Raw genomic sequence first — 288,358 nt, forward strand, 5'->3', positions numbered from 1 at the left:
GTCCCCACAAAAAAAATTTATTTAATAGTAACTATCTAATTGACAAATTAAAGGAGAAAAAGTCATATGTTGATTATCAAATAAATAAGATTAAATGACACTTAAAGGATTGTGTATTATCTCATATATGGTCAAAAGAAATAAAAAAGAAACCATGTATATTGCTCAATGGTTGATTGAAGCTTTTGATACATTATATTGAAAAAACCATGATAAGTGAAAAGCAGTCATAGTAAAACATGATGATTTAAGATGTCTTCTTATTAGAAAAGGTTTGTCCAAATTAGATGATGTGAACCAATTGTATGCAACCTTTATGATGATGTTTAACATGTCCGGAGATGTGTTTAAAATCATCAATTAGGATTCATCAAATAAGAGTTCATGTGTAGGATTCATCAAATAAGAGTTCATGTGTAATATACGTTTTTGTGCAAGACAAAAATTCATAAAATAGATATAGATAAAGGCTAAATCAATTTATTGAGATTAGTTTATCGACATATAAATTCATTAAATAATATTCAATAAACCTAAGGTATCTAAACTCTAACATCTTGATTCTATATCAAATACAAAACATTGTCTTGACTAAAAATTATATTGTTGATGTTGAACATCTTGAAGTCGTAGAATGTAGACACATGATCTCCAATGAGATCCTGGGAAAGTAACATTATCAATTAACAATTAGATACAAATAAAAAAGAAAATCAACCCCATAATCTACGACCAAGTGATTAAACTTCTATGATTTCAAAACACATAAAATACTTGTTTTTACGAAATTTTTTATGGGGGGAAGAGACACATGAAAATAATGAAAAACAAATTGTCTATATATAGGGAAAAAAATCATGGCATGATCAATTTTGATTGGTTGATGAAAACTAAATGAGTCATTGTCCATCTTGATTGGCTAATAAAAAAAACAAATGAGTCATAATTCAATTTGATTGGATGATAAGAAAACATTAAATGTGATGAAGAATGTGAAGATGCCACATGTACTTTTGCCCATAGAAGTAAGCTTTTGTATTATACTAGCATGGACACCCGTGCCAAGCACGGGCTAGAATGTCGTTATATTTGATGGAGGGAATATTGTGATGTATCAGGTGTTACTTAAAATTTTAGATGGAGTTTTGGTTGTATCATTATCACTTGTGTGGTTTCTCTTTATCCAAATTGTCGATCTACATCAACGTAGGCTCCCACAGAAAGCCCAACGGTGGTATCACATCCGGGTTCGACGTTGTGGGGGATCGAGAGTTGTTCTTGGTGGTGGACTACAGACACAAAGATCCTAACACTTAATGGAGAGATGTTAATGTCTCAAGTGTGAGTTAAAATTCCGTATTGTATGCAAGAGTAGATGTGAGAAACATATAAGTGAAATGACTCATATACATAATGCCTTAAGACTTTGAAAGAAGATAGGATGTGAATCTCACTTCTGTGATTGATCTTAGCTTAATGTGATAATACAATCCATTGTAGGATCCTAGCCTAATGTGATGATTTGTTTCGTTATTTTTTGAGTGTCATTTGTTTAATTTTTCATCTTAAATTTTAGTTTTTGAATGTGATTAGCTTTCATGCACAAAAAAAAATAACCTTTGCCATTTCAAATTCCTTCACTTATGGTATTTCATGGGATCTTGCAATGGAAAAATGTATATGTATGATGAGTTGACGAAATACATATTCGTTAGACGTTTTAAATAGATGTACATATTTTCAATAAATCTAATATTTTGGTAGCATAATTGCCCAGTAATATTCAACTTCTTCAACAAATCCATAAAATCACCAGCAATTCATTATGTTTCCTATGCTCTCACGAATAAAACGAACACTCCTTATTTTTTTTTCTCTTTTCATTTCTATCAAGTTCAAATTCATTTTTAATCTTGTTTTCTTTTATAATTTACTTTATCTCTTCTCATGAAAGAAAGAAACAAACACCCCTCTATGAAACTGCCGCCAACCCACTTTTTTTACCATGTCGTGTCCCTGACCTTATGTGATATCTCACCAGATCACATACATAATAGTCTCACACTTAAGGGAGAGATGTTTATGTTTCATATGTGAGTTAAACTTGTGTGCAATAATATACATTGAGTAACATATAAGCAAGAAGAACAATATACCTAATGTCTTAAGATTTTACGCAAAGATGTAATGTCAATCTCACTTGTGGAGTTTCTCACAGTCAAATGTGATGGTCCAACCAATTGTAGACTCCCTCAGAACTCTAAACATTATAGTGAGTTAAACTTGTGTGCAATAATATACATTGAGTAACGTATAAGCGAGAAGAACAATATACCTAATGTCTTAAGATTTTATGCGAAGATGTGCTGTCAATATCACTTGTGGAGTTTCTCATAGTCAAATGTGATAGTCCAACCCATTGTAGACTCCCTCAGAACTCTAAACATTAAATTTGTTTTTTTTAGTTTTTGAATTTCATTTGTTTAACTTTTTATATCAAGTATAAGTTTTTGGATGTCATTTGCTTTCATACAATTTTTTTATCCAATCAATATTATATCAAATACCTCCATATTTGGTCTTTGGGTGAACGAACATGCGAATGGAAAAATACAAATGTGTTATGCTGAATTGAAAAAGTACATGATTATTAAACATTTTATAAAGATGTGGCTTTTTTTTAACCGAGTCTATTTTTTGGTGAAATATTTACTCTTAAATTTCCAACACTTTTTAACTGACCCATAAAATTGTCAGTAACTCGCTATATTTCCGATACTTCCATGGACAAAACACACACTATTTTTTCCCTTATCATTTCTTTCATGTTCAAATTTCTTTTCATATTCTAATTTAATTTTATTGTTGCTAAATTTATTTCTCTCGTTTCATGAAAGATGGGAACACAAACTTCCCTCCACAAAAACACCATTAATCCATTTTTTTTTTTAACCATGTTGTGCCTTCGCCTAACCTTATTTGACTATCAACAAATTACAGACTCATTGAGTCTCACACTTTAGAGATATATGTTCATGTGTAAATTGTGACTTAAAGTTCCACATTATTGGATGCCAAAGTAGACGTTGAGAAACATATAAGTAAGATGCCCAATACACCTAATGCCTTAAGGTTTTGGATAATGATGTGATGTCAATCACAATTGTGTGGTTTCACTTAACCTAATGTGATAGTCCAACCTACTGTAGACACCCTTAGAACTATCAACATTACGATAAACGGTTTCGTTAGTTTTGGGGTGCCAATTATTAAATTTTTATATCAAATTTATGTTTTTGGGTGTTGTTCACTTTCATGCAATATTTTTTAATCAATCTCTAAGATATTAAATTCCTTATCCTTTGATCTTTGGTGGAATTTAACCATAGATAAACACTTAAGTGTTATGCTGAGTTAACAAAATATGTGCTTAGTAAATTCTTTATATGTTGTTGCGTTTTTTTACCCGAATCTAACTTTTTGGTAAATTAGTTTTTTTAACGCAATCTAACTTTTTGGTAAATTAATTATACAAAAATCTTCAACTCCTTCAACAATTTCATAAAATCACTTGCAACTTACTTCGTTCTTTATAACCTCATGGACAAAATGCACAATTCTTATTTTTTTTAACCGGTATCAGTTCTCTCAATCTCAAATTTATTTTTCATCTTCTAATTTCTTTGATCTCTTCTCATGAAATAAAGGAACAAAAACACACTTTTAGTAAATTACCATTAATCTACCTTTTTGATCATGTTGACATCGGTTTGACCTTATTTTGCTATGTCACGTAATTACGGACACAGAGAATGTCACACTTGAGGAGATATGTTATCGTGTAAAATAAGAGTTAAAGTTCTACAATAAAAGGAATAATAGATATTGAATAAGATATAAGTGAGATGACTCACAAACGTGTGCCTAAATAATTTGGGAGAAATTGTGGTGTCGATATCATTTGTCTAGTTTCTTTTAGCCTAATGCAAAGATACAACCCAATGTAGGTTACACTTGCAGTCCCGAAATTATGATGATTTGTTTTGTTAGCTTTTGAATGTCATTTGTTTAATTTTTTTTATGTTAAATATTATATTTTGGAAGTCGTTCGCTTTCATGCAATTTTTATTTGTCAAGGCGATAACTTTTTTTTATTTAACCTCTATTATTTTAAGTTCCTTCACTTTTAGTCTTTAGTGGGATATGACAAAGGAAAAACGTTTATGTGTTATGCTGAGTTGAAAAATACATGTTTATTGTACATTTTAAATTGATGTGACATTTTTAATGAGTCTAATATTTTTGGTAGAATAATTACTCCAACTCCTTCAACAAACTCATAAAACTACCCACAACTCACTCGTTTTCCTTGTCATTTCTTTCTAGTTCGAATAATTTTTCTAATTTAATTTCTCTCTTCTCATAAAATAAATGAGAAAAAAAACACATCTCTATGAAACCACCACCAAGCCACCTTTTTTACCATGTTGTGCCTCTGGCCTTATTTGACTATTTCATCATATCATAGACATAGAGAGTCTCACATTTAAGGGAGAAATGCTAATTTGTCATGTGTGAGTAAAAATTCTATATTGCCAGCAAGATTTGATATTTATGAACATATAAATGAGATGAGTAATATACATATTGTCTTAAGGTTTTGGATGAAGATGTGGGGTTTCTCATTTTGAAACACAATACCTTGGTATATGTTCCTCATCAATATTATTGGACATCCAACTTTAAATCTTAATTTGTGGTTTGAAATATGCAACTGTTAATATCATTCAAGAACTCAATTGAATACCATTTGCTTTGTAGCTTTTTATTTTGGTCAGATTGACAAATCAAATCAAAGCTAATATTTTCCTTCTCGTTTTCTGGAAACATCGATAGAATAATATTGTTAAAGTGCTCAAATGGGTCCAAAGTTTGAGCAAGTATCCCTCGCTCTTGATTTTTTTGGAGATCTATATATTTTCCAAATTATTTGGATAAACAAAGTCAATAAGGGAACACAATGAATAAGTTTGATCTAACCCACTTGTTTTGGCTTGTGACTACTTTTTAAGGTCTCGTGTTTGATTCTCTCTGCTGCCTTCATATCAATTTTAAGGTCTCGTATTTTCTTTTCAAATCCATGTATCAATGCTTCATTGATTTTCAATGGAATATTGAAGGATGAACCGGTTGTACGAACACCTGGAATTAACATGTAAGCTATGACCCAAGGAAAAAATGGTCAAATTGATAATAGATTAGAGCCTTGTAAGTATGTGGATAGCAGTTCAATTTCTGCCTCATGTGTATGGAAAATATTCGGCTGAGATGAGAGAACTCGTCTTATGTATCCCACAGGTTTTCCAACTAAGATTAGTCACTGCTAAGCGGTGATGTAAGCTTTATACCAATTTCATGATAACTCGAAAAAATATCAAATATAAAATTAGTTACCAAACTTAATTGATACATTTAATTAGTATATCTAATAAACATTAAAAATCAATATTTATTATTATTAATAATAATATAATAATAATAATAATAATAACAATAATATTTAAAAATTGATAATTTCAGCAAGCATTTATTTTGTATTATTTTCGACCAAAAATTTTCATCAATAAGTTAATCGATTGTTAGAGCATCCACAATGGTCCTCTCCTTTTGGTTGCTTAAATGAGTCTCTATGTACATGTCACTTGCTCTTATAATTAATACTTAATAAGATTTAATCTTTCAAACTCTAGGAGTATATATGTTACCAGAATAACTCAAGGACTTTCTCTTAGTTCGTTCGTTTTATTTTTCTTTTGGTTTTCTTTACTTTTTATTTTCTTGTTATTTACTTTTTTCTTGGTTTGGTGTTTGCCCCTCAGCTTTTTGCTTAGCTTTATTGAGAAGGATTTGGTCCATCCCCCAACTCCTTTTGTTCTTGTTTCCTTTTATTTATGCATTTATAAAGTGATGCAGCTGGTTCATAATTGAACCCCATTCAACTAAAAAAATAAAAAATCTCTCAAACTCAACACTTCAAAAAATATTAAATGGGTCTTAGTAATAAATAATTGTTGTGCATTTTATATTAAATGTGTAGTTTTTTTTAATAAATAATAGTTGTTTTCAATAAGAAGTTATTACTTTCAGTTGCTTTAACATGTGCAATATTGCATCTAAAAACCCATAGGTCTAGCCACTGTATATGTTCTACACCTAATTTTCTAGTTCTATCTAGTGGAGGTTCGGTTTAAAATTAACATTAAAAAAAAAAACACACATTTGTTGGCTAGTGCCCCTTTTAAAATAGATATATTTTGATTAATGTGTATATACACTCTTTACAACTTTGTTTGTATGAGAGGTAGTACAATACTTATATTATTGAGTAAACGTGTTTTATTCAAAATATTGATTGTTATAATGATTTTTTTAAATTACCATTTACATGCTCTTCAAAGTCAAATGAGGTTTGAGTTTTATCATTTTTTAAAAGTGAAAACGAACCAAACTGAATCGATGGTGTACGGTTTGGTTCGACCAAAACTGCATTTAAATAAAAGAGGAATTCCCTCAAAAAAAATAAAAGAGGAATTTTTTTTCTTCAAATGTTTGTATTTATTTAATACTAAAAATAAAATATATGAAATTCCGTGAGAACACATAATTCAGAAATAAAGTTGCAATAAAAATTTAGATTTTTTTTTAGCAAAATTCAGAAATAATCATAGTAATAAAATTCAGAAAAACTTTTGCAACGTAAGAATCTAGAATATGTCAAAAAAGAAACTTAAGAATCCAGAAGAGAAGCTGCAACAAAGAAAAATGAAACCCTAATTCAAAATTCTTATAATGTAACACTAATCCAAACAACTCAAAGAAGAAAAATAAACAAAAGCCTTAAAAAAGACTAAAATACACACTTATTACATATGATTCGTGGTATAAAATGAGTAAATGACAAATTACCAAAAAAACTAAAGTTTGGCCCTGAAGTTAATATAGGATGCGCGACCTTGAACTGAATATATAGATAGGAAACTACTTTGTTCTCAATATTATAAAGGTCTCTGCAAAATAATGAACACATTGTAAACAAAACCGATAAAAGAAATTTCAATAATGTTGAGTTTCCTCCCAATTAGAAGAAACACAACCAAACTGGAAGGAATTAAAGTCGATTAAACTGAGATATACTTTAGTTATAAATCTGATAAGTTCTTTGTAAATTTGAGGAACATTGAGTAGCAATATGGTCATCCGCAAACAAATATATGGGAAAATAAATATGTTACATTAATAGCAAAAGAAATTTAATGAATAAGATCATATCGTTATATGATGAAAATAATGTCTCAAATGAAGCATTTTCAAAAATGATATATAGTAGACAATTATTTGGAACAAAATATAAATCATGAGAGAATTGGAACAAAATATAAATCATGAGAGAAGATTAAAGATCCATTTCGTTTATGCCTTTCTTCAGCTTCAAAATCAATTTCTCAACAAATTATTTGATAACTAACATTCTCCCTCTTATTTTCTCCTGTACACCTAAAAATCCAACTATTAGCAATAAAATCCTAAACCATGGTCACAAACCATGATGAAGGGGAACGGTCTGATGCAATCAACAATAAAATTTGAGGAAATTGTAGGAACTAAAGGTGTTCTTGATCTTCTTACCGTTCTCAAAACCATTTTTGAAAAATAGTAATAGTGATGAGAATAGGATGGGAGATAAAGATCTGAGCTATTTTATTTCCTTTTTGTGACAAAGAGAATCATTACCTTTCACTATTTTATTTTGGTTTTAATTTGATTTTAATAGGTGAGAAACAATTCAACGATAGTCTTGAATTAGACCAATCGTCAACATTCTTTTTTAGGACTGTTATAAGTGTTGAATAATTTGAATTTAATTTCATTAATTGGCAGTTGATAGTTTCTTGTTTGATTTTTTTATGGGCAGTTTCTTGTTTGATTTGATATCAGGCAACTAAATTTCTAGATATCATTTTGATCATAATAATAAATCGAATGATTTCTTAAAATAAAGGCAGTATATGGAAGTATGTGTTGAGACTGAAATACCTGGTGCTAAGCATGTAATGGAAATTTGAATTTTTCTAGCATTAATTAGCCTGGCATTAATTAGAATGAGACTATAACATGTCACATGTACTTTTGAATGAAAATGGTTTCACTTGTTTATATTGTAGATGTAGATGTAGATTGTAGATGTAGATAAGGATACGGATAGAGATATTGATAGTTTAGCCGAGATTGTTGTCTTTTTTTTTTTAATATAATTTTAAAATAAATAAAAAAATATGGGTATGAAATAAAGGCAAATAAATATTATCGATGTTGATGAGTGACTCAAACAACCATAAGTATGTGTTTTATCATGCAATTTGTAAAAAAATTAACAAAGAAGTTTGAGTATGTGTTGATGGCAGAAATAAATAAATATGGGGAGATAAAAATGGAATGCTTGATTAGGTGATAAAGAGTATTTGATGCATGTGAACTAATTTATCAAATGAAATGAATGGATGAGATTTGATGTTATAATAATTTATGTGAAATAATATATATCAACGCCATGTTTAGTGAAAATGAGTGATTGACAATAGAAACGAAAAAACTTAATAAATTAAATCAGTTCTTTTGAATAGGAGCAAATGAAAATAATAAAGAAAATAGTGAGGTTTAGTTAAAATTCATTGAAAAAAAAATAACTAAAATAAATTTTCTACATTTTCGCAGGGGTCAGTCTTGTTCTACAACATACATGAATAGTTTGCACCACAAAAATGTAAGATAAAAATATAATATCTTGAGAACTATCAACTAATATGTTACCCAAAAATACTTGAGAATTCTCTGTTTTTTTTTAAGGAAGAATTCTCTTTTATATGCACAACTTCAATGTTGGAAGAACAAAACATTGACATGCCTTTCACATATCTCACATTATTAATAGTGGCAAAAAAAATAGTTTTGGAATGAAGAAATCTGATTCAAAACGTCTTTCAATTATGTCGCTTCAAATTAATAGAAAAATAATGAAATTCATTAAAACGTGAAGCAAACTTTTTCAAAAGGTGTAAATATATATGGGGATGAAAACTCTAAAATTAACAGAGCCGACAGCTAAACCTATAAAAGGGAATCAAAATTCGGAAGGAAAAAAAAAAGTGCCTAAATCAATTTGATAATAATGAAATCAATAAAATTGAATTGGTCAGGAGGTAGAAATATTTGCATTTCAAATAAATGATATTATAAACAATTTGTACGAAAGGAAGATGCATATACAAACGATGAAAGACAAATTGACTATATATAGGAAAAAAAACTCAAGACTGGCTAACTTAATATGATGATGTGTTGATTATAATTTGATTGGATGATAATTAAGAATTATGTACCAACATGTAATTGGTACATATCTTGTCATAAGCCGTTAGAACTCGAGGGTATCATAGGATGAATATGTGAATTTGAACAAAATACATGGATATATACAACATGTAGTGGAGTAATATCATAAATTGAATCAATTTTTGAAATTAGAGTGATGAAAAAAATATGTTAAGAAGAAAAGTGTTTCAATAAAACAAAAGAGAGATTTTGAGAATAATTTTAAAATTATAGTATGAATTCTAAATGATGTGAAGATGTTTGAGACGGACAAACAATATTTATAGGAAAAAAGAAGCAAGTAAGTCACATCAATTATGTCATTAAGTTAGTAATGAAATTAGTAACACATTAAATAGCAAAAATAATTTGAATAAAATATTCCATTTATTTTTTTGTCATTATAAGCCTTTTAGTCAACTTGCATAATCATGTTAATTACACAAGTCTTGCACAAATCACATAATATGTACCAATTACACAAAACATTAAATGCACCTTTCAATATAAGGATGCCATGTGTACTATCAAAATAAAATAGTGCAAATATATATAATAGAGATAAAGATTGAAAGTGATGAAAATAGTATTAATTAGAGTTATAAAAGAAAAAAAAAGTAATTAATATTGTATTGAAAAGTGAAATGACTCGTTTATTTTGGGATTTTTTTTTTTTTTTGCAAATTGCTCGGTTATTATGGAACGGATAGAGTAAATTTTAGGTTATAAGACTTAAAATTGATTGATGAGAAGTAAATAGTTGATCATACATGTTAGATTTTAAGAATTAAAGTTGTTGCATTGATTAGTTGTCACTTTAGAATTTTTCTTATTTACTTGAAGATCATTTTTATGTGAATGTGAATTGTAATTATTTTATACAGTTTTCTTGAAATGCAAGTTACTGTATTTATTTTATTTAAAATTTTCAAGTTAAATTTTAAACTCACATTCCATTTGAGATGGAAGTGTTTTAAATTCTAAATACTTAAATTGAGACATTACACATGGTCGTGCCGAGATATTGAACTTATTTGTTACTCAATATATTTCATAATAAAAAATATAAATATCATAATATACAAGAGTGACACAATCTATGTCTTGTATTCAATGTATATAAGGGTAGAGAGGTAATTATACACATAATAGTTATGTTTCTCCAGATCACATGACATTCTCGTCACTTGGGTGTCTATCGTTGTTTATATTACTAAATACTAGCGAAAAGACGGCCATTCACGTGCCCGTCTTTCCGCTCTTTTTATTGCGCTGACATTTGAAAATTTTAAACAGTGTTTTTTTTTATGAAATTTTGATTTTGATTAAAACTAAAAATATACATTTATGCTGCTTTCAAGTTATAACAAACTAAACTAAGCATGATTATCTATTTCAATGAAAACCAACAATATAACAAAAAAATAAAATCTAATTCTTTTTTTAATGACACCAACAACAATCTTTATTATAGAAAAATTTGTTTAAGGGTATAATTGAGATAATGAAAAAGTAAATATAAATATACTCATCTAGTTTGTTCCACCTTTTAAAAATGATAAAGGAAAAAAATCATATATATATATATTCATATCGTGTTTGTTATAATTTTTTTCATATTTAAATTTATTTTTATCTATTTGTTACATGTGTTATTTGTATTGAAAACTGAGGATATTTTTGGAAATAGAAAAAGTCAACTCAAAAGAGCTGAAAAAGGTTATTTTCTTTATATATAGTATAGATATATGATTTGATATTACCACTACAGTTACGAGAACCAACATGTCACACACAAAACACAAATAGACGTGAGAAAATAAATAAATAAACAAGACTTGTTTATAAATTAATAACAAATATATAAGTTTGAAATTGCTTGAAAAGATATATTATGAATTCAAATAAAATCAAAGACATGTCTTTGAAATTGTTTCAATAAGATATATTATAAATTTAAATAAAATCAAATATATGGTTCTGAAATTGTTTCAAAAAATGAAACGTTTTAGATTCAAATAAAATCAAAGATATAATTTTAAAATTATTTCAAAAAGATATATTTTGGATTTAAATAAAATCAAATTCGTAGTTTGAAATTGTTTAAAGATATATATATATATATATATATATATATATATATATATATATATATATATATATCATAGGGTGTTGAATACCATACAACATTTCAGAAAACCTAATTGAAAAGAAACCATCGTCTTTATGTAGCATTGGTTGATTTGAATAGCACCAATCATCAGAGAAGGTCTGGTCGTGTGGATTGTAAAGGCATCGCTACTTTTGCTTTGCTCATGCTCATGCTTTGCTAGGTATGGTGTGGAGGGTGGAGGTTTGGAGGATGGGGCCCGGAGTTGTTCCTCTTGGTGGCGGGAGATTGTGAGAATTAGCGATGGGATAGGCGAGGGTGGGCAGGGTTGGTTTGCGTCGTGTGTTAGTAGGAGGGTGGGGGATGGAGCCAATACTGATTTTTAGCGCGACAGTTGGTGTGGTAATGTTCCGTTGTGTGTGCGTTTTAGACGCCTATATGACTTGGCTGTCATTAAGCAAGTCACAGTGAGGAACATGTTTGTGTTAGGTGTGGAGGTTGGTGGGAAGGCGTGGCAATGGCGTCGTCGGTTGTGGGCGTGGGAGGAAGAATTGTTAGAGGAGTGTAGGGAACTTTTACTTACAATTACTTTACAGGACTCTTCTTCTGACATGTGGATTTGGTTACTGGACCAGATTGGTGGGTACTCGGTCTGTGGCATGTATGACTTACTGACAACGCAAGATCAGCCCCATTTACATCAAAATTCAGAGTTAATTTGGCATAAACAGGTGCCTCTTAAAGTATCTATTTTTGCTTGGTGCCTGCTGAGGGATCGGCTTCCTACTAAAGAGAATTTGGCAAAGCGCGGGATCATTTCAGTGGACTCGCGGATGTGTTGTGCCGGGTGTGAGCATGTGGAGGACTTGAAGCATCTGTTTCTGATTTGTCCGTATTATGGTGCACTTTGGCCGCTGGTGCGGGTATGGCTCGGAATTGAAGGGGTTGAATCACAGGTTATATCAGACCATTTATCGCAATTTATCCATTATGCTGGTGTTTTGAAAACGCGGAGATCTTTTTTTCACCTTATTTGGCTCCTATGTGCTTGGATTGTTTGGAATGATCGGAATGACAGGTTATTTAGGAACAAACAAAGCTCTCTACCACAATTGTTAGATAAATTTAAATCATATTCATTGTGGTGGCTGAAAGCTAGTAATGTTAATTTTGTTTTTGGTATTCATAGTTGGTGGTAGAACCCGCTCTTATGTATGGGCATCGACTGAATGTTGTGTATGATTGACTTGATTGTATTCTTCCCGTAACTGTTTCGGCACACCTTGTGCTGTGGCAATTACGGTGTCAGTGTTAATATAATTCATTTTTGTTTCTTCAAAAAATCAAAAAAAAAAGTGCACTTTAAGAGGTAACATTCCTATCGTTGGTTTATGACAGATTTCTATTGGTCCAAGGATAGGAAGATAAATTTTAACTATCTGTTACATTTTATATCATGATTTTTTCTTCATCACCAACCCGCCAAATTAGGCATCTTTGACAACTACATGTGAATTGCGAACACTATGGCAAAAAAAATTGGGTTAGGACCCAAAGTCGTATCAACAGACCCATTATTGGATAATATCAAGCTTCGAAGATTCAAAAAACTAAATACATCTTGATTAGTGGACAATCCACTCCCTTGCTTTTTAACATAATCTTTCTAAAATTTTCCTTCAACTTTTAACCCCTATACAATTTTCATTCACTACTTTTGGTCTATTTTCAAGTTAATTTTTGTATTTTTTTAATGAAATGTGTAGAATATTGTAAAAATCTCTTCAAAAAAAAGTTAGAATTTTTTAACAAAACATAAATTAAATATGAATTTTTAACACCAAAAATATAAAATTTCATATTTAATTCTTTTTTTTAATTCTATTTTTTATGGGAAAGATTTTTATGATATTATAAATTTTTCTGAAAAAAAATATGAATTATACAAAGGCGAAGATGGAAAACTTTTAAGGATTAAAAGTTGAAGAAATTTTTTAGAGGAATTAAAATAAAAGTTGACATAATTATAGAGATAAATAAAAACATATTTAACCTCCCTAAAAAAAATTAACCCAAAATAAAGTGGACAAAATTGTAATAGAAAGTGACAAGAAGGGCATAATGGCAAAGAAAAAACAACCGACTTTGGGCTAAGATGAAATTCAAATATAAACAGAACAAGAGATAGAAACAGAGCGTGCGTGCGTTGCAGAGAGAGAAGAGTCTTTCCAATACGACCACCGAATCAAAACCCTTCTCTCTCTCTCTCTCTGTACTTTCTCTTCGATTTTCTCGATTTTATTGTTATTATTATCATTAACTGTTCTCTCTCTTCGTTTTGAGGTTAGGATTGTACCCTCTCTCTCTCTCTGTAATTCTTTTCTGGGTTTATCTATTTTATAATAGTTATTTATTTATAATAGAATTCTTCTACTTGTTACAGAGAACAGTATTAGAGTGTCAGGATCGGTGAACCCTGCCACCCAGGTGAGCGATTTCTATTTCTTCTTTCTGTTTTGCTTGGAATTTTTTTTATTTCTTTCTGATTCTTCCTTTGTTTTTAAATTTTGATTTAAAAAAGTGTTTTTTTCCACCCTTTCTTGTTGGGTTTTTGAATAGCTAATGGTTTTTGTTGAAGTGACGTGAAATCAGTTTGTGGGATTGTTAAAAGTTGTGATTTTTTGTTGTGTGATTGGAGATTGTTATTTGTTAAGTTCGGTTGTACATTAGAGATGGATGATGGGTTTGTTTGGCTTTGTTTGCATGCTTGAGACACTAGTCGATGTTGAGTGTTTGTTTATTCATTGGTTGGAATTTTGGAATTCAATGTCCAATGTTTATATTGAGAAAAGATTTTTAAAACGGTCAACACAATTCAATTCATATATGATGGCACTCACTTGTACCATAGCTTGAAGGAATGCTATTAGTTCTCTTTTCAAATATTTTAAACATTATTGTGCATATCTTGATAGAAGGAGGAAGACCCGGAAAAACTAACCATTCAGAAATATCTAGAGATTAATGTGTTGGATATAAATACGGTATATGATAGAACATTATGATATAAGTTGATCCATGTAGCCAACCCCACTTCGTGGGTAAGACTTGATTGTAGTTGTGTTGTGCATAACTTGATCAAGGATTTAAATTATGGTTATGGTTGTGTCTCTTCCCTTTGATAATGCGGAGAATTGCTGAAACGGCCACATTGAGTAGAGGCATCAGAAACTTTGATGTTGAGGCCTCAATTGCAGTTGCTTAAAGCCCTAGTCACGATGTCTACATGACTTGGTATTGTTATTGATAGAACTCTTGTCGTATCTTGCTGCTAATTTCTAAACGGCTCATTGTTGACTATTGTAAGGTTGTTATCGATTGAACTTTTGTGGTATCTAGTTGCCGGTGTTTAAGTAATCTAAAGTGAAAAGGGAAACTTTTTCTGCATCTACTCAATTCACAAATTGTAACTTTGCAAGTGTATGTTAAATTTATGTAGTTGTTTTTGGTGTGTGTTTTTCTTGTGTATGTTTATATCCTTGAGAGGCTGAGGTGTCTTGTCTGCAGGTGGTTGTACTGTCATAGAGTAATGGAGTCTCATGATGAGATGGGATGCCAGACACCTGAACGTCCAATTCTGTGCGTTAATAATTGTGGTTTCTTCGGAAGGGAAGCTACCATGAACATGTGTTCCAAGTGTTACAAGGACACACTGCTGAAGCAGGAGCAGGAAAAACTTGTTGCGACGTCAGTTGAAAACATCGTGAATGGCAATTCCAGCGGCAATGGAAAGCTGGCTGTGACCGCAAGGACTGTTGATGTGCGAGTTGAAAGTGTGGAGCTCAATACAGTGTCTCCCGAGGTTCCAGAAAATCCAATCTCTAATGAGATGGAGATGAAAGCCAAGACTGGTCCCAGCAGATGCACTACTTGCCGGAAACGTGTTGGATTAACTGGTTTCAGCTGCAAATGTGGCAACCTCTTTTGCTCAATGCATCGCTATTCTGATAAACACGATTGCCCTTTTGATTATAGAACTGCTGGTCAGAAGGCCATAGCTGAATCCAACCCAGTAATTAAGGCGGATAAACTCGATAAAATCTAGCCATGCACTAAATGAAGGGTTAATTAATGTACTTCCTTGTTTATCAGCAAGTCCTCATGTGTACCGAACTGCCTGGGTTTTAGGTGTCCTTTAGTGTCTAAAATTATCTGTCGTGATATCAAGGTCATCTTTAGGGAAAACCATTCCTTGTTTGTGTTGGTTTGATGAACACTTTGACTCATTTTATAATTATTTCATGCTTGGTCTGCATTTAATTTCTTATTCATTGCTTGAAAGATATTTCCTGCATAGTCTTGTGTGTTATTTTGCTATTGCATTTCTTAGTGTGCAGTAATTTTCTAAGCTGATGGTAGAACTGTTATTTATATATTTCTAAGCTCATTCTTTTTTATATGAACAAAGGTAACAACTATTACGTAGAGGAATCATATTGAATGAGGATTTGTGCAGCAATGCAGAAATTTTTAAGGTAACATTGTACAGATCTAGAAGATATGGGCATCATTTTGCTTCAGTTTTTTCTTCTTCTGATTAATTGAAAGATTTGTTGAAGATATGTTGAGAGCCACCGCTTTGTTTTCATAGTTCTCCGAATAAATACTTCAAAACAACATAAATAAAGTTGCATCTTTTATCATTCTCCTGAGTGAAAGAAAGAATAAAAGTTTTCTCAAGTTATTTAAAACTTGAAGATTTGGTTGGTGGCCTGAAAAGCGAGATAAGGATAATGTGCTACCATAAAATATGGCATTTTTTATTAGGCGGGGATGGGTATGTGGAATGAATTAGTTGGTGCCATACAAGTCTATCTCTATCTTCTATTATATCTATCTAAACACAATTTGCTTCTATTTTTTTTAGTTTGATTTGTTCTCTGCTTTGAACGGTTTGGCTATTTTTTGTATAAGTTTTCTTTGTTTTGCATTTACTTGTTGTTTCGAATAAAAACAAACAGGTGGCATTTAACATGGGACACTTGAAAATCTTCCCACCATGGGAAAGTCATCTTTTTAACCATTGATATATTTATATAATATTGAGTGGTTAAGATGAAAGAAGGGATACCTGTTAAACACTTTATTTCTTCTTTTTAAATTTCTGCAATAACAATTATTAAAGCTTTGAATATAAATTGCTAAAATTAATTAAAAAATGAATGAACAGTACGATCTTAACTACAGTTAAAGTCTTCTTTTTCCGTTTCATTTTTTTTATTGAATTCAAGGGTTCAGCTTTGAAGCTTTACAGGTAATCATTCCCATATCAATTGTTGGTATGTTCACTTTCTCGCAAAAAAATTTCAAATACAGGTCCGCTATCTGTGCCCATCACCACCATCCTCTTTCTGCAATAGGGCGTAATTTTTAAGGGTTGAAGAATTCAGTCTCAGAGTTCAAGCTATTATCCTAAAATGAACTGATGGTATTGAGGATTTATAAAAAAAATTGAAAATTTCTTGGATCTCAAATTTTTTTGACATCTTACTTGGTCATTTCTTAGAAAAATGAAAGAAGCACTAATCAATATTTAACGGTGTAGCTGGACATCATGAGATGTAAAATCGCAGCATGGCATCTGGAGAGGGTGGATCTTGCCAAGGCAGGTTTATGGCTGGAAACGTCCAGTAACAGTGTTGCGAAGCATATAGGTAGAAGGAGGCTCAGTAAAAGAGAAGAGGAATGGGGATATTTAGTAAATTTAATACACTATTAAATATTGTATTCCTTTTCCATTTAAAAAAACAAACAGAAAATAAGAAAACCGGCTCCACTTACATGTGGCAGTAAAAAGTGACTTTCCCATGGTGGGAAGATTTTCAAGTGTCCCATGTTAAATGCCACCAAACAACTATATTGAAAAAACTAAACCACCCAATTGGGTTAAGTCAAATACAAAAGCTTGCCAACAAGATCGATTTCTTCATTCTACACGTTTATCTAATACCTGGCGAACTAAAAACTAAAGAAGAGGTCTTTCCCAAAAGCCCTTCAACCAGAGTCTGATAATCGACTTTCAATATAAGACTCCTGCAGCAAATCTCACTGGCCAAATCGATCAATTTCGATCAAATGGAGAATCGTTGTGGTCTTTGCAAATATAGGGTTTTGAATATTGTTGAAGCGCTTGCAAGCTGCCACTACCATCTTGCAGACTGAGTCACAAATCAGCTTAAATCCTAGATGCCATCATTGTCCGTCGCCATATTGGCTTTGAAGATATCATGGGGCGGCCAAAGCCAAAATTGTGGAGGATTGCAATGAGGGGGCTGCACTTGATGCATGAGGAATTCTTCTCAAAATGGGGTAATCTGAATTCCAAGGAAGATTTCAATTCATTTTAGAATTCATTCAGGTAACGTGATGCATAATTAATAGTTTGATCATCTGAAATTTGCTTATCTTAAAACAAATTTACTCCTAGCCCACCAAATATTATTATAGATTGTGGACGTATAATGCTTAATACATCATAGGAGTGTGTTGGATCATCTGAACAATGTAAGAGGAAAAATCATCTATGGTATTTTTAAACCGGAGACCTAGGGAGTTCCTAAACCAAATCTTTTTTCTAGAGCATTCGAAACTCGAATGTACAATTAATACCTCTGTTTCTGAGATTAGTTCTAACCGGTACCTCGTTATTTAGAATTTTTCAAAGAAAAATCTTTTTGTTTTGAGGAGCTTTCGTCTTCCACGGAATCTTTCAAATGTTATTTCCTCGATTATTGTTAGTAGAGTTTTTTCTTTTTTGTATTAACTTTCCGGTTTTCAGAGTAAGGGTTTTGGTAATCTGAAGTTTGATTGTGGGTAAGTACTAAGTATAGCATGTCAAAGAATTGTTTTAACTAAAAATTGAACTTAGTTTCTCTTGAAAAATTTGTCTTTTTTTTTGGAGTCTATTAACTACTTATGCCAAATCACTTGGTTGTTTTTAGAGTTTTTTCTTTGTTGAGATCTTTCCAATTTCCCTATGACATGATATCCTAATGTAATTACATTCGAGACGCTAAGTGCTTAGAACTTATCTTTGTAACACAATGTACTGAGTTGGAAGACCCCTAAACAGTTGTAAAAAGAGATATCCTAATCCAAACACTTTGTATATTTTACCTACATCCAAATACCGGACCTTTTCTTTTTATCCATCAAATAAATTTTTTTAGGCATCTAATAATTGTCATCTATAAAGAAGATATTCTAGTTAAATTGTTGGTAAATCTGATGTGAAAAATATGTTCTACATCCGTTAAAAAAATGAATGTTGAATACTTTAAATTAGATGACCAATATATCTAGAGTTTGTTTGGTAAACCACAAAAAAGAGCTTTTAGCTCTTAGCTTATAGCTTATAAGCTCATTTGACAAAAAAAGCTCTGTTTGGTAACACTTTTTGACCATGAGCTTATAACTTATTTCACGAGCTTATAAGCTATTTTTCAGAAGCTATTCTAAGTAGCGTTTGAGCTTATAGCTTCTTATTTTTTGTCTCATTTTTACCCTTATCAATTTAACAAAATCCATATTTACCCTTTTAATAAATAACTACGTTGAAGAAAAACATGACACTTTTAATCCCAGATTTCACTTTAACTAAATATATATGCTCACGCTTTTATTTTTTTTTTACAAAATATATGCTCATGTTTACAAAAATAAAAACTACATTTTTCCTTAAAAAAATATATGTTACGTTTACCTAAATAAATTATATTACGTTATGTTTAATTTTGTTTTTAAGTCTAAAAACAAAATTTTGTTTGATTTTGGGTCAATACGATTAATTTTGTTTTAGAGGGTAACAATTTTTTTTTTAAAGGTTTTGTTTAATTTTTTTTATAAAGTCTAAAAACTGAAATAAAATCAATTTTAAATAAAACATTAGCCAATTTATGAATTTAAAAATAACATATGAAAGACATATTAGATTAATATGTTTAAACTATGAAATTTTAAATATTTTAAATATCAATTGATACAAATTTTATAATACATTAAAAATACCCTTTTATGTCATTTTACGTTTATAAGCTAGTTGAACCGCTAATTTTACCAACAACATTGCTATTTGTCCCGACATGCTTTGTCCCGACGCATTCACGACATGTTTCCTGCCACAATAAAAGGGAGGGCCCACAATACATATGGGAGGGTGTTCTTGTAATTAAGGAAAAAACATTTAGTTGAAATTTCTGCTCGGGACGATTTCGGGAACATTTTTGTCGGGACATCCAGCATTATTCTTTTACCAAACACTTCAACTAGCTTATCAGTCATCAGCTAGCTTATCAGCTAAAAGCTATCAGCTAAAAACTATCAGCTAGCTTATCAGTTATCCGCTATTTTTACCAAACAGAGCCCTAATGTCTTAAGGTTTTTGGTAAAAGCATGGTGTCTCTCTGAGTTGTATGACTGTATAAGAGCCTTTTTTCCATAGCCCATTGTAAGGATCTTCTTTTTTATGTCCGGCAATGGAGATAAGGATTTTCTCTGCTTCATGTGGTAAAAGAATGCTGGTAATAGAAATTGTTTTTGTTGCTGCTAGAATTAGTTAAATCATGTTAATATTTTAGATTATTATATTTGATTTAGTTGTTTATATTTGAAAGTAGATGTGCTGTATAAAGTAGGAGTGAATAGCTACACGGAAGGCATAGAAGTTCAACGTAGGAAGCCTTTGCGGGTGTCTGTTTGAAGTATAGAAATTACATTTCCCAGGACACATAGGAATAGGAAGAGAATGAGTAATTGAGAAAAAATATTCTCAAGTACATGTGTTTTTAAGAATGGGATAACTTTTCATTACATCCAATATCTCAATGAATTTATTCCCAAGTGAGAGAGCAAGAAAGTGGACTTTTGTATATATATTGAAAAATTTCTTAGGATTTCTTTGATACGCATTGACAGTGTAATTATTTTTATATTTTTTATCAAACATAATTGTTGGATCATTAAAAATATTTATCTTCCAATTATAACTTACGTAAAAAGCATACAATGGTGATTTGTGACTGATTCACAACATAGAATGTTTTACATCGACAATGTAAAATGTTTTATGCCGACAATACATCAAAATTAGTATCAATTTCTTAACGACCATCGGTGTTTAAAGTATTAAATTGTGTGGCAACTATTTTTTAAAGAAACAATGAGGATAATTTATGAGTTCGTGAAATAAGAAACTAATTTGTTTGGATTAAGCTCTGTTGAGATGCTGGTTATAAGAAACCGATTTGTTTGTTGACTCTCTTTATGTAGTGCATTTAGGATCAAAGAAAGTGTTGAGGCTTCACCACTATGCAAACCTTTTGAAGTTCATTAAGGTATATTTGGTTAAGGAGTAAGATATTTTCATTCTTCATATTTTTTAGGAAAGAGACTCTTGTGTGGATATACTTACTAAACTGGTGTTAATCAATAATCATTTAGAGTTTTTTTTTTTTTTTGGTAATAAAAGAGGGCTGACGCCCAGAAAACGAAAAAAACTACAAAGTTACATGAATGTTTCTAGGCAAACTAGTCCCAGAAATGTCATCAAAAAGGAGACTACATACCTCACTAGGAGGAGTATCCATAACATGAAGGTTAAAAGAGTCCATAGAAAAACTAAGGTTGGCTAGCCAATTAGCACTCATGTTTCCTTCTCGCCATGTATGATTGAACTGCACCTGCCAATTCAACTTTAAAAGCTCATGTATACGGCGCACTAAGGTGGGCGGATTGCCATTTATATTGATTTTCCCTGTGATCATGTCAACCAGAGTTTTTGAGTAACTTTCCACTTGAAGATGATGGAAACCATGTCTCCAAGCAAGCTGCATTCCCAAGTACATTCCCCACATTTCAGCACAAAACGCGTCACAATTTCCGATTTTGCGAGTGTATCCTTTAAGCCATCTACCATCTGAGTTCCAGATTAGACCACCACAACCAGCTAGACCCAATGAATCCTTGTATGCTCCGTCACAATTAAGCTTAACCCGCCCCTCTTGAGGTCTTTTCCAGCCAATAAAAATAGTGTTGTATTGGTGAGTTTTCAAAGGATGGTGGGAGTATTTATCTATGTCTTCAACCATTTTGAGAATAACATATGTTGGGTCAGTCGAACGCCGAAAATCATCCTCAAAAATAGTTTTGTTCCTCCAAATCCATATGTGCCAGCAAGCCACTAAAAAAATTGTTCTCCACTTTTTATTCTGAATACCATGCAGCTGATGATTGATATTCTTGAAGATCCAATCCCTGCAGTTAAACGAAAAAAAATTAGAGATTTGATTTGAAAGGACTAACCTTATCTAAGTCTGGGTTGCTATAGGGCAATCCCGCAAGACATGAATAGTGGTTTCATTGTCTCTATCACATCCAGAGCATGTGGAAGATATTCCAACACCCCACTTGCTCCTACGATAATTAGTGAGAAGTCGCTCATGAGCCGCCATCCACATAAAAGTTTGAATTCTATGAGGTCCTTTCCAACTCCACAAGGCTTTCCAATCTCCCTCGATAGGCTGAGCTCTATTGTTTAGAGATTCATAGGCACTTTGAATTGTGAAGTTCCTAGTGTTGGTTCCTCCCCAAGCAGTATTGTCAGGTCCATCCGCGTCCTTGGGAGCTGGGAGGGCGAGTACCTGAAAAGCAAAGGTCGACTGTAAGTTAGAAGTAATAAAATTATAATCCCAATCTCCTGAAGGGGTTACCAAATCCTTAACAGAAAGGGTTGTGTCAATATTAGTCTGATTAGTTACAGACATAAGAGAGGTTCTGCTTGGGGTCCATTTATCCAGCCAAAAATTGATGTTGTTCCCGTCACCCAACTGCCACACAATATTCTGCTGAAATTTTCCCCATATGCCTGCTAATGCTTTCCACAAAGGGGAATCATATGGTTGAGAGTTCATAGTAATCCTAAGGTTGTTGTTCCTTCCATACTTACTATAGAGGACCCTAGCCCAAAGATCATCTGGATTGTTGATCAAATTCCAAAGCATCTTCATCAGAAAAGCATCGTTCATATGTTGAGGTCTCTTAATGCCTAGCCCCCCTTCATTCTTAGGAAGACAACACACGTCCCACCCCACCAGATGGGGTCTGCGAGATTGGTCAGTATCTCCCCATAAAAAGCTCCTTTGAATTTTTTCCATCTCGTTACAAATGGTTTTAGGGAGCTTAGCATACTGCATATGATAATAAGGGATAGAGCTCAAAACAGATTTAGATAAAGTAAGTCTTCCTGCAAAGATTAGGCACTTTTGTTTCCATCCAGTCAACCTGTTTTGAATTTTCTCAATGATGTTATTAAACTTTCCCCTAGTAGTTCTTCCTGGACTAATATTTGCCCCTAGATACCTGGCCATATTGTTGACATGCTTATAACCTGTATGGAGCAAAATTTCCTCCCTGAGTTGTTGATCAACATTCTTAGAGAAATAGATTTCAGTTTTTTGACTATTGATCTTTTGTCCAGAAGCTTGGCAAAAAAGATCAAGACAATGCATAATACAATGAGCTTGTTCGATAGAGGCCTCTGCAAACAAAAGAAGATCATCAGCAAAAAGAAGATGAGATATTTGTGGCCCATACCTATCTGCACGCATGGGTTGGGTTTCCAATAATGAGCATCCACCTGGTCTGCAATAATATGAGATAAACGCTCCATACAAATAACAAAAAGATATGGAGATAGAGGGTCACCTTGTCTAATGCCTCTTGAAGGAGTAAAAATATCTGTTTTCTCTCCATTCCATAAGATTTTAAAAGAGGGAGAAGAAATACAATGTTGAATAATGTTAATGAGGTTAGGAGGAAACTTACATTCATTAAGACAATTTTCCACATATTTCCAATTAAGACGATCATAAGCCTTCTCAAGATCAATTTTAATGGACATAAACATCTTATTACCTTTCATTTTATTCATAGAGTGCGCCATTTCTTGAGCCACTATAATGTTATGATGTATGTTGCGCCCCGGAATGAAGCTGGATTGATAGGGAGATATAATCCCATCCAACATCGGCTTAATTCTATTCACAATAACTTTGATGATAATTTTATAGATAACATTACACAAAGCTATAGGACGAAATTGAGAAACAAATTCAGGATTTTCAACTTTAGGAATTAAGACAAGCAAAGTATTATTAATCGAAGAAACTAGAGAAGGATTAACCCAAACCTGTTTAACATACTGGAAAAGAGAGTCAGCCACGGTATTCCAACATTGTTGAAAAAAGAGAGCAGGGTAACCATCTTCTCCGGGAGATTTCAGAGGCCCCATATCGAAAAGGGCTTTCTTGCATTCATCATTTAGAGTCTCTTGTGATGGTGCATCAACTATTACCTTGCCCCTCCTTAAACTTACTAGCTGATGCTATAGAAGTGTCCTTTAACACGACGTAGTTTTTAGTCTTTTCTTTTGCTTTTTTTTCTTTTCATGCAAACAAAAAAGAAAACTCAACTACTAAAATTTTCAACCGCTATCAATTATCGTGATCTTTAACTTTTTCATATAAAGATTTTACTCTTAACACGTTATTTTACTATAGAAATTAACATAACTAATCATTTTCCTAAAAAAAAAACATAACTAATCATTTTTCTTAAAACAACTACGTTATGTTATTGTATATTATTAAAATTAGCATTTCATCAAAATATATTTTTATAATTGGCATAACTTTTTTCTTTTCTTTCTAATAATACTAGACGTCTACCCGTGCTGCCGCACGGGTCAGATAAAGTTAAAAATGTATCTTGAATCAATGTAAAATTGGCAATGTGGTGATTGTTTGATTCTGCTAACATATTGTTGAATTAGCGTGGTTAATTCGATGATTAAATGTTAGCACAAACGGGTAATATTTGGTTGACTACGCCACGGTATTTATAACGTAACTTACTGTCGAAGAACCGTAAATAAATATAATATCCTCGATAACCTCCAACGGCAATTAATAATCGTAACCATGTGCATGTGACAATAAAGCATAAGAACTCAGAAGCACAATTTAATTCCATATAGTTGCAATACCATTATAAATCGGTTTGGAAGAAATAGAATTGATATGAAAGCAAGGTGAATTAGCATTCAAGATAATTGACATCAGTTCAATCTGCAATTTTGTACTCACGAAATTACAAAGGCTGAATCATCAAAATAATGCCGCAATAGTGCTTTCCATATAAAATTGCAACACCTAGTAAGTTCATCAATATAGATAAAAGCAACTTAAAGCTTGCCACCAAAAAGACAAAATCCTGGACAATTGTGAAGACGCAACGGCTGACGACATACGTAAAAAACTTGTGCTATTCCTAATTTTGTTCATCAAATACGTAAAAAACTTGTGCTATTCCTAATTTTGTTCATCTAAAAAGTCTTCACAATTGTTGAAGTTCATCAATAAAAACTGTAAACTTGGTAATCAAGATTTGTGAAACGCCTAATTAGTATAGGTTTTGTTGGTTTATTCCTTTTTTTACGATCCAATTTGTTTTTTTTAGGGGAATCCAATTCATTGTATATTAATTGTAAGATTAATTTACGCCTAATTAGTATAAATTTGGTTGGTTTATTCCTTTTTTTACGATCCAATTCGTTTTTTTAGGGGAATCCAATTCATTGTATATTAATTGTAAGATTAATTTTAGATATTGACATGCATCAGAATTTGGCAAAAAAGAAAAATCTTACATAAAACATGGTCATCAGTTCATTCCCCACGCCAATTTATTTTGAAGAATAATATCAGATTTTGCTTCCTATTTATTTGGCCTACCAAAACTGATTTACCACAGCAAGCATATCAATTGATCTCATTTCCTATTTTTTTGCAAGGGTTGACTCAAGAAATTTTTGGGAGTTTATCAATCACTCAACAGATCTACAACAGAAATACAAACTACACACTAACCATGTATACTTTGACGGTTTTTCAGCCACTTGTCTCTAATTACCATTGAAAATTTTGATTAAATACAAACTACACTAACCATGTATCTTTTTTGAATTATAAAGGATTATTTGCTAGGATCACTCAGAGCTGGGATTCCATGTATAACATCATTCCAAATTTTAGAGCACACACAAACCACATTTTTTTTTTGAGAAGTAGTGAATTTTGGAAGCAAGGCATACATAACAGTATATCGACGACATGGTTTGATTTAAGTACCTAAACATATAAGTTGTGTGTCATTTGCATCACTCATTAAAAACCAAAGTGCTGAAAAATTTCCTTAAGACAGAAACAGAAGCTAAATGAAAATAACAATGCAACATATATAATTTAAACCAAATACTTTAATAGATCCATGACAAACCAAATTTAACAAACAGAAAGATAAAAGGCCATATATGGCAGCAGTACTTGAAACACTCGAAGATAATGAGTCTGGCATTCAGGGAAATGAGCATAAAAAAACTAAATAAACTAAATTGATCCAGAATTAAGACAAAATTTGGATTCAATTAAACAGAACTTAATCAGTTAAACTCCCATGGTCCTCATCAAGCCGTTTTCTCAATCTTAACACTTTTGAGCCTATGTGGTTTGTTGATTGACGTTTCTCCAAGACCATCAATTCCCAACTCTGCAGATACATCTGCATCAGCAGATCTTTTTTCTCCAGACTTGCTACATGGGGTTTTCTCACTTTCTTTCTGGTCCAGCACAGTATTGCTTGAGTCACCTCCTTCAATCATCTTAACCTGTTTATTCAAAACATTAAGTGTTTCAATAATAAGCTAATCGGTACTGTCTAGTAATGAATGACCAGCATAGACGACACAACATGGGTTAAGAGTGTATACATTTTCGGACACAACAGCAGCCTGGGTTAATGCAACATCATCACCGCAATCTTCATCCTCATCAAAGGTTATCTGCACTTCAACAATAAAATGAGAAATACAGATTTACTAATAAATCAATTAACAGGGATATGTCCTTTTAATCTAAAGAAAGAATACCTTCAGATTATGACGCTTTACAAACGGGCTTATTAAATCAGAATCATCTGATGTCCTCTTCACACCATAATTACGCCAGCTGTGATGCAAATTTCCTTCTGTGACTTCCACCTTGAACAACATTTTTTTCCCAACCAAGACTTCAAGATCTGACGGGTATCCTTTATCATTGTTGCCCTTAAACATGAAAAACACAAATATCTTCAATAACATGAAAAACATATATGAACCCAAAAAAGATGCGAATCAGTCATTAAAATTGATTCTATTACCTGTCCTTGTGCATCAATCAAATCCTGCACACTTTTCCCAACATAGTTTGACACATTCCGATCAAAAAGAATGAAACTTGTAGAACCGGTATTGTCCATAACTTGCACATGCAATTTGAACCTTAGAAATGTTTGAAAAAAATTCACTCAATATCCTAAAGGGATGTCAAAAACAACTATAAACAAACATGGGTTTCTAATCCTAAAATGCATATAAGAGACATCAATAACACACTTGAAACTTCACAAAACTTTTAAAACTATTATTTTGTTTGGCGACCTTAACCCAAAGCGCAAATACTTACCTCGGAACAGCATTCCTGCTCTGCTTACACCTTGAGCAAAACATTTTTCCAGCAATTATTTTGATCCTACCAGCACATTTAGTACATGCGTCATAATACCAGCTATATTCTGCTTCAATACCAATTATTGAGGCAAGTACAATTACCACACATTGCTGTCCACAAACAATAAAACATGAAATGAATTATACATATCAAATAAACATGTTAACAATTTATACATGGTGGAGTACAACAAAATAAATTAGAAGATTGAGCATTATACGTCAGACGATTCAATTAAGTCCTTGATAGTCATCATTCTTGACTGAAGCATATCTTCAGCTAATGGAACGATCACTGTTCCGGTAACTTGGCTTACCCCCTGTGTAACCTCAACATCAGCACCATCAATCCTGATCATTCACAAACAAAGTATAAATGTAGAAACAACTTGCAGCGATGATTAATTGCCATCCATATTTTATATGAACAATATTAGATCCTTACTTGGAAAGATATTCCTTAACAACTGGACAATCATCATCCAAAATTAGTTTCGTTCCATAAAAACATTTGAAATACCCATTGTGCCATAGTATTTTTTAAGCTTGCATAAATGGATCACAACAACGACAGGAGAATACGGATCATGGACGGTGAGATAGGCATCCATCCTAACAGCGTAGGTATCCCACAAAGAACAATGGATCCTATTTCCCCTGAATGGTCGACATATACATTTATTTATATATTAGGACCGCATTTATGCTACGAAACAAAATTGAAGCTGGAAAATAAATATGAGAAATGTATATAGATGTATACACTTACTCAGGATCTTCTAAAGTTATGTCAATTAGCTTGGATTTTTTTTCCATTAGCTTCCTTATCCTTTAAGACATCTCTCTCCACAACACGTCCTATTACATCTAATCATAAGCATTACAACGTTAGATAAACAGTAGAAAGTAAAAGTGACAATTTTTTTTTTTTTTTACATGTTTAGCGAAGCCAGATATTCCCTACCAACATGTCTGTCTTCCTTGGTTGATTCAAGTATCTCCTTGAATGGCACAAATTCATAATGGTACGCAGGTATTGTGTTGTTATCAATCTTTGTGAATCTTGTTCTATCTATTAGGTTCAATTTCCACCTGTGCTCAGTGCATCGATACCTTCCTTCATTCTTCGCAACCAACACATTCTCAATCTCATATGCTGCTCCATCTTGAACCAAGGATCGTATCTTAGGAATGAGGGCTTTCTTCCCGGTTGCTTGAATCTTTCCAAGCTACATGTGCTACATGTTTCAACAAACAATAAGCTACACGCAAATGAGATGATCCACTTGTACTACTTGCTATAGCAACAGTGAAACACAATAATGAATATGCAGCCACGTGTATAATTTCGCTCATAGAATTCATCTGCATCATGAAAAGTCACATTTTATAGCCTCTGTTGTTTTCCTGCTTCAATGAATGAGCACCCCCAGTTTGTCTAGCAAGAATGTCCTTGATAATGCTTTGTGGTGCACTATTTGATGAATCACTCAAGCTTGGATGTATTTAATTTAATTTAAAGTCTTCCAAAAATGAAAATACTACTTTGGAAAGCTCGTTATTTGAACTAATATGACTCTTCATTTTCTGCTGGAACAAAATCTGATTGGAGAGAAAAGGAAGCAGTAGTAAGATAACACTTACAAATGAACTAAAATTATGCAAACACCAGTATGTTAGCTAATTGCTGCTTCAGAGTGCCATTTCCCTTGTAAATGCAAAACTACATGAGTTAATTGATAATTATCTAGCAAATTCAATTAGTGAAATTCTTATTGTGCATAGGAGCAAACATGATATTTTGGAATCAAACAGAGATTAGAACAAAAACCAAAACAACCACCATAAGTAAGGAAAAAAAAGTGAAATACAAAGTTAAACATCATGAACAAATAGACACAAAAAATACATATCATCTCATGTCATAGACTATAAAGTTAGGTTGAGTTTAAGACAGAACAGTAAGATTTCTCAGTCAGCCATTCCACCTAGTTGTTTTTCTTCTACTTATGCCTGCACTTAGACAGTAATTTTATGTTAACGATTTTCCAAAAACTTACAATTATAATTAGATACTAAAAGATATATTGACCAATTTAACTTCTTTTGAACAATCTATAAGAAATATATAAATTCATGTCAAAAGTTCAAGAGATATGTAAATTTAAGAGATGTATAAAGAAAAAAAAAATAAGAATGGGACTTGCCATCAACAAAGCCCAATATAAGTTCTAGTGATACTTTTATCAAACACTTATAGTGCAAAGTAGCTTTCATCATACCATGGAATCTCTATGTCACACTCACTTTCCCTGCAGTTAAATAACACCATATAGCAATCAAATTTGATATCAAATAATTTCACAATGTCAAAATGAAAGAAAAATAAATTATTTAGTTGCTCTCAAATCCACAGAGAATGATATGATAAGCACATCTAAGAATTACCTCAATTGTACTGAATCATCACCGAAATGCTTCCCTAGAAAGATCCAGAGGCTCTACAATCACCTCATTCATTGGAGAAGAATAACCCGATGTATAGGTTGTCTCGCGGTGACCGTTGCGAGTCGGAACCGTGGATCGACCGCCGAGTTCAACACCAATGGAGTTGAAAAAGTGAGTAGCATAAGAAGAGTAGGAACATGGAACTAACTTTCTGGCGGTGAGCGGCAAATCGAAAGAGTAAGGTGTGGCAGTTTTGCAATGAGGAGGCGTAGAAATGAGTAGATGATAAGGGGGAAGTGAATCCAATAAATGGGGGATGATGAAGGAAGAAGATAGAATTACCAGTATGTGAAAGTTAGGTTGAAGTAGGAACATGGAAAATACTCAAGCATTACAAAAGATGAATTGCAAAAGAGGAGGTCGGAGACAAACGAAAGACGTGAAAAAATGAGTGAGAAGGCAAAGTTAATAATTTACTTGGAAAATGATTAAAAATTAATTGTGTGGCAGACAAACAGATAATTGAGCCATGCGCCTTCCTTTAGTGGGAAACTAAAATCTCACATTTTCAATGTCTGTATGTGGTTTAATTTTATTATTATAGGTAGGTGTGCTGGTTAGAATTATAGGTGTTTTTTTTTTAAGGAAGAATTATTTTAGTAACCGTGTTCAGATCAATTTGAATTGAAATCAATGGTTGAAATTCATTCCCGCCCAATTTAAGTAGGTTTAGGGTTTGCAATTAGGGTAAGCATGTTTGCAAACATTAGATATAAAGGATAAGAGCATAACTCATCCTTGTATTCCGATCATTTTCTTATACTGATTGATCTTATAGATACAACTTAAATGATTGAAATTCTTCACTTCTCAACATTTAATGTGTGTATGAGAGTTTGACAGCTAAACTCTTTAGGTAAAAAAATTATTGTATGCAAAATTACTCATTAAAAAAAATTGTTTTTGGTAAACTAAATGTATTCTTCGCAAACACAAGATCAAATGGTTAAAAGATTCAATTATCTATCTTATGTCACATAATTTTGTTCAGTTTTTTTCCTAAGGAAATTTTGTTTAGTTCTATATCAATGGAAACCATGATTCCATAGGGCACGCATAGCTTTGATGCCTTTGACCGCCATGATCGTTATATACCAAAAGAAATCATATATTTAACATCTAAACAAATTATTCTTTTCTGCTCCCTTTACTAATTGTTTTTACAATCTTCAATAGTAGTACTGCACTAAATAATATATGCTTATATATCATTGACTTATTAACTGTCCAAACATGATGATTGTTTGCAAAATGAAAGAGAAACACGACCACACGAGATTCTTACTTTCTTGAATTCTTGTACTCCTGATTATGGCTTCTTGAAAGTGAACATTATAGTAGGTGATTACTTTTGTAATGTCAAGGCTTAATTAACTAAAATGATCATTTGATTAGTCCTAAGTGATTGGTATTATAGCCATTTAGCTAGGAGGTTGGTACATTACAGAGAAAAGCCAAAGGATTGATGGAACACTACCACCTAATTATATTAAATATTAATTAATTGTACTCATTTAGACCAAGAATTGTTTAATTTTTTTTCACTTGTCTTTTTGCCCTCGTCTTTCTTCCTTTATCCTTATTCTCCTATTTTTAGTTTCTGCGGAGTGTGCTTTAGTACTGTACTACAAAAAGAAGTATCTATAGGATTTCTGATGGATACAGCCTTTCACTTTAGATTTTATTTTGGTTCGAAAATTTTCCACTTACCTATTAGATTTTTCTTCTTTCATATTACCCTGTGCTTTTCAGAACACTGCAACGTTCAGCAGTAATGGTTGTTGACCCTACATAGTATGTACAAAAATAAGATAAGATGTACACAAATAATGCCAACCACGAGGAAATTGAATTTATAGTAGCTACTAATTACTATAAACCAGTGTACGTATTTCTTCTATTTTAAAATAACCAAGTCATTTGATCATTTAGAACTGATGAAGTATTTCTTAGGAAATTTATCATGTAAAACTAAGTTTATTTTTTTAACTTTTACATTTAGAGTGAACTGTTTATTTTGACTTCATGTATAAAACAAAATATTTTAAAAAAAAATCTCTATTTTTTTCTTGAATTCTCTCAACTTTTTGCAAACAATTAAAATAGTGAGTTTGTTGGTTTAGAAATTATATATGAAGCCATTATATTCTCTCAAAGAAAAATATAGATATTTTCTCTCACTTCACTTTCATTAAACAAACACCCTCTCTAGTAGTACCAACCCTCCAATAAGGGTACCTAATGAAGATCACTTTTTAATAGGTAGTAAAATATAAGGGTCATGTTAACTTGTGTCTTTAGGGCACAAGTTAAGAAGCTTAAAATGAAAATAAAAAATAAGTTTTATATTGAAAATATAACTTTTGAGACTTTTAAGACATTGAATGCACAATTTTCAAGCAAAAACTTCTACATTTGGTTTCTTAGGCACAAGTTAACATTTTCCAAAATATAATTCTGGTTGGAAATGCAAAAGTAAATAAGCTTTTCAATTAAGTATAAAACTTTTTGGCCTTTTGGATTTCAGCTCCTCTTGTTAGAGGCGACAAGAGGTAGACTTTTTATTATTCCCTTTCCCCTTTTTAAATCAAAACAAAATACATTGTGGAGACGTGGATATCCAAACCTATAGTTTTAATATGTATTTTATTTTATTTTTCTTTCAGGAACGTTAATCATATAATTCATGATAATAGCTCTGGGGATAAAGTATCCAAAGACACCTACTATATCAACCAAATAAAGCATCCAAAGATACCTTTAAGTTTGGAAACAATTTTTATTATTTTTTATATATTAATTGATTTTTTGATAGGATATATTAAAAAAAAATTAGGAGAGCATATATCAATTAATTTATTAATAGGCCAAGAATATCTAATATTACATACTCTCATTCGTTTTCAACCCTTTTTCAACGATCAGGTAAACATATTTAGAAATTAAAAATAATGAACATTATCGATGTGCAATTTTCAGCTCAAACAGTGGAATGGATATATTAGTTATGTGGTCCTTCAAATGTATATTGTGTATGTATCAGAGGATCTACAATCTAGTGGTCCAGTGCATGACACTCTTTACTTGTTTCTATTGGTGAAGTGTAATATTCTTCTTCTTGAAAGAGCCCTTGTGATCTTGACCCACTCTATTAGATTATTGTGGATTCATTGCTGCAGATAATTGAGCAGCAGCAGCAACACACAAGTACATGGGAAATTTTAGTAAAAATACTTTGCCATCACTAAAACTTAAAATAAAATGTGTTTTTGTAAAATAAAAAATATTGAATTAAAATTATTTGTCACATCCATATTTTAAATAATTGGGGAAGGTAGATATATAATATCCAACTCACTTATGTGTGAAGTTCTTGTTCTTCCCGACCTTCTTAGGACGCAACAGTGATATCAAAGTCGACGTTCAATTTGATGGGAGAACAGAAGTCGATCTAACGTTTGGATTGTACAAAAATAAACCTTATGATAAAATTAACCCCTCTTTGTTTTCCTCTCGTGCACATACATATTATAGATCTACTCCTTTCTTCTCATAAGTTTCATTAGCCTAAAGCCTTAAATAATTCTATTCGAGATATTGTCGTACTTTGAACATAAGCATCTCTCTAATCCAAGATTGGAATATTGATTAACAACATTATAAAAACCTAGCTCTACAGAACTCATTTTAGTAGGTTATATCAAGCAATTTATTTTTATTACTCCTTCCGTCCCGCAATACTTGACCTACTTGGTCATTTCACACAGATTAAGAAAAGTGTAAAGATGAAAGAAAGAGAATGATATTTTTACTGAATTGTCCTTATTATTATTTGGGTCATGTTAACTTATGCCCTAAGAGCACATGTTAAGCAATCCTAAAATAGAAATATTTCATTAATAGTTGTGCATTCAACTAATTAAAAGTTAACAAATTAAATGCAATACACGAATTTCAATAAAAAGTTTCTACATTTGACTCATTAACTTGTGCCTTGAGGGCACAAGTTAACATTTTCCTTATTATTTTTAAACCTTCACTTTTTTAAGTAATGATTACTTTCTTTGTTCCACTACAAACTTTACATGGAGACCACAAAAAGTAACTATAAGGGGTAAACTTGTCAAATTAAGCTTAAAAATTTGAGAAGGTCAAGTATTGTGGGACAATTTTTTTTCTTCAAATAGGTCAAGTATTGCGGGACGGAGGAGTATAATATAGAATTGAGAAACCAATACTAATCCAAACTTGATGTTGACCTCCCTATTTCTTACTTTGTAGGTACGTAATTCAAAATTAACAACTCTGAAATGTGGGATGGGGACTTTTGTCTCATAGTCAGCCCTCTCTCTCACGAGAATCCTTCGTTTCTTGCCCCCATATTCTTTCTCCTCGTTATACTCGATTTTGTTTTCTCAAATTGCACCACTCTTACTACAATCTACGAGGTTTTTAATAACCATTTTTTTAGTAAGGGTCATGTTAACCAGTGCCCCCGGGGCACTGGTTAAGGAAACAAAGATAGTAATATTTGCATTGATAGTTGTGTAATCAATGTATTAAAAGCTTAAAAAGTATCTTTTTTGACTTAGAATTTCTTCTTTTAGCATCCTTAACCAGTGCCCCGGGGGCACTGGTTAACATTTCCCTTTTAGTAAATAGGCAATTATCCTCTTGAAATTGTAAGTTTCGTCAATTATCCTCTGAAATTAACAAAACGTCAATTACCCTCTTGAAATTGTACAACGTTAATCAATTTACCCACTCCGTCAAATTTTTCTGTTAGTCAACTTGACGTTTTGCAAATACCCCCTGAAGTTTTGCACTTATGTGCAAAATGTCCCCCGAACTTGAAAATTTATATTTTTTTTCTTATCCTTAACTCAAAAGATATTAAAGACAAACAATTAACAGTTAACTTTAATACTTTACATTGCTATTTCATTCTTAAAGGGGTCTATTATTTTATTTTGTTTTTGTTATGCCATTTGATTGTTCAATTTTCCATAACTTATGACTTATTTAAATAGAGACACGCCAATTCACAACAAAGTAAGTTAGAGACACGCATTCCTCATGAATAATTAATTCTAGCAGTTTCTTAAGATAAGTTTGAATAAAATTATTCTATCTTAAAAATTAAACTAAACATGCATTTTGCTAAAGTAATATGAAGTTATTAATTCTGCATTATTTTTAGAGGATATATTATTATTGTAACCTTAAATATTAAAGATAACCGTTAATTGTTTGTCTTTAATATCTTTTGAGTCAATGATAAGAAAAAAACATATAAATTTTTAAGTTTAGGGGGCATTTTGCACATAAGTGCAAAACTTCAGGGGGTATTTGCAAAACGTCATGTTGACTAACAGAAAAATTTGACGGAGGGGGTAAATTGATTAACGTTGTGCAATTTCAGGGGGGTAATTGACATTTTGTTAATTTCAGGGGTAATTGACGAAACTTACAATTTCGAGGGGTAATTGCCTATTTACTCATTTTTTTCTTACCACTCTCATGTTATGTGTATATATAACACACTTAACTTTTATCATTTGCATTAAATAGAAATAACTATAATTAAATTTATTGTTATTACGTATAGTATATTTTGTAACTTTCTTTTTTTCATAACACGCTACTACTATTTGTTTTAGTTTAATGGAAAATTTGTTTTATTTGATGATTTGGCCGGCATAATCAAATAAAAGTGTCTGACTTTCTGATTTCTGATTGTCAATTGGAGACCCCACATTGGAGCACAAATGGACAATATGGTCACGTGACCCATTTATTTGAAGCCAAAAACACATTCAATGTCATGAGGTACACGCAATGAATTGCATAGAGTAATGATATTTTGACATCCATTTGATGACAACTTTGTTGACAACCTTGTTTTTCTCACTTTTTATTGGTCAAAAACAATGGAGAGAGAAAAAGGAAGAGAGGGGATAACAACATCATATGAGTATGAGAGAGAAAGTTGTCCAAAAATTGTCAAAAATGGTTGTCAAAATATCATTTCTCTAATCCTAAACAAGATTTGGGTGTTAGAAGGTCAATTCTATTCCTAAACCTTCTTTGGATTCCATTTACAACGTTGAAAAACGTCATTTCTTTCCATCTGAGGTGAAAACTTTTATAATGTCAATGAGTAGGGTGGCAATGGCATCGTACTCTCGGGAGTTGGGTTGGGACAATGCCCTTCCAAGTTCCAACTTCGAAAGTAACACTGTTTTGGTTCATTCTCGGAGGGGGTTTCTAAATAAATGATGTCAAGGTCATAAGAAAAGATAAATGATGTTTGAAATAAAAAAAATTGGTATAAAATACACCCTCCGGTCACTATTATAATCAAAAATCTACATTTTAGATTCATTCATTTAATGATGCATATGGTCTTTATTATAGACCACATACATCATTAAATGAATGAACCTAAAATGTAGTTTTTTGCTTATATTAGTGACCGGAGGGTGTACGTTGTTAAATGTTTTTTTGTGTGTTTTTGAAGGCAACGTATAGTGTTACATAAAATGTTTGTATTTTAATGTTTAAACACACATTTGGAAAGAAAAGAAGAAATTTCTTGTGTATATTTCATGCGTCGATAACATGTTATAAAATTGCATTTTGATAGTTCAATGGTAATATATGATGGTTGTATCATGTATGATTGAGGTTGCAAGTTCGAACCTTGACTTGAGATATAAGTTTATCTAATTTGCACAAGTTAAATAGTTATGCATCATGTATAAGCGTTTTTTTTCACTTTTTGATTAATAAATACTATCATATCTCATTTGATCTAACAAAGAGATTTATTATTAATGTTGGAAACTATGAGGCATTCATCTCAGTTGATGTATTTTTTTTATTAGTTCCATCCTCCGAATGTAAGTAATCTTATTCGAGGTGTGTCATGCACTAAATTTAGGTGCATCCAAGCTAAAAATTGAACCTTTGTTCACCGTGTTGTGGAACTTTAAGTCTCTACCCTTTCCGTTACTCCCAACACGTTGGTTTACATAGGTGTAAAATAGTTTTCACTTGCATGGTTTATTAAAGTCCAAAACTAATTATTAGTGAAAACAAAATGAACATAACTAACATTACATTTTCTATCAATAAAAAAAACTAACATTACATTGATTGTAAAATTAGACTAGTAACTTGTAATGGCTAAGGTGTTCCAATATAAATTCCTCGTGGTCTAAAAGTATAGTTTTTTCATTTTTAAAGACCAATTGGTTATCATGTTTTTTTTCTTTCTCAATTATCAAGTATAGTTCAAGTGATTAGTACATAGACCAACATATGTGAATGCTGTAAACTTTTGGATTTTTAGATATTGAATTCCATTTCTATCCATAATTTTTTTTGTTCTCAAGATCAAAATTGAGAATTCACTTGAAAAGTCAAAATGGACAAAATAAAACAAGCCAAGGTGGGGTAGAAAGTTGAAACTTGAAACTAAGCACCAATCAAGGGTCATACCTTATGGCTTATGGTATCTACCAAAAGGTGAAAACACAAACACAATACAATGCATTATAAAAACAACAGTCTTTTATAAACCTATATCAACATAATTCTTTATGGCCATGATGATCTATTTCACGTAAATGTAACCTTTTTTTACTTTCCAGCACATCATCAATATCTAGCAGTAATAATATCTATTCTGCAACACACTCATATATAGTACAACAAAAACTAAACTAGTTTTCATTCAAACACACTTAAGTTTAACAATGGCTACTACTACATTCTGTATATTCCTATTCCTTCTTTCTCTAACCTTCCAAATCTTCAACCTCACTTCATCTTCATCAGAAGTTGATACCCTTCTCTCCTTCAAATCCACCATTCAAGACTCTAAAAAAGCTTTATCAACTTGGTCAAACACTTCATCAAACCATTTCTGTAACTGGACTGGAATCTCTTGTTCTTCCACTACACCTTCTGATTCACTCTCAGTAACTTCTGTTAATCTTCAAAGCTTAAACCTATCTGGTGATATATCATCTTCTATATGTGACCTTCCTAATCTTTCTTATCTTAACCTTGCTAATAACATCTTTAACCAACCTATTCCACTTCATCTTTCTCAATGTAGTTCATTGAAAAGCTTGAATCTAAGTAATAATCTTATTTGGGGTACTATCCCTTCTCAGATTTCTCAGTTTGTTTCTTTGTCAGTGCTTGATTTGAGTAGAAACCATATAGAAGGAAATATTCCAGATAGTTTAGGTTCATTGAAGAATCTTCAAGTGCTTAACATGGGAAGTAACTTGCTTTCAGGTGATGTACCTCAAGTTTTTGGTAACTTGACTAAGCTAGAAGTTCTTGATTTGTCTATGAATCCTTACCTGGTGAGTGAGATTCCAGAAGATGTTGGTGAGCTTGGAAATCTAAAGCAACTTTTGTTGCAGGGTTCTTCTTTTCAAGGTGAAGTTCCTGAGTCTTTGAAGGGTTTGATTAGTTTAACTCATTTAGATCTCTCTGAGAATAATCTAACTGGTAAGGTTCCAAACACTCTTGTAAGTTCTCTCATGAACTTGGTTTCTTTTGATGTTTCACAAAACAAGCTTTTAGGTTCATTTCCAAATGGTTTTTGTAAAGGAAAAGGGCTTGTAAATCTAAGTCTTCATACAAATAGGTTCACTGGTCTAATACCTAACTCAACTAGTGAATGTAAGAGTCTTGAGAGATTCCAAGTTCAGAACAATGGTTTCTCTGGTGATTTCCCAATTGTGTTATTTTCACTTCCTAAAATTAAGCTCATTAGAGGTGAAAACAACAGATTCACAGGACAAATACCTGAGTCAATCTCAGAAGCTGTTCAGTTAGAGCAAGTTCAGCTTGATAACAATCTTTTTGATGGTAAAATTCCTTCAGGTCTTGGATTTGTTAAAAGCTTATACAGATTTTCTGCTTCTCTAAATCATTTTTATGGTGAACTTCCACCTAATTTTTGTGACTCACCAGTTATGAGTATAGTGAATCTCTCTCACAATTCTCTTTCTGGTTCTATCCCTCAGCTGAAAAAATGCAGGAAACTAGTTTCACTTTCTTTAGCTGATAACAGTTTAACAGGAGAAATTCCTAATTCTCTTGCTGAACTACCTGTGCTCACTTACCTTGATCTTTCTGATAACAATCTCACTGGTTCAATCCCACAAAGTCTTCAAAACTTGAAACTTGCTCTTTTCAATGTGTCATTCAATCAGTTATCAGGTAAAGTACCATACTCTTTGATTTCTGGTCTTCCTGCATCCTTTTTGGAAGGAAATATTGGTCTTTGTGGCCCTGGATTACCGAATTCATGTTCTGATGATGGAAAGCCAATACACCATACTGCTTCTGGTTTAACAACCTTAACCTGTGCTTTGATCTCTCTAGCATTTGTTGCTGGAACTGTTCTTGTTGCCAGTGGATTTATATTGTATAGGAGATCTTGCAAAGGTAATGAAGATGCGGTTTGGCGTTCGGTGTTTTTCTATCCACTTAGAATTACTGAGCATGATCTTGTTATAGGGATGAATGAGAAAAGCTCAATAGGAAATGGAGATTTTGGTAATGTTTATGTTGTGAGTTTACCTAGTGGTGATTTAGTATCTGTTAAGAAATTGGTAAAATTTGGAAACCAGTCTTCAAAGAGTTTGAAAGTTGAGGTCAAAACATTGGCTAAAATTAGGCATAAGAATGTTGCCAAGATTCTTGGGTTCTGTCATTCTGATGAATCAGTTTTTCTCATCTATGAGTACTTGCATGGTGGAAGCTTAGGGGACTTGATTTGTAGTCAAAACTTTCAGTTGCATTGGGGAGTTAGATTAAAGATTGCTATTGGAGTTGCTCAAGGACTCGCATATCTTCACAAGGACTATGTACCACACTTGGTTCATAGAAATCTCAAGTCAAAGAACATTCTGTTGGATGTTAACTTTGAGCCAAAATTGACACATTTTGCTCTTGATAGGATTGTTGGAGAAGCTGCATTTCAATCTATTTTGGATTCTGAAGCTGCATCTTCTTGTTACATTGCTCCAGGTATGAGAAGTTACTATTAATAACGGTGGCACTAATGGTCATTTTACAACTCAGACAATAATGTTTTGTCATATTAATTAATTGACGTAGTAATTGTATTATTTGTTGCATTGCAGAATATGGTTACAATAAGAAAGCAAGTGAGCAATTGGATGTGTACAGCTTTGGTGTTGTATTGCTAGAGCTAGTTTGTGGAAGACAAGCGGAGGAAAAAGATTCAAGTGACTCCTCACTTGATATAGTGAAATGGGTTAGAAGGAAAGTGAATATTACTAATGGGGTGCAACAAGTTCTTGACACTAGAATATCACATTCTTGTCACCAAGAAATGATTGGTGCTTTAGATATTGCTCTACGTTGCACTTCTGTGGTACCTGAGAAAAGGCCATCAATGTTAGAAGTTGTTAGAGGTCTTCAGTCCCTTGAGTCAAGGACTTGTGTTGCAAATTTGCAGGGTGCAAATGATGAACCCTCCATTCTAGTTTGAAAATGAAACACAAGACTTTTATATTTTTCTTTTGGAGTATGTATATGTAAATTTTCAGCTTTATATTTCACATCTTTTTCTTTTTTAAATTGATGATTTAAGATATAGAATGGCTTGGTAAATCACATTGTGAATGATTGAGTTTAGGTTGCTAGTGTCATAATCTAAAATTGTTTCTTTCTAGTAAACAAGTAATTTTTCATGCAAGTTTTATAACTTATTGCAATTAATACTTTTAATTGCTATAAATCTGGGTGCGAATATTCGTAAACTTGAACCTGGCAAATTAAACTTATTGGAATTAATATCTTTTTCCTTTATAGATTTTGTCATCATCAACATATATTTTACGTACTACTGGTGATAAATAATTTAAGAAGATAAATTTAACAAGAAAAAGGATGCTACCATAGGTGAATATGAAACTTCATGGATCTGATGCAAAAGTTGTAGCAGGATTAGAATTTAGAGTCATGAAATTTCATGTCCATTACACTAGCAAGAAAAGAACATATTCAATTCAAGACTACTTTTATCAATACACCAAAGCTTCTGTCTGTCTAACAAAATACATGTCCCTTAGACTAACAAATCATATAGTAATTAAAAGACGAATATTTTTGTCAAACTTAAAGAACTTTTTGCATTTTTTTTATTGAAGGACAATTTTACTAAAGTATCGGGTTAGTCTTTAAGTTTTTAAAATTTTAAATAGGTTCTTTAAGTTTTTCTACGTTTCAAATAGGCCCTTTAATTTATTTATTTTTAATTTTAAATAGGTCCTTTACCTATTTGATTTGAAGCCCCGATGCTCCAAAATTAGCGAAGAATCGTGTTCGACGCGCATCCGACACTGATACGTGTATCGGAGAAGTATCAAGCAATTAATATTTATTTAAAAAAATGACCAAATACGGCTAACTTATACTCTGATACCGATGCTTTAGTCTTACATACTTCCCTTTAAAAAAAGAATAATAAAAGAATACGAAATAAAAATACATAAAGACAGATAACACTATCAAAAACAAATTGTCCCTTCTAACCCAAAAAAAATATGGTTTCTCGTCTCCACCGAGTGATAGGCATTCCATTTTCTAACCATTGTCATCGATTGCCTCAATCTCAACATCAACATCACTGATTGTCTCCATCAACACCTCCAATCTGTTTAACTCTATTTCTCCTCTTTCTAATGTTATGTTTCTTCTTTTCTTCTCCCTTTAATATCTTCTTCTCTTCCTCCATTCGTCTCTCTAATTGGGAAAAAATTGTTTGTTTTCAATCTCAATTAGTGTTAACTATTACGTGGTTAACATTAGACATATTTTTTTTTTTTTATAATAGTACTAATGATGTTCTCTTTAGATAGTACTAATCATGTTTAGCTAGATTCTAATTTGTGCGGAAAAAATATGTAATTGTTACTTATTTTGATCATTTTTATTAATGTGAATGCTTGTTTATTATCATTTTTAGTTATGTTTATACACTGAACATTTATACTATTTAATTTTAAATATAATTTTTTAATAACGTATTGAGGTCGTATTATATCGAAAATTTTAAAAAATTTCACGTATCCGTATTGGGGCTTTATAGCCTTTTTTCTTTTTTTTTGGTTAAGCTTTATAGCCTATTTGATAATACTCCTAGTTGGTAGTTAGTTAGATTGAAATATTAAAAGATTATAACAGAATAACAACCTAAACTAACTTTAACAGTTGCAACTAATGTGGCGGTTAATTCAGACCTATAATAAATATACACGCATACAATCGTTCGCTAATAATCATATTCGAAATAATTGATCCTTTCACAGTTTTGTCTCAACATGGATTTTTTCGCCACTGACCAAGCATCGTTGCATCAAAGAAAATGGTGAAAGACATGGAAGCTCTTGCTAGTACCAAGAAGTATAAGGAAATAGCTGAAGATCTTCTAAATAATTTGAGGGTCAAGCATGGTGAAGATGAAAGTTCTGATAAACACCTTAAATTTAAAGAACTGGATGATACTTCATCAAAATCGTTTTTGTTCTATCAATAATCTCTTTTTTCTAATTTAATAATATATTATCTTGTTTCTTAATACAACTTCTTTCCTCCATACTATTTTAATATCTTTTTTCCTTCTTCTTGCCTATTAATTTCTCAATAAAGTGGATATTTTATTGTGTTTGTGACAATTTGAGAGTATATTTCTAGTTATTTCTGTTTTTTTTGTCAAAAAAAAAATTATTTATGTTTTTTATACTATTTAATCAGAAAAAACAACAAGAGGATTCCGTTATAAAGATAATCAGAAAAAGCAACAAAGAGGATTCCGTTATAAAGACCAACAATGAAGAAGTGGCAAATGCAATTAAGTTACTAGTGATGCAGATGTCAATTTTTTGCTTTTTTTTTTGGTGTTCGGGATTCGAACCCCAAACCTTGCATATATTATGCATTATCCTTACCATTTGAGTTAAGCTCACGGGGACAATTTATTATTTTGCTTTAATTAAATATTATTCCCTCTGTTCTTTTTTAAGTGTCGTTTGAGTGCGGATTAAACGTTCCTAATTAACCGTCGTTTTGGTATTTTAAGGGTATGATTTGTCATTATCTTTTTTTCAATAAAATTAATTAACGTTGTATATTTGGAAAACTAAAGTTTGTTTTGTTTTTTTAAGAGAGTTTGTTTGTTTTTTTTAAAACAAAGTTTGTTACTTATCATCTTAAAATTGACAATATATTGGTGGATTAAAATAAGGGTATAATAGAAAATATAGATGCAAAAATACACTTCGTTAAGTTAGTGTTAACATTCCAAAATGACACTTAAATAAAGGAAAGAGTATATAATACTATTAATTTTTTCATTGAATGTGAATCCATGTAGATCGAGACAATGTTTGCAAAAAGTCGTTATAAAAAAAGCTAGGTCAATGGTCACAGTTAAATTTCTAACGGAAAAAAGAATTAAATGGTTCAAATTGTCGTAGAAACTAAAGACATATAAAATAAGAAAACAACCTATGTTCTACGACAACACTAGAAACGATAGCTACATTCTTGATAACACTCCTCACATTGAAGATGACGGATGACGAGTTCGATTATCCAACTGCAAACTGATGATGATATTTTATTTTATTTTTTGCACCAAAACTATGGTAGTGATAATGATGTGTATCATCACTTTTAATTTGTGCTTGATAGTCGTAAAATTGAATTTAATTGGATCTTAATCTTCTAAGTGAGTTCGTTTCACAATAATTACTTAATCAACTAAATAATGAGGTAATTTTTTTCCCTACATAATAAAAAAAATCCATGTGATCAAGTTGCAAAATTTAAATAATCTTGAATTACATAAATAAAATCTATATTTGGTTTTTTTTTACAAGAAAATCTATATTTGAATGAAAAATCTATATTTGTTTTTTTTTTTTACAAGAAAATCTATATTTGTTTTGTTAACTAGTATATTTTCCCAACGTTGTCCGAATTACATACATAATTGATATTTATGTGGTATATATATATTTTTTTGGTGGTGCCCAAGGTTCGAACCCTGGACCTTGCATATATTATGCATTGTCCTTATCAACCGAGCTAAGCTCACGGGGACTATGTGGTATATATATAATATCTAGTAAAAGTCTATATACTCAAAAGTAATAAAATAAAAAAGATTACTCATAATATAACATGTAATTTATTAACAAGATTTTAATATTTGCCTAGGATATGAATTAAATAAATCTTAGCCATCTAAGTTGAAAAATTATCAATAATATTAGGGTTTGTGTGATATGCCTAATATTTATTGAAAATCCGTATAATTGAGAAGTAATAAAAGGAAGAATATTGCTAATATTATAACCCATAATTTTTTTTGATAGAATAACCCATAATTATTTGATGGTGATATAACTCAATTTTTTTTGAAAGAGGTGATATAACTCGATATAATTCGTGATTTATTATGATATCTACCTAAAATATAAAATAAATAAATGTTAGATATCTAAATTGAAAAATTATCAAGAGTGTGTATTTAGAATGAAAATAATGAGCATATGTAGGGAAACAAAATTATTTTCTTACAAATATTTAAAATTGGTTAAAATATTTTAATCAAATAATTATCTAAAATTTTCTCTATCAGTTTATTATTTTAAAAATAAATGAATTATCTAATAAATTTAACAAAAGCTATGCTATATTAAATATAGTTTAAAATTAAACTTAGTGAAGAACAAAATTGAGAAACAAATAAACTGTTAGAATTGAGGACAAAACTCATGTGAAATTGCTTATGTGTTTTTCGTATGATTCTTAGCTAAAATAATTTTTTTTTTTTGGCTACGAACTTTGAGAAAGTCATGAGTAGTTTGGTTAGGTATCATACAAAAAACACCTAATAAAATACACTAAGTTTTTTCCTATAATTAAAATAAAAATTAGGTGCATTAAATTTCCTTAAATGTTTTTCACGCGGTTCTTCGCATAAAATACTTATAACCACCTATGATTTCTCAAATCCATAAATTTTTTAAATTTCGTCATAACCACAAAAAAAGAAAATCTATATATCTTTCAATTTGAAACTTGAACCATTCTTAGGCAAGAGTTTTGATGATGTGGCATGTCTAAATGAACTCTAATTTTTCATTCTCTATTGATACTTTGTCACTCTCTTTTAACTATTACTCTAATAATTCATTCATTATTTAACCCCCACTAAATCAATTTAATTTTAGTGAAATATGAATGGATAAATAAGAATAGGCCCATTATGATAGACTGTATATGCATGCCTTTTCCATTATTTGTCTTAGCTTTCCACTAAATCAATTATTTACGTTGCTATATATGGTTGATTTAATTGCACGTCCATAAGAATTCTAACTCATAGATATTCATAAGAATAAACTTCTCACTCTTTCTCATTCGATTGTTGTCTAAAATTGTTTAAATTCATTTTTTTTACATATTTACTCTATATTCAATTGCTTCGCCTTTCACCTTCCACATTTTAAAGACTTTTTGTTAGAATATAATTGCAATCATTATTCATTAGCATATACCATTGTCTTTATATTTGGTTAAAATCGATTCACCCTTTCAAATCATTAGTTTACTGTCTCCGTGCAACATGGATCATGTGGTTTGTTTTGTTTTTCTTTCATTTAAGATTCAGGTACTATTATTACATTCTCCTAAAGAAAGAAAAAATCCTACTTGAGTCAACCCTCATCCATTTTGCTCCATCAGAGATATGCAAGGATTGAAGAAAAAGCGAGTTTGCTTCAACATTTTAGTTCCATTTCAAACATTAGAAGATGAAATTCCTATTTATTGTGAGACACGGTTATTGTAAGATACGTTGGTGATATTACTCATTCAAATTGTTTATGGTCATTTCAATCATAGCACTGCTATTTGCAGCAACATAAATGATCATGAACCTATCTCAAATTGCTTGCCAACGTTGGATTCACTTTAGCGGAAATCATGGGGTGGTTGGATAAAAAGATGTGAACATGTTATAGTAACAACTTAACACCTAACAAGCCAGTCATGAGGTTCTCGGGATAAAATATTTCGCAAGAAGTAGCATTATTGTTTTTATTATTTTGGATTCAACTATGATGCACCTTTGTAATTCCATCGATAATTGATTTTTATCCTATATGTGAAAAATCCTCAAATATGTGTAGAATTATCATATATTTTTCTATTTGTATCTATCTATCTATACTAAATTGTAAATTAAGGTTGAAGGTTGATTCATTCTTAAACACATATTGCGAGGATGCAACATCTCTAGGAAAGTTGAATGCTCCACTCCTCTCTTAATCTATCTATATCCAAGCTTGAGTTACAAAATTTCTCAGCCTTTCGTATTCTATTGGTAACATTAACTTATAACCATTCATGTCTAATGCTAATATTTCTTCCTTTCACGCTACAAATTTCATTTTATTTATATCTATTTCACTGCAAACTGGGGCCAAAAAATATATCGTTGCTGAATGATTTTTTTTTTTTAAACCTTGACTTTTCAATTTCATTATATCAAGTTGAAAACATGTAAAATATGGTATCCAACCGAGTAAATTTTTCTCTAGAAAACAAGTAATTTTTTTTATGCAGTGGCATTGTGGTAGCATTGTTGTATCTTCCTTTCGACAAATTAGTTGTTAATCAAAATAAGGTATCGAAGGCACCGTTGTCTTTGACAATAATCTTATACTTAAGATGTTTTCTTCAACTTGGAAAAATGAGTGCAAATTAAGCTTGGATAGGAAAGAAAGAAAAAAAAACCCAATAAAAATAGAAAGTTAAAAACTAACAATGTTATTCTTTTGGAACAACGCCCTACTTGCACACACCAATCAAACATATTTTAACAAAGACTAGCATGTTCAAAGAAGCAACCACTTATAGAACAACATCTTTTCTGGTAAGTATATGTACACATTTCAAGCGTGCTTCTTACTTGAAAAATACGAGTACTTTATTAGATACTTTGACATGTAATTAAAATTGTATTGTTGTGGATTCAAATTATTGTTTATAACGTATAAAATTCAACTCTGATGTCTTTTTTATCAACAAAAAAAAAATTGTCATATCTTAAATTACAACCTAAAATGATAAATTAGTTTTGCATGAATAAGCAAAAAACCATAAAAGTGTCTTCTTTAATTTCTTGCCCGTTGGAATCAATTATTACAATCTAACTCGGTATGAATTCTCATATTTTTAAACTATTCTTATTATTAATATTAATAATAATAGTATTAACTTTGATAAAAAAACAGTAGTCGTATTTGCGTATTTTAAAATACTAAAATCAATAATTTATATGTGATTATACTTTGATCAGCGACCTCAAAATTATGAACTATGCCTTTTAGAATGAATTTATCTGTAGTAGATAGATATCAACATCCATGTTATGGAGTTAAATATAAACATGTGTGAGAAGGTTCTTCTTCAACAAGGTATGCATTTTTATTCTCCTATTTAATTTTACATGCATTTTAACATATACATGCTGTACAAGTTTAAAAAATATTTATCATAAATGGGATTAAGATGAATATAGCATAACTAATTTATTTTACTAAAAACCATGTTATTGTTATATAGTATTTGAATAGAACATATAAAAAATATCCATTTGAATTATTTAAACAAGGTTATTTAATTTTTTAAATAAAATAATAATGACTCAAGTTAGAATAAAAAAAATATAATCTAAATAAAATTCACTATTTTATCTTAAGGCTAAACTTAGATTAAAATAAAAGAAAAATAACAAAAAAAAGAGGGGACACAAAAAGCCAGAAAAATGGAAACGAAAATAAGTTTTTATTCTAATTTTTATTGAATAAAAACATATGTTTCAAAATGAAATTACCCCAAACAATTCACCAGCACTTCTATTGATTTTTATATAAAAAACTTATAATAATAATAGTAATAGTAATACTAATAATAATAATAATAATAATAATAATAATAATAATAATAATAATAATAATAATAATAATAATATCTAAATAAATTTCACTATTTTTTATTAAGGCTAAAATTAGATTAAAACAAAAATAAGAGGGGATAGAAAAGACCCATAAAACAAATATAAGTTTTTATTCTATTTTTATTATTGCAAAAGAAACCATGACCAAAACTACCCCAAACATTTCAACTACACTTCTAAAGGTGAATGACATAGTATCTAGGTCAAAAGTAACTTTTATATATCTTCTTATATTCTATATATATTCACTTGACGAGGAATTTTTTTAACACATTTTGAATATAATATTTTTAAATCAAATAATAATATAGCGCACATACTAAAAATTAGGGATGGCAAAGCGGACCGACCCGCCCCGTTTAGGCCCGCCCCGTCTAAGCCCGCTAAAACGAGACGAGACGAGCCGAGTCAAATTTTGTGACCGAGTCCAAAATCTCACCCCGCCCCGTTTTGTGGCGGGCTTGCGAGTTGGCGGGCCGGCCCGCCATACAAAAACTTTTTTTTTATTTTTTTACAACTTAATTGTTACAAAAATACTATGTTGCTTTTATCGTAAAAAAATATAAAGGAATAGGTAGCAAGTAAATTTGTGTAAAACAAGATAATTATCATTGTCGAATTCAACATCATAACTAATAGCTTTCTTTCTTCAAAAAAAACTAACAGCAAAATAATGCAAATGCGCAACATAAAATAAATCCAACAACCAAATTATAAAATAAGTCTCAAAATAAATAAACTCAACAACCAAGATAAACCCAAAAGCATAAAATAAGTCTCAAAATATATCTAACAACCAAAATAAATTCAAAAACATAAAATAAGACTCAAAATAACAAATTGAAACAAGAGTTAAGCGGGCCACCCCGCCACGCCCCGTGCCCGTCCCGTTTCCAACGAGTTAAGCGGGCCGCCCCGCCCCGCCCCGCCCCGTGCCCGCCCCGTATTTTAACGAGACGAGACGAGCCGAGCCAACTATAGAAAGCGAGTTCAAAACTTCGACTCAGCCCGCCAAAAATAGCGGGCCAAACGGGCCGGCCCGGCGGGTCAGACTCGTTTTGCCACCCCTACTAAAAATGTTATTTATGATAAAATATAGTATTTAAAAAATCTAATCAAACCCGTGCAAAGCACGGGTCATATACCTAGTTATTTTTAGAACCAAACGAAAATCATGTAAGGAAATACACTAAAGTTTTAACCTTGAATTAAATTATTATTTTGAGTTATTTTATTGATGTATTCGTTGATATCCTTTGTTTCGAGTTCTTTTATTAATATATTCATTAATTTTTTTTTAGCAAACATTCGTTGATATCCTAACATATAAACAAAAAATAACATATGAATACTCGTGTCGTATCTTAACCACGTACATATACATACTCGTATCGTATTGACCCGCATCCGATCCAGGCTCCATAGCCTCGGTAATACGGAGTGGGACAGCAGGTGAGTATAGAAACGTATTTTCACTTTAAAAACAAAAAACTAGGGGTGGGCGTCGGTTCGGTTCGGTTCGGGTTGGGGTCCAAACTATAGAACCGACCAAACCGACGGGTTAGAAGTCCAGACCCTATTATGTCTGTTTTTTAAATCGGTTTTGTTCGGGTTCGGGTTCTTCGGGTCCGGGTTTGTCGGATCGGTTTCAACGGGTTAAAAAAAACAGAAATCCAGAAGAAGAGAATAAGAAGAGTGTTGTGAAATATTTTTAGATCTCAATTCGATTTAATAAACAAGGAGAGTAAATCAAGTTAGTTACCCATCCAGATTGTTGGGGAAACCGAGTAAATAGTTGTGCCCTAAAAATCCTAAGAGGAAGAAGGAGTGAAGGAAGGCAGAAGAAGAACACAGAGGGAGAGACGGGTGTATAAAATGGTTTGAGATTGATCTCTCTTCTAAGCAAAACGTTACCCTTGCGGCTGCCAATTGAATCTGTATGTGTTGTGAAACTGAAACCCTTGTTTCTACGTGAATTACAGTATTATTTTACTTTGGGCCAAGTGATTAGATATGGGCTTGTATTGTTAGCCTATTCTTGCTTGTTTGGTCGGGTTCCTTCGGGTTCCAACGGGTTCAATGTAATCACCCGAACCGAACCGAATGTACCTATAATAACCCGTAATATTTACCCGTTCAACCCGTAACCCGTTTTAACCCGAACCGAATATGTAAAATTACATCGGGTTGGTCGGGTTAATTAGGGTTGACCCGTGTTTGCCCACCCCTACAAAAAACAATACTAGGATATAAGGAAGGCATTCATTCGGTCCGAGTGGGGGGTTTTAGAGCAGAGCAGAGGTTATCTTCCTCAATTCAACAACCATGGCCGACGATGACTACGAAGATATCGACATGGGGTTCTCTTTCTCTTTCCCTCTCTCACTCACATAATTAATAATTAATTAGGACTCACATAATTAATAATTAATTAGGGTTTGTATTATTTTTTACTCATGATTAAAACGATGCAGGTACGAGGAGGAGCCACCAGAGCCTGAAATTGAGGTACCATACTTCTTCTTTTTTTCTTTAATTAGGGTTTATGAAATTGTTGATGATTGATGCATGTGCAGGAAGGTGCAGAGGAGGAGGATCCTGATAACAAGAATGATGACCTAGATGCAGAAGGAGAACCAATTGAAACTGAGGAAAAGGAAGATGCTGCTCCGGTTGAACGTCCCAGAAGGACTTCCAAGTATATGACTAAGTATGAGCGTGCTAGGATTCTCGGTACCCGCGCTCTTCAAATCAGGTTTACAGCTTAATTTCATCACCCTATGTATGATTTTGCTTATTCATTAGTATTTGTGTTGATATGTTTGACTGCATCTTCTCGACAAAGTGGTATCCTCCCGTGGATTTCAGTTGAACCATGTTAGCTATGGAATCTTGATCAATGGGTTATGTAAAATGGGACAAGCACGATCTTCCTTCCAGTTTGTCCTGTTTTACATCATCCATTGATCAAGGTAACCAAAAGGCAAGCAAGAGCAATGTGTATCCCTAACCACCGATGGCCAGCCTCTTTCTCATCCTTACTCTATTTAGAACATACAATTAAATTAAATTGAACTATGTTAACATGGGTCTGCGCTTAACATATACTTGTGTAATAGGAACTCTACTAACAGTATTCTTGTATTTCCTCCACGAATTTTCGTTGGATGTCTAAGAACAAATTTGTCAACCATCCTGAGTTTGTCTCTAGGTTGTGAAACGCAGGGGAGAGAGAGAGAGAGACAATTTGTTAAGAAATCTACATACGTGTCGGTTGTTGGAATATGACTGATAATTAAGTTCTTGTTGAGGCCATATTCTCCAACATAAAAGTTGTCAACTCCACTTGCATGGTTCTTTTGTGGAGGATTGCATTATGAGACAAGGATACTGCTCAAGTTGTCAAACAAAATTTGAGGAGTGCTGAAAGGAATCTGAAGTTCGTGAACATAGATCACAGCCATAGGATTTCAGCTTCTGTGTTCTGCTTCTGCCTAGATTAGAAACCACTGGAGTTTTCTTCATGGACATAGACTTACTGACATCTGAGTCAGATGCCTAGTCTGCATCACAAAAATCCAGAATAGATGCTGGTTCTGTCAGGTTTTCCGTTCTGTAGGAGTGAACCATGGTCCTTGAGTGATAGTGCCTCTAAGATACCTGAGTATTCGTTTTTACAGCTTTCTAATGCTCCTTTATTGCATGTTACATAAATTGACAAGCTTTTTGGACAACAAAATAGGTTGCAGGCCTTGTAAGGTTCATATTGCAATGCCCCAAACAACTTATCAATAGAGTAGGATCCTGCTTAGAGATTGCACCAAGCACCATACTTCAATAAAAGTTGCAATAACTAACTGCCAACTTAACCTAACTGTCAAGCTTCTTGAAAGAGAACTAATTCTCTGCACAGTGAGCTTACAAAGAATGCAAAACCCAGTACAATACACTACTATGCAATATGCATATTAAAAACAACAATGACTAAATGAAACAACAATGACTAAATGCCCGTTTGGTTTAAATTCTCCCCTCACTGACTACTATGGGGGGAAAACACTTACCAAGGCAACTTTTTGACAAAAGTTACTTTTTTCTTCCGTTGAAAGAACTTTTTGTTAGCCTTTAAAATCTTAAACAATCATACTGCAGGTCTAATATGCCATAACTTTTTGTCTTTCTTGTTGTATGTGCAGTATGAATGCACCTGTCATGGTTGAGTTGGAGGGGGAAACTGACCCACTTGAGGTAATTTAACCATTTGATCTCTTTGCGATTCAATACCTTCTTTCTTGTTACAGTACTGCATTTGACTACTAATTGTGAGAATATCGTTGTCAAATTTTCAAACATATGTCAGTTGCGCTATGCCCCACTCAATTGAAATATAGAAAATGATTCATTACGAAGCTTCCTTACTTCTACTTTATTGATCTCCTTCATTAAGTAGTGTACCATGTAATGCACAATTGCACATACTCCAGATGTTGATCTTGTTTGTATGCTTTGATCATTGACTATGGTCAACTATACAGTTGTACCAATATATGCTGACATACATGTATAGTAACAAGGGTTTCATCTTCTCATATATTCATTTTCAATTAACCTATATTTTGAAGACGAGATCAAATTCCATCAGAAATAGGCTTATTTTTATATTAGGTTTAATAAATTCCTGTTATAGTTCATTTGTTCAGCTTGTAGATTGGTTTTCCAACCATTGTCCATAGCTTGTACTTTCTTGGCTCGGGATCTTTCTCCCTTTAAAGAAAAAGGTCCTGAACTTTGAAAATTATAGCATAAACTGGGTTGTTCTTCAGTTTGACAGTCGCATGATTTTTTCAATGTTCCATCGATGAAACTTTTTTTAAAAAATTATATAAGACTGTCATCATGACTTCGCTGAACTGATATCTTTGATGAAATTCTTGTCTTCTAATGTTGAATCTGACCACATGTTAATTTAGGATTTAAATATTCTCATGGTTGAGTAGTGTATCTTGTTTTATTTTTAGAGTCCTTTGGTATTGCTACATGTTGAGGGGTAACCTTGGCGCAACTGGTAAAGTTGTTGTCATGTGACCGTAAGGTCACGGGTTCAAGTCCTGGAAACAGCCTCTTGTGTGTAAAAACAGGGTAAGGCTGCGTACAATACACCAAATGGTGGGACCCCTTCCCGGACCCTGCATATGCGGGAGCTTCAGTGCACCGGGTTTGCCCCCTTTTTTTTTTTTTTGGTATTGCTACATGTTATCTGATTCTCAAGCTCTTTAGATTTGTAAAGAATACATTGTGCACTCTATACTACGAATTACATGATTAAAATTTGACGATTTCTTATAGTAGTTTAGACGTTGTCTGTGTTCGATTCAGCAATATCCATATTTTTTTTTGTGTTGGCTCTGCTATGGTTTCTTTTTAGTGTAATGTCTGATATTTTATTTTTCCAACTCTTCAGATTGCCATGAAGGAGCTACGAGAGCGGAAAATTCCTTTTACCATCCGTCGCTACTTGCCTGATGGAAGGTAAATACTACTGTTTGTTTATTAAGTTGGGTACTTCTTTTTCTTGGATGGGAGGGTTAAGGCTGATACAATTCCTCCATCTTTTATGTCGTACTTACCATTTTGGCAATTGTCCAGCTATGAAGATTGGGGAGTTGATGAGCTGATTGTGGAAGACTCCTGGAAGAGACAAGTGGGTGGTGATTGATTGCTTGAACTGCTAGTGTGGGGATGAGTAAATGACACTAAGACCTCTCATAGTATTTATCTTGGATTTGTATGAAGTAGACACTGATCTATGCTCCTACCATAAAACTGGCTTATAGCATCCTATTAGTTTTGGGTGTGTATTTATGTATGTCCTGTTTCTTTTGCTTTAATCCGGAATCTTTTTTGTTTCGGCTTGTCTGTGTATGATAAATCTCTAGGCTTTTGTTAGTATTTTCCTATTTTTGTCCAATCAACTGTCAGGATGCACTACTGGATATGAAAATTGAAGTGATCCTTCCTAAATGGATTTTTGAACTTGCCAGTGATTTTCGACTTCATAATGGCAATACCATTCTTAAGAAATAAGGACATGATCTTCCAAAAAGGAGCGAGGACATGACAAATTTGACTTTGGAGGGTCTATATTTTCAGTCGAACGAAATCACATGTAAGGGCGCGAATAAACAAAATATAAACTATGGTATGGACATTATGGTTCAACAATCTTAAGTTTACAATCTGGAGCTCTCGAATACTTTTGCTTCGAAGCAGATTGAAATTTCTTCCTTTTAAGTTGGCCAATACAAATACATCATCCCATAACATTCCATGGATGATGACTGCCCCTTCATGTCTAAAACCTTTTCGTTTATAGATTCACATCTAAATCAAACAGACACAAGTACGTTGGTAAATTTGTAAGTATTTGAATGCAAATCAGGCAATTCTAAGATAAATGATATTGAGCGAAATTTTAACACGTTGAAATTTCAAAATCACTCAACTTTTGTCTAGTAAAAATTAAGCATGTGAGGTGCAAGCAATGTTATCGGCCACTGTAAAGGTTGAACAACCGGTCAGTAGAATCAGATAATAAGTTCTATGATAAAGAAGCTAAATGATTCATTCAACCATTTAAAAAATTGTATATAAAAATATAAATTTGATTTAGGTACAAAACTTTAATCGAATGGACTGTACTTCTCTCAGTTATGTAGATCAATAATGTATCTGGTGGAAAAAATGGAGTAGCACTTTGGTGCCATAGCTTGAATCTCCACCACACACACACACATCCCCACACACATCCACACACATCAATGGCCAGGATTTCCCCAATGGCACCAATGGCACCAAAACTATGTCATGGAAGTATTTCCCGAAAAAATGATAGATGAGCCCCATCTACCCAAGTCATTTATTATTTGGAGGCTTATGATAATTTAAGTAAGGTACTATGGCGTATGATTATTTTTTTGGGATAAGGTACCATGGTTATAGTATTTATTTCGACTTTACTTGAACCGACAATATAGTACATACACCAAAGTGCACGATCGCAAAAACGCTTGGTTAGCTTGGTTAAAGATGCGAATAAATGTGTAACAAAAAATACTCCCTCCGTCTCTAAATAATACTACCTCCGTTCCTTTTTAATTGTCACATTTTGACATTTTACACAAACCAAGACAATCAATAAATGTTGCTACTTTTGATACAATAATTTCTATTTTTACTATAATAACCTTATTTATTTAATATCTCATTACATATATTTCTCTCTCCACAATAATAAATAAGGGTAATATTAGTAAAATAATATTTAATGTTGCATTGAACTATGTAAAGTGACACTTAAATAGAAACAAAAAAATTCTCCAAAAGTGACACTTAAAAAGGAACGGAGGGAGTAGTCGTTTAAGGTTTGTGCATGATTACTAAGGAAATGATTAATTGTGTTGATTTTGATGGTAAAATTAGTATCATTTACTAAAACACCCTTATTAATTGTAGTTAGTAGAGTGGTTAAGTTGGATGAAATTCAATAAATAAGGGTATAATAAAGGAAAATAATAATAAATGCTGCATTGATATTCTATAGTGACAACTAGTATGGACACCCGTGCCAAGCACGGGCTAGAATTTCGTCATACTTAAAGGAAAATGATATTGTGATGTATCAAATTTCATTTAAAGCTCAATATTGGATAAAAGAGTGCACGTTGAACCACAAATAAGTGACAAAATACATACTTAAATCTTAAAATTTTGGATGAAAATGTGGTATCACTCTTAATTGTGTGGTTGTTCTTTCCCAAATGTGTCAATCCAGACCAGTGTTGGCTCCCTAAGGCCCAACAGGTGTATGATGTCCCGATTTAACATTGTGGGGTAGCAAGATTGGTTCTTGGTGGCAGTGGCGGAGCCCTTCATGGGCTAGGGTGGGCCACGGCCCATCCGAAAAAATTAAAAATTAACGATCATAGGTTTATTTTGCGAGATTTTATACAATTTTGTGTCGGTTTTAGGTTTCGGCTAATTCAAATTCCCGCAAAGTTGTGTATTGGCCCACCCGAAACATTTAAATAATTGAATTATAGGTCTATTTTGCGAGACTTTAAACAATTTTTCAACGGTTATAGTTTTCCAGAGTTTCAAAAGTGGCATACGTGATTTTTGTGATGCTTATACTTAGCATGTTAGCGGAGACTTATAAACCTTCGAATTTGCATGAGTTTCAAATCTCCCGCATATTGTCCTGTGAACTGAAAATTCTCTCAGTTAACAGTTGTAATGTACATAAAAAGTTTCATAATTTATAGTAGTTGTTAAATATCTAATTATTTAAGTATCCATCCTAACTTTTTAGTCAAACTCCGTCATTTCAATTTCGTACTTAATGTTTATTACAACTTTAATTTGTGTTTATATATTGGAATTAATTTTAGTGGCCCACCCGAGCTTTTTTTTTGGCTCCGCCACTGCTTGGTGGTGGATCACGACCACGAAGAGTCCAACACTTAATGGAGAGATGTTAGTGTGTCAAGTGAGTTAAAATTATAGTGTATGAAGAGTGGATGTTGAAAAACATATAAGTAAGTTGACTCATATAATTAATGCCTTCAGATTTTAGAGGAAGATGTGATGTCAATCTCACTTGTGTGGTTGCTATCAGCCTAATATCATGATATAATTCATTGTAGGCTCCCTCAAAACATTAAGATGAATTATTTGGTTAGTTTTTAGATGTCATTTGTTTAATTTTTATATTCAATTAAATATTTTGGATGTGAATCGTTTTCATGCAACATTTTTTAATCAATCTCTATTTTTTAAATTCCTTCACTTTTGGTCTTTGTTGGAATTTGACCAAATAAAAACGCAGATGTATTATGCTGAGTTGACAAAATACGTGCTTATTATATATTTTTAAATGTTGTGCCATTGTTTTGAATTGCTTGTTATCAAGTCAAAGATTTTAATTTTCTGCAATGTAAAAACTTTCTTTAAAAAAAATCGAATTTGATTTAAAATTATATTAAAAAAACAATTCAAATCATGTAATATCTGTATTGAAGTCATAATTTTGCTTGTTTGCAGTCAAAATTAAAGCGGTGTACTAATAAAGATATAGTGAAATTAATGAAATTTTAACTATTTTTAACAAAATTAAATCTTATTAATTATCTTGATTGTGGATCATCATATTGTGGGTCATAAGAAGAAGGTGTATTAATATTACTTTATGAATCACGAATCTTTTATAACCAATTTAATTGTTCCAATAAATTACTTCCAAATTAAAAATGGTTTTTTTTTTGAAGAGACTAAAATTAAAAATGGTTATAAAATCAAAAACAAATACAAAAATAACAATTGACTAAAAATAGATGAAATGCCTATCTTAAACATTCCATGTAGCTTTCCTAAATAAATTAAATAAAAAAAAAACATTTCATTTATCTAGCAAACATTATTTGTTTTGTACTCCATTTTACTCTAAACTTCAAAAGAAAAATCTTAAAATCATAAAATAGATTGAAAGAAAATAAGAAGACAAAAAAATATGAAGTTTGTTCACGACATATTTGCAATATGTTGCATAATTTTGGTAATGAATCATGCATAGAAAGATAAATAAATAAAAAAAAATCATTCTAAACTTCCGAAAAAGCAATAAAAAATTAACCTTTGACTCAAATCGATGAACAAAATATAAAAACAATAATAAAGTGTCAGAAACATATATAGATGATTTGAGGCTTGTCACACGATACATAGTGAACAAATCGAATTCAAACAACACCAACAATATGAGAATGAGAATAAGATAACTAAAAAAATGTAAGATTAAAATAAAATAGAAATTTGGACAATACTTATGAAAAATTGTAATGCAATTCGAATTGGTGTGAAAATTTGGAATCTCAAAGGAAATATTTATAGCTAAAGACAAAGAAAAATTTGCGAGTATTTAGAGATTAAAAAACAATAAAAGGGGATGAAAGTGGTTATATTTGTACGTGGTAATAGAAATCATTGATATATATTCTAATTGCTACGTCATGCATTTTTTCTTTTCTCTTGATTGACTTCCATGTCCAAAATAAAGATTCGGTCAAAAACAAAGAAGAAATAAACACCAAAAGACAAATTTAAAAGAGAATATGATTAAGAAAATATAAACAAAAGAAATCACAATAAAAAGTAACATAAGAATAAGAAATGTTAAACAAACAATAAAACAATAAGAAATAAACAAATAAAGGAAAATAGAATGGGTTGAAAGCAATGATTTTTTCTGGGAGGAAGATGTAGATGAAAATAAAGAAAAATAAATCATCTATATATAGGAAAAAAAATCATGACATGATCAATTTTGATTGGCTCATGAAAAACAAATGAGTCATGATTCATTTTGTTGGTAGAAAAACAAAATAAATGATTCAAGATCCATTTTTATTGGTTGATAGAAAAACATTAAATGAGAAGAAGGATATGAAGATGTCATGTGTACTATAACTTTTGATGAAGGCTTTTGTATTATATAAAGACTAGTATGGACACCCGTGCCAAGCACGGGCTAGAATTTAGTCATACTTACCGGAAATGATATTGTGATGTATCAAATTTCATTTAAGCTCAATATTGAATGAAAGAGTGCACGTTGAACCACAAATAAGTGACAAAATACATACTTAAGTCTTAAATTTTTTTGGATTAAGATGTGGTATCACTTTTAATTGTGTGGTTGTTCTTTCTCAAATGTGTCAATCCACACCAGTGTTGGCTCCCTAAGGCCCAACAGGTGTATGATGTCCCAGTTTAACATTGTGGGGTAGCAGGATTGGTTCTTGGTGGCAGTGGTGGAGCCCTTCATGGGCTAGGGTGGGCCACGGCCCACTCGAAAAAAATTTAAAAATTATCGATCATAGGTCTATTTTGTGAGATTTTATACAATTTTGTGTCGGTTTTAGGTTTCGGCTGATCCAAATTTCCACAAAGTGGTGTAGTGGCCCACCCAAAAAATTTAAATAATTGAATTATAGATCTATTTTGCGAGACTTTAAATAATTTTTCAACGGTTATAGTTTTCCACGGTTTCAAAAGTGGTGTATGTTATTTTTGTGATGCTTATACTTGACATGTTAGCGGAGACTTATAGAACTTCAAATTTGCATGAGTTTCAAATCTCCCGCATATTGTCCTGTCAATTGAAAATTCTCTCAGTTAAAAGTTGTAATGTACAAAAAAAGTTTCATAATTTATAGTAGTTTTTAAATATGTAATTATTTAAGTATCCATCCTAACTTTTTAGTCATACTCCGTCATTTCAACTTCGTAATTAATGCTTATTACAACTTTAATTTGTTAAATATTGTAATTAATTTAGTGGTCCACCCGAGCTTTTTTTCTGGCTCTGCCACTGCTTGGTGGTGGATCACGACCACGAAGAGTCTGACACTTAATAGAGATATGTTAGTGTGTCAAGTCAGTTAAAGTTATAGTGTAAGAAGATTAGATGTTGAAAAACATATAAGTAAGTTGACTCATATACTTAATGCCTTAAGATTTTAGAGGAAGATACTATGTCAATCTCACTTGTGTGGTTGCTCTCTGCATAATATCATGATATAATTTATTTTAGGCTCCCTCAAAACATTAAGATGAATTATTTGGTTAGTTTTTAGATGTCATTTGTTTAATTTTTATATTCAATTAAATATTTTGGATTTGAATCGTTTTCATGCAACATTTTTTTAATCAATCTCTATTTTTTAAATTCCTTCACTTTTCTTCTTTGTTAGAATTTGACCAAATAAAAACGCATATGTATTATGCTGAGTTAACAAAATATGTGCTTATTATATATTTTTAAATGTGCCATTTTTTTGAATTCTGTCTATTTATTTTAGTAAATTAATCATCAAAAAATCTTCACTCCTTCAATAAACCCATAAAATTACCATCAACTCACTCAATCTCTCAATTTAAAGTTTCTTTTTCATTAGACATATTTCTCAATCCCCAGTTTCTTTTTCATCTTCTTTCTTTTTCTAGTTTTCATTTTCTTTTCTCAGGAAAGAGAAGAACATAAACCCCTTATATTAAATTAAAATTAAATCACCATTTTGACCATGTTGTGCCTTCGTTTTACTTTATTTGGCTATGTCACATAATTACAGACACGGAGAGTCGTACACTTGAGGGAGATATGTTAATGTGTCAAATTTGAGTTAAATTTCTACAATGGATTAAATAGTAGATGTTGAATAACATATAAGTGAGATGATCATATATATGTACGTAAAAAATTTAAATGAAAATGTGATGTCAATCTAAAATTTGATAAAATATGTGTTATGTTGAGTCAACAAAATACATGTTTATTAGACATTGAAATTGATGTCATATTTGTATAATGAGTCTTATATTTTGGTATCATAATTATCCAACAATCTCCAACTCCTTCAACAAACTCATAAAATTATCAGTAACTCATTGTTTTTCCCTTATCATTTCTTTATTGTTCAAATTCCTTTTCCATTTTATTTTCTTTTCTAATTTACTTTCTCTTTTCTTATGAAAGAAAAGAGCAAAAACATCCTCTATGAAACCGCCACCAACCCATATTTTTTTACCATTTGTACCTACGACACCTTATTCAGATATTTCACCAAATCATAAACACAGAGAGTCTCACATTTAAGGGAGAGGTGTAAATGTGTTATGTGTAATTTAAACTTCTTTATTAGATGCAATAGTAGATATTGAGCGACATATAAGTGAGATGACCAATAAACCACATGTGTTAAGTTTTTGGTTGAAGATGTGTTGTCAGTCTAATTTACGGGGTTTCTCTTAGCTAAATACAATGACCAACCAATTGTAGACTCCGTAAGAGCTTTGAACTTTGTATGGACTGATTTGTTGGTTTTTGAATTACACATGTGCTTAATTTTTTTATTAAATATAAAAAATTATTTCAAATTACTTCACAGTTGGTCTTTTGTTGTGATATAACCATGAAAAATGTTAATTTGCTATGCTGACTTGACAAAATGAGTGCTTATTAGACTTCTTAATGATTGATAAATTACGGAAATAATTTGATGGTGTGTACGAAAAAAAATTGTCTTCAATAGATGAAATATGTGGAAATACAAATCAAAAAAATAATGGTTATTATTTCAAATAAAAAAGATTAAAGTCAGAGGTTCGGCGTTTGATCCATGAAATCTAACATTTTCCCCTCCCCTCGAACAACCTACTAATAATCAATATTTTTCTATCAAAATCAAAGGAAAAAATATCACAAAGGTGAAATGGATAAGTGGAACAAAAAATTTCTCTGCAAATCAGTTGTTATTAGTTAAGTACTAATTACTAATTTTAAAGTTTGTTTATAAGACTAATTATTTTAATTTGAGTAGAAAAATAAATTTTTGGAAGTATATGAGGAAAATAAACATGGAAGTTCTTTCAGTAATTTATTTTCACATAAATGGAAATGGGATATAGAACAGGCTAAACTGCACTTTTCGCCCCCTAAGTTTCAAAATGTTGCGATTTTGGCCCCCTATTAAAAAAAAGGCAAAAGCGACCCCCATGTTTAGGGAAATATGCTATTTTTACCCTCTAACATAAATATGCTTTTTGACCCCTTATCTTTACAAAAAGTTGCAATTATGACCCCTTTTTTGGGACATGTGGCGTCTTCTTAGCAATTTTGGGACGAAATGGGCCAAAATCGCATTTTTTTTAAATAGAGGACCAAAATCGCAACATTTTAAAACTTAGGGGGCGAAAAGTACAGTTTAGCCTATAGAATAATCTAATTGTAGCCAATACAGTTTGCTCATTTTCTTTATGTATATCATTTTTTTAGAAATTTTTCTATGTATATAATAAATTAAATAAATAAAAATGCATTAATTGAGATGGGGAATGTGAATATGTTGCATATACTTTTGAATTGAATCAAGACAAATGTTTATCATAAATACATAGATATAGGAATTAACCAAAAAAAATCTTGATTTAACCAAAAAAGAAAATAGCGTATATCGGTTCTAGTTTTTGTTCATGAAGTGTCAACGCAGTAGTAGAAATTTGACTACAAATTCATTATTTAAGAATTGTAAAATGACGATTAATATATAACGCAACAGAAAAATGACAATATCAACGACATTGTTATTAATAATAGTAATTTCCCATTATCCAAACTTTTTACTATAAAAATCTATTTTGGTCGTCAACTCATCTAATAAAATTTATCAACAATAGTATCAATTTTGATTATAATTACAACTATAATATGGTTTGGTTTAACGCATGTAAAGAAATTAAATTTTGAATCAATTTAAACATAGATTTTGAAATTGCTTATTTTATTTTACCTAGGTATTGGACGGAAGAGATGCCCGCCAACATAATGTTTGTCACTCAGGAAACAATAAAGTCCAAATTACAGAATGCCTCGCAACAAACAATGTCCATGGCATTTTTTTAAGAGGATTTTTAATGCACTATTGTATTTGTTTACGCTACTTCACTTGTACAAAAAGAGGCTTAACATTAGCGTTAGTGGCAGAAAAAGATTAAAAATGTATGCATTATCTTTCTTGGATTGATTTGTCAAAAAAAAATTATCTTTCTTGGATTGAAAACTCAAAGTCAAACATAGATTGGTAACAAACTACAAAATCAAGGTGTGCAAAAACTTACTTTGCCCTCATACATAAATTGAAAAAAGAAAAGAAAAAAAGAACTGGCAATAGAGTACAATTTCATTCACTTAATAATGTATTTCTCAGTGACTAATGATAGTAACTATACATATGTATAACCTTGTATCATCTTCTCATATAAATAACTTTTCTTCTCCCTATCTTTTCAAAAATGCTTCAAGGAGTATATTTGGTTAATCACATGTATCCATCATTTCCCCACTAAAAAACAATCACTAAATCAATGAATGCAACAAAATGACATAAACCACAATATTAAGTATATCAATTACTGGTGATTCAAAAACAATTAAGGGAACACATGATGAAGATGATATTTTCTATAATAAAACTAAATAAAAATGTAAGTCAAAATAAAGTTGTGGTTATAAGTTAAAATGTAAATAAAGTGTAGATAATAGAGAAATGAAAAATATAGGCAGTTCCTACTTAAATCAAAGAAAGACAATAACCAACTGAAATAAGAGAATTAGGTAAAGAAATGACAATGTAACAATAACAGAAAATAGAATTTTAGAGCAAACTTTCAACAATATAAATTTTGAATCAAAAGTATTGTGAAAAGTATGGGAGCGAAAACCAAAATTTTAGAGCCAAAGACATCATAATCAAAATAACCATTCATTTTAGTCACGATGTAATAAATGAAAAACAATACAATATTTTAATGTTCATCAATTCATACATATCAACTTAGAAAAAATCACAGAAATTCAAAACCACGATTTTATGATATTGATTCTATTTATTTGACATTTACATTTTTTTTGAGGGACCTTTACACACCTTACTTTTTGGTCAAATATAGATAAAATGAACAACCGAGGTGTCTACTGCATATAACAATGCATTGACCCTGCCAACAAAGCTATGTTCACGGGGACATTGGTTTACATATTAAAAGATGACAAAGTCATAAAATTTGATTTGTTTACTTATTTGTATAATACATTTGGAAAAAAAATATCTATAGTAGTAAAAAAATAAGCAAACGATTTTTTGGGATTTTGTAAAAAAAATCGATGCTGGTATAAGTAAATTACAATTTGAACAAATACTAAAAAATACGATACAAATAAACTAAACGGTAAAATCCGATTAGTTTATCTATATAAATAGTGCACATGTTACACTATAACTGATTTAAATATTAAAAGGTGACTATGTCATGACTCAAAGACTCCGTATGAGAAACTTTTATTTTAATTGTCTAATGATGTAAATTGGTTAAATTGAGTTAAATTATAAGTAATTATGAAAGCTTCGTCACAATAAATATCATTTTCTTTTTGGAATAGCAATAAAAGACATTTTCCTTTCTTAAACATAACATAGTTTTTTTTATAGGGAACAAACATAATAGAGTTGACATTTTCTTTCATTAACATCACATCTTTTAATTTATATCATTTTTGAACACGGTCTCCAGAATTTTTCTTCATTTTTTCCACTAAAAGATAAGCTAATGAATTTATATAAGTCTTATATAATATGAACATTTCATATTATTTATCTCTATTAGAAAGAAAAAAAAAATTAAAAAATTTATGGAATTATTTAATTAACTTACTATTTTTCGCACATTAAGAATGATTTTTTACATACCATTAAGCCATCTTTTTTGTAGCCAAGAACAAAACAAACACTGACCATGACTACCTTAATTATATTATTTCTTTTCCCTGTAATATAATAGTATTAACATAATATTTTTTTTTAAAAAAAATAATTAAGGTAATAAATTATCATTTGAATTCAAAATATTGATTCAGACACTCTCGTGCCAAAGGAAATAATATGGTAGTTAATGCATTGAAATTGTGTAATTAATTTATAAAAAGTCAAAAATAGTTTCATTTTATGGTAATAATTTCCTTTTTTAGTATGCTTAATCAGTGCCCGGGGCACCAGTTAGCATGACCCTATATTTTATGAGGTGGAGTAGACTTTAATGCTCATTAGAAATCAAGAGTACCATGTGTACTCAAAAAACTGTGCAAGTCAATTGTTTTAGAAATAAGTAGTACCATGTTTACTTGAAAAATTGTGCAAGTAATTTGTTTATTATAAAGATGTAAAGATAAATATGCAAATATTAATTTTTTATTATGAATTTTTTAAATACTCGTAATATTTTAACTATATGATTTTTTTGGTATTGAATAAGGTAGAATTAAAAACAACAATTAAGGTAGCAGATTAATAGAGATTGTCATGCAACATAGACATTTTTTTTAAGGAATTGTCGTGCAACACAGACATGATTACATGTACATTGACTTGAAATATGGATCATATGTGTACACATTTTTATGAGATGGAGAAGATATTAATGCTCTTTAGAATTTTAAACTGACATGTGTACTTTTGATTCATCGTCACTCGCATCAATCTTTTATAGTTTTTTTCGTATGAAACAATCAAACGTCTCAAATAACCAAAATAAATTGATTTTATACACTAAAAAAAATTGAACGAAAAATAAGAGAAATTGATTCAACGTGTTGTGCTATGAAAAATTAAGATGATCAAAGTAAGAAACTAAATTTGTGTTGATATGTGGATGCAATTAATGATATTAAGAAAAAAAACAACATGTGTATTATGATCCTTTTTTTTTTACATCACATTAATGGTAAGATGAAGGAGAATAATTGTGGGAGTGTCGTTTGTAACAATTAAACCTACACTATAAATCCTTCGAAAAAAATTAAACTTACACTATAAAGAATAAAGAATATAATTAAGCTTGAAAAATTGGTGTGTCGTTTAAAAATGTGTACAATTTTCCTATAAATATCTTATTTAATATGAATTATTATAAATAAAAAATTGGTGTGTCGTTTAAAAATGTGTACAATTTTCCTATAAATATCTTATTTAATATGAATTATTATAAATAAAAATATGAACTTTCATTTTAGAGGAAAAAATATATGAACTACTGTGATATAAGTGATTGCGATTTTGGTGCTAAGGTGTAGTGAATTTCTTTGTTCAAGTTTATAGTAATAATCCCTAGAAAAAAATTATAAGTGATTGCGACTTTGGTGCTAAGGTGTAGTGAATTTCTTTGTTCAAGTTTATAGTAATAATCCCTAAAAAAAATTATAGTAATAAGTATCAGTCTTAATTGAGTTTATTATTGATTTTGAATGTGGTCGATTATTACACATTTATAGCAAACATTGAAAACAAAATCATTAAGAGGAGATGGTACACCGATAAATATGGAATGTTTGATCGAAAAAATAGCATTAGATGCTCAAAATTTAAAGCAAAGTTTTTATTATTATTTAAATATTTTAAATTTAAACCTTTCAATCATGATCGAACGGTCAGATCACTCCTATTGCAAAAAAAAAATTTGAGCATCTGCAACATCTAGAAAAATATTGATGAAAAAGGGAGAAGAGGAATCTCCAGTTCCGCCACTACCATTAAGGTCTATCTTCTAATACAAAGCAGCCTCTTTTTATCTCTAGAGTTTCCCTCTATGGTGGCAGACCCTTGATGAATAATTATTTGAGAAAACCCAAAACTTGTACCTTCCACCAATATGAAGAAAAATATTAAAGTAATAAAAATTAATTAAAAAGAAAATAAAATAATGAATTGAGTAAGCACCAACCAAAACCCCTTTTCGATATTCTTTCAAATCTTTAAACATGCAAGCCATGAAGAACTAAATGTTAATTTCATTAATTAATTCGAGAAATCGGCTGAAGGTAAGTTCATCGTTGTTGCTTCTAGAACAGTGAATTTTTTTAATGAATAAGAAATTTCGATATACATAAATACAAAAGAGTATGATTCAAACATACTTTTAAAACTCTTTTACTTCATAGCAAACGTTATACACAAATATCAATAAGTCAGTATAGTGTTATGCTTTTACATGATCTACATCAAAACAAAAATGACTAAAATGAATACAACAAATGATTCACATCAAAATAAATAGCACCAACTATCTATAGAAGACATTTTTCTATTATTTAGACATTAAGGCATCCATCAGAACCATATCCTGTGAGTAAGGAGGTGTGTCACGATTGATAAAATTTGCACGGTTACCCAAAGAGTAGACCTTTCCCTCCTGCAGGTCCTTCTCAAATTTGTAAATCAAAGTTCTTCTTATAGTGGCGTGAATTTTGTTTCCCTAAAAACGCAAAGATAAAATAATCAATAATACAACACAAAACATTAATAATAATAAAAAAAAAGCAATGTAACATACTCACAGATGCATCCATGAGACCCATGTCGAGCGATAACGGATGTCGTACAACTATGCTCCAAGATTCCTTCATTGGACTGATCTCAAAGATGTTATCTGATCTTAGAGCCATTATAACGTTTTTTTTTTCTTTTGGTTGAGAGGAAAGAGTAGTAGGCAGACGATTAAATAGAAGAAAACATTGGTATATATAGACTAATTGCATAAATAAAATATTATTAGAAGAAATGTAAATATTAAAAATATGACAAAATAACATCAAATCCTTGCAATGTGATTGGTTTAAAAAAATGACATTGACACATGTCAATGTAATATTGGAGTAAAATTTACAAATGACGTGAATATCTAAGGCTAGTAACTCGTGAATCAAGCATACCATTGAATTCTAATTATTTTCCTTTAAAAAAAAAACAATGAATTGTGCTCATTTTTTCCTCTCTCTATGAAACCGTATAACTCAGTTATGGAAATATCAATGATTTCTAAATAAGTTTTTTTTTTTTTGAAGTCAATGCTTCCTTAGTAGTTAAGGCAATGTTTTATTAAAAAAATAATAATAAGAATCTCATTAACCCATCGGTTGCGGCTTATCAGAGTAATTCAACATGTAAATTTTTGGTTTCCATATTGGTGCATTAAATACTCCTACAAATTTTGGCAAATAACATTTTGATGTTTATGTGAAATAAAACATTAAATGCTCTTTTGAATATAACGTTGCCACGTGTACTTTAAAAAAAAATAGCGCAAATATATATAATAGAGATTGGCCTTTTTGCATGTATAATTTTCAGGCTTCAAGCAACCTTAAATAAAACCATTTTAGATTTTTAGTGATTGTATTTAAAGGGCATGTACTCATTTGTAAAAACTCATAGTGAATTTGTAAAAAAAAAAAAAAAAAAAAAAAAAAAAAACTCATAGCAAATGCCATTATATTACGATCGAAACAATTAAACTCTAATTAGGATTCTTGTAAATAGTAGTCATATTGACTTTTCTAGGAAGATGTGAGTTATTAGTTAGTTTTTTTTTTTATGCTAGGAAAATATATATTTCAGTGAAATGAATAAAATAAAAAAATAAGTGAGCAAACTTCATTGCAAAGTTTGAATGATTGCTTGGGCTAGTTTCCAATATTTTGATTTCATACCTGTTTGTATTAATGATCTTGTTAATGAGTTGATTTGGTTGTTGTCAAAAAAAATAGTGAGTAACTAATTTAAAAGATTTAATATAAGAAATTATAAACTATAATATTAGATCTCTTTAAATAATTTTCCTAAGGCCACTAAATCCATGTACACACCTATGATGTCGATGACAAACATATATAAGAAATATAGGCGTGAGAATCAAGTATTGCCTGAATTGATCATAACAAATCAATAAACTTATTGTGGTGAAAAAAGTTGAAAGATTAATATAAGAAATTATTAACTACAGTATTAGATCTCTTTAAATAATTTGCCTAAGGCCATAAAATCCATGTACACGCCTCTGCTGTCGATGACAAACATATAGAAGAAATATGGATGTACAAATCAAACATTACGTGAATAGATCATGGCAAAAATTACAACAATATCAAAATAAATATAATTCATAAACATCATTATTGGAATGGTGGAAAACCATCTCCCAACAATCTTGAGTAATCTTTCATCGTATGAAACAATCAAACATCTGAAACAACCACACTAAATTGATTCAAATCTTTAAAAAAATTGAACGAAAATAAGAGAGAAAAGAAATACGGGTGTAAGAATCAAACACAACGTGAATCATAACCAACATCACAATAAGAGTCAAGTAAATATAATTCATTAACACTTTTATCGAAACGGACGGAAACCATCTCGCAACAATCTTTTGAAATCTTTCTTCGTATGAAATAACGGAACACCTGCAAAAACCAAAATAAATAGATTTAGTACTCTAAAAACAGTTGAACGAAAAATAAGAGAGAAAGAAAGTACTCTAAAATAGTTGAACGAAAAATAATGATTTGAAGAGATGCAAAATGAATATGAGATAAAGAAAAAAAAGATAATGACTATGAAATACTTATGAACACGTCAACAATGTTTGTTGGTCAATATTCCTTATATACACACAAAATTGGTATGCGTATGTGAATTGTGCCTTATAATTAAAAATGCTTAAATCTCTCAAAAAAAAAAATTAAAAATGCTTAATTGGTGTATTTAATTGCATGATAATTGCTAATTCAATGACATTTTAAAAAATAACCACTAAAATTCGTGATTCATGCTTCCTAATTGATAAGTGTCAAAATATATTTTTTTGTGTTGATTAAATAAACGGTCCTTATAATTTTTTTTAAAGAAGTCCTTATAAATATTTAGAATTCCGTTTTTAGTCCTAAAAAAAATTGCAATTTTTAGTCGTTGTAAAGTTTTCCTTTTAGAATTTTTAGAGATCATAAATGGTGACGAAAAATTTATAGAAACAAAAAATGATTATGAAATTTTGAACATGGACTAAAAATTTTACAGCGGCTAAAAGGTGTGAAATTTTTTGTATCGACTAAAAACAAAATTCTTGATATTCATAAGAACCATTTACTTAATTAATTTTTTTTTCCTAATTCAATTTTTGTAAGATAAAAGTTTATTGTGAAAATAACAATTAAATATAATATTAAGAGAAAGGAACAATGACCTTAATGAATAATTTGGTAACCAATTACTTTGCTTTTATAGAATATACGTCTTTTAATAGGAAAGATAATTTAAATTTTTGTTGGAGAAGTAATAAATGCTAGGGAGAAACTTGAGACGCCACGTGTACTATTGCTCTTAGATTTCGATTGGCTGACAAAGTGAAATTGACACTTGTCATACAACCATTGGATCGGCCATGTAAATAATACGTCATTAAGGGAAAAACGCATGGACCCTTTTTTTACACAAAAAACGCATGGAACTGTATATATGTTAATACATTATTGTAGCACTTGATATCAATCAACTATTTCTAAATAAGAAAACAAACTCCTTGAGTGCGGCAACACTGATCATTTGACCAAATCATTATTGCTTTGAGTGGGCAACACCATATGGTGTAGAAAAATCGGTAATGAAATGGTAAAGAAGTTACCATATATATATATATATATATATATATATATATATATATATATATATATTAAGAAAAAGTTACCACATTTGTAAACCAAATTAATTATGTATTGATTTCGGCAATAGCATGATATCATAAAAAAACAGAAACAAAAAAACAATATGGCAAAAATAAAAAACATTGGAGTCCAAACATAGTAATTGCTAAAAAAAAATGGTACTGCCAATTGCTATTTTTTCTGATTAAAAACAGTGTATCCGTACCTTACACGAAAAAAATGGTACCAAATTATAGAAAACAATTTATGACATTTTTTTTCGGAGACTTAAAAAATTAGTTTGATACGATGATATATAAAAGTGGTATTCTGTTTTGATACGATGTACATAACGTTGATCCTATTTAAGATAAATCTTATTTCCGAAGATTAAAAAAATTTCAGAAAGAGTATACAATAATTAATTCCTTCAAAAAAAAAGTACACAATAATTAAGTTATCTCCGAGTAATCACGACAAATATCGGTAACTAATAATTAAGTTATCAATTAAAGTCGAAATTAGAGTGGAAAAGAAAAAAAACTTTAATCTGGAATGAACGTATATAATAATATCGTACGTATACAATACGGTCGGATTCCTCCATAAACATAAAAAACAGTTGGATTAAAATGTATATAATACATATTGTCAAGGCAAAATGCAAATGTACATAAAACAATACTGTATATTTGATACCATTTTTTAATCAAATATTTACATAATACATAATTAAGGCAACTATCTTGATCAAAGGTCTAATCAAAGGTCTTATGCTTTGCAAAAAAATTGTTTGAGGAGCATTAAATGCTAGAAGCAAAATGAGGCGCCACGTGTACTTATGCTCATAGAAGTATCCTTTTGTATTATATAAAGATTATTTTGAGAAAAAGAAAAAATGGTAAAGAGACAATTATTGTGAGACGGAGAGAGTACATAAGACGTGTATACATGTTTTAGAGCAGTCCTTAAAATTACTTGTTCACCGAATTTATTTTATATCAAATCTAATAGTGTCTTTTATCAAAGGAGGGTGTAATGTCTCGCAAAAAGAGCTAGACTCCCACAATAAGATGAACTAAGTTTGGAATGCCAACTTGCATACGTGTACACATTTAATGTCTGACAATACGTTGAATATTATTATCTCCAATGGAGGAAATTTGCAAAGAAGTGAAGAGTGTTTTGATTAAAATATGTACCAAGGCCATGAATTCCTAAACCCATCATCCTTAATAAGCATATATCGATGATGATGATGAATTCGTTAACAAGACCCTTAAAGAATTCGTTCTGTTTGATGTTTACCTTCTTCATGTTTGTTTGATAAAAGTTTTTTTTGTAATATCAATTTTTTGTAATCAAAAGAGTGTGTACAAACTTCTTTTACAAGGCCTAAGCATCAGAATACGACATTGGAGGTTTAACTTGATAGTTCATCATCATCATCGATATATGCTTATTAAGGGGCTGTTTGGTTCTTTGGTGATCCAAACACACCCTAAGGATGATGGGTTTAGGAATTCATGGCCTTGGTACATATTTTAATCAAAACACTCTTCACTTCTTTGCAAATTTCCTCCATTGGAGATCAGAGGGTCTTGTTAACGAGTGCCCCCGGGGGCACTCTTTAAGCATGCTAAATTAAGAAATTATTCTACAAAAATGTTAAAGTTTTCAATTTCCAATGCACTGATTACACAAACTTTCATAAAAAGTTACTTTTTAAAGCTCTTAATTAGTGCCCCGGGGGCACTAGTTAACATTTCCCATTCTTTAATGGGTTAAATATGTTTTTGCTCCCTATAAATATACCAACTTTTGGTTTTAGTCCCTCTAAAAATTTTCTTCAACTTTTAGTCCATATGAAATTTTCAATCACTACTTTTGGTCCCTATTTTTAAGTTAATTTATGTATTTTTTAATGAAATTATGCAGAAATGTGTAGAATATTGTAAAAAAAAATTCCCAAAAAAAATTAGAATTTTTTAACAAAACAAAAGTTAAATATGAATTTTTAACCATAAAAAATATAAAAATTCATATTAAATTCATGTTTTGTTAAAAAATTCTAATTTTTTTTTGGGAGAGATTCTCATAATATTATGAATTTTTATGCAAAATGTTATTCAAAAATATGAATTCTACATATGAGTTTACTTTAAAGGATGAACTAAAAGTGAAGATGGAAAATTTTGTAGGGACCAAAAGCTGAAGAAATTTTTTAGAGGGACTAAAACGAAAAGTTGACATATTTATAGGGACTAAAAACATATTTAACCCTTCTTTAATTCTACTCTTAAGGACTTATATTTATATACACCCAAAAAAGGAAGGGAAATTGAGCCTTAGTTTTCCCTAGTAATGAAGAATTTCAAAATATCTTGTCTGTTTATTCCATATTTTTTAATCTTCTGAATTCAGCATTCCTAAATTCCTGACATTCATTTTTACTTTAGTAAAGAGTATACATGTGCATTTCATTTCACAAGTTTCACATCACATGGACCAAACTTCACGAAGTAGTTGATATCTGGCATTTGTGGTGGTTTGACTCCCTTGCTCTTTGTGATTACCAATTCCATTTGTAGCGACTGTTGGAGATGAAGGAACCTTATCAATGATGGATGAAAGCGGCGAATCAAGTTCCTCAAGTTCTTCATCACTTGTATATCCTCTCCGCTGAACAGCCGATACATTCCTCGTCAGGTGACACTTTCCTCCTGCCTCTGCAACTTTCTCTGCTACATTGGCTGACGAGGGAGGTATATACACAACTGAAGCCGCGCTATAAGGGAAGCTTCTAACGGACTCCGCTGACATTCTTCGCTCCACAATAGTCTAAAGATAAAATAAATTATAGTTAATATATTATACGATCTCAGTTGAGCAGAAAGTTACAACTTACCAAAATATGTGCCAAGTGAAATTAAAATTGCAGTAAAGGCATTTATCCATTTCAGATTCAGAATACTTCTATTTTTATTTCCTTTGCTAATGCAAAATCGGACTATACAATCTTACAATGAGTTCTACGCCAACATTATCATTAGCAACAAATTTATACAGCCTTCGTAACAGACAAGAAAAATAACAAGCATACCTCTCCGTTCAAGGCCTCCAAGACAGCTCCTGGAACCGCGTCAGGACAGAACTCATCCGGAGTGAAGTTACAGAGAACCCGTATAATCAATGAAAGACTGATGGATGGACATACCTGCATAATAATAAAAATAAACCAAAATAAATACAATGACAACGTAAGGAAAAGAATATGCCACATAAGTATTTAATTTATGAAATTAACCTCCTGGCTGACTTGTCTATCCATAAGCATGTCTTTTGGGAGCATTAGAAGGTCACTCAAGTCGTTAGGGAGCGCAAATGATTTCTGTTCACTAGCTCCACCTCGCCTTTCGTCGTTCTCACTGTTCTCTGGATATTCTTCCGAACAATCTTCAGCATCAATGCCAAACATATCAGTGAGCAATCTAGACCAATTGCCAACCTGCAGTTCAAGTAACTCTTCCATAAGCATAAGAAGTGTAGGCATAACTTTCAAATACAATGAAACCTTGATACTGCAAGAGTCACATGCCTCTAATCAATTATATGACAAAACCACATATTTTGCAAATCCATTTGTAGTTATATCAAGTTTTCGAATAAATTTTTCATAGATACTGTAAAGAATGGACTGTTGTCCCTCTAAGATGTGATAGCGAAGAGAAAAGTTTCAGACTGCCAAATTATAAATTCAAATTTTCAAACTCAACTTTAAGACAATGTATGAATACCGATCAGTATAAAAACAAAAAGAAAAATATGTACCGAATTTTTTAGCTGTGCACCAGATCCAAAGCTTAAGTTTCCTGCGGGAATCGGCAAAACCTTTGAATCCACAATTGGATCTGATATTGGATCAGTTGGGATCTCCAAGGCTGATTCCCGAAGAATTGCATTGAACATCGCAACATCTAATCTATCTATGCACTGTTCCATGACCTGGTGAATGAATTTTAATCTACTCAATCCTTTGAGGCTTAGAACAAAAGAATGGGAAACTAGAAACATAATCAAGGAAAGAGATTAATAAAAGCATACCATTCTTGCCATCGCAGGCAAACAACCACACTCGTGCCCTCCTGCTCGAAGAGGACAGAGTCTTTGAAAAGCATCTTGGAAAGCGTTTCTCCAGAGATTGATGGAAAAGTTTCCTTGATTGTGATCACCTAGAGCAGGTCCTAGCAGCCTCCCAACAGATTTATTTGAACAGGAGTCCCCAACCGAAGATTGCATATAAGGAGTCAAAGCCTAAAAGCATAGAAAACTTCTCAATTTATCGCATATGCAACTTCTAAGGGTAGAGTTTAAATCCCTTCAGGATTGTTGTTAAATAGCAACTAGTAATTAGTTTTACTCCATTAATAATAACTTCCCCTTCCCCAATTTTTTATTTTATTTTAAATATCTTAATAAAAGAGAGATTTCTACCTGCCACCACACCGACTCTACTAGCCGAGAAAAGATCCATGATTCGACTCTTTCTAAGGCAAACGTAAAGGTTCCGGTCTCTTGCCAATCTTCACCGGTCTGCATAAAACCATTTCCTGATTTACCATTTGGGATACCTTTCCATTTCAGTGATGCAGACTTCCCATCATTCCTCTTGGCAGACCCATTTGACCCAGCCAACCTCATAATGGGACTGACTTGACCTGAATTCCCAAATGCTTGTGAAATTATCTCTCTCAGCACAATGGTGTTTGACAACCAGAAAGTTAACCTGAATCACAAGTCAAGATGCGGATATTAATCGTTTGCATTAAATTAACAATAAATATCTGTAGCAGACAAAACTTTGCTAGAATCATTTACATACCTTGAAACATCATTACCGCATGATTTAGCAACCAAAATAAGGCCAGAAACAGTATTCTTGGCAATCGTTGCTTTCCTTTTCGGGGTCCAATGCTTACAAGCATGTATAAAGAGCCTAGAAAGGCGCCGCGCAGGTGTGTGAACCTTGTGTGCTGAGCTACCATGCTCTGGTACAATAGAATAAAGTGATACCTCGAGAGCAGCAACTTCTCTCAGTTCCTCTTCAAGATTTTCAATTCGTGATTCCATTTCTTTAATTTTTGATTCCATAGCCGCACCATCCCCACCTTCACCGTTTTCTTCAGCATTAACAATTTCATGAATTTCATCTTCGCTTCCTATACTTTGAGCGCCATTAGAAGATCCATCCAAGATTTCAATTTCCTTAACCTCTATAACAGGTTTTTCATCAACTCCTTCAGAAGATTCCGAAGAAACTTTTGCAGGAACTTTCACTGGCTTAGTATTGGTTGAAGTACTTATGTTTGTAACTCTTGCGGGACCTTTATTTGAGTTTATAGATTTCTTTTGATTGCTACCTGTTACCTTTGATTGCAGTTTATTTGTTTTTCTATCAGATCTCTCCCTTGATCCACGATTGCTTTCTAAAGAATTCGCTCTAACCTTACTTTTTGGATCTTTTGAAGCTTTCTCTACTTTAACATCTTCATTTGTGAAAGAATCACCTTGAGATGATAATGAATCCTTGGTTGTATCGGTGTCGTATACATCTTCATTCCCTTCTTTTTGCTCTTTCTCCAAATCAGTGGAGTGATTATCAATCACTTCATTAACTTTCATCTTGACAAGTGCCTCCTCGGACCTGTTGACATCATCCACATAATGTAACTAGATTTTCATAAGTTTCTGAATTTTCTAAGGCCGTCTTAGATTCAGTTTCTTTTTCAATGAATGTTTTAGATGAATTATCTTGATGCAATTTGTTTTCTCTCCTTTCTGTTCTTTTTGAACTCTTAGTTTGAACATTCTTTGAACCCCTTCTCTTCTCAATTTCTTTCATGTTTTCAAACTCACTCAAACACTAATCAAATGAAGAAGCTTGTGACAGGAGAAAATGATAGGATTTACTAACCTTGGCAAGCTCCTAAAGTACGTAACTTCTCAGAATTGTGCTTCGGCTTTCACCACCATAAAAGTGCATACACAATCTTGGGCAGCTGTTTTTCCAGAGACTCAAAACAGCAATGTTCCACTACCTGCAAAAATATAGTGCTTAAATAAGTTACTAAATTCTAAAAATAGAAAAAAAATAAAGAAAAGCATTGAAACCACTAAAATTCAAGAGATATGATAAAGAAGACATTTGAACCAAATCATTCATCACAATGAGAATCAAAACAGGCCAAAAAATGAAAAACCATAAAGAAGACAAGTGCAGAAAGTTCACAAAACACACAAATCAATTGCAACAGAAAGAAGGGCCACCAGATTAAATTTCAGGCCAGCATAAAAAAAAAATTGGACAAATTTTGAAGACCTTAATTAGAAAGTGGGGTTAAGCAGCATCAGAAATCAAAATGTGTACACGTAGTTATAAAACAAATGGAACATGAACAAAAATGCAGAAATATGCAAGTAGTATTTGACACACAATTCTGGTTCAATTAGGATCCAATCTTAAGTAGTGAAATTAAGTAAATTCCTATAATGAACCAAACATACAATCTATGTAGTAGTTGACACTGATAATAATTTGAGAAAATGAAATAATGGAAAGTAACCACATGTGTCTGTCTCGTAAACTTAAGACACCGTCAAAGCCATACCACTCATTATATTTGTGAACAAAACTACAAATAAATAAAATAAAAAAAAATCTGATGGTGGAGTAGGGGATAAACGAAGCAGAGACCTAGCAGTAGAGTATGAAGAAAATACTAATACACATCACCGTCAACATCATCATCAAATCAATGAAATATGCTTACTACTTGCTAGCTGGCTTTATTCCAATAATTTTCAATATTCTTATTTAACAACTGTCTATAAAACTATTCTCATTTTTTTTTTTTTTTTACCTTTAATTAACTTTTGACTAAATCAACAAGGAATGGTTAAATTAAGATCTAGGAATTAGGAATCTTACGTAATGAATCAACCGCTACATTAACACAATTTGTTTTTACTTAAAACAGAACAAGCAGAATTAAAGTACGAAATGAAATGGAGATGGAAAATGAAGTTACGTAGAAGGAAAAAACAAAATGAATGAAAGAAGTACAAATCAGAAAGCAACATTTCAAACAGTGAAAACTGAAAACAAGTACATACATACAGAGAAGGAAACAAAATTAAAGAAAAGGGAAAGAAAATAGTAGTGATAGGAAAATTAAAGATCTAGAGAAAATTGAGCGTGTGTCTGTGTGTGTGGTAGGATAAGAACTCACGTGAAAGTGAAACGAAACAGGACAAGACAGAACAGAGAAGAGGTTGTTGTTTTGTTGTACTAAAAAGTGTACTAGTAAGTTTTTAGATTTTGTTGTTGTTGAAAATGTGTTGTAGTAATAAGATAAATGTAACCGTAATGATAAATGAGTGTGGGGAACAGTTAAACACGTTACGTTGGAACTAACCACAAGAAACACGGGCAGGGTAGATGATGAAGTAGTAAATTGTACGTTAAAATGATAGGAAAGTGTTGCAGAGAAAAAGAGAGAAATCCTCGGGATTAGTAATGTGTTGTGTTTTTCGTTCTGTGTTTTTTGTAGTGGTGTTGTGTAGTGTAGTAGTGAGAGAGTGTTTAGTTTAGGGGGAAGAGAATGCGGGAACGATGTGGGCATTTTAAAACGGCAAATGGAAGAAGAGGTAACCGGAGAAGTGTGTCGGTGCAACACATGTCACCGGATATGCCCGGTTATGCTGATGATGTAATCAGTCAAACTTTTCGCTACTCTCTCTTTTTCATTGGGTGTCTGTTTCGGGTTCCACTTTGGTGTCATTAATGGCACCAATGGCACCATCCAATTCCATCTCCACCACACACACTTCACACACACATCTCCACCCGGACCCACACACATCAATGGTCAGGATCTCTGCTATGGCACCAATGACACCATTTCCAAGTCACTGAAGTATTTTCCGTCTGTTTCCATCCTTGTCTTGCGTTTGTGGGGGCCCTACTTCCTAACCCCACCCCCTTCCTTCGGGTGGCACTTTGGTGCCATTAATGACACCATGCCATTAGATCTACATCACACACATGTATCCACAATGTTTGGGTGCCATCAATGGTCAGGATGTAATGGCACGGTGCCATTAATAGCACCCAAGTATTTCCCCCTTCTTTCTCTTTTCGTGCCCCCAAATTGTAAAATAAAAATGGGTAATGTTAACCGGTGCCCCCGGGGCACTGGTTAAGGAGTCAAATGTGGTAAGTATTATATTGGAACTTGTGCTGTCAACTTTTCAAAAGTATAAAAAGTGTTACTTTCATTTTATAACTTTCTTTTTTTAGTTTCCTTAACTAGTGCCCCGGGGGCACTGGTTAACATGACCCAATAAAAATTAGTAATTGGTATCGATAGAAGTGCAATGAGAATTGAGAGGTATAGTTTTCGACTTTTCTCTCATGAGAAAAAAATATACTCCGTCATTTTAATCGTAGTTAGTATAAGTTCAGTGGATACATGTCACATGGATTGTATTTTAAAATAACAATTAAAATAAGACATATCCCTCAAAAAAAAAAATTAAAATAAGACATAAAAAAGAAATGTTAAAGTGACAATTAAAATAAGACAAATGAAATATAGTGGTTTAAAACATGGGAAATGCTAATAGGTGCCCCGGGGCACTGGTTAAGCATATGAAAAATAAAATTATATGATAGTTAATGCATTGAATTTGTGTAATTACTCCTTCCGTCCTTTAATGTAACCCCTCTTTACTTTTTTCATATTTCTTAAGAAAAGCTGTCAGCGTAATTAATATGTCTGTTTTGTGTGTTAATATTACCAAATTGTCCTTTGTTTGTATATGTACTCCCTCCGGTCCTTATTATAAGAAAAAGTTGACTTTTTAGGTTCATTGTGTAAGTGATGTATCTAGTCTATATTTATAACAAGATACATTAATTATTCTATGAACCAAAAAAGTCAATTGTTTCTTATAATAAGGACCGGAGGGAGTATTAAATTTGACTTTTCAAATTTCAAAATAAGTTAGTAGTATTAATTAGGGGTATGTTTAGGAAAAAAATAATAAATGCATCTAGTAATTTGAAAAGGGGTTTAGATTTAGGGACAAAAATAAAGTCAAAAGGGTGTTTAGATATAGGGACTGAGGGAGTAATTTATAAAAAATCAAAAACAGATTCTTTTTATGCTAATAATTTCCTTTTTTGATATACTTAACCAATGCCTGGGGACACCGGTTAGCATGACCCTTAAAACATTAGTCATTTTTATTTATCAAAGGCTAACCACCTTAACAGCCCGATTTAACATTTAAGTTAGTATCTTATTCTTCCCACCACTTTATTTTCCTATAAATCAAAATTAAGGTTTCTTGGAACCCAATGTTCTTCCTATAATCATGGGGTTTTTCACTAACATACCTTTTAAAATCGTTGAACAATGAACAATGGTACGTACAAAAGATATATCCAACACAAATTCACATAGATCTCATACCTCAAAACTATGAATTCGCATGAAAATAACTAGCTAATGTAGTACCAATTATACAAATTAAAAGAGTTATAAGCACCCTTTTTTTAAATAAAAACTAATATGAACTCCAACATAGAACCAAAAAAATTTCAAACCTGTTAATTTTTATCTCTTATTCTGGTTATTAAGCGGATCCTAAAATTACACACAAAAACTACTAGTTCAACTTCCAAAAATTATAGTTGGAAAACTTTAAACTTACCATAACTATTATCTACTGCTCAATCTAACCCAAGCTTTGTTGTCATTTCAACAAACTATTGTTATCTTTTTTTTCCTTTTCTAATAAATATTGTTACCTCATTTTGATTGTTTTTTGAGGTAAGTATGTGTGATCCACTAATGGCTATAATTGATGATCCTCATTAATTAGACCGCTTATTTTCTTCCTACCAAAAATAATTCCCGTATATTTCGACTTTTGTTTTTGTCATTCGTTTCCCTACCATCATCACACGTCCATGACGGTGAGGGTAACCCTGACCGCCACCGACAATAATGTCTCTTTCTCAACTATAATATACTCACGACAATGGTCCGATTATAATTGAAACTTAGTTGAACATATAATAATACTTAAATGTATTTTTGTAAGTGACTGTGTGACTGTTGGATCATTATTTTACGAAGTATTGTATTAGTATATATCTGCCCCCCCCCCCCCCAATTAAAAAATATTTCTGTACCGAAAACAAATATTACGAAAATTTCACCAAAAAAAAGATTACAAAAATGTAACTGCAATATTTATTTCACCAAAAAAAAGATTACAAAAATGTAACTGCAATATTTCAGAAATGATCATGTGTGGAATAGAACTGTAGGACCCCCGGCGAGTTCATGCAATCAGGTGACAATTCATGAGATCAACTAGGGCCCCTCTAACGAAATTAAACACTTTCATTCATGTCAGTGTTGAATGGTTGGTAGAGACTATACAATTGTTTTAAGGTTTAAATGTGTAACTAGTCCCTGCACTTTCAACAGATTTTGGCATTGGTCCCTGCACTTTTTTTTGTTTGGCATTGATCCTTGCACTTTGTAAAAATATTGGCATTGGTCCCTGCACTTTTTTTTGTTTGACATTGGTCCCTGCACTTTGTAAAAATTTTGGTATTGGTCCCTGCACTTTGTAAAACTTTTGGTATTGATCCCAATCATTTCATGCCACGTGGCACCAATACCAATATTTGTCCAAAGTGCAGGGACCAATACCAATATTTTTACAAAGTGCAGGGACCAATGCCAAACAAAAAAAAGTGCAGGGACCAATGTCAATATTTTTACAAAGTGCAGGGACCAATGCCAAACAAAAAAAAATGCAGGGACCAATGCCAAAATCTGTTGAAAGTGCAGGGACCAATTACACATTTAAACCTTATTTTAAAAAGGAAACTTGATCTTAATGATATTTTATTATCTATAGATTGAAATTGAAAATAACACCGTAAGTCTTAACTCAACCGATAAAAATGTCAAAATTACTAGGTTAAATGTTGTGATCGATGTTCAAACTTCGAACTGATTATTTTACCGTTTAGTCTATCTACAATATAAAATTGAAAATAATATATTGTATGTGTTCCGAACTGGATTAGGCCCAATCATCAGAAATCGAATCCAACCCACCAACCAAGGGTCAAAGCTTCTTCAACAAACTAGTAACAGGTAGTGAGGATAACAACCTAGACAAAGGCAAGAACGAAAACGAATGTCAAGTAGGTGTTATGATCGTTACGGTTCGATCATTACACACTTAGCTATTGGAATCCCCCGTATAAATATCTCATGCGACAAAGAAAAAATAACACAATTTCTATCTCACATATCTCTTACTTCTACTTCACTGAACTTATTTTTTTTTGAACAAATCAAAATAGAATATTATTAATAACCAAAAGTGATGCACCCCGCACAAGGCGTACAACAGGTGAATCACTAAACAAAGTACAAGGTTACAATTTGCACTTGACAAAGAAGCACAAAAAAGCAGCAGCTAAAAATAATTACATAGGCGCTCCCATACACAAGAGTGGGTTGCGCCACCAATCATAGTAGCTATAAACAAAAAAAGGGCGGTTTGTTCGCAGCCATAAGAACGAATTCAACTTCACTTTGTCCGCGATAGCAAGTGGATCGGAGGCCACATTTTGAAAAATACGGTTGTTTCTCTCCTTCCAAATTACCCACACACAAGCAAGCCAACTTCACTGAACTTACTTACATGGAGGTCAAAATATCTGCAAGTATAACCCTGCCAAAATACTCTAAATGTTGTTCAATCGTCTTTCACTAAGCCAACTTATAAATCTCGTTCGAATTAGTATGCCTAAAATGTTAATTTTATTTAAATAATGTGATTTTTTTTTGCACAAATCGAGTTTGAATTCCAAAATTAAGTTTGTATTTTTTTAATGTAATGATCATATTTTTAATTAAATAATTGAATTAATATTGTCATTTTTTTAAAGAGACACAGAGTTAAAACACTAGTACCATAAAAAAAAAAAAATACTCATGAGTAACACATAAAATACTCAAAAACTATTTCATTTTTTTTAACAGTACTTTCTTGTGTTTACTACTAAATTGAAGTGATTATTCCTTAGAGAAATGGATCAGGTAGATTTCAATGTTAGGCACCTGCTCCTTATTTATTTATTTATTTCATTACAAGTAATTGTATTAGATATGCTGATTAGTGGTGATTTTGGAACACTGGCTAGCATCACATTTTGGTCGTTGTTGCCTTTTAGTTTTTTTGCTTTAAGAAATCGGTCATTGTTTTAGTGAGTTGATAAGATTAGATTGTTATCTTTCAAAAAAAAAAAAAAAGATTAGATTGTTAATTTATTATACACACGCCAAATGTATATATGTTCTTTTTTTTGACAAAATGTATATATGTACTCATTTCCACGATACTAGAGGGGATTATTTTATAATCCACTCGTGTTCCATTCCTGATTCATGGCTTCTTTGTTAAAAAAAAATAGGGTAAAATATGCTTTTCGTCCCTGTAATTATAGGCCATTTGAATTTTCGTCCCTGAGCTTACTAATCCTCCCATTTCGTCCCTGTAAAAGTTAATCACTTGAAATTTCGTCCCTCGCCCCTTTTAATCACTGCCACGTCAGCAAATTACCAAAATGGCATGGGAAATGACGAAAATACCCCTGGCCTATTTTTTTTTGTTTTTTTTCCTTCAAAAATTTTTTCCCAGCTTTTTCCCGAATTTTTTTTTACGATTTTTTCTCCGAAAAATTTCAGTTTTTTCAGTTTTAATTTTAACATTTTTTTTCCGAAATTTTTTATGTTTTTTAATTATTTTTTCAGATATTTTAATTTAAAAAAATAATTTTCACAAAATTTTTTTTCCTAGTTTTTTCTCGTATTTTTATTTACGATTTTTTCTCCGAAAAATTTCAGTTTTTTCAGTTTTAATTTTTTCCGAAATTTTTTATGATTTTTAATTATTTTTTCAGATTTTTTTAATTAAAAAAAAGAATTTTCAAAATTTTGAAATTATTTTTAAGGAAAAAAAATAAGTCAGGGGTATTTTCGTCATTTCCCATGCCATTTTGGTAATTTGCTGACGTGGCAGTGATTAAAAGGGGCGAGGGACGAAATTTCAAGTGATTAACTTTTACAGGGACGAAATGGGAGGATTAGTAAGCTCAGGGACGAAAATTCAAATGGCCTATAATTACAGGGACGAAAAGCATATTTTACCAAAAAAAATAAAATCATGGCATCTTTTTCATTTTTTTTTTGTTAAATAATGTGATAATCCAAACCACGATTAAGAAGATTTTCTTATTTATTTATTTATTTTTGAAAAAACAGACACCTTCTTTTTATACTCTATTGAATTTCTCGCACACCCTATGCAGTTCAGATTATAGAATCTGAACGACATAAACACCTTATAAAGCCGTCCAAAACACATTAAAACATTTCAAGATTTTAGAATCCAAACAGGACGCACAAGAAATTCATAGGATAACAATCTATTTAGAATGACTAGTTCAAAATTTCACATGAGCGATTTCTTCAATCCAATACCTATTTGGATCATACTTAGCGTTTTGGGCTAACAAGTGGACGACCTAGCTACTATTTGAAGTACGTTCTTTTAAGTAATCTACCCTATGATCTTCACCGATCTATACCAATCTCCAACCAATTTTGCATGAATCTCAACATGAGAAAACCCCTAATTTTTAATTGGATGTGAAGTTTTACCCAATCTTTATTTTAGGTTTCAATTACCCTTAATTGTAAAATTTTAGAAAATCTCAATCTAATGTATAATGATTTTCCCCAATCAAAGTAACCCTCAAGAATAACTATCAATATCTAGAGTTTTTAAAGAGATGAATGATACGAGTGTTTAAGAGAAGAGAATGAGAGAATTTCTTACTTAGAAAATAATGGGCAATGACTTATATAAATTTTCGAAAAAGAAGGAGTAAACTCTTAGAAAAACATGTTCAAAAATAGGAGTGAATGGATTCATATATCGATAGCAATAATAAGTGAATCAATTCATAGCTAAAAACATTCCTTTTTCTATAGTTCAGTGAATGGATCGATTCATACCATAGGGAGTGAATCAATTCGTATAAACAAATAGATGTTCCTTTTAAAAATTAATGATTAGTGAACTGATTCATACACGAGGGAGTGAATCAATTCATATCAACAAAGAGTTATTCTTCATGAAATCTTAGAGTGAATGATTCATACATTCATGGGGATGAGATGTGAATCGATTTACAATCAGAAATAAAAATACATTAGTTTCACATAAGAGTGAATCGGTTCACACCATCATAACCTTTTTAAAAATGTGAATTTTTGAGATTTCTTAGGGCATATTGATGTGAATCTTAAAGGATACTTATTTATATTAATTCTATAAACCTAATTTTGACATATATTCAGAACCTAGCTTATCCTAAACTAGATTAAGGATAGATATATGTACTTACAAATACTAAGGATAGATATATGTACTTACAAATACTAACCATCAGAATATACATACCATCAAATGGACCAAACTACCACTTGGGGGAATTAAATGCAATATGATGTAGATTTTTTACGTAACAAAATCTTACGAGCTCTGGCCTTTTTCTTCGAGATGAGACTGGTAATTTCTTAGAGGCCAAAACTGTGGAGCCTTGTCCGAGAGTTGCAAAAAATGTAATGTAAATTTTCCCTTATAAAAAAAATGAAAACATCAAATATATGAAACACTCAAACATACACTCCCTAAGAAAAAAACATACACATTATTGATGAATCTAGCACTGAGTAAAAAAATTGATTTTTCAAGAATTAACGGTGTTTAAAAAATATATCAAAGCCTCATCGATCAGAGTGCTTATATTACTCCCTCCGTCCCGGAATAACTGACCCATTTTCTAAAAAAAAAGTGTCCCAAAATAACTGACCCATTTCAATTTTCAATACAACTTTCATCATTCCCAATACAATATAACACTAAATAATACTACTTTTATCATTCCCAATACAATATATTTCACTTTCCCCTTTATTTATACACTTTTCTTAATCTGTGTGAAAAACCAAAGTAGGTCAATTATACCGGGACGGAGGTAGTATATGTTAAGCAGACTTTTTTGTAATGAGTAATAATAATTTTGTGACAAGCTTGTAAAATGATACGAATAATTAAGTTAGATGTATATGCAGTGCAGGGTGTGGTGGGAGCAGGAAGAAGTGGACAAGAACAGTAAGGTGCAAAAGGATGGGAGGTAAGTGCCACTGACATGCACATATTCCATTTGTAACTATTAAAGAATAGAAAACACAAATCACAGAGTCAAAAGATAACAATGTCTTTTATGTTGGGATAAGGGTCGGCATAAACATGTGGTAATGCGCGTTTAGATCTCACGTAGTATCATATAGGATATTATAATTGATTTTATGCATTTTTGGAATCAAAAGCATGAGTGCAAGTCTCAATTCCAAACACGACCTTAGCATTTGGCAAGCACCGACGAAATATCAGAAAAAAAAAAGTACTTATTGCCTTTGTCATAATCAATTAATTTCCATGACATGAATCATATGAGCTAATATCCATCTTCTTTATTAAAAAAGATATTGTACCAAAAAAAAATAATTAAAAAAGATATATTTATAAAGAGAGGTATACGTGTTCATTAGTTCATATAATCTTGTTATACAAAAGAATCCATTTCCACTTTTGAATACTCTAATTAACAGAAATTCTACCTTTGATTTAAGCAAATTCAAATGATATGGTAGTTTCATGTTAGTAATAGTATACATTCTGAATTTCGGATAGACAAACTTTTTAGAAGCATATTAAGGATGTATTTTTTAATGAAATTATTCGAACACTTTTTTTTGGAGGAGTTCCAGCACTTTTTTATGAGGTAAAATTTTACTTATTGGGCATTGATGGAAGCTAGAATAGAATTATGGGGGAAGGGTGTACCTGTAAAAGGTATAACGACTAAATATGATATAACGGATAAGAGGATTGAAGATATGATGCCATCCCTTACCTGAGTTCCTTAACATGGTTGTAATGTACATGTTTTATAAGGGAAAAGATGTTAGTTTCCTGGGAGGTTAATAGCACAGATATGTGAGAGATGTAACCAACCACTTTTGTTGGACTTATGGCCTTATTGGCTCATATTCAGCAATCCTTCCTGCTCACAAACAAGGGTGAAAGGTTCTGTCTTACGTGAATGGTAAATTAAATTGAGTCAATGAAGGTTGACTCAGTTGGTAAGGAATTGATTCACCTGCAAACCCGTGTTATAAGGAGATTGATTTTCATATTAAAATGCAGATGCTACTATACAATGATATTTTAAGTACTATACAATGAGTTCAAAAGTGAATTATCTATAGGAAAAAAATTGATATCCTACTAATATCAAATCTCTCATCTTAAACATTCTTACTCTATCATAACCAACAACTCTCCTAACAGAAACAAAATAAGAAAGGAATGTAGGCATTCTTATGAAGAGAGACAACGTGATATCACACTGATATAAACAATTTGAAGGCCTTAATCACAAATTTTTGAATGGTGAAATGCAATCATAAGGTATAATGAAAACAGTTTACAATCCCCGATATTTTGCTTTTCTAGATGCACAAAGCAAATGCTTCTCCCCTCTTTTGAACTTTCCCCAGAATGAACCTTTTCCCTATGCTTGCATACCCAACGTTATTGACTTGATTTGCTATTTGAATACACTACAGAATTAAAATTAGAGAAATGAATGTTATTCACAGTAGATGGTTTGAACTCCATAGGATTATTCCACTGCTCAAGATCATTATTTTCCCATCTCATTTCTACATTTCTAACCTCAAGACCTTCAATGTGCTCCATCATTATCCCTGCAGTCTTATGTTTAACCAATTCTTGGCATCCTGGCCTATAGTCAAACAACCCACCAGCATAACTGGTGAACCTTCTGTAAGTGATATTCATGTTGATGAAGCTCAAGTTTCTCAACAATCCTCTCTTTGAACCAGAGAGGAAGATTCCATTTTCAGAATTTGCTGTGATGTTGATGAAACGAACATTTGAGATTGATGCCTCCTTTGAGGTTGAGTCTCTTGGGCAAGTTGTGACATAGATAGGCTCTGCTCTCCCCCACCATAATGGATCATAGTATCTTGTACTTAAATTTATGTTTGAGAAGACAATGTCACTTACATTTCCTGTAAAAGGAAGTTTAATGCATTTCAGTCAGACATGTGTTTAACGCTATATCTTCATTTGCACAAGATAGGATAATAAGCGGGTTGATGTTAATCAGGCTCATTAAAATGCAAGGCTTGATAAGTCAAGCACAAGTATGCTACAAAAAATGTTCAGTTACATATTAGAATATATTTAAAGATATATCTATATCAATTCCATAAAACAAGAAGAGTGATTCTTATTTTACAAAGAGGTGGAGTTTGATTAACAGCTTAATTAAATGAATAAATGATTATTATATAAACAACTCTTTCTGTTTAAGATGTAAATTATTTCCATAAGCTATTAGAGAGATTGTTGAAATGAGCTGAAATTTGCTTATGAATATGTCAGAAACTAAATTCATAATCGCTGTCAAACACTTTCACAAGTGTTTATGTTATAAGATAAATAAGTTGTAAATAAGCTCTTTCAAAGGCACCAATATTTCGTATACTTATTTTGCATTCAACAATTTGAGGCCAGGAAAAACATGTACAAAATTAAGCAATAAGTTTGAAACAATAGATTTATGAGGAAGTTACCTCCATCACGAATCTGGAATGCAAGCCCTCTATGAGAATCAACGATAGTGATATTGTCAAAGACAAAATGCTTGAATTCAAACCAACTAGCACTGCCAAATTTGATTGCAGAAGATTTGGATCGAATCCAACTGTTAGTGACTGTTAAGTTGTAGACAGGACCAGTGGACGATTTTGGACAAATAGCATCATCCCCTGTATCAATGTGGCATCGAGTGATTACAGTGTTGTTTGAGTCCTCGATGTCAATCCCATCATTATTTGGTATATTCAAATCTCCATAAATTGCAATATCCTGAATGGTTATGTTTTCACTTCTTACCAAGTGTAAGCTGCAAGTATAAGGTACGTTCGTTAGGGTGCTTATCAAAGATTTTGCAGAATAAATTTTACCAAGTAAATGTCAAACAGAAACTTTCCAGTGATTTTTTAATTTTTTAATGTTAAGGGAATTCCATAACTTGTTAGTAGGTGATGTAATATTGTATTATAAAACATTATTTATGGTCAATGAGGATGCAGCTCAAACAAATACATTTTTATTTTGTTTTGGTTTAATTTGAGATTAGGAGTATTTGTCATGGGACCCTGTAATCTGTTTATGTTTATCTGAAACTGATTATGTTGCCTTTGCGTGCAGATAAACCCCAAAGTTCCAAAACAACAACAGAGTGAGCCCACCACAAGAAGTCAAAACAATAATATACACAGAAAAAGTTTCTGTATATCCTTTTCATTCCATCCTAACCCAATCACATTCCTACACTTCCACTTCTTCTACCCAATAAGAAAAATCAAATTCTTATGAGTATTTCCCAAGCCATTTAATAATTTTATCGTCTTAACCGTCAAGTTTTCATAGGAAGAAACTATGATAATTCTTAATTCCATTGAGAGATAAGTAAAAACTGACCAAATATTAATCCTAGCCACTAAAATTTACTCCATTATTTTAAAATCTTCAATAACAGTTAAACCGATCGATCGAGCAAAGAATAACTTATTTCAAATTTGGTATGAAATGTATATTTAATCATTATAATTATCTTGAATTTTGTTTAGTTCATGTATTAACTTTCTAATTTCTACAAATGAGTACAAAATTCCATTCTAAGGACTAAAAACATGTAAACATCCTTACAAAGACAAAATATATTGAAATTTGCATGTAAAGCATATTTAACACTTAAATTTATTTATACTACTTAACTTGTCATATAAATAAATTCTCATCAAAGTGTCTATTTTTAGCTTATTGAATCAAACTTCTCAAAATAAGTTATTGAATGGAAGTTATTTATTAATTAATTCAATTATTATTTACCTACAATTTCCGTTTTTAAACTAAAAACAAACACTGAGAACTTTTGTCAAGATGGTTATTGAAGTAGAGTTCAGTTGAATCAAATAGTTTATTCTAAATAAGAAACAGATTATAAGAAAAACTTACCACCAATAAGCAGGTTGATTAAGAGTAACATTGAAGACTTTAACATTCTTGCAACCAAGAAAACCTATTAATCTAGGTCTACATTCATCACCCAAACAATCCCCAGTTTGATTCCAGCTCACCATTACATTCTTCCTCTCATTATATCTCACCACAAATTTCTCCGCCTGTCCATCCACCACACCGCCGCCTTCAATCCCCACATCCGTCGCGTTCTCCGCCAACACCACGTACCACCTCGACGATTCCTTCGGGTAATCTTTTTGTCTCGGTCCGCCGAGGATGGTGGCGCCGGGTTCGACGTTGAGGACGACGCCGGATCGAAGGAATATGGTTGCGGTTAGGTAGTTACCGGGAGATGGGAAGGTGATGCGGCAGGGGATGGAGTAAGGGCAGGAGTCTATGGCGGTTTGGATTGATACGGTGTCGTAGTGGATGCCGTCGCCGATTGCTCCGTATTCGGTGACGGAGAAGGTGACGGTGGTGGGGTTTAGAGAGTGTGATGATGTGGCGAGGAGTGATTGGGTGAGAAGGAGTACGATGATGATTTTGAAGTTGAAGAGTAGTGGTGGTTTTTCCATTTCTGGATTTTGAGAATTAAGCAATGCACTGCAGTTATCTACTACTAGTTCGCTTATTTCTTACTATCTTTTTCTAAATACAAAATAGTACAATTAAATACACGTCAATTATTGACCGATACTTTGGATCTAATAAATTCAAACTTTGAGAGGGTATGCTACGACTTTATTTTTATTTTTAAGGAAGAAATTAAGTAACATCTAATTGATTAAAATGTGTTCAATGCGGTTAAATAAAATTTGGAAACGACTCATAATGTAGCAATTTCATTCAGTTAACATGTGAACAACCTCATTTGTTTTTTTTTTTTTTTTTGGTACACATCCTCATTTGTTTTATTTTATTTTAAAGACAATCTCATTTCTTTGTCTTGTACAAACTCAACATTATCACGTATATTCTTTTGTAATGTAGTCCATTTCATTATTGAATTATACGTTAAACAAGGAATAATGGGTGAGAAATAAGAATCAAAACCAAAATATAATTTAGAGAATTTTCCCATATAAATCACACCTGATATAATCAGTGAGCATCTACTAATGAGAAAATAAATATATCCACGGGATGACTCAATTGGGACATGATCCAAAAAATGATGAGTTAAGGTGTATGGTTCTATGATATTCGACGATAGAGGAAATAGAAGGCTGGTCAATGATGTCATATATGTACCTTGCCTAAATACAACCGTGTTGCAAGTGTTAAAAAGAATTTTGCAGAGGACATCATGGGGAGAGTGCCGGTCCACAATACCACCACAAGAATTTTGTAAAGAATTTTGTTGTGCATTATTCTGACCAGAACAAAATTACATAAAATACATGTACTTACAACAGAATGCAAACTATTGAAATTTGAAATTGAGAATACAATTGAGTCATTGAGCTACTAGTAAGATTGAGAACAAAAGGTGCATATTGAGCATTGATACTTGAAAGATTTGAAAGACTATCAAATTTACAGAGCACATCATCCTCTACATTTCCTTATAGAAGGACTTTGGAGGAAGCCTAAATTTGAACAACACAGTAGGGTGAAATTCAAAGCAAACTGAATAATAACCAACAAAATATTTGTGTTTTGAGTGTGATGTGTGGCTATAAAGGAGATTTAAATGACAAAGAACCAATTGATGTGATAGACAAATCTCGTCCATGTCTATAAGAACTTGCTCAAACCCCAACAGAGAAATTGGGTCTATCATATTTGCTGCATCTGGAATTACATAGTGCGTAGCACCCGAATCATAGTACCAAAACTGATGCGGAAACGTGTTTATTCACCCCTTTGTGGATAAGGCATTATGCTGGTAATTTGGGGAGGTAGATGTATTTAGTGTTGTGACAGTCTCGTTTTTTAAAGGATAATGGGGCAGTATAAAACCCCCAGTGTGAGAGTATGTAACTTCAAGTAGGAGAAAGAAGCAAGAATCCTTGCCGGTTTGTTTCCTTTATGTTGCAATGCTATGAATTATTTAGTTACATATTGATTGTAAATTAACCATGGATGTTTTTTATTTTTTATTTTTGAGAGAAAATTAACTATGGATAATTTAGCCACCTACAGACAAAGCAAATTGGCTATTAATACCATGATCTGCCATAAGCCACATATCTGGTTATTCCCCAGAAAAAAACCATTTCAATCAGGCTTCACTGTGAATAACTCATGAAGTATGTAAGCCACAAACAATGCATGCAAAAATTTAAACAAAATAAAAAGGGATTTCACTAACCACTAATCAAAGGGTTTAAACTGAAAGCAAACAAAAATAAAAGAACACTAGGTACAATATCTAAGACTAACCTTCAAATTTAATTACGGGCGAGTTCAGTATTTTTTGTTGTGTTTATGCAGAAAAGGAACAAGTAACAATAATAATATTAAGAACATGAAATGTCTATATGGATCTTTCACGGCATTGTTCTGGACTCCATCTGGAGATTGTTCGTTCTTCGATGGTATAGTTTGTCAAACATAACGCAGACTCATCACTGTGACCATTTTTATTAACGTACAAAACTAATAACGTTTTTGCAACACTTCCAAGAAGTCGAGTTGTGCACTGAACATCAGACCATTCTCTCAATCTTCCATTTAGATCACCATCATTGTCATGTGATAGAACAAGTACACCATACTCAGAATGCACCCGAGCCGGATGATGGCGATAAACAATAAAGTCTACACCATACTGAGCCCCTGATCTCACTACCCAGTTTTTCATTCGAAGGTGAGAATAAGCCTTGTAGAAATAAGGGAATGCTTCTTTCTTGGACTTGAAGTCACGCCACAACTCTTCATCATTTAAGGGACTAGTATCAGCACCACCATTAATCTTGAGGCATTTCAAGGAATAACATAGGTAGAATGCTTCCTCCACGGTTAATTGAAACCAATACATATCCTTGTCAACTATCCTCACAGGTCGACCAAAGCATGCTTTATCAAGCAAGTCAAGTTGTTCTGCTTGCACTGTTAAGTGTACACAGTTATCAGAGAGAAAACCACAAGTATTTGATTGAACTAAAGAAGACTGAAGTTGTGATATAATCTTTGACATGGGTTCTTTAAGTGCCTCAGCTTCTGCTTCCTTTTTCGATTTTGCATCTTTTCCTTTCCATCTTGGTGCCATTTGACCTTATAAAAAAAGTCAAACAATGTTCAATTCCAAGTCCACCTTGATTTAGTAAAGCTCAATCAAAGTAGTCACAGGCTACTAAAATGATCCAAATTAATTAAGACACAAAGGCCTCGTAAGAAATACAAATTAGGACCCTCTCGTGTTGAAAAAAAAACTTGAGGAAATAATGTGCAAAATCTATATACCCTTAATATATAAAAGGAGATAATTTCCAAAATTTGAAAGAAACAAAACCGAGAAAAGTTGGCTGATGGTTGACACTGAAACTGGAGAAACCATAAGAGCGAAACCATATAGACAAAAATGAGAAAATTAATAATTTAACTAAAATGTCCCTGATCAGTGATCAGGTCAAATTATGAAGAGTATGATCAGAGATGAGTCTTCACTAAGTTTTATACATTCTTTCAGAACTTTTATCAAACACTTTACGTGCAAAGGCTGAAATGCTTCTAACATAAATAGATGGATTTTGAGTGAGAAAAAGAGAAGATTGTACCGCGAATGTGAGAGATGGATGTTGTTGAGATGAAAGCGTCGCCAATGATAGTTCTATCTCCGCCGCCAATGATTGTCCCCCTTTTTTCCTCTAACTTCTTTCCCTTTCCCGCTCTCCCTGTTGAAGATGCTTCCGCCTGTTGTCGTGAAAACGGCAGCGGTAACACAAATTCAGGAAAACTCCTCCGATGACACGGTTGTTCTAGACTCCATCTGGAGATTGTGCGTTCTTCGATGGTATAGTTTGTCAAACATAACGGAGACTCATCATTGTTACCATTTTTGTTAACGTACAAAACTAATAAGGTTTTTGCAACACTTCCAAGAAGTCGAGTTGTGCAATGAACATCAGACCATACTCTCAATCTTCCATTTAGATCACCATCCTTGTCATGAGATAGAACAAGTGCACCATACTCAGAATGCACGCGAGCCGGATGATGGCGATAAACAATAAAGTCTACACCATACTGAGCCCCTGACCTCACAACCCAATTTTTCATTCTAAGATGAGAATAAGCCTTGTAGAAATAAGGGAATGCTTCTTTCTTGGACTTGAAGTGACGCCACAACTCTTCATCATTTAAGGGACAAGTATCAGCAACGCCTTTAATCTTGAGGCATTTCAAGGAATAACATAGGTAGAATGCTTCCTCCACGGTTAATTGAAACCAATACATATCCTTGTCAACTATCCTCACAGGTCTACCAAAGCATGCTTTATCAAGCAAGTCAAGTTGTTCTGCTTGCACTGCTAAGTGTACACAGTTATCAGAGAGAAATCCGTAAGTGTTTGATTGAACTAAAGAAGATTGAAGTTGTGATATAATCTTTGGCATGGGTTGTTTGAGTGCCTCAGCTTCAGCTTCCTTTTTCGATTTAGCATCTTTTCCTTTCCATCTTGGTGCCATTTGACCTTACAAAGAAAGAAAGTAAAACAATGTTCAATTCCAAGTCCATGTTGATTTAGTAAAGCATATAATATTTACACATTGGGTCAGAACTTTTATCAAACAGTTTGCGTGCAAAACCGAAAGGCATGTAATATAAAATAGCTTTAGAACAGAAAAGAGACACGTAATGGTGAGCCTTGTAGTTGAGTAAGAAAAAGAGAAGATTGTACCGCGAATGTGGGAGACGGATGTTGTTGAGCTGAAAGCGTCGCCAATGATGTCGGTTCTATCTCCGCCGCTAAGCAAAGCAGCGCCCTTCTTTCCCTCTAAACACCGCATGCCCAATCAAATAATATAATGAAGACTGAAACAAACACTGTATGCCCAGAAAGAACGGAAAAAAAAAACAAGAAGCAAAGGCAACTTTGTCACGCTAAACTTTGGTAAATGAAGAGAACCAATAAAATAATATAACGAAGGAATTAAAAATATTGAAGAGGAGGAGATGGAGTGGAGCAGACAGAAAAAAGGGGGGAGAGAGAAATGGGGTTTGGAGAACAAAAATAGGGTTGAAATGGGGTTTGGAGAACAAAAATAGGGTTGAAATGGGTTTTTATTTTTTTTTTAAGAAAAAAAAAAAGAAGGGAAATCAAATCACCGCTTGGGAGAGGTTCTTGTGATTTTCGTGAAACTTTTTTCGCTGTATTATTAAGCATTGAGCAATGCTATATCTTTAGAAAGAAAAAAAATATCAAGAATTCTTCAAGAATAAAAAGCAATCAATCACAATGCATTATCTATATAATATAAATTTACGGCCGATTCCATAGCCCTTTATGGAAATGTTTTTTCTCCTCCTATTCTTATGACACGTGGCACTCTCATCTTATTCTCTTTACAAATACTCTCACCACATTCATCCTCACAAAATACTCTCACCACATTTATCCTCACAAATTTGTATTTAATGTTTATGTATAAAAGGAAGTTTTACAATTTCAAATTCTAATATTTGAAATTAAATTAGAAATCAAACATTTTGTATTCAAAAAATACAAACTTTAATAAAATATGCTTTTTTTGAATAATCAAATAATTTAAATTAAAATATTTGAATTCAGATATTAAAATAAAACAAGTAATATCTAATTAAAATACGATTAATGGAATAATTATTTAAATATCAAAGAGATCAAATAATTGATATATGTCAAATAATAAAAATATGATTTGATTTGTCAAAAAAAAATATGATTTGATAAAAGTGTAACTTTTTAAAATAATTTAATTAGATTTGGTAGTAACCATTAATTTTTAATATAATTTAAGTTTATATTCTTTTGATTCTATTTTCAAAATATATATTGTATGATTTAAGTTTATATTCTTTTGTTTCTATTTTCAAAATATATATTGTATAGTAACATAGAAAGGAAATAAAAATTATGTTTCGTAAAAATATAGAAAAAAACGAACATATGCGTTCATAATTGAAAATAGATAATTGAAAATAGATTTATTTTTCGTGCTTTGCTTTAATTCAGAATTCTTTTTAATGATGTTGCAAACATAATTTTTTAAATCATAAATGATTTTTTTAGAAAAAAATCAGGAATATGCGTTCAGGAAAAAAAAAAGGAAATATGCGTTCAGGAATATGAGTTCAGGAAATATGCGTTCAGAATTCTTATTAAAAAGGAAATATGCGTGCAGGAATTCTTATTAAAAAAAACGTATTACTTTAGAAAGGAAAATATGAGTTTAAATCAGGACATATGCATTAATATATTCTGTGGTAGAAAAAACGTATTGCTTTATTAATTTTTTTTGTTTTTAAAGATGATCAGTAATGTTACACACATTTATGTGTGAGATCATTGCATTAAACATGACTTTAAATTGGTAATGAATGTGAAAATCCTCTAATTTAATTTCGATTGAGAATTGCCCAATATGTATAGAAAGAAAGAAAAGCACCTATACTAAACTAACCTATCAAATATGTCTATAAATTAGTCATTCTAATTAGGACATAAAAAAATTGGGATTGGAGGTATGTAATTAGAATTAAAAATGTATCATTAAATAATATCGAAAATATAATTTCAGTTGATTATTTAATGTTCTTGCTAAAATAAATGTTGAACCTTCCCTAAAAAAAATAAAGTAAGCCTTGAACCAAAAAAAAAACAATCGGAATTGCGCTAAAAAAAATAATATTTCAAGGCCATTCCTCTAAAGTCGCAAATTCCGTTAAACAGATTTCACCAATTTGTTAAATCATAATAAATGATTTTTTAATTTTTTTTATTAATATAGGGTTATTAAAATATTCCTTTTATTTTTTTTAGGGAATAAAGTTTACTTCTTTTATACCATGCAAAACGTTTTGTAAATTGAGGGAAACAATAGTTTCGGTTGTTGAAATATATCGTTCCTTCAAAAAAGGAAATTAAATGTAGGGTCTGAAAACGTGGTCCATAATTTTTACTTTAACTCAAAAATGCATGATTAATTTTTTTAATTGATCCACAAACTTTGCTCCACCAAAAAATATATGGGTTAATTTAAATAACAATTAAATATAATTTGTTTCTTTATAATCTAAATGTCAATAACAATTAAATTTAAATATTTTATTGTTAATTTTATAATTTAGAGTATAAAATTCACTTTTAAATAATCATACTTAATCGACTTTAGTAAATTTTAACATAATTTAATTTTATTTTGGGTTGTTTCATATTTTATAATAGGGTTTAAAATTATATGTTAATGAAATTGTGAATAAAAAATAGAGAAAGATATGTATTCAAAATTTGATTATATTGAAATGAACCCGCAATGCTATTTTTCTTTTAAGTGTGTTAGATTATTTTTTTGTTAGACTATTAAAAATAAAAAATAAAATATCAAGGGACTAAAGCGTAGATTTTAACATAAAAGGGGAGGGGACTGTAATTCAAGCTTCTCTCAAGGGAGGGGAGTGAAATATTTTCTAATACATTTTGAATAAGAGGGGAGGGAAGTGTATATTTTAACATAAGAGGGGAGGGGAGTGTAATTCAAGCATCTTTGAGGGGAGGGGAGTGTACTTTACTCAATAAGTAAACCAATCAAATTTTATAACATCGTCACATTTTAACACTTAAACCAATTACAATGTAGCATTTTTCTCTTTTATCTAATAATTCAATCAGATTACGTTGTTTTGTTTATTTGCATCATATTTTTTATTTAATCAAATTGCACTTTACTTATACCGTTTATCTACATATACTTTATGTTTCTTCAATCATTTCATCTTCCTATTTCTCTTCTTTATAGCGTTGTCAAACTCTAAAAAAATTATCATGGTACCAAGATCTGATAACATCTCTTATATCAACCCAATCAAAGTTAATTGGTTCCACCCTATTTTTCCTCATGGTGCCTATAAATAATGCTACAACTGAATTCTTTAAATATTGCATTTTTTTTTGGTTCTTAATTCCTCTGAGTTTCCATTATATTAAAAACCATCATTTTATATTCAATCATCTCTCTATTTTTTCAGACTATGTCTCTTTTTTGTTTAATTTTCTTCTTTTTTAGCAAGGAGTGAAATATGTTGGTTGTTCTTCGACCAATTATTTTTTAGTTTTGACTAAATTTTATTGATTTGTTCTATTTTTTTTTTTCAGTTATGTAGATTCATTCAAAAATAGAAGCACAGGACTATAAGGATTGAAGTTCAACACTATAAATAATATTCTTTTTAAAGGCACCGCAAATATTTTAGAGTTGTATGTTTTACGAAACTAATTTAAGTTGTATAACATCTCAGAAATATTTGTATATGTATATGTATACATACAAAGTTGTAGATTATAATGAATGCATACGTTGTAGAGTTGTATATATCTAATCAGACAACAAAATATTGAATGCCTTTGGCATTAATTTTTTTTGGGTGTTCAAAGAACTCTGAATCTACATATTTAAGGAGTTAAAGAAGGAAAAGGTCTATTCTGAGTAACTTTGGTGTTGCTGCAAATCTTGGATCTTATCGGACAAAAAAAAAATATTTGACAAATTTTGCTTTTATTTTAATTAGGCAATGTTTTGATTTGCATCAATTTGTTTTAATTTTGATTAGGCAATCATTAAACTGTGACAAATTAACATGTGTCATTTTTATGTTGTTGAGCCAATCATAGTGCCTCATTTTGGTTTTATTACATCATTTTTTTTCAATTTGCTTCAAATAATATTTTACTTATACTATTAACCATATGTATCTCATGTTTCTTCAATCATTTCATTTGCATATTTCTCTTTCATAGAGTGTTGTAATGACATCAAGATCTGATAACATCTCTGAGATCAATCCAGTGAAGGAATCATAGAGCATATTCGTTCAAATTGTTCGTAATTCGTTCATGATGTCAATCATGACACACCTGTTTACTTGAGAAATATTCAAATGAATAGCTCTTAAAATGAATATACATGTCAATCTATTTATAAATTAGGCATGATCCACAAACGATTACACGGACATAATTTTTTTAATTGTCTACAATGATATTCATTGTGCCATTTTTCATAAGGAGAGTAAATAATTACGGGTCTTATTATCAAAACATATAAGGCAAAAGGTATTGGATCCATTTCCATTCTCATGTAAATTGTTTGTCAACGACAATAACAAGAATATTTGTGATATTCGGGACGCTATGTGTGAGAAATTTATGGATTTCAAATAAATAAAATATCTTTGTTTTTTTTTTTTTGCATCAAAATACATATACCAAATACCGATATATTTTTAACAAAAAATACCAAAATATTAATGTGCACTCCACCATTCGTAATTTAGACTTTGACTGTAATATCTATCCTGGCAAATTTTGGAACATATTTCAAAACCAATTGAACAAACTACTCATAAACCTCTAGCGAAACTTAATTTTTTTTGAAGGAAGCGAAACTTAATTTTAGTTACCGATAATGTTTCCTTTCATATAGTGTATACTCTAATTTGGTGTTGAACTAATATTTGAATTCTTTATATAAGAAGTATTCTCATTTAGTGCTTTGAATATAATTTCTTCCGGCGTAGTTAACTTTTGGAGGACCTAAAAATATTTACAATTCAATGTTAGTATATTTTTAATTATGTGCGCATATTCACTTATGAAAAAATAAAATTAAAAATTAGGGCAAAAAAAATCCGTATATCTTCTAATTAGAATGATTTCCTCAAATCCAAATGACTTTCACTTTCATTCGTATTCATTGCTTTTGAATTACATAAGGCTATAAACTACTATCAATTAGACTTTCACATTTATTGTTGGTATACACCTCAAATATGGTAACCTCCGGTTGAGAAAACATATGTGAAACTAAAAAACAATGCTTAAATGCATGTTAAAAAAATAAGGTCAAACATAGACACATTATGTTCTAACAGGTTGGTTGGTGGTGGTTTTATATAAGGCGATTTATGTTCGTTTATTTCTTAAGAAGCAAGAAAGAAATGTAAAAGGAAGAAACAGATATGAAAAAGGAATTCGAACATGAGGGAAGATGAGGAAACAAATGTGTTTTATTCGCAGGAGTATATGGAATAATGGGAGTTGTTGGTAATATTATAAGTTTGTTGAAGAAGTTGGATATTTCTAGGTAATTATTTTACAAAAAAAATAGATTCAATTAAAAAAAATCCACATAATTTTAAATGTCTAATGAACATATATTTTGTCAACTCAGATTTCCATCAGATTAAAAAAATCAGTTTTCCATTATCACTTGCCACCAAAGACCGAAAGTAAATGAATTTGAAATAAGAGTGGTTGAATGAAAAGATTCACGTGGAAGAGAATGATATCCAAAAACTATATTTTAAGCAAACAAATTAAACAAATGACATCTAAAAATTAAAGAAAAAACAGTTCATCATAAGTTTGTGACTTTCGAGAGATCCTACGTCAAGTTTGATCATCATATTAGACTAAGAGAATCAACACAAATCATTTTGACACCACATTTTCACCCTAAAATTAAGGCATTAGATATATGGATGATGAAAACGAACAAAGAAAAATTGGTATGAAAATGAACAATATGAACATTACAAATGGTATGGAAGCGAATGACTTCCAATGACGAAAATTCAAGATAAAAAATCAAACAAATTACATCCAAAATTTAACAAAACAGTTTATTATATTTTTGGGACTTCCATAGAAGCCTAAATGAGGTTGGATAGTCATATTAGACCAATAGCAACCACACAAGTGAGATTGACACCAAATATTCATCCAAAGCCTAAAGGCACTGGGTATATGAGATATCACACTAATATGTTATCCGAAGTATACTCTTGCATCAACTATGTAGAACGTTAACTTATACTTCACACATTAAAATCATTTAATTAAGTATGTGACTATATGCATCCTCTTATTATGTGACATAATCATATAAAGTCAAACAGAGACACAACGTGTTCAAAAAGGTGAGTTGATGTTGATTTTATAGAGGAGGTTAATGTACCTTTATTTCATGAGAATAGAGACCGGAAATTAGAAGAAACATAAAGTACTTGCAAAAAACACAAGGGATACTAGGGTTAAGTATCGTATTCTAGGGTTTAGACTGATTATTGGATGCTTTGAGAATGCTCTCAAGGTGGTATTTATAGCCTACTATGGGCTTCGGCTTCGGTTTCGGTTGCTTGGTTCCCAAGCAACAGTGGTATTTGTGTATTTTACGCATTTTCTAGAGGTTTCTAGAAGCTAAGAAGGGTGGCGCCCTAAGGTGAGCGCGCTTAAGCCTCAGGAGCCCTTCTGGAGGGCGCCTGAGCCATTTTAGAGGGCTTAGAGCCTTTCTGGAGTGTTTTTAAGTCTTTAGGAATATTATGACGGTTCACAGGCCCCCAAGCACGAGTCTTGGGACAAGGCGAAGTGATGAAAATATGGGACTGACCCTTCTGGAGGGCACCAAGTCTTTAGGAAAGTATTGACGGTTCACAGCCCCCCAAGCACGAATCTTGGGACAAGGCGAAGTGATGAAAATATGGGACTGCCCCTTCTGGAGGGCACCAAGTCTTTAGGAAAGTATTGACGGTTCACATAATGAATACGAAAAAGAAATTTGAACATGAGAGAAATGATAAAGAAAAAATGTAGTGTGTACTTTTTCTATGAAATTGTTAAAGGAGTAAGAGATTTCTTGGTAACTATTTTACCAAAAAATTATACTTAATTAAAAAAATGTCACATCATTTTAAAATATTTACTAAATATGTATTTTGTCAACTTAGTATAACAACATAAACATTTTTTCATTGTCACATGCCACTGTTATACCCTAATTTTGGACCTAAAAATACCAACTCAATTCTTCTTTTCTTGCATTTTAAGTCATTTGATATGTCTCTGATCAATTGCATCTTTCTCTGCATTTTATGTTATTTGCAAAATTTACATAAAAGGGTATTTTAGTCATTTCCTGCATTTAACTCATTTTAATCCTTGAAAATTGTTTGAGTCTTTTAAATTGGTTTGTATAAGTCCTTGTTTCAATCTCATGTCAAAATTCATTTCAAAAAACATCAGTTGAGTCATTTTTTAGTCAGTTTAGCCCCTAGGGGCATTTTAGTCATTTCCTATGTTAAAATTTCTTTCAGTCTTTTAAAAATTTGGTTGAGTCCTTTCAAATAGTTTGAACAAGTCTTCATTTCAATTCTATGTCAAAATCCATTTTTAAATTGCATTTGAAGTCATTTTGAGTCAATTTTGCCCCTAGGGGCATTTTAGTCTTTTCATGTGTCAAAGCCCTGTTTAAATTCTAAAAAAATTGTCTCTGAGTCTTGTATAAGTTCTTGCTTTAATTTCCTGTTAAAAATCATTTTAAAATTGCATTTGAGTCGTTTCGAGTCATTTTAGTCCCTAGGGGCGTTTTGGTCATTTCACATAATATTTCTGATTCGTTTTAATCTGCTTTGTTGTTTTTAATCGTCTCATTTTACGTTAATTTTCAATTTACTTTTTCGATTCAATTGTAGTGTTAGTTTTCATTTTAGTCCGCGCACTTTCGTTATTTACATTTTAATCCCTTTTAAGTTTGTTAGAGTCCAAGTGCCATGTGTCCAAATGTTATTGGCCTTTAAAAGTTTGTTACAAGTCAAGTCCATGTGGCATTTCCTCATTGGTCCAAGCATCCCTTTCATCACCTATATAAGTCAAAGTCTTGGACAATTCATCATTCAATCATTTTTACACAAAAATCACAAAAGTTCATAATTTATTTTTTTTTCTCTCAATTTTCCCTCTCTTCTAACAACTTTCCTCCACCACTTTCAACCACCCTAACTAACTTTCTCATCCTCTATCTCCACCCTAACAAACTCTAACCACCTTCAACCTCCACAACCACCATAACCGCCTCCAAAACCACCATAACAACCTCAAAACCTCCACAAATTCATCCCCAATTCACAAATCAATCCAAAAAACGAACAAACAACACGGATTCAGGTCTGAAACTTACTCATCATCATTATTCAAACCGAATCCAGCATCAATCGCAGATCAAAATTGCAAAGAAGAAGATTGGAGGTGTGGAAAGAAGCAGATTCAAAGTTGAATTTCCAACAGCAGCAAGAACACGAACCACAAGTCGAATTCGAATTAAGCTGATTCACAAAGCAAGGGATCCAGAATCGAGCTCAGGGTCGACAAAAACGGAATTAGCACTGAACCTATACCAATCCGATACAACAACAACCACGAACCAGTGTAGATTCGAATCGCAAGAAGGTGAAAGACGAGACGGAAATTGAACGAGATCGGAACGGTAACGGCTTCTTTCAAACTGTATCAGCACCGTCGAAGGAGAGAATTGGCAATCTGCAAATCAAGCTTCTTCTATCATCGTGTTCTATCTATCTTCGCCGGTCTCAAGGTTCATGATATTGAGCTAGCTTCACGCGCCGTTCTTCCAAGGTCTTATGTTGTGGATGTACGGGGAGGGAGCTTCGAGGTGTTTGATAAGTGTAAACGGAAGGTAGTGGTGACGGCGAATCCGACGGTGATGGTGGATGCATCTGCGAAGGATCATCTTGGCGGGGATAAGGAGTTAGAAACGGAGTAGAGAAGCTAAAGAGAGAGCAGAATTGCTGGGACGAATGAATGGGGATTCATCTCACGTTTTGCGAATTTTCGATGATGACGCACAAGCAAGGCATTCAGTTCGTAATTCTTCCAAGGAACTGGAAAACGCACGCTAATGCACTTGGGGAAGCTATCTTTTCTTCAATCCATGGTCAAAAGGACCGCTTGAAGGTCTTAGAAAAATCAAATGATGCTAGTAGTACCAAAATTGGTGGATCTACCTTTGATTGTTGTGGGCCTGGGCTTTGTTCTCAATCATTGCTATTTCTTTGATATCTGCACACTACTTCTTACCAAGTAGACCTCTGTTTGCCTCAAAATTGCTCGGTAAAATTTCTAACATTTTTTTTAGTTATTTTTCTTGATGTTTTTGTTAATTCTTGATGTGTCTTGCGTGTCAAAATTGCTAAGAAAAAATATATGTGTAGAACGTAGTTGATATTGCTACTCCTTTTTTCGGTTCTTGATAAATGTTTTTGTTAAAATGTAGATAAAAATTCTATATGATTTGTTCCTTTTAATTGTTTCTTGATCATTTTTAGGATTGAATATCGTTCTTGAAAACGTAAAAAATGTGTGTACTATCTTTTGTTAGTTTCAATTTTCTTTGCAAGTTTGTTAATAATGATTCTTTTTTACTTGCACTTTGTTTGATTTTCTTGCCTATAAAAAAACGCTCCAAAAAAATAGGTTTCTTGCCTTGTAAATTTGTTCTATCTTTTACTTGTGATTTGGTTAATTTTTCTTGCACTCGAAAATAATTCTAAATGAATGTTGTGATGGAACTTTTCTACCCTATGCTTTGATACTTTTCTTGCCTTAAAAATACTTCAAATATGTGCTTAATTGCAATTTTCTTGTCCTATGACTTGGCTGAAATTCTTGCTTCCAAGATGTGTGAAATGCCATGTGTGAATTTGCCTCTTGTATGTTCTATGTTTCTATGCTTTTCACCATCTCAAAATACCTAAAAATTCTATGTGATTGTGTATACTTCTAGTGTATTTTGTTAGTTTTCTTTACCATTTCTTTTATGCAATATTTCCATCATTTCATGCATTTTTGTTCACTAACCCCTTTACTTCCATCTTGTGCCTTTAGCTTTATTTTCCTTGCCATTTAAATTTTCATGCAAAGGTTTAGAATGTAAAGACTTAGGAATCTTGTATTTTACTTTCATGCTATTCACTTTTCTTGCAAGACCATAGAATGTAATTAGGGCCAATGATGTAAAGGACAATGGACTCTAATAATGTACACCGACACAAGCACCGACACATACACACACATCACTTTAGATATATAGCTAGAATATGCATGTTTAGATGTATGTTTAGGATTGTATGTTTAGATGAATACCTAGGACTTATACTTAGAAAAAAACCAATTTTCCAAACAAATGTGAACAACTTCACTCAAACATTTTTCATAATAAACCTTGGGGTCAAAACCCCATTGAATTTTCCTTTTATTTTCTTAATCAAATTTCAACAAATTTTAATCATACTTTGACTTGTTTTTGCAAAATAACTAATTCAACTTCACAATTTTACAATCTTATGCCCTTGAGGCCTCTCTCTTATTCTTCAAATTCCAATTTTTCAAACTTAAAATCAACCAACAAAAACAAAAACATTTTTTGAGAGAGAACTACGGTGGATTTGATCCCTTAATCGGGTACGTAGGCAAGGAACCAAATTCCTTCAATTCAAATAAAATAAAAATCCAAACACTTTCTTCTCCCTCAAATTCTTCACTTAGAAAACTCTTAGGTATAAATATCATTTTTTCAAATAGCATTTAAAAATAAAGCGCGCGCGTAGAAATTAAAGACGGTTCCTATAGGTTACTATAGTCGTTATGGGTGCCTAACACCTTCCCGTAGCGAAAACAACTCCCGGACCTCGATTCTCAAGGGTTTTGCTTAATTTTTCCCTTCCCAAGAAAAAATAAGATATCACCGGTTTAAAAGGTTCAAACGTAATCAATGTTTGACACCCAAAAACCAAGATAAAACAGCTGGCGACTTTACTGGGGAGATTCGAGAGTTACGCCTAGTCTTTATTTCCACGCTTGCGCTTGTATTTTTACTTGCTTCTTTTACTTGCTTTCCTATGTGAATAAATGTTTAATTTCTTGCAAACGTGTGGGGTGAGAATATCAAAAGTCCTGCACCCGGGCTGAGTGAACTTAGGATTTAGGAGGGATATAATCGACAATTCATTCCGGGGGTTGCCTCGTGTTTTGGATTATGCGATCAATCCCACATAGCTGAGGCATTTTGGGGGTAATGTTGTCGGCGCGTGTTGTCGCATTTAGGCACTTTACTTCTAATTGTTCTATGACGCTATGAACCGTAGATAACCAAACCCATCCATGGCCATTTTCTAGGACGTAGTGCGGAGGCTAAACCGAGTGTTGTCTCGAGTTTTAGTCGTCACGCGATGCTACACTCAAGTTAGACCTTCCACGGATAATCATGGAGCGAGTGTTGTCTCGTGACACCGTGATATACGTCGGAGAGGTTGCAACTTGGGAACCTTTTTTTAGAACCCGGTTACTATTTCCTAAAGCCCTAGTTTCACCGGACGCCGTGTCCACCCATGACTCCTCGACTTTGAACTTCAAACCCACCATGTTTTCTCCGAACTTGAACATAATCATGCATTCATGCATACACGCATACATGCATAAACTTTTTCCCATGCATTTATCGGAGGACTTAGACAATTCATCTTCTGAACATCACGGATGTGAACACCAAGTGATACCATCTCAACTAAACTTCTAGTTTTGCTCAATATCTTCAAATAAAACCGTGTTTTTCCGTGATGTTCACAACCACTTTGACAAGTCCTCTGACAAAAAAAGAGTCTTTTTGCATTTGCATATCATGCATCATATGCATCATTCATCGGTCACAAATGGCTTCCCGTGCTCATTGTCTCCTGGTTTTTCCGCCGCAGTCTGAAAGGTGGCTCGTGCTCGTAAGGTTTACCAACCGGCTAGAATTCATCAAACAAGATTGTACAAGAGAAGAAACATGGCTAACCTTGAGGAAGAGAATGCCAGCCCCTCGGGCCAGCCCATTGAAGAGTCTAATCTGGACGAGATTTTGAGGCTTATTAAAAAGAGTGATTATAAGATTGTTGACCAGCTGCTGCAAACTCCGTCAAAGATATCCATCTTGTCTCTGCTCTTGAGCTCAGAAGCTCACAGGAAAGTGTTGATGAAAGTACTGGAACAAGCTTATGTTGACCACGAAGTCTCTGTGGATCAGTTTGATGGGATAGTGAGTAATATTACTGCCTGCAACAACTTGGGGTTTGGGGACGATGAACTCCCCGAAGCAGGGAAACACCACAACTTGGCTCTGCATATCTCAGTACATTGTGGATCTGACATGATATCCAACGTGTTGGTGGACACTGGGTCGTCTCTGAATGTAATGCCTGAATCCACATTAAGGCAATTGAGTCATCACGGAATTTCTCTGAGGGGTAGCAGCTATCTGGTTAAAGCCTTTGATGGATCCCGCAAGGATGTTCTCGGGGAGGTGGACTTGCCAATTACTATCGGTCCTGAGACGTTTCAGATTACTTTCCAAGTTATGGACATCAATGCTTCCTACAGTTGTCTCCTCGGAAGACCATGGATCCATGACGCTGGAGCGGTAACGTCCACTTTGCATCAGAAGCTCAAGTTCATGAGGAATGGTAAGATTGTCACTGTGCATGGTGAGGAAGCATATCTAGTTAGCCAGGTATCATCATTCTCTTGTGTTGAAGCAGGGTCCGCTGAAGGGACGTCGTTTCAAGGCTTGACTGTTGAGGGTGCAGAGCCCCGGAGGGCTGGTGCTAGCATGGCTTCACTGAAAGACGCCCAGAAGGCGGTTCAAGCAGGGCAAGCTGCTGGCTGGGGCAAAGTGATTCAGATTCTGGAAAACAAGCGTAAAGAAGGCCTTGGATTCTCCCCGACATCTGCTGTTTCAAAGGGAACTTTCTACAGTGCTGGGTTCATCAATGCTATTACTGAAGATGCTGCTGAAGGAAGTCATGTGCCTACATTTGTTATACCAGGAGGCACTGTGAGAAATTGGGAAGCCATTGATGTTCCTTTAGTCATGCATGCTTCCATGTAATGTGTCTTGTTGCTCATGTTTTTTGTTTTCAAAATAACAATCCTTTCGTTCTGCCCAAGGCGAAAGTGATATATCATTGTAAGGGCGTGTTTGTTTCGGCATTGCCGTTATCAATAAAAGTTGTCGTTTTTCTCACGACTCTTTGTTTTTTTTACTTTTTAGTGCCTTTTTCTTGGAAATAATGGTAATGCCAGAAAAAACCAAAACATCTGTATTTTTCTTATTAATTTCAAAAATCTGCATGAAAAACTTTTTCTAAAATCATCCCAATCATATTATGCAGATTGAACCATAATAAACCCGTTGAACACAGTGACCCTATGGTTCCTCCAAATTTTGAATTCCCTGTATATGAAGCTGAAGATGAGGATGATGATGATGAAGAGATACCGTATGAGATCACTCGACTGCTTGAGCAAGAAAGAAGAGCCATTCAGCCTCACCAGGAAGAGATTGAACTCGTCAACTTGGGTACTGAAGAGAATAAGCGAGAGATCAAGATCGGTGCTGCACTTGAGCCAGAGGTGAAAAAGAAGATTATTCAGCTCCTCCATGATTATCCAGATGTCTTTGCATGGTCCTATGAAGATATGCCGGGTCTAGATCCCAAGATCGTGGAACATCGGATACCGACAAGACCTGAATGTCCTCCTGTCAAATAGAAATTGAGAAGGTCTCGTCCAGACATGGCTCTTAAGATCAAGGCTGAAGTGCAAAAGCAGATTGATGCGGGTTTCCTCATGACAGCTGAATATCCTGAGTGGATTGCCAACATCGTACCAGTACCAAAGAAAGATGGGAAAGTTCGAATGTGTGTTGATTACAGAGATCTGAACAAAGCCAGTCCGAAAGATAACTTCCCATTGCCTCATATTGATGTGCTTGTTGACAGTACTGCTCAGTCTAAAGTGTTCTCCTTCATGGATGGTTTCTCTGGTTATAATCAGATACGAATGTCACCTGAAGATAGAGAAAAGACGTCCTTCATCACTCCGTGGGGAACGTTCTGTTATAAAGTGATGCCATTTGGCTTGATAAATGCCGGTGCTACCTATCAAAAGGGTATGACCACTCTGTTTCATGATATGATTCACAAAGAGATTGAAGTATATGTTGATGATATGATTGTGAAGTCAAGTAATGAAGAGCAGCATGTGGTGTATTTGAAAAAGATGTTTGAAAGACTGAGAAAGTATAAGCTGCGGTTGAATCCTAACAAGTGCACATTCGGTGTACGATCTGGAAAATTGCTAGGCTTCATTGTCAGCCAAAGAGGCATTGAGGTTGATCCTGACAAAGTCCGAGCCATCAGAGAGATGTCGGCCCCTCAAACTGAAAAGCAAGTCAGAGGTTTCCTCGGACGTCTGAATTACATTTCAAGATTCATATCTCACATGACTACTACTTGTGGTCCAATTTTCAAATTGCTCAGAAAGAATCAGCCTGTTGTATGGAACGATGAATGTCAAGAAGCTTTTGATAGCATTAAAGAATACCTGTTGGAACCACCTATCCTTGTCCCACCAGTGGAAGGAAGGCCTTTGATTATGTATTTGTCAGTGTTAGATGATTCAGTGGGCTGTGTTCTCGGTCAACAAGATGAGACTGGTAAGAAAGAGCATGCTATCTACTATCTGAGCAAGAAGTTCACCGACTGTGAGACTCGGTACACAATGCTCGAAAAGACTTGTTGTGCTTTAGCTTGGGCTGCCAAACGCCTGCGTCATTATATGGTGAATCATACCACTTGGTTGATATCCCGAATGGATCCAATCAAATACATCTTTGAAAAGCCTGCTGTTACTGGAAAGATCGCACGTTGGCAAATGTTATTGTCCGAATATGATATTGTGTACAAAGCTCAGAAAGCAATCAAAGGAAGTGTTCTTGCTGAGCACCTTGCTTGTCAACCTCTTGATGATTACCAGCCGATTAAGTTTGATTTTCCTGATGAAGAGATTATGTATTTGAAAGCGAAAGACTGTGAAGAACCACTGATCAATGAAGGGCCGGACCCCAATAGCAAGTGGGGGTTGGTGTTTGATGGTGCTGTTAATGCTTATGGTAAAGGAATTGGAGCCATCATTGTAACTCCACAAGGGCACCATATTCCTTTCACCGCTCGAATAACTTTTGAATGCACAAACAACATAGCTGAATATGAAGCATGCATCTTGGGCATTGAAGAAGCCCTTGATCTGAGAATCAAACACCTTGACATCTATGGAGATTCTGCACTTGTTATTAATTAGATAAAGGGTGAATGGGAAACTCATCATGAGAAGCTGATCCCTTACCGTGACTATGCAAGACGTCTGTTGACATACTTTACAAAAGTTGAGCTGCACCACATCCCTCGGGATGAAAACCAGATGGCTGACGCTCTTGCTACGTTGTCTTCTATGTTTCGTGTTAATCACTGGAATGATGTGCCCGTGATCAAGGTGCAACGTCTTGATAGACCCGCTCATGTGTTTACTATTGAAAATATGCCAGATCAAGCTGATGAAGACGTGAATGGCAAAAAGCCTTGGTATTTCAACATCAAACAATTCTTGCAGAATCGTGAATATCCACCTGGTGCTTCCAACAGGGATAAAAAGACCTTGAGACGATGGGCTAGCAGATTCCTTCTGGACGAAGAAATCCCATACAAGAGGAACTATGACATGGTCTTGTTGAGATGTGTTGACAAACAAGAAGCTGAGAAATTGATGCATGACGTACATGATGGTACTTTCGGGACCCACGCTTCGGGTCACACCATGTCAAGAAAACTGTTAAGAGCCGGCTATTACTGGATAACTATGGAGCGTGATTGCCACAAACATGCTAAGAGATGCCACAAGTGTCAAATCTATGCCGACAAGATTCATGTGCCTCCACATGCTCTCAATGTTATATCTTCCCCATGGCCCTTCTCTATGTGGGGCATTGACATGATCGGAAGAATTGAACCGAAGGCTTCCAATGGACATCGTTTCATTCTAGTGGCAATTGATTATTTCACCAAGTGGGTGGAAGCTGCCTCCTATGCAAATGTGACCAAGCAAGTGGTTGTCAGGTTTATCAAGAATAACATCATCTGTCGATATGGGGTTCCCAACAAGATCATCACTGACAATGGTTCCAATCTGAACAATAGCATGATGCAAGCTTTATGTGAAGAATTCAAGATTGAACATCACAACTCTTCTCCTTATAGACCTCAGATGAATGGTGCAGTTGAGGCCGCTAACAAGAACATCAAGAAGATTGTTCAGAAGATGGTCACTACTTACAAAGACTGGCATGAAATGTTACCGTTTGCCTTGCATGGTTACCGTACTACAGTGCGCAGCTCAACCGGGGCAACTCCTTTCTCTTTGGTATATGGTATGGAAGCAGTTCTCCCTCTGGAAGTGGAGATTCCATCTCTTCGAGTAATCATGGAAGCGAAATTAACTGAGGCTGAATGGTGTCAAAGTCGGTATGACCAGTTGAATCTGATTGAAGAGAAACGTATGGATGCTATGACTCAAGGACAGTTGTATCAAGTGCGAATGAAGAACGCTTTTGACAAGAAAGTCCGACCTCGAGAATTCAAGGAAGGCGAACTTGTATTGAAAAGAAGGATAAATCAGCAACCCGACCCAAGGGGCAAGTGGACACCTAACTATGAAGGTCCTTATGTTGTCAAGAAGGCCTTCTCTGGTGGTGCTTTGATTCTTACACACATGGATGGTGTTGAACTCCCAAATCCTGTTAATGCCGATATAGTCAAGAAATACTTTGTCTAGAAAGAAAAGAACAGCGTGGTAGGTCGAAAACCCGAAAGGGCGGCCCAGGCAAAAATGCGCTTCCCGGTGGATCGAAAACCCGAAAGGGCGATCCAGGCAAAAGTTAGGGACAAAAAAAAATGAATATGAAAAAGCTCGCTGAGATTGTACGCAACTCAGGCAAGAATGAGCGCCTCGATGAGCCGAAAACCCGAAAGGGCGGTTCAAGCAAAAATGAGGTCAATAAAAGACAAGTAACTATATCTGGCAAATCACCATCCCTCCTTGGGGCATCTGCAACTGTCAACGGTCGTCTTCATCAGAGGCTTCTGTACTTGTGAATTCAAAATTTCTATGAAATGTAGCGGTCATCGTGTTCAATGTATCACCAACCAATAAAATTACCATTTTCCAAGCTTTGTAAATCCGTGAAGTCATGCCCTTGGCTAACTCTCACTCTCCTACATCAATTTGAGCCTTTCTACTGTTTGAAGTTCTATTTTCTTTCTACTTTCAATGCTATATACAAAATATTTTCTTTCTATTTGATAATGTCAATGTCTGAAACAAACATTTAAAAAAAAATTATTAATTAATTAAAAAAATCCTTTTCCTGTCTATTTTGAAAACAAACCTGAGCAATAGGGTACATTGCAATGAAACATGCATGAATAAATGAGTGTCAATGTCTATTTCAATACATGTTACAAGCAGGTTACTCCCCAGGATGATCTGTGGTCAATGACAAGAATGAAAAACAGAATGAAAATGAAAAAATGAAAAATGAAAATAAAAGGCTCACTAAGCTGAAAACCCGAAAGGGCGGCTTAGGCAAAAATGAGCACCCCGCTGATTGACAACCTGTGAAGGCAAATCAGGCAAAAATGGGGCAATGAAAAGAATTTATTCCCCGGTGAATCGAAAACCCGAAAGGGCGGTTCAGGCAAAAGTGGGATTGAAAAATGAAAAGAATGAAAAGAATATAAAAGCATTGACCACAGATGCGAACATCCAATGTTTACCCAGCACTGACACGCCTAGCAACGGCGACCTGTATCCAAGAACCTTCCAAGGGTCCTCCTTTACAAGTTTTATTGCCCTCAGCCATGGTTTCGATACGTCTCTCAACGACGGTCTCTCCAAAGAGGTTTTCCCCCTGTGAATATGTTGCAGCACGAGCCACTACGTGCCCAATCTTCCAATGTCTTGTCTGCCGTTGTGAAACTTCCCTGTCCAACTGCCAGCCAATCATGCATTTCAAGCATTCATACATGCACAATCATGCATTTTATGTGCTCATACATCCAATAATCTTGCTATACCATACATACATGGTGCATATCCAACTGTCAACTGTCAAATTCAATGCCAATTTCAATTTCAATTCCAACTGACAAACTCAATTTCAATTTCAATTCCAACTGTCAATTTCAATGTCAAACTGTCAAATTCGAAGCAATTTCCAATTTCAATTTCAACTGTCAAATTCGAAGCAATCTCAACTTCAATCTCAATGTCAATGTCAACATCCTATGACAATGTCAATGTCAATCTCCAATTTCAATCCAATCTCAATGTCAATGCCAATGTCAATATCCAATGTCAATGTCAAACTCCAATGTCAATATCAATATCCAATGTCAATGTCAATGTCAATTTCAATTTTCAATTTCCAATTCCAATCCAATTTCAATGTCAATTGCAACTCTCTAATCCAATGTCAATGTCTATGTCTCAATTCAATTCCAATTTCCAATGTCTTTTTCAATTTCAACTCTCAATCCAATGCCTATGTCTATGTCTCTGCTCAATCTCAACCTCCAATCCCTCTGCCAATGTCAACTTTCAATTCAATCCAAATCAATGTCAATTTACTCTTGGGCCAACAAAAATGGTCATGTCTATTTCCAAATCAAGTCAATAACAATTTACCCTCAATTGGTATCTTGTTAAACCAGACTTTCAATTTGTATCTCGTTACTGGTCAAGTGCCAGGTTCAATCCAAAAAAGAACCACTTGTACCCGCTTACATACCTATGCTTGCGGACAAACGACAAGTTCAATCTAAAGGAACAGTTTGTACCCAGCTTATGCTTTGCTTGCGGACAAACGACAAGTTCAATCTAAAGGAACAGTTTGTACCCAGCTTATGCTTTGTTATCGGTCAAACGACAAGTTCAATCCAGAGAACAGTTTGTACCCAGCTTATGCTTTGTTATCGGTCAAACGGCAAGTTCGATCTAAAAGAACAGTTTGCACCTTCCCACATGACGTGGTGATAACCTGACAAGCAAGTTCGATCCAAAGAACGGCTTGTATCAACCCTTTTGTCTATGGCTCCAGCCAAACGGCCAGTTCAATCCAAGGAACAGTTTGTGTCTGCCTACCTGTTTATATCTTCAACCAAGTGTCAAGTTCGATCCAAAGAACCGCTTGTATCAGCCTATATGTCTATGTTTCCGGTCAAGTGCCAAGTTCAATCCCAAGAACAGCTTGCACCTATCTCTTGTTTTGTATTTCCCGGTCAAGTGGCTAGTTCGACCCAAAGAACAGCTTGTACCTTATTTTCTATCCCTGGTTTGTCTACCCTGTCAGTGTCTATCTGAATCCCCAGTAACATGACAGGTTCCATAGACTCCAGTCGTTTGTCTTGCATTCATAATCAAGTATTGCATAACATTCATGTTTTTGAAAATCTGAAAACGTATTTTTACGTCCAAAAACAGTGCAAATGTTAATATTTAAGTATCTTCGTCCCGTCAACTCTAAGACTTCGTCTCTTGACTCTCCGGACAAAGAAACTTAAATAGGGGCAGCTGTTATACCCTAATTTTGGACCTAAAAATACCAACTCAATTCTTCTTTTCTTGCATTTTAAGTCATTTGATATGTCTCTGATCAATTGCATCTTTCTCTGCATTTTATTTCAATGTTATTTGCAAAATTTACATAAAAGGGTATTTTAGTCATTTCCTGCATTTAACTCATTTTAATCCTTGAAAATTGTTTGAGTCTTTTAAATTGGTTTGTATAAGTCCTTGTTTCAATCTCATGTCAAAATTCATTTCAAAAAACATCAGTTGAGTCATTTTTTAGTCAGTTTAGCCCCTAGGGGCATTTTAGTCATTTCCTATGTTAAAATTTCTTTCAGTCTTTTAAAATTTTGGTTGAGTCCTTTCAAATAGTTTGAACAAGTCTTCATTTCAATTCTATGTCAAAATCCATTTTTAAATTGCATTTGAAGTCATTTTGAGTCAATTTTGCCCCTAGGGGCATTTTAGTCTTTTCATGTGTCAAAGCCCTGTTTAAATTCTAAAAAAATTGTCTCTGAGTCTTGTATAAGTTCTTGCTTTAATTTCCTGTTAAAAATCATTTTAAAATTGCATTTGAGTCGTTTCGAGTCATTTTAGTCCCTAGGGGCGTTTTGGTCATTTCACATAATATTTCTGATTCGTTTTAATCTGCTTTGTTGTTTTTAATCGTCTCATTTTACGTTAATTTTCAATTTACTTTTTCGATTCAATTTTAGTGTTAGTTTTCATTTTAGTCCGCGCACTTTCGTTATTTACATTTTAATCCCTTTTAAGTTTGTTAGAGTCCAAGTGTCATGTGTCCAAATGTTATTGGCCTTTAAAAGTTTGTTACAAGTCAAGTCCATGTGGCATTTCCTCATTGGTCCAAGCATCCCTTTCATCACCTATATAAGTCAAAGCCTTGGACAATTCATCATTCAATCATTTTTACACAAAAATCACAAAAGTTCATAATTTATTTTTTTTCTCTCAATTTTCCCTCTCTTCTAACAACTTTCCTCCACCACTTTCAACCACCCTAACTAACTTTCTCATCCTCTATCTCCACCCTAACAAACTCTAACCACCTTCAACCACCACCTTCAACCTCCACAACCACCATAACCGCCTCCAAAACCACCATAACAACCTCAAAACCTCCACAAATTCATCCCCAATTCACAAATCAATCCAAAAAACGAACAAACAACACGGATTCAGGTCTGAAACGCACTCATCATCATTATTCAAACCGAATCCAGCATCAATCGCAGATCAAAATTGCAAAGAAGAAGATTGGAGGTGTGGAAAGAAGCAGATTCAAAGTTGAATTTCCAACAGCAGCAAGAACACGAACCACAAGTCGAATTCGAATTAAGCTGATTCACAAAGCAAGGGATCCAGAATCGAGCTCAGGGTCGACAAAAACGGAATTAGCACTGAACCTATACCAATCCGATACAACAACAACCACGAACCAGTGTAGATTCGAATCGCAAGAAGGTGAAAGACGAGACGGAAATTGAACGAGATCGGAACGGTAACGGCTTCTTTCAAACTGTATCAGCACCGTCGAAGGAGAGAATTGGCAATCTGCAAATCAAGCTTCTTCTATCATCGTGTTCTATCTATCTTCGCCGGTCTCAAGGTTCATGATATTGAGCTAGCTTCACGCGCCGTTCTTCCAAGGTCTTATGTTGTGGATGTACGGGGAGGGAGCTTCGAGGTGTTTGATAAGTGTAAACGGAAGGTAGTGGTGACGGCGAATCCGACGGTGATGGTGGATGCATCTGCGAAGGATCATCTTGGCGGGGATAAGGAGTTAGAAACGGAGTAGAGAAGCTAAAGAGAGAGCAGAATTGCTGGGACGAATGAATGGGGATTCATCTCACGTTTTGCGAATTTTCGATGATGACGCACAAGCAAGGCATTCAGTTCGTAATTCTTCCAAGGAACTGGAAAACGCACGCTAATGCACTTGGGGAAGCTATCTTTTCTTCAATCCATGGTCAAAAGGACCGCTTGAAGGTCTTAGAAAAATCAAATGATGCTAGTAGTACCAAAATTGGTGGATCTACCTTTGATTGTTGTGGGCCTGGGCTTTGTTCTCAATCATTGCTATTTCTTTGATATCTGCACACTACTTCTTACCAAGTAGACCTCTGTTTGCCTCAAAATTGCTCGGTAAAATTTCTAACATTTTTTTTAGTTATTTTTCTTGATGTTTCTGTTAATTCTTGATGTGTCTTGCGTGTCAAAATTGCTAAGAAAAAATATATGTGTAGAACGTAGTTGATATTGCTACTCCTTTTTTCGGTTCTTGATAAATGTTTTTGTTAAAATGTAGATAAAAATTCTATATGATTTGTTCCTTTTAATTGTTTCTTGATCATTTTTAGGATTGAATATCGTTCTTGAAAACGTAAAAAATGTGTGTACTATCTTTTGTTAGTTTCAATTTTCTTTGCAAGTTTGTTAATAATGATTCTTTTTTACTTGCACTTTGTTTGATTTTCTTGCCTATAAAAAAACGCTCCAAAAAAATAGGTTTCTTGCCTTGTAAATTTGTTCTATCTTTTACTTGTGATTTGGTTAATTTTTCTTGCACTCGAAAATAATTCTAAATGAATGTTGTGATGGAACTTTTCTACCCTATGCTTTGATACTTTTCTTGCCTTAAAAATACTTCAAATATGTGCTTAATTGCAATTTTCTTGTCCTATGACTTGGCTGAAATTCTTGCTTCCAAGATGTGTGAAATGCCATGTGTGAATTTGCCTCTTGTATGTTCTATGTTTCTATGCTTTTCACCATCTCAAAATACCTAAAAATTCTATGTGATTGTGTATACTTCTAGTGTATTTTGTTAGTTTTCTTTACCATTTCTTTTATGCAATATTTCCATCATTTCATGCATTTTTGTTCACTAACCCCTTTACTTCCATCTTGTGCCTTTAGCTTTATTTTCCTTGCCATTTAAATTTTCATGCAAAGGTTTAGAATGTAAAGACTTAGGAATCTTGTATTTTACTTTCATGCTATTCACTTTTCTTGCAAGACCATAGAATGTAATTAGGGCCAATGATGTAAAGGACAATGGACTCTAATAATGTACACCGACACAAGCACCGACACATACACACACATCACTTTAGATATATAGCTAGAATATGCATGTTTAGATGTATGTTTAGGATTGTATGTTTAGATGAATACCTAGGACTTATACTTAGAAAAAACCAATTTTCCAAACAAATGTGAACAACTTCACTCAAACATTTTTCATAATAAACCTTGGGGTCAAAACCCCATTGAATTTTCCTTTTATTTTCTTAATCAAATTTCAACAAATTTTAATCATACTTTGACTTGTTTTTGCAAAATAACTAATTCAACTTCACAATTTTACAATCTTATGCCCTTGAGGCCTCTCTCTTATTCTTCAAATTCCAATTTTTCAAACTTAAAATCAACCAACAAAAACAAAAACATTTTTTGAGAGAGAACTACGGTGGATTTGATCCCTTAATCGGGTACGTAGGCAAGGAACCAAATTCCTTCAATTCAAATAAAATAAAAATCCAAACACTTTCTTCTCCCTCAAATTCTTCACTTAGAAAACTCTTAGGTATAAATATCATTTTTTCAAATAGCATTTAAAAATAAAGCGCGCGCGTAGAAATTAAAGACGGTTCCTATAGGTTACTATAGTCGTTATGGGTGCCTAACACCGTCCCGTAGCGAAAACAACTCCCGGACCTCGATTCTCAAGGGTTTTGCTTAATTTTTCCCTTCCCAAGAAAAAATAAGATATCACCGGTTTAAAAGGTTCAAACGTAATCAATGTTTGACACCCGAAAACCAAGATAAAACAGCCACCAAAGACCAAAATTGAATTAAAAATAGCATTAAAGAGAAAGACATCCAAAAACTAAATTTTTAGATAAAAAAAACCAAACAAATGGCATCCGAACATTACTAAAATAGTTCATCATAATGCTAAGACTTAGACTACAAAGGGAGACTACATATGTAGCATACACTGAGTTGGATCATCATATTAGGTTAAAGGCAATCACGCAAGTGAGATTGACATCATATCTTAACTTAAAATGTCAAATAAGCATTTATTGTTCAACTCAGCATAAAACATCTACAGTTTTCTATTTCCAGATCCCGCCAAAGATCAAAATTGAAATGTTTTGAAATAATAGAGGTTGAATAAAAAAAATAGCACATCCAAGAAATAAAATTTAAGACATAAATTGACACCACTCTAATTCACCAAAAAATCTTAAGGCATTATGTATATGAGTCTTCTCACTTATATTTTTCTCACCATCTAATCTTGAATCCAATATAGAATATAAACTCACATATGACACATTAGCATATCTCTCTCAAGTGTGGGACTCTTCGCATTTGTGATTTGTTGACATAGACAAGTAATATCATATTGGATCACTACATGGTAAAACATGTGGGTTGATGGTGGTTTCATGGATGAAGGTTTATATTTCTTTCTTACAAGAAAGGAGAGAAAACAAATTATAAATAGAATGAAGATGGAAAAAGAATTTTAAGAAGAAAGAAATGATCAGAAATCTTCTTTATTATACTCATTTAAAAAAAACATTACATAATTGTAAATGTCTAATAAACATGTATTTTGTCAACTCAACATAACATTCATGCAATTTTCCATTGTCACATGCACTAAAGACAAAAAAATAAAGGAATTTGAAATAATAAATCCAAAAACTAAAAAAACAGTTCATCATAATGTTGTGACTTCTGGTTGATTCTACATTGAATTTGATCATCACATTAGACGAACAGATACCACAAAAGTGAGATTGACATCACATCTCCACACTAAACCTTAAGGCATTAGGTATATGAATTCAACGGTTACTCTTGCAGCCAATGCGAAACTTAACTCACACTTAACACATTAACATTTATTCCTTAAGTACGAGACTCTCTGCATCTACGGTCTACCATCATGAACCAATGCTACTTCCCCACAAAGTTGAATCGGGTTATGATATCATCGTCGGACCTTCTAAGGGAATCAACATTGGTATGGGTCGACTCATTGGATAAAGAGCAACCATGCAAGTGTAAGAGTTTGTTCAACTTCCACTGCTCTATTCAATGTTAGACCGTAACTGACACTTGATAAATCACAACATATTCTCGCCTCAAGTACGGAGAAATTCTAGCCCGTGCTTGGCACGGGTCCACATACTAGTTTACCACAATTCAAGGAGGCGTGGCTGAAAAATAGGAAGTGGACAAATAAATCATGCAATTAAAACTTGCCACATGTGTCTTGAAAAATTCTTGATGCTATTTTTCTAGATAAATAACATTTTGCTTAAGCATTACGCTTGATTTTTTGAGCAGTGCTATTAAAGGGAAAGAATTGTTCCCGAAAGCTTCACGAGTTTTTTTTAGACCAATCAAATCATGTTACTGCCGGAATTCACGCAGATGGTGGGGTTAAAATTTCAAAACATTCAACAAAGGTAGTGGAACTTTTGCTTGCAATACCATCCGTGAAATGGGTTTTCGCCGTGTTAAGCATTAACCTTATTTTTTAACAATCCTATTTTTCGAGAGACATTTTGTCCTGAATTTCTAGGGAAAACCAATTATCCAATTTAATTCTTTTTTGACCACAAATTAAGGGAGGTGGTGGAACATAAAAAAAAAAAAAAAAAAAAAAAAAAAATTCACGGGGAAGAAAAAAATGAGAGGCTTTAGAGAGAGAGAGAGCAACGGCTACTCTAGGGCTTACCTAGGGCAACCGCGCCGGAGCTTTTCACCGGCGGAGAGGATCACTGGGGGGGCTAGGGGGCCAGCCAGGGTGGCAGAAATTGGGGGGGATAGGGGAGATTGGCATGTGGTGAGATCAAGAAAGAGGAAAGCGACGCAACCGGAAGCGGGAAGATGGGACAGGTCAGTGGCATCGGAACAGCGTGGAGGAAGGGTTCAGGTAAGGGTTAGGGATCAGCGAGCATATGCAGAAGTTGGTAGAGGATTTGACAAAGGCACTAGGGTTTCCAATGTTCATGGTGAAAACTATATGGCTGTTAGTCGCGACGTGATACAGGTTCAGAATGCTCAACATTTTGCAAATTCGGATGTGAACGGTGGTAAAGTCTCTTTCTATTTCACAAATTTTCCTGACTTTACACCGTTGTTTCAACTCCGTCAAGCTTTCGAAGTTTGCGGTATTTTATCAGACGTTTACATTGCTCGAAAGAGAAACATTAGGGGGCAGACCTACGGTTTTTTACGGTTTCTGAATGTAAGGAACAGAGACAAACTGGCCATTGCTTTAAATAATGTTTGGATAGGTCAAAGCCGCATCTGGGCTCGTGAGGCACGCTTTGATAGATTTGCTTCGGACTCTGAGGTTTTTACTGGTGAAGGGAGAAGGCAGGAGGGAGAAGGAAGGGTTGTGGTGAGAGTGAGGGGTGAGGGAGTAAAAAATATTAGGGTGGGGAAGCAAACAGGTGAGGGAGAAAAGAAGAAAGGGTCATTGGAAGAGGTGAGGGAGGCTGGAAATGTAGGATTAACGGTGGCGAGGGTGGAGGAGGTAGCCGTGCCGGGTGTGGTTAGGGAGGGAGAAGGTGGTTCAGTTGTGTTGAGGAAGGAGGAACCGAAAGTTATTCAAACAAATAGGAAGGAGGAGGCGCAAGGGGTTGGTAAGGTTCAGCCGGGAGTAAAGATTTTTGATAAGAAGCATCACGACACGGGGCGTTTCATACCAAAATACTCATCGGTGTTAGCAGACCGCACCTGGGCAACGTCCGGCATGGTTGCTTCTGTGATTGTGGACGATTCGACATTGGCACTACAACAAAAGGTAAATGATGCTGGTTTTATTAATGTGATGGTAACTCCCATGGGCGGTGATAGGGTGTTTTTGTTTTGTAATGACGGGAAAGATATTTGGCATGTGTTTAATGACGCACTTCATTTTTTCGGTATGTTATTTAATAAATTGCATATGTGGTCGATGGAGGATGTTAAGTATGAGCGGGGTGCATGGGTTAGAGTTTATGGAGTACCTATTCATGCATGGAACGAAGAATTTTTTAAATTATGTGTGATGGATGTTGGAAGGTATGTTCGGGCAGACACTTGTACGGTGGATAAAGCTAGGATTGACTTTGCACGTATTCTTATATCTACGCCTCAGTTAGAGATATTGAATACGTCTTTTGACTTTATGGTAGACGGAAGCTTGTTTAGTATTAAGTTGGTGGAGGAGTGGGGGTGGAATTTAGGGGAGGATGCTTTTTTGTCGGAGGAAGAAATTGAATCTAGACCGGAAGCATTACATCATTCAAATTTTGCGAACGGTTTGGATGAAGTTCAAGGGGAGTGGGAGCTGGATGATCTGGTGAATGATTTGCACAAGGAATGGAGTGCTCATGAAGGGAGGAAGGATGGCAGACTTTGTGAAGAAGTTGAGGTGCTTAGCGTTAAGAAGGATGTTACTACTGAGTCATGCAAGAAACAGAAATCTGCAGCAATAGAAAGAGTTCAGGAACCTGCTATGCCAATGGTCGGTTCTGCTGTCATCAAGAATTTCAATGAAGTGCAGCAGCATACAGTCCAGTCTCGGCCTCAACAAAGTGGTCCGTGGAGTCTTGAGTGGCTACCTAGGTTGGCAAAAGGTGTAGATGAGTTTGCATCAACTTCCCATGGGGTTGCTGTGACTGATCAGCTTCCTGAGGTCCAGAGTCAGCAAGCTGATCCTACTGCAACTAAACAGCACGACAAAAAGAAGTTTTCTAAGAAATTAAAGCACTCAGCTGGGTTTGTTAAAAGAGTAGCTCGCATGTCATCCGGTGAAAGAAAGGAAATTTTAAAAATTTTAAAGAAGCAAGATAGGAAACGGAATGCACGCAAAGAATCGAATCCGTCAAAGGTAGCGATTAATCCTGTGTCTGAGTCCTCCAAGAATTCTACTTCTTCTGTTAATAAGGATTTGGAAAATTGGGTGATTTTACATGAAAAAACGGAAGTGGTGAAGGAGGATGTTAAGGCGATTGGTTGGGTTATTGGGTTGAGTTACAACGGTGATCCCAATAATAGTTTTAATGTGTTATCTAAGGAAGGAAGGCGAGCTTGGAGGGCGGCTGGTGGGTGTGAGTTACAAGGAGAGAGTGTTGAAGGGGGGCGGTCCAATGGTGATGTGTGCTGATCGGAGAGGTGTTGGAGGAGTGGGGGTGGAGTGTGGCACCAATGAAAGTTATTTCTTATAATGTGAGGGGTTTAGGAGGAGCGGAGAAGAGGGCGGAGGTCCGTCGGCTGGTTCAAGAGAAAAATCCTTATGTGTTATGTATTCAAGAATCAAAGCTTAGCTATGTAGATGATGCTTTGATAAAATCAATTTGGGGAGATGAATCGTACGGTTATTCTTTTCAGCCATCTGTCGGTGCTTCAGGAGGTATGATTACGGTGTGGAATAATTCTTTAATTGAAGTTTGGTCCTCTTCAAGTTTTGCACATGTACTTGTTATTACCGGAAGGGTTATTCTTTCTGGAGAAATTATTGTTATTATCAATGTATACGCCCCATGTGATCCGTTGGCTAAATCAAGCATGTGGGAGCGGCTCAATTCCTTTGTTACTAGTAATGCCGAGTTGTGTGTTTGTCTTTGTGGGGATTTTAATTCGGTTCGGTGCTTGGAGGAACGTAAGGGAAGGGGTTTAGTGTTCAGACAGACGGAAGCAGACATGTTTAATACATTTATTACAGATACTTTGCTGATTGATTTACCTTTATGTGGCCGGCTTTTTACATGGTATCGAGGTGATGGTATTTCCATGAGCAGACTTGACCGTTTTTTGTTGTCTGAAAAGTGGTGTGAGGTGTGGCCTAATTGTATACAGGTCGCGTATCAACGCGGTCTATCTGATCATGTCCCTTTGTTGTTAATGGTTGATGAAGCCAATTGGGGTCCGCGGCCCTTACGGATGCTAAAGTGCTGGGCAGATTTCCCAGGGTACAGTGACTTTGTGAATCATCAGTGACGGTCCTTTGATGTACAAGGGTGGGGCGGTTATGTTTTGAAACATAAATTAAAAATGATGAAAACAAATTTAAAGGAGTGGCACCATCGTCATACTCAGAATTTGGAGGGTAAGATTTTGTCAGTTAAAAGCCGCATTTCATTTTTTGATGATAAAGCAGAAACAAACACGTTGTTAGAGGAGGAAGTGAAGGAGTTACAAGATTTATCAGTCAACTTGCATTCATTATCTCGGGCTCATTGTAGTATCAATTGGCAGAAATCTCGTTTGACATGGTTACAAGAAGGTGATGAAAATTCAAAATTCTTTCATGGAGTTATGTCAAGCCGTCGTCGACGAAATAATATTAATGTGGTCAAAGTAAATGGTGTCAATGTCCAAGGGGTGCATAACGTCCGAGCTGCAGTTTTCAACCACTTTGCCAACCATTTTCGATCTCAGAATGTAATTCGACCAGGAGTAGCTGCACTACCGTTCCGCAAATTATCAATTTTTGAAGCCGGTAATTTGATCAAACCTTTTTCGGTAGAGGAGGTAAAGCAGGCGGTTTGGGACTGTGCCAACTTTAAGAGCCCGGGGCCGGATGGTGTTAACCTTGGATTCATAAAACAATTTTGGGACTTGGTGAAAGATGATTTTATGAGATTTATTGTGGAATTTCACAGAAATGGGAAATTGACGAAAGGCGTGAATGCAACTTTTATCGCTTTGATTCCTAAGGTGAACAGCCCTCAACACTTAAATGATTTTAGGCCAATATCTCTTGTCGGATGTATGTATAAGGTGCTTGCAAAAGTGTTGGCGAATAGACTACGAGGCGTTCTTGGTAGTGTGATATCTGATTCCCAATCTGCTTTTGTAAAAGGGAAGCAAATTCTAGATGGAATTCTTATTGCCAATGAAGTTGTTGATGAAGCGAGGCGTCTTAACAAGGAACTTCTTTTGTTCAAAGTTGACTTCGAAAAGGCTTATGACTCGGTGGACCTAAATTATCTTGATTCCGTTATGAGTAATATGAACTTTCCAACTTTGTGGCGTAAGTGGATATCTGAATGTGTGGGTACGGCAACAGCCTCGATTCTGGTTAATGGCAGCCCTACTGATGAGTTCAAGTTAGAGAGGGGTCTTCGTCAGGGTGACCCTCTATCACCGTTTCTATTCTTGATGGCAGCCGAAGGTTTTAACATCTTGATGAAAGCTATGGTAGAAGCGCAACTCTACAATGGTTATGGTGTGGGCCGAGAAGGAGAGGTGCGACTTACTCATCTACAGTTCGCTGATGATACCCTCATTTTAGGTGAGAAGAGTTGGTTAAATGTGCGTTCTATGCGTGCGGTTTTGCTTCTGTTTGAGGAAATGTCTGGTTTAAAGGTCAATTTCAATAAAAGCATGCTTACTGGTGTTAATATTAATGAGTCGTGGTTGGCTGAGGCGGCATTGGTTATGAATTGCAGAAGGGGGTCCATCCCGTTTGTGTATTTGGGACTTCCGATTGGTGGGGATCCTAGAAAATTGAATTTTTGGAAACCTGTGGTTGATCGTATAGTTTCTCGCTTATCATCTTGGAATAATAGGTTCTTGTCTTCTGGAGGCCGTTTGATACTGCTGAAATCTGTCCTGTCTTCGCTTCCGGTTTACTTTCTTTCCTTTTTCAAGGCTCCTGCAGGTATAATCTCTCTTATCGAATCTATTTTTAAAAGATTTTTTTGGGGTGGGAGTGAGGAAAATAAAAAAATTGCTTGGATTAAGTGGGATGATATTTGTGTCCCTAAGGAGGTTGGAGGTTTGGGGGTTAGGAGATTAAGAGAGTTTAATTTTTCTTTGTTGGGGAAGTGGTGCTGGAGGATGCTGACGGAGAAAGAGGGCCTTTGGTATCGTGTTTTAAAAGCACGTTACGGTGAGGAGGGTGGTCGGTTGATGGAGGGGGATAGACATAGCTCGTCCTGGTGGAGGATGGTGTGTGGTGTTCGTGGGGGGGCTGGTGAGGGAGTAGGGAATTGGTTTGATGGGAACATTAGGAGGGTGGTGGGAGATGGACGTGGTACTTTGTTTTGGTATGATCATTGGGTAGGGGAATCGCCTTTGAGGTCAAAATACCCTAGGCTCTTTGATCTTGCTGTTAATAAGGATTGGTCGGTGGCGGATATGGAGAGAGAGGGGTGGGACGAAGGAGGAGGGGGATGGGTATGGCGTCGACGTTTGTTTGCATGGGAGGAGGAGAGTGTGAGGGAGTGTGCATTATTATTACAAAATTTTGTTTTACAGGTCAATGTTGCTGATAAATGGAAGTGGACTCTTGATACGGTTCATGGATATTCGGTGCGAGAGGCCTATCGCTTTGTTACTAGCTTTAGAGATCAATCGGCGAGGAGTTGTGTCGACAATGTTTGGCATAGGCACATACCGCGAAAAGTGTCTTTGTTTGTATGGCGTCTTCTTCGCGATCGTCTTCCGACACGAGACAATTTGTTACGAAGAAATATAGTCCAGGCAAATGATTCTTTGTGCGTGATTGGCTGTGACGTTGTGGAAACAGCATGTCACTTGTTTTTATCTTGCGCAAATTATTGTATTGTATGGTCATTGATTTCGGAATGGTTAGGCTTGGCTTTGGTACATCATAATGATTTACAACAACATTACCATCAGTTTTGTTATATGGCGGGACTTCCTCGGAGTACTCATGCTTATTTTACAGGTATTTGGTATGCCTCTGTTTGGGTGATATGGAAAGACCGAAACAATAGAATATTCCAAAACGAGGCATCGCATTCTCTTGTTCTTTTGGAGAAAATTAAACGCAATTCATTTCTATGGATGAAAGCAAGGAACATGTCTTTCAATTATTGTTTTTATGACTGGTGGAAACATCCGCTCCTTTGTATGGGAATGCACCAGTAATTGTTATTTTTTTGGTTACTTTGAGGGTGTCTTCCTTTTTGTGGCACCTAGTACTTTGTAAATTGTTAGCAGTGATTCACTTTTTGCACGACTTGTGCAGGGTGTTTCATGTGCAATGTTAATATATCGCATTTTAGCTTGTGCAAAAAAAAAATTTTGAAAAAATAGAGACACATTTCCTCGTGAAACTCTCGGGACAATAAATGTCATGAGACATAGCAATTTGCTTTATTTTTTTTTTCCTCTTGAAATGATTCCGGCAATTTTTGGGCATGTGGACCTTTTTTAAAAACAAAAATCACTTCTTTTTTTAGAATATAAAATTACTTTTAGGCTTTTAATTTTTTTTTCCTCTTGAAAATGATTCCGGCAATTTTTGGGCATGTGGACCTTTTTTAAAAACAAAATTCACTTCTTTTTTTAGAATATAAAATTACTTTTAGGCTTTTAAAATTGTTCATGCACCACGAAATGACTTAAATACCTAGTGGCCATATAAATTTGTTCACTTCATTCCAAAGATAACAAGGTCTAACGTACTCTAAACTGCACTCTAAACAAAAATATCATATTTGAAGAGAAATTGAGAAATGTTAGGGTCACACCTATCAATACTCTCTTTTAACACATCCAATAAGAATTGATCATGTGTCCCACTTTTTTATTTCAATTAACCTAAAACCTGCTCAGCCTATTTCTAAACATTTTGATTTTTTTTAATAATTTAATTTAACAATTGGAGAGAAAAAGAGAAGAAGAACTCTACGATTCTTCAATTAACAAATCCAACATAGCAGTTAACAAATGTTGACGTGCAAACAGTCTCCGATTCTTCAAACATAGATGCTTGTGAAGTTGTTGTTACTAATGGGTTTGAGTTGGTGGTTTGTTTCAGTGAGATTCTATCAAAGGAAATCAACGATTTCACCCAAATGGACCAGTAATATTTTCTTCGAAGAGGTTTTCCAACTATGTTTTCCTTCCCCGTTGAAATTGAAATCTAAAACAAACCCACTAAAAATTACCAAACTCAAATTGTTATAGAAGTGGAACCTTATGTTTTTCGAATTATAATTTTCTTCTCCGTGCTTGAATCTTTACATGTTGATATATACTTTAATTTTAGGGTTGTAGTGAAAGTGAAGATCTCAGGTTTGATGAGCATGATGTTTAATCCTATGCAAATGAGGTGTTGGAACTAAACAGACATGGAAAAGGGGAGAGATGGTGTGGTTATGTTTTTTGGTAGTGAGATGGTGTGGTTATGTTTGAAACAGGTTGAGCAGGTTTCAAAAGTTAATTGAAATAAAAAAGTGGAAGACATGGTCAATTCTTATTGGATGTGTTAAAAGAGAGTGTTAATAGGTGTGACCCTAACATTTCTCTTATTTGAATATCCTTATGTCAAAAAACAACTATAAAATATTTGAATTGCTAAGTAAGTAATTAGCATGAGTAAAAAAAGAGAGGAAGTAATCAGAAATTCAATTCATTTTTAGGAGGCCATTAACTCAATATATGGACAGACTAAAACATCATAGTTTAGAGATCATGGCATATCCATTTTTTTACGTGGCTCCACCTCTCATTCACAAGATTTTCGCTGCTTCTAGAATTTGGATTTAATCTTCTTTCCAGATTATTGAAGTGACACCAAAACTAATGTACTCCCTCCGTCCCGGAATAACTGACTCATTTTCTAAAAAAAAGTGTCCCAAAATAACTGACTCATTTCAATTTTCAATAGAACTTTCATCATTTCCAATACAATATAACACTAAATAATACTACTTTTATCATTCCCAATGCAATATATTCCACTTTCCCCTTTATTTATACACTTTTCTTAATCTGTGTGAAAAACCAAAGTAGGTCAATTATACCGGGACGGAGGTAGTAGTTTTTTTCTTTGAACTTTTCTGTAACTCTGTTCTGGTTGTCATTTTTTCATTCTTAGCTCTATTTATAAGTCAACGGTAGAGTCAAATTCAGCAAATTTTACTTAATATGATGATGATAATTTCTAATCATCTGCTGCAGTTTACAGAAAGATTTACTTTCATTACTCAGGCCTGCCTCGTTTATTTTCAGATGCAAGTTCAGACATTTCATTTGTACATATAGATAGATAGGGCATGGACTAGTTCATGATACTACAGGTGTTAAGAGTTTAATATGAATACTCAATGAAACAGAGTGCTCTTTTAATGGTAATGCTTTATTTCTTTTCGTGGTCGACAGTGGATACCCTGCATGATGATTTTATCCTTTGTTACTGTTTCAGAAAGACATTTAGATACCTAGAATAAGGCGTTTTAGTTCATTTCAATCATTTTTTTTTGTTACCAAAATCAAGGAATTGTAGACGTAACTCATCTTTTGTAATGGATTTACGTAGAAATTGGTAACATGGCAATATGACATTTTTTTCCATGAGTCAAAATCCTCTCCATTTGTTATGGATAATGTTATTTGGTGATAAATAGACAAAAAAAATGTACAGTGGATTCAATCACTAAATGGGTCTCACCACTATTAATTATCTGAGAATTGCTAGGGTCACACTCCCTAACACACTTTTTGACACACTCCAATAAAAATTAGACACATCACCTCTTTATTTAATTCCTTTCACCTGCAACCGGTACAAAACAAGTTGTTTAACATTTTGTTTTTTTTCACCTTCTTCCTGGACTGGCTTTTTTTCTTTTTTTTTTTTTTTTTTGTGCCGATGGTGGTGCTAGAGACATCAACAACAAGATCCTCCATCTTAAAAAGTAACTGCACCGACCTAAGAAGACCATTTTTTATTTGCTTCAATTTGTGGTACCTTATGCACCCTTTTCAAGCAGACCCAATATTGTTTCCTTCATTGAAGACCCATGGAAAAATGTCATCATCCTCAATTTGGTACCCATGATTTCAATAACATGTTTCAATGCTCACCCTTACCAGATTCACCAAGATTCATCTTTTTCTTTCATTTTGTAATTACTCAAATTGAGAAGAGGGGTTGTTGTCAGAAATTGAAACTGAAGTGAATTAGAACGGGAGAGGGAGGGTATTGAAATTGAGAACAAGAATGGGGAAGAAATGGAACAAAATGGAACGATGATGATGGCTCACTATCACAACAATATGGTATCTCTCTGCAAAATTACAAATTACAGGAGAAAGACGATGAAAAAAAAAACTGCACAATTTTTTTGTTAAAGTTTAGTAACTTGAACAGCCTGTAACCAGTAAAAAGAATAAAAAAGAGTGGTGATGTGGCTAATTTTAATTGGAGTATGTTAAAAGGGTGTGTTAGAGGATGTGACCCTAGCATTCTTCTAATTATTTTTCTAATTTTACTGTGTTTTTATCTTTCCAAATGACAGAAATGGAGAGGATCTTAACGCCGTTAAGTGCTCTTCACGGCATCTCTTTCTAACTGGAATTCTTGATGTGACCGTAGCATTCTTCTAATTATTTTTCTAATTTTACTATGTCTTTATCTTTCCAAATGGCAGAAATGGAGAGGATCTTAACGTTGTTAAGTGCTCTTCACGACATCTCTTTCTAACTGGAATTCCATTGCACATTAATTAAGTGAATGAAAAATGCTAAATATAGAAGATTTTTATCCCGAAGGCATTCTTTCTATCTACACCATGCCTCTCTCTTGTCCAAAACTTTTCTGTTCCATTTTCTTAATTTTACTTCTCAATTTTCATCTCTCTTCAACACCTCACCATCCATTTCCTCTTCTTCACTAAACACTCGTCAAGTATTTCACTATAAAGCTACCATTTTTTCTCATCTGGTAATCTCATTTTCCAACACTTTACTTTGGCAACTTAATATCAAAAAATGACAAGAATCCAGCGTTGAACCACCCAACACACTCTACTGGCTATGTAATATGAATCAATTTCCTATTCATGATTGATTAAAATTTGAAGATGGTTAGAGCTTTTGTTGAATTAAAACTTGCACTAAAAACCCCTGTGAATTCGGAATGCATATGTTGCAATTTTTATTTTTAAGACAATAAAGTTTCAATCTGATTTCTTGTCCATGAAATAATCAAATTCTGAATTAATACACGGGGCATCTCCAAAAAAAGTCATCACAGACAAAACCGGTGTAAAACTGTTGTACTGTGTTTCCGGAAATGCAAGAACAGTCCGGGTCATTTACAACCCATTTCGAAGAAGCTGGACAGAGGAGATGAACAGTTCGCCTCAGTTGTGGGTAGCATGTGACAATCGGTTACGTTTTATCCAAACCTCTGTTTTCATTTTGATAAAAAATTAATTATATAGCAAAATAGCTGCAATCATGAAAAATTTGCAAGAAATCTCTCGCAAGATATATCATGGCTCTAAGTGAATATATGGTATTACCGTGGACTTGCTTGAATCACGGTGAGCTACCATGATTTTGCAAAAGCTACAAAGTAGAAGACAACGGATCCGCTGCACTATGCTTGAATCAACAATAAACAACTCTATGCTTTTTTTTGGACAATGGGAAAAGAAAAGAAAGAAATATTGCATGTAACTCAAAACTTGAAGTACTTTGTTCAGGCAAACTCTAATAAGGAGTCAATCATATAAGTAAAATTCAATGAACAACACAACTCACTCCCATGATAGTTCAGTCATAATCTGTTCTATAATTTTACAATCTTGATTCAATCACCTTATAGATTGAATGACCCCTATAGTTAGTATACATAATGATAATAATACTATATAAGAATAGCATACCAATTCTTCTTCCTTTCTGGCCGAAGAAAATCCAGGTTTCCAACTGACTCTTACAAATAGAAGACAGAAAACCTGCTGAATGTTGAGACCGCTCAAATCCTTGCTAACTGCGAATAATATATTTGATATATACACTCTAGGCTAATAGCTACTGGCTGGTACGACAACATCTGTAAGCTTTCAGAGCTCCATCTTCAATTGATTTGAGTGCAGAGATGCTGTAACACAATTTTAATTGAACTTAGATACGTTTCAACTTCCAAATTTTCTTGTCAGGAAATAAAAATGTCTCTGTATTTTTGTATTTCATGTTTGAATTAATTCCTTTCCAACAATTTCCATTGTCAATAAAGCATCTGAAATGCTCCAATATTATTAATTATCGGCATGCTTCTAATATCCCTTTCTGATTTTCATTATCAAAATATCCCTTCAAAGACAAAATGGCTCCAATCACTTTCTATTTATGAAAGCCAGTGGCAGTAGGAACCATCACACCATCAAGTGAAAAAATTATATTAAACATGCATTTTGAAATTAGACATGCACAGTAGAAGCTAAATTCTGATCTACCTGAATTTGCTGAGGAGTTATAACTCAAAAGTGAGTTTTCTGGAGTCGTGAAATTATGAATGTCATCTTCCCTTCCCCAGAGTGGTTGATGGAATGCATCGAATTGCCACTGTTGTTGATAATGCTGTCTGTTACTGTTGAGTGGCATTTCTGGCCACACCAAAGGCGTAACCATGGCGCTAGGTAAGTTACTGTCCAATAAAGACGACCCCTGTAAATTACCAAGGAGATTTTATCACCGGTTCTCAACGTTAACTGAAAAGGCTGAACTTGTAATAAAAATCACAGTACTTCATCAAAATCACACACCCCCAACTCCAAACCTAGTTGAAGACATTCAAACACTCATTTTTTATTCCACAACCCAAGCAAGCAACTCCTGACCTTGATTAAGGAGATTGAGATGATATGGCTTAAACTTCAATATGCTCGAGGATCCATAATTAAATAATAGGATAGATTTAGGCAACCTAGTGTAAACCTAAGCACTTATTGGCCCTACCAACACTCACATTGCTACTTGTTTAATAAATTACAGATCTTAGTTGTTATGGCAAGACCTCCAACAGAATGGCATAAACCACCGTAATTGGCGACAATCATCTTTTAGTATCCCCAATGTACCATTTCAGTTATTGGACAAATACACATTAAGCAAGCACAACTACACTATATTCAAAGTGTCCATGGAACCAATTAAGGAAGAATAGAAAGTGCTATGTAAGCAGAGGTCATATATTTTCCATCATTCAGATTGCTCCCCCAGCCCGGGAAATAAATAAATGAATTATCTTTTTTTTTCAACAAAAGATAAAATTGAGTTAGATTAACTTATAATACTTACATCAGCAGCCAATAACCTGTCTAAGTTGAAATCAATTCTTGGGTTAACAGCTGCCAGTTTCATTGATAAGATCTGCAATTAGTGCGTAAATCAATGAGAATAAAACCATTTTGATGAAAGTTAACTCGTAAATAGTGAGATATTTTCTCAGATTAGACTCACCATTAATTTCAAAACATGGTTATTTGACAAAATATTACAAGAGTATTATTATAACTTTTGAGCACACACACTATAGTACATACCAATAAGCATGCAAAAAATCCACAGTATGAGGAGAGGATAATAAGTAGACCCATTGAGAAAAGGGTTTTTTTATAGATTCTAAGTCAAATAATCCAAAATTATGGGACCATGGCAGCTTAATGTGTGATGTATAATGCTTACTGCTTGCTTACAGGTAAGCAATCCTTTATGTGTTCCAATGACACTCCAAAATATTCAAGTACTGCACCCTAGCTCTAGAGGACCAAATATCAATTTTGAAGAAGAAAATAATTTAGGAAGGAAACTCGACCCTTTCTTTCAAAAGTTTCTATGAATAATCCATGATTAATTGAGAACCAAATAGAAAATAATAAACATGTATAGCCTGCTGAATGTAAAAATAGATTCATGTAAAATATTTGCAGAGTGAAGAGTCCAACCTCCACTTGACGTTGTAGAGTTTGCACATGGTTGATGATTTCATCCAGAACCAACGCCGTTCCAGATATCTGTAGTAAATCATGTCATGTCAGGCATCAACTATATTTGACAGATATTAGCTATTTTGAGAAAATGCAACACAATAGACCAAATGCATTATAACATCATATTATCCGTGCAATTAAGGCTTCTACCTCAAACAATAACAAGGGATCATTTATGGAACAAGTCTGTAATATTGTTATTACTGTTCTGTTACGGCAACTACTGGTGCTATTTATGTTTATTATAGTTTAATACTACAACTCCTACTATAACTATCATCATGGTTCTTAATATTAGACATTAGGTGTTTCGATGACGCATTAACACGATCATGTACAAATGTTCTAATCCAGTTAGCTCTCTTGGTTGGTAGAAGCACTCCAAAAGTATGCACTCTGTTCTCGCCCCATTTTGTCATCCTTTACTGATGGACTCTATTACCGAACCCATAGTCATAGAGATAATGCCATAATGGCACCACAGCCATCATAAGATGGACAAATCATTCACTTACTTACAAAGGGGACCCCTTGATGCAAAATGGATAGAAGTTAAGTAGCTCTAACCCCACCCCCTCCCATCTCACCTCCCACCCACCCCACACTAACCCACATGCTTACCATTTGGCCTCCACGATAAGCCAGAAGATATTAAAGGGGAAATACTTTAAACGTCGTATACAATCAATGGTACAGACATTAAGTAACAAATTTAATCCATTCATTTTACTTCTTGTTAGGAGCTGCACTTTAATCATTGAACTAATAACATGGATACATGTCCCTGAAATCAAACAAACATTACATCACAAAAAACTACCCACTTTATTTTACATTATACTACCAATTCTCATGGGAATTCTATAGGAGTGCTCATTTTTTTTGACATTTAACTTAACATCTAAGCAAATAAAGATTTATTATATAAAGGTGCAATAAACATTTAAGACTAGCAATAGACATTAAAGCAAAGCGAGAGCGTCTAAAACTAACATTGGAGGAAAAATGTTATAGAGATAAACCAATATTATTGGTGATGTTTTTTTACCAAACTATGACACTGGTGATTGAACCAATTCATCAAATTGGAGTATTTTTTAATTTTGATCCCTTTTGGTGTTACTATGTTTGGCCTAGATTAAATTCAACGCAAAGATAAACTGTTAAATTCTAGTGTTCCAATACATTTTGGTGGAAGCGAAAAATTCTGTCCTCATGAAAACTGTACAACAGTGTTTCCACGTTTAAATTAAACAAAATCTAACACAAATAAGCTACAGTAGTAAAAAAATGTCATATTTTTGTTCTTCTTGTTATAACACATGTGCAGCGAGGCAGATGATCCAATATACTAGGTCTAGATCACGTGTCATATAACCTTTTAGAAGGCACTATCTTGTGTGTTCATTAAACTACTGACTTTAACTAAAAGTTTATCAACGATTAACAAGAACAAAAAAATGTTTAAAAATAAGATGTCAGCTCACACACCATTCTCATCAATCGAAAGCTTATATAAGCAAGTTTAGTTCACTAATCTCTTTCAGTTTCACAGATTGGCATACATTTTAAGAAATACTAGTGACCACTTTTATGTATATCTATATTCCTTCTTAAAAAGAACATCCACCCAAGCATACAAGGACCAAGGAGCGCATAACAAGGAATTGTGTTCATTAAAAAAAGACTAATCCTACATGTGCAACACAAATGGATGGTCAAAATTTAATACTCCTCAACACATATATAAAATGTCTCGAAGTAACACATGGAGGGACTTATGCCTCGTGATAATACTTGGTGAAAGAAAATTCCATGTGATTCATAATAAAATGTCAATGATTCAGTCAAGTCATAAGGTTGCACATTAAACTTATGGGGAAAAAATGTTTTGCATTAGACGAGGTTTACTAACATCATGTACAGTGATGGTAGGCATAAGGAAGGAGCTATTCTTCCATGGTCACAAGACCAAATAAATAGTCTTTGGACACACTCACATGAAGATATTATCTTTAAAATATTTAATTATTTTGTTATCAATTTTCTTTTCATCATTAAAAAAATATTTGTTTATGTGTGTGTGACCAAACACTATTTGTTTGGTCTCGTGACCATATTAGAATTTCTCATAAGGAAAACCCAAAAATTGAATAAAAGAATAAAAACTATTCCAGAGAATCTATTTCCCAAATTGACCCAACTTGCTAAAAAAAGTCCAAGATACATAAATTGAAATAAAAAGAATAAAAAAAAATAAAAATATTACATTATACTAGTAAAATTTAATAACTCGGTTGGCAAAGATATTGTAACATACATGATGGAAGTTCGAACCTCAAATTTCTAATTTATTCACCTTAAAGCATGAATTTTCATCTATTAGACTATTTGAGAAAGAAAAAAAAAAACTGAGCATCTAATAAACCTGTAGAGAAGGTCAATGTCAGAAAAGAGGGTAAGGGTTGAAAAATTGGGCAACACTAACCTTCGAAAAAGATTTGTAACCAGAAGGAAATCCCAATAAAGTGAAACCAAAGAGAAGGTGAAATTACACAGATACCAAGTTTGGCACTTCTCTATCTTGACGTGAAAGCAACTACAGTACTACTTTTTGTGGGGTTTGAAAAGGTCCAATAACAAAACCGTTATTAAATCGTAACTTAAGATATTTATTTGCACTTTAGGGGAACAAACTTGACAGAAAATGATCGATTAATCCACACTCAAAATCAATGAAGCATAATTAATCATTGATTATTCTACGTAACTAAGGATTTAAGGTTTTAAAATTAAAGATTAAAAGAGAAAAACGGACCTTGTCGCAACCTGGGACCAGCTCTTGTAAAAGCTTCATACGAGCATTAATCTTCTCTCTCCTAGCCTACACCCCAAAAGCAATTAATTAATTTTAATAAAGATAATTAACTTCATTTATAGATAAGTGATTGAAATTAAATAAATTAATTAGTGATTAGTGAGAAGGTTACTCGTTCTGCCAAGCTATGGCTATCAGTGGCTTGACCTCGTCGGACGCGAACGTGAACATAGGGAAGCTTCTCACCGTCACCGGAAGTTTCATCGGCGATGGTCTTACTCTTCTTCGACGACGACGCTTTACCCTAAATTTCACAAAATTATCGATTATTTCATGTTTTCATAACTCAATTCAACTGAAAAAACAAAACAGAAACCCTAATTTCATCGTTACCTTCTTCTCTCGCTCTTTTCTCTTCACGTTTCTCTGATTCTTGTTCTCAGCTGGATCCGAAACACACTCTTGCGTCGAGCAAGGATTCGAATCAGTCTCTTGAGGCTCGTTCTTCACACTTTCCACCGGAAAAAGCCGCTCATCTCCCGGTGAAGAATTCTCTCCGGCGAACACTGAGAATTTCGCGGCGCGTTCAATCAACGCGGCGTTAGTAGGAAAAGTTAAATTTCCGTTTGAAGAGTTTGGGAGATAGGGTTTCTGCTCAGGCAAATGAAGTAGCTCCACCGCCAGCGTAGGTGGAAGCTCTAACAGTGCGGTGAATGAGCTTGCGTTTTCCGGTGCCGGCGCCGGAACCATAATTCCTTGAATTTCTTCGTCAAATTGAACAGAATCGTCGTGAATGGATCCACTTAATCCTACTGTAGCTTGTTCCATTGAGCAAAGAAAATGAAATTAAAAAATCCAATTTAACTTAATAGAGTTGAAAATTTGTTTAATTTGAAGAGTTTTGAAGTGTGAGAGTGTTGAAAATTTCGTTCAATGTTTGTAGTTGAGTGTGATGGCGGTCAATCTGTTTTTGTTTTTGTTGTTCTGTGATTCTTCTGTGTATAAGATTGGTTCACAGACAGAGGCATTTGAAGTACTGCGAAAGCAACGTTACTACGGCTACGGTTACTCTACTACTGTATTGGGTTATACGAGTACGGTTCTATACAGTTTCCTTCTAGGACAGTAAAAAGAAAATGCTGGACCACCGCCTAAACCGGGGGTCCACTCTCCTATGCAAATATCAATTATTTTATTTATTTTACTATTTAGCAGAATATTTTTTTTTATTAAATGACCAAATTGATCATCTAACTTATAAATATCAATATTTTAAGAGTTAAATATTGTTTCTGGGTGACTTAGATTGAAAAAAACGTTTCGGTCTTTCACTTAAAGGAGGTATTGCTTGATCAATTACTCGACAAAGTTGCTTCAATCATTCTGGTGGCTGAAAGCGAATCAACTTAGCTTTATTTACTCTTATCATTTTTTGTGGTTGAATCCCTTACCTTGTTTGGGAATTTATCTGTAATTGGGGATCTTGGCACTTCGTCCAATTTTTTGTTATGTTACCTTGTTATTTTGATGTAAATTGAGACTTTTTTCAGCTGGTTTTTTTGGCACCTCTTGTCCTGATTTTTCCAAACTTTCAGTCATATGCTCCATTTTAAGTAACAGAAATGATAAATGGACACACTTACTTAGGCACAATACAGACACCACCGTATAATTATATGGTATTTTCCTTTTTTTTTCTAGTTTTTTTTCTTTCCCTCTCCATCCTCCCCTTCACTCTTCTGCAGTTCCTGCTCAATCAGTATTGCATCCATCTCTCTCTTGAATTCATTTTTCCTTCCCTAACAGAGAGATATGTCAGAGAGATGGGAAAACATAATGGGTCTTGGACGGCAGCGGTGGAATAGATATCGAAACACGTGATCAGATCTCCGACGACGTGAGGGAGAAGCGGATGTCGCCACCGGAGTCGTCACTTCTCTGGCTGACAACCGGCGTCGTATTCTTAACGGATCTGGCTCAGTGATCTCTCTTGTCCGAGTTCTTAACGGATTTGGGCTCTGTTTTCTCAGCGGTGATTCGGCGGTGGTGATTCGAACGGATTTCTGACGTTGTGAGGGATTGGTCGTGGTGAACGGATTGAAGGGACGACGACGATGGCAAGGACGATGTTAGTGGTAACCAATGGGGACGGAGGTTGGAGAGGGTGGTGGTGGTGGATGGCGGCTGACTGTGAGAGAGAAGAGAGAAGAACAACGTCTCTGGTCTGAGAGAGAGAGAGAGGGAGAGGGAGAGAGAGAGGGGGAGAGAGAGAGAGAGAGAGAGAGAGAGAGAGAGAGAGAACGTAGATGGATAGGGTAGGTTGGGCTTTTACAAAATTGCCCTTGCTTTAACACTGAAAAGTCAAAATTACCCATGGTGTCTATATTGTGTTTGATTTTATGTGTTCAGTTATCAATTCTCAGTAAGTAATCAAGAAGAATTGATACTTACGGCTTCGTTTATAAATGATAAATAACATATACTAACAATTGGAGGATTAAGTAGTTCTTCAGGTTTGAACTAAGAGATAAAGTGTTGAATGTTCTGTGTTCAGTCGAATAAAGGAGAAGAAACTAATCTAATAACTAACTACTATTGTGTTCACCTTCCGTTTCTGACATACTTTGTTGCACTGTAGTGGTTTCCTAGGCACGTCTTGTGCTTGGAAACTACTCTTTAGTTTGGTATATAATTTCATTTTGGCTTGTTAAAAAAAAATTAATTACTAGCATCTGCAATTAAAAAAAAATACTAACAACTAATAGCAACCCGTTATTTTGTCACTTCAAGAAAACTATATCATAATAATATACCTCTATTAGATGTTAGTGAGTGTTTGTTTTAAGTCTAAGAATTAGATTCTAAAAAATTCATGGCTATATAATGTTTATATCCATGTTTATTACTAGATTGAAAAAAAAATACTATTTATATATTTTTGGGAACAGTGGCGGAGCCAGTAATTTTATAGAGTCTGCGCAAAAAAAATTGTCACAAATTCATATGTGACATAATATATATAAATAGTCATAAATAGAAATAAAAGAGGTTCGTCATATTTTCAACAAAAGTACATTTTTAAATAAGAGAGGTGAAATATAGCGTGCTAAATAAAATTATGAGGTAAATGCCTTTTCCGCGACCTCTTTCAAATCATTAAAAAAATGGAAGAAATACTTGTTCTAAAATTATGAATACTCTCAATAACAAAATTGAAGCCTCAATGTTTCCAGAGGTACGCATGTTTTATAGAGGTATACTTGTTCTAAGGGCATAAGAATAAAAAATTGTCAATGTTATACAACTTAGCAGTTGCTATAAAATAAAACTTATACTAAAAAGTTAGCTTTCAAGTTCAATGTCTCGTACTACAAATCAAACTATCACCCAAGTCAGAAAATAAACACGTATATATTTAAACAATTTTGCTTATCAAATAGTACATGGCAGCATAGATCCTTAGTTTTAGGAAAACTGAACTCACAGTGCTTATAGGGAATACCTGTAGAAAAACAGTAATCTCCAAATTTCTTGAACTATGCATACTTCAAGAAGTTCACTTGATTAACAACTCTTACTACACTAATTATCCATTATCATATACCCTCTCTATCATATACAGTGACATGTTTTCATTTGGAGAGATGGCAGTAAAATACTATTTGTAAAAATCTGAAGAACTAAATTAGAACAATGATGTGTGTTTATTCTTGATTAAAGGAGATCAAAATTAGGTTTGCAGAGTATCAATTCAACATAAAAGTTACTAGTTTATTGGAAAGAAATATATATAAAAAAAAAAAAGCAAAGCATGTACAGTACAGAACATATAATATAGAGAGATTAATTCTTATTCATTCTTTAACACTTGACAATATAATCTACAGAACATATATATTATAATACCATAGTCATAACATTATTAGAATGGAAAATGTAGTAGATAAATCTAATTCTTCTTGTCATCCTTTTTGGACAAACAGAGAGGTTTCTGAAATCAACAATTCTCTTTGGACAAACAAAGAGAAGAATCAACAATTATGAATTAGGGTTTGGGAAATTAAAATTAGGGATAATCAACAATTCTAAATTGCGGTTTGGAATTTGAATAATCAACTCATTCACCCATTAACAAATAACAAGCGTCAACAACAAAATAGAACAAATAACAAAGAAAATAACATAGAGTAGAACAAACCTGGAGGAGAGTGAAGAGGAGAAGGAATGAAAAATAGAAACAATTTTGTCATTTTTTTTAGTAGGAAAAGGGCTATTGGGTTGGATTTGCTACAAAGAAAGTAGAAGCTGAGGCCGGGCTAGTGCCCAGGCTAACTGGAGGGTGGCTCCGCCCCTGTTTGGGAATAATTTTTGAATCTGTGAAACAAACGTCCTTGATACTATTTATATTTGAAATTACAATTGACATATGATTTTTCTACATTTTATTTTGATGTTAAAGAGTTGGAATGTTTTATTCTCGGGGAATCAGTCACTTTAGTCCCTGAATGGGGAACGATTCGTCAATTTAGTCCCTGAATGAAGATAAATTGCAAAATAGTCCCTGAATGTAGACTTTGTTAGTCAATTTAGTCCCTGAATGCAGACTCCGTTAGTCAATTTAGTCCTTGAATGTAGACTTCGTTAGTCACTTTAGTCCCTGAAATTGACCATGCAGGGACTGTTTTGCATATTATCTGCATTCAGGGACTAAATTGACGAATCGTTCCCCATTCAGGGACTAAAGTGACTAATTCCCCTTTTATTCTCATGAAAATATGAGATAACCAATCATAACTTTCACTCGAACATTATTTTAACTTCATTGTTTTTCGTTCTAAACATATTTTTAAAATATCTTCAAGAAATTTCAAATACTTACCAAACACTTCAACGTGGTAAGATTACTGGGAATAATATTTTCAAAATTGTAAATTTAAACTTCGAAACAAAACCACTCTTAATATGTACTCGTGAGCTTAGCCCAATTGGTAAGGACAATGCATAATACATGCAAGGTCTGAGGTTCAAACAACTCTTAAAAAAAACCACTCTTAATATAAAATAAAGGGTTAAGAGTGTTTTACCCCCTGTAATATAGGACATTTTCGGTTTCCCCCTATAAAATTTTCTTTTTGGATTCCGTCCTTGTAAATTGAAGTTTTTTGGTTTTTGACCTTCATGAATTTTTACTGTACAAAATCGATGATATGGCAGGGGGTAAACCGAAATTTTCTCAAAATAACAGGGGGTAAGCCGAAATTTGCTCAAATTGCAGGGGGTAAACCGAAATTTTCTCAAATTATAAGGGGTATAATTTTTCATGAAGGTCTAAAACCGAAAAATCTTCAAATTACAAGGACGAAATCCAAAAAAAATATTTTACAAGGGAAAAACCGAAAATGACCTATATTACAGGGGTAAAGCACTATTAACCCTAAAATAAATTTACACCGTCTAAATTTTACTAGATAATTGCGTTTTTTTTTTTTAAGAATAGATAATTGCATTTCTTTAATTTGTAACGTGTCAATTATTCTGTTATGGGGTATGAAATTAGAATTCATTTGTGTTTGAGAAATTTTTATTCCAACTTTAAAAAAAGTCAAATTAGTCTTCCCTAAAAAAAAGTCAAAACAGTCTATATAACCTTTTTTTCTTTATCGAAAACAAAAATAGTCTATACAAATTTTCACTTATAAATATATTGGTTCAAATAGAATTTACCTATTGTAAAAAGAACCTAACAAATCTTTTTTAGTAAATAGTCTGCAGGGCGTGTAAATTTAAATGACATAAAATTTAGTCTAAATACCACTTTTGCTTAACAAGTAGTACTAGTCTTTTCTTTCAAAAAAAAAAAAGAAAAGAAGTAGTACTAGTCTTTAGGGCGTGTAAAAAGAACTTAACGATATTTTTTTTTTTGTAAATAGTCTTTAGTGCGTGTAAATGACATAAAAATATCATGTAAATGACTAGCAAATATTTTTGGATAAACAATTTTTAGGGAATGTAAATTACTTCCAGATTAGTGTTTTATAGAGAACCAAACAAATTGAGTAGTGATATTTTGACAACCATTTTAGTACAACCTTTGAAACAACTTTGTTGTTCTCTCTTCTCATTGGTCAAAAATAATAGGGAGAGAAAAGGGAAGAGAGAGAATAAAAACATAATGTGAGTATGAGAGAAAGTTGTACCAAAATGGTTGTATAAATATCATTTCTCAACAAATTTTGTCCCTCGTACTCTTGTTAGGTGTAGAAGTTGTATGTTAGTTAATAAATATTTGATTGAACCCAACTTGTATTACTCACGTTATCATGAATAAAATAAAATAAGTTTGTAATCGTAAAAGATAACGAGTTCACATCTAAAAAGAAACCTGATCCAATAATCAAAATGACTAATATATACTCCCTCCGTTCTTCAATAGATGACTTATTTGACAATATACATTACTATTGACTTAACATACTTTGACCATATTTTTCTACTAATTCACAAAAATAAATAATATCATGTAAGATATTGTTGGATTTGCCTCGATGAATATTTTTAAAATATTAAATTTTCATAATTTTTTTTAGTAGAGAATTAAAGATATCAAAGATAAACATATGCATTGGTATGTGTGTCGGAGTCAACTAGGTCATCTAATATGAGACGGATGAAGTATAAATTAAAAGACATATTTTTTTAAGGGAAATCAAATGACATGGAGTACTATTCATACTCAAAATTCATAGACTAAAATGACCTACATTTACTTCACGAGATCAATTTGATGATTTACATGAAAGTATATTTTTCTTTTAAAGAGAGATTTACATGAAATTGTGTTGCCTTGTGTCAATTTTGTAAATAAAAAACAATCCCGTTGGAGCATTCATTGTCATCATATCATATTCTGTGATTTTTGTTACTTTTCTCAAAACTGTTTCTTTTTAGTACAAAGTTAATAAATAATTAGTAAATGCGTAATCTATCTAGTATCTACACCACTAGTACTCTTTTCTTCGTAAAGCAAAGATAATTTGATAAGTGCTCAGAAGCGTGATTGTCCTTATAAAGCAATTTTGCTATGTTTGGTCCTTATTATAAAGCCATTCATTATATCATTCTGTAATCTTGCTCTCTCAATTATTTATCAGTACTATTTAGTATTTACATCTAAATATACTCAGCGTGTGATTTTTTTTATTTTTAAATATGGAATAAAACTGACAATAAAAAAATTAAAGGGACCAAACTTTGGAAAAAAAGATTCAGTCAAACTATAAATGAGAATTTGTATATTTAGATATACGAAAAATATTTGTAACCCTTATATTAAACACTAAAGTCACAAAATCAACTATAAATTTGGTGACGATGCTCCACTCTCAAGGTCGTTTCTTCCTACATAATAAGGAAGACACACCTTAATAAACAACGAGAAATCTCAGGCAGGAAGTACCCCCACTGCATAATCTCCTCATAAACATGATCACACTCCTAAAAAAGGATGAAAGAAACAAGAATGATAACTAAGCAATATCTTACAAATGAAACTTATTGAAGCCAAATATTACCAATGCAAGCTTAAGAATGATAAAGATGGAGATAATGATAATTAAGAATTGTTCCCAAGATTCCAAAATTTAAGGATAATGAAACTCTAAGGCATAAAAAAATTTGTTATTAATATTTTTTTTATCAAATAGTCTAGTGGTTAGGGCTCATAATATTGTCTCTGCAGCTACCAACTAAGTCGTGCTTGCATAACCACTTCAAATATATTTTTTTCTTGTAAAGTTTTTTTTCTTCGGTTTTTAGCCCTTATAAAAATATTACATGTTTGCATCATCATAAAAAATTTCGTCTATTCTTTTGCTCCATGTTATCTGGTCAACCCTAATCTATCTAACTGAAGTCTACGTAGCACATCCGCGTGGACTTTGTTTTGGCTCAAATAACACTAGGTACACATAAGATAAGGGGAAATATTTTAAATAAACGTGAAATTAAAATATTCCACTATTTTGGCACAATATATTATGTTTTAATATTAGAAGTACCAATGCCTTTCTTAGTGATTCACTTCAAAAAAACAACAACGCTAAAAACTAAAGTTCAAAAAATTTATAATTAGCATATTATAATCATATTCATTTTAATGTTGACGATATTAAAAAAAAACTAATTTTATTTAAATCCTTAGTCACAAATATAATCGGCCAATTCACACAGATTTTGGCCAATTTGAATTTGTAATTCTTCTGTGTAATTTAGACAATTGGTTTTTTTACTTTCACTTTTGTCTTGAACACAAAAATTACATTGATATTGTTAAGAATGATCTGCACATTATGAACTTTGATTGTGTGATAGAATTGATGAGATTAAAGACTTTTCTATCAACAAATACTAACGAGTATCCTTATGACACTGATTAGAGTACTAAAAGTAGTAAGTTTGTATAAAAATTTGTGCAATTATTGTATTGACAAAAGGAATAAATTGCATTTGCAAGACCAAATTTCTTTTAACATACTAAACCTGACACTCTTAGCAAACCTTAAATTTAAAATTTAAAATGTTTAAATAGAAAACGTACGTAACTTTAAATACACTCGACTTTTTGTGACAGTTTGGTTTTTGTCCCCATGATTTTAATCATAAAGTGTCTCCTAATGTAAGATTGAAACCAAAAGCTGAATAATAATAAGTAAGGGTGCACTTAAAAATAACATTTATTACTCACGTACATAACTACTTAATAATTTATAACTACGTATTGCTATAAACAGTGAGGCAAAACTACGGAAATTCAAACAAAAAGAGTACATGTTAAACATTTTAACAGTCTCTTATCTTGCAAGCTGTATGATTTGTACTTCGTAAGGACGATATATAGTTCATACTATAGGTTTCGTTATTAATGTCAAAAAAGAAAGGTTGAGGACCACCAACAAATGTACAAAGAGGTAAGTTTGAGGGTCTGAGCTGACTTATTTTAACTTTGATGGTTGCCTCATATATATAACTTTGTAACCAGCTGGTTTGAGCTATTAACATTAACAATAATGAACCAATGAATGTTGAATTTTTTGTGGCTCTAAACGTTTAAGGTATACGTAGCTCAATGACATTCATACTCATATATAACAAAGGGCTCAATCGGTTATAAACTTATAATATGTGGTCCAAAGCCTTAAAAATTTGAACAACATGACTAATTTGGTTAAGACAGATAGTATTGATTGTTGAATGAGAGAAGTAGGTTACCATTTACTATTAAGTAGCAATGGGTTGTTTAGGACCAACTGCACCACCTGCGTGTTAGGAGTTATTTCTATTTTTTTGGTTTTTTTTATAAAAAAAATCTTAAAGGTAATTTTATTTAAGGCGTATCAAACATTAAATGTGAGTTTCTCTCGACCTTAATGTAATTTTAAATTATTTGGGCAAGGGCAATCATCATCTTCATTTTCATCATCATCTTGTTCAAGATATTTATGCATTTAGTAACAAAAGTTCAAACATAAAATTAATACTCTTAGTTTTATGGTTAGTTAATTCTCCTTTTTTTTTTCAATACAAAGAGTATAATAATCATCTTAATTTTATCTTTGGGTAAAGTTAAAAAAAGTAAATATAAATCCAACTTGTTTTTTTTTCTACGTTACCCCTTGATGATTTAAGGGTAATTTATCCATTTCAAAGAAAAATTTAATTTTCTTCATCTTAATCGGTTACTATTTTCATCTCAAGAATATATCAAACTTCTTTATCTCCTTCATTTAACATGTGATCTCCATCTCTTTCGTTTCATAATCGAATCATATTTGCCAACAAACTTTGGAATTCTAGAGCACCAATTGCTTTCACATAAAAATATAATCCAAAACAATTAAAGATATAAAATAGAAGGAGTAGTTGTCTTATATCATCATGCATATGTGATATATGTATGTACCTTGATACAATGTCCTTAGCTATTAAACACTACTTCAACTCTTATGACAATCTGGCAAACATACATATATGTAATGTTGACAGTTCTCAGAAAACTGGTATGAAATTATATATACTCTTCCATTATTTATCAGCACTTGATATAACACTATATAAAATATCTGCATTTTAAACCATTATTTTCAAAAGCAATAATTTAAGCAAGCCAAAGATTCATGTTTATTTTCTATAAAAAAAGAAAATCATGATGTGGTTTACAAAAAAGAAATATTGCACTATACTAAGAAAGAGCTTTAATTGTTCTTCGATGGGTACATGAAATGTAAACGAGGTTTGGTAGATTATCAAAACACATGAGCTGGTAATTGGTTTGGTAGTAGTCCGACACCTACTGACAACTCCAATGGGCATGTCCTATGGTAGGGCAAACCCTAGGGCCCGGAGAAGCCCATGCATGAAGCTCATAAAATTTAAGAGAAATGATATTTTGACAACTTTTGAACAATTTTCTTTCTCATACTCACATGATGTTGTTATCCCCTCTCTTCCTTTTTCTCTCTCCATTGTTTTTGACCAATAAGAAGTGAGAAAAACAAGGTTGTCAACAAAGTTGTCATCAAATGGATGTCAAAATATCATTACTCAAAATTTAATTGGCTTAAATATATTACTCTTTTTTTAAAAGGAAAAAATGTTACTAATTTTTCTTTCTTTCTTTGATAAATAAATGTTACTCATCCACCACTTTAAATATTGATATTTTTTTTTTAAGAAGTTAAATTAGCCCACCTAAATCGACACTAGAGAAAATTGAACCTGAGACTTCAAGGAAGAGCACGCTCCCAGGTCTCAAGCCAATACCACTAGGCTAACCCAAGTGGGTTTTAAATACTGATATTTTAATTTTGGTTCCAACAATTTTTTTTATCCAATAAAAAAAATTAATATCTTTATAATCTTCACAAAAACAAAAGACATCTCACTTTTTTTTTTTGGTGTTTTATAAGGATTAAAAACAACATGCTTTTATACCATTTGTTTTTGACATTTTTGGTTTCTTAGCTAGCACCAGAAGTTGTTGACCTTCTACAAAGTTCAAAAGATCGTGCATATCAATGTCATGTCTTCTAGGCCTATGAATGTTGTGTTTGTGAGGATTGGTTTTGTCATCCAAAAAAGTCTAGTAGCGCAGTTTGTTGCCAACTTCCCTTCTATTCAAATGTAAATAATGGTTTATATACTATTATTAAAAAATAAAATTATATAAAAAATGTAATTACCAACCTTACAAAAACAAAACAAAAATGCTAACAAATGTATATGGATCATTAGTTAAGAAAACATATATAGTAAAAATAATTTGAAATTTGTGTAATCAAACTTTCCAAAGTGTAAAACATGTTTTTTTTAATGCAATTTTTTTCCTGAAGTAGTGTCCAATAACACCGGTTAACATGGCACAAGAAATATTTAACCATTTTAATATTAGTTAAAAAAACGCCTAATCCTTGTTGTGGACCCCTGAATTTTGTCCACAGTTAATCTCTTTCCAACTAGTGAGTTGCAAATGGTCATTTTAACATGTGTCTTGCCACCGAGTGCTTTAAGGACATTTTTTAAGGATTTTTAATCAAGAAATTATTCAATAAAAACACTTGATACTTCAGTTTCCGATGCATTAAATGCATAAATTTTCATAAAAACTTACCATTTAAAGACTATTATGAGTACCCTTAGGATATTCATTAGCATTTCTTTTAATATTTAATCATTTTAATACTTATCTATGGATGATTAGATGAATGAATCGCAAATGGTTATTTTGAATTTGCATCACGGAGAGAGAGGGGGACCAATAAATCAGAGAGAGAGAGGGGCTTGACACATTGACATTTTACATTGTACTTCTTGTTGTGGTTCGAATCAATAGTGAAATGACAAGAAGAGGGTACATCTATTTATGGATTTTCCAACTGTCTAAAGCGACGCATTGATTTATATTAAGGGTATTTTCAGTGTCCACTTTTACCTAGTAAAGCCACTAGTCTATTCATAACACCAATATATCTCATCATAAGTTTGGTTATATTATCTTGTTTACATACAAACACTTCAAATGCATCCACTGTGAATCCAATTTCTAAACTTTGTTTTTGTGTTTCATATGGCATATGCTGACAATTTCCCATCTTAATTTTCTGGCTATCACGGAATTTAGAATATCTCTAGATACAATAATGCAAGTTGATTTTGTTTTTTATTCCTTTGTTCTCCCATGTTGTGAAAAATGTTCTGATACCTAGATACTTCATACAAGAGAATTTCAGTTAAAAGGCATTTCCATTTCATACTAAACCAAATTGAGCACAAACAAAATTTAGAAAAATTGGTGCTTTCTAAAGAGTATTTTTGTTTTGGTCCCTTCCTTTCCTCTTTAAAGTCTATGTTTGAATCTGCGTCCAATCTCATGTTTCACATCCTAAAGTAGTTTTACACTAACTTTTCGGAAGCTCCAAACCGTAGCTTTTGAATAGACACGCATTTTTACCTTAGTTCCACATGTAAAGCAAATACAAACAAAATCGCAATTTCAAAATTTCATTTATCAATAGTTTATTTATAAACTTGTTTTAGTCCTTTTGGTTAAATTTTTAAGATCCTTTTTTCCCAACTAACATGTTATTTCAAAATCCTTTTTAAATTTTTAAGATAGAACAAGTTTTATATAGTGAACCAAAGAGAAAAAAAATAGCCACCATGAAGTTTTTCTATTATGTTTTGATTGATATGGTGGGATCATGGAGGGAGAAATGTATATTGACAATAAAAACTTTGATGGCTCAATTTACTATTATAGAGAATTTCTATTTCAATAACCAATACAATTAAAGATATTTGGCTTAGATGCACTTTTGATCCTCTGTTTTAAAAAACTTAAAGTTTTAGTCCCTCTATTTTAAAAGTCTAAGTTTTTGGTCCCCTATTACATATTTTTTTGGATTCTAGTCCCCTGTCTTTGAGTGTTATTTTTGTTGATGTGTCAAACTCATTAATGATGTATCACAATACATGTGGACAAAATATATTCCTTATCATTAAACATTTTTTTAATAAACATAAATCTTTTAAAAATTAGAAAATAATAAATTAAAATTAACATAATAACATTTTAATTAATCTTGTAAGAAAACATTTTAACCTAAGTGCATTTAAGCCAATAATTTTCAAAAAAACTTATTTGGCTCATAAAATTAGCGAGCCAAATTAAATCGACTCGCTTTTTTAATCAACCAATTATTAGTGAATTTATATGAGTTGAACATCACTTTGACATCTCTTCTTCATATTTAAAAACAAATATAGATAGTTGATTAAGACATATAAGAATAATTAGTTGAAGAAAGTGGACGTTTGAAATCATAATAAATTTGACAAAATTATCGACACCATAATTTTATTAAATCTCTTAAGTGTAACTTTTTAAAAAATTGTGGTGCCACAATGATTTCAAATTCACTTAACCTAAACAGAGACACAGACAAAAAAACACAAAATTCATCATATTTATATTCTTCCTAAACTGTAGAGCAACAATATTTTTTTCATTCTTCTTATAACACTTGAAATTTAGTAACAATGAATTCGAGAATCCTAACTCTAGACACTGTTTTATATAAAAATATCTAAATGGAAACACTCTTGAGTGAATTTACATTAAAACCCTAAAACCTTAAGAATAAATGGCTAGTCCAGCCTGAATATGACTACTAGCAGATTGCAGTAGCCCAAAATAGACCTTAAGGATATTGGACCCACAAGAAAAAGAAAACAGGAAGACATGAAAATGACCCAACATTTTGCTTCACGTCATATCATGGACCAATTGTGTATTGTAGGGTCAACACATCCAGTGGTTAAAAACTTCCAATCATAAGGTTCAACTGGAACATAGGGGTAAAAGGGGGGTGGGAATAGTGAAATGGTTATTCATGGTTCCTTTCAAATGGACCCAATCATCAATTTAGTGTCTTTCAGTAGTGAGTGAAAAGTTGACAGGATAAATGAAAAAGTTGCAGAAAGAAAGGGATACTGTTTCTAAGCTGCCAGCAGGATGTTGGGTATGGCTGGCAAGATGCCTATTTGGCTCAAGTCATTTTCTTGGATCACTCAACTTATGGAAAATATTTGGATGTGTTTAAGTTTTGATGATTTTAGTGTATTTAAGTGATAGATGAATGACTAAAATAAATTATTTTGATTTGAGAGAATGATTAATAAAAAAAGAGACAGAGACATAGTCACAAAATCGTTGAAGTTAAAGCGAAAAACCCCTTAACTTACTCACCCCTTCATCTTTTTTACTTTGGGGGCCAAATATATCTTCCATTAAAATGATTTTGATCTTTGTAGTTGTAGAATCTTACCATGTTAATAAATAAATAAAATTGACCGGGAAAAATATTCTGGTGGAAAAGCTTCCAAGAGTATTTTTGTTTTCATAGAATTGCTTTCTTCCTTTTTTAGGTACAATAGAGGGTCAATGCTCAAAAGAAAAACAAAACTAAGAATTAGTTGAACTTGACATAAAATTTCGAAAAATATCATCAAAAAGCAAATGATGGGGCTCACTTGAAGAACACTCCACAATAGAACAACTAAAAGAATTCAAAGTGACAACAGTTAACTAGTTAGTCAGCACTTATATTTCTCTCCCGTCAAGTATGTCAAATTTGGACTTCTCAATCCAAAACCAAAAGATTGTGAATGCATCTAACGAAGATGAGAACCAACCCCACCAAGACCGTAGTTATGATCAATCAGGATTGTGGAATCACTCCACAATGATATGTGAAATACAACCTCTGAAAATCATATCAAAACCTAGGTACAATCCCCACATCTCTCCACATAAGCTGTGTCGCACAAACCAATCTTCTTAATGTAGTATTCCTGGCAAAAGGTATTTAATTGATGCACCTAATAAAAATCAATTGCTACTTATATCAGTAGTTTATTTTGTTTTGCTTTGAAAGTCAATGTTGTGTCCTTAATAGATTCTATAATATAGTTTAATCAATTGCTCTTCTAAATTTAGTTACTCTCGACGTCTCATTATTAGTGTCAATTAAAATTATCCACACCTCTTAATATGTGATTAGTAGTTATTTTAACTTGTATGTTAAAAATTGTCAAATGAAGATTGTGGTGAGCGAGTTGAGATCCTCTCCATTTCCTATAATAAATGACAAACTTGACTTTGGATGGCGTTGATATAACCATAGCCGCCATATAAGGGCAGAGCCTCTCATTGCTTTTGTAGTTTCAATCATCTTCTCTAACTCTGATATTCCCCTAATTTTGAAGCATTTTTCAGTGAAAGAATCCACTAGATGCCTAGATGTAGTCACTTGTACCAACAACAAAAAATGTAGTCCCTAGATGCCTACCGTTGCATTTGGATCAATAGTCAAGTAGCTTAGGATCCATACCATACATGCCTAACCACCGAAAGTTAATCTTGTAACTGAAAGGAAAAATATATAGGCTCTGTTTAGTAAAAATAAGCTATAAGGTAGCTGGTAGCTGATAAGCTAGCTGATAGCTGAAAAGTTAGCTGATAACTGATGACTGATAGCTGAAAAGCTCACTTTTTAAAAATAATGTGTTTGGTAAAATTAGTTGTTGAAGTAGTTGATAAGTATAAAATGGCATTAAAGGACATGTTTTTTTTAAGTTATATATATATATATATATATATATATTACACACATTTTTTCTAATGTATTTATTTTTTTAATATTTTAATATATGATTAAATATGCTTTTGTTCCCTATAAATATTCAAACTTTTGGTCTTAGTCTCCATAAAAATTTCTTCAACTTTTAATCCTCAAAGAAATTTTACCGACAATTTTGATCTCTGCTTTTATGAATCTCAAAAATAAGAGGAAGGAGGAAACAAAATGTGAGCTAGAATATATAAAATTTTACAACATACAATAGGCCAGTTATTTATTGTTTGGTGTACAGTAGGCTTGTTATAACAATATATATAAAGCATTTCTTTAAAAAAAAAAAAAATACATATATATATATAACGTTCCTTAGAAAAAGCGTGGCAGTTTTTTTTTTCTTCCCTTTAATGGAAAAAACGTGGTAGTTATAAACATGAACATGGGGTAGTTGTTTTATTAAAAATAATTAATTTAAATTAATAGGGTTAAAATTGGAAGAAAATATAAAAAGCTACCAGCTATAAGCTCAAAAGCTACTTTAAGGCTGTGTTTGGTAACACAAAAAAGCTAGCTTATAGCTTGTTGGACTAGCTTGTAAGCTTGTTGGATGAAAACGTGATGTGTTTGGTAACAAGTTTTTCTCACGAGCTTATAGCTTTTTTTGAGAAGCTATTTCAAGTAGCTTTTTAGCTTATAGCTGATAGCTTTTCACATTTTCTTCCATTTATACCCTTTAATATTATTTTTTATTTAAAAAAACTACCCACGATAAAGAAAAAACTTCCCACGTTGTGTTAATGTTTTTTTACGGTTGCCTTATAAATTGCTTTCTATTTGAATTTTTATTTATTATTTGGTTGGAAATATGGTTCTTAGGTTATTTTTTATTTTATTTTTTATACGGTCTCATGTTGCTTTCTATTTGAATTTTTTATTTATTTTTTCAGATGGTTCAAAATATCGTTCTTAGAATCTTATATTTTGGGCAACCAGCCCCTTGCACTATCCATATGCACCACTCATGTTGTAGTTTTTTTTTTTTTTTATATATTATCTTTGTTCACTTTTTTTTTTTCTACGTTGCTTTTAATTCATATAACATAATGTATAATTTTAAACAAAATCTACAATAAATAGTTAAGTCATTTTAGTTAAACACAAAATATTAATTGAATTCATAAAACACATTTATCATTTTAGAGATGAAATTAATTTGAAATGAATTTAAATATTTAAAAAAGAATTGAAAAAGAAAAAAAATTATGTCTAAAATTTATTAAAAAAATAAATAAACAAACATGTCCTTTTATGTCATTTTATATTAATCAGTCACTTCAACAACTAATTTTACCAAACACATTATTTTTAATAAGCGAGCTTTTCAGCTATAAGCTATCAGCTATCAGTCATCAGCTATCAGCTAGCTTTTTAGCTATCAGCTAGCTTATCAGCTATCAGCTAGCTTATAGCTGATTTTTACCAAACAAAGCCTAAATAGCTTCTCAAAAAAAGCTATAAGCTCGTGAGAAAAGCTTGTTACCAAACACATCACGTTTTCATCCAACAAGCTTATAAGCTAATCCAAGAAGCTATAAGCTAGCTTTTTTGTGTTACCAAACACAGCCGTAATCGAAATTGAAAAGAATCCTAAGAATGTCACGATGGTAGAATTGGAGCTTGTCACTTGTATTCGGGGATTGCTCTTTAGTCTTTAAGCACCTAGCAATTGCTCACAAACACCAGTTGAACGGTAACCGTTTGCTGCAAAACGGTAGTTAACTACTGTTCACTTTTAAACCAGTTTAACCGATTAGGTTCAAAATAATAGTTTCGACAAAAAGAAAGTTGTAGTAAGGTAAATAGATTATAAATGAGAATATTATTGAAAAAATAGTTAATACAATCTCAGTATATTATGAAGAGATAAATAATTTGCGACAAAAATATTTAAGACAAGGGAAATACCAACAATACACTCCAACACACTCTTTTCAGCATGTCTCACTGTCTAGTCTTTTATATATCGATGTAACTAAATAGTGGTCTGAAAAATTGCTCGGCAAAAAGCATGTATAGGAAAATATAGAGGTATTTTCGGTCGAAAATAGAGGTATTAAAAGGGGGTGTAAGTAGCAACTGCCACCTGTGTTTGGAATCCGTTGCAGCAAACTTATCTCAGTTCCAAGAACAGGCAGCATAAGCCACATGTTGCCTGAAAAATCACACTGTTTCTATTTCTATTACAGGACGTGTGTTTCTGTTCTTCGATACAACTTGTTCAAAATCCCTTGAGCTCAAATTAACATCATGGACCAAAAGTATATAAAATCCAAATATACATTGTAATAGCTCAAGTGGCGACAAGTTTCTTCAGGAACTGCATGATCATGAAGATGAATCCCTATTACGCAACACTTAAAAATCCTCACACAAGTTCTAGAACTCTCCATGTAACCAAAACAACATGCAGAACTAGCATCATTTAACGTGGAACTGGTAAGCTTATATGATCGTGCTAGAAATAGAAGATTAGCTCTTTACACTGAAAAAAGAAAACAAGCACTTTGACTGGCAATGAAGGCATTGTAATAATAAGATGGTATTAAATAGTTAGAAGCTACCCATTTTATACTAGAGTTCATGCTAAAACATACACAACATGTTTCTTTTTTCCAACAAGTTTTAACATTTTTAAGAAATAATCCACTTTAGACTTTAGTTCATACAACCTCTGCAAGCTTGATTTTAACATCCAAATAATATCGAAATTAAATATCCTTTGCTTATTCCATTGTTGTTGCTTATTAGCATAACGAATTCAATTGGCAAGCTACTTCATGGAAAAACACTTAATACATGTCGAACATATTCAATACTCATTCAAGTTACTGACAGATCAAATACAGATTACTACAAAATAGAATACATGGAGAAAAATTATTGAGAAACTTACACAGGTTGTCATACTGCACATATTCAAAGGATCTCCGAGGTCAATCATCATCCATATCAAAATAGTAGACGACAATTAATACAAGCCTGCAAATGGAAAGTTGGTTGAGAAGTTGACCTTCAGGTTCTTCGAGGGAATGATAAATAGCAAGCCATTAAATGTTACTTAAATTTATGATAGTAGAATATTTTACATATATCCAAAGCAAAAAGTCCATTTAATTCTCCTGGGTGATTTTTTGTATGTTATAAAGCACCATAAGATAAAAGGGGAGAATACTGATCAAATTTGTGAAAGCAACAAGTGAACAGGCGCTTTCCATGTTCCAATATTTCATAGTCTGGAAAGCTTTGTGATAGAACACCAACACCAGTATGCTAGCTGGCCCAAAGACTACATGAGCACTCTTTCTAGAAAATTGTAGAAGCATAGGAAATGAGAGTTAGTTAGCACTTTCCTTGATTTTAGGGAATATTATGTTATAAAAGGGAGGGAAGGGTAGTGAGTAAGTCATGAAGAAAGTTGTTATGAGTTTGTTTAGGAGAGAAGTTCTCTCTGTTCTAGGAGCTTAGCTCTGGTAGGAGTTCATAGAACTCTGGTTACCCCTTTCATTTTCTGTTATTTTCCATTGTAAGAGCTTGCTTACACATACATTTCAATAAATTTCCATTTCACTGTTTTTGAATTTCCGAAGTTCTATCACTTTGTAAGAAAGATGTATTAGAGTTAACCCTCACCAACCTAATTCCCTTCACTTAACCTTCTAATATTTATTCAAGGCACAAATTAGTATGGTGGCAAATACTCTAGAATTCAAGTCAAACGATGCGATATATGAAAGCACAAACTTGAAAATAACAAAAACTCCTAATTTTTGTCTTTTATTTCCTTGGTGTTAAGAAATCCCAACACTCAGTCTACAAAAGTAGGATACACCGGCTAGCAAAACAGTCTATTTCCCATCATAGCTTCAGCAATTTGATACACTTAAAACATGTACATGCAATTCCCCCAGAATTATAGCTTAGGTTCATCCCCATCAAGCATTAATGGCAAGTCTGTAACACAGCGTCATGACAACAAATGTCGACAATTGTTGGTGTAGGGAAGAGTTTGGCATAAGAAACATAATAGACCATAATAAATCCATTTTTGAACTCTTAATAATGGGAAACTTCATACGCCCTAATTGTGACAGTACGGCTACGTGACTAAGATTGTTTATGGTTTGATTCAAAAAGGAAAACCAAACCATTACAACAGTTTGGTAAACCTGAACATAACTGTTAATGGTTTGTCTCGAAACAAACCAAACTGGTATACAAGTTTGGTGCATCGTTTCTATCTTTTTGAACCGAACCGTCATACCAACCAAATTGGTCCTCTGTGAACCGAACTTTACCTAATTGCTACCATTAACCAATCTTAGGACTCTTTAAAAAAAATCAAAAAACAAACCAAACCAAATATTCTGACAGTTAAATAAAATAAAATGATCCTAATTCACAAAACCAGTTCGATTCTATTCGGTGCGGTTTGAATTTCGGTTCTTTTTTAACAATGCTACCTATGACAAATTACTAGACATCACATATTAAACTCGGTGCATGAACAAAAGCAATTCACAAGAACAAATTTTACTCCCCCCAAATCAAGTTGTTTATGTTACAAAGTTTTAAGATAACGAAAGAGAAAGAATAAAGACTTTGAATTGTGATTATGGTTTGATAGTCTTAGATTTGGGTTCTAAGCTTAACTAAACCCAAAAAGTTAGCTCAAGAGTGGTCATATTTCTTGTCCATGTGGGATCGTAACAGATACAAAAGACTAAGCACTAACATTTATTTATACTAATACTAGTCTTTTAATCCTAATTAAAATACAGAAATAAATCGTAGAATATAAAGATAAAAGGAAACCAATCCTAAGTTATAGTGCACAATATTGTAAGTTACTCTAACTTACAACTTAAATATACTGAGATATTTTCCGTATATTCTAAAAGAAGTACTAAACTAAAACCCAACTATATTTGTACAATCAATAAGGTATGGGCCAGTCACTTTCCCAATCACTGTGAAGTAGATATCCAGATGTACACATAAAATATGGTAAAGGATGTGCTGAATCTTTATGAAATAAATCGGGGGAAACACTAACAGCAATTTTGAATTTCAGTACTTCAAGCAGTTACTGTCATTCATGAGATGCACTTAAAATCCACTACCAGTTAACTTTTTATTTAATCATGAATAGAATTCCCACATTGATTAAAAATATATTACTTCAACTGTACCGACTAGAAATCTAGCAACTAATCCTATAACGCAGTTCTGTCAAAAAGCATTCCTATAATGCAGTTTGGGATTAAGGATTCAGTTATAGATTATCGCAATCTTATAATATTAAAAAAATGCAGTTTCGTGAAGTAACAGATTGTCATGATTAAGTTATAAAATAATAAATAATATATACGGTTATAACCAATTAAAATGAATTATATTAGACAGGTAGTTAACATCGAGACTTTACGCAGAATCGGAAAGGGGAAGTAAAATCGTGAAACGTGTAATTGTAATATATGACTCGTAAGATTATACAAAGTCCATGAAACTCGTACATAAACATATGCATATAAAATAGCACGAGTAAGAGAAAGAACGACTTTGAATCATACTTCAAATACTTAATTAAACTTAAATTTATAAGCATAAGTCAATAAATTAACTCATACAAACCCATAACTCAACTTCATAAGTCACAAACAAAATAGCTAAACAGGTAAAAAAAAAAAAAAAAAAACAGTAAAAAACCAAGAAATGAACACCTAGTCCTCAAATTGAAAATCATAATCGCTCGATAAATCTCAATTTTCTCAACTTCCTTCCAAAATCCACTAATCATCGGATGAAATATCACCGAGTCTAAGCTCATGATCGGATGAAATGTCACAAAGTCTTATCTCCTAGGGTGATGTTCTAAATTACTTCTTCTTGGACAATGTTGCATTAGCCATGACTTAAACAACATTCTTCATAAATTGACGCAGTTGAAATTTTAAAAGGGATTTTATAAAACGGGACAAGGAAAAATGTCAAGAGGGTCCTATATTTAGAGACGGATGTAGTAATTAATAGGCACATCTTTTAACCAAAACGGGTCTTCTTGTCTAACCCTAGGGCATGCCGTGCAGCCGTCTGCCCTTGTACCACCCCATCAAGAATTGCAGAAACTACACAAAAATCGCAGATCATACATTCCACTCGATTTCACCATAACATGATTCCGTGTGGACTCTTAAATCTTAATCGCTGAGGGAAAGCAAAATCGTGCGTTTTTACGATTATAAACTCGTTTCTAAATACCATGTATATCAGTAATCTTTCGCCCAAAAATAATTCTCAAAAACTCATTGTTACTAATTTTTTATTTAGTAACCTAGAATATTGACCCAAATATCTAATTACTCAAACTTAGAATTTTAAAATAATATGCTTCCTGCAGCATTAATCCTAATGTTTTGCCTACATTAGAAGAAGATATAGACATAAAGTTAAGCAGTGATAATGCAAACCTAAATTACAGTAGATAAGTGTAATCTATTAAGGGTATGACAAACCTGAAGATAGTTATCATAACCAATGTTAGGTAAAAAGCAAGTTTGGCTATCCGAAATTTCTTCTCAGCATTGAGTACCCTAAACACTTCAGTAACATCAAGGAGATGCTGCCGCTTAACATACCTGAATCATTGAAATGGAACAATAATGAACTGACTAGAGAACATATAATTGCATTACCTAAACCATATAAGGAAGTACTGAACCAAATATGTGCTCTGTAGTCCATTTAACTAACTCTTTTTCTGGTCATTATAACTTACTTTTGATATTTATATTGCCCTAAAATGTATTCATAGTATGTATAGATACACTCATACACAACACTAATCAGTAATAGTCAATCATGAAACTTGCTATGATATATCACATGCACCATAAGTCATTTTGTTGGCACAACAAATATGCAGGAGGATATAAGTAAACCAAATAATTGGCATAAAAACCTTTGTATTGCCAAACAAAGAGTTTATGGAATTTCATCAAACTTGTCTACATAAATAATTCAACAGTTTACAGAAAAGAAAGTGTGTATGCGAAAAATGAAATTTCAATTAAAATATCCTGATTCTGATGGAAATAAAGGGAAGATAAAACAAAAAAATTCAAAACAAAGTAGATTCAGGCTTGTAATTTATGCAGGATAAAAAAAATCTCAAAAACTTGTTAGGTTCGTGTTTACAATTTTAAAAGCAAAATTTTGCACTAGCAACATGTGAGCCTTAGCTCAAGTAGCACCAGGAGTTGGGAGACTACTCTTGTGTTTGGATACACGGTTGCATTGACTTTACTCGCATCCCCAGGAAATTTGACCGAGAATTTATAGAAGCTGGCACTTGGAGAGATTGTGGAAATGCAGCAAAACCGTGATTCTTCAACTTCCCAAACACACAATTAAATTGAATCTCTTTGAGGTGCTTTATCTACATATTAGCCACCCTCCCCTTTTCTCACAGCAGACTTAAAGCTTGTTTGGATAAACTTCTTTATAAATACTTATAAAAAGGATATTACATAAATGTCACAAAAACAGAGTTTACAGAGTTTTTAAACGATAATTTATTGTATAAGACTATAAGTTAAAATTAGCTACTACATCTCAAAATTTTCAGTCACACTCACATCACTTCTCCATAAACAGCTATGTGCTCAAGTTATAACTACTTTTTCAACTTATTTCAACTAACAATATTAGAAGCTAATCCAAACTTGACCAAAAATTCATAAATCTCCTTCACTTTAGCAAACATATACAAGGTTGGAATGCAGAAATAATAATAATTATATAATGCACTCAGTTCATGTTTGGATAAAAACTATTTCTATATTAACAAAAAATCAAATTGCTTTATATAAGCTATAAGTTGTTTTCAAAGCTATCATGGAAGCTAATGGAAATAGCTTAAGTTATGATCATGGACATGTCATAAGTTGTTTCTAATTTCTATAATCTCTCCCAAACAGTATCACAAGCGCTTATGTCAGTAGATACGCTCAATTAAGTCAATCAAATCGGATCCTCGATAATATAAGTTAAGCAGCATATTGTTGAGTTCGAGTTCAAAATTGTACTTACAGCATCACATGATAGGAAGCAAGAGGAAGCATCAAAAGAAACATGACCCAGTGACCCGTGAAGAGAAAAAGAGCACACAATAATCCTTGACCAATAAACTCAGGAACCACAAAGTAATTGATCTTTGATGAAGCATCATATGGGTTTATATAATCAGCTTCCAAGTCAGATAACATCAAAACCTTCAAACCCCAGAAGAAAAAAAATGAATTTTAGATTGAAACTAAACATGGGTATGATAAAAATCTTATCTTTCCATTAAATTACAATGAAATTTAAGAAATGAAAAAGTTGGGTAGTGAAAAAAGGGTGAAAATAAAAACCTGGTAGAAAGCTGAAGCCAGAAAAGCAATGCTGAGAGGGAAACAAATGAGAAGCCAGAAGAATAAATCGAAAGCCATTAATCGATTAAGTCAAAAGAAGAGATAAGCAGGTTGAGAAGTGGGAAATTTGAGAGTTTTGAAGTTGAAGATCATTAACTGTGTTGTTTGGACTTTGGACTTGAGTGAGTTGGTGGTGAACCAGCCTGTTGGATATGATTAAAAAGTAAAAGAAAATGTTTTTTTCATGTATATTTTCATTTTCTTTTCTTTTGTTGGGAGAGTTTTGAAAATCCAAAAAGAAAACAAAGCTAACTACTCCTCCTCTCACAAGCCAGAGATTTATCGCCAGATGTGTCGAGTGTCAGTTAGTAAAAAATTGTATATCGAATGAGATATAGTTATTTGTTCAACAATATAGAAGCTAAACAAGAAGATTCATATACTTGAAGCTGGTTTTAATTTAATCGAGTGAACCATCAAATTAGTCCCTGAATTTTCATGCGTCGGCCAACTTCATCCCTCAATTATGCGAAATATCAAATTAGTCCCTGAATTTGTCAGACGTCCATCAAAAAGGTCCCTCCATCCAAGTGCTCCGTTAGCCATGCTGACATGTCGCCCTGCATGATGTGTTGTCTTGTACGCGTGGCAAGAAGGAAGCCACGTGTTCAGGGACTAATTTGATTGATTTGGAAAAAGTTCATTTTTCACTTTTCAGTTTATTTTTTTCCTGCTTTTCCCATTTTGCCCCTGCATTACATATTCCTCCTTCTTCACATTTCAGTCAGAACCATCAAAAACATCCTTGACCCTTCTCCTTCCCGCTAAAACTTTCCCCATTCTCACCCCTCCAAAATCATCATCATCTCCGGCGATTCTGACGTTTTTGAAGTTCCTCTGTTCGACTATGATTAAAGGTAACACCTTTCCTGTTGTTTATCAAGATTCTGTGTTCGTTTTGACCCTGTTTTTGTCCGTTTTTTGGTTTTTTCGTTTTAAGTTTGGATCATCTTGTTTATTTTGTTTATGTGATCGTTGATGCTTGCATTGTTCTTTGTTTGTGTTTGTTTTGCGTTTTTGAGACAGTTAGTTTGATTATTCGTTTTTAGGGTTGCAAATGCTTCATACTTTGTGCCACTAAATGTTGTGCCTGGAAATGCAGAAACTGCAGGAAATGTTGTTGCAAATGCTGGACAGGTATGACTCTTAATTTTTAAGGATCGTTTTGGCAACTAGTATATTAACTGAAGGACTGGTATGATTGATTATGTTATGATTTAGGGACTAATTTGATTGATTTTGCAATTTCAGAGTGTTGCACCAAGGAGGTATGGCCTTAGAGGACCGGTTCCTTCAGCTGATAGGCCTAAGCAAACACCAATGAGGGGTCCTGCACCAGCTCATCAACCTCATGCTGGCATGATTAGGGTTCCATATCCAACCTATGGTCCACCCGGTTCGACTCAACCTACTAAATTCATGGAGTTTATACCAACTCCCGGATTTCCAAAGAAATGATGCTTCCTGGAGTTTAATAGATGTTTTGGATTTGTAATATTTAGGCTTATTTGAATTATGCCCCATAGTTGGGTTTCTTTTTGCTTAACTTGCCGTTTAAGACCTATGACTTGTTAATGCCCCAAAATTGGGTTGCTTTTGCCTATGTAATTTATGAGATTTATGACTTATGACCTATGACTTTTGCCTATATAATATTTCAGTTTCAATTTGTGTGTTCTGTAATTTCAAGGATCTATTTGATATATGATTAAAAAATTCAGGGACTTATTTGATGGTTTTTAATATTTCGTAGGGATGTATTTGAAGGTTACATTTCTGAATCATCTTCAACCTCGTTTCATCACCATTAAACTTGGAGCTTGAAGATGAAGCTCGACTTTAATAACAGTTTTTTTCCCATATTCCCACCCCCCATCTTTTAAGATTCAATTTAAATAGTTTTCCTTCAAGAAATTTTGTGGATTTTGGCTTTCAAATTCAATACGAAAAAATTAGGGTTTCAAATTTTTTAAATTGGGGAAGAACTGGAACTGGACCACTTATTATTGGAGGAAATTTAGGTGATATTAGAATGTAGATTGCAGATTGTTTAATTAGGGTTCCAATTTTATACAATTGGGGAAGACATATACGTTGGGGAAGAAAAGAGCTGTTTGGGAAGAAACCAAAAAAATTTCTGCAAATCAATCAATTTAGTCCTTCAAAATGTTTGTTATTTTCGGCCAAATTAGTCCCTGCCTACGTGGCGTATGACATGTGAGAGGTTAACGGCCACGTCAGCCCCGTTAACCCTCTGTTTGAACAGAAGGACTAAATTGATTGACAATTAACAAATTCAGGGATTAAATTGATATTTCGCATAATTGAGGGACTAAGTTGGCCGACGCGTGAAAATTCAGGGACGAAGTTGATGATTCACTCTAATTTAATGTGTTAACAATACATCCTAATGTTAAAAGTCCCAACACTCTATTCCAAATAACCCACCCATATGCATTGATCATCACAATGGTATATCTTAATTTTTTGTATGACTATAGTTATTTTAGTTTATGAGGAATGATATTTTTACACACAATTGTATCAAAATTCCTCAATAATTTAAAGGGAAATGATATATGTGGTTTAAGCATGTTGTTAATTACATGTAATGGATGATTAATGAAAGTAACGTGTGTAAGAACCAAATTGGTTTGAATATCTCGTATTTTAGGTTTTTATGATAACATAACAAGCAATGCAAAGGAACATCATCACCACTTGATGTTCTATTTGTTAAGAAATAAAGTGTCTACTAACTAACTTGTGTTTAAGTGTGTATAGGGTATGTAAAGCATGTTGCTCATCAGAGCATGAACACAAATCAAATTATTTTCAAACTCAAGACAAGTTGATCAAGCAAAACAAGTGTATCCTCAGGTCAACACATAGCTACAAGAAGCTAAAAACATCATTTTTGCCTAAGTGTAACTCATCATGAGCACCGAAAAAAATTAGCTAAATTGTCTGAACAAGACAATCCTTTGAATAGCATGAACACAACAACGCCAAAATCAATCATCTCTAGATTTTACTATGGATCAAAGTTCAGAGCACACAATTCTCATCATCTAAAAGATCTCCTGAAAGACAATTTGAGATAAAAAAAATATATTGTCATCGTTTTTAAAATTTCATAAATATTTTCATCGCTTAATCATAGATTTATTTTTGCTAATGTATCATGTTGAAAAATGAACTCACAAAGTCACTAGATAAAGTTTGTCAAAAAGTCACTAGATATTGAAACAACAATTTTTCTGTTTTGTAAATATGATTATTTTAGGATTTTTTTTTTCCATTTCTTGTTTTATTCTTTAAAATAATACTTTAATGTTATTGAAAGTAAAATAAAGATGTAGACCCTAGATGTAATCCATATGTTCATTACCATAAACACCCAAGGACTTGCCGCCTTATTATTCAACTTGAAACATCATAAAAATAAGCCTCGAATTCAATGGTGGGAATTAAAAAAAGGGTTAAATATGTTTTTAATCCCTATAAATATGTCAACTTTTCGTTTTAGTCCCTCTAAACTTTTCCTTCAACTTTTAGTCCCTATAAAATTTTCAATCTTCACTTTTGGTTCCTCTTTTAAAGTAAACTCATATGTAGAATTCATATTATTTAATAAAATTTTCCAGAAAAATTCAAAATATTATAAGAATCACTCCTAAAAAAATTCAGAATTTTTTAACAAAACATGAATTTAATATGAACTAGTGTAGTGACCCGGCGTTGCCCGGGATAGTCATAGAAAATATTAGTGTAGTGACCCGGCGTTGCCCGGGATAGTCATAGAAAATATTAAATAAGGTTATGTTCATGGACACATACATGAAAAAAATTGAAATGATTTAAATTTAAAAATAAAAATTATTAACGAACATAAAATAAGCTATCTAATCTTGGAATACAAAAGTAGTAATTAATAAGTGTAGTATGCAAAAATAAAATATAATAATGTAATAATTGAAAGGAATAGTACTTTGTCGATAAAATTAAATCCCAACTAATGTATAAAAGACAAATGCTACATATCTTTCTATATTAAGTTTTCAAATACTTCTTTGTATACAACATTAATTGTTGTATTCGGAAGAAGATCAACACTATTTTCAATAAGTATCTTAGCTCTTGCTTACTTTTAACCCTTGAAAGAGCAATATACAGTTGACCATGACTAAAGACTGGTCTTGAAAGATACAACCCAACAACTGAAAGTGTTTGTCCTTGAGATTTGTTAATGGTCATACAAAAACAAATGGATACTGGAAATTTTCTTCTTTTAAACTTGAATGGTAGATTAAGGTTGTCTGTAATCATGCTCATTCTAGGAATGAGAACAATGTCTCCGATATTTGTCCCAGTCAGAATTGTGCACTCAAAGACGTTGTTTCCCAATTTTCGTACCTTCAATCTTGTTCCATTACACAATCCATTGGCTTGGTCAATATTTCTCATCAACATTATTGGGACTCCTACTTTCAGTCAACAAAAATTGTGAATAATAAAACAATAATAAAACAAAACAAATAAAAGTTAATAAGGAAAAAGAACCGATGCATACTTTTTCATCCATGAAAACCATATCGATTAAATCAACCTGGTCTATATATTTAAAGTTTGGCATTCTCCACATTCTAATGATCCTAATCTTGAATCTCCATACTCTGTACTTATTATTGATTGTTATGCTATCAATGAGGTCAAATTTGGCAGCCATAATTTCTGAAAAAGAAAATTAGAAACCAAATTGATGAAACTTATTGGTTAAATAGGAATCAAATTTGAATGAAGGTATTGCAAGTGTGCGTAAACATGATTAAAATTTTTAAAATGCTGTTTAAAAATTCGTCTACAAAAATCAAAAAATAAAAATAACAAAAAGATGAAAATATGTTATATTAAAAAGCAGGATTAAAAAGTGGTTGATATATGTGTATAATAATTATTTAGAAATAAAGACCTGAAATAATAGTATAGTTGATTAATAATATTAAAACGCTACTCGTGAAATAATAATATTTTAGGACCTGAAATATTATTAATAAAATCAAAACGCTACTGATTAATAATATTGAAACAAAAAGGACCTGAAAAAATAGTATATGTGATAATAGTATAGGTGATTAATAATATTAAAACGCTACTGTTGAATCGAAAAGAGAAAAAAAATAGTATAGGTGTTAGTTCAAGCACCTGAAACTCGTAGGTGTTTGTAATGGATGCCAACAACAATAGTTCAAGGACCTGAAGAAAAAAAAACAATCAGTAAACTCACTCGTAGGTGTTAGTTCCCTCTTATATTATATATAAAAATAAAAATCTAAGCATAAGTAAAAAAACAATAGTATAGGTGTTTGTCAAACTTGAAGAAAGAAAAAGCTTAGATCAAAAGAAGGTTTGAGTTTCAGTTTTTGCTCAAAATATGTGATTACGTGATTAAAAAATTCTCCTTTATTTATAGTTAAAAAAAAAATTGAAGCCTTTTTTTCCTCAATGAAAAAAACTAATTGAATAATATGGTGCTAAAAGATTAGATAGTAACTAATTGAAACTTCTTTTCCTAAAAAAAAAGTAATATTTAATAGATAGTATTGAAAGTATTTTTATTTTTTGAAGGAGGATAGCATTGAAAGTATCATATATAGTTTGTTGAGACAGTTTGACTACATAAAATATTAGGAATTAAATATAAAATTAAATAAAAATATTTCAAGTCCTGAAATATTATTATTAAAATCAAAACGCTACTGATTAATAATATTAAAACGAAAAGGACTTGAAAAAAATAGTATAGGTGATAACAGTATAGGTGATTAATAATATAAAAACGCTACTGTTGAAACGAAAAGAAAAAAAAAATAGTATAGGTGTTAGTTCAAGGACTTGAAACAGAAACAATAGTATAGGTGTTAGTTAAGGACCTGAAACTCGTAGGTGTTTGTAATGGATGCCAGCAACAATAGTTCAAGGACCTGAAAGGAAAAAAAAAACAATCGGTAAACTCACACGTAGGTGTTAGTTCCCTCTCATAATATAAAAATAAAAATCTAAGCATAAGCATAAGTAAAAGAAACAATAGTATAGGTGTTTGTCAAACCAAAAGAAAGAAAAAACTTAGATCAAAAGAAGGTTTGAGTTTTAGTTTCTGCTCAAAATATGTGTTTACGTGATTAAAAAATTCTCCTTTATTTATAGTTAAAAAAAAACAATTTGAAGCCTTTTTTTCCTCAATGAAAAAAACTAATTGCAACTTCTTTTCCTAAAAAAAAGAAAGAAAAAAAATAAAGTAAGATTTAATGGATAGTATTGAAAGTATTATATATAGTTTGTTGAGATATTTTGGCTACACAAAATATTAGGAATTAAATATAAAATTAAATAAAATATGTAGTGGATAAGATCAAAAATTTGCTGAGATTTTTATGTCAAATAAGATGTTAAATAAAATATAGAAAAAATATAAAAATATTGAGAATAAACGTGGAAGCGACATGTGGCATAAAAAACCTTACTTTATATATATACTATTGATACTATTGATTGATTGATGTGTAGTTTGTTGAGATATTTATGTTAAATAAAATAGAAAAAATAATAAAAATATTGAGAATGAATGTGGAAGTGACATGTGGCATAAAAAACCTTACTTTATATATATACTACTAGTTTAGAGACCCGGCGTTGCCCGGGTTAGATATTAAATAAGTTTTATAAGTTTATGTGCACAAATACATGTGTCAGTATATTAGATTGAATTTATTTTAATTTAAAATTGTAATAATATCATCAAAATAAATATAAATGATGAGATGAATGTTCAATGCAAGAATAAAAATTGTAACAAAATCAATAATGAATTAGTCCAAGTGGTAAGAATTTTGGGTCCCTTTAAACATGTGGTCATGAGTTTGTTTCGTGGCCCATGCGTATGAGAGAGAAAAATCGATTGAAAGGGAAGAAAGTGGTTGAAATATACTCCCTCCGTTCCTTTTTAAGTGTCTTTTTAGGATAAATTTTTTGTTCCTATTTAACTGTCTTTTTAGTGTTTTAAAGGTACGATTTATCAATTATACCCTTTGTCAATTACTTCTATCTTTTTCAATAAAACTAATTAATGTTATCTATTTGGAAAACTAAAGTTTTTTTTTATTTAAACAAAGTTTGTTTGTTTGTTTTTTTTAAACAAAGTTTGATTCTTGTTATCTTAAAATTTAAACAATTTTTTTCAAACAATAGTTCGAAGAAGAGTTAAAATTCTATAAATAAGATTAGTAGCAATTGTTAAAAATTTCTAGTGTGACAGTAACATTGGATGAAGCCATAGTTCAAGCCTTAACTTTGATTAAAGGAGTTGGAAAAAAGTTAATTTTTTATTAACTTTTGATTAATGTGAAGTTGGAATAATTTTCATATTGACTTAAAATAATTAAAAAGATCTGCACAATATTTAGAAAATTGACGATTGTTTGTTATGATAGAGAGAGTGCGCAAAAAAATAGAAATTTGTTGGAGAAAAAGATAATAACTGACAATTGTTTGTTACGAAAGAAAGATAACATATTAAATTTATTGGAAAGATAAAGTGTGTGCAAAAAAATAAGAATTTATTGGTGGATGAAAATGAGGGTATAATAGGAAGAAAATGTGCAAAAATACACATCGCTATTTTTGTGTTAATTTTCTTAAAAGACACTTAAAAAAGAACGGAGGGAGTATGTATATATATATATATATATATATATATATATATATATATATATATATATCAAAGTATATGTATGAGAAATAATAAAATTGGTGTTTGTCAAACCTGAAGAAGGAAAAATGTTAGATAAAAAGAATGTTTGGGGTTTCTTCTTATGCTCAAAATATGTAAATATGTGATATTTTTTAATATGCTGCTAAAAGATAACGTAAAAACTAATCGAAGCTTTTTTTAATAAAAAAAACTAATCGAACCTTTTTTTTCCTCAAACATAAAAACTAATTGAATGATATAGTGCTAAAAGATTAGTAATAACTAATTGAAGCTTCTTTTCCTAAAAACAAATAAACAAATTGGAGTCTTTTAATCATAAAATTAAATTGTATATGTAAACTTTGTTGAAAGTATTATGTGTAGTTTGTTGAGATATTTTTGCTACATAAAATATTAGAAATTCAATAAAAATTTAAAGAAAATATTGAGTAGATAAGATCAAAATGTTGTTGAGATATTTATGTTAAATAAAATATGGTTAATTAAGTTTTTAGTCCCTATAAATATTCACAATTTTGTTTTTAGTCCCTGTAAAATAAAATCACACTTTTTAGTCCTGTGACATTTTCCTTAAGCATTTTAGGGACCAAAAATGTTGATGGAAATTTTTTATAGGGACTAAAAATGCTAATAGAAAATTTTTATAGCGACTAAAAATGCTGATGGAAAATTTTATAAGGACTAAAAAGTGTGATATTCTAAATATTTACAGGGATCATTTACTTAATTAACCCAATAAAATATTGATTTTTAAAATAGAAAAAAGGGTTAATTAAGTTTTTGGTCCCTATAAATATCTGCAGTTTTGTTTTTAGTCCATATAAAAATAAATCACACTTTTTAGTCCCTGCAAAATTTTCCATTAGTGTTTTTAGTCCGTGTTAAATTAAAATTTGTATAATTATGCTTAAAATTTTAAATTTTTTAATGATTTTTTACATACTTGTTTAAAACGTTCCGCCGCAATAAGTTAGCTCAAAATTTTATTTTTAGGTCAAAATTTTCGTTAGTTTTATCTTGAATATTTGGCGTTTTAAAAAAATTATATTTAATTCATTACATGTTAAAAAAATTCTAATTTTTTATAAAAAAAAGATTATTATAATGTTCTTAACAATATAATATTGGTTTTTAAAAATAGAAAAAATAATAAAAATATTGAGAATGAATGTGGAAGTAACACGTGGCATAAAAAACCTTACTTTATATATATACTATTGATTTATAGTTAAAAAAAAACCGAAGCCTTTTTTTCCTCAATGAAAAAAACTAATTGAATAATATGATGCTAAAAGAGATAGTAACTAATTGAAACTTCTTTTCCTAAAAAAAAGAAATATTTAATGGATAGTATTGAAAGTATTATATATAGTTTGTTGAGACATTTTGGCTACATAAAATATTAGAAATTAAATATAAAATTAACTAAAAATATATCAGGTCCTGAAATATTATTATTAAAATCAAAACGCTACTGATTAATAATATTAAAACGAAAAGGACCTGAAAAAATAGTATAGGTGATAATAATATAGGTGATTAATAATATTAAAACACTACTGTTGAAACGAAAAGGGAAAAAAAAATAGTATAGGAGTTAGTTCAAGGACTTGAAACAGAAACAATAATATAGGTGTTAGTTCAAGGACCTGAAACTCGTAGGTGTTTGTAATGGATGCCAGCAACAATAGTTTAAGGACCTAAAAGAAAAAGAAAAAAAACAATCGGTAAACTCACTCGTAGGTGTTAGTTCCCTCTCATAGTATATATAAAAATAAAAATCCAAGCATAAGTAAAAGAAACAATAGTATAGATGTTTGTCAAACCTGAAGAAAGAAAAAACTTAGATCAAAAGAAGGTTTGAGTTTCAGTTTCTGCTCAAAATATGTGTTTACGTGATTAAAAAATTCTCCTTTATTTATAGTTTAAAAAAATCAAATCGAAGCCTTTTTTTCCTCAATGAAAAAAACTAATTGAAACTTCTTTTCCTAAAAAAAAGAAAGAAAAAATAAAGGAAGATTTAATGGATAGTATTGAAAGTATTATATATAGTTTGTTGAGATATTTTGGCTACACAAAATATTAGGAATTAAATATAAAATTAAATAAAATATTTAGTGGATAAAATCAAAAGTTTGCTGAGATTTTTATGTCAAATAAGATATAGAAAAAAATATAAAAATATCGAGAATAAACGTGGAAGCGACACGTGGCATAAAAAATCCTTACTTTATATATATACTAGTTTAGAGACCCGGCGTTGCCCGGGTTAGATATTAAATAAGTTTTATAAGTTTGTGTGCACGAATACACGTGTCAGTATATTAGATTGAATTTATTTAAATTTACAATTATAATAATATCATAAAAATAAATATAAATATTTCAAAAAAAATTAAAAATAAATATAAATGATGAGATGAATGTCCAATGCAAGAATAAAAAGTGTAGCAAAATCAATAATGAATTAGTCCAAGTGGTAATAGTTTTGGGTCCCTTTAAACATGGACTATTACTTTCCCACCCTATTGCCTTCTCCCGCGCCCTGTAAAATTTCCAAAAATGCCCTTGTGCATTCCAGTTTTTGAAATTCGGATTCATGTTTACTATTTTGGATTTTATAATCTGGACAATTCTTATGTATAATCAGCCATCAGACTCTCTCACATTTCAACAGTTTTGAGTTTTGCTTTTAAAAACAACAAAAAAAACTAAGTAAAAAAATGCTAAAAACCTGTCAAATAAAATCATGAAAATATAAAAATAGTACCAAAAAATTCTAAAAATCAAATGAAACTAATGCAAATTTTTTCAGATTTTTCTGAGAATATGAAAAATTAATAAAAACGAAAAATAGGTCTAAACGATGGAATTTTGGATTTTGAGGGGCGGAGTCCCGTAAGAAGTCCCTTCTTAGGGAGTCATGGTCCTTGAATTTTTTCTGATTTTCGTGGGAAGTTTCGGAGCAATCCGATCAAGTAGCCCGAAAACCCGATTTTTGACTAAGAACAGGTAACAATGACCCAAAAACAGAAGGATGAGAGTTAGGAAGATTAATATTGTACCTAAAATGACTATCCATGTTACAAACATGTTTAGAATTTGTGCTGATACAGTTCGGATTATATATATTGAGAATGAATGTGGAAGTGACACGTGGCATAAAAAATCGTACTTTATATATATACTATTGATTGATTGATTGATTGATTGATGTGTAGTTTGTTGAGATAAAAAATACTGAGTGCATAAGATCAAAAGTTTGTTGAGATATTTATGTTAAATAAAATATTGGTTTTTAAAAATAGAAAAAATAATAAAAATATTGAGAATGAATGTGGAAGTGACACGTGGCATAAAAAACCTTACTTTATATATATACTATTGATTGATTGATTGATGTGTAGTTTGTTGAGATAAAAAATACTGAGTGCATAAGATCAAAAGTTTGTTGAGATATTTATGTTAAATAAAATATTGGTTTTTAAAAATTGAAAAAATAATAAAAATATTGAGAATGAATGTGGAAGTGACACGTGGCATAAAAAACCTTACTTTATATATATACTATTGATTGATTGATTGATTGATTGATGTGTAGTTTGTTGAGATATTTATGTTAAATAAAATAGAAAAAATAATAAAAATATTGAGAATGAATGTGGAAGCGACATGTGGCATAAAAAACCTTACTTTATATATATACTATTGATTTTTATATTTTTTACGGTTAAAAATTTATATTTAATTTGTGTTTTGTTAAAAAATTCTAATTTTTTTTAGGAACTTTTTTTAGAATATTTTACACATTTCTGCACAATTTCATTAAAAAATACAAAAATTAAATTAAAAATAGGGACCAAAAGTAGTGATTGAAAATTTTATAGGGACTAAAAGTCGAAGGAAAATTTTAGAGGGATTAAAACGAAAAGTTGACATATTTATAGGGACTAAAAATATATTTAACCCTTAAAAAAAATAAAGATTAAATTAAAATTTTAAAATTTAAAGGATTTTTTGGGTTAAAATAAGGGAACTAAGGCCAAAAAGAAGAACTAAAAATACTTGAATCTGATTATTGAGCGGGTCCCACACACTATTAAATATTTTAAAATTTTGATCAAACTTTTTTATGTCTTTTTCCTTTTAAATGGAAGAAATTGAGATAATCTTAAATGGAGAAAATCCTAACCCTAATAAAGCATTAAAGCATGATACACAAGATCATGAAAAATAAAAAAATGTGGAATCAGCCTTCTAAGGAATGACCATGACCAGCTAAAGAGAAATACTTATTTTTTTGGTGGTGGTCGGGATTCGAACCCCGGACCTTGCATATTTTATGCATTGTCCATACCAGCTGAGCTAAGCTCACGAGGACAGAAATACTTATTTTAGTTTTATACGGTACATGTACTATTTTATTTTTTTAATTAATTGTTTATATCTCATAGTTAATTACATGAATATTTATGAATGATGTACTTTTATACCGGATTAAAATACGATCTCAATTGTTCTTGTGAGCTAAACTCAGTTGGTTGGACAATGCATAAAAATATACAAGGTCCGGGGTTCAAACCCCGACCACTACAAAAACAAAATATGAGTCAATTTTTATTTTTTGATAAAACGATCTAAAATTTTAATTATTCAAATAACACTACTCCTTTTTATTCAAGCTAAGTCAAAGAAAAAAATTACGCAACTTCCGTACACAACAAAATAACACAAGCATTAAGTTGTTAAAAAAATACACGAGAAATTTTGAAAGTTTCAAAAGCGTACCAACTTCCTACACATAATACATCAAGTTGTGGTCTTGTCAAAATAATAAAAAACCATCAAGTTGTATGATGAGTGTATGTTTTGCATTAATAAAATAATCCCTGAGATTCTTGACCAACAAAAAAAAAAAAATATTCCCTGATATTTGTACCAACCTTTTTACCTCAAATCATTTTTATAAAATACAAAAGATCAAATTATAAAGATTAAGAAAGATCATTTGACTGGTAAAAAATAAAATAAAATGAAAGAGCATTCGAGAAATCTTTTCTTCTAAAATTACTCAAATGTCATTGTAAAAAAACTCAAATACGATCATAATTATAATAATAAATGGTATTTTAGTAAATATAAGTACTTTACTACTTTTCCTTTTTTAACGTGTGAAGTAAAAAAAAACTTTGTTTATATAAATATAAGAAAAAGGGTGATGTGAAAGTTGCAGCCCATCAGCTCTAAGAATGTTAGGGTGCGTTTGTTTCACGTTATATGTTGTAGATTCCTGAGAATAAAACGATAGGAATACATATGTCTATGTTTGTTACAAGTTTACTAAATTTTATTTTTGGGTATAAAACGTTCCTGTGAATAGAAAAAATTTCCAAAGAAAAGGGTGGGAATAAAGTTCTCATAGAGATGAGAATAAATTCATGAGTAATTTTCTATTATAATTCCTATTTTTATGGTTATAGTGTGAAACAAACATCTTTTTTCTAAATACCTTGGAATAAAATTCTCATCTTTATGTTCCAAGGAATATTATTGAATGAATTTAATTTTCTATTATAATTCTTATTTTTATGGTTTCCAGGAATATTATAGTGTGAAACAAACATCTTTTTTCTAAATACCTTGGAATAAAATTCTCATCTTTATGTTCCAAGGAATATTATTGAATGAATTTGGTAAACTTGAAACAAACACACCCTAAGGATTCTTTCAAAAAAAAAACACACCCTAAGGATTAAGAATAAAAAAAAAATACCTCCTTCAAATAAAAAGACTAAAAAGAAATATTATTAAAAAAAATACTAGTAGCAAACTTGCAGTAAGACTATTTGTAATTTTATAATGACTATTTGTAATTCAAGTTGGCAAATTGACAATTAAATAATCCTATAGTTTCCTTGTTTGGAATCATGCAGTAAGAATAATCCAATTAGAGACAATAGATAGGGCCCTGCGACGCCGGTTTACGTCGCTAGAAAACATAATTTTGTTCATTTTTTAATCTTACACTTGCAAGTTGCAACAACAACGAATATTTATTTATTATTTTCCACAAAACTGATCCATTAATATTTTTCCACACCTAGCTACTTAGGAATAGGAAGAACTACTAAGCTGAATAACCAGTATTCGTTTTAATTTTTGAAGTTTAAGGTGACAAAAGAGTTATATAACATTTATGGATTTGAATTCTCATTATCAACAACTCCAACAAAACCAACCAAATTCAAGGTTGCTTCGTTTTCGTTCAAGTTTCAAACAAGCTGAAGGTTGTGCTACAAATTCTGGTGAAACTTCTTCATCTACCTTTAGAGAATTCATGGACCATAATCCTTTTAATCATAAAGGTGACAACAACAACAACGAGTCTTCATTATCTCAAAGACACATGAATTCTCAGCAGGGTTATAGAATGGATCAACACAAAGGTTTTTATACCAATCTTTTAAGACAGAGTGGTTCCCATGCTGGTCATTTCTCCAACAACAACATCATCTCCTTTGGAAATGGTATTGTAGTACTTTTTCTATTTCTGTTTTTTGTCTTGATTTTGACTTTTTTGTTCAATGATTTAATTTCTTCTAGACAACTTTTTAGGCTAGTTCGATGTTTCTTTTGGGGGCTGTCCCTACGCTTTCTTAAAATAGAATTTGAAATTGTAATTAATATTTTGTGCTCAAGAAATAGAGTGCAATTTTTTGTGAATATAGTGGTCAGCTAAGGTTTGGTCCAACACAAGATACAATTTTAGTCATCGTAGAGAGACATTTGCATTTAGTGTTAAATGACTTTTGGAAATTAAAACATAACTTTTTTTAGGACAGACATGTTGCTAAATCTAAAAAAAAAATGGGAGCTAAATCAATTTTTTTTTATCATTAAGAATAGAATTCGGAATTTTGAGTTTACAACACTCACACATACTATGCACCAACGAATAGCGTTAGACTTAGATAGATTGTATTTCCTTGTAGTTACATAAGTTATTTATGTGTGTAACAAAAAAAAAAGTTATTTATGTACAAGGGAGGCATTTATGTCTAATTATTATTTTTTTAACAATTTCTGTCTAATTTATGGTTGTTTATAATTTGCTGATTCAAATCATGAGATAGTAGGACTTAATTCCACAAATGCTAAACAAGCATAGGTGGATTCATTCTCTGAAGATTTATTATACCTAGCAATATGAATCACATTAGATTTTCACATTTTTAAACATTATTTATGCATATAAATGTAAATTGCAGGGTATGAATCTATGAAAGGTGTTGAAAACTATGATGGGGTGAATGACAGTGATGGTGAACTTACTCTATCTATGAACATATTGAACAATCAAATTGGCTTCTCACCAAGAAGTCCTTCTTCCTTGAGAATGTTATCACATAACTCTAAAACGAGGAGTGATGGCATTGGAACAACTAGCCGTGATGATCGAAGACAAGGAGGTAGCAATGAGGATGCTCAATATTATGGTCATAAATTCATTTATGATTCTAATGACCAGGTATATAACAGGTTAACTTTTTTTTTTTTATTAGGCCTAAATGCAATTTTGTCTCCTAATTTTGCTGATTCGCAATTTTGATGTTACTCAGAACGTAGGGGTACGAAATCAAGTTGATACACTATCACATCACTTGAGTTTGCCAAGAAAATCATCAGAAATGTTTATTGTGGAGAATTTGGTCCAGTTTCCAGATTCTGTTCCGAGCAGCATCAGAGCAAAGAGAGGCTTTGCAACACATCCTAGAAGCCTTGCCGAAAGGGTAAGAAGAACTCGGATAAGTGAACGAATGAGAAAATTGCAAGAGGTTGTTCCAAACATTGATAAGGTCAGAATCATCATCACACAGTTGTTGATTTTTTCCCCCTTTTAAGACAATTATGTTTTTGTGTTTAGAAAGTTAAACATTGTTTAATTTTGGCAGCAAACTTGCACATCAGAAATGTTAGACTTGGCTGTAGAGTACATTAAAGATCTTCAAAAACAATTAAAGGTACTTAATTAAATTTATAAGTTAGTTAATTTTATTCCCCTATTCATTTCCATGCAGTTAATCATGATTAGTTCATGCCTGCACTAATATATATTTTAAGGCTAATGTTAATTTGTGCCCTCAAGGCACATGTTAAGATACTCATTATAGAAATACACATATCAAAAGGCGTGCATTCAACTTCTTAAAAGTTGTTATATTGTGTTTTCCAATGCAAAATTGCTCTATTTAGGTTGCTTAACATGTGCCCTAAGGGCACAAGTTAACATGACTCATATTTTAATTACTTTATGCAGACTATGAGTGCAAAAAGAGCTAAGTGCAGATGCAGAAACAAGAAATGAATCAAGTTGTTTAAGTTTCTTTTGTACAGGTAATAAAGGAAGTAGCAAAATAAGAAGAAATAAAGCTGATATAAAATGCTATTACAGTAACACAGAAAGCCAGCTTATAGCTTTTAGCCTCAACAATGAGGTTTTTTCATTGGCTAATAATTTATTACTGAAATTCAAATGTACTCATTTTACACTATGTTCTGTTATTTTCCACTACAGATATTAAAGTTTTCACAGTGAACTTGGAGGAGGTATATTCCAATATTTGTTTTTGAGCTGTGCATTATAAATGAGAATGAATGTATTACTAGGAGGGCTGTGTATGGTATTCTTGGTGTTATTAGATTAATGGCTGTTGTAAGGACCTCTTAACCACATTTATTAGTACTAGACTAGATTAGTCTTCGAAAGTGCTTCTATTGAAATACATTAGACAAAAACTGTAACATCCCAGACGACTTTAAACATTGTCGACCGACACTACAAACCAACACGAGTCTTTTCAGCGTGTTTTGTCCTCACTCGCACGCTTACCGGGAAGTTCTTATGCAATAGGTCACCCATCCAAAGACTACTCCAAGTCAAGCACGCTTAACTGTGGAGTTCTTATGCAATGGGCTACCAAATAGAAGATGCATCTTGTTGATATAGGTAGTATCTAACAATTCTTATAAGCCTTCCTTCAACCATGTAGTCTCATACCTACACGGCCTCAGGATCCCTCTCATTCCGATGTGATTCGGTTCCTCTAGAAACTGTCGGGAGCCGCTCATTGTCGTGCCTTGTGCACCGGCGATCACTCCCCTGCTCTCGTCAGCCGTGGGTGTTACGTGCCCACCAGCTTCTGCCTGGTTCGTCCCCGAACCACACCGCAATGGGAGAGGTCTGCTCTGATACCTTTTCTAACATCCCAGACGACTTTAAACATTGTCGACTGACCCTACAAACCAACACGAGTCTTTCCAGCGTGTTTTGTCCTCACTCGCACGCTTACCGGAAAACTTCCCGTTAGGTCACCCATCCAAAGACTACTCTAAGTCAAGCACGCTTAACTGTGGAGTTCTTATCGAATGGGCTACAAAAAACAAAGATGCATCTTCTTTTCGGTAGCTCATTCCATAAGAACTCCACAGTTAAGCGTGCTTGACTTGGAGCAATTTTGGGATGGGTGACCTACCGGGAAGTTTTCCGATAAGCGTGCGAGTGAGGACAAAACACGCTGAAAAGACTCGTGTTGGTTTGTAGGGTCAGTCGGCAATGCTTAAAGCAGTCTGGGATGTTACAAAAATTAGGGTGTATTTTTTTTGAAAAAACAGCTAAACTAACCCATCGAAATTGACACGGGATGAATTGATCCAAAGACCTTGAATATGAGCACATTCCAGGGACTCAAACCAACACCATCAGATCAATCCAAGTAGATTGTGGTGTATTGTTTTTTAATCTTGATAGATTAAGATTACTATTTTTTTTTATTACCATAAATCTCAATTAAACTAAATTAAAAATGGACTGATCATTTTCAAAGTAGTTTAGTCTTAATTTAAAATTCATACATATTAACCCTACGTGTGCACAAGTGACAAATATGTAAAAATATAATACGTGCTTGAGGGTGGCATTTAGGGTGGGTAGGGGAAAGAGTTTCCCATCATGGGAAAATAAATTTTAACGGTTGGATCAAATGAAAAACACATTCTTATCGTATTCCCTCAACATTAAAATTTTTCCATTTGTTTTCAACCTCACAATTATCAATCAGACTTCTCTCACTTTCTCTCTCTACCTACTCCTCCTCTTTTCTCGGGCAGCACTTTGGTGTCATTAATGGCACCGTGCCATTAAATCTGGGTCATTAATGGCACCAAAATAGATGTGTTGTGTGGCCCAGATGCAATGACAATATGTTTGTATGGCCCCGTGCTTGAGTTGAGCTTAAAGTTTTTTGTTGAGAGGGGCATAAGCTTAAAGGTAATATAGATACCTTTAATTAGAAAGCTTTAAATTAATGTATTCAAAGCTTTCTTAAGACATCTATCTATTGATTAGATTTTTAATTCAAAGTATATTATTTTATGAAAAATATATTTAAATACTTTGTTTTTGTATTCCAACCATTCTTCTCTGTCAAAGGTAATCATATTTAAGACATTACTAGACACTAAATATGAAATCTTTCAATAAGAATTTAAACTTTTATTCATCATATATTATGAATTTAGATTATTCCACTAAATTGAATGACTCTCATATTTTTTTTTTAAATAAAGAGGGTTTAATTCCAAAGGAAGAACAAACTAAACAACTAGCTACCCTCCAAGCATCTGAATGAGATTTCCTGCATTCAACTTGTTTGCAGTCCCTACATTTACACTATCATGGTTCTTTTTGGTCCTTTTACTGCAAGGACTGCAACTTGAATTGCAGAGAATTTTGGTCCTAAAACATTAATTTTTTTCCCGAATAACCTACTAGTTAGAATTCTATTTTTTTAAGGTGGATAAATAAAGAGTTTAGAATTTGAACTCCAACCTCTATATATATTATACGATGTCTTTATCAACTGAGTTAAGTTTACGAGGATCGATCCATAACAAATAAAGAACTAATGTTGGCTAGACACAAATCATAAATCACCAAAGCAAACTCATGACTCATGAAGCACACCGATATTAGCAAGCGCATGAATTTTTTTCACGGTATACAACAAAGTAAACGTATTCCTTTCAAAAAAAAACAAAGTAAACGTCTTAAAAACTTCAATCTAATATTTTTTTACTAGAGATTATAAAATATTTGTGGAATTGTGGATAATGTTAAAACATTTAGTAGGATTTTGCCATTTTGATCTTAATAGACGAAGTCTAACAAGTCAACATTAAATATTAATATTGGTTGTTAAAAAATATTCATTAGTTTTTCTATAAGTATTTTAATGAATAAAAAATTACTTGGAATAACCCCCCTAAAAAAATTACTTGGAATAAGTCAAAAAATAAATTGAAGCCAATATAATTATTTTGACCTTTCAAAAAAAATATATATAATTATTTTGAGGGATACAAAATATCTTTAACTCTGACTCTGAATGTTCAATAAAAATAAGATAATTCCTTTACAGAAAGATAATTATTATTATTTTAGGAAAAGTCTAATGATGTTTTTTTTGGTACAGTCTAATGATGTATTTTTTTTTTTTTATTATAGGAAAAGTAGCTTACATCTTTTCATTAATAATCAATGTCGAAATACATAAAGGTGCTTCATTAAATACATGGGGGCTAGTTAGGGAAGAAGTCTCTCGAGTAAGGGTGTGAGCGACCTCGTTCGTCTGTCTCCGACTAAACTCCACCTTAGAGTTTTCAAAATAAGAGTTATGAATTCGTCTACACACATCCATGATTGCTCCGAATTCAGACACATCATTGCTACCTCTATTGAAATAATCTACAACTTTCTTCACATCCAACTCAAAATCCACATTTGTAAGTTGTAGTTCATGTATCCATTGGATAGCATAGAGAAGTCTCAATGCTTCTCCAACATCGGACGAACACACCGGATTAGACCACATCGTTTTCGCCCTTATGAAATTACGAACAGCATCGCGTATACATACGCCAAAACCAACATAGTTTAAAGCCTCCGAAAAAGCCGCGTCCACATTACACTTAAGCATACCTTGCTGCAGTTTCTTCCACCGGATCTGTGCTGTCACAACACCTTGCGCTGCCACTGTCTGCAAGTGGTTTGCTGAGTTCGCTGCAACGGAATTTCCAGTCACGCCACTATGATTCTTCCTGTTGTTCGCATCATTCCAGTCTGACAACCCTTGCTTAGCTCTCATACTGATAGCCTGAACCGACTCTGTAACATTTTGCTAAACTCGCAGGTTCCGACTTTTCCAAATGTTCCACAGTAACATTGCAACCTGCCCAGTTTTCTCATTCGACAACCGTGTCCACCCATGACTCCTCGACTTTGAACTTCAAACCCACCATGTTTTCTCCGAACTTGAACATAATCATGCATTCATGCATACATGCATACATGCATAAACTTTTTTCCATGCATTTATCGGAGGACTTAGACAAGTCATCTTTTGAACATCACAGATGTGAATACCAAGTGATACCATTTCAACTAAACTTCTAGTTTTGCTTAAGATCTTCAAATAAAACCGTGTTTCTCCGTGATGTTCACAACCACTTTGACAAGTCTTCTGACAAAAAAAAAGAGTCTTTTTGCATTTGCATATCATGCATCATATGCATCATTCATCGGTCACAAAAAACTTCTCTCGTGCTCATTGCCTCCTGGTTTTGTCCGCCGCAGTCTGAAAAGTGGCTCGTGTTCGCAAAGTCTACCAACCAGATAGAATTCATCAGACAAGATTTCACAAGAGAAGGATGATGGCTAATTTTGAAGAAGAGAATGCTCAGCTCCGTGCCGAATTGGCTGCTATGAAAGAAGACTTGGCTAAGGCTCATGACGCTATGTCTGCTATGATGGCTTCACAGGAACAACCAGCCACTTCTGTTCCAGTTACTGCTGAGGTGATTCCCTCTATCCCACTATCTACTGTGGCTACTGATGCTCGTTTTGTTATGCCCAACGGCCGTCCTTATGGCCTCTCAGCTTACTACTCTCCTAATACTGCCGCTGGTGTCTCTGGTTTTGCTGGTCAAGGACAGATTCCTGTGTCTACTGCTATGCCTCAGGTGACTACCGTTGTTACCGACCCTATTGTACACACTGTGCAACAGGTGATTGATGTTGATACTCCGCGTGGACAAGATCCCGCAATGGAAGCTATGAAGAAACAGTTGAGGGAGTTGGCTGGAGAACTCCGTGAGGTCAAGGCTAGCCGAGGAAACAATGGAGCTCCTACTAAAGCTCGTGATCTATGCTTGGTATCCCGATTTGAGGTTCCTAAGAAATTCAAAGAGCCAGAATTTGACAAGTACAATGGGACTTCTTGCCCACATAACCATGTTATCCGGTATGTCAGAAAGATGGCTAACTATGCCGACAATGACGCACTGATGATCCACTGCTTCCAGAGTAGCTTGACAGATGATGCAGCAGATTGGTACACTAGTCTGAGCAAAGATAACATCCATACCTTTGAGGAACTCGCTGCCGCTTTCGAAGGTCAATATGAATTCAATACCCGCCTAAGGCCAAACAGGGACTCTCTTAAAGCCCTATCTCAGAAATCAGATGAAACCTTCCGAGAATATGCTCAGAGGTGGAGAGGGGCAGCTGCCCGTGTTTCTCCTCGACTTGATGAGGAAGAATTGACACAGACATTCCTGAAGACTCTGAAGAAGGAATACAAGGAGAGAATGATAATCTCTGCCCCAAACAACTTCTCTGATATGGTTACAATGGGCACTCGACTAGAGGAGGCCGTCCGAGATGGTATTATTGTCCTAGAGAAAGGTGAATCATCAAACAGTGCACCAAAGAAGTACGGTAACGGTCATCACAAGAGAAAAGAATCTGACATAGGGATGGTGTCTGGTAACCCGTCTGCAGCAGCCATGCAGCTACCTTTGCCCTATCAATACATGCAATACTCTCAACATCCTTTCTTCCCACCATTCTATCAGCAATATCCTCTACCACCGGGTCAACCACCAATGCCCGTCAACGCCATCCCCCAGCAAGTACAACAACAGCCTCCTGCTCAACAGCAACGGCAGCAACAACAGGGTCCCCGACCCAAACCTTCTTTTCCAACAATACCAATGCTTTATGGTGAGCTGCTCCCAACTCTACTTGCTAAGGGGCACTGTGTCACCAGACCAGGCAAGCCTCCGCCTAATCCATTGCCTCCCAGGTTCCGTCAGGACCTAACATGTGAATTCCATCAGGGTGCTCAAGGCCATGATATTGAAGGTTGCTTTGCTCTGAAATATATTGTGAAAGATCTGATAGAAAAGGGACGGTTGACTTTTGAGAATAGCGTTCCTCACGTCCTTGACAACCCGCTTCCAAACCATGCTGCTGTCAATATGATTGAGGCCTTTGAAAGGATTCCCGTTCCTCAAGAGGATCCCATGTTGGATGTCCGCAATGTCGTTACTCCCTTGGTACCTCTACATATCAAGCTCTGCCAGGCTTATCTGTTCAAACATGATCATGATTCTTGTTCGGAATGTCTGCAGAATCCTATGGGCTGTTGTGTTGTGCAGAATGATATTCAGAGTCTGATGGATGACAAGTACTTGATTGTCAGTGATGTATGTGTGATCGTGCCAGTGTTCCATGATTCTCCTGTTGAAAGTGCAAAGAATGTTGAGCCTTTGGTGATCAGGCTACCTGGTCCGGTATCTTATACCTCTACCAAAGCAATTCCCTACAAATACAACGCAACCATGGTTGAAAATGGGGTGGAAGTACCTCTGGTATCCCCAGCCACAGTTGATAATGTTGCCGGTGAAATTACAACTCTGAGAAGTGGAAAAGTCCGTCCACCCTTGTTCCAAAGGCAGGTGGTCACACCCATTGCTACGGTGATTCCACCGGTCGCTCCTCCTGTTGACGAGAACACCGGCCCAGCAGGCCAATCTATTGAAGAGTCCAATCTGGACGAAATCCTGAGGCTTATCAAGAAAAGTGACTATAAGATTGTTGACCAGCTGCTACAAACCCCATCGAAGATATCCATCTTGTCTCTGCTCATGAGCTCAGAAGCTCACAGGAAGGTGTTAATGAAGATACTGGAGCAAGCTTATGTTGACCACGAAGTCTCTGTGGATCAATTTGATGGGATAGTGAGTAATATTACTGCCTGCAACAACTTGGGGTTCGGTGACGATGAGCTCCCCGAAGCAGGGAAACGCCACAACTTGGCTCTACATATTTCAGTACATTGTGGATCTGACCTGATATCCAACGTATTGGTAGACACTGGATCATCTCTGAATGTAATGCCCGAATCCACGCTAAGGCAATTGAGCCATCATGGAATTTCTCTGAGGGGTAGCAGTTATCTGGTTAAAGCTTTTGATGGATCCCGCAAAGATGTTCTCGGGGAAGTGGACTTGCCCATTACCATTGGTCCTGAGACCTTTCAAATTACTTTCCAAGTCATGGATATCAACGCCTCTTACAGCTGTCTCCTTGGAAGACCATGGATCCATGACGCGGGAGCAGTCACATCCACTTTGCATCAGAAGCTCAAGTTCATGAGAAACGGTAAGGTTGTCACCGTATATGGTGAGGAGGCATTTCTGGTTAGCCAAATATCATCGTTCTCTTGTGTTGAAGCAGGGTCCGCAGAAGGGACGTCATTCCAAGGCTTGACTGTTGAGGGCGCAGAGCCCCGGAGGGCTGGTGCTAGCATGGCCTCACTGAAAGATGCCCAGAAGGCTGTTCAAGCAGGGCAAGCTGCTGGCTGGGGCAAAGTGATTCAGATCTTGGAAAACAAGCGTAAAGAGGGCCTTGGATTCTCCCCGACATCTGCTGTTTCAAAGGGAACTTTCTACAGTGCTGGGTTCATCAACGCTATTACTGAAGATGCTGCTGAAAGAAGCCACGTGCCTACATTTGTTATACCAGGAGGCACTGTGAGAAATTGGGAAGCCATTGATGTTCCTTTAGTCATGCATGCTTCCATGTAATGTGTTTTTGTTGCTCATGTTTCTTGTTTTCAAAATAACAATCCTTTCGCTCTGCCCAAGGCGAAAGTGATATCATTGTAAGGGCATGTTTGTTTCGGCATTGCCGTTTTCAATAAAAGTTGTCGTTTTTCTCACGACTCTTTGTTTTTTAACTTTTTAGTGCCTTTTTCTTGGAAATAATGGTAATGCCAGAAAAAACCAAAACATTTGTTATTTTCTTATTAATTTTAAAAATCTGCATAAAAACATTTTTCTAAAAAATCATCCCAATCATATTATGCAGATTGAACCATAATAAACCCGTTGAACACAGTGACCCTATGGTTCCTCCAAATTTTGAATTCCCTGTATATGAAGCTGAAGATGAGGATGATGAAGAGATACCGTATGAGATCATTCGACTGCTTGAGCAAGAAAGAAGAGCCATTCAGCCTCACCAGGAAGAGATTGAACTCATCAACCTGGGTACTGAAGAGAACAAGCGAGAGATCAAGATTGGTGCTGCACTCGAGCCAGAGGTGAAAAAGAAGATCATCCAGCTTCTCCATGGTTATCCAGATGTCTTTGCATGGTCCTATGAAGATATGCCGGGCCTAGATCCCAAGATTGTGGAACATCGGATACCGACAAGGCCTGAATGTCCTCCTGTCAAACAGAAATTGAGAAGGTCTCGTCCAGACATGGCTCTTAAGATCAAGGCTGAGGTGCAAAAGCAAATTGATGCGGGTTTCCTCATGACAGCTGAATACCCTGAGTGGATTGCCAACATTGTACCAGTACCAAAGAAAGACGGGAAAGTGCGAATGTGTGTTGATTACAGAGATTTGAATAAAGCTAGTCCGAAAGACAACTTCCCATTGCCTCATATTGATGTGCTTGTTGACAGTACTGCTCAATCCAAAGTGTTCTCTTTCATGGATGGTTTCTCTGGTTATAATCAAATACGAATGTCTCCTGAAGATAGAGAAAAGACGTCCTTCATCACTCCATGGGGAACGTTCTGTTATAAAGTGATGCCGTTTGGCTTGATAAATGCCGGTGCTACCTATCAAAGGGGTATGACCACTCTGTTTCACGATATGATTCACAAAGAGATTGAAGTATATGTTGATGATATGATTGTGAAGTCAAGTGATGAAGAGCAGCATATTGTGTATTTGAAAAAGATGTTTGAAAGACTGAGAAAGTACAAGCTGCGGTTAAATCCTAACAAGTGCACATTCGGCGTACGATCTGGAAAGTTGCTAGGCTTCATTGTCAGCCAAAGAGGCATTGAAGTTGATCCTGATAAAGTCCGAGCCATCAGAGAGATGCCGGCCCCTCAAACTGAGAAGCAAGTCAGAGGTTTCCTCGGACGTCTGAACTATATTTCAAGATTCATATCTCACATGACTACTACCTGTGGACCAATTTTCAAATTGCTCAGAAAGAATCAGCCTGTTGTATGGAATGATGAATGTCAGGAAGCTTTTGATAGCATTAAAGAATACCTGTTGGAGCCACCTATCCTTGTCCCGCCAGTGGAAGGAAGGCCTTTGATTATGTATCTGTCAGTGTTAGATGATTCAGTGGGCTGTGTTCTCGGTCAGCAAGATGAGACTGGTAAGAAAGAGCATGCTATCTACTATCTGAGCAAGAAGTTCACCGACTGCGAGACTCGGTATACAATGCTCGAAAAGACTTGTTGTGCTTTAGCTTGGGCTGCCAAACGCCTGCGTCATTATATGGTGAATCATACAACTTGGTTGATATCCCGAATGGATCCAATCAAGTACATCTTTGAAAAGCCTGCTGTTACTGGAAAGATTGCGCGTTGGCAAATGTTGTTGTCTGAATATGATATTGTGTACAAAGCTCAGAAAGCAATCAAAGGAAGTGTCCTTGCCGAGCATCTTGCTTGTCAACCTCTTGATGATTACCAGCCAATTAAATTTGATTTCCCTGATGAAGAAATTATGTATCTGAAAGCAAAAGACTGTGAAGAGCCACTGATCAATGAAGGGCCAGATCCCAATAGCAAGTGGGGATTGGTGTTTGATGGTGCTGTTAATGCTTATGGTAAAGGAATTGGAGCCATCATTGTAACTCCGCAGGGGCACCACATTCCTTTCACCGCTCGAATAACCTTTGACTGCACAAACAACATAGCTGAATATGAAGCATGCATCTTGGGCATTGAAGAAGCCCTTGATCTGAGAATCAAACACCTTGACATCTATGGAGATTCTGCACTTGTCATTAATCAGATAAAGGGTGAATGGGAGACTCATCATGAGAAGCTGATCCCTTACCGTGACTATGCAAGACGTCTGTTGACATACTTTACAAAGGTTGAACTGCACCACATCCCTCGGGATGAAAATCAAATGGCTGACGCTCTTGCTACTTTGTCTTCTATGTTTCGTGTCAATCACTGGAATGATGTGCCTGTAATCAAAGTACAGCGTCTTGATAGACCCGCTCATGTGTTTACCATTGAAAATATGCCAGATCAAGCTGATAGAGATGTGAATGATAAAAAGCCTTGGTATTACAACATCAAACAATTCTTGCAGAATCGTGAATATCCACCCGGTGCTTCCAACAGGGATAAAAAGACTCTGAGACGATGGGCTAGCAAATTCCTTCTGGACGGAGAAATCCTATACAAGAGGAACTATGATATGGTCTTGTTGAGATGTGTTGACAAACAAGAAGCTGAGAAGTTGATGCATGATGTACATGATGGTACCTTTGGGACCCATGCTTCGGGTCACACCATGTCAAGAAAGCTGTTAAGAGCCGGCTATTACTGGATTACTATGGAACGTGACTGCAACAGACATGCCAAAAGATGCCACAAGTGTCAAATTTATGCCGACAAGATTCATGTGCCTCCACATGCTCTCAATGTTATATCTTCCCCATGGCCTTTCTCTATGTGGGGCATTGACATGATCGGAAGAATTGAACCAAAAGCTTCCAATGGACATCGCTTCATTCTAGTGGCAATTGACTACTTCACCAAGTGGGTTGAAGCTGCTTCCTATGCAAATGTGACCAAACAAGTGGTTGTCAAGTTTATTAAGAATAACATCATCTGTCGATATGGTGTTCCTAACAAGATCATCACTGACAATGGTTCCAATCTGAACAATAGCATGATGCAAGCTTTATGTGAAGAATTCAAAATTGAACATCACAACTCTTCTCCTTATAGGCCTCAGATGAATGGTGCAGTTGAGGCCGCTAACAAGAACATCAAGAAGATTGTTCAGAAGATGGTCACTACTTACAAAGACTGGCATGAAACGCTACCATTTGCCTTGCATGGTTACCGTACTACAGTACGCAGTTCAACCGGGGCAACCCCTTTCTCTCTTGTATATGGTATGGAAGCAGTTCTCCCTCTGGAAGTGGAGATTCCATCTCTTCGAGTAATCATGGAAGCAAAGTTAACTGAGGCTGAATGGTGTCAAAGTCGGTATGATCAATTGAATCTGATTGAAGAGAAACGTATGGATGCTATGACTCATGGACAGTTGTATCAAGTGCGAATGAAGAATGCTTTTGACAAGAAAGTCCGACCTCGAGAATTCAAGGAAGGAGAACTTGTATTGAAAAGAAGAATAAGTCAGCAACCCGACCCAAGGGGCAAGTGGACACCTAACTATGAAGGTCCTTATGTCGTCAAGAAGGCTTTCTCTGATGGTGCTTTGATTCTTACACACATGGTTGGTGTTGAGCTTCCAAATCCTGTTAATGCCGATATAGTCAAGAAATACTTTGTCTAAAAAAAAAAGAACAGCGTGGTAGGTCGAAAACCCGAAAGGGCGGCCTAGGCAAAAATGCGCTTCCCGGTGGATCGAAAACCCGAAAGGGCGATCCAGGCAAAAGTTAGGGACAAAAAAAATGAATACGAAAAAGCTCGCTGAGATTGTACGCAACTCAGGCAAGAATGAGCGCCTCGATGAGCCGAAAACCCGAAAGGGCGGTTCATGCAAAAATGAGGTTGACAATAAAAGACAAGTAACTATATCTGGCAAATCACCATCACCCCTTGGGGCATCTACAACTGTCAATGATCATTCTTCATCAGAGGCTTCTGTACCTGTGAATTCAAAATTTCTATGAAATGTAGCGGTCATCGTGTTCAATGTATCACCAACCAATAAAATTACCATTTTCCAAGCTTTGTAAATCCGTGAAGTCATGCCTTTGGCTAACTTTCACTCTTCTACATCAATTTGAGCCTTTCTACTGTTTGCAATTCTATTTTCCCTTCTACTTTCAATGCTTTATACAAAATATTTTCCTTCTATTTGATAATGACAATGTCTGAAACGAACATTTTTGAAAATTGAAAATCTTTTTCTTTCTATTTTGAAAGCAAACCTGAGCAACAGGGTACATTTCAATGAAACATGCATGAATGAATGAGTATCAATGTCTATTTCAATACATGTTACAAGCAGGTTACTCCCCAGGATGATCTGTGGTCAATGGCAAGAATGAAAAAACAGAATGAAAATGAAAGTGAAAAAATGAAAAGAATACAAATAAAGAGCTCGCTAAGTTGAAAACCCGAAAGGGCGGCTTAGGCAAAAATGAGCACCCCGCTGATTGACAACCTATGAAGGCAATTCAGGCAAAAATGGGGCAATGCAAAGAACCTATTCCCCGGTGAATCGAAAACCCGAAAGGGCGGTTCAGGCAAAAGTGGGGTTTGAAAATGAAAAATGAAAGAATGGAATATTGAAAAAGCATTGACCACAGATGCGAACATCCAATGTTTACCCAGCACTGACACGCCTAGCAACGGCGACCTGTATCCAAGGATCCTCCAAAGGTTCCCTCCTCTACAAGTTTTATTGCCCTCAGCCATGGTTTCGATACGTCTCTCAACGACGGTCTTTTCCAAAGAGGTTTTCCCCTGTGAATATGTTGCAGCACGAGCCACTACGTGCCCAATCTTCCAATGTCTTGTCTGTCTCTGTGAAACTTTCCCTGTCAAACTGCCAATCAATCATGCATTTCAAGCATTCATACATGCATAATCATGCATTTTATGTGCTCATACATCCAATAATCTTGCTATACCATACATACATGTTGCATATCCAACTGTCAACTGTCAAACTCAAAGTCGATTCCAATTTCAAATCCAACTGTCAAATCCAATTCAATGTCAAACTGTCAAATTCGAAGCAATTTCCAATCTCCAATGTCAACTCCAATCTCAATTTCAATGTCAAACTGTCAAATTCAACTCAATGTCAATTGTCAAATTCGATGCAATCTCAACCTTCCAATCTCAATTCCAAATCATGTCAAATGTCGAATTCGAAGCAATCTCAACCCCAATAACAACGTCAATGTTGACATCCAATGACAATTTCAATGTCAATTTCCAATTCCAATGCTAATCTCTAATGTCAATTCCAATGCCAAATTCCAATTCCAATGTCAATTTCAATGTCAATTTCCAATTCCAATGCTAATCTCTAATGTCAATTCCAATGCCAAATTCCAATTCCAATGTCAATTTCAATGTCAATTTCCAATTCCAATGCCAATTTCAATGTCAAATTCCAATTTCAATCCAATTCCAATGTCAATCTCCAATGACAATCTCCAATGTCAATGACAATTCCAATGTCAATTTCCAATTTCAATCCAATGTCAATGCCAAATTTCCAATCTCCAATTTCGATTCCAATTTCAATGACAATCTCCAATGTCAAATGTCGATTTCCAATTTCAATCCAATCTCCATGTCAATTGCAACTCTCCAGTTCAATGTCAATGTCTATGTCTCAATCCAATTCCAATTTCCAATGTCTATGTCTATGCCTCTGTTCAATCTCAACTGTCAATGTCAATTTTCAACTCAAATCAATGTCAATTTACTCTCAATTTACTCTTGGGCCAACAAAAATGGTCATGTCTATTTCCAAATCAAGTCAATAACAATTTACCCTCAATCGGTATCTTGTTAAGCCAGACTTTCAATTGGTATCTTGTTACTGGTCAAGTGCCAGGTTCGATCCAAAAAAGAACCACTTGTACCTACTTGTATACCTATGCTTCCGGACAAACGGCAAGTTCGATTTGAAGAACAGTTTGTACCCAGCTCATGCTCTGTTATCAGTCAGACGGCAAGTTCAATCTGAAGAACAGTTTGTACCTAGCTTACGCTTTGTTATCAGTCAAACGACAAGTTCGATCTAAGAGAACAGTCTGCACTCTCCCACATGATGTGGTGATAATCCAACAAGCAAGTTCGATCCAAAGAAACGGCTTGTATCAACCCTTTTGTCTATGTCTCCAGCCAAACGGCCAGTTCAATCCAAAAGAACAGTTTGTGTCTGCCTATCTGTTTGTATCTTCAACCAAGTGTCAAGTTCGATCCAAAAGAACCGCTTGTATCTGCCTATATGTCTATGGTTCCGGTCAAGTGCCAAGTTCGATTCCAAGAACAGCTTGCACCTATCTCTTGTTTTGTATTCCTTGGTCAAGTGACTAGTTCGACCCAAAGAACAGCTTGTACCTTATTCTCTATCCCTGGTTTGTCTACCCTGTCAGTGTCCACCTGAATCCCCAGTAACATGACAGGTTCCATAGACTCCAATTGTTTGTCTTGTATTCATAATCAAATATTGCATAACATTCATGTCTTTGAAACTCTGAAAGCGTATTTTTATGTCCAAAAGCAGTGCAAATGTTAATATTTAAGTATCTTCGTCCCGTCAACTCTAAGACTTCGTCTCTTGACTCTCCGGACAAAGAAACTTAAATAGGGGCAGCTGTTATACCCTAATTTTGGACCTAAAAATACTAATCAATTTTTCTTTTCTTGCATTATAAGTCATTTGAACTGTCTCTGATCATTTGCATCTTTCTCTGCATTTTATTTCAATGTTATTTGCAAAATTCACATGCAAGGGTATTTTAGTCATTTCCTATGTCAAAAATGTCTCTCAGTCTTTTAAAAATTTTGTTTGAGTCTTTTCAAGTAGTTTGAATAAGTCTTTGTTCCATTCTATGTCAAAATCCATTCCAAAACTTGCATTTAAAGTCATTTTGAGTCAGTTTTGCCCCTAGGGGCATTTTAGTCTTTTCAAGTGTCAAGCCCTGTTTAAATTCTAAAATTTGTCTCTGAGTCTTTTAACTTGCTTGTATAAACTCTCGCTTTAATCCCTTGTTAAAAAAATCATTTTAAAATTGCATTCGAGTCGTTTCGAGTCATTTTAGTCCCTAGGGGCGTTTTGGTCATTTCACATAATTGCTGATTCATTTTAATCTGCTTTGCTGTTTTAATCGTCTCGCTTTACGTTAATTTTCAATTTACTTTTTCAATTCAATTTTAGTTTTAATTTTCGTTTTAGTCCTCGTACTTTTGTTATTCGCATTTTAATCCTTTTTAAGTCAAAGTCAAGGTTTGTTACAAGTCAAGTGCCACGTGTCCTACTCCCATTGGTCCAAGCATCCCACATCACCTATAAATAGGTCAAAGTTGGTCAAGGAAAGAAACTAATCATTTTTTTTACCAATTATTTTTCAATCATTTTTACACTAATTATTTTCACAAATACACAAAAAATCCAAAAATCATTTTTCTCTTTTCTCTCTTTCTCTCTCTCCTCTAACTAACTTTCTCCACCACTCTAACCTCCATAACTAACTTCCACCACCACCTAAACCACCACAACAACCTCCCTAACTTCCCAAACTCATCAAAAAACTCACCAATTCCACAAAATTTTTCACCGATTCACAAAAATCTCATAATCAAAAGCCTCAATTCATCGCAAATCCTCACGAAAGTTTCTCGGATTCGTCGTTGAAAGCAAGAATTCCAAGCTTCCAATCGCAAAGCATGAACAGCTCACGACGGCGCTAACCGTCACCGCGCAACTGCCAATCATCATCAAGGTCAGTATTCGCCGTCGTGAATTCAAAATCAGTCAAGTTTTACGGCTGAGTTTTCTTCAGCAAACCGAACAGCAACGAATCATCGCAAAGAGCAAGAAACGAGAAGAAGGTGAATCGGAATTCAGAGAAAAGGCTGAGAACGTGAAGGAATCAAAGGAGAAGGAGGGAGCAAGAACAGAGACTGAACCAGCCACTCTCGAAACCTCAATTGGACCGGTCGTGCACTAGATTCGCGAAATCAGCATGTTGAAGAAGGAAGGAGGTCGAACAAGGGCCTAGGCAGATCTGAAGCTCATAACAGCATCAACCACCAAGACGTTGATGAAACAGAAGCAAACCGAATTCAAACTGCAAGATTCGATCCGAATCAGCGTGAATCCAGAGGTCTTCCATTGTTTTATGGCCGTTCTCCGTTTCGAACAGAGGTATTTTTCGTTTCTTGTTATTTTTCTTTTCTTCGCGTTTGCTTTTGTCCTATATCTGGTGATTGTGCAATTTTATTCGAAAATCTGACCTGAAAATCGAATAGAGGAAGGAGAAAGGATTCGGAAATCGTTAACAGTTTTGAGATCGGACGAGTTTTTGTGTTCGCCGGAAAACTGCAATTCTCGCCGGAGAAGATGAAGTTTCCGGCGAACTATGAATTTTTCGGCAGGATTGATGAATTTTCCGGTGAGGATTAAGTGAGAGAGAGGATGGCACGTGAGAGAGAAGGAAAGGCAAGGCAATTGATTTGTTTTCTCAACACAGCAAGCTTATACCTTGAACCATGTTGTATCCATTTCCTCAACCCATTTTAACTGGTTCGACCCATACCCAGCAGGCTTGTTCAAGCCCAACTGCCATGCCTGTAAGCATGTGCTACGCGCACCCCCCTATCCTGCATGTTTCTTGCTGTTTTCTTGCTATATACACCCCTGCCTGTCCAGATTTCTTCACAAAAATTTCTAATTTTTTTCTAATGTGTTCTTGATATTTTTCTTAACTTTTTTGTGATATTTTTTTGTGCTAAAGCCTGTGAAAAATAATTGAAGCTTTTTTTTTCCCTTATTTTTGTTAGAATTAATAATTGTCTTGCATTTTTAGTCCAAAAAACCTTTAAAAAATTCCTAAAAAATTCATGTAGATTTCTTGATATTTTTGTAGTATTTTGTGATAATTTTTACATGTTAAAATTGGTTAAAAAATGAAGTATTAATTTTCTTGCTATTCTTGTCATATTTTAGGCTAAAAATAAGTGAAAATTTGCTTGATTTCAATCCAAATTGCTTGTTGAATTTTAGTGACCTATGCCACTTGATTTCATAAGGTTTTAGCTACTGTTTGTGTTTAATTTTGTTGCATAATTGTGAATTTTGGTAGGTTACTTAGCTTACAAGTCATTAAGTAGTTAAATGATGTAAATATGCTCCAAATTTGTTTTAAAATGTCAAGTAGATCAAGTAGCCTTAATTCCCATTCCAAAACTTGTTTCTAAACCTTTAAAATGTAATTGGAATGTGAGAATTATAGGTCACTTGGTTCTTGCATTTTATGAACAAATTTTAGCCATGTTTGCACTTATTTTCTATCTTTTATGTTCTAGTATTTCCTTTACTTCACCTCTTTGATATTGCCTTATGCTACTAACCTTTTCATTTCATATTTCATATTCATCATAAGCATCTCCATTTCATCCTATATTCATCTCTATTTCTTTCTTGCAATTTAATTTGTACCAAAGTTAGAATGTAAACATTTAGGAGCTTTTTTTGTAATATTTTACTTTCATGCTTTTAATTTCTTGGCAAAGAGGCCATAGAATGTATTTAGGGTATGATGTAAAGGACAATGGACTCTAATGATGTACACCGACACAAGCACCGACGCATGCACACACATCACTATATGGCTAGAATATGCATGTTTAGATGTATGTTTAGGATTGTATGTTTAGATGAATGCCTAGGACTCTTACTTAGAAAAAACCCAATTTTCCAAACAAATGTGAACAACTTCACTCAAATCTTTTCCAAATAAACCTTGGGATCCAATATCCCATTGTATTTTCTTTTCCATTTTCTTAATCAAATTTCAATGAAAATAATCAAACTTTGACCATATTTTGCAATTCACTAATTCAACCTCACTATTTCTTAATCTCATGCCCTTGAGGCCTCTTTCTATTCTTCAAAATCCATTTTCAAACTTAAAATCAACCAACAAAAACAAAAACATTTTTGAGAGAGAACTACGGTGGATTTGATCCCTTAAACGGGTACGTAGGCAAGGAATCAAAATTCCTTCAATTCAACTAAAATAAAAATACAAAAACATTCTTCTCCCTCCAATTCTTCACTTAGGACATCCTTAGGTTTAATAAGCATTTCAAAATAGCATTTAAAAATAAAGCGCGCGCGTAGAAATTAAAGACGGTTCCTATAGGTTACTATAGTCGTTATGGGTGCCTAACACCTTCCCATAGCGAAAACAACTCCCGGACCTCGATTCTCAAGGGTTTTGCTTACTTTTTCCCTTCCCAAGAAAAAATAAGATATCACCGGTTTAAAAGGTTCAAACGTAATCAATGTTTGACACCCGAAAACCAAGATAAAACAATTAGTAACAAAAAATATTTGATAGAATGTTGGTCATAAATTCTGTCAAAAAAAATGTTGGTCATAACAATGGACAAACTTTAAAGAGTTTGATTTGCATAAACCTATAATTACTATCCTAAAAGTAAACAATGAATGATATTAAATATTGTATCCATATTGTAAATTACTTGTTTTAGAATTAAAAATCAAATTGACTACTACAATTTTTTGACAAAATTGACTACTACAATTAGTTTTCGACCTACAATTAATTATCTAATTCTTATTTTTTTTTTGGTTACATCTTATTCTTATTTTACCCACAATTCTGTTAATATAATTATTTTACATGGTGAAATAAATCTTTACTCCCTCTCAAAAAAAAAAAAATTATAACAATTTGATAATATTCTCACAATCATATCCCCGAAAAAAATAAGGGTATAGCACCAAAAAATTCTCATAATCAACTACGGAAGTTAATTACTATCTTTATTAAGAAAAGTTATTTGTAATTTTTTTAATTCATGTATACAAACCTCAAATGACATACATTTTTTAATAAATCAACGAGAATATTTTTGTTGTTGCTGTTAACAATAGACTTTTAGTGCCAGCGTCACACCTCCGCATTGGTCATGTAAAAGAACTAGTTGTTGGAGGTTCAATCCTCGGCACCCCGAGCTGCAAACCAAACAGTAGACTTTTAGTAACATAAGGGAAAATCTATGAAATGATGTGTGAATTGTTATAATTTTTCTTTTGAGGAATGATAACGAGTGTCTAAGTGGACCGTCATCATATTCCTAAGGGCATAGGAGCCCTCCAAAAAGGGTTCTAAGCCCTCCAGAAAGGCCTGGGCGCCCTCTGGAAAGGCCGGGGCGCCCTCCAGAAAGAGTCCTGAGCCCTGGCGCGCCCCCTAAAGGGCGCCGCCTCATTAAACTTCTAGAAGCCTCTAGAAAGCGCCCAAAAGCCCCAAAATACACAAATACCCCTGTTGCTTGGAAACCAAGCAACCGAAGCCCAAGCCCATAGCAGGCTATAAATACCACTCTTGAGAGCATTCTCAAGGCATCTAATCATCAGTCTAAACCCTAGAATCCTAGTATTCCTTACCGTACTTTTTTGCAAGTACACTAAGGAAACTCTTTAAAGACTTTAGATAATAAATTTTTATGAAAACTTGTATATTCAATGCATTGAAAATTGAAATATTAGAATTTTTCAATAAATAGGATTTTAATCTGAAATCCTTAAAGAGAGCACTCGTTAACAACACCCTTATTTTATACTATATGTTTTACATATAATGCATATTTAGAAATGAAAAAAAAAATAGGAAGGGAAGGGATAATATTGTCTTAAAACACTTCTTAAAAAGTCTATTCTAAATATACTTATTTTTCTAATATATCTCATTTCTTAGTTTTTTTTTAATAAACTTTAAGTTGGCAGTTCTCTATAGCATTGTGTGACAAATTGGTTCTCTCTAGACTCTAACTTTACATGAGAATATGTCTTCCTTGTTCTAAATTTTATATCATAAAAAATACTTATTTAGAAAGACTTGCTTGCATTACCATCTCAAAAGTTGATTAGAAAATAAACCATGTCAAAAGTTGTTTGTTATTTGAGAATGGTGATGCATAAGTAACAAGTAATCAACAAAAAATACAAGTAGCAAATAGCAAAAATAAAATTTGAATGACACAAGAAAGCCCAATAATTCGAAAGCCCAAACATTTTATCTTACAATACAAAAAAATAATATTTGAATTTAAACTAACGATTCTAAAATCCCGCCCATGGAGAAAATTTGAATTTCAAATGTGTCGTTTAACTTTACACGCGGATAAGAATCACAACACGACACGTGTGAAAAGCTGAAAAATTAAATAAACTTGAATTTTTAAATTAAAATCAACCCATTTTTTTTGGGAGAAAAATGATTTTAATCTTCAATGATACAGAAGCGCCATTTTAAATTTTCAAAAAATAACCAAATAGGTCTTCTTCATCTCCCAATCCTATGCTACCCTTCGATCCCGAACCTAAATCAAAACCCTAACCACACTAACGAACCTCACTACTACAAATACGAACCTACTTCATTCTATTCAAACCCTCTCAGAATTTCCTCATTCTCTAGTTTCTCACTCCTCTTTCTCTCTCTTCGCCGTTCATACTATGCCGGAAGCACGAGACCGCCGCGTCATCCCTCTTGACGTGGATACTCTATTCCGACGACCTTTCTCCGCCGTGATTCAAGAATCTGAGCCGCTCTCCGTTACACCTGCACCCGCTCCATTCACCGCCGGTTCAGATCGGTTCTTCACTGAAAGAACTCCCGTACGTCGCGAAGTTGCTCGTGCGCGTCGTTCTCCAGGTTCGGAAAATACTCCTCCGACCACCGCTCGCCGTGGAAGAAGAGGCCGTGCTACTGCATCGAGGAGTGTACTTCCGTCTTGGTACCCGAGGACGCCGTTGCAGGATATCACTGCTATTGTTCGAGTAAATCTCTGATTCTTTTCTCTTTCTCTCTCATCAAAATAGAAAAAACGGTTTTCAATTTTATCTAGAAGGTTCTTTGAATATTTTTAAATTTTAGTTTAATATTAATATAATGATATCCTGCTTTTTAGTTTATTTTATATGCGATGCTGAATATTTGGAATGCTTAGTTTACTTTGATGTAGAACTTGAATTTGAATTTGATTTCATTTTTCGGTGTTTGTTTATTGATGCTTAATGCTTAATTGAAAACCGGTTTATTTATCTTTATTCGGTTGTTTTGATAATTTGTTATGTGATGCTTAATTGTCTGTGATGAGTTTATCTTTAATTTGATTTGCTTTTACTTTGCTAATATTCTGGTTAGCAAATTGAGAGAAAATTTTCATTATAACGGTTTAGCTTTAATCTTAAACGTTCTTTTGAGATACTTTGACTAGAATTTGATTTGAATTGGAAAAAACGGTTAATCTTTAATTAATCTAGAACGTTCTTTTGTTTTTTATATATTTTGAATTTGAATTTTGAACTTGATTTTAGTTTAATTATATTAAATTCTGTCACAATATTCTGTTGTTCATTTGTTATGTGATACTTAATTTTCTGTGTTTAGTTTACGTTTAATTTGAATTTGATTTGATTTTACTTTGTTAATACTGTTTATTGAATTGAGAGAAATTTTTCTTCAGAACGGTTTAACTTTAAGCATAACTTCTCTTTGAAGTGTATTTGACTAGAATTTGATTTAAATTGAATTGGCATAACGGCTGTTTGTTGAGTTCAATTTGAATTGAATATGAACTTTATCGTTGTTAATGTTCTGTTGATTTGTTATGTGATGATGAATTTTCTGTATGTTTAGTTCAATCTGACTAATTTGATTCTGTTAATATTGTGTTTAGGCGATTGAGAGAAGGAGGGAGAGACAGGGAACTGAGGAAATTGAGCAAACTGGAACACCAGTTCACGCTAACCAGCTGAACATTTTCTCTGATCCAGCTTCATTCTCTGCTGCTACTGGATCTTCTTCACGTATCCACAAGAAATCACCAAAATCCTGCATCAAGCTGAAAACACCTTATGGAAGTAAAGTTCCAAAAATCATCATTGACATTGCAAAACTTCCTGCTGCTGAAGATGGTGAATCAGAGCTTCTGACTCCTCAGAAGAAGTTATTGCATTCCATTGATATAATTGAGCGTGAAGTGAAGCAAGAGTTGATGAAACTCAAGAGAACTCCTACAGCCAAAAAAGCAGAACATCAGAAAAGGGTTAGGACCTTGATGTCCATGAGGTGAATTGAAGAAGATTTCAAGTGCAGGAAAAAATTAAAGAGAATTGAAGGAGATATCTTAGAGCAAATGGGAAAGGAGATTTGGGCTGAGCTTAATCATCTTCTGATGATTTATAGGGCTTCAAGTGGGAAAGCAGAGAACTTGGTGTTTTTTCCAGTTTGTGTAATCTTCTACTTGAAGATTATAGCTGTATACATTTTAGATTTTTCCTTGCATCATCATTCTTTGATGATTTTGTTGCAATTTTGGTGTAATCCATTGTATATATTACAATGTATGACTATACTTTTGAATGGAATGACACCTATTTCTTTTCTCTTAATCAAATTGTTTGGAATTCACCATAATTCTTTGTTTGATATGATATATTGTTCTCTGTTACTTAGTTTTTATTTGAGAGGAAGCGTGGAAGGAAAGTGTAGTTGTATGCATGGTTGGTAAAGGGTTTTTGGGAGTTCCTGGGCAAAATGTGCATGGAATCAAATTAGTGTGTAGGGTTTAAGGGTTTCTGGGAGTTGCTGGGCATGATTTGCATTGAATCAAATTAGTGTGTAAGAATTTGGAGGGTAAACTTGATTTAAAGACAAGCAAAAAAGTTTCAGCTGAGTGCAAATGTGCAATCAATTTCCACAACAGGCCTCAAACTTTTTCTCCAGTTTGCTTAATCTTCTATTTTTTTTTTCCTTTGAAAGGAGCTTACTTCCACTTGAAGATTACAGCTATAAACATTTTAAAATTTTCCCTGCACAATCATTCTTTGATGTAGTCTATATATAATTTTTTTTAATTAAGAATCTATTTCATGTCTCAACAAGATGAAGTGTATGTTTGGTTTTGTGGTTACAAAAATTTATTTTGAGTGAATTGAATCGATTCTAACCAAAAACAAGTTGATGGTAAAATTATTTGCGTTTGGATGGACACATTGTAATAATGAGTTGAAATATATATATATATATATATACACCTCCTAACTTCAAGTAAAATTAATTCTAAAAGTAAAATAAATTCTACTAGAAAACAAGGAAATATATCATAATCAATTTTACGAATCCATAATCAATTTTGACTCTTTAGAAGTGGAACCAAACAAATTTGATTTATAAAACAAAATTAGGTTTTTAAGTTGAAAAAAGTTATTTAATTAGAAAAATAAATGGCGAATCGGATGATTGAACTCCAACACTTGTATACAACAATATCCTCAGCAACGTAACTAAATTCATTTAATTAGAAAAATAAAAATAAACGGGGAGTCCAATGATTGAATCTCAACTTTCATATATCACAATAACCCTACCAACATAGCTAAATTCAACGGCAACAAAAAATAAAAACTTAATTTTTTAAGTTTTCAATACAGTATTAATTTATTTATTTTTTTTAATTATAACTTTCATTTTTTTGTTGTTGTGGTGGTCGAGGTTTGAACCGGACCTTGCATATATTTGTATTGTACATACCAACTGAGCTAAACTCACGATAACCAATTATAATTTTCATTTTTTTTAAACTTTAATTAATATTACTTTCATCACTCCCAATTCTATATATTCTACTTTGAATGTATGATAATTAAGAATTCACTAATACTTGATGACTCAAGACACCAAAAACAATTTTTTTCTCTTTTTTGTTTATACATTATTTCTTAATGTGTTTGAATAGGACTCATCCTACAATGGATAGAAGGAGTATCATTTAAGTCTCAAGTGCTAGAAGACATTAGTTAGATTTTTTAAATTAAAAAAATAATGTATCTAGATTCATTATTCACGTATGAACTTTCAACACGTGACTCACGTGGATCTAGGACGTTGCGATTACAATCTTTTTTTTTTTGAACGAGACGTCTTTTTTTGAGCGTTTTTGAAGGAGACGTTGCGATTACACTTGGAAAGCAATACATGTCAGATTGTCATTTATTTCTAGTTTTTTTTAAGGTTAAATGTATTTTTGGTCCCTGTAAATATAACAACTTTTCGTTTTAATCCCCTAAAATTTTCCTTCAACTCTTAGTCCCTATAAATTTTCCATCTTCACTTTTGATCCCTCATATATAGAATTCATATTTTTGTATAAAATTTTGCAGAAAAATTCAAAATATTATAAGAATCTCTCACAAAAAAATTTAGAATTTTTTAACAAAACATGAATTTAATATGAATTTTTATATTTTTGATGGTTAAAAATTCTTATTAAATTTATATTTTGTTAAAAAATTCTAATTTTTTTTAGGAAAGATTTTTACAATATTTTACACATTTCTGCATAATTTAATACAAAAATTAACTTAAAAATAGGGACCAAAAGTAGTGATTGAAAATTTTATAGGGAATAAAAGTTGAAGAAATTTTTTAGAGAGACTAAAACGAAAAGTTGGTATATTTATAGGGACCAAAAACATATTTAACCCTTTTTTTTAAGGGTTTAGTTTATGAATTTAAATATTATAATGTATCAATGTATAATTATTTTACACGTGTATAAAACAAATGTATGAATGTATAATTATTTTACACGTGTATAAAACAAATGTCATATGTCAATTAATAGTTATTATCAGTATTAAAAGACCATTATAAATTTTTGATACATCAAAAGTTATTATGCCTATTCGTTACACATTTAATAACGAAATGACTATTTATCCATTTGTTTTTGAGGAGACCTAATATTCACTATAAGAGAGTACCATCATAAAAAACCAATTTTACGTTGGGGTGAATTCTAGGGTGAGGGTTCAATTAAGTCCCTCACCGGTGGACCATCTAAAAACTACTGTTGGATTTAACCAACGGTTTAGATTTATTGATAATTAAAATGAGAACATGAATACATTTGCACACAGAATTCCACCTCTATCTCTTCCATCTTTTCCACCCCACCAAAAATGTGTAGATGTTTCTGAAGATGTTTGCTATCAGTTGATTTGAGAAGAGGCATGAAATCCATTTCATTTGGCCCTTTTGTTTTTGTTTGTGTTTGACTGGTATAGAAAGCAATTGATTCAATTTAAACATCTGGTCTAAAACAAAAAAGCAATTGCAGAGAACAAAGATGGGTTCCATTTCCTTCATTATTATTTAATTATTAATAGAACAATCTAACAATACCATGGTTGGTCAATATTATTTAATTACTCACCCTAATTAACATCAATTGAGAGGTATATTCTGCAAAATTTTGGTACAATCTAACGGTATGATGGTGTTCTCTTAATTGATGTTATATTTTAGAAGTATATTCACCCTGATTTTGTGACAAGTTTTTCATTTGCTAGAAGTACATTCTGCAAAATTATTTCAGTACGATGAAGGGGATGGGAGAAGAGATATACTTCTTAAAAAAAAAAAAATTGGGACACTCAAACAAAAAAAAATGACGAGGAAGAGAAGACACTATAGTGTGTAAATGTATCGATGTTCTCATCTTTATTTTCAACAGATCTAAACCATTGATTAAATCTAACGGTAATTTTTACGTGATCCACTGGTGAGGGACTTAATTGGACCCTCACCCTATAATCGACCTTACGTTGGTTGTTAAAGTATATATTATCTTGATTTATTTTTTTTAGGGATTTTTGAAGGAGAATTTATTTTTCTCAAAGATTAAATTGAGTTTTATAGTTTTTCTCATGGACTAACATGACGCTTCGCCCATAAATTATTAATGATATTATAGAAAAGAGAGAAATAATTTCTGCAGAAGTAACAAATTTATTAGTGTACTTTTGTCAATTTTTTTTAATTAGTATACTTGGTACGTATAAATAGTTTTAAAACAAAAATCCTTGATTAATATGTATGAAAAAATATTTGTTTGGAGGGATTAATCTCAGTTACCTTGTGAAAATTAATTTCAGCTACGCACGATGAGTACATTTAAAAAAAAAAAAACTAATGGAAGACACTTAGTGAATAAAACTCATTTTATACTAACTAGACTTTTCACCCGTGCTGCCGCACGGGTCATATACAATGTAAATATAGTAAAGAAAAGCAAAAATACATCGTATATTTTCAACTTAATGTTCAAATGTCATAACTTTAAATTCAATAGTAATTGAGGTTTTCATGTCTACACATTTTGGAAAATTTCTTTAAACACTATGTCATACCCCAATTTTTGACCTAACATCCTACATTCATACATTGTCTGACCCTGAATAGTCTTTGACTTTTCAAAGGAAATTTCAGCAGAAAGGTATCTTAAAATACCTCATGTTTGGTTCCGAGTCGGGCCCTCTTCGCTCTTTATATTTTTATAACTTTAGTTTTCTTTATTTTTTTATTATTTGTTATTTACTCTTTAATTTCCATCTTTTATTTAATTTTATAATTTTAGTTTTTATTTCCAATTTTCATTCTAGCTTTTAATTAGTCATTTTTCATATTTTATTTTAGTCACTTTTATTTTATTGTCCAAGTAAAAAAAACCAAAGTGTCAATGAGTCCAAAATTAAGTGTCCAGGGGTCCAAAATATTTTTCCTCCAAGCCATGCCATAATCAGCGCAGAGTCAAAACTTTCTTCCCATTTTTCATCAGGAACGCGTTTCATCATCAATACCTCTTCTCACTTTTTTAATTTATTAGTCATTTTTTTTAAACTTTTAGTTTTTATTTTTATCTTTCATTTTTATTCAGTCTTGATTTTTATATTTTTTTTATTTTCCATTTTACCATTTTGTTTTTATTTTTTTCGTTTAATTACTTCTTTAGGTTTTTATTAACTTTTTTTAATGAGTCCAAAAATTGTCAAAAAATATAGTGTCAAGGTCCAATTTTTTTTCTTTCTCAAGTGTGCCACCAATCATGCCATTTTTAATGTCAACTCTCCCATTTGAAAAATCATTCAAATCACATTCCAAAACCATCAATCTCATTCAAATCCCCATCAAAGTGCATTAAACCAATTTTCCATTTTTCATCAACCTTAGAACCTATAAATAGAGCTCTCATCCTTCACAATTTCACACACCAAAAAGTTCTCTTGAGTTGTCAAAGAACTTTTCTCTCTTCTCCCTCATTTAGCTTGTGTTGACGAGCTATTCTTTTCTTCTCCCTCTTTTTTCTGTCCCTTCGGAATAAGTCCCTTCGGAATTTTGTCCCTTCGGTAATTTTTGTCCCTTCGGTTGTCCCTTTCTTTTATTTTCTTGCATTTTATTCTTTTTAGCAATTTATTTTATTTCTATTTAGCATTTTAATTATTGTCATTTATTTTCCAGCAATTAGAATGTATTTAGGTCCAATGTAAATATAAAATGAGAAAAGTGTGTGTGTGTGTGTGTGTGTGTCTTTTATTTCTTTACCGCTTTATATATATCAAAAAAAATACAAAAAAAATAGATTAGGGATTTTGTGGTGACCCAACGTCACTACAAAAATCCACGCGCTTTTATTTTTATTGCTCCGTTAGTTTAATTTTCATTTATTATTCCAAAACAACAAAAACATTCAAATAACAAAAATCACAAAAATATTTTCATAATAAACCTTGATTTTCAATCAAGTGATCGTTCTTTTTTATTTTATTTCTTAATCAAACTTCAATCAATTTAATCATACCTTGAGTCCATTTTTCTTTCAATATAAAAAATACAAACCAATTCTCATTTGCCACTTGGCTTTTTATTTTAAAACATTTTTTTCAAAACCAATAAAAAACACAACAAATCAAACGTCATTTTTTCAACCCCGAACTACGAGGTTTTGATCCCTCACGGGTACGTAGGCAGAGGACACTCGTCCTTCCAAATCAATAAAATGTAGATAATTAGGTCTTCCTTTTTTTAATCATTTCAAAGTTTCATTTTTTTAAAAAAAAAAAAGCAAGCAAGTTTATAGCACAAAACTTTAAATAAAACCAAAAGGTTCTCGTAGAGTACTACGAATATTTAGGGTGCTAATACCTTCCTTAAATATAACCAACCCCCGGACCCCCCAATTTAAATAAATTTTTTCAAAGTCGTGAAATAAAAAGTGAGTCAAACGCTAACCAAATAGCCTTGACCTCCGAAAAATGACGCGACAGAAATGGCGACTTCACTGGGGATACCTTAAGAGGGTTAAGCCTAACTTGGCTTTGTTTAAAATTTTGTGCTTTAAACTTGCTTAAAAATCCAAAAAAAAAATCAAAAAAATAAAAGATGGAAATTACGTGTATATTTGTTCTTCCTTCTTCTTTCTCCTTTCTTAAACGTGAGTGGTGAGATAAGTCCTACACCCGGACTTGAGGGAAATTAAGATAGGACCGGGTATAATCATAGTTTCCATGCCAAGAGTACTCTTCGGTATTGGTACATGTGATAACCCACTCAATGGAGGGATCTTGGAGGTATACTTTTGTCGACGTGAGTACTCGCGTATGGCATGTTACTTTCAAGTGACCGTCAAAGTTGAGAACCTTTAGTCACCTTTAACCCATCTTGGCCTTTTAGGACGTAGTGCGGTGGCTAATCGAGAGTACTCTCGTATTGGTTGATACGCGATACTACACTCGAACGAGACTAACCTACGAATATTGTTGGAACGAGAGTACTCTCGTCACCTAACAAATATTTGGAAGTGGTTGTAGACTTTGGGAACTTGGTAGAACCCTTGTTACATATGCAAATGAAAACCATAGTCCTTACCAAAAGACGTTATTACCCTTGACTCCAACATTATGGACTTAAACCTCGCCATGTTTTCACCGTTCTTGTTGCATAATCATGCATACATGCATACATTCATAAACTTTTTCTCATTAAATACCGAAGGACTTCGATAAGTTTTTATAAACATTAGAGGTATAAACCTTGTAAAAGGAACACCAAGAAATACATTTTCAAAAGTCTTATCCAGACCTTAGCTTTTGTTGGGGTCTCTTTCCTTGACTTTGCTTTTACTCTTAAGGAAACTGTTTGTAACACTTCAAATTATCAATTGAAACAATGTTCCTTATAATGTTTACAATTACTTTGACAAAGTCCTTCAATAAAAAAAAAATGTGTCCATTTTTTGCATAAGCATAATCCATCATCATGCATTCATAGTTTCAAGTCCGTGTCTCACACGTTTGTTTTTCCTATAAAAAGGTCAACCCATTTCAAAAGTGGTCCGACTGTCCTCATCCAAAGCCAACTCACACCTACAACACTCGTGCAAACAAAGAGAGAGAACACATCAGTTTGAACAAGAAATCCACGAGCATTCGTGAAGAGGTAACAACACTTCAGGCCGAGTTAGAGAGACTGAGTACCCTGGTGGTTTCATTGGTATCTTCACAGGATCAGTCGTGGTTCCAGCAAGGGCCCGAACTCCAACATCAACAGAAGCCTCGACAACAGGCTCCAAGGATGCAGTTTGACCCAATCCCAATGACATATGAGGAGCTGCTTCCCATTTTGCTCATGAAGAACCTTGTCCAAACTAGAGCGCCTCCTCGGGCGCCTAACGAGTTGCCGGTTTGTATCAACCTGACCTCTCCTGTGCCTTCCATCAAGGAGCACCCGGCCATGACATCGAGCACTGTTTCTCTTTGAAGATTGAAGTCCAGAAGCTGATTGAAGCCAATATCTTGCTTCTTTAAGATTAAATTCGGACGTACAAGTTAATCCACTGCCGAATTATATTACCTAGTATTGTGACACATGGAGTGGATAGTCGCAATTGGGTCGCTTTTGATGTTCCTTCTACTACTCATCTGTTCAAATAATGTGTCTGTTTGTTGTTTGCTGCTTTTCAAAAAAATCCTTTCGTCCCGCCTGAGATGAAAGTGAACTTGTGTAGGGATTTTTGCTTCATGTATTTTCCATCATTAATAAAAAGGTCGTTTTGATCCCGACTTTGTTTTATTTTGTGCTTTTTCTGGAAAAATGGTAATACAAAAAACCCAAAAAAAATAATCATCTTCAAATATCTGCATAATCATAACTTATACTTACTTGTCAAAATCAATAATCAAATCATGCATTAATAAACCCGTTGAACACATTAACCTTATACTATCTTCCAACTTTGAGTTCCTTGTATCTGAAGCTCCTGATGAAATCTCTCGCATACTGGGGCATCTTAGCCGTTGAAGTTGCAAACAAAAATCAAGAAGATTGTCCAGAAGATGGCAGTCGCTAACAAAGATTGGCCCGAGATGCTATCGTCTACACTTCATGAGTATCATACTCCAGTACACATTTCAACAGGGGCAACCCCCCTCCTTCCCCAATATACGACATGGAGGTCGTGTTTCCTATGGAGGTCGAAGTCCCGTCAATAGGAGTTCTGCTGGAATCCCGATTTGGTTGAACTTAAAATGCTTGACAACCTTGTCCAAATATATCAAAAGAGGTTTGAAACAAGCTTCTAACAAAAAGGTTCGTAACCATGAATTTCAAGAAGGGAACTTTGTACTACTTTCCAACCAGACTCCAGGGGGCAAGTGGATGCCTAATATGAAGGCTCATGTGCAATGACTTTTACAACCATGGATGGTGACAAACTCACATGTCCTATGAATGCCGGTGCAGTCAAGAAATACTTTGTCAAAATAAAAGCTCGATAAGTCGCAAACCTGAAAAGGCGGCTTAGGCAAAAATGAGCGTCTCGGTGGACTGAAAACCCGAAAGGGCGGTCCAGGCAAAAATTAGAGACATGAACAAAGATGATTATCCTGATAGATTGAAAACCCGAAAAGGGCCATCTATGCAAAAGTTAAGGATTAAGAGACAAAGTAACTGCATCCAGTCAGGCACAATCCACTTGGGGCATAACTGTTATCAAAGAACCTCCAATTTAAGCATCTACAAATCCAAGACTCGGAACAGAGGCAATTCAAGGTCGAATCCGGCAAGCACGATCCACTCGGGGCATCCAGCTATCAAAAGACCTTCGATTCGAAGTATCTGTAGATCAAAGACTCGGAACAGGGGCATTCAAAGTTGTTAGGGAGAATAACGGTTATTGTGTTCAATGTACCTCCCCATTACAATTACCATTTTCCAAAATTTTCAAAGATCCGGTCACCACTCAATTCATCAAATTTGAGCCTGTGGCCATTTATTTGGAACTCCCGTTTATTCTATTTGCAAAATTTCTTCTATTTTTGATAGCAATACTTGAAGCAAAAATTTTCAAAAAAATACAAAAACTTTTTACATCTTTTGAAAAGTGTGAACAACAAGCACACTCTCTTTGAACTCGTGAGTAGTTGAAGCGTACATCCGCGTCCGCCTCGAGAACGGTTACACTCCGGAAGAGAAACATAGCTAAGCACTATGGAGAGGACCTCTGCTTGGAACAAGATGCTGTCACAGTCCATGAAAAAATATATACAAAAAAAAAAAATCAAAGCTCGCTAAGTTGAAAACCTGAAAAGGCGGCTTAGGCAATAGAGAGCATCCCGGTGGACTGAAAACCCGAAAGGGCGGTCCAGGCAAAAATTAGGGGCATAAAAAAGGAATATATTCCCGGTGGACTGAAAATCCGAAAGGGCGGTCCAGGAAAAAGTTAGGGATTTTCAAAAAAAAAATGAAAAAATGACTGTTGAAGCATACCAGTGGAAGAACACTCTGCGTCGATTTACAAATGGCGGCGTCTTCTAGACTCTTGGTCAACAATGAGCTTTATCCCCATGAGCATCAGTTTCTACCTTGTGCTAGGTTTTGCCCCGTCAGCGGCTCAATTTGTTTGTAATACTATCATCCCCAAGGAAGTCTGCCGAGTGTTGGTACTACGATGTCAGTCCGCCTCCCACCTTACCTGTTTTGTCTTGGTTTGTCAAGTTACGTCTCACAATCCAGTCCATACAATCATACATTCATGCATTCATACAATCATACATTCATACGTTAATACTTTCACACATTCATACACTCATGCATACACAACATACACACGACATCATTCACACATGATTGCATTAGTCACCAAAATCTTGTTTCGGTCGTGTCTCTTCAGTTCGGTCTTTACTTATCATTGTGACAAGCTGCAAGTTTCTACACTTGAACATCTGACATTTACCTTCTTATCATCAAAAGTGTCATCCCCAGTGTGTCTGGTCCAGAGATGTCACTCATTATAAGCCCGGTGGATTCCGGCCAACTCTTACAAAGCCCGGTGGATTCCGGCAATCTTTTACAAAGCCTGGTGGATTCCGGCACAACCTTGCAAAAGTCGAGTGGATTCTCGCAAAAGCCGAGTGGATTCTCGCATATGTTTACCAAGCCGAGTGGATTCTCGCAAAAGCCGAGTGGATTCTCGCATATGTTTACCAAGCCGAGTGGATTCTCGCAAAAGCCGAGTGGATTCTCGCAAACCTTATCAAAAGCCGAGTGGATTCTCGCAAATGTTTATCAAAAGCCGAGTGGATTCTCGCAAATGTTTATCAAAAGCCGGGTGGATTCTCGCAAACGTTTACCTTGTTTCAAGCTGCTAGTCCTAAACAACGGACCGCTTGAGTTTACCTTTTAATCTTGTTTCAAGCCGCCAGTCCAAAACAACGGACCGCTTGAGTTTACCTTTTTGTCTTGTTTCAAGCTGCCAGTCCTAAACAACAGACCGCTTGAGTTTACCTTTTTTTGTCTTGTTTCAAGCTGCTAGTCCAAAACAACGGACCGCTTGTGTCTACATTTTGTCTTGTTTCAAGCCGCCAGTCCAAAACAACGGACCGCTTGAGTTTACCTTTTTGTCTTGTTTCAAGCTGCCAGTCCTAAACAACGGACCGCTTGAGTTTACCTTTTTTGTCTTGTTTCAAGCTGCTAGTCCAAAACAACGGACCGCTTGTCTACATTTTGTCTTGTTTCAGGCTGTCAGTCCTAAACAACGGACCGCTTGAGTTTACCTTTTGTCTTGTTTCAAGCTGCTAGTCCTAAACAACGGACCACTTGAGTTTACCTTTTGTCTTGTTTCAAGCTACCAGTCCTAAACAACGGACCGCTTGAGTTTACCTTTCGTCATGGTCAGTTCCAACCAACGAACAGTTTGAAATCACATTTTATTTTCTCCAGTATCATCCCCAGCTTAGCTGTTCAAGTGATGTCGCTAACAATGTTTTGTTTTCATTAAGCAATCGTTCCAAACCGATACGGTAGTAGACAATCTCTTCCCCAGTGAAACTGCAATTCCCCAGCGGAGTCGGATCCCTTTCTTTAACAAATTGGGTATCCCGTTGTTTGTTTCTCGTCCCAGTCAAATCATCTTTGCCGTCCTGCATTCATAATTGCATCGTGAGCATTTCACTACATCTTAGGTCAAAAATTGGTGTACCTTTGTATTTAAGTCTCTTCGTCTCGTCAACTCAAAGATTTCATCTTCAAATCTCCGGACGAAGAAAACTTAAATAGGGGCATCTGTCATACCCCAATTTTTGACCTAACATCCTACATTCATACATTGTCTGACCCTGAATAGTCTTTGACTTTTCAAAGGAAATTTCAGCAGAAAGGTATCTTAAAATACCTCATGTTTGGTTCCGAGTCGGGCCCTCTTCGCTCTTTATATTTTTATAACTTTAGTTTTCTTTATTTTTTTATTATTTGTTATTTACTCTTTAATTTCCATCTTTTATTTAATTTTATAATTTTAGTTTTTATTTCCAATTTTCATTCTAGCTTTTAATTAGTCATTTTTCATATTTTATTTTAGTCACTTTTATTTTATTGTCCAAGTAAAAAAAACCAAAGTGTCAATGAGTCCAAAATTAAGTGTCCAGGGGTCCAAAATATTTTTCCTCCAAGCCATGCCATAATCAGCGCAGAGTCAAAACTTTCTTCCCATTTTTCATCAGGAACGCGTTTCATCATCAATACCTCTTCTCACTTTTTTAATTTATTAGTCATTTTTTTTAAACTTTTAGTTTTTATTTTTATCTTTCATTTTTATTCAGTCTTGATTTTTATATTTTTTTTATTTTCCATTTTACCATTTTGTTTTTATTTTTTTCGTTTAATTACTTCTTTAGGTTTTTATTAACTTTTTTTAATGAGTCCAAAAATTGTCAAAAAATATAGTGTCAAGGTCCAATTTTTTTTCTTTCTCAAGTGTGCCACCAATCATGCCATTTTTAATGTCAACTCTCCCATTTGAAAAATCATTCAAATCACATTCCAAAACCATCAATCTCATTCAAATCCCCATCAAAGTGCATTAAACCAATTTTCCATTTTTCATCAACCTTAGAACCTATAAATAGAGCTCTCATCCTTCACAATTTCACACACCAAAAAGTTCTCTTGAGTTGTCAAAGAACTTTTCTCTCTTCTCCCTCATTTAGCTTGTGTTGACGAGCTATTCTTTTCTTCTCCCTCTTTTTTCTGTCCCTTCGGAATAAGTCCCTTCGGAATTTTGTCCCTTCGGTAATTTTTGTCCCTTCGGTTGTCCCTTTCTTTTATTTTCTTGCATTTTATTCTTTTTAGCAATTTATTTTATTTCTATTTAGCATTTTAATTATTGTCATTTATTTTCCAGCAATTAGAATGTATTTAGGTCCAATGTAAATATAAAATGAGAAAAGTGTGTGTGTGTGTGTGTGTGTGTCTTTTATTTCTTTACCGCTTTATATATATCAAAAAAAATACAAAAAAAATAGATTAGGGATTTTGTGGTGACCCAACGTCACTACAAAAATCCACGCGCTTTTATTTTTATTGCTCCGTTAGTTTAATTTTCATTTATTATTCCAAAACAACAAAAACATTCAAATAACAAAAATCACAAAAATATTTTCATAATAAACCTTGATTTTCAATCAAGTGATCGTTCTTTTTTATTTTATTTCTTAATCAAACTTCAATCAATTTAATCATACCTTGAGTCCATTTTTCTTTCAATATAAAAAATACAAACCAATTCTCATTTGCCACTTGGCTTTTTATTTTAAAACATTTTTTTCAAAACCAATAAAAAACACAACAAATCAAACGTCATTTTTTCAACCCCGAACTACGAGGTTTTGATCCCTCACGGGTACGTAGGCAGAGGACACTCGTCCTTCCAAATCAATAAAATGTAGATAATTAGGTCTTCCTTTTTTTAATCATTTCAAAGTTTCATTTTTTTTAAAAAAAAAAAGCAAGCAAGTTTATAGCACAAAACTTTAAATAAAACCAAAAGGTTCTCGTAGAGTACTACGAATATTTAGGGTGCTAATACCTTCCTTAAATATAACCAACCCCCGGACCCCCCAATTTAAATAAATTTTTTCAAAGTCGTGAAATAAAAAGTGAGTCAAACGCTAACCAAATAGCCTTGACCTCCGAAAAATGACGCGACAGAAATACATTCGAAGTACTATCAATGCAAACACCATGTTCATCTATTAGCAAATTTTTCAGACCGTTTCATGAGGTAACCCCTGATATTGATACATAAAGTTGACCATTTGAGAACACGATGTGGAAGGTATATACCAACCTGATTTAGTGATTGCCCTTAAATTTTGTTAATGGTCATTGTATAACACACAACTATAGGAAACTGTCTACATTGAACAAAAAATAGTAGGTGAAGAAGTTAAACTAAGTCCACCTTATTTCCTTTCAAACTCAGCAAATTCAAAGTATCCCACAGTGAGACTTTTTATCATACATAAATTGGCAAGTTAAAAACGACATTCATAATACAATAGAACATGAGATGTTGCATTTTTAATCTATATTCTTGATAACAACTATCACTTTTACAGAAAATATGGATTAGGACATGAAAAGATTACAACATGTAGCTTTTACATAACATATGGATTAGAACAACTGCAGCAGAACACAAACTCTAGCTGCCTCATACCAAAACGGGCTTCGAAATTATCTTCCGAGACCAGAAAATGTGAGTTGAATAGGCATTAGAACAACACCGCGGAAAAAATGGCCCAAAAACTCTACAGCAGCAAGTTAGCAAAACATGACATAGCATTAGTAGCAGACCTCTCAAATGAAAAAAGTACAGATATACTACCAGGAAAATTCTCGAATTCCAAAAAAAGAGTAGAACTCTCTTAATGTGCACTTTTGAGTAGAAGTCTCTTAATGTGCACTTTTGAGTATTCATACAAAATTGAACCTTATTATGGCCACAAACATTGTACGAGCGTATAAGTTATTACAATATAAAAAGATAGTTAGAAATTCAAATCATAAACAATGTGGTAAATTACACACAAAATAGCACTAATAAGAAAATAAAAATCACATAAATTTGTAATTCTTGCAACAAAAAAATAAGTGTTGGAAATAGCTTTGCAAGATCATAATGAAATCTAGTCGTTCATTGAGAAATTTAAAGATAATAATCATTGGCTACAACTCATTTGTTCATTAAACTATCAAGAAATATCTAAAATAAATCTGAGAAACTGAGAATTTTCAGCAGATAGTAGTCCGGTCTATCTAATTAGATACACCATTGATTATCTCAAATAGCTACAATAGACCCGTGTATATACATTCGCGACATTAGAGAGATCTAAAGACAATCAAATACTACAGAGTAAAAAATCAGCCACCTCTCTAAAAAAAAATTGCTACAAAGAGTATGACTTTAATCAATGCAATATAAAAAAAATAAAATCAATGCAATATGTTATCATCTCTAGAAAATATGATGTTCCACCTGAGTATGATGGTGATGCACAATTTGATATCAAATACTTTAATTAAAAAAACGTTTATTAGCAAATAAGAAACAGATATAGAAGATACATATACACCAATATAGTGACCTGCACCACCACAGAAAGGCCAACTATCACAACTTAATTGTCCATAATTAAGATGAAAATATATGTCTGTTAATTAATTAGGCATCAGTTTGAACACATCTTGCTCTATCCTAGAATTTGAACAAATTTATTTAATGGACACAAAGAACTTATTCCAATCATTGATACGTTGAGTTACTAAATTGTAGTTCCATATGAAGTCATCTGACATAGTCACACATTGCCCTAAATGTTCAAATAATTGATTTTGCAATTTTTCATAGGCATCATTCATACAGAATATGCAAATAAGAAACAAATATGTCAACAATGTATCAAGTTCGCGGCCATAAGTATGAGCCTTAATCAAGACATTAATAAAAATATAAAGATAACAGACTAAACAATCATTCATTTTGAAAAGTCAAAAGCAATTATTCAAAAGTTATAAATTCTATAGACATATGTATAGTTAGCTCCATTTCTTGCCAAAGGAAAGCTCAAATTTTGAATCCAATTTGATAGAACCAATGAGTAAGACAAATTATTACCTGACATAAAAGAAGTTCAAGATTTAATAGAGAACCACATGCTTTAGAAGCATAATAAACCCACAGCTAATATGCATAATCCTAGTGACTAATCTAATGGCAACCAAGAATGACAACAATCCTGCAAAGGAGGAAAAAAAGGGTTATTAAGTTAAAGAAGTTCTTAGCAAAATAATGTCAAGGCAAAAAACAGAGACTTTCAAGGCTTAACTGAAACACACATTTGTAACCCAAAAGAAAGTATGAGTGGTGAAAATGAAATCCAATGAGGCATTCCTTCAAACATTTTAAAGGGAAAGTAATTAAAGCTGAACAACATAATTTCCAGAGTGCTTTTGTTATCATCTGGTTTGATAAATGAAGTTCTAAATAATTTATTCCATACTGACTTCATTCTTCCTTCCAATAGTAATATAGTCATAACCTCATTTATATCATTCTCTTAAACCTAGCCAAAGTTACCTTGTTATAAAATGTCAAAAAAATTACACAACCTTTACAAAGTTACCATGTTAGCATACATATCAAAATAAAATTAAAATTCTGCAAGAGAAACAGGAAAAAAAACACTATATCCATACCTATAACTCAATTTTTAAGCTCGAGAGGTGGCAATTGATTTGGCGGTTGAAAGAAATTGGGGATAGAGGCTTGAAATTGGGTGCTTGATGAAATGAAAGAGAGGGACATAAAAATTGGTAAAACGGCCTAAAGATCTCTAGATTTTAATAACAAAGAGGTTGTATCAATGGTTGTTTTGAGTTTGTGTTAACCAAAATTGATTCATTAAATCTTGCACCTAACTATTGAGAGAGTTACTTATCCATCTAGTCTTCTTGCTTCCGTCAAATTTAAAGCTTTCTCAAATACCAATAGTTGATGGATCCTCTTGTTCTACATCATTATTACAGTCAAGCTATGCATTCCTCAATAAACACAATCCTACCAAAAAGGAAAACCTGCAAAAGTGAAGAAAAAATAGGGAGAAAAAAAAATCAGAAACATAATTAGATGAGATAGAGAGACTAATACATCCAATCCAACCAATGAATATTATGAAAAATACCTATCTAGATCATAAGTGGTCATGACAATCACCTTCCGGTGAATTTTTAAAAATCACTAATTGCTTTTATCGATTGAATAATCACCCTCTGCCACTGTCTTCGATTCCTCCACTTCACCGTTCAAGAAATCTGACCAACAATTTCAATTAACACAGTTTAACTTAACTCCTTGCAAATCAAATCAAAATCAAAATTTAAACCGTTATGTTAAATCAAAAAATTGTATTTGTCATGCTTTTAATTTCCTTTGACTCTCAAAGTACAGCAGCAAATCATCAAAATATTCAAGTTACATCAATCACTTTAATTTTTGTCAATCCACAATATCAAAAGTAAGCATGAAATAATTTTAATTTGCTCGAGAAATTAGAGTTTTGATATTTCCTACCTAATTCAATAGTCATGAAGATTTCTAATCTGGATACACAATTTCTCCATATAAGCAACTATCAAAGACCTTTACATTTACTTCATACTACTGAGACCCTGCATCGATCAAACCAAAACATTAAATCTCAAAACAAAAGCACTCAATGCTTCCATGTAAATACCAAATGAACAAATTTAAACAACAAAAAACCAATTAACAAAATGAGTTTGGCATATTTTTACCGTAGCATAACCAATAGACGGATTATACTCATTACACACTACAATATCTCCATCTGCATACTAAGCAATCTCCTAGCCATGTGAATTTCCCTTGGACTGTCAAACACATAATACACGACACCTCAATCAAATAAACATAAACTACCATAACAAAGCACAAATCACTTACTTCAAAGACAAAAATTGAACCGTCACAATTACATTCTCGTTAGTTTTATGAGAATATAGCACAGTTTTTGAAGATGACGGCCGAATCATTTCAATCTCACCGAACCCACAACAATCAACAAATTTCAAAAAAAAAAATCAAAACAATTAAGTGTCACCAGCTGAAGTTTGACCCATGATATTAGAGTGCTAGGTGTGGGGTAGAAGAATTACTATTTTTTTAAATGATGAACAGAACATATAAATTCATTCCAAGCTTAGTCGACGTTTGATCTTTAAACCATGAACAAAACATATAAAATTATAAAATTTAGATGAAATCGATGAGATTTGGATGAGAAGAAATCAAACCTTTTTTGAATCAACAATCGAAAATGATCAGCGTTTTTGTGTTTCTGTATAGGAAGGATTCAAAATCGAACCTTTTGGACTCAGTGATTGAGGAGAATCAAAAGGTTGGGGGGAGAATGTGAAATCGCTAATGGTGAAGGATGGTTTTGAATGGTTAATCCATCTGAAGGACTGCGAAAGTTGCTCAGAGCGAAAATGAGAGAGAAACGGAGATTCTGATTTGAGCAAGAAGATGGGTCAGAATCAGATACGGCGGCGGTGAAGATGAAATGACCAGAGTTAGTGATGGTGGTGATACGGCTGCTGCGGAGATGAAATGGCCACAGGTGATGGTGCGGATACGACGGAGGTCCGCTAGATTCCGGTGGCAGAGGGAGATGATGGTATTCAGAGAATGGGTGTGAGAGAAAATAGAGAGAGGGGGTTAGGTCAGAGTGATTGTTTCCAGGGAAGAGAAAGACGCTTGTTGAGCGCGCGTACAGTTGTTTGGCTTTTTTTTCTCTTCTTTTGTTACTATAGCTGTTTCGTAATTAAGGTTTAGGTCAGGGTTAAAACAGGAATTTTATTCGCTAGGGTTTAGGTTTAATTAGGGCGAAAATTCTAGCTTGGGGCAACTTTTATATATAGTATGATACCCACACCTAAGCTTGCTCTCTCTATTCGTTTTCTCTCTCTTGTAATCCGTCACCAAAATTTTAGTTTATTCTCCTTCATCCATCAAAGAGGGTAATTTAGGGTCAATTTTTGATCCAAATCACCCTTCTAACTCGTTTTTCTCTTTCCCTTTTATTGAAATAAGCGATTTTTACATTTATTTTGTTTTTTAATTTGTGATTTCGTCGTCTTAGTGCGACATTGGTTCGTTCGTTGTCTACGTGCGACGTTGTTTGTCTTTCTTGTTTCATTCATGTATTTGTTCAGTTCAGATTGTCAGATCAACTTCGATTTAGATCCAATCAATGACTTTTGCGTCGTCCACATTGTAGATCCGGAGACTTGAATATAGTAGTCATATGTGTAAGCTTTTGTACTTTGTCGTTTTATGCTATTAACATGGATGACGTGAGTTTGTCCACAAATTCATCATTTTAGTTTTTAACGAATTGATATTGTATCGATGTACTCTATCAATCTGAATTTGTAATGTCCACGGATTCACACATTTATTTATGTAAAAAAAAACTCATTGTATCATACAAAATATTTTTTAAAAAAAGATTTCGAACTTCTTAAGTGTAGATGGAGAGATTTATTTATTTTTTTTATTAGGGGAGGAAAGGAGAGAATACATAGTAATCAAAATTATACACTTTTTTTAAATTCGGTATCTCGTATGTAACTTTAATTTTTTTTCTTCTTGGGGGTATGAATATGCATTTTTAAAGATTAATCTCTAGAACATATATAAACTAAGACCACATGAGATCTGTTGCAATTTTAAAGATTAATCTCTAGCACATATATATAAAACACTTTCTGCGAAATCAAGATTTATACCTAGCATTAAAATTAGGTGAGATCTCTCTGATTTTTTTTATTTATTTTTTTAAAAAATAAAAAATTAGAGAGCTCCAATTTTTTATTTGAACATATTTTTCCCTTCACTCAATTGGAATTCAAATACGTGTTCTCCATGTTGTAGGAGTCTTAGAACCAAGATTGATAAAGAGAAATGTTTTTTAAATTCGGTATCTCGTATGTAACTTTAATTTTTTTTCTTCTTGGGGGTATGAATATGCATTTTTAAAGATTAATCTCTAGAACATATATAAACTAAGACCACATGAGATCTGTTGCAATTTTAAAGATTAATCTCTAGCACATATATATAAAACACTTTCTGCGAAATCAAGATTTATACCTAGCATTAAAATTAGGTGAGATCTCTCTGATTTTTTTTATTTATTTTTTTAAAAAATAAAAAATTAGAGAGCTCCAATTTTTTATTTGAACATATTTTTCCCTTCACTCAATTGGAATTCAAATACGTGTTCTCCATGTTGTAGGAGTCTTAGAACCAAGATTGATAAAGAGAAATGTGTGTCTATAACTAATATATACATGCAAAACTAGTATAGCAATAGAATTCTCAATTTCCCAAATTATTTTGAGAAACTGAGAGGAATCCTAATCTTATTATGCTTTGAGATCTCTAAAAGTAAAAATTGAATAAAAAAAATTAACAAGTTATAATCACAATCCTTTGGTGTGATAAAATACACCAATTCAACACACCAAACAAAGTATGATAATTATGAATGAGAAAAAGAAAATCATCATATATTCAATAGTAAATATCTATCTTTTGGTTCCAAGATTTAACCTTTACACAACGCACTATTATTGTCACAATTGGTATGCCATTCAACTATAGGAATAAACGTACTAAAAAAATACAGATACCCAAACATAGATCGTCTATGAATGCTTCATAACGTGATGAATACCACTGGCATCAATTTGAGAAGAAGTAACTCTTCTAAGAATGAGCAAATGCAAGCATCTGAGTTGTTGGTAAGTTTGTATATAAACCAAGAGGTATTATTGGGCTAACCAATTGATCCCAACATTGTGCCAGTGATAACATAGACATTTGTCTATTTATAGTACCAAAGGACTGAATGTTACTCAAAAGGAATAATTTCCCACGTACAAGCACAACATGACTTTCTACAAATAAGGTGATAGTAGAGAGCAACCAAAGAAGGAACAAAAGATAGTAATATATGCAACCAATGGAGGTTACCATTGGATTGGATTTGGAGCTGAAGGCATACAGATCTATGAGTATTAGGAATTGTTTCTTTTATAGTTCCTTGTCAACCATGGAAAATGCAACCATGTGCTAATATGTCTTACTATTTTTTATTACATGCGTGGAACGCGAGGCTCCTAATGTGAAATTATTTCTATATCGGCCCACGCAAGGCCTACTACATTACCATTATAATTATACTCAACTTGCCTACTAGTGCGGGGGAAGCACTTGGGTGACATAATGTCACCGTGACATTAAATCTAGGTCACACAACACACATTGCCACATAACATCTGGGCCACACAACACATACAACACATCTGAGCCACACAACACAACACCTTTGTGTGGCCCAGATTTAATGTCACGGTGACATTATGTCACCCAAGTATTTTCCACTAGTGCGGTGGGCACGTGTTCATTTTGGAGGATTACTAGCAACCATTTCTAATAATAAACATTTAGCCAATAATGTTTAATTAGTGTAAGCATATTAGAATTCATCGAGTTTGTTCATGACAAATTTTGTTGGAGAACTTGTATGACCATTTTTAGTAGAGTCTCTCCTAATAATCATATTTTTTATCTGTTAGACTTGAATAGTTGAATTCAAGACATTGTTTAACCGATTTGAGTCACTTTCACTCGGACCAATAAAAAAAAAGTGCAATATTGATCTATATTTTATAATCGCAATCCTTTCAAATAATTAGTGCAAGTCACTCTTCTACAAATCAAATGAATTGTTAGTACCAATAGTTATGCATGCTAACTGTTTAGTTTATTTATCAATATTTTTTGTGGCCGCATTTCAATTCATCATTTAGATGGACAGGATCTCTTGATGTTGGTATTTTTTATTTATCTTCTAGAGTTTCTTTTCCCATTTAGCTTAACCTTTTCGGCTTATTTGGTAAATGGTGCTATTGGTATAAGACTGATAGCTGGGGATGGGCTATGGTTTGAAGTTTTGTTAATGGGGAGGTGGTTATAGGATCAAGTAGGGATTGTGCTTGGTATAGAGGGATATACAACACTTGGACGATTGTTTTGAGGGGAATCGGTTTGATTGAGAAGTTGTTCAAAAAAGTGGGTAATAATAATGATACATATTTTTGGCTTGATCCTTTGTTGGAAGGGGAGAGGTTGTGTGATAGGTTTAGTAGGTTGTTTAAGTTGGTGGTAGACAGATATGTTAGGATAGGATGTGGGAGAGTCCCAAAGGAAAATCAAACCACCTAGGATAGGATGGAGGAAATGTTAAGGTTGTGGAGGCGCATGGATCAAAGGAGAAGAAGACGATGCAAAGAAAGAGAGGAAACACGAAAAAGGTATGAAACATCGCAAATGAGAAGAAAAAGACACAAAGAAGATCTGAAATCACTATGCGTCGTCAACCCTACTGGAGAAACATTGTGCCACACATTATTCTGAGCATAATAGTCTGATAACTTATCTATGGATTGTTATTCTGAGCAGGGCTGTCCCTATGAAACTAGAGGCTCGACTCTCATAGTAAAAATAGGTCCCTAATAAAAAAAAACACATAATTCTTTTTATAAGATTAATCTTCTATTTAAATTGAAAATAACACCCGTATAATGATTATTAGCCACCGAAATCAAAATTAGCAATTATTTTTACTAAAGACGTGTTTTTTAACTTAGAAATAGAAACATGAACATGATTTTTTACTTAGAAATTGAAATATGAAACATGTTTATTTTTCTTTTTTGAGTGGGGGTGGGGATATTGAGCAATAAATTTTTTCTTGAGGCCCATCACTTTAGGAAGCCCAGCTCGGTTGATCTCTTTTCACTCCCCAAAGAACGGCCCTGATTCTGAGCAAACATTGTGCTTAGAAGTTAATTAATAATATTCATTTACTTTTTCAAAATAAAAGCTTCACATTTTGCCTTTCGGCGGCATGGCATCATTCTATATTTGTATACAAATAACATACTCTAATGTACTAGGAATTCAACCCGTGTGATGCACGGGTTTGTTAAATTACGTTTAAATAATAAAAAATTAATTAATTGACTAAAAAATGGTAATCTTTATACAATGCATTTATAATTTTTTCATTTAAGTACACACTCAATTTTGATTTAAAATGTTTTGTTTATATATATATATATATATATATATATTATAAATATTATAATTTTTTTTTATCATGAGCTAGTTCAAACTATAAATATTATTTATGTACTAATTTTAGAATAAGAACCAAGAATTTATCTGGTATAAATGTAGATTTAGAAATATAAACTAAGAATTGATTCGAACCATCTCTTATATGTTAGAAAGACTATTTGTCATTAGTAGTGAATCATTTTTCCATGGTCACAAACATAAATGAACAATGTTTGGTCACAAACACATGAAAGACTTTTTTTCAAAATATTAAATCATTTTATTATCAATTTATTTTTTATTAGTAGAGAAAGTCTTTTAACATGTGTGTGTCAAAGACTAATAATTTATGCTTCTGACCATAGTAGCATTTCTCTTTAAAAAAATTGCTATAAAAACAATAGACAAATAATTAAAATATAAGAAAAAATAGCTATGAAGAAGCTTCCTAAATGGGCAATTTACTGTTTTTCTTCATCAAGTTTTTTTACTTAAATATTAGTGGAAGTTATAGTTTTGTATCATTAACATCGCACATTAAACTGATACAGTGGAGATAATAAATAATGAATTTTAGAATAAGAGAGAATGGAGAATAAGAGAGAGTGAGAATAAGCTCTTTTAGAAGTGTCACATGTTCGACAAGATTTGTTTGGTCTGTTAGGCCAGAGATTTGGTCGCACTTCATTTTATCCCCTTTACTCAATAGATTTATTAAAATATCCATGGTGCTGGTATGCATATAGTGTCGGAGTTTGAATGACCTCTTTCAACATTTCATTTTTGAAGTAGCAATTCACCAACTCTGGGCATGACGCAACATAATGATTCTTTTCATTTTCCTCATAATCCTAGTGTTCTCATTGCACAAGATTCATTAGAATGCACTTATATAATATATTTTGGGTATTATTTGATATTATCAAGTTTGAGGACTATTAAATTTTTTGAATATTATTTATTTATGAAATAAAAGAATTTTTGGAAAGAAACTTGTACAATGACACATCATATTTGAACAACTATATAAATTTGACTTCAAAATGTAATTTAAGGTTTTTCTATCATGTGCAAATATGCACTTAATTTTGGTTTAAAAGGAAAATACTAATTCATTTATTTTATTTAATAAGTAAACTTTTATTGAATAGTTAAAACATATAATATATTTACTTTAATTAAAAATTTTATATGGTGTGAAGAGTACTTCTACATGCCCATTGGAAAGCTATCATGAAAAAAAATTAAAATATGTATATAACTTTCTCTAACCTTGCAACTCAAAATAAACCTTGTCGACACTTAAATAACTCAAAATACAATCTCCTAAATCTTCCAAGCAACCTATACCTAAATCTCCTTAATCCAGATGAAATGTAAATATCCACAATAAGGGTTAAAGAAAGAAAAAAAAAAAAAGGAAGAGTAACTTAAATCCCTATCAACTCATAGTAACTAATGAAGATTCAAGGCATATGAATGGTAAGGCGGATGGGAAAACTACAATACATAATTGAAGTGGTATCATGCAAGAGTTGCTTGGAGAAAATGATGATGACCCAAAAACCAAAACTTGTACCTCAAATATTTAACACTTGTGAATCACATATTTATATACACAATAGTTAAGGATAGAAAAGAATAGTAGTTCATGTTCCAAAGCAGTAATTAAGAATACATTTTCATCCATTAGCACGATATGTGTGGGAATTTTTTTTTGTGCCCTACTTTATTCCCAAAAATATAAAAATACCCTACTTTTTCGGAAAATTGCAAAAATGCCTACTTTTCAGTACCACACCATTTCCAGTAGCGAGGTACCCTAAAATTTTATGTCCTTGCTATACCTCGCAACTCCAAGTTGCATGGTAGTTTCTTATTTTTTTTTTTTTTTTTGAAATTTTTTAAATAACACGCAAGTCCATCTTGCGTTATATTTTGTGGGTTTTTTTTTTTTAATTTTTAAATACCTCTCAACTTGGAGTTGAGAGGTATAATAAAGACAAAAAATTTCATAAAACAGGGGACACGTAAATGCATGCAAAATTAATTATAATAACTTAATTTAAAAAAAGGTAATTATAATAATAATCATAATATTTATAAAATAAAAAATAAAACGAAATACAATAAATATTAAATACTACATTTCTACTGATGTCTAATATTAATGCAATCTTTGCGGGAATGACCAGGCATCCTATAAACGCCGCATCTTCTCTCGGTTTCCACATCGTCCATCTCGGTCCTAATGCGAGTAATTGGTGGACGACCTTTCTTTACCCGACGCATGGACTTGTTGGGAACCACCTTCAGTCCTTCATAATCAGGCCAATATGTCTGGTGGTGAACCACGTCGAAGTGGATGTTGTATACGGCGTATACACACTCATTCGAGAATTTTGGATCGACAAAAGTCTTGTAGTCGTGAGAAAAGCTAAAACATGCGGCAATGACATGTGAGCATGGTAGGTGTAACGCTCTGAATCATCCACAGTCACACCATTTATTTTGCAGGTCCGCCTTGTATTCTCCCTTTGGTAATCCTTCTTTATGGTCGATGGTTTCACGGACGGAGAAGGTATACTAATCCCGGTTAAACTGAGTGACATGATGACTGTTGGATTTAATCACCTCATCCCTGAGATATTTCATGATGTTTTCTGAGAATGGCTCACCAGAATTTACCCTTGTCGCTGCCTTATGTCCTCTTTAGCAAACAAGGCCGCCAACCTGTAATATGATGCTTTCACAATAGCTGTGATCGGGAGTCCTCGAATACCCTTATACACGTTGTTTTATGACTCTACCAAGTTACTTGTCATGTGGCCCCATCATCGACCATCATCATGTGATTGAGTCCACTTTTCTTTAGGAATGTTGTCCACCCATGCTAAAGCCTTTCGGTCTGCAACAGCGATTTCAGAGCGGTAATATTCGAATGTTGGGATGTTCATGGCGTAACCTGCATTGTTTTGAAAAAAGTTAGATGCATGTTATTTACACAAATAATATGTCGAATTTACAAGGAAAGAGATATAATTTTTAACCATGCCTTCAACTTTCTTCTTAAGTTCTCCATCCTTGAACGATCGCATAAAGTTTTGTGCAATGTGTCGGACACAAAACACATGGCTTGTCGGAGCATCGTGCCATCCATTCTGTGGATCATCATACGCGCTCTTTATCGAAACATGTCTATCAGAAATGAGGCATATGTCGCCTGTGGGGTGACATTATGCCTTAGATTTTTCAGAAAGAAACTCCATGCCTCCTTGGTCTCGCCTTCCACGATTGCGAAAGCAATGGGAAATATCTTGTTGTTCCCATCTTGCGCAACAGCTAACAACAATGTTCCTTTGTATTTACCATACAACCAAGTTGCGTCAATCTGGACAATTGGTTTGCAGAATTCGAAACCCAAGATGCACAGACGAAAGGCCCAAAAGAGACGCTTGAAGACAGTCTCATTGACCACTTCTGTTGATGGGACCGTTTGAAAATCAATAATTGTTCCTGGCAAATCTTTTTCCATAACCATCAACCACTGTGGTAGTTCTTTATAAGACTCCTCCCAGTTACCATAAATGGATTCAATCGCCTTATTTTTTGCTCTCCATGCCTTTCTGTATGAAATTGTGTAATTAAACTTCTCTCGGATGTGTGCAATTATAACCTTCACTGTAATTGAATCATCCACATGAAGTAGTGACATAACACTTTCACATATGACATTGTAACTAAGTTTCCGATGATTTTGCGTCAAGTCTGTTGAGACACATGTATGAAGATCCTTCATGTTTCCAATCTCCCATCTATCAAGTCTGTTCGCTTTCCAGAAGAGTGCGAACATTGGGACAACCGACGACGTTATACTTTACCTCGCATGCGGCCAAGATCACTCACCCCAACTCATGGGTATATTGAGTGGTTGACAACCACATGCAACCCACGTCTAAGTATTTCGGTTGACACAAAACCATCATATTCAGATCCAGATCCAGACGAAGAACAAGAGCCGGAACGTGAACCTGAAATTCACAACAACCAAACACCAATTCATGATGATTTTTGGGATCAAGACATTTTTTCTCTACTACAAGATCATCAATCCCAACCACATACAACATAAAACATTCACGGTTCTGTAATGTATGAATTTCTCGACACCCCCCAACAAAATATCATCCAACCACCACCATATACCTCCCCGAGAAATGCATATGAGCCCCATTATCAGTCAACTTACCAACAAAATTCCATGCCAAACTATGGTTACAATGACCCAAACCAAGCTAGCACATCGAACACCAACTACTTCTCCTATAATGACCCAAACCAAGCTGGACCGTCTAATACCCTACAACAACCCACAATACCCAATGTACACCAACCAAAACTACCCACCAACACCAACAAACCTACTATCTCACTTCTCTCCGGCTTTGCTCAACTCCAATGAACAATTTCTGGATATGGGATGGCCAACACGGGAACACGATGTGTCGTTGTCGTTGGGTTATGGTAGTCAGATACAACCAACTACATATAACAATGACGAAGACCAACATGACTCTCAAGTAAATCGTGGAAGAAATCGTCGAAGACGAGGGTGTGGGACAGGAGGGCATTTATAATAATTGTTGACTTTCTTGTATGGTAATTTTATTTGTTATATAATTTTTATTAGTTTATTAAAATTAAGTTAATTCTAATTTATTATTATTAATTTTGCATGCATTTACGTGTCCCATGTTTTATGAAATTTTTTGTCTTTATTATACCTCTCAACTCCAAGTTGAGAGGTATTTAAAAATTTAAAAAAAAAACCCACAAAATATAACGCAAGATGGACTTGCGTGTTATTTAAAAAATTTCAAAAAAAAAAATAAGAAACTACCATGCAACTTGGAGTTGCGAGGTATAGCAAGGACAAAAAATTTTAGGGTACCTCGCTACTGGAAATGGTGTGGTACTGAAAAGTAGGGCATTTTTGCAATTTTCCGAAAAAGTAGGGTATTTTTGTATTTTTGGGAATAAAGTAGGGCAAAAAAAAATTTCATGTGTGGAGTGAAAATTTCATTCTTTTAGCTTGCATAACATAAAAGAATATACAATATTTTTTTCTGCAAATGAATATGGTTGTATCAATAGCACTATTAATGAAATGCTCAAAGATTGAGTCAAATTGTCATATATAATGTGTAGGAAAGAGTAGAAAATGAATGTGACATAGATGGTGGTTATAAAAGGTTAGAGTGAATATGAAAAATTATGCACTGAATTTTTCTATTTTTAAGATTAGATTTGTAGGAATGTTAAGGGATACTACATCCAATTACGTTGACGTAATTAAAAAGTTGGTGAGTATGATTTTTATAATTTTCTGGGCATATATATGGACGTTACTTTTAAATGGATTGAATTAATTTTTTTATTGGTTATAGTTTTAAGTTTAGAGATATTATGAGACACACACAATGGTTTTTATGAGAGATTGTCAATAGTGTATACATAAATTTTGTCAAAAAAAAAAATTAGTGTATACATAATAATTGAGAATAGAAGGGACCGGAAATAATTTATTGTGCGTGGATATCCAAAATAACAGTAATTACAAGCTTAGCTAGTGCCATACCTGTAGTAGGAGATACCATAGTTACTTGGCTTTGGGGTGGTTTCTCCGTGGACAATGCCACCAATCCATGATGTTCATCTCTTTTTCCGCTCGTGAGCAGAATTCGTGCTAGACTAGCTCTACTATAAATATATAAATCTATTTTATAAGTGGCTTTTATATTTGTTAGATATAGCTTGACCATTTATAACTTGTATTCGGTTTTATTCGATATTCTCGTCTCCCCTGTACTTCCCACTACTAGCCATTCGTCCGGTGGATCCAACTCCATAGTGGGTGTGGGTTCACACGAAGGTTCGAGCTCGGGTTGGACCTCTTTCGACCTCGACCCCGCAAGAAAGAATCAGCTATCGTCGCTGGAAACTCTCTCTGGTCAATCAAGCTAATCTTACTGTTTGTTTTTCGCTACGCTCCTGGTGAAAGCGTAATTCGGTACGGTAGAAGGGTCTTGGCTTCATTTCTCGATCTTCTTTCGAAAACTATGATCAGTCATGGCAAACTCCGGGCCCGACCCTTATTTGCTTCTCTTAGCTCGATAACCAGATGAGCTGATCGGAGAATGGTAAAGTATGAACTCCTAAGAGGAGTAGAAGAAAGATCTATATCAGACATTATGATGTGCTTACAGAGGTCTTTACTTTAGATTTTAGATAGAGGTTCATCTGCTCCGATTGAGAGATGGCCCCTTTGCGGTCGTGAAAGCCAATTCTGAACCCTTGCCGGCTTAATAGATCCAGGATGTGCCTTCTACTCCTGGAGACCCTTGACTCTCAACGAGAGGGATCACACCCCTTTACCCCTTTCCTAAACTAAAGCTCTTCTCAACTACGAGCCGCGGGGGGGGGGGGGGGGGGGGGGGGGGGGGGGGGGGGGGGGGGGGGGGTACCCGAACAGAGCTCCTATTTGTTTCTTTTCCTACTTATTTTTTATCCACTTAATTTATGTTTACTTATATCTATTTTTCCTAGTTTCGAATCTTATTTTTTTATAAAGATAAATTGTGAGTAATAAGAAATAAGAATGTGAATGGGAAAAGAAGTTGTAAAATTAATGGAGAGTTACACTTTTATGTTGGATAGTTGTAAAATTATTTTTTTAACAAAAAAAGAGGCAGATTTTTTTTCCTTTATGCAAGAAGACAATGGGTCTAAAAATAGGCAAACTAATTTGTATTAATATATGTATTTACATTTTTAATTTAATGTATTAGTCTTTTGTTGTAGGAGTTATATTATTATTATTATAATATAATTAGACATTAAATTGGTATAGTGGAGGGTTGAAAGGTTTAAAGAGAGTGAGAGAACTCTTTGTACAATACTTTTTAGATAGTGTGACAAAGCTTTTTAGAAGTGCCGCATAGACATAATGCTTGCATATGATTAGATTAAATTTCCTTTACAAAGATATATAGATTGTACTGCGTAGAATGTGACTCTTTTAACAATAACCGAAAAGGAAAACAATATGTCGTATCAAATTTCACGTGAACAAATTTTATACTTATAATTTCGTTTGTAGTACAATTATACGTGTATTTTATAAGACATAATTGTAGTCTGATAATGTTATAATATAACAAATAATTTATTATTATTTGTAATGAATTATTATTATAACAAATAATTCATCATTTATTTATTTTTTCTAAAGTTAAAGAGTTGTATAGTTACTATTAACTATCTTATTTTAAAAAACTAGTCTAATGTTGGATGAAAGCGGCTTTTAAAGCAGAAATTAATATTAATTTGTTAAAATGATTTTTATGGATTATGCTATGACTAAGCAATTTGGGATTTTATTTTTATTGATTAAAAAAGCAGCTGATTCGATATAAGTAAGATATCACATAATAGATGTTTTGCCTCTTGTAAGCTTTTAATTAACTCCAAGAAACAAATCATTTCTCCCTAAATTAAGCCATGGCATTTGATGGTGCTACTATTTTCTTCTACATCTTCTCCTTTCTTCTAGCTTTGCTAATTTTCACATTAATTGTCAACAATAAACGAACCACAAATGGTAGCTCCAAATTTAAACCCCCACCATGCCCAAGATCACTACCCATAATAGGCCACCTTCACCATCTAGGCTCAGTGATACCAAAATCATTCCAAACACTTTCTCACCAATATGGTCCTTTAATTCAGCTCAATCTTGGTGCCTCAACTTCTATAGTTGTCTCCAATGCACAAGTTGCCAAACAAGTCATGAAAACACATGACCTTAATTTTAGCTACCGACCCCAATTTGGATCCTCTCATGATTACTTATACGAAGGGTCTTATTTCATCACTGCCCCATATGGTCCTTATTGGAGATTCATGAAAAAAATATGCGTTACTAAATTACTATCTAGCTCTCAACTTGGTCACTTCATACATATTAGAGAGCAAGAATTAGAGAAACTCTTGAAGTCTCTTGAGGTATGCTCAAGTGAAAATAGGTCAACGGATTTGGGTTTGGACTTGACTACTTTGACCAATAACATCTTGTGTCGTATGAGCATGGGAACCACATGCTTTCAAAAATACAATATTGATCCTAAGGTTATTCAATGTTTGGTTCGGGAGTTTATGCATGTAGGAGCTAAATTGAGTATGGGTGAAGTACTTGGACCTTTGGGGAAGTTTGACTTGTTTGGTTATGGGAAAAAGCTTACGAAAATAGTGGGGGAATTTGACAAGATTTTGGAAGGTTTCTTGAAGGAACATGAAGAGAGAATAAACACTGAGGATTGTCAAGGAGACATGATGGATATCCTATTAGAAGTGTATAGAAATGAAAACGCTGAAGAGAGGTTAACAAGGAATGATATCAAGGCGTTCTTCCTTGTAAGTTGTTTTTCTTTTCCATTATATTTATCATCTCATTTATTTTGCATAAATAGAGTTCAATACATTTTTTTTGTTTCTATAGGATTTATGCGCTTAGAATTTTATTGAGGAAGTCACACAAATATGGCACCACAAATAAGTGACAAAACAAGTTGCATATAAAAAAAGTGACAAAACAAGTTAACCTACAAGTCCCTTCAAAAAAGTTAACCTACTTCCTACCACCACGATTGGTGTTAGATGACAATATGGCTAAAATTGGTGGAGAGGTAACCTAAGGCTATGTTTAGATTGATGGAATGAAGTGGTAAATAATTAAATTCCATTGTTTGGATTTGCAAAAAATGAATGGAACATAATGGAACCCATTCCATCACATTCCATTCAATCCTTCAAATTTTCATTCCCCCCCCAATTTGGGGTGTATGCAATGGAATGAAACATCATAGCTGAAATATTACTCTTTTACCCACGTAAAACATTTTCCTCAAAACACATGACTTCCTATATGCTGCAACCTTTCATGGTAATTGGTAACCCATCTTCTTGTGCAAAAAAAAAAAAAAATTGGTAACCCATCTTTCTATCTCCGTGTTCTCCCAAATTCTCGTGTTCTTTTAATTGCCCTTGTATCAAAGCTTTTGATTTTTAATCTCATCATATATGTTGCTTTCTTTAAGTTCAATTGGGTTTGTGTCAATTGTCTCATCATATATGTTGCTTTTTTTACACAAAGTTTGTATAAATTAAATTTAGCTCTTATAATTCTATCATGAAGTTATTTTCTTGTAGACTTATCTAGAAAAAGTGTAATACTACATATTAATTAAATCTTTATTATTGAAAGACTTTTCAAGAGCTCTAAGATGATTTATCACATGAATAAATCATTTATACATATCTTGGATGTTTTCTCCTGATTTCATCCTATATAATTCATAATTTTAACCCAACATCTATATTTTACTAAAATCAGAAGGGATTAAATCAAATTTTGTGAATTCAAAGTTCAAAAACATACTAAGCACATGGTGAGTTCAAATTAACGAGATTATTATACTTGTTTATGCAAATGCAAGGACATTTTCCTCGCTGGAACAGACACATCCTCAGTGGCAATGCAATGGACCATGGCTGAGATAATGAACAACCCTAAAATATTGAAGAAATTAAGGGCTGAGATTAATGATGTTGTAGGCACTAATAGATTGGTTAAAGAATCAGACATTCCAAAAATGCCTTACTTACAAGCATGTGTGAAGGAAGTGCTAAGACTTCATCCAACGGCACCGTTTGCTCTTAGACAATCATCAGAAGATTGCAAAATCAACGGCTATGATATAAAAGCTCATACTAGGACACTTGTCAATGTATATGCCATTATGAGGGACCCACAATCATGGGTCAACCCTGAGGAGTATATACCTGAGAGATTCTTAGTAGGTGGTGATGGAATCAACGGTGAAGATCATGAACATATGAATAAAATGGATGGTGATGATTTTAGGTATATTCCATTTGGATTTGGTAGGAGGGGTTGTCCTGGTTCATCACTTGCTTTGACGGTTATACATGTGACAATTGCTGCATTGATTCAATGTTTTGAATGGAAAATTAAAGGTGGTGATAAGGTTGATATGGAAGAAGGGTCATCATTTTCTGCTGGATTAGCAAAACCTCTAGTTTGTTACCCTGTTACTTGTTTTAATCCTTTTTAAGTTTGTGATTAGTGCATTTTAAATAAGATAAATGTTGTGTTTAGGAAAATAAAAGTAGTACTATTGTTATTACCTTGCATTATAATATGTTCATATGACACCTACCGTGATGTTAGGTTTTGAATTTTGTGTCATTGTTTTGAATTTAGATTTGTTAGGGGTACATGATTATCAATAAATATATTAGATGGTCCCATTGTTGTTATGGTTTATGTGTTTGGAGTTTGGTTTATGCTATAATTTTTTGGCATTAGTTTCCATTATTCTTATATAATATTCGTTTAATGATGCTCTCACAAACAAATCATAAGAGAACAACAGACTTGGCAATTCCCTAAAAAAAAAAAAAACAGACTTGGCAATAATGACGTAGTAGTATCAAATTTCACCTAATAAAAAATTATGTCCAAATGAAAATATAAGTCGTACAGAATTCTCAGTAAAAAATATATTTGTTGCTTTTTAGCTTTATAGTGTTAATTTTTTTTGGTACAAAGCTTTATAGTGTTATAAAAGTATTGTTTTTAGGATAATGCTTAATCTCGCAAAGTTAAGCATCACGAGAATATCATGATATGGCACACCAACTCCTTTTTTTTTTTTTTTTTTTTTTTTTATCATTTTTGCCCTATGTGTTTCTTCCAATCTTGGTCTTGGTCTTTTGTTATCCCACGCAGGGCCGGCCCTGTGCAAGTGCATCAAGGCCCTTGGCACAGGGCCTAAAACTTAGAGGGGCCTCAAAAATTGGAAAAAATGAAAAAAAAACTTGTACCTACGGCCGAAATCCGTCACTAAATGTCCTTTTTCCGTAGGTAAAAGTCTAAAAACAGCAATTTTGCTGTCAATTATGCATTGTACATAGGTAAATGCCTATTTGTCTGCGGGTAAAAGTCTTTAGATTTTTTTCAATTATTTTTAAATGAAAAATTGTCAAGATTATAACGGGGCCTCCGAATTGTCGGGGACGGCCTGATCCCACGTCTTCCACCCACTTCATATTTCTTTGCATGGCACTATTATTCTCTCTCCACTTCATCTATGTGATATAGTCATGAAAGTGGATTAACAATAGTCTCAAGATAAATGGATGATATATATTTTCACATATATGAGCGGTGATTTCTTTTGAATTGTTGGAATAAACACCTTTAGCTGCATTAAGAACTTATTGTTTAATGTTATTTTAGAAAGAAAAAGCACATTCGTGAAATTCTCGTGGGCTACTCTGTCGCGATAAATAGCATCGCCCTTTTTTTTATCGTATTCACAATGACTTATTAATATTTTAACCGCTCAATTATTTTTACAATCTCAAGTTAGAGTTTAGAAAAGTTGTTTGTAACATAAACTAAAATATAATAAAAACTTTATGGACTGAAAAGATGTGTTGAGATTTTATTTCACTAACTATTTTTCTAATGTATTCTTTTGATCGAAAATATATTTAAGTCACACTTTACATATCGCTCATTATACATTTATCTGTTAAGAAAACAACAAAAGATTTATCGTATCTATTAATTTCAAATGTCTTACACAGTTAATCAATATAATAACATTATGATGATAAAATTATTTCATATACGTTGGATAAAAAAGTTTTTAATTGTCAGGTGCTTTCTAAGTTAAATAATCAATTTCAAAATATAACGTCGAAAATCATTGATAACAAAAATTACTCATCAATATAACGAAACAAGCATTTTTTATAACCAGACATATCAAGAGTTTACTTGAAAATCTTAGTTAATTACACCTAATCTTAACATAAAAGAAAATGGGTTTTGCTAGAAGTCACCCATGAAGGTGTCTTTTAGCAATCCACACCTCAAGGTGTGATTTCCACTTTTTAGTTATAACTTTGCTAAAAGACACCTTCATAAAAATTAGTTGGTGTCTTTTAACAAATGCTCATAGAATATATTTAAATAATATAACAAATCATATAACTTTTTATTTAAATTCACATTATTTTATTTATTATGTTTTTTTTTTTTTTACTTTTATGCATATATGACTAAATAGAGTGTCTAAAACCAAGACTTTCTCACATATAGAGATAACGAAATAAGAAATAAGAATATATATATATATACACACACACACTTGTGTCTAACCACTACAAGAAATGATGGTAATTCCGACCAAAAAATTCCGAGGAACCATCGTTTCTCGCTAAATAGAGGTAATTCCGAGGAACTTTTTCCTCGGTATGCACATGTCAGGAATCTCTGCTCTTCCTACTGCATAATCAGTATGACCCGCCTTTCTAGATTAAATACCGAGGAAAAAGTTCCTCGGAATGCAAGTTATGTATTGTTTAGCACGCTTTGTCAGTATTGGTAGACCCAGTTGAAGTCATAACAAACGCAAACACTCTATTCTTATATGACCGTCCTACTTGTGTTGTTTATCATCCCTCAAAAAACATAAACACCCTATTCTTTATCGCTACAATTCTTTCTTAAATTTATCATCCCTCAAAAAACATAACACTTTATTCTTTATCACTATAATTCTTTCTTAAATCCCTTAAAAAACATGTTTCACGAGAGAAAGATAGAGAGGCTCCAAAACACACCACAACAGCATCAATAAAGAAGGAGGAAACAATTTCCAGATTATGAAGTTCCTGTTTTGTGGCAAGAGTTTAGGTAAAATCAAAATTTTGAAGAAAACACGCGGTGTTGTATATTTCACTATTTCAATGTGTTGTGTCTATTATATCTCCCCCTGCATCTTTTCCAGGAAAATTACAGTCTTTGTATTTTTATTTTCATTTCATAATTTCTCAGTCATTTTGCCTATTAGGTTCATTTTAATATTATACCACTGATGAGTTGATGACTAAGTTCTGTTTTAGTGTTCAGTCTTGTTGAGCACTTGACCACTTGTCCATAAGTACCAATATTTATTTGTCCACAAATACTTGTTAAGAAATCACAAGGAGAAAGGAAAGAGGAGATTGAAGTTCTAGTGAGATTTTCATCGATGAAAGTTGAATTTTGTGACACAAAAAACAAATACAAAGGAGGCTGGATTTACATCAAACAGGGACAGATCTGAAAAATATAACAGATCTAAGAAGTCTAGGCATAATAGAATGTTGAGAAGAAATGGTGGAAGTTGTTCAAGTAGGTGAAGAAATTGGGTGAGGTTGCTGTTAGACAAATGGCAGCGTTTCTGATTCTTCTATGGTATACAATGAACTTGTTAACCGGAGGTGTGTATGGGGTCGTTAGAGGCGGAAGAAGAGAAGAAAGATGATAATGTTTCTGATTCAGTGGAAATAGATAATGAACCAACGGACAATAATTCATATTATCTGGCGGTCCAAAATTTAATTAATTTTTAAACTAAATTACATTCCGAGGACAAAGTTCCTTGGAAATTATAGTCACTTTAGTGTCAGTCTCGTCAGTCTGTGGCTCAGCTGTCAAATCAATATTCCGAGGACATTCTTCCTCGGAAACAAAAGTTCCTCGGAAATTTCCTCGGTAATGGGATTGCAACCAACTATTTTTCCAGGAAATGAGTTCCTCAGAAAAAAGCGACATTCCGAGGAGAAATAGACGATTACCCAGGAGTTTTGTGCCTCGGAATTTCAGTGATTTCTTGTAGTGAACAAACCGTAAAACTATTAAAATTTCAACTATATGTTTATCTTTTTATCACCGATTGTAACAGCACACGTTTGTATCTATAGATTACGTCAAGATACCATTGCATGTGTACAATATATATTGAACCCGACAAACAGAGCTATCTTTGCAAACACAGACATTCGGTGACATTTTATTTTCTTCCGAGTTTGGAATCAGTCACACATTTTAAGTATATGTTGCCGTCCTAGGCCTTCCTAAAAGAACTTGAGAGCTACACATAATAGTCGTCCTTTTCCAAAACAAATAACAAATATCAAACACAAAATACAATATAAATTGATCAATATATGCTATAGTTTTTTCCTTCTTATATACGATACAATTCAGCGGTGTAACCAACATATTTTCAATTACTTAAATAACATGGTTGATTACCAAGGTTACATCTTACTTTTCATCATATGGCTAGTATCCACAATTTTTGCAAAAGCCATATTCACAAGAAAATACAAGAAATCTAATTTACCTCCAAGTCCATTATCTTTACCAATCATTGGACATCTTCACCTTATTGGTTCAATACCTCACCAAGGACTTCGCAAAATTTCAACAAAATATGGACCTATAATACACCTTTTCCTTGGTTCTATGCCTTGTGTTGTAGCTTCCACACCAGAATCTGCTAAAGAGTTTCTTAAAACTCACGAAACCTATTTCTCCAACCGTCCTCAAAGTTCAGCTGTTGATTATCTAACATATGGCTCACAAGATTTTTCATTTGCTCCATATGGACCTTTTTGGAAATTCATCAAGAAAATATGCATGTCTGAACTTCTTGGTGGTAACACATTGAGTCAACTTCTTCCTTTAAGGAGACAAGAGACAACAAGGTTTGTTAGTTTTTTGCTCAAGAAAGGGAAGGAAAATGAGGTTATTGATGTTGGAAGAGAGCTTTTGAAGTTGTCGAATAACGTTATTTCGAGGATGATTATGAGTCAAACTTGTAGTGAAAATGATGGTGAAGCTGAAGAGGTGAGGAAGTTGGTGCAAGACACTGTACATCTTACGGGGAAGTTTAATATTTCTGATTTTATTTGGTTTTTTAAGAACTGGGATGTCCAGGGGTTTAGCAAAGGGTTACGGGAAATTAGGGACAGGTTTGATTCCATGATGGAGAGGATTATCAAGGAGCATCAAGAAGTAAGGAGGAAGAGAAAGGAAGTTGGTGGAGGAGAAGGTCAAATTAAGGATCTACTTGATATTTTATTGGATGTTCTTGAAGATGAGAGCTCTGAAATCAAATTGAAAATGGAGAACATAAAAGCCTTCATCTTGGTAAGTGACAAGTGACTCATATTTAAATTATAAGCACATTAAATACTATGTAGTCAATCCATTTTTGTCGGTAGATCAAGATCAAGTAACTCGTATTTTGAATTTGTTTTTAAAATAAATATGAAACTTCTTATCTTGATCCAACGGCCGTGATCATTGATTGGCTTAAATAGTCAAGATCTAGTTGAGTCTAGACCAAATATTGCATTTTCCTTTTATTCACTTCTACAATGCCAAACTTAAAAGGAAAAAAAAAAAAAAAAAAACTTTAGGTACACTATAATAATTGTTGCACTAATTTTTTAAGTAAATATGACAACATATTCTTTTTAAAACAATCTAAACTTAACTTAGGTACACATATTCTTTAGGTACACTATAAAACTTAACTTACTTCTAACCAAATTTTAGATCACCTGTGCCTTTTCTCCTAAAATCACTAGACTTTCCAATCTAAACTTTTTATGCTTGAAGTAAATATCAATAGATCATGCTTAATTTGTTTTTTAAACTTGACAAAAATTTGATGATATACCCTTTATGATCTGGCAGGACATATTTGTTGCTGGAACAGACACTTCAGCACTAACCATAGAATGGGCATTGGCAGAGCTAATTAACAACCCACATATGATGGAAAGAGCAAGACAAGAGATTAATGATGTGGTTGGTAACAACAGAATAGTAGAAGAATCAGACATTATCAACCTTCCTTACCTTCAAGCAATAGTCAAAGAAACACTAAGGATTCACCCTACAGGTCCATTAATTGTTAGAGAATCATCTGAAAAGTGCACAATCCAAGGCTATGAGATTCCAGCAAAGACACAATTGTTTGTTAATATATGGTCTATTGGAAGGGACCCTAATTATTGGGATAATCCACTTGAGTTTAGGCCAGAAAGGTTTATTAGTGAAGTTGGAAATTTAGATGTGAGGGGTCAACATTTTCACTTGATTCCATTTGGGAGTGGAAGAAGAGCATGCCCTGGAACCTCTCTGGCTTTGCATGTTGTGCAAACAAATCTTGCTGCTATGATTCAATGTTTTGAGTGGAAGGTTAAAGGTGGTAATGGGATTGTTAATATGGAAGAGAAACCTGGGTTAACCCTTTCAAGGGCTCGTCCTTTAATTTGTGTCCCTGTGCCTAGGATTAATCCTTTTCCTTCTATGTGATTTTGATCATGTTTAAGGGAGGAAAAAATGCAACTTCAGATTATTTACTAATTTTTAATATGAGTCCATTTTATATTGGAACCTTGCTTTTATATTGGAACCTTCAGATTATAAAATGATCATGTATGTACCAATTTTTCTATGAGTCCATTTTATATTGGAACCTTGCTTTTAATATAACTAGTGTTTTTGAAACACACTTTTAACTCTTTAAAAATTTTAAATAATAAATTTTTATGAAATTCGTATATTCAATACATTAAAAATTGTAATAATTGATCCCTAAAAAAATTGTCATAATTGATTCTTTTTAAAGAAAAATTTCTAAATTTAAGATTTTTAAAGAATACTAGTTACAAACCCGTGCTTCGCACGGGGGTTCAGTAATATATTTGACAAAATATTATATTGGAAGGATAGATTGTGAAATGACAGATAATTATAAACCATAATACAATATTTAGAGTACTCTTGCATTACGGATTACAAAATTAAATCTTTAAAATGGTTTGATCACAAGTAACAAATGAAAACATATTTTGTCAGCGGTAGAAACACTTTTCCAGTAATAATTGATATCTATCTATAAATCAATGAAAACCCTATTACCAAAGCTGCCTGATTTATATCATTTTGACTTTCAGCTTCAACATATATAAATCATTTCACATGATCTACAGCAAAGACAGTAACTGCAATTTAGTATCCAGTTCTTTCAGGCGAACAAACTTCTGCATCATATAGATAGCTGAAAGTCTCTCTACCTAATTTATATCATTTTGTGTTTTAGCTTCAACGTATATAAATCTTTTCACATTATCTACAGCAAAGGCTAGGGATGTCAATGGATACCCATGGGTACGGATAATATGATACCCGTCCCCGCCCCGTTGGATAAGTATGATACCCGTGCCCGCCCGGTATCCTCGTGGGTACTCACTATACCGGTACCCGTGGGTATTGAGGTATCCATGGGTACCCATGGAGTTTTGAATTTATTTATTTTTTGGTACAAATAATAACTTTTTTTAATTACCAAAAAACTTCAACTTTTAAACATCCATACATAATCCACTCAAATTTCATTAATCATACATAATTCATAGAAAATTCATGATTCTTATATAATCTATATGTTTTATGATGTGAATGAAGTAGAAATGGTGAACTTAATAAGATGAATTAAAAAAATTTAAAATAAAAATAGGTTATTATTGAGGATTTTTAGGTGGGGGGTAAAATTTTCTTCAATAAGGTACCAACTTTAAGTAATAAGATATGATATATAAAGATATATTAGTAATTTACTTAATTTATTATCGGGTATGGGTACCCATAGGTATGGATACAATCCAATCCGTGTCTATGTCCATATAATAATGGGTAGTCAAATACCCATTTATTATACCCGTGGATACCAGTTTAGCTACCCGCTCCATACCCGTGACGGATTTTACCCACGGGTACCCATGGGCATGGGTATTTTTGCCACCCATAGCAAAGGCAGATATTAACTGCAATTTAGTACCACGTATATAAATCCTTTCACATGATCTACAACAAAGGTAGATAGTAACTGCAATTTAGTATCCATTCCTTTCAGGTGAACAAACTTCTGAATCAGACAGATAGTTGAATGTCTCTCTACTTGATTTATATCATTTTGCCTTTCAGTTTCAACGTATATAAATCATTTCACATGATCTACAGCAAAGGCAGATATTAACTGCAATTTAGTATCGAGTCCTTTCATGTGAATTATACGCACTTTTAAAAACTTGTTTTAAAGGAGAGATGTTCAAATTACGGAATATTACCATTCTTAGTAAATTTGAGAATGAAGTTCGCATAATCCAAATATTTGTGATGCATGGTTTAAGGCATGGGGTTCAGTAACGTATTTTGTAAAAAAATTGTTCCGAAGGAAAAATGAACAAATTAATGAATATTGCACAAAAATTAAAAAACTTTATCAAAATATTTATGAAAGCTTTATCAAGAGCAGGAAAACAACATAAATTACATAATAGTTAAAATTATAAAAGTGAGCGCTACTGCCATAGAGTTACCAAAAAGGGATTAACACCAATATTTACATGACACAAAATGAACGAAAGAAACACATTAAACTCTTTAGCGTCTTGTGTAGGAACTTGGTTATTAATATTTTGACCGTTAAAAAATAAAAAATCTCTTTGACATCAAAAAAGTAATATCAACTGAGCAATATTCAATCTCTTCACATATGCTTAGTAATATTCAGTCTGAAAGATTACATTGAAAGGATAGATGGTAAAATGACGGATAATTGTGAATCATTATAATATGTCAAAATATAAACCTTAAAAACCATGAACCATCAACTTAGTTTTAAATAGTTAAAAATAAAAAATTGTAAAATAGTTAAAAGTTTTTAAAAATATAAAAATTGGAATATAGTTAAAAAAATTGGTGAGGTAGCACTCAACCAAGCAACACTAAAAAAATTACATGCATTAGCGTAACAAAAAAAACAGACAGACGGACATAAAATATTACTCTAAACGTTAATGTGTGTATATATTCGCGAGGTTGAAGAAAGGAGATAAAAATATTTGGGATCATTAAATGACATCGTGAATAAAAATATTTGTGAGATTGTGATGATTAAACGATATTGAAATTAAATATATAAGTGATAAAAAGATAATAAAATTCCTTTGAAAAAAAGGTAATAAAATTAAATGGAATCTCCTTAAAAAATTAATGGAACGGTTAAAAAAAAGTTAAATGGAAGAAAAAAACATAATGAAATATAATATTAAAAAATAAAGAAAAAGTTCCCGGCGTGAGTTGAAAAGAGGTGCTTGTGAAATAAATTGTCGAGAAGTAGTTTTTTAAAGTAACATTCAACAGCTTCTGGTCAAAGCTCATTCAATTCAATTTTATGCGTTCAAAAAAAGTACTTTTTTTAGTAAGTAATTAATTGATATTGTATTCGGCCTAACTTCTCCTTAAAAATGTAGAGAAGTTTGAAAAAAGTCGGGTCAAACGATACCTTAATCTCCCACAAAGGCAATGTAGAAGCAATTGAATTTGGGAGAAAAAATTGAAAAATAGTTAAAAATATAAAAATTGGAAAATAATTAAATGTTATTAAAAATATAAAAATAAGAAAATAATTAAAAAAATTGGTTAGGGGCAAAAATGGAAATTCATAGGCCAAACCTTAAAAAAAAAAAAACTTGTCGAGAAGTAGTTTTTTAAAGTAACATTCAACAGCTTCTGGTCAAAGCTCATTCCATTCAATTTTATGCGTTCAAAAAAAGTACTTTTTTTAGTAAGTACTTAATTGATATTGTATTCGGCCTAACTTCTCCTTAAAAATGTAGAGAAGTTTGAAAAAAGTCGGGTCAAACGATACCTTAATCTCCCACAACGGCAATGTAGAAGCAATTGAATTTGGGAGGAAAAATTGAAAAATAGTTAAAAATATAAAAATTGGAAAATAATTAAATGTTATTAATTAAAAATATAAAAATAAGAAAATAATTAAAAAAATTGGTTAGGGGCAAAAATGGAAATTCATAGGCCAAACCTTAAAAAAAAAAAAACCACTTCCAATAATTGAATTACCAAAATGCCCCTCATAGGGGCAAATTGGTAATTTCAAGGGGCATTTCCTTTCTTATATATATAAGTAGATAGATCATGCACAAACTGGTTAGCGACACCTGCAAAAAAAACTGTATGGTGTTAGATTTCACTTCGCACGATTTGCACTTGAGAGAATCTTCTCCGGTTCTTCCCAACCTAGGTACTTCACTTAGTGGACAATGAAGTTGCGTTCCCTCCCTTGGATCCTACACACGTGTGGCTACATCCTCCCACATCATAATAGCACAAACTGTATCGTAGCCTCTTTGGCCAATTTCATGGCGCCACGTCAATCTTGTCTTGAGGACAAGTTTCCTTTTAAGCATCCAGCCATCCACGAAAAGGGGCAAAAAAAACCTCGATTATGGTCTAATGCACTCTGGTACAAGGATAGATTTCACTGTACTACCCCCTCCATCTCACAATATTAATCATTTAAGATTTATGTACGATTATTAAGAAAAGGATTAGTTATGTTGATTTTAATGGTAAAATTAGTACTTCCTCCCAATGACGGATCCACTAGCTCAATACCATGTCCATGAAATTTGATCACTAGCTCGCATAGTTATATTGTTATTATTTTTGAAAGAAACTAGCATAGTCATATGTAATATTGTACGTGTAATAAAATATATATGATAATTTGTTCAAAACATTCTAAATATATAATAATATATGTAACAAAAAAACTAACAAAAATATTTAATACACCATCTTATCACTATTATAAGTAAAAATACATTTTTTATATTCATTTTTTTTGAATAAAGAAGAAGAAACATTTTTTATATTCATTGAATAAATGATATACGTGGTCTATAATATAGACCACGTACATATGTATTGAATGAATTTAAAATGTTGATATTGACTTATAATAGCGGTCAGAGGATATATATAATATATTTATTGTTAAAAATATATATACACATGTCCCTCATTATACGATATTTCTGGATCCGTCCCTGCTTCCTTCGTCCCCCAATACATGACCTAATTGACAATATACATTATTGACTTAACATACTTTGACCATATTTTTCTACTAATTCACAAAGATAAATAATATCATGTAAGCAGGGGTGGGAACAGGCCAGGCCGTCCGACAGGGGCCTATGGCCTAGCCTATTTAAAGCCTAACTCAGCCCAGCTCGTTTATTAACAAGGCCAGGCTCAAGCTTTTTATAAAGCCTATTTAATTAAATAGGCCAAGCTAAGGCTTACAAAAAAGCCTATTAAGCCCGTCGGGCCGGCCTATTAAGCTTTTTATGTATAATATATCTTCCATTATTGATATCGTTGAAGTTTTTTTCTCATAAACTCAAGCCTTCATATGATTGGTTATTTAGTAGTAGATATATTGGTGTGATTAGACCTTTGTAAGATTTCATTATTTAGTAGCACATATATTCATGTGCTTTAGGCCTTCGTAAATTTTGGCCTATTTAGTAGTAGACTTACATGTGTTGCTAGACTTTAGTGTAAAATAGGCTTTTAAATAGGCTTTCGGGCTTCATCAGGCCTTTAAATAGGCCAGGCCAGGCCTCGAAATTGAGCCTATGACGGGTAATAGGCCAGGCTCAGGCCTATAATTTTTGAAGTAGGCCAGGCTTGGGCCTTACAAAGCCCGGCCCGGCCTAGCCTATTTCCACCCCTACATGTAAGATGTTGTTAGATTCGTCTCGATGAATATTTTGAAAATATTAAATTTTCATAATTTTTTTTAGTAGAGAATTGAAGATATCAAAGATAAAACATATGAATTAGTACGTGTGTCGAAGTCAACTAGGTCATCTAATATGAGACGGAGGGAGTAACATTTATATCTAGTACTGGTTAATATTTCCTAAATGTTAGTATCAGTTTAGATTAGGGCTACCAACACTCTATTTTTAACATTATATCTAGTACTCACTCTCTTATTGGTTTAAATCTTTGAAGCTCTACGAATTGAAAATAGAACCCACACAAAATGGTGGAGCATATATTGTTTCTATTCAATAAAATAATGAGTGCTAGAGAGTTTGTTTAAAAGTGAGTGTAGCTAACATTCATATATTAGTTTATTCATCAATAATGTTGGAATAGTAAAATCTCAGCTATGGATATAAAAAATAAATAAAAAAGAAACTATAAAAAGCAAAAATCAAATTAATTTGAACGGAAATGCCTTTTACCACGAACAATTTCACAACGAAAAACAAGAATAATACTAGGCTTGTCGTTTTTTCCGCCAAAAACGCCTTTGTTGTTTTTTTTAATATTATATTGAGGTTTATTGTAGTTAAATTGTGAAGGTTTCGTGAATCCCGTAAATTCCATTTCGTGTTAAGTAGCATCTCTCTAATTTGAAATGGTGAGAAATTTTTTTTTTTTATCTATCTTCTTTACTAATCGAATAGTTTTCGGAAAGAAAAAGAATCTTTATATAGTTATCATTAATTGATAGTTATCTATTTTTCTTCCTCCAATGATATCTTTAATATGTCAAGGCCTTTATTAAATAAAGATGATGCTCTAATAAATACTCTCATTTTAACACAACATGAAAAAAAAAAAAATGGAAGGATGGATGGCTTTGTTAAACACCCTCTCTAGAATATTATTGATAAATTAATGATTAAAATTCTTAAGAGATTGATTTAGTAAAAAAATTAAGGTGATGAACTGAAGTGATAATGCTTACATCCTCCGGTCACTATTATAAGCAAAAATCAACTTTTTAGGTTCATTCATTTAATGATGTATTTGGCCTATAATAAAGACCTTGTACATCATTAATTGAATGAACCTAGAATGTAGATTTTTGCTTATAATAGTGACCGAAGAGTGTATTAAGTATCACCGGTCTCACAAACTAGTGTCAAAGTGACTTTTTAAGAAAAAATTAAAGGCAAATGTTAACTTGTGCCCTCAAGGGTACATGTTAAGGAACTCATTATAGAAATATATGCATCAAAAGCCGTGTAGTCAACTTCTAAAAAGTTAAAATATCATGTTTTCCAATGCAAAGTTGTTTTTTTTAGTTTCCTTAACATGTGCCCTTATGACACAAGTTAACATGACCCAAAATTAAAAGAGGTGAAGAATTTGGGCCAAAATACAAAGTCTACTGATATACTTAGCAACTGAGCTAAGCTCACATGTAGATATATACTTAGTCTACAAGTATATTTAAACTAGATATACTTGTAGAGTTATTTCTAATAGTAGATATACTTTAAATACAAAGTCTACAGAAACAATAGATATATACAAACGATGACACAACATAATAGGAATGAGAAACTCACGGTGAAGAGAAATATAAATATTAGGGATTGCTGCATTTTAGAGGGAATTTGTTAGGTTAAATTGTTGCTAACCTAATGCAGCATTTTAGAGGAAAATTATTAGGTTAAGTTGTTACAGACCTAATAAAATTAATAAATAAGGATTTGACCTTTCATCATTTTTTTCTGTCTAAATGAATTATGGTCAGAGTTTGATCCCCAGACAACTGAGCTAAGCTTACGAGGACTATCATGAACCCCATACAACTGAGCTAAACTTACGAGAACTATCATTTAGTAAATTGAATGGATTGGAACTTTTTTTTTGGTGGTGTTCGGGGTTCGAAATCCGAACCTTGCATATTTTAATTTTATGCATTGTCCTTAGCAACTGAGCTAAGCTCACATGGACAAATAGATCGAAGTTTTTTTATATTTAAAAAAAATTATTAGTTTCTTTAGATAAAAAAATAAAAAAAAAACTCCTTAATTTGGGCCAAAAATGAATATGGGCCATTTGTTGGTGAGTTCACCCAATCTTAACCCATTTCATTTGTTGGTGGGTTCACCCAATCTTAACCCTAGTAATACTCTTTAAATAACCCATTTCATTTGACTTTCACATCAGCTGTCTTCTCAATTGCCGTCTTTGTTTTCAACATGTGTATCGGTTCACCTCTTCCTTTCTCCTCCTCTTTCGTCTTGTTTACTTTCCTCCTCCTTAGTTTTCCTTCCCCATCAATTGAATTCTTCTTTCACTATGCTTTCACCCAGATATTATTTGTTTCGATATTATTCCCTTTTTATTTCTCTATCCTTTTCCTTCCCCATCGATTTTATTTCACTAAACAAATAAACGTAGGTTCGGATGTCGGATTTAGATTTGTTTGTCGATTTTTGTGTGTGTGGATTTTTGGGCTTTTTGGGCTGGGCCCACTTCTGCCAGCCCAATATCCCAACCGTCACTTATATGAACGATCTTGGCCAACAATATTTGGCGGGAATCCCTTCATTTCACGTCTTTCTAACTAACAGAAGAGTTTTGCTTGGTGAATACGAACGCTGAGCAATCGTGGATATGGCTGCAGCGATGAATGCAGGTGAAATGGAGATCGTGGATGCTGGGAAGAAAGTGATCGATATTTCTGTGATGAGTACTCAAGAGTTCAAACGCAATTTTCGGAAGATAACTAGTGTGCATGTATGCATTGAATTCTCAATTTTATATAGTTTTTACTCACATTGTTATGAACTTTGAATTAGGTTTTTGTTCAATCTAAACTTACGAATTTTGATTAGATTTTTTTGATAAATATGGTTATGTTTACTACTCCTGATATTATTCTTGATAATTCATTTGATTATCTTTGAAATTAGGGTTTCTTGTGGTTAGATTGTTAGATTCTTTGTAAATTATGCTATTAAAATTTCTATTCTATTTCTCTAAGTTAATAGGTTTCATCTGTGGTGGTTAGGGTTTGTTTAGATTCTTGGTAAAATTTGCCATTAATGTTCTATTTCCCTGAGTTTGGGATTCTTTTGCAATATGAATTTACCTTATGGTTAAGGTTCTTATAATTTACAAACTTTTCCAACTTGTGTTAATGGTGATTTGATATCAATATGTGTTAAATTTTGATATCAATGTGTTAAATTATTACTACTCCCTCCGTTTCAAAATGAGTGTCGCTTTAGCCAAAAAAATTTGTTTCAAAATGAGTGTCGCTTTAAGTTTCCAATGCAATAATAACTTTTTCTTTCCAATTGTACCCTCTAATTAATACTCTGCACACTACTTCCAAAGTATTACTTTTAAAACTAACTAATAGTTAATAAGGATAATTTGGTAAAATAACCATTCTCTTTCTCTTAATCATTGCATTTCTTAATATGTGTGTAAACACCTAAAACGACACTCATTTTGAAACGGAGGGAGTATTATTTTTCGTATTTCCTTAACTAAACTAGGTTCTTTGCGATTTTCAGCCCATTGACAAACGTGATCGAATGCTCTACTTCTACCTCAGCGAGAGAGAGTCCTTTTTAGCCAACAGGAAGAGAACCGGAAGTACCAGAAGGGTAATAATTTCGGACAATTTATGTTAAAGTATTCATTGTATTATATAATCTAATATGACAGAGAAATGCTACCAGCAGATATCCAAACAAGCATTCTTGTGGAGGAAAATTCGTTTTCCACTAGCCACTCTCTCTAAGAGTGCTCTTCGGAAGTTATCAAAAAAAAGATGCAAGGAGAATTTTCCTGGAGAGGAACCTATGGTGAGGGATGGTTTGATTCATGTTCAAGGAGATGAAGACAATGATAATGTTGAAAGGGTGATGCTCTGGAACCAACAAGTCAGAAAGGAGAGGTTGCTTAATAAGTACAAAGATTTTGTGAACATGGCATATCAACTGTTGCATTGTACTCCAAAGTTTTCGAAAAAGGCAGAAAGTATGCACCTTATTTTATGTCGTGAACTTTTTGGTTTTATATCTTTCATTTTAAACTGAATCTATTAACTTATTGTGTTATTGCAGGGCTTCATATAGCCATTCACATGCATGAACAATACCTGATTCCAGCAGCTAAACAAGAAGTAGATTCTATCTCTGATCAGCTTAACACTGTGATGGATCGTCTGGACTCTTTGAACCGGTGGACACTCTACTAAATAGGCAAGTTTTGATTTCATTGAGAAATTGATTTTGTAATTAATTAGACAGATGCATACCAATTATTAATCAATTCCAAATATGTTATGCATACCAATTATTAATCTATTCAAAATATGTTTTTCTTTGACGTGACATTCATGTTTCATTGATATCATCCACAGGAAAAGGACCAAGGCAGACCTTTGGTCTCTAATGCATGACATGTTATATGCAGAAACACATGCATAATTACTTGTTTTTTTTTTTAATGAAATGCGAGCAATTTGAATTTCTGACAATTTCTAAACCAATGTTTTCAGTCTGGTAGATTGATTTTCTCTATTCTAGCATCGTCTCTCCGTCTTATAACAGAGCTGTATCCTAGGTTGCCATCCTTTGTGTTGTAACACTGTTTGGTTTATTTTCTTTGACGTGACATTCATGTTTCATTGATATCATCCAAGTGTTAGGTTGTTGGATTGTTTTAATTTCTGTGGCTGTGCAATTGTTTGAACATAGCCGTCTCTGTTATCCTTGTTGTTTACTTGAAGAAGTTTCTTTATCCATATTGAAACTACTCTTTTTGCTAAATAGTAAAAGTGTTGGTTGTTGTCTGTTACCTCATCATCTTATATCTTGCTGCTTTCATTGTTTGCTACTAGCTAGATGTGTCAATTTATTGGTTACTAAATGATAGATAAAGTACGTGAATAACCTCTTTTTTATCTTTATCTATGTGGTTTAGTAAGTTCAGTTTTGTTATTTTAACGTCAAAGTAGTTTGCGTTCTGGACTGTATGACAACCTCCATAAACTTGTCCATATCTTGGCTCACTCTCTTAGTATCTCAGCCCAATCCCCTACTAGGCCATCTCTCTTACTATATATGAGCCATCTCTCATTCTTGGCATATAACCTCCCATACTCCTGATATCATTTCTAACTTCTTGTAACTCTGTATGACAACCTCTTTAATTAGAAGTTCCCATCTCATTCACAGGAAAAGGACCAAGGCAGACCTTTGGTCTCTAATGCATGACATGTTATATGCAGAAACACATGCATAATTACTTGTTTTTTTTTTTTAATGAAATGCGAGCAATTTGAATTTCTGACAATTTCTAAACCAATGTTTTCAGTCTGGTAGATTGATTTTCTCTATTCTAGCATCGTCTCTCCGTCTTATAACAGAGCTGTATCCTAGGTTGCCATCCTTTGTGTTGTAACACTGTTTGGTTTACATTTTCCTAGACATATTGGATTTTTTGTTTTGCTGTTAACCCTCCTTTTCCTAGTGGAAAATGTTTCCTAGTATTTCAGAGTGCGGCTGCAAGATAACTATAGCATGTCCAAGGAATTTTCCACTCAAAAATTGAACTCTAGTTCTCGAACGATTCGTATTTTAGTATAGCTCATCGAATAATTTGTATTTTTGTATAGGTCATTAATCACCTGATAAATCACTTGGTTATATGTGTTGGTATTTGTTGGTTGTTTTTGAATTATGCAAAATTTGATTGAACATTGTTCCATTCAAAAGATTTGTCCAAGAACCTAGAATTATACATCGGTATTTGTTAGTTTGTTTTTTAATTATGCAAAATTTGATTGAACATTGTTCCATTCAAAATATTTGTCCAAGAACCTAGAATTATACATATCGTTCCATTGCCTAAATTTTTTCCCTAAAGGTCATGCTTTACCGCAAGACCATCAACAAATTGCCTTCTAACCATTTTGAAAACAATCACTCATCACCATAATACTCGTCCATGCAAATTGCATATAACTGGACCACGTTTTGATACATCATGTGGTACCTTGTACCACCTCTTCACATACAATATTTTCCACAATTTACAACCTCTGCATTATGCCTGTGGAGATTTGTTTGATATTTTTAAGTATGCATTGAGTTAAAGTTTAGAGGTTCCAGCACATTTTGAAGTCTCTATTCAAGTATTCAATTTCATTTATAAGATACTTACTAATTATAATGTTAAGATACTTACTAATTATAATGTTGTGATTGATGATTGCAGTGCAGCAAACAGTTATCTACACTGCATAGGAACTGAAGTGCAAGGAACATTCTATCTTTTGCGCTCACTTGTTCAAGTGTTAAACTGTTTCAGAAAGATCTTACTCGTATTGCTTCATTCATAAATTCTGTTTTTTTGTAATTAGATCTCACTCTTGTTACCTTAGATTACGCGAATTCGCGAGTTACCTTAGATTTTGTGAATTCACCCACGATTTTCTCTTTTTGGACCTGAAATTTAGAGTTATGAAAACTCCAAAGTTCTGAAAACGTTTCATGATCTCTCATCCTTGATCTTAAAATTTTGTTGCTTGTGTGTGTTGAAATTATTGTTATGATTTTTGAATTGAAAATTTGTGCGTAATGCAGAAAAATTAGAGGAATCAAATTATAAAAATAAAAATTGCAAATAGTAAAAAAATAAGTAAAAGAAATTACTGCAAAAAAAACTACAGAAAAAGAAAAAATCCAGAATTTTTATTTTCCTTCACCATTCAAATCTAGTTTATTGCTATTTTCGTACACTTTTACTATAGAGATTCATTGGTTATAACATCAAATTGGTGTTTGTTCTTCAAAATTTTGGTCTTTTGTGTCTTTTTTAAAACCTCTGTCTTGTTTGGCATTCCTATTTGAGTGTGCTTTTCCTTGTTTTTTTCTTTTCTTGCTTGTCTTTAAAATTTCCACTGGTTTTGTCCTAAAGTATCTTGAGCGTATTTTTTGGCCTCTTGAATGATATTTTCTAATCGTTGCTCTTCCACACTGATTTACCACAATCTTGATTGGGCAAGAGAGATTACATTATACAAGCCTTGTTGAGTTATACACGAGTGAACTTTATCGAGTGTAAACACTTGGTGAGTTGTGAGGTCAATTTTTTGTTACCAACGTTATTTTCCCTCATTATTTCTTTATTTTCTTGTTTCTTTTCGTTCATATTTTCAACATGAATGCCTTGTGGCATAGGTTGGTACATGCTAGGCCACTGTTAGACGGTGGTGATTATTGAAATGAGTAGTGATATATGTACAACTCTTTGGTACAACTTTTATAATAACTTTGGTTTTCTCTAATTTAATTGGTCAAAAATAATAGAAAGTGAAAAAGGAAGAAAGAGAATAAGAAAAAAAATGTGAGTATGAAATAGAAAGTTGTCAAAAAGTTGTACAAATATATTACCTATCATGTAATTTGGGTCTCACCCAAATTAATCTTCCGCAAATTTGCAATTCCCAACACAACTAATAAAGTAAAAAAATTAAGTCTTTATGTAGAGTTTTAATTTCAATTTTCTACTCAAATCAAATTATGTTTCCTATTCCCATCAACCAAGAGTAAATTATACAATGTTGATTTATGACTAATAGTAAAAATTCATTATAGATTAAATAACACTACAAAATTATAAGCTGACATTGTTCATTTACTTCATCTTTAAGCATCTCATAAATAACATTTTGTCCAAGCTGACAACCATCAGAGCCAGTAGTCCATCTACCAGCACCTATATAGAATTTGTGAAGAGAACTGAAAGTCATTTTGTTAAGCGAATTTGCATTCCTCAATAGCTGACTTGCTAATTCAATAACATCTTCGGAGAAAACACAACCACAAAACTCCACATATTTCAAATCATTATGAGAAAACTCTGCATATTCTCTTTTTTCCCTCTTAAATTTTACCATACGTGAATTTTCCAGGTGTCTTCTAATCTGAAAATTGGAAAAAAAAATCATAATATTACATATCTGAAAATTTAAAAATTCCATAAGGCATGTAAACTGACCCTCATTTCAAAATAGGAGGTTATGTTAACATAAAAATTTAAGGGTTATATTAACTGGTGCCCCCGGGGTACTGGTTAAGGAAACCAGAAAAAGAAAGTTTTAAATTAAAAATAATACTTTTTAAACATTGAATGAGTTGACTGCACAAGTTTCAAGGTCATATTACTATATTTACACCCTTAACCAGTGCCTCGGGGACACCGGTTAACATTACCCAAAATTTAATGATTTAGTTCCGAAAATTAATGTAAGAAACTAAAAGAAATATAACAACAAAAATTTATTAAGCATATTAAATTATCAATCAAAATCATTATAAATCATCTAAATGTGAACTTTTAATGATTTAGTTCCGAAAATTAATGTAAGAAACTAAAAGAAATATAACAACAAAAATTTATTAAGCATATTAAATTATCAATCAAAATCATTATAAATCATCTAAATGTGAACTATGTGCAAAATTGTCTATTTCTTTTTTTTAATATAAAATTAGCCCACCAACATTGATATCGAAGAGAATCAAACTTAGGATCTTGAGAGAAGTATACTCCAAAGTTTCAAACCAACACCATCAGAACAACTTAAGTGAGTTAAAAATAAGTTTTTAATGTATAATTTTTTTGACAAACACATTTTAAATAAGGAAAATAAACTTCTAGTTTCATTCAAGTTTAAATTCATAAGGTTGATTTGCACATAATTATTTAGATAAATGTTATTCATAAAAAAGCTAAATACTAACATTTAAAAAAAAATGGACAACCAAAACAATAAAGAGTTGAATAACTCACTGTTAGAGAAATTTTTTGGAGATGTTGAGAAGCCGTTATAATATCTAAAATCCAAAAGTAGTCCATATCAAGATCATACACTCCTTCGACATATAACTCTAATTGTGTAAGATTTTGAAATTGAAATAATACCTTCTTTAATTTCTCAACCTGTGTTACAACAAAATATTTAAAGTGAGTTAAAAGCAACTGGTAATCAAATTAATTAAAAGAAAAATCGTGACTATCAATATAAGCAAATAGCGTTGCTGCTATGGAGGAGGAACAATGGGAGCAGCAATTTGCATCAACAACGGTCCCGAGTTTTTTTTTGTTTTGTTTTGTTTCTTTGGATCATACTAAGAATACTTATTAAGGATTTAAAATGAAAATACGTTATGTAAAAGTTGGTTTTTAAAATTTCAATGTGTATTTATTCTTTAAACTTCTTAACAAACTTACCCTTAATTTTGTCAAAAAAAAAAAAAAAACAAACTTACCGGGAAATTAAATTTAGAAACAATACTTAATTTTTTTTTTGAATGAAGAAATATTTAAGACCTAGTACCTAATAGGTACTCCCATTGTGGAAAAAAATTAAGGGTCTTAAAAGATGCAAGGTCTAAATTAAGACTTCATTCTTAAATGAGCTCACATCACCTTTTTATTAAAATAATAATTTTCATGGTCAATTTAATATAAAATAGATAGTGTATTAAATAAATAATATTGGTGGGACCCAATTAGACCTTTTGTTAGAGGGTCTCCATTGGAGTGGTTGAGTACCTATTAGGTACTATTATTAAAAAATTATTAAAAAGTGATGTGTCAATGTGGGACTCATTTAAGACCTCAAAGATGAGAGTCTCTATTGTGGATGCTCTTAATTGTTGATGCCATTAAAAAATAACGCTCGTGAGCTTAATTGGTTTGGGCAATGCATATCCGGGATTCAAAACCTGACCACCACAAAAAAAAAGTCATACACATCTATAAATGTTCTCACAAAAAAAAAAAAACAATTTTTATGACTTAGACGCATTAATACAGTAAATTAGAAAAGTGGACGGACAAAACACTAGTAAATAAATAATGGAATATCACCAGATGCTGAAATGCACTGTACCATTATCTCAATTTTGGGATCAACCACTATCCGAGATTGGCAACCTGTATACAAACAATAAACATGAAATAGCAAACATGGATTTGACCTAATTTACCTGTGAAGGGTAGATGATCATAGCTAAATTCTCAATATGTGGTAAGCTTTCAATAGGACCAAAGGGATGTGGTGTTTTCTCTCTCACAGCCGCATTCCAGAAAATCTTCAATAACTTTGGAGCCGTAACATAAATTATATGTGTGTTTTGACCACTATACTCAAAGGATAAGAGATTCAGTGCATCAATAGCTATCACATAAGGAGAGTATTTCCCAAAACCACAATCAATTATGCTTAAATGACGCAACTTTGGACTGGTAATGTCTGTTGAACTTATGAGGCAGCAGTTCTTAAAGGTGGCGTTCTCGAGTTGGAAACAATCAGAAAACAAATGATGCAAGATGTTCCCAGATAGATTTTCAGTGAGTCCATCCAACACAATTGTTGTTACGTTTTTCAATCCAAAAAACCCAATAGGTTTAGAAAATCGAGCACCTCTGTAGATAAACTTCGATAACATATGAGACTTAATGTTAATTGGGTGTACTCTAAAACCATCATTACAAGAATACTCAAAGGATGAGAGATTTGATGCAATAATATCTATATACCTTTCAATGTTAACCCCACAGTTAACAATATTCAAACGAAGCAATGTTGGTATGTTTATTATCAAGCTAGAAGTGAAATGACAATCATCAAGGGTGAAGTCTACAAGAAGACTGCAATTGGAACACAGACTCTGAAGAAGTTTCTGCTTCACATCAACTAGATGCAACACAAGAGTTCTCAAGTTTTTTAAACCAGATAAGTTCATAGGTTCTAATACGAGACAGTTTTGTAGGTGCAGATACGTGAGAGAATCATTGTCAGATAAGAGAGTAAGGGAAAATTTGTATGGTAAAATAGAATCTGTAGTATCATTTGTTTCAGATGAGAAGAGAAGTTCAATACGTTTGGCACCCTTAACAATTCCTTTGGAGATCAATCTATCAATGACATCCCTGTGTTCATTGCCCAATGGAAATTTTACTTGGATTGAACTGATCATGTCACCTTTATAATGGAGCATAAATTGATCCAATCTGGTGGCAAATTCAGATTGAAAGTGAAACCTTTGAAAAAGTGGAAGGCTTTTTGGTAAGTCTTGAATTGTGTTATAGTCAAACATGGTATGGAGATCAAAGTTGAGGTCCATCCTTGATCCCCATTCATGAATCCATCGTTTGGACAATGCACTTGTTTTCACCAAATCCTTCAAAGCTAACTTGGAAAAGATATAAGATATAACACAATCAGGCAACTCACTCTTAAGCTGCTTTTTACACCTCTTCATTGCTACTGCATGCAATAACGAAAACAGTTACTAAAAGCAACAAAAAGGTAATCCATAAAATAACTGGTTCAGAACTATATTTGATTTTATTATTAAATTTTATCATGATGCTACAGCAGATACACAGATAAAGCAAAAAAAAAAAAAAAACTTATAAACTCACGACATTCAAAGTATAACCTAGAAAAGAAAATTGTGCTGCACAAACTAACACCCTACCTACTCAGAACTTACGCTGAAATCTACACAGAAGGAAACAATAAGTACCTGCGAGTCACGACGGCTTTTGGATGAAAATACTGCGATTTAGGATTTCTTTCTTCTTATTTTTTTAAGGAGCGATTTAGGATTTCTTATTTAGCTTTAGATTTATTTATAGTCGTCAAAATTATTGTGAAGTTTTTTTGTTTGTTTTGTTTTTGCCGAGATTTAATTTTAACTGGGATTTTAACCACAGAATTTGCTATTTAGACCCCAATATTGCTCCCCTAAAACATTTGAAAATGCTGCTAGGAAACCTATTGGAAGTTACGTTCTCACAAGTCTCATAATACCACCGGAACAAAATGTAGTTTCTCCCTTGCTAATTTACACCCACTTTTATGTTTCAAATAAACATGGAAAAAAGCCAAATAAACATAACAATGTTTTTTTAATTAAAAATCAATTTTCACTTGTGTCTTTTTAGTTCAAAACATTACATTTTTTTAGTTGAATCCAAAAAAAAAATGTTGCTTGTTTTTCTCTTTAACGAACGACATGCTAATTAATAATTATAAAATCAAGTTTTTGTTTTGGACATTAATCATAAACTTAATTTTTTTTACTAGTTAATGCTCTGAAGCATTGTAAAATAAAAATAAAAAAAAAGAAGGTAATACTCTGAAGCTTGGAAACGCATTTAAATAAGAAAAAAAACTTAGGTGCAATTCTTTAGGCGCTTAACTAAATTCACCATGATTTCTTCATATTCATATTTTTCTCAAAGTGCGTTATATAAAAAAAATGAATTTTTAGTTAACATATTAAAATTCCAATCTCATTATAACCAAGTTTTTTTTTGAGGGATTTATAACCAAGTTAATTTCCCCTTGTTCCTGAAAAAAAAATTAATTAATTTTCGCTTGCGTACGAATGGCTCAAACTCATTATTTGATTATAAATAAGATCACCATGATTGACTGAATTTACAATATTAGTTAAGGATGCCATCATGCCAACATCTTATACGACTCTTTTTCCCTTGCATGTTTCTCCTAACATATTAAGACAAATCCTACTCAAGGTTGGAGAATATGCTGAGGAGACGGTCGCAAATAACAATGAAGATCATAATATGTGGGAGATAGATGTGCATCTTAATGTCTATTCATGATATATAGATGTTCATCTTCATGTGCAACTTAATATATTTTTTTATGGAAGAATTAATCTTTTTATGGGAATATAAGATCATATATATTGCTAATAATATAAAATTATATTTAAGCCTTAAATAAATTATTGATACATGTTGTAAAAAAAATATATTGACACATGTAGACAAAAAAAAAATTATTGATACATACTCCCTCCATTCATTTTTTATTTTGTGTGAAGTAGCTTATTAATTAGAAATTAGAAATTCACTTTAAGATGAATAAGTGGATTTTCGAAGTTCGAACTCCATCTTCTGCATATATTATGCAATATCATTTATCAATTGAGTTAAAGTTATGGAGACTTGCTCAAGACATTATTATAACTAAATTATTATTTTTCAAGTTCATTGAATAAGTTAATGTTGCTCCTCTCAATGTCTCATATTTAACACTGCTCACTATCAATTATGGTGAATTAGTTCGGGTTTTTCAAAAATAAAAATAAAAGTAAATGTTGTATTTGATTTTTTTTTTTTTAGTGCTAGCTAACACTCACTTTTCAACACTCTCTCTAGCACTCACTCTTTCATTGGATAAAATCAATGTATGTCACACCACTTTGTGTGAGTTCAATTTTCAAAGTGTTGACCCACAATGATTTAAACCAATAAGAGAATGTTCAAAAGAGAGTGTTGCTAGCATTACTTTTTTTTAAAAAAAAATATGTTGTATTTAAATTATAATTTGCTCAGAATCTATATAACTCAATAAATCTAAATAAAAAAGAATATTCGGAAACTCGAAACAACCTAAAGTGCAAGCTAAGTGGTGGGTGAAAGGTGTCTCGCATCCACCGTGTCATATCTTTCTCCGCCCACAGCCTATATATAACCGTATTTTCCTTTGACACCAGTTTTTCTCTTTCCTCGATCCTCGTTGGATCTATTCACAATCCTATCCAATTCCAATCCTTAACGTCATAATCACCCTCCTTATTCGCTGTCCCTCTCTTTCATCTTTTTCGTAAACATCTACGTTTTTTTTTTTTCATTCTCGTCTTTCATCTCTAATACCCTACTTTTACCTTATCATTCATAACCCTTTCATCTTTTCTCAATTGGGTTTAATCAAAATTTCAATATTTTTCATTGGCTGATTCAAAGTTTTAATTTTTTTAATTATGGTGACGGTGAATCTGGGAATGCTTCATTATGTATTAGACCATGTTTATGGAGCATTTATGCATAGAACTAAGATGAGTACACCATTTTTTTCAAGAGGATGGGGTGGTACAAAACTTGATATGCTTGAGAATATGATCAATCAATTGTTCCCTGATTTGGGGAGACAAGCTTTGCCTCCTACTGAAATTCAACCCGTTTGGAAAACTGTTTGGGAAACTAGAACGGCTTCTTTGAGAGAAGGGGTTTTTAGAACCCCTTGTGAGGATCAACTTCTTGGTGCATTGCCTCCTGAGAGTCACATTGCTAGGGTTGCTTTTCTTATGCCCAAGTCTGTTCCTCCTCAGAATATGGCTTGTGTTGTTCATCTTGCAGGTATTGGAAGTTTGGTTTTACTTTGATGAATTTTGATTTTTTTAGTTATCATGTGTTTATTTCATTCTCAGATCCGTATATGTTTTTTTACTGGATTGGTTGGACATTTTATTGGAGTAATTAAAATATAATATGCTGTTTATTTGTTAAAATTGCATTTTTTGGCTAGACATTGCAGTCCTGAATTCCTGATTGCAAAGAGTTATGGGAGATGAAAAACTTTGATTTGGTACTATACAGTTTGTGATTAGGTAGACAAAATGGAAAAGTGATGTGTTTGTCAAATATTAGGATAAATTGATTGGAAAGAAATGTGTTTTTGCCTGGATGCCCTATCAAAATCAAAATATATACAGAAAATACAAGCAATATGTTGGAAACAGTTTGGGGGCAATTGCAGGGTATGAATAGTTTAATCTCTATCTGAGTTAATTTACTTTGACCATTTGGTAAAGGATGGAAGGAGAATGAGGTTATATGTTGTGTTTAAGGGCTTATTTGGATTGGTTTATTCGAATTTATCTACTTGTGTATGCACTTGTGATACTGTTTGTAAGAGCTTATGAAAACAATTTATGACATGTCCATAACTTGTTTCTAACTTATTTCCCTAAGCTCTTCAAGTATAGCTTATGAAGATAACTCATAGCTTATTTCAGTAAGCTCTCTAGGACATTGTTTAAGTTCAGAATCAGCACAATACATTGAATGCTATTCGTATGAATTGTCTGTTACCATGCAAAGGAATAGTATGTTTAAGTTATTGAACTTATTTTCTTGGTGGATCCTGTTCAATGCACATTGTATGACAGATTTGATCAGAGATCATCACATGAAAAAAAAAAAAACTGTCTTTCTTTTCCCTCCGGAATTTCACATTGCGAAAGAGTTAAATAATGGAATTGAGATAATAGTAATGACGAAACTTGCAAAAACCGTGATTGAACTATTTTCTGTTTTTTTACACACTTACATTTCTCTTCCATATGATTTATTCTTTGCATGAAATAAAAGCACAATTTTAGAATAAAAAAAGTATGTGGAAAGCTTGGCAAGTTTGCATTACTGAGAATAAGTGAATACTTTTTTACACTAAAACCTACAAGACTAATTTTCTTTTAAGCTTTGATTATGTCTCTTGGACTGTCCTGTTTTATTTAAATTTTGTATTTGTTTTTCCTTGTGCAGGAACCGGGGACCATACATTTGAAAGAAGACTACGTCTTGGTGGTCCATTGGTGAAGGAAAACATCGCAACCATGGTTCTTGAGAGGTTAGAGTCACATTTTAACGATCTTTACTTTGAAACTAAATGAACCAACCTTTTTATTTAAACAAGGTCATTTAATATATGTTCTGTATTACTGAAATATGCAATTGCAGTCCATTCTATGGACAAAGACGTCCTGTGCTGCAGCGTGGTGCAAAACTTTTGTGTGTCAGTGACTTGCTTCTATTAGGAAGAGCAACCATTGAAGAGGCACGCAGTCTGTTACACTGGTTGGACTTTGAGGCAGGTTTCGGCAAGATGGGTGTTTGTGGTCTTAGTATGGGTAAGACTTGTCTAGAACCCATACTAAAACAAACACCATTTTTATGTTCAGTCCTATTTAACTTTTAGTTATGCTAATTTATTATTAGAACCAAGTCTCATTTAGATGTTGTAACATAGTGTTTCTTCCTTGAATGGCAAATCAAACAATTTGATCTTTTAGTTGTGCTAATTTTGACAATATTTGTATGAACTCTAGGAGGAGTACATGCTGCAATGGTTGGATCACTTCACCCCACACCTGTTGCTACATTCCCTTTTCTCTCACCACACTCGGCCGTAGTGGCATTCTGTGAGGGGATTTTAAAGCACGGCACTGCCTGGGAAGCACTGAGAAATGACCTTGCAGCCGAGAAAGTTGCAATGACTCTCGAGGAGGTGAGAGAACGGATGAGAAACGTGTTGTCGCTCACAGATGTCACACGCTTTCCGATTCCCAAAAATCCCGATGCTGTAATCCTTGTTGCTGCTACTGTAAGTTCCATATCGCATCATCACTTTATAAATGTGTACTAGTACAATGAAAATTGGAATAAATTTACATCTGAAATCCATTTTCTCTTATAGCTTATCCATTTCCATCTCTATTAAGATCTGTGCCGATCTTGTTCTGTTAGATGACTGCATTTTCCGTTGTATTCCTTCTCGTAATTATTGTCGGCATTGTTGTGTAGGATGACGGATACATTCCAAAACACTCGGTCCTCGAATTGCAGAAAGCTTGGCCAGGTTCAGAGGTGAGATGGGTGACGGGTGGGCATGTCTCGTCCTTTCTTCTCCATAACGGGGAGTTTCGAAGGGCCATTGTTGATGGCCTTGATAGATTACCATGGAAAGAATCTTCATTGTGATAACAGTTATCGCACTTGCTCGAAGAATATATTTAATTTGTACTGTTGATTGATTGATTGAGCCGGTGGTCCTTACTCATCAAAGCTTGTAACATTACATGCATAGTTGTTCCCTGAACTCCTTCCCCAAATGAAGAGGGAAAGTGTTGTACATTATTATCAAGAGAACATGTACATTAAAGTTGCTTTTGAATAACCTGATAAAGTTGGATGGGAATTCATCTGTCCTTATTTCACTTTGAAATTTATGATATCCATTAGTTGAACCAACTTTTTTTAGTCTTTTTTTTTTTGGTTTCTTTTTTGTTATAGTGGCACTTAATAATTTAATATGATATGATTTGCCTCCTATGTACTTCTATATATCTTTTCTTAACATTGAATTGTAGAGAAAGGAGGTATTTTAGCGACCTTGTGCTAAGAAATTGACTGAAACTAATCCTTGGAACAATGTATAAGATTTCAGTAATTGATTGAAAATATTGTTTGGTAAAATTAGTGGTTCAAATAGCTGATAAATGTAAAATGACATTCTCAATTTATAATTGATTTTAAGCCATAATTTGTCATGAAAATTCATATGCAGTTTGGACTTTGGTGTATAGATTATTTGAAAAGTTCGAGTTAATGCCATCCTCTTGATTTTGCTGTGGATAATGTTCTAAAATACAACAGTTTGGCATTATAGTGAACTTTTTTTGTTGAAAGAGGTGGGTGTTATAGTGACCTGATGCAAAGAAATTGACTGAAAGCAATATTTGAAACAGAGAAGAAGATTCCTAATTGATATTGGACTTTCCTTTATGGAATTTCTTTGATGCTTGCTGGGTCTTCCGTTACTGTATGGGTCAGTCAACCAAGTACCTTTTAGATATTTGAGAGCAGAGAGTATTCTCTTAATATGTTAACGATAATGATTTTATTAATCGTTACAATGACTAAAAAAAATGTAACTTCCATATGAATTAGTCTCATGTAATAGATCACTGTAAGGGCTAAACGGAAATTGAGGTGCAAATTATTCTAAGATAATGTATTTGACTTGGTCTTGGTATGTAATTTTGAAAGTCTTCAACCCGCGTCAGTGAAGAATTTTCTGTCCCCTCTTTCCACTTGATTATATATATGTTTATAAGTATTAAATAGATTCAAGTTAAATCTACACAACTTGTGTAAAACATTTGTTGTTTCATCAAAGCATTTGTTGTTCAGTTTTCACTTCAAAAGTGTCATGGCAAATCTTGGAACTACACAAAGAATACCAACCTCCTCAAGACCTTCATCCCCAAGAACTGAAACACATGAACCAAAATCACCACATGAAAAACTATATGCTGATCTCAAATTCTATTGCCCAATTAACATTCCCTTGACACAAGAAGTTGCAGCATCTCGCATCGTAAGAAACTTAGGGAATTTGGGGTTATACTACACACTCTTTATTTGGATCATACTCTTCATAACCCTCATACCGCAACGAAAAGTGTCGTTGATTCTGTTGGTTATCATGACTTATGTGACAACTCTTTATTGTTTACTATTAAGGGCATGTCCTAATTCAGTTGTGCTTCATAGGATCATAGATAAAAGGATTGTGTTGAGTTTACTATTTATTGCAACTGCAATTCAGCTGATTTTGACCGAAGCAGGTATTCATTTTGCAGTGACTTTGACTTGTAGTGTACCTGTAGTTTTGCTTCATGCAGTATTATGGGCTGGTAGTTATGAATATGATACCTATGAAACTGTGGAAGGTTCTGGTAAAGAAGAATTGGCTCCTCTTACCGGCAGCCAGAATGATAGTGAACCTCATAACGCCGATGTTGTTTGATTTATGAGAAGTACTAGTGTTGCAACTATTTAATAAAAAAAAAAAAAATTAAGATGTTTGATTTAAATGTCAATAGAATAAGTTCTTTTACTTGAATTTTGTAGAACTCTGCAAGGAAATAATGCACAAGATAGCTTATGTGCAGTGTTTGTAATGAGTATGAATACATGTGCGAAGAATCGCTACTATTATCTTGAATAAAACTTTTTTGAGAGGTATCTTGAATAAAACTTGAATAACAATTGTCTCATCTATTCTTGCTATCAAAAAAGATTGTATCATCTATTTTTATTATTTATTTTTCACGAGGAAAATTACATAAAAGGTTAGCAAAGAATTGGGTAGTGAAATGGATATAGAGTTGTGTTGGGTATTAGGCTTGCTTTCTATGTTAGTCTATTATGTCTCACTTATATAAGTGGGGAGGGGTCGTATCAAAGTTGCAAGGAGAGAGTATTTTGGTGAGGAGAACAACCATCAAAGAGGGAAAAGAAGAATGAAAACAATTCCCGTTTTTTTTCTTTCACCATTGGATTGTGCAAATTTTTGGAGTTGCTTTGCATCACTTGTTTCTTCCTTTTTACTGTTCGACAATTTGTGGTATTTTTTCCGCTTCTTGTTCTTATTTGTATGCTAGTGTGCTTTGTTGATTTGACTTGCTGTCGACACTATTTTTGCATCACATTGAAACTCTTATTTCTTTGGTCTAGACAACATGTGGTTTTTACCCTTGAGAAGGATATTCTATGTTAAAATATCAGTGTCCCTTTTTTTACATTTTATTTGTTAGGTTGGTGTCATATATTTTGTTGCTATTCACAAGTTATTGCAAGTTGGTGGAATTTTATTTCCGCTTCATATTACTTTGTTAATGTGTTTGCGTTCATTGTCCATTAGAGTGTTGGGATCAGAGCTTTTTGTTATGGCTATTTGCTTGTTTGAATGATGGAGGCAAACATAAATATAAATACAGAAATGATAATTGTGCATAAAATTATGATGGAGTATTTTTATTTTTTTTTGACAGAATGATCGGTTTATATCATTCTGATAATATTGAATTGTAAAAATGGAGATTAGTCATCTTGGTTCGGTAACCAGCAACAATAATATTCTTTTTAATGTATCGAAATTTTAAAATAGTCTTTGATTTGTATACTATGTTAGTCAAAATAGTCTTTTAAGTTAAAATGTTTTGTTAATATTATCATAGTAGTCCCTCAATATACTTATTGTCATATACGTAGGGTTGGGAATAGGCCAGGCCAGGCCAGGCTTTGAAAGGCCTGAGCCTGGCCTACGAAAAATTATACAAGCCTAGGCCTGGCCTATGGCCTATCATAGGCCGTTTTTCCTGGCCTGGCCTGGCCTATTAAAAAGCCTGGCCTGGCCTGAAAGCCTACTTTAAAGCCTATTTAACATTAAGGTCATCAAAGAGTTCATTTTACCAACTAAATAGACAAAACAGGCCTTAAAGCCTACTTAAAAACCTATTTTACTAAAAACAAATTTTAACAACATAAAAGGCTGTTTAAAAGCCTATAACAACAAAACAACAAATCACAATGAATTTAGAGCTAATAATAATAATCTTTCGTTAGTACTCATCAATATTTATCAACCATTTGAGTACAATTCACCAAAAAAATAGAAAGTCATATGATTTCATAAAGTGCTTGATATGAGAAAACAAAAAAAGAAATGAGTGATAGAGTGACACTCATTAGTCATAGACTCATAGTCACATGGTCTTAGTCAAAACTCAAAAGTGTAGCAAAAGTCAGCATGTCAACATATCACTCATAGTCAGCTCCATGTACATAGACCACCAAAATGATATCAAATCTTTAAGGTGTAGCAAAAGTCAGCATAATTCAATATATCACACAAGTCAGCAAGTTGATATCAAATCTTCAAGTTGATTTGTATCTCATCTTTATCAACCTTGGGAACCAAAAGAAAAAAATACTTTAGTTATTGGACTAAACAATACCATATGAATATATGAATAAATATTAGTAAAATATCATGACAAAGAATAACCTTTGATTTGTTCTTCACACCATACTTATGACGGAACCAATCACCACCACAAATGAGAGCTTCAACAGATTCTTCATTTAATCTAGAGCAAAATTCATCGATAACTCTACCTCCAGCACTGAATGTGGACTCGGATGCAACAGTTGAGATTGGAATAGCTAGTATATCAGCAGCCATCTTAGACAAGATCGTATATTTCATGCTGTTGTTCCTCCACCAGTCCAAAGCACTAAAGGATTCAGAGTTAGGAACAACATGAACACCTTGATCAAGATAATCTTGCAATTCTGACTTCGTGGGAGAAATGGCTTCTTGCTCCCGAATGGTTTGTAACATTTCATCAATTCCAGTGGCATTTTTAACATTTGTTTGAGAGGAAGATGGATTATCACAATCCAAATTAACATCAGGCATCAAATAAGACTCTTCCAAAGATAAGGCCACATACTCATCATATAATAATTCCAAGGAACGCCTAACCTTCTCTATATTCTCATCAGAAACTTCCTTGGATTTATATATCTTGGGAAAACATATATAAACACTGTGAAATTTGCACCTAGGATCCAAAACACTAGCTATAGCCATCAACAAATTACAGTCCCCCCAGTATTTGTCAAACTTCTTTTTCATTGGTTTTGCCATTTCTCTCATAAAGAGATCTTCATCTTCATCTGCCATATCAAGTACATGCTTCACCCTCCAGACCTCAGGCAAATACAAATTTGCAGTCGGATACTCACTACCTACATTCAAAATAGTTATATTAAACATTTCTAAGAGTAATAAAGTACAAAAATAGTTATATTAAACACTAGTTACATTAAACATTTCTAAGAGTAATAAAGTACAAAAATTAAATAGTTGAGAAACTACCTGAGATCACATGAGTAGCAGAATTAAACACTTCGAGCAGTTTACACACTTTCTCAACTTTGTCCCATTCTTCAGATGAAGGGGCATGATCATAGTGAGGCTCTTTTTCTTTGTAGACTGAAAATACAATTTTAAATTTCAAAGCGGTTGACAACATATTGAAGATTGAATTCCATCTTGTAGGACAATCGATGACGAGTTTCCTTTCTTTCAAACCTTTTTGCTCAACCAGATCACAAAAGTTCTTTAGCCTTGCATCATTGTGGTTAACATATTTGACACTCTCTCGAATATTAAAAATGATATCCTTAATTTTACTAAGGCCGTCCTGCACTAACAAATTCAAAATATGCGCACAGCACCTAACATGAAACAAATCACCATTAAGGATTAACTTTCTACTCAGCGATATATTATCCCTAAGATATTTCAAGCACAAATCATTGTAAGCAGCATTATCAACAGATACTGTAAATATTTTACTTTCAATCCCCCAAGTTTTCAAACATTTATGAATAGCATCAGCCACGTCAATACCACGTCTTGGTGCAGGCACTTTCACAAAACTCAAAACTCTTTTCTGAAGATTCCATCCCGCATCAATGAAATGTCCTGTGATAACCATATATTCAACTACTTGATGGCTAGATTTCCACATATCTGTTGTTAAACTAATCTTGCTCACACTTTCCAACTGTTTCTTTAAGATTTTTTTCTCATTCTCGAATAGTTTCAAACAATCACTTCTTGTTGTTTTATGAGTAACCTTGCGAAACTCAGGATTTGCAAATTCAAATGCCCACATCCAAACATCATCCTCAACAACATTAAAAGGATATTCATGAACCATTACAGCAGTTGCAATTATTTCCCTCATCCTTTCATTAGAGTATCCAACACCAGAAGTAAGAAAGGGGTTACCTGAACTCACACGCTTAAATGGAATAGCAGCTTGTCTCTTTTCAGTAGCATCTTGCAATTTCTTGGCTGTGCAACTTAAAAGATGTCGTTTCATTTGACTTGTGCTGGATCCTACCGTCCCAGTAGTATATTGTGCTTTGCAGTGTTTACAAACAGCTCTAAACACACCTTTAGTAATTTCCTTTTCATCGAAATCTTTCCAAATTACACTTGTTTTTTTCCTCTTTCTCCCAACAATTGGTTCAGCTTGAGTTTCTTCTTCTTGGGTTGCATTTGCTTCTGCTTGAGTTGTGTCTGCTCCTGCTTGAGTTGGTTCTTCATTTGCTTGAGAAGACATTTGCTGTACATGGTAAAAACATTAATGAAAATGTGTTATATTAAGTAGAAAACTATTAATCAATTTTATTAGTTTCTGCTTATTGCCTTGTATATCAGTCTAATGAAAATGATTCAATACAAGGGATTAAAATCACTAAAACAAGACCCATGAATCATCGACCCATGAATAGAAAGAGAGAGAGAGAGTCGTTCATCGACCCATGAACAGAGAGAAAGAGGACTCTATACCCTGATGCAATATAAATCGAAACCTTCATTTCTTATTCAGTTTTCAAGTTCATTCATTCATCAACGTTTGTTTCAGTGTTCTCAGAAAATCAATATGAGAAAATCAACGTTTGTTTCAGTGTTACAGATTAATGAAAAACTATATGAGAATCTGAAATTAATCTAAAAATAGATAGAAAGGGAAATGGAAAATAGAAATATAAGAGAAGCCAAAGGAATAGGATTCAAACCTGATCGATAAGGTAGCAGCAAGCAGCAGCGATTCAACAGGTGATACGGCGGCCGCGACGGTGCTCAAGAGAAGCCAAAGGAATAGGGTTTGTCGTTTCGTTTGTTTGATATGAGTCTGACTTATGTGACTCTCAATAAAAAATTATTTCTATTTATATTGGGATTGATATTTTTTAGCGGCCAATGGGAATTGGGAATGATTTTTTGTTGATATATATTATATTATAATAATTAGGCCTATTAGGCTTAACTTATGGTATAAATAGTCCGGCCTATCAGGCTTAACAGGCTTTTTTCAAAGCCTAAGCCTGGCCTGTTTTATTAAATAGGCTTTTTAAAAAGCCTTAGCCTGGCCTTTTTAATAAATAGGCCAGGCCAGGCCAGGCTTAAACAGGCCAGGCCGTAGGCCCCTGTAGGCCGGCCTAGCCTATTCCAACCCTACATATACGTCTCTACAAGTACTTACTCACTATCATATCAATTCATATAAGAAAAGAGTTAATGTCAATATTGAAGGGCTAACAAAGTGTACCATCAAATACTATTTTAAAATTTCAATATATTGAGCGACTATTATAACTACTCGTTACACATTCATGGATGAAAATAACTATTATCCATATAAAAAATAGAAGAGGTATTTTAGTATTAAAAATTATGTAACAGTTTGGCATAGTAGTTTGGCATTATAGTCTAGTGTACCTGGTGCCAAGAAATAGACTGAAAGCAATATTTGAAACAACGGTGAAGATTCCAAATTGATACTTATTGGACTTTTCTTTATGGATTTTTATTTTTAATGATTGCCGGCTCTTATGTGACTATGTATAGATTGAAGGTGAGAAAAACACAAGAAGGGGGGGTTGAATTGTGTTTTGAAAAATTCTTCGTTTCTCTAAACAACTGAATACACTGATCAGAAGCTAAGTGAGACAGCTTCTGAAGTGATGATCAGAATCTAAATGCAGCGGAATAAAACAGAGAGAGAGAAGAAGAACGACACAAAGCAATTATACTGGTTCCTTCCACAATCCGGAAGTAGTCCAGTCCCCCTTGCACTTCCAAGGAGATTTCACTATGAGTAATATCTGATTACAAATGCTCAAGCACACAAGCAAGAGACTTCCAATGCTCAAGCACACAAGCAAGAGACTTCCTTTGCTCAAGAACACAATCAAGAGACTTCCTGCTCAAGCACAACTGCAAGAGACTTCCTAACTAAACAAAATTACACAGAAAATTGTTTAAGGTTGAACACTTGATATACAATCAGAGGTGCTCACAATACAAATCAGATACAGACTCAATGGACTTAAGAATTTCTAAGATATGACTTTGAGACACAGAAATTCTAAGTGAATGCAGAACAATTTCAGCAGAGGTTTGGTACTTGTGAAAATTTTTGTGAGTCTTTCGTTCAGCGTTCTTGCATTACCAATTCTCTAGGTCTTCACTCCTTTATATAGAGGTGTGAAAGAGACGTTGTGAAATTGCCAGCACACCAAAGAGTCGTTGTTGAAGCTTGATCTTTCACCAATGATCTTTTGCCTGATTTGGTTGTTGTCCTATGAAGAACAAATTTGAAATCCATTCCTTATCCAAAGGAACATCTATGCAGGCGAGACCGTATTCTGGAGCTGTTTTCTTGTCTTGAAGTGCAGACACAAAACAGAGTAGTGGAGAACGTGGTTGTACAATTCGTACAAAGTACAATGTCAACGCTTTCGTCCAAATTGCAAACACGCACCTTCAAACACCTTTGAAATGACCGTTGCAAGCTCCACTAATCCTTTGTTTGTGTTTTCGAATCCAATAGACAGCTTTTGCATTGATAATTCTTCAATTCTTGATTCTTTGCAAATCCAGTTGATATTCAGCTTCTGGTGAAATGGCTTCTGATGAGGCAGCTTCTGATGATGCAGCTTCTGATGATATGACTTCTGCAGCTTCTGATGACGCAGCTTCTGATGATGTGGCTTCTGGACCTCTTGTCTTCAGAAGCACTATTCTTCAGGAGCAGCTTACTTCAGGAGCGCTATTTCTTCAGGAGCGCTTTTTCTCTTTAGTAGCAAGTTGCCTTCAGGAGCGTCCAAGCTTCAAATTTTTGTTGTTTCCATAGCTCTTTATTTGCTCATTCAGAACCAATGATGATGTAACTTTATAATTATGGTCCTGTACACTTGAACAAATATTAGCTAATCCAATTTACAATTTTTAATACCTTGTTATCATCAAAACTCTTTAAGGTTTATTGTTAAACACATTTTGTTCCAACAATCTCCCCCTTTTTGATGATGACAAACAAAAGTATTTAAAATTGATCAATTGTTGTTAATCTAATTAACAAGTTGACTTTGGGGTTCTGAGGTTTGTAAGCTCAGAATCTGAGGTTTGTAAGCTCAAACTCCCCCTGAGTCTGATAGTCTTTAAGGTGAGGTTTGTAAGCTCCCCCTAAGTTCTATCCAGGTTAATTAAATTCATTTTGCGCGCAATAATTATTATCAGAGCTTAAAAGCAAAATTGAATCATTGAAAGAATTAACTTATAGATAAGAAGAATGGTTCAATTAACTTTACTTGAATTTTGATACTCCTTCGTTCATTCATAGCTTATACCAATAAGGTAAAAAGATAGAAGTTTTTCAAAAATTTCAAATGCCATTAATGGGGCTCAGAGCCTTTAAATACTTGTCACATATACTCCCCCTTTTGTCATTATCAAAAAAAATTAAAATAAATCTAAGCACAAAAGACAAAAAGATATGAGAAAAACTCAAACGTGAGAGAGTATACTAAGCAATGAACTAAATAAATCAGAGCAAAAAAATCATGTATATTCAATTGTCAGAAGCAGCTAAACAGTCAGAATCAGTAAGCATTCAGAAGCAAAAGAAATAAGACAAGATGATTTCAGAAGCAAGGACTAAGAAAATAAAACAAACAACAAACAAAGAAAAACACAAGGGTGTGCAACTAAGGGTTGGTTTGTTGTTGTTTCTTCATCTCTTCCATTTCTTCAATCTTCTTCTTCAACAATTCTTCAAGTTGTTGTTGCCTCTGAAGAAGAGCTTGTTCCCTTTCTTTAGCTTCTTGCTGCTGCTGTGCCATCTGTTTCTTCAGAAGCTTACACAGCCTTGCTTCTCTGGTCAAGTAATCCGTTTCAAAGAAGAAAGGCTGGTTTGCCAGGAGCAGTGTAGAACTTCTTACTCTAAGACTCTGATTCAGATTTTCCATTAGCCTTCTGACTGAAGCTTGCTTGACTCTGATGCATTTAGCCTTGATCTCTTCAATAAGCTCAGCTGCCCTGTTCTGAAGTGATGCCCAGGAGTCTTCATATGCACTTGTGAGATCAATCGTCCTTCTTTGATCCACCAGATTGTGCATCTGACTCAAGATTGTCAGAAACTCAGAATCGATATATCCAGATTCCAGGATGTTTGTGGGTGGATGTTCAAGGATTTCAAGATCGGAATCACTGATTTCTAAATCTTGAATAGGGTTAGGAACTGGAATGGTAAGGTGTGTTTGTGTGTTAGAAGATGAGGGCTGGTCAGAATCAATGTGTGTGGTGGAGGTTGAGGCTTGAACATTGACTAGAGAGATGTCAACATCCATGGGAGTTGGTTCAGGAGAGTGTTCAGGTAAAGGTTGAAATTCAGTTTCAGATGGTGGTTGTTGTGGTGAAGTTGTTGTTTGAGTGTTGAGTTGGGGGTCAGTGATGGCTATTGGTGATTGTGGGGGTGTTGTGGGTTTTTGTGGTTCAGGTGTTTGTTGATGAGGGTTTTCTGAAACAACATTTTCAGAAGCAGCTGCTTCTGGAGTTGTTTCAGAGGCTTTTTCTGAGGCTTTGTCTATGGGTAACTCACCTGAGTAGTGGAGAGCAAGATTGTCTAAGACAGAAGTGTCTTCTATTGGTTCAGGTGCTGATGGTGAAGAGGGTGAAGTGGGGATAGAGGTGACTGGAATCTGGATTACCTGATCTGCAGGGCCAGCTTCAGAAGTGATAGTACTAGGTGCTTTCAGAACCGCTTCTGAAGCTTTAACAGCCACTTCCTTGACTTCTTCAGACTTCTTCTTGAAAAATTCATCACAATTCTCCAGACCTGAAGCCTTGAGCCTTTGATCCCTCTCCAAATTGTATTGAGCTTCTTTCCTTTTTAATTCAGCTAGCATCTGAACAGCTTGCCCATCAGCTTCTTTCTCCATATCAGAAGTTACTTCAACCATTGGAGTGAAGGTTAGTTCAGATGCCTTCTTCTTGTGCTCATTTGCCTTTATCCCATCAAGAGCTTTATTCAGATGCTCTTCTGTGATGACTGACTCTGATCTGTCCTTGCTTCTTTTTATGGGAATAGAAGCAGCCCTAATTTTCTTCTTCTCCATTCTATCTGCTAACTTATCAGCAGCGTATTCCTTAGCCATCCTTTCCATGACTGGAGTTACTTCAAACATAGAGTTTTTCAACTCAAGAGGAGCTTTCTTCTTCTTCAACTTGGGATCAGCTTCTTCTTTCTCTAACTCGTCCAGAGCTTCATCCAACTTCTCTTTATGGTAGACAGTTTCAGTCTTTCCTCTCTTTCTCTTAACAACTTTCAGTTGCTTGACCTTATCAGCAGCAGCTCCAGGAGCACTTTTAACTTTCTTCACTTTAACAGGAGCAGCTTCATCCTGAGTGCTTGCATCTTCCTCCAAGATGTACTCAGCTACTAAATTGGCTAAGATTTCAGGGTTGCTTTCTTTAAAGATGGGAGGAAAGTCCCTGATTATCTCAGTCTCAGCAGTTGTCATCTCTAACCACTTCTCATCTTTAGGGGCTTCTTTGAAGAACTTCATAGAGTGTAAGCTCCTGCTACTGATAGTCCTTTCAGCAGTAGAGACTTTGAAACATTTATCAGAAGCACTCCTTGTCCTTTTTAAGAACTCCAGCACCCTTCCTTGATGAAAGATTTCAGACAGCAATCTTCCATAGGGTACTTGTTTTCTTTCTCTTGTAATGCTTTCGTTTATGGCCCAGCAGAGATGATCCATTACATATCTTGGGAAGTTTATCTTTTCCAAAATAGCCATGAAGTAAATTGCTAGCTTCTGTTGATTGTTGGGTTGGTCAGATCCTCCTGCTCTTTGAAAGAAGCAATCATTACTGAACTTCACCAACATCCTGTTGTGAATCTCCATTTCAGAAGGCTTTGCATCCTTCTTCCCACCCAAAAGAGTGTTGTAGTAACCTTGTAGCAGGACATCTTCCTTCCTGACTATTTCTTGGAATCTTCCCTCTGCATGCCTTCTACAAGCTTTAGCTATAACTTCCTCAGTGATGGTTATAGGAATGCCCATCACTTCAGACCTTATTTCTAAGCTGTCAAATGATGTAGGATTCATATCCATGACCATTTTCCCTTTCTTTGACCCAGCTTGTTTGCTTACAACTTTTGCAGGCTTTTCATTGTACACTTCAGCTTTTAACCAAAAGTCCTTGACCAAATTCACATATGTTGGCCCATTTAGCATTCTGAAATACTCAGACAGCTCCTGTGTTTCTATTAAACCTTCCATGTTTACTTCGTACTTCTTGAGTGAAGTAAAATCCACTGGTGACTCTATTTGGACTATCAAGGATTCCCATGGAATATCCATAGTCTTTTCTTTGTAGGTGGACCCAGATTCTGATACGCTTTGCTTGTTTGAAGTAGATTCTGAAACTTTTGAGCTTGATGATGCCATTTGATGATTGACGAAGATTTGAAGAAGATGAAGATTTTTAGGGTTCTAAGGTTGAGAGAATGCGCTTACTTCGCAAACGGTTTGAGAGCAAATGTGTTTGTTGTGAGTGAGTAGTGTGTGAATTGACAAAGTGTTAAAAGTAAAATGATTGCAATTCAAAAGAGACAAACAAACATAACATTAATGACAAAATTGGGGGCGCGTGAAAAGTACTTTCAAAGCTTTTAAATCATCATTGCCCTTTTTAGTTATACACCAACACATACAGGCCACGTAAGAAGTTCACAGAGTAACTACCAAGTTAGTGGGCCAGAAGTTACTTTAAAAAGTAACTCCCAACGTTTCCACTTATTCAACTATTCAGAAGCAACAAATCCAGCTTCTGGACTTCAGATGCTGATGTCATCATCAGAAGCGAGTTTTCCTCAGAACCTCAATAAAGAGCTTCTGATGGACTACCGCTTCTGAACTAACTTCAGAACCTAAAATCCTATTCAGGAGCAAGCAAACATTTAATCAGACACGAAGTGCATGTTCAAATTTTTCTTTATAAAATCAAATCTTTCAACAGTTAAAGACTTAGTAAATATATCAGCCCATTGATTTTCAGTATCAATGAATTGTATATCTAAAATTCCTTTTTGAACATAATCTCTGATAAAGTGGTGTTTGATTTCAATGTGCTTAGCTCTTGAATGCAAAATTGGATTTTTAGACAAACAAATAGCAGCAGTATTATCACAATAAATGGGAATACTGTTAGCAGTTATCTGATAATCTTCCAACTGATGTTTCATCCAAAGTAGTTGTGTACAACAACTTGCAGCTGAAATGTATTCTGCTTCTGCTGTAGACATAGCAATAGTTGTTTGTCTTTTGCTAGCCCAGGATATAAGATTATCACCCAGAAATTGACAATTGCCACTGGTTGATTTTCTTTCAATCCTATCACCAGCATAATCAGCATCACAGAATCCAATTAGCTTATAATCTAAGGATTTCCTATAAAGGAGTCCAAGATTAGTTGTTCCCTTCAAATACCTGAAGATTCTCTTGACAGCAGTCATATGAGATTCTCTAGGATCTGATTGGAATCTTGCACACAAGCATACACTGAACAAAATATCTGGCCTAGATGCAGTGAGGTATAACAAAGAACCAATCATACCTCTATACAGCTTCTGATCTACTTTAGCTCCTTCATCTTCTTTGCTCAGGTTGCACGTAGGATGCATTAGAGTGTTCATTACTTTACAATCTTCAAGTTTGAACTTCTTCAGAAGCTCCTTTGTGTACTTTGATTGATGAACATAGACTCCATCTTTGCATTGATTGATTTGAATGCCAAGGAAGAACTTCAGCTCTCCCATCATGCTCATTTCAAATTCATCCTGCATTAACTCAGAAAATTCCTTGCAAAGAGATGCATTAGTAGAACCAAATATTATATCATCAACATATATTTGCACAACAAGAATATCTTTCCCAAGGGTCCTTCTGAAGAGTGTAGTGTCAATCTGTCCTCTCTTAAAATCATTTTTGATTAAGAAATTACTTAGTCTATCATACCAAGCTCTGGGAGCTTGTTTCAAGCCATATAGTGATTTCTTCAATTTAAAAACATGGTCAGGATATTTAATATCCTCAAATCCAGGAGGTTGCTTAACATACACTTCTTCTTCTATGACACCATTGAGAAATGCACTCTTGACATCCATCTGATATAATATTATGCCATGATTAACTGCATAGGAAAGAAGTAACCTGATTGCTTCCAATCTTGCAACTGGAGCAAACGTTTCAGTGTAATCAATGCCTTCTTGTTGACTATACCCTTGTGCAACAAGTCTGGCTTTGTTTCTTGTTACTTCACCTTGCTCATTCAGCTTGTTTCTGAATACCCATTTTGTTCCAATAATGTTCTTGTGCTGAGGTTTGGGTACCAGATCCCACACATCATTTCTTTGAAATTGATTCAACTCTTCTTGCATAGCTAGGATCCATCCATCATCTGAAAGTGCTTCATCAACTGTTGTAGGTTCAATCATTGAGATTAGTCCAATCATTGACTCTTCTTGTCTGAAATGTGATCTTGTTCTTCTTGGACTATCTTTGTTTCCAATGATTAGCTCCTCAGGATGTGAAGACTTGTGTTTGAATGTGTTTCTGGGAGGATCTTCTTGATGTGAGCCATCTTGTGCTTCATCAGAAGCAGTTTCATCTTGCGCTTCTGATGTGGGTTCAGCTTCTGGACTATCTTCAGACTCAGCTATCTGATCAGGTTCTGGAGTAGCTTCAGGAACCTGTATCTCTGCAAAACTTTCACCCTGCTTTGAAGTTTTATCTTCAAGCTCCTTGTCATCAAATTTAACGTGCATAGATTCTTCAACACAGAGTGTTTCTGAATTATACACTCTGTATGCCTTTGACCTTTCAGAGTAACCTAAAAAGATTCCTCTTTGGGCCTTGGCATCAAATTTCTTTAGGTAGAGCTTGTTGTTCAGAATGTAACAAGTACATCCAAATTGATGAAAGTAAGAGATACTGGGTTTTCTTCCTTTAAAGAGTTCATATGCTGTTTTCTCCAAAATAGGTCTAATATAGATCCTGTTTTGAACATAGCATGCTGTATTCACTGCTTCTGCCCAAAAATGTTTTGGTAAATTGTTTTCATGAATCATGGTTCTGGCCATTTCTTGTAAAGTTCTATTCTTTCTCTCTACAACTCCATTTTGTTGTGGTGTTCTAGGAGAAGAGAATTCATGGAAAATTCCATGTTTTTCACAAAAAGCTTCAAATGGCTCATTTTCAAATTCTCCACCATGATCACTTCTGACTTTCAAAATTTTTGATTCTTTTTCAGATTGAATTTGAGTGCAGAAGCTACTGAATACATCACACGCAACATCTTTACTCTTTATGAATTTCACCCAAGTCCATCTGCTGTAATCATCAACAATGACTAATCCATATCTACTTCCATATAAGGATGCAGTACTCACTGGTCCAAATAAATCAATATGGAGTAATTCTAAAGGTCTTGAGGTTGAGACAATGTCTTTGGTTTTAAAAGATGATTTCACAATTTTCCCTCTCTGACATGCACCACAAAGTGCATCTGAATGATAGTCAATGTCTGGTAGCCCTTTCACAAGTTGTAACTTACTAAGCTTAGAGATTAACCTCCAGTTAGCATGTCCCAACCTTCTGTGCCACATCCATTTCTTATCATTCACTGATAGTAGGCAAATCACCTTCTGATCAGCCAGTTCAGAAAAATTGATTTTATAGACATTGTCAACTCTCTTTCCCTTGAACACAATGGATTTGTCTTTCTTGTTGATTACTGTACAGTTGGGTTTTTCAAAAAGCACATCATAACCATTATCACAAAATTGACTTATGCTCAAAAGGTTATGTTCAAGACCATCTACCAACCATACATTATTAATTGAGGTAGAGGAATTACCAATAGTTCCTGTACCTATGATCCTGCCTGACTGGTTGCCTCCAAATTTCACATTTCCTCCCTCTTTCATTGTTAGGCTGAGGAACATGGACTTGTCTCCTGTCATGTGTCTTGAGCAACCGCTGTCTAGGTACCATGATCTTTGCTTTGGCACTGCTCTTAGACATACCTGCATCATTGACATTTTTAGATTTAGGTACCCATTGTTCTATGGGTCCTGGAAGGTTAGTACTTAAGGCTTTACTCTTCACTTCTTGTACCTTGTGCTGTGAGTTGGGTTGCTTCTGATTAACCATCACCTTAGGTTTTGGTACTTCAGAAGCAGTAACTGTCTTCTTCTGAAACTTAGACTTCAGAACCCCAGATTTTGGTTTCACCAGACTCTGAGGAATAGGTTCTGATCTTTTCAGGATCCTAACCTTTGAAGTTTTGGAATCAGATTTGATCATAGCCTTTGACTTAGAGTTCTTTGGCTTTGAAGTAATCTTAGCCTTAGAACTAGAAGCTTCAGGTTCTGATTGAACAACAGTTTCCAACTCAGCCCCTTCTGGTACAAAGAATGTTTTCAGACCTTCCTTGATGCATTCACAACAAGACTTTAGATTGGTTTTCTCCAGTTTCACTTCTGGAAAACCAATTCCTCTGCCATTGTTCTTGTAAATGCTATAAATCATAGAAGCCACTCTGCTTCTGTCAATGCCAGATATAATAAAATCTTCAAGAGCAATTTCATGGTTACTTAAAGGTTTTTCATTACACTTTTCTTGTAGCTTCTGACATAAGAACCTGAGCTGATCTTCATATGTTTTACACATGAAGTCAAAGCCCCTAAGTCCTTGTTCAGAAGCTTTCAGATCCAATAAAGTTGATTTTTGCTGTTGTACCAAATCAGCATATTTTTCTTTTAAATCCTTCAACTCATTGGTTCTTACTTCAAAATGTGTAAGAAGTTCTTTAAGTGACTCAACAAGTTCATCTCTGGGAATTTTGGAATATACCTCATTTTCATCTTCTGAGTCTGAATCTGATCCAGCTTCTGAAGTTGCTGTTGCTACCAACCCAACAGCTACCTTTGCATCTTCATCAGCTTCCTCTTTATCAGATCCAGATTCACTACCCAAATCATCCCAGGTTGCCATTAAACTCTGCTTAATCTGCTTCTTGAATTTGCTTGGTTTGAATGTAGACCTCTTTGACTTGTCCTTTGACTTTTCTCTTTGAAGATCAGGGCATTCAGCAATGAAGTGACCTGGCTTCTTACAGTTGAAGCATCCCTTCTGATCTTCTTTCCTTGAGCTTCTGGAGTTACCCCTTCTGAAGAGAAACTTTCTGTTCTTCTTGGCCAGATATTGAAGTCTGTTTGAGAGCATGGCCATTTCTGCAGCATCTGGTTCAGAATCTGAACTTGACTGTTCTTCCTCTTCAGATTCAACCACTTTGAGAGCTTTTGATGACTTGCCTTTGGATGGAAGAGCTATTGATTTACTCTTCTTAGTAGACTCATGTTCATTAAGACTTAACTCATGAACTTTGAGAGAACTAACAAGATCTTCGACACTTAAAGTGTTTAAATCTTTAGCTTCCTCAATGGCAGTCACCTTCGGTCTCCATCTGGCAGGTAAGCTTCTGAGAATCTTGCTTACATGATCAGAAGCAACATAGCTCTTCTTTAGAATCTGTAGACCAGAAACTAAGGTTTGAAACCTTGAGTACATCTCCTCAATAGTTTCATCATCCTTCATTTTGAATAACTCATACTGATGTACAAGCAGGAGAGCCTTTGCTTCTTTGACCTTCTTGCTCCCTTCATAATTTGAACAGAGAGAAGCAAACATAGCTTTAGCAGTGGATTTGTCACTCATCTTCATGTATTCTGCTTTGGGTATGGCAGTGACAAGAGCTCCTCTGATAATATGATGCTTCTTATAAAGTTTCCTCAGTTCTGGAGTATGTTTCTTTCTATCCACAGCAGCTCCTTCTTCATCAAGGACTAAACCACCAACGCCGTCTTCCAGAATATCCCACAATTCTTCATCTAGGCTCATGATGTAACTGTAAAAATTGGTCTTCCACCAAGAGAACTCTTCAGCATCTCCATTGAACTTTGGAACTTTTCCAACACTGGTTTTCTTACTATCACTATAATCATGTGAGACATTTTTATAGCTAGTATCACCATCAGGAGGAGGAGTAGTCATGTTTTTCTCAGATCTTTGACTGTTGCACGGTTAAGTGATACACAACAGACCCAGGCTCTAGATACCAATTGAAGGTGAGAAAAACACAAGAAGGGGGGGTTGAATTGTGTTTTGAAAAATTCTTCGTTTCTCTAAACAACTGAATACACTGATCAGAAGCTAAGTGAGACAGCTTCTGAAGTGATGATCAGAATCTAAATGCAGCGGAATAAAACAGAGAGAGAGAAGAAGAACGACACAAAGCAATTATACTGGTTCCTTCCACAATCCGGAAGTAGTCCAGTCCCCCTTGCACTTCCAAGGAGATTTCACTATGAGTAATATCTGATTACAAATGCTCAAGCACACAAGCAAGAGACTTCCAATGCTCAAGCACACAAGCAAGAGACTTCCTTTGCTCAAGAACACAATCAAGAGACTTCCTGCTCAAGCACAACTGCAAGAGACTTCCTAACTAAACAAAATTACACAGAAAATTGTTTAAGGTTGAACACTTGATATACAATCAGAGGTGCTCACAATACAAATCAGATACAGACTCAATGGACTTAAGAATTTCTAAGATATGACTTTGAGACACAGAAATTCTAAGTGAATGCAGAACAATTTCAGCAGAGGTTTGGTACTTGTGAAAATTTTTGTGAGTCTTTCGTTCAGCGTTCTTGCATTACCAATTCTCTAGGTCTTCACTCCTTTATATAGAGGTGTGAAAGAGACGTTGTGAAATTGCCAGCACACCAAAGAGTCGTTGTTGAAGCTTGATCTTTCACCAATGATCTTTTGCCTGATTTGGTTGTTGTCCTATGAAGAACAAATTTGAAATCCATTCCTTATCCAAAGGAACATCTATGCAGGCGAGACCGTATTCTGGAGCTGTTTTCTTGTCTTGAAGTGCAGACACAAAACAGAGTAGTGGAGAACGTGGTTGTACGATTCGTACAAAGTACAATGTCAACGCTTTCGTCCAAATTGCAAACACGCACCTTCAAACACCTTTGAAATGACCGTTGCAAGCTCCACTAATCCTTTGTTTGTGTTTTCGAATCCAATAGACAGCTTTTGCATTGATAATTCTTCAATTCTTGATTCTTTGCAAATCCAGTTGATATTCAGCTTCTGGTGAAATGGCTTCTGATGAGGCAGCTTCTGATGATGCAGCTTCTGATGATATGACTTCTGCAGCTTCTGATGACGCAGCTTCTGATGATGTGGCTTCTGGACCTCTTGTCTTCAGAAGCACTATTCTTCAGGAGCAGCTTACTTCAGGAGCGCTATTTCTTCAGGAGCGCTTTTTCTCTTTAGTAGCAAGTTGCCTTCAGGAGCGTCCAAGCTTCAAATTTTTGTTGTTTCCATAGCTCTTTATTTGCTCATTCAGAACCAATGATGATGTAACTTTATAATTATGGTCCTGTACACTTGAACAAATATTAGCTAATCCAATTTACAATTTTTAATACCTTGTTATCATCAAAACTCTTTAAGGTTTATTGTTAAACACATTTTGTTCCAACATAGGTCAGCCAACCAAGTAGCCTTTAGATATTGAGAGCATAAAAACTATAAATAAATATAATTTAATATCATTCAAAAACCCCAAAAAATAATTTAAGATTAATCTCAATATTTTTTATATTTTGCTGTTGGAATTGTATGGTTCTTATATAATATACCTTTCATAATAATTATCATCAATCAGATACGCTTTATTCATTTTGTTCTCTCTAGATTGAATGAAAATCGGGTCTGAATTATTATATGATACGAACCATAATTTTAGATATTCCCTTTCATAAAGAAAGAACAACTTGATACAAGAAAGGTACTACAATTGCAGTTTTAAAGCAAGTTCTGATCATTTAGACTAATATTTTAGGTTACACAAACTATCATGGTCTACTTGGATTCATTGTGTCAGAATATTGTGCAAGAACCGGACTGCATTGTTTTTTAAGGTACAATCGATTTTGGATTTTACACGAGCCTTTGAGGGTTTTTCCTTTAAAAGTGTGTTTAAAATTTATACTTAGGCTTGATTCTAAAGTAATGTAAAACTTTTTGATATATCAAAATGGAAATATCTAACAATAAAATAAAAGTTCTTCAATTCACCACCACCAACTATATCATTCAATTCTCAAATTGGCATATTAAATAATTGAGAATGTGTCCATAAGTTCTAGCTCAACTGGCAAAATGCCGAAATTGTTAAGCCGGACGCCATGACCGGGGTTAGAACCCGGCAAGAAGGCTTAGTCAAAGACTTTCAAGAGCTTGTAGGAGGAAATTTATCAAAGGAAAGGGAAGAGCCCGGCAAAGCCCGAAAAAAGAGATTGAATACCCGGAATTCGCCGATAAACCCCTCCGAAGTAATTCAATATTTGAAGCCAGAGGTTCCAAGTCCGTAAGCTACTCTGATTGAACTCGACATCAGTGATTTCGAGCGTTACTGAAAAGCAAGGGCATTTTGGAAAAGACCCTACTACTAAACTAAGGTTCTTTTGAAGATTCCTTTGGTGGTCACCGGTGGGTTAACGATAGAAATCTGTCTTGGTGTTCATCACCAGGTTAAACAGGTTGTAAAGTTAGGCCGTCGATCAGGGTGGCTGTATGTTGCACTTTACTGTAAACAAGCATCAACATACATGCTTGATGCACTATTCTTCTTCTACTCACCCTAAGAGGTTGACCGAACTATCTGTTCCCATCTCTCTCACGAGGACGGGACTCCCAAGGATCATTCCCCCGTTTCACCGTAAGGTGATCCGTAGGCGTGATGATCGAGCAGATATAGTAGTCAAGTTGTATCTTTCTTTACTATAGCAAAAATGAAAAAATTGGCTAAGAAAGTGGATAGATCAACTTTATCTTCTATCTCTACTCCCCCTTCTAATGTGAAGGCCTTGGCTACCGATGCTGCGGATTATTTTTTTATATTTAAAGAATTACTGCAAAGGTATGTTCCGTCTATCTCTAGTATTCCTTTGCTACAAGGAATGACTTGGGATCCGACCTGGAAGGCCACACCATCTAAGATGAAGCCTATCCGATTGAAGGGCTCTCGTCGTAAGAAAGGAGTTCCATCTGTCTTCCGAGCCTTCCCCTTTTAAATCTATTTAAGGTTGGTTTCAACTTGCTGAGTCTCGGAATCAGTTCTGTGGGCGTCAACAAGCTAATTGGTTAGGCGCGTTGTGGTTTCCTTGGACGAGGTATTGTTTTGACCCTAACAACGAACTCATCTCGCAGATAGGTTTTTCTTCATTTGAGGAAGCTTTTAGAGTCGGACATCCTTGTCCAGAGTTTGCTGAGGTTATGCCCAGCCTCGGCCGACTAGGTCAGTCTATAGAGGGTGGGGGGAAGCGTAGGATATTTGCCATAGGTAACTGGGTTATCCCGCATGTTTTACATCCCCTTCATAAGTGGTGTATGACGGTTCTGTCGACACTCCCTATGGATGGGACTTTCAACCAAACCGCTCCGGTGGAACGGCTCATCTATAACGTATTATGTAGATCTTAAGGAAAGCAGACGGGGAAACAATCAATAAGCTTCCTGCCTGGTATCTTATTGGATGCACTGGCCAGGCTATCTCATAGTCTGGTACTCACTGCCAGTAGACTGAATCAGGTAGACAGTCAGCTCTCTTACAGCCGGTTACTGCGATTGATTGGGGAGAGAGTGCTAGTCTAACTGCCGGTACGGGTATGCTAATAGATAGAGGATCCGCCAGTCCTAGAATCGAAAAGTAGCTTGTCTGCCGGACTAGCTGCTTCATTGAATGTGTCGATCTTATTCTATATAAGGAGTTGATTTGCATCCTTGTCCGGCAGTTAGCTAAGCGAGAAGCTGTGATCGAGGAAGCCCCGCCCAGTAGTGCCTCTACTCTACTAGTCCTAGTACTAGATACTAGATAGACAGGCCGATCACCGGTGGCATAAGATCCTTCTCTGCTTGTCTAACTCAAGTCAGATAGCAGCAATCACTCGAAATAGTCATATGCGGAACACATGCAAGTCCAGATTGAAAGATAAGAGAGCAAAGTCTATCTCTGAAGACCAAAAGGAAATGTTGGGGGGACAGGTCTCTAGGGAAGAAATGCCAGAGGTCTAACCTAACCGTTTGTTTCATGCAGTGAAGCGGGCTAGAGCCAGAAGTACGGGATTGTTTGAAGGCCTTTCCGGTTTCACTAAATAGTCAAGTGAAGGAGACCCACATGCCCACTTCTCCTTATAGACTCTTCACAGTCACAAGTAAGTATGAGGGATCCGAGATCTTTTCAAACAACAAGAACGGAACATCAGGACTTTTTCTAGTTATACTTCTCTAGACAAGCTAGGCTCGCCCACCGGTAGGCTAAGAGACTTTCAGAGCTGAATTTAAGATGTTTATTGCTTTCAGCATGCTTTGCTTCAAAACAGAGAAGAGCGGAAACAATTGAATTACCCGAGGCTATCCCAGTTCCTGTTTCGCTAACACGAGGAAAGTTTGTCTTTTTGGCATAAATCTGTCTTCTTCTTTAAACCCGGAAACTCTTCCTTATAGTCTACCTACGCAACTATTTTGAAGTGAAGCAGGCTGAAAAGCGGGCTAGGCTTGCTGCTGGGGTTGCCAATATTTAAGAGCTCGGCCTTGAGCCCTACCTAAATCATTTCCCTTGCGCCTAGGTCTGGGATCGAGCCCTTGGCAAATTAGGTATTAAGTCATAGATGCGCCTTTCGACTGGCATTCCGTCCTCCAACACCAACTGCTGAAATAGCAGCCCCCAACTGATTCAATGTCACTTGGTATCGGATCCTTCCTAAATTAATTTGCCCTTCTGAAATCTATGATTCTTGGCTACTTGATTAGGCATTTCCTTCTCTCAGAAAGCGCTTTAGCTTAGGGCTGATCTTCCTCCTTACTTCTTTTTATAGCGCAAGTGACGAACTATAGCCATTCGCGGTCACCGCTGTCCTACTTGACTTTTTTATTAAACCTCACCCGAAAAGCGAACCCAAGGCAAATCTCGCCCCATCAAGCATTTTCACTCGAGCGCTGACCAAGAGACAAGACTCACCAGACTCCATTGCTCCTAAGGCTTCTAGAGAGTCTGACTAATGGCATACTTTTTCAGTCGAATGCTCCTGGGCAAAAGGAAGATGACATAGACTATGCCTTTTATTCAAAAGAGCCATCACAGCTTATGAAAGAGCAGCTTGGAAATGGCTAATTAGTTTAAGGTACTGACCAACTGAGACGGAGAGAGCCCTTTTTCAGTGTTGTCGGAATAGGACCTTTTGGTGGTTTAAAGGGCATTACATTAGGACTTTAGTCAAGAGAGTACGACTTTGGTTCTGTTCGCAGATCAGGAACATTCCTTGGCTGCGAGTTAAACGATCGAACATCAACAACGGCAGTCACTTTACTAAAAACTAGAATGATAGCAGAATGGCTTCAGGAAACTGCTAATAGACGAGTAGAGGGATTGGAATGATTGCAACACCCTCACTTCCAAGACTGGACGGTTACCTTAAAAAAAGAGGAAGAGAGGGAAAGGCCCCACGCGGTTAAGAAGCTGACAGAGAAGCTACTGAGCATGGACATCCTCACTGACTGAGCGGGATCAGAATTCCCACTAGAGAAGACGGGAATCGAGTCAGGGGTCATGTCCGGCTTATCCCCGTCTTGTATTAGTGAGAGACGGAACAAACCGGACCCCTTCTTTCTTAATCAGACGATTTATCGCCTCTCATGTATGATTTTGATTAAGGTGTGGTATTAAGTACTAGGCTAAAGTGTACTTTTGGCCCCCTAACTTTTAAAAGCTTGCGATTTTGGCCCCCCAAGAAAAAAAATATCAATTTTGGCCATCTATGTTTTCCCCCTTTTGCACTATTCGTCCAAATGGCCAATTTTGACCGGTCAACGCCTGCGTGGCAAGCCACGCGTGTAATTACTTAATTAAAAATAAATAAAAAAAGCCAGATAATCATCTTTTAAATTAAAAATCAGAAAATTAATTTTCAAAAATTAAAAAAATCCAAAAAATCAGAAAAAAATTAAAATTTAAAAAGTAAAAAAAAATTAGATTTTTTAAAAAGGTAAAAAAAATTAGAAAAAACAATTAGTTTTTTTTTCGAAATTTTAAAAATAGAAAAAAATTCTGATTTTTTTTTTCAAATTAAGAATATATTTTAAATTCTGGTGTCAAATTTTCAAAATAAAAAAAAATATCAGATTTTTTCTACAAAAATAAAAATTCTGGAAAATATTTTAACTTTTAAAAATCTGGATATAACTTTTTTTAAAAATTTTCGAAAAAAAAATCTGAATTCTTTTCTAAATTAATTAATTTTTTTAAAAAACTGGAATTTAGATTTTGATTTGAATTAAAAAAAATTATAATCAAATTTTAAAAAATTAAAATATCTTCATAATTACGTAAAATCTGAATTCTGGACTAATAATTCCAGATTTTATAAAAATTCAAGAATAAAATTTTCACAAAAAAAAATCTGAATTTTTTCTAAATTTAAAAATTTTTAAAAAATTTATATTTCAGCTTTTCTGAATTTTAAATTTTCTAAATGATCATAAAAAATCTGAACTTTATTTTATTTTGAAAATTATTTTCTAGATTTTTAAATATCTTCTTAATTTTGAAAACAATCAGATTTTTTTTCTATTTTAAATTGTTTTCTCTGATTTTTTAAATTTTAAAAAAAATTTTGTTTTTCTGATTTTTTTTAAAATTTTGAAAAATAATTTTTATTTTTTAAAATTTTTAAATTTTTTAAAATTAATTTTCTGTTTTTTATTTTTATTTTTAATTTAGAAGATGATTATCTGGATTTTTTATTTATTTTTAATTAAGTAATTACACGCGTGGCATGCCACGCATGCTTTGACCGGTCAAAATTGGCCATTTGGACGAATAGTGCAAAATGGGGAAAACATAGATGGCCAAAATTGATATTTTTTTTCTTGGGGGGCCAAAATCGCAAGCTTTTAAAAGTTAGGGGGCCAAAAGTACACTTTAGCCTAAGTACTAATAGTGAGTCTCAATCGACTGAAACCTTCACTCCACAATTCCTCAAAGAAAGCAAGCAGCAAGTCAGTCTGCGCATAGCATACTCTCTCAGTTCTTCTCCTTTGAGAACCAGTCGAAGGGGAGTGGGCCAACTCGAAATGGACCAATTCGAGAAAAGGGTCAAGATATGGTGCTGCGGTCAAAAAAAGGAATGCTTTAACCATTCAGCCACAGGTTTGGTACGAAAGCCCTCCCTTTCAAGTAAAGGGGACGATCCATCCATTTATTTATTTGTATTTGCCCAATGCTTGAAGATCGATCGTCACAAGGGCGTGCTAAGCCCACAAGATCTTAAGCCAGTGGGCGCTTCCAGTTAGGCTATAGGAAATCTCCTCAAAAAGCTTTCCAACTCGCGCGCGATTTAACGAAGAAAAGGAGGCTTTCAAGCGGTTCGGCTGATTCAATCCTGTCGCAATGGAAAGGAAGTGAAAGTCACTCGACCGATAGACAGAGGAAGCGAAACGACCACGGTCATTCTCTAAAGAAAGAGGGACCTTCTCTGGTCACTGACACCATCTTTCTTCGATCGACCGAAGCAAGAGCACCAACCAAGTTTAGTCGCAGCAGCCACAAGAGCCTCAGGCGAAGCTAGCTCGTCAGGTGAGGCCTTTTAAGTAATTCCTGCCACCGACCGGACGTCCGATAGAAAGTGAAGTGCGTCTAGCCATTGATGGATCCACACCCGAATTGCTTAAATCTAGTATAGTGGGGCTTCTTCCGATGTCGAATCGGGCGAAGGATAACTTAGTGCCAGAAAAGAGGATCCTCTTTCGAAGGTCAGGGCGATAGAGAGACTGGCCAAGCTCCCCAACTTCGTCAGCGGACATAGCTTCAGAAGAACTCCCCAAGGTTAAAGAAGCCTTGCTTGACCTCCTTCCCGAAGAGAGGCGGACTGGACCTGGATCGATCAACTGAACTGCCTTAAGATACGAATGATAGCCCGTAACAGACCATTCTCGGGGCACAACAGGCGATTCGATATTAGCTGATGTAGATGAACTAGAAGGGCTTACGACGAATAGGCTCTTTGATGGAATAGTAGATGTCGGCATTTCCGCTCCTAAAGGAAACAACAGTCTTAGATTTCTAAGGTGCAAGGATGGCTTCTTTTGAAGAGTTTGAGGAGCGAAAGCCACTCGACCAACGGGAGAGGAGCGAAAAGGGTATTTCCTCGATGGGACGAAAGAAGCAAAGAGCACTACTTCTCAGAGATAGAGTTATTGGCTAAGAAAGCAGTCTATAGTGAAGTTTTAACAAGTAAACTGCCCTTGCGGTTCGAAGGTACCATCCATGGGTATCTGGCGAAGAACCGCCATCAACCTATCATGGACAGGGGCTAACAACCTCTGATTGACGTAGTTTCCTATGCTTTAGGGTGGGTTGATAGGGAAGAATAAAAACCGAAGATGAGTGATCTGCCCTAGTTGATGAGCCAGAAGTGGGTGAACCGTAGTTTAACCCGGATTTCGATATCATAGAAGTACTAAATACGAGGTGATCCTGTAATTATGATAATAAACGCCCTTCGTTGCGAGGTGAATTAGACCATAAGATAGGTACCGGAGATGTGGAAATAGGAAATGGGACCTGGTCTTTTTACCGACGAAATGCGTAGGAAGTGATGATGCTACGTGCAATGTTCTTGAAGGATGGTCTAAGACTTAAGAATTCCATTCCACCTGAGGCAAGCTATGGCGGGAAGTCTATTTTATCCCCAACTAATTAAATTACCTGAATAAATCGAAGAACCTAATGGATCGAACTCATAGGTTCAATTCCTTTTCTTATTTAAGTAGCTGCCCTTTCTGTCTCACTTGATGAGGATTTCTAAGCTCTTCCTTCGTCCTTCCTTGGGTGAGCTGACGTTCTTGCTGTCTCACTCAAACCTCTTGCTTTTTATTCTTTGTGTGGCTCTTGAGTAGGCCAAGTAAGTAGGCTATGTTTTCCTATTTTTCCAGGAGATCTAGAACCTTTTCCGGTTTTCTCTTGCGCTTCAATGCTTTTTGGTTCTTGCTTTGTACCTCGTAAAATAAAAAGAATAAATGTCTAAGTCTTCTATTGGTCTATGAGTTGATGGTGGTCTAATAGACCTAGGGGAACCCAGAAGTGCTCGAAGTCTTCAAGTCCATCTCTTACCCAATCCTCAATCAAAGAGCTTCACTTAAGCTAAGCCTCCAAACTAAGGGATGAGTTGAGTGAAACTTATTTACCGAAAAAAGTACTAATCTTCCTTCAGGTGGTGAAGTTACTGCTGTTGAAGTAGATCGAGTCTATGCTTTTCCTGGTCTAGCCCCATGCTCTCTTTTCAAAGTAGTAAGCGCAGGAGCTGCTGTCGATTCTTCTATCATTCGAATTGTTTCAGTCTTGTAGCGAGGGCCTGTCGATCGAGTCAATGTCTTTCCGGTTGTGTAAGGGCAGTCACTGCAATCAGAAAACAAAAAAATTCCTAGCTTGGGGTCAGGAGTTATAAAGTCTAAAGAAAAAGTAAAAGGGTAAAACCATATCTTACTGAAGAATCTGACTGAATGAGGATCAGAGAGCTCTTTATGTGGTCTCACTTTACCACCATATGAAATGCGCGAAACTTCGATTGGTGGAAGCCAGTCCATGAAGATTATCCCTTTTCTTACGTGCAATTCCCCTCTTTCGGTAAGCATCCAGTATCTCAGCAAATGAACATTTCTCTAAGCTTCTCCTGTAGCTTATACGTCGTTTGAAAGCTGCTTCAAGGATCCAACGAATAGCTAAGGTTCGTTGACGATCCCTGGCTACAATCCCAGGGGCATCATAAATAGTACCTGCCACTCCTACTTTTTCCACTTCGCATATGGGCTTTATATTCTCTACGGCGTCAACCATAAGTTTGATTACATCGCGTTCAGTTTGAGCTGGGAAGTAAACTAGGTTTTGCTATTCCTTCTCGAGCTTCTATTTCATACCTTAAAGGAGATTCGAGAAAAGATAGAATAGGAAGACGTGTTTCCAAAACAAACAAGATACGGGTTGAGAGGGGGAAGTTAGCAAAGTTAGACAAGATTGGAATGGGCATAGGAACATGTATTGATGTACCAGATCGGCTAATGCTCCCAGGTTGATGCAATGTATTCCACCAGTTGACTGAAGACTTTATTATTGGTATATCGATCGGTCCAGCACGGATTGAAATAGGAGCCGGTTCGACAGGAAGCTTTTGAAAACGCAGTGCACCCAGGTAAATAAGAAACGAGATGAATACAGAGGTTAAACGAGCATCCCACACCCAAAAGGTGCCCCACATAGGTCTTCCCCGAAACCCCCCAGTAACTAAGGTAAACAACGTAAAAAAAGCACCCATTTCTGTACCGGTTCCGGAAGAGCGAAGAAAAAGGGGATGTTTTGTTAATAGGAATAATAAAGTGTTTATAGCCGTAGCGATACGATACCTCCACTTGTGTGTGTGAATTTATAATGACTTTGTCATTTCGTCTATCAACAAAAAAAAAATCGAGAATGTAGCTTGCACATACTATATTTTTTATTTTGAGTAGTGCTATTTGCAGCGAACTGCAACATAGCGAATGGATTGCAAATTGTTTTCCATCCTTAGATTTCTTTTGGTGGAAAACATGGGCCCTTGGATAAAAATAAGGAAACCACTGCATTTCAAAGTAATAGCCAACGTTGGGAATTTTTCGCTTGATATTCTCTCGCGAGATCAAGCAATTCCCTTTTATTTTTATGCAATGGAATAAGAGATATTCATACTACTACAATGCTGTTAAACAACGATATGCAATTACGTTAGTTACACCATCAGGTAGTCACTTTGATCCTCCATCATCTTCCGTGCGTCGCCAGCAAGCAAAAAGCACAAACATAACAAAAACAAAAAGGATCATAACAAAACTAAGAACCCCTAAAGAAGCAAATAAAATGCCATTAATTTTAAACGTGCCCCATACGACATTAAACCCTGAAGCTGCAGCCACCAACACAGACAAACAATATAAAAGAGAAAGACATAACATTGAGATAATCGGAACCCGAAAAGCCAAAGACCAAACTACCATCACTGTGTAGAAAAAGCTCACTGTGATCATTCCAGTCCATAACATTGCTGGTAAGAAACCATTAAATGCTTTCCCCAAACTTACTGCAAGTATTTGTGAACTGCTTCTCGAGGTCATGGATTGAGATAAGTTTTCAAAAGGATTTCCCAAACCCGATAATAGTGCTGCTTGAATTCCATATAACTTAATTGCTAATGCAGAACGGTCTTCTTGTGGACAAATTATCTCTGCTGAACAGAACTGTATAAATGCTTTGGAAGAGGTATAAAGTTTTTGTTTTAGTCCTTGTTCTTGATTGCAATTGGAAGTTTGAATCGTGTCTTTCACGTATATCACGTGGGAGGAGGAACGAGATACACCACCGCATTCCTTGTTTGGCTTTGCCTGTTAATTTTAAAGATCAGTTAAAGTACTTCAAATTCACATACAAATTTCATAGCAGAACAAAATACACTGCTAACGAGGAAGCAAATCTAGAAGACTACTTACCTTGTCATTTTGGTTGCTTTTCTTTTTCTGTTTTTTTATGTAGTAGTTGTTGTTGCTAGAGTTTTGTATTGCCATCTCATGTTCTTGTTTTCCCTTTTCATCGTCACACACTGAATCACAATCATCCTCATTGTGTGTGATCCACTCTTCGCTCTCGTCATTGTACGGCAATAGTTTCCCTGGCTGCGGAGGCAAATGTCATATACAATGTGTGCATGGAACCTTGTCGTTTCTAAGCTATTTAAACTGAAATCTACTTAAGTAAAGTGGATCCAATGAAATCAAATATGTGTAGGAGGTAGGATCACTTCATGTACTAAATACTAATAAGAGGATAAATTTACGTGCACTTTCTTGCAATACACTTTTTAAAATTGTGGATTTGAGGAAATTATGGTATTTATGAATATTTTAAGTAGAAGAACAAAAAAAAAAAAAAAAGGAAATGCATCTATGGTCAACCTTAAAGTAGATATATGAGTCATTTCTTTTGTATATTCATAATTTATCTCATTCTTTCGATACAAAGTCTAATATTAGGATCAAATCCCGCCCATCCACCAAGCCGAATCAGGGCTTTGATACTATTTAATGGGAAGTACG

At 33.6% G+C, this 288,358-nt stretch overlaps 22 protein-coding genes, 5 long non-coding RNA genes and 4 pseudogenes across 48 annotated transcripts in view; 15 read left to right on the forward strand and 16 right to left on the reverse strand.

Annotated features, from left to right (window-relative positions):
• Nucleotides 1-13,736: 13,736 nt before the first annotated feature.
• LOC146909860 (zinc finger A20 and AN1 domain-containing stress-associated protein 8-like) lies at nucleotides 13,737-15,866 on the forward strand. 2 transcript variants are annotated; one of them, XM_085722803.1, is made up of 3 exons: nucleotides 13,737-13,882; nucleotides 13,963-14,026; nucleotides 15,107-15,866. In XM_085722803.1, the coding sequence occupies exon 3, from the start codon at nucleotides 15,129-15,131 to the stop codon at nucleotides 15,642-15,644; it is 516 nt and encodes a 171-aa protein (XP_085578929.1). In that variant the 5' UTR covers nucleotides 13,737-13,882; nucleotides 13,963-14,026; nucleotides 15,107-15,128; the 3' UTR covers nucleotides 15,645-15,866. The 2 variants fall into 2 exon arrangements, with proteins under 2 accessions (XP_085578929.1, XP_085578928.1); XM_085722802.1 differs by having other exon boundaries at nucleotides 13,983-14,026.
• Nucleotides 15,867-16,904: 1,038 nt separating this feature from the next.
• Nucleotides 16,905-17,514, forward strand: LOC146909861 (uncharacterized). The gene is made up of 2 exons (XR_015017562.1): nucleotides 16,905-17,027; nucleotides 17,145-17,514. It is a non-coding gene; the product is annotated as an uncharacterized LOC146909861 (long non-coding RNA).
• An 8,355-nt stretch (nucleotides 17,515-25,869) lies between these two features.
• LOC146909862 (uncharacterized) lies at nucleotides 25,870-30,221 on the reverse strand. The gene is made up of 10 exons (XM_085722804.1): nucleotides 29,649-30,221; nucleotides 28,165-29,512; nucleotides 27,970-28,067; nucleotides 27,646-27,857; nucleotides 27,422-27,551; nucleotides 27,157-27,311; nucleotides 26,852-26,972; nucleotides 26,580-26,756; nucleotides 26,421-26,492; nucleotides 25,870-26,318 (listed from the first exon to the last, which is right to left on the reverse strand). Exons 5-10 carry the CDS (start codon nucleotides 27,470-27,472, stop codon nucleotides 26,118-26,120), a joined length of 777 nt encoding a protein of 258 aa, XP_085578930.1. The 5' UTR covers nucleotides 27,473-27,551; nucleotides 27,646-27,857; nucleotides 27,970-28,067; nucleotides 28,165-29,512; nucleotides 29,649-30,221; the 3' UTR covers nucleotides 25,870-26,117.
• Nucleotides 30,222-37,444: 7,223 nt separating this feature from the next.
• On the forward strand, nucleotides 37,445-40,343 carry LOC146909863 (Leucine-rich repeat receptor-like protein kinase family protein). The gene is made up of 2 exons (XM_085722805.1): nucleotides 37,445-39,767; nucleotides 39,884-40,343. Exons 1-2 carry the CDS (start codon nucleotides 37,469-37,471, stop codon nucleotides 40,252-40,254), a joined length of 2,670 nt encoding a protein of 889 aa, XP_085578931.1. The 5' UTR covers nucleotides 37,445-37,468; the 3' UTR covers nucleotides 40,255-40,343.
• Nucleotides 40,344-50,054: 9,711 nt separating this feature from the next.
• Nucleotides 50,055-53,843, forward strand: LOC146909864 (DNA-directed RNA polymerases II, IV and V subunit 6A-like). The gene is made up of 6 exons (XM_085722806.1): nucleotides 50,055-50,159; nucleotides 50,274-50,307; nucleotides 50,376-50,554; nucleotides 51,996-52,047; nucleotides 53,261-53,328; nucleotides 53,446-53,843. Exons 1-6 carry the CDS (start codon nucleotides 50,125-50,127, stop codon nucleotides 53,513-53,515), a joined length of 438 nt encoding a protein of 145 aa, XP_085578932.1. The 5' UTR covers nucleotides 50,055-50,124; the 3' UTR covers nucleotides 53,516-53,843.
• A 12,642-nt stretch (nucleotides 53,844-66,485) lies between these two features.
• LOC146909865 (uncharacterized) lies at nucleotides 66,486-67,078 on the reverse strand. Its single transcript, XR_015020414.1, has 2 exons — nucleotides 66,797-67,078; nucleotides 66,486-66,714 (listed from the first exon to the last, which is right to left on the reverse strand). It is a non-coding gene; the product is annotated as an uncharacterized LOC146909865 (long non-coding RNA).
• Nucleotides 67,079-72,220: 5,142 nt separating this feature from the next.
• On the reverse strand, nucleotides 72,221-77,586 carry LOC146909866 (uncharacterized). Of its 10 annotated transcripts, none has more exons than XM_085722809.1 (9): nucleotides 77,413-77,586; nucleotides 75,912-76,035; nucleotides 74,820-75,641; nucleotides 74,432-74,723; nucleotides 74,042-74,251; nucleotides 73,769-73,942; nucleotides 73,245-73,445; nucleotides 73,041-73,154; nucleotides 72,221-72,778 (listed from the first exon to the last, which is right to left on the reverse strand). In XM_085722809.1, the coding sequence occupies exons 3-9, from the start codon at nucleotides 75,617-75,619 to the stop codon at nucleotides 72,437-72,439; spliced, it is 2,133 nt and encodes a 710-aa protein (XP_085578935.1). In that variant the 5' UTR covers nucleotides 75,620-75,641; nucleotides 75,912-76,035; nucleotides 77,413-77,586; the 3' UTR covers nucleotides 72,221-72,436. The 10 variants fall into 10 exon arrangements, with proteins under 10 accessions (XP_085578935.1, XP_085578939.1, XP_085578936.1 ...); XM_085722813.1 differs by having other exon boundaries at nucleotides 77,401-77,586; XM_085722810.1 differs by having other exon boundaries at nucleotides 77,227-77,586.
• Nucleotides 77,587-86,355: 8,769 nt separating this feature from the next.
• On the reverse strand, nucleotides 86,356-89,924 carry LOC146909867 (Pectin lyase-like superfamily protein). Its single transcript, XM_085723447.1, has 3 exons — nucleotides 89,282-89,924; nucleotides 87,832-88,163; nucleotides 86,356-87,264 (listed from the first exon to the last, which is right to left on the reverse strand). Exons 1-3 carry the CDS (start codon nucleotides 89,860-89,862, stop codon nucleotides 86,762-86,764), a joined length of 1,416 nt encoding a protein of 471 aa, XP_085579573.1. The 5' UTR covers nucleotides 89,863-89,924; the 3' UTR covers nucleotides 86,356-86,761.
• Nucleotides 89,925-91,662: 1,738 nt separating this feature from the next.
• Nucleotides 91,663-93,142, reverse strand: LOC146909868 (tRNA-splicing endonuclease subunit Sen2-1 pseudogene; annotated as a pseudogene). The gene is made up of 2 exons (XR_015017729.1): nucleotides 93,010-93,142; nucleotides 91,663-92,506 (listed from the first exon to the last, which is right to left on the reverse strand). The product of XR_015017729.1 is annotated as a tRNA-splicing endonuclease subunit Sen2-1 pseudogene (transcript).
• On the reverse strand, nucleotides 92,963-94,460 carry LOC146909869 (tRNA-splicing endonuclease subunit Sen2-1 pseudogene; annotated as a pseudogene). The gene is made up of 2 exons (XR_015020242.1): nucleotides 94,132-94,460; nucleotides 92,963-93,924 (listed from the first exon to the last, which is right to left on the reverse strand). The product of XR_015020242.1 is annotated as a tRNA-splicing endonuclease subunit Sen2-1 pseudogene (transcript).
• A 25,388-nt stretch (nucleotides 94,461-119,848) lies between these two features.
• On the forward strand, nucleotides 119,849-121,981 carry LOC146909870 (uncharacterized). Its single transcript, XM_085729381.1, has one exon. The coding sequence runs from the start codon at nucleotides 119,849-119,851 to the stop codon at nucleotides 121,979-121,981; it is 2,133 nt and encodes a 710-aa protein (XP_085585507.1).
• Nucleotides 121,982-122,022: 41 nt separating this feature from the next.
• On the forward strand, nucleotides 122,023-122,814 carry LOC146909871 (uncharacterized). The gene has a single exon (XM_085729382.1). The coding sequence runs from the start codon at nucleotides 122,023-122,025 to the stop codon at nucleotides 122,812-122,814; it is 792 nt and encodes a 263-aa protein (XP_085585508.1).
• A 7,463-nt stretch (nucleotides 122,815-130,277) lies between these two features.
• LOC146909872 (transcription factor bHLH48-like) lies at nucleotides 130,278-136,399 on the reverse strand. 2 transcript variants are annotated; one of them, XM_085722819.1, is made up of 7 exons: nucleotides 135,790-136,399; nucleotides 135,569-135,700; nucleotides 135,397-135,462; nucleotides 132,534-132,602; nucleotides 131,887-131,958; nucleotides 131,043-131,253; nucleotides 130,278-130,687 (listed from the first exon to the last, which is right to left on the reverse strand). In XM_085722819.1, the coding sequence occupies exons 1-7, from the start codon at nucleotides 136,222-136,224 to the stop codon at nucleotides 130,650-130,652; spliced, it is 1,023 nt and encodes a 340-aa protein (XP_085578945.1). In that variant the 5' UTR covers nucleotides 136,225-136,399; the 3' UTR covers nucleotides 130,278-130,649. The 2 variants fall into 2 exon arrangements, with proteins under 2 accessions (XP_085578945.1, XP_085578946.1); XM_085722820.1 differs by lacking the exon at nucleotides 131,887-131,958.
• Nucleotides 136,400-152,579: 16,180 nt separating this feature from the next.
• LOC146909873 (protein cornichon homolog 1-like) lies at nucleotides 152,580-159,754 on the reverse strand. 3 transcript variants are annotated; one of them, XM_085722823.1, is made up of 5 exons: nucleotides 159,560-159,754; nucleotides 159,237-159,418; nucleotides 157,661-157,783; nucleotides 154,042-154,127; nucleotides 152,580-152,849 (listed from the first exon to the last, which is right to left on the reverse strand). In XM_085722823.1, the coding sequence occupies exons 1-4, from the start codon at nucleotides 159,635-159,637 to the stop codon at nucleotides 154,082-154,084; spliced, it is 429 nt and encodes a 142-aa protein (XP_085578949.1). In that variant the 5' UTR covers nucleotides 159,638-159,754; the 3' UTR covers nucleotides 152,580-152,849; nucleotides 154,042-154,081. The 3 variants fall into 3 exon arrangements, with proteins under 3 accessions (XP_085578949.1, XP_085578948.1, XP_085578947.1); XM_085722822.1 differs by lacking the exon at nucleotides 152,580-152,849 and adding an exon at nucleotides 152,949-153,465; XM_085722821.1 differs by lacking the exon at nucleotides 152,580-152,849 and adding an exon at nucleotides 152,949-153,630.
• An 857-nt stretch (nucleotides 159,755-160,611) lies between these two features.
• LOC146909874 (uncharacterized) lies at nucleotides 160,612-161,286 on the forward strand. Its single transcript, XR_015017565.1, has 2 exons — nucleotides 160,612-160,756; nucleotides 160,871-161,286. It is a non-coding gene; the product is annotated as an uncharacterized LOC146909874 (long non-coding RNA).
• A 2,337-nt stretch (nucleotides 161,287-163,623) lies between these two features.
• LOC146909875 (uncharacterized) lies at nucleotides 163,624-165,677 on the reverse strand. 2 transcript variants are annotated; one of them, XR_015017564.1, is made up of 4 exons: nucleotides 165,553-165,677; nucleotides 164,825-164,875; nucleotides 164,193-164,353; nucleotides 163,624-164,103 (listed from the first exon to the last, which is right to left on the reverse strand). It is a non-coding gene; the product is annotated as an uncharacterized LOC146909875 (long non-coding RNA). The 2 variants fall into 2 exon arrangements; XR_015017563.1 differs by having other exon boundaries at nucleotides 163,624-164,353.
• A 7,829-nt stretch (nucleotides 165,678-173,506) lies between these two features.
• LOC146909876 (transcription factor bHLH130-like) lies at nucleotides 173,507-176,059 on the forward strand. Of its 2 annotated transcripts, XM_085724932.1 has the most exons (6): nucleotides 173,507-173,917; nucleotides 174,659-174,918; nucleotides 175,010-175,246; nucleotides 175,343-175,411; nucleotides 175,708-175,784; nucleotides 175,966-176,059. In XM_085724932.1, exons 1-5 carry the CDS (start codon nucleotides 173,587-173,589, stop codon nucleotides 175,753-175,755), a joined length of 945 nt encoding a protein of 314 aa, XP_085581058.1. In that variant the 5' UTR covers nucleotides 173,507-173,586; the 3' UTR covers nucleotides 175,756-175,784; nucleotides 175,966-176,059. The 2 variants fall into 2 exon arrangements, with proteins under 2 accessions (XP_085581058.1, XP_085581057.1); XM_085724931.1 differs by having other exon boundaries at nucleotides 175,708-176,059.
• Nucleotides 176,060-178,963: 2,904 nt separating this feature from the next.
• Nucleotides 178,964-179,593, reverse strand: LOC146909877 (uncharacterized). The gene has a single exon (XM_085729383.1). It carries the CDS (start codon nucleotides 179,591-179,593, stop codon nucleotides 178,964-178,966), a length of 630 nt encoding a protein of 209 aa, XP_085585509.1.
• Nucleotides 179,594-195,994: 16,401 nt separating this feature from the next.
• LOC146909878 (protein POLYCHOME-like) lies at nucleotides 195,995-198,023 on the forward strand. Its single transcript, XM_085725042.1, has 2 exons — nucleotides 195,995-196,381; nucleotides 197,284-198,023. Exons 1-2 carry the CDS (start codon nucleotides 196,058-196,060, stop codon nucleotides 197,677-197,679), a joined length of 720 nt encoding a protein of 239 aa, XP_085581168.1. The 5' UTR covers nucleotides 195,995-196,057; the 3' UTR covers nucleotides 197,680-198,023.
• Nucleotides 198,024-211,267: 13,244 nt separating this feature from the next.
• LOC146909879 (uncharacterized) lies at nucleotides 211,268-214,855 on the reverse strand. 3 transcript variants are annotated; one of them, XR_015019925.1, is made up of 7 exons: nucleotides 214,782-214,855; nucleotides 214,581-214,676; nucleotides 214,357-214,454; nucleotides 213,968-214,097; nucleotides 213,483-213,860; nucleotides 212,902-213,022; nucleotides 211,268-211,531 (listed from the first exon to the last, which is right to left on the reverse strand). It is a non-coding gene; the product is annotated as an uncharacterized LOC146909879 (long non-coding RNA). The 3 variants fall into 3 exon arrangements; XR_015019926.1 differs by having other exon boundaries at nucleotides 214,750-214,855; XR_015019924.1 differs by having other exon boundaries at nucleotides 214,581-214,849.
• A 7,292-nt stretch (nucleotides 214,856-222,147) lies between these two features.
• On the reverse strand, nucleotides 222,148-223,810 carry LOC146909880 (uncharacterized; annotated as a pseudogene).
• A 3-nt stretch (nucleotides 223,811-223,813) lies between these two features.
• LOC146909881 (uncharacterized) lies at nucleotides 223,814-224,682 on the forward strand (annotated as a pseudogene).
• A 2,815-nt stretch (nucleotides 224,683-227,497) lies between these two features.
• On the forward strand, nucleotides 227,498-230,394 carry LOC146909882 (3,9-dihydroxypterocarpan 6A-monooxygenase-like). The gene is made up of 2 exons (XM_085725725.1): nucleotides 227,498-228,468; nucleotides 229,551-230,394. Exons 1-2 carry the CDS (start codon nucleotides 227,557-227,559, stop codon nucleotides 230,187-230,189), a joined length of 1,551 nt encoding a protein of 516 aa, XP_085581851.1. The 5' UTR covers nucleotides 227,498-227,556; the 3' UTR covers nucleotides 230,190-230,394.
• Nucleotides 230,395-233,889: 3,495 nt separating this feature from the next.
• LOC146909883 (cytochrome P450 93A2-like) lies at nucleotides 233,890-236,390 on the forward strand. Its single transcript, XM_085725990.1, has 2 exons — nucleotides 233,890-235,129; nucleotides 235,682-236,390. The coding sequence occupies exons 1-2, from the start codon at nucleotides 234,218-234,220 to the stop codon at nucleotides 236,303-236,305; spliced, it is 1,536 nt and encodes a 511-aa protein (XP_085582116.1). The 5' UTR covers nucleotides 233,890-234,217; the 3' UTR covers nucleotides 236,306-236,390.
• Nucleotides 236,391-243,831: 7,441 nt separating this feature from the next.
• LOC146909884 (uncharacterized) lies at nucleotides 243,832-248,184 on the forward strand. Of its 2 annotated transcripts, none has more exons than XM_085726960.1 (5): nucleotides 243,832-244,417; nucleotides 245,203-245,295; nucleotides 245,374-245,671; nucleotides 245,758-245,895; nucleotides 247,916-248,184. In XM_085726960.1, the coding sequence occupies exons 1-4, from the start codon at nucleotides 244,295-244,297 to the stop codon at nucleotides 245,889-245,891; spliced, it is 648 nt and encodes a 215-aa protein (XP_085583086.1). In that variant the 5' UTR covers nucleotides 243,832-244,294; the 3' UTR covers nucleotides 245,892-245,895; nucleotides 247,916-248,184. The 2 variants fall into 2 exon arrangements, with proteins under 2 accessions (XP_085583086.1, XP_085583085.1); XM_085726959.1 differs by having other exon boundaries at nucleotides 243,840-244,417; nucleotides 245,371-245,671.
• Nucleotides 248,185-249,232: 1,048 nt separating this feature from the next.
• LOC146909885 (uncharacterized) lies at nucleotides 249,233-252,999 on the reverse strand. Its single transcript, XM_085724257.1, has 3 exons — nucleotides 251,698-252,999; nucleotides 250,496-250,645; nucleotides 249,233-249,626 (listed from the first exon to the last, which is right to left on the reverse strand). Exons 1-3 carry the CDS (start codon nucleotides 252,973-252,975, stop codon nucleotides 249,309-249,311), a joined length of 1,746 nt encoding a protein of 581 aa, XP_085580383.1. The 5' UTR covers nucleotides 252,976-252,999; the 3' UTR covers nucleotides 249,233-249,308.
• A 2,248-nt stretch (nucleotides 253,000-255,247) lies between these two features.
• LOC146909886 (alpha/beta hydrolase family protein) lies at nucleotides 255,248-258,565 on the forward strand. Its single transcript, XM_085723422.1, has 5 exons — nucleotides 255,248-255,892; nucleotides 257,081-257,165; nucleotides 257,276-257,445; nucleotides 257,644-257,918; nucleotides 258,119-258,565. Exons 1-5 carry the CDS (start codon nucleotides 255,517-255,519, stop codon nucleotides 258,293-258,295), a joined length of 1,083 nt encoding a protein of 360 aa, XP_085579548.1. The 5' UTR covers nucleotides 255,248-255,516; the 3' UTR covers nucleotides 258,296-258,565.
• An 863-nt stretch (nucleotides 258,566-259,428) lies between these two features.
• Nucleotides 259,429-260,373, forward strand: LOC146909887 (uncharacterized). The gene has a single exon (XM_085723423.1). The coding sequence runs from the start codon at nucleotides 259,527-259,529 to the stop codon at nucleotides 260,124-260,126; it is 600 nt and encodes a 199-aa protein (XP_085579549.1). The 5' UTR covers nucleotides 259,429-259,526; the 3' UTR covers nucleotides 260,127-260,373.
• A 1,323-nt stretch (nucleotides 260,374-261,696) lies between these two features.
• On the reverse strand, nucleotides 261,697-264,993 carry LOC146909888 (zinc finger BED domain-containing protein RICESLEEPER 2-like). 2 transcript variants are annotated; one of them, XM_085727606.1, is made up of 4 exons: nucleotides 264,764-264,992; nucleotides 263,046-264,306; nucleotides 262,170-262,915; nucleotides 261,697-262,070 (listed from the first exon to the last, which is right to left on the reverse strand). In XM_085727606.1, the coding sequence occupies exons 2-4, from the start codon at nucleotides 264,301-264,303 to the stop codon at nucleotides 262,032-262,034; spliced, it is 2,043 nt and encodes a 680-aa protein (XP_085583732.1). In that variant the 5' UTR covers nucleotides 264,304-264,306; nucleotides 264,764-264,992; the 3' UTR covers nucleotides 261,697-262,031. The 2 variants fall into 2 exon arrangements, with proteins under 2 accessions (XP_085583732.1, XP_085583731.1); XM_085727605.1 differs by having other exon boundaries at nucleotides 261,697-262,915; nucleotides 264,764-264,993.
• A 20,710-nt stretch (nucleotides 264,994-285,703) lies between these two features.
• Nucleotides 285,704-286,551, reverse strand: LOC146909889 (Ribosomal protein S7p/S5e family protein). The gene is made up of 2 exons (XM_085729384.1): nucleotides 286,273-286,551; nucleotides 285,704-286,127 (listed from the first exon to the last, which is right to left on the reverse strand). The coding sequence occupies exons 1-2, from the start codon at nucleotides 286,549-286,551 to the stop codon at nucleotides 285,777-285,779; spliced, it is 630 nt and encodes a 209-aa protein (XP_085585510.1). The 3' UTR covers nucleotides 285,704-285,776.
• Nucleotides 286,552-286,868: 317 nt separating this feature from the next.
• The window catches only part of LOC146909890 (uncharacterized), a 2,520-nt gene continuing 1,030 nt past the window's right edge, over nucleotides 286,869-288,358 (reverse strand). The window contains exons 4-5 of the mRNA XM_085723041.1: nucleotides 287,756-287,938; nucleotides 286,869-287,650 (exon numbers count right to left, since the gene is read on the reverse strand). Of these exons, the coding sequence (XP_085579167.1) occupies nucleotides 287,018-287,650; nucleotides 287,756-287,938 (816 nt within the window). The 3' untranslated portion in view covers nucleotides 286,869-287,017. The remainder of the gene's footprint in view (nucleotides 287,651-287,755; nucleotides 287,939-288,358) is intronic.

Source organism: Medicago sativa, chromosome 7, assembly GCF_051527215.1.
Source record: "Medicago sativa cultivar Bolivia chromosome 7, Bolivia_mono, whole genome shotgun sequence".
In the NCBI taxonomy this organism is placed as follows: domain Eukaryota; kingdom Viridiplantae; phylum Streptophyta; class Magnoliopsida; order Fabales; family Fabaceae; genus Medicago; species Medicago sativa.

What these genes read in the sequence shown, in the direction of transcription:
- LOC146909860 (XM_085722803.1), top strand. Translation starts at nt 15,129, where the DNA reads ATGGAGTCTCATGATGAGATGGGATGCCAGACACCTGAACGTCCAATT.
- LOC146909862 (XM_085722804.1), bottom strand. Translation starts at nt 27,472, where the DNA reads ATGCTTCAGTCAAGAATGATGACTATCAAGGACTTAATTGAATCGTCT. An exon ending in AGCAGGAATGCTGTTCCGAG is followed by an intron (nt 26,973 to 27,156) that starts GTAAGTATTTGC and finishes AACATTTCTAAG; the next exon opens with GTTCAAATTGCATGTGCAAG. An exon ending in TGATTGATGCACAAGGACAG is followed by an intron (nt 26,757 to 26,851) that starts GTAATAGAATCA and finishes TTCATGTTTAAG; the next exon opens with GGCAACAATGATAAAGGATA.
- LOC146909863 (XM_085722805.1), top strand. Translation starts at nt 37,469, where the DNA reads ATGGCTACTACTACATTCTGTATATTCCTATTCCTTCTTTCTCTAACC. An exon ending in TTCTTGTTACATTGCTCCAG is followed by an intron (nt 39,768 to 39,883) that starts GTATGAGAAGTT and finishes GTTGCATTGCAG; the next exon opens with AATATGGTTACAATAAGAAA.
- LOC146909864 (XM_085722806.1), top strand. Translation starts at nt 50,125, where the DNA reads ATGGCCGACGATGACTACGAAGATATCGACATGGG. An exon ending in CACCAGAGCCTGAAATTGAG is followed by an intron (nt 50,308 to 50,375) that starts GTACCATACTTC and finishes ATGCATGTGCAG; the next exon opens with GAAGGTGCAGAGGAGGAGGA. An exon ending in GGGAAACTGACCCACTTGAG is followed by an intron (nt 52,048 to 53,260) that starts GTAATTTAACCA and finishes CCAACTCTTCAG; the next exon opens with ATTGCCATGAAGGAGCTACG.
- LOC146909866 (XM_085722809.1), bottom strand. Translation starts at nt 75,619, where the DNA reads ATGAAAGTTAATGAAGTGATTGATAATCACTCCACTGATTTGGAGAAA. An exon ending in TGCGGTAATGATGTTTCAAG is followed by an intron (nt 74,724 to 74,819) that starts GTATGTAAATGA and finishes CTTGTGATTCAG; the next exon opens with GTTAACTTTCTGGTTGTCAA. An exon ending in TGCCTGCGATGGCAAGAATG is followed by an intron (nt 73,943 to 74,041) that starts GTATGCTTTTAT and finishes TTCATTCACCAG; the next exon opens with GTCATGGAACAGTGCATAGA.
- LOC146909867 (XM_085723447.1), bottom strand. Translation starts at nt 89,862, where the DNA reads ATGGAAAAACCACCACTACTCTTCAACTTCAAAATCATCATCGTACTC. An exon ending in AATCAACCTGCTTATTGGTG is followed by an intron (nt 88,164 to 89,281) that starts GTAAGTTTTTCT and finishes TTATACTTGCAG; the next exon opens with CTTACACTTGGTAAGAAGTG. An exon ending in ATTCCAGATTCGTGATGGAG is followed by an intron (nt 87,265 to 87,831) that starts GTAACTTCCTCA and finishes TTCCTTTTACAG; the next exon opens with GAAATGTAAGTGACATTGTC.
- LOC146909870 (XM_085729381.1), top strand. Translation starts at nt 119,849, where the DNA reads ATGGCTGTTAGTCGCGACGTGATACAGGTTCAGAATGCTCAACATTTT.
- LOC146909871 (XM_085729382.1), top strand. Translation starts at nt 122,023, where the DNA reads ATGAAAGTTATTTCTTATAATGTGAGGGGTTTAGGAGGAGCGGAGAAG.
- LOC146909872 (XM_085722819.1), bottom strand. Translation starts at nt 136,224, where the DNA reads ATGGAACAAGCTACAGTAGGATTAAGTGGATCCATTCACGACGATTCT. An exon ending in GAAAAGAGCGAGAGAAGAAG is followed by an intron (nt 135,701 to 135,789) that starts GTAACGATGAAA and finishes TGTGAAATTTAG; the next exon opens with GGTAAAGCGTCGTCGTCGAA. An exon ending in GCCATAGCTTGGCAGAACGA is followed by an intron (nt 135,463 to 135,568) that starts GTAACCTTCTCA and finishes TTTGGGGTGTAG; the next exon opens with GCTAGGAGAGAGAAGATTAA.
- LOC146909873 (XM_085722823.1), bottom strand. Translation starts at nt 159,637, where the DNA reads ATGGCTTTCGATTTATTCTTCTGGCTTCTCATTTGTTTCCCTCTCAGC. An exon ending in TGGCTTCAGCTTTCTACCAG is followed by an intron (nt 159,419 to 159,559) that starts GTTTTTATTTTC and finishes TGGGGTTTGAAG; the next exon opens with GTTTTGATGTTATCTGACTT. An exon ending in GCTTCCTATCATGTGATGCT is followed by an intron (nt 157,784 to 159,236) that starts GTAAGTACAATT and finishes TCAATGATTCAG; the next exon opens with GTATGTTAAGCGGCAGCATC.
- LOC146909876 (XM_085724931.1), top strand. Translation starts at nt 173,587, where the DNA reads ATGGATTTGAATTCTCATTATCAACAACTCCAACAAAACCAACCAAAT. An exon ending in CATCATCTCCTTTGGAAATG is followed by an intron (nt 173,918 to 174,658) that starts GTATTGTAGTAC and finishes TGTAAATTGCAG; the next exon opens with GGTATGAATCTATGAAAGGT. An exon ending in TTGTTCCAAACATTGATAAG is followed by an intron (nt 175,247 to 175,342) that starts GTCAGAATCATC and finishes TAATTTTGGCAG; the next exon opens with CAAACTTGCACATCAGAAAT.
- LOC146909877 (XM_085729383.1), bottom strand. Translation starts at nt 179,593, where the DNA reads ATGAGAGCTAAGCAAGGGTTGTCAGACTGGAATGATGCGAACAACAGG.
- LOC146909878 (XM_085725042.1), top strand. Translation starts at nt 196,058, where the DNA reads ATGCCGGAAGCACGAGACCGCCGCGTCATCCCTCTTGACGTGGATACT. An exon ending in ATATCACTGCTATTGTTCGA is followed by an intron (nt 196,382 to 197,283) that starts GTAAATCTCTGA and finishes TATTGTGTTTAG; the next exon opens with GCGATTGAGAGAAGGAGGGA.
- LOC146909882 (XM_085725725.1), top strand. Translation starts at nt 227,557, where the DNA reads ATGGCATTTGATGGTGCTACTATTTTCTTCTACATCTTCTCCTTTCTT. An exon ending in ATATCAAGGCGTTCTTCCTT is followed by an intron (nt 228,469 to 229,550) that starts GTAAGTTGTTTT and finishes TGCAAATGCAAG; the next exon opens with GACATTTTCCTCGCTGGAAC.
- LOC146909883 (XM_085725990.1), top strand. Translation starts at nt 234,218, where the DNA reads ATGGTTGATTACCAAGGTTACATCTTACTTTTCATCATATGGCTAGTA. An exon ending in ACATAAAAGCCTTCATCTTG is followed by an intron (nt 235,130 to 235,681) that starts GTAAGTGACAAG and finishes ATGATCTGGCAG; the next exon opens with GACATATTTGTTGCTGGAAC.
- LOC146909884 (XM_085726959.1), top strand. Translation starts at nt 244,295, where the DNA reads ATGGCTGCAGCGATGAATGCAGGTGAAATGGAGATCGTGGATGCTGGG. An exon ending in GAACCGGAAGTACCAGAAGG is followed by an intron (nt 245,296 to 245,370) that starts GTAATAATTTCG and finishes AAATGCTACCAG; the next exon opens with CAGATATCCAAACAAGCATT. An exon ending in GTTTTCGAAAAAGGCAGAAA is followed by an intron (nt 245,672 to 245,757) that starts GTATGCACCTTA and finishes GTGTTATTGCAG; the next exon opens with GGCTTCATATAGCCATTCAC.
- LOC146909885 (XM_085724257.1), bottom strand. Translation starts at nt 252,975, where the DNA reads ATGAAGAGGTGTAAAAAGCAGCTTAAGAGTGAGTTGCCTGATTGTGTT. An exon ending in TGATCATCTACCCTTCACAG is followed by an intron (nt 250,646 to 251,697) that starts GTAAATTAGGTC and finishes GTTGTAACACAG; the next exon opens with GTTGAGAAATTAAAGAAGGT. An exon ending in TCCAAAAAATTTCTCTAACA is followed by an intron (nt 249,627 to 250,495) that starts GTGAGTTATTCA and finishes TCCAATTTTCAG; the next exon opens with ATTAGAAGACACCTGGAAAA.
- LOC146909886 (XM_085723422.1), top strand. Translation starts at nt 255,517, where the DNA reads ATGGTGACGGTGAATCTGGGAATGCTTCATTATGTATTAGACCATGTT. An exon ending in TTGTGTTGTTCATCTTGCAG is followed by an intron (nt 255,893 to 257,080) that starts GTATTGGAAGTT and finishes TTCCTTGTGCAG; the next exon opens with GAACCGGGGACCATACATTT. An exon ending in GCAACCATGGTTCTTGAGAG is followed by an intron (nt 257,166 to 257,275) that starts GTTAGAGTCACA and finishes ATGCAATTGCAG; the next exon opens with TCCATTCTATGGACAAAGAC.
- LOC146909887 (XM_085723423.1), top strand. Translation starts at nt 259,527, where the DNA reads ATGGCAAATCTTGGAACTACACAAAGAATACCAACCTCCTCAAGACCT.
- LOC146909888 (XM_085727605.1), bottom strand. Translation starts at nt 264,303, where the DNA reads ATGTCTTCTCAAGCAAATGAAGAACCAACTCAAGCAGGAGCAGACACA. An exon ending in TGCTACTCATGTGATCTCAG is followed by an intron (nt 262,916 to 263,045) that starts GTAGTTTCTCAA and finishes TTTTGAATGTAG; the next exon opens with GTAGTGAGTATCCGACTGCA.
- LOC146909889 (XM_085729384.1), bottom strand. Translation starts at nt 286,551, where the DNA reads ATGGGTGCTTTTTTTACGTTGTTTACCTTAGTTACTGGGGGGTTTCGG. An exon ending in GATCTGGTACATCAATACAT is followed by an intron (nt 286,128 to 286,272) that starts GTTCCTATGCCC and finishes GAGAAGGAATAG; the next exon opens with CAAAACCTAGTTTACTTCCC.